The sequence below is a fragment of the Hyla sarda genome, chromosome 3 (assembly GCF_029499605.1).
Source record: "Hyla sarda isolate aHylSar1 chromosome 3, aHylSar1.hap1, whole genome shotgun sequence".
In the NCBI taxonomy this organism is placed as follows: domain Eukaryota; kingdom Metazoa; phylum Chordata; class Amphibia; order Anura; family Hylidae; genus Hyla; species Hyla sarda.
In genome coordinates this window covers 168,065,432-168,353,789 of record NC_079191.1, presented here as the reverse complement: position 1 = coordinate 168,353,789, position 288,358 = coordinate 168,065,432, and the positions used below count along the sequence as shown (strand labels likewise).

The following is a 288,358-nucleotide window of genomic DNA, read 5'->3' as shown; positions in this document are numbered from 1 at the left end:
TGTAAATTCTATAAAAAACAGATGACGAGGATACTTCTACACACTCAACACTGATATTTGGCCATCAAATAGGTTTTCTGTACTTGTTCAAAAAAAAGGGCCAGCTAGCAGGGCAGTGCCCCAGAATTGGGAGTGAGCAGAGTGGATGTCAGAATGGGAGAGCACCAGAACAGAGGGATTTTTGAGCCAAATACAGAAGCTTGCCACATGAAAAGAGCATTTAAAGCATCTTCATGACCTAGTGAGTAACACAGAGAAGCCCTATTTTTTCTGTGATACGTCACTTACGCTTTAAATTATAACCTTCTAATAGTCTGAAAGTAAAATCAAAGTGGTACAACATAGTCAACATAGTCCAGAGCTATAAAATCTAGCTATATTGTCATATAAACTATCTTACACTAAGCTTTCTATCAGCATAGCAGGATATACCCATATATAATGTGATATCCTTATAGGTTTTTCTATTAAAATAATTGAAAAGTAAATAAATATCTTAATGGGGACTTGAATAAATTTCCAGGTTAAAGGGGTACTCTGCCCCTAGAAATCTTATCCCCCTATACATTAATGGGGACTTGAATACATTTCCAGATTAAAGGGGTACTCGGCCCCTAGAAATCTTATCCCCCTATACAAAGGATACGGGATAAGATGTCTGATCGTGGGTGTCTGGGTGTAGGCATCCCCCACAATCACTGTGCACGCACCCGGCGTTCTGAACATTATGTTTAGAATTAGAGATGAGCGAACTTACAGTAAATTCGATACGTCACGAACTTCTCGGCTTGGCAGTTGATGACTTTTCCTGCATAAATTAGTTCAGCTTTCCGGTGCTCCGGTGGGCTGGAAAAGGTGGATACAGTCCTAGGAAAGAGTCTCCTAGGACTGAATCCACCTTTTTCAGCCCACCGGAGCAACGGAAAGCTGAACTAATTTATGCAGGAAAAGTCATCAACTGCCAAGCTGAGAAGTTTGTGATGAATCGAATTTACTGTAAGTTCGCTCATCTCTATTTAGAATGCTGGCTTCAGCGGCTGTGGTCGTGATGTCGTGCCAACGCCCAGACTCTGCGATCAGACATCTTATCCCCTATCCTTTGGATAGGGGATAAGATGGCTAGGGGCAGAGTAACCCTTTAAAGTGTTTTTTCCAATTATGTTACAGAATAGGTGATGAATGCTCAATTGGAGAGGATTTGAATGCTGCCACAACCTCTTATTCATAGAATGGCAGGGATGAGAGATTTACCCAAAGTCCTCCTCCAATAGTTGTGTTGGGGAGTAGTTTTTCTGTGGTATACAGTGGTCCCTAAAGTTACAATATTAATTGGTTCCAGGATGACCATTGCATGTTGAAACCATTGTATGTTGAGACCATAACTCTATGGAAACCTGGTAATTGGTTCTGAAGCCACCAAAATGTCATCCAAAAATAGAAAAAAAGTGAGGATCAAAGAAAAATAAGTAGATAACTGATATAGATAAAGCAAATCCTTATATATAAAAGTAATAAAGAGCTGCTGGGAGCTGTAAATCACTGTCTATGTCAGTGTTTCCCAACCAGGGTGCCTCCAGCTGTTGCAAAACTACAACTCCCAGCATGCCCGGACAGCCGTTGGCTGTCTGGGCATGCTGGGAGTTGTAGTTTTGCAACAGCTGGAGGCACCCTGGTTGGGAAACAATGGTTTATGTACAGGACAGGAGCTTCTTCAGGGTCCTATACAGTACACCCAGTGTCTCAAATGGAGCCACCCTTACTTGGTGTCCAAAAGAGCAGCTAAACCTGGCACAGGTAAGGAGTAGTACAAAACTTGTAGTTCCTCCCTGTACTGTAGGGGGCGCTACCAGACACCAGTCAGTGCATGCACTTCAGTAATAGAGGTGATTTACCAGTTAATGCCCATTCTGATTGGCCAGTTCCTCCAGTTGTGACACGTTTCACAGATCTGGACTGTCCGTAGCATTGTATGTTGAGTCTGGTTTCAAGTTACAATGGTCCAGAAAAGACCATTGTATGTTGAAACTATTGTACGTTGAGGCCATTGTAAGTTGAGGGATCACTGTACATATTGACTGAGGCAAAGATACTATAATATAATAGTAAGTAAACAAGTTAGCATTTCCCTGCTTGTTAGAGAATTAAGCAGCACCTAAATTTGTTGCCAACCCATTACATGTCAGCTTGGCTTTCAAGCAATACCGTCCTCTCCCCTAAATTACCATCTACGCAATTTTCTACACGTCATGTGATCATTGTGAGATAAATGACGCTGGCACATGTAAACCGGATTTTGTAATGCTGGGCAGGATTAACATGATGGGCAGCAGCAGGCTTCAAATGCTATTTTTCTCGGTGCCCAGTCTGTCTGCCTGACTCATCCCTCGGCCTAGCGCTTGCTCGCTGACATTATGAACAGTGTTTTTCTCTTTTTAGCTATCCAACCAAGCGATTGCAGGCACACATAGGAATTCCTTGGTTGGGCTCCAAGTGTTTACTTATATTCCGCCACTTACCAGGAACAAAAAACAAGAGCGCTTTTGTAGAATCTGCACATTCTTTAAAGGAATAGTACTGTTTAATAGTGTATAATAATAGTATAATATATAATAGTACTGTTTAATAGTAATGTATGACAACTGTATACAGTAAACAACTATTACATGGAATTCTGCACTAATCATGGGGGACACGTTTTATAACAAACTCAGCAATGTTCACAGGGATGATACATTGTTACAAAGTTGACACAATGTATCTGTTATATATACTGGGTTAAAAAAAAGATTGGTGCAGAGGAATAGTTACCAGTTGCCTATAGTAACCAGATTGCTTATTTTATTTTTCAGCTGCCTTTTAAAAAAAAAAAAATGAAAGAAGGAATCTGATTGGTTGCTATGTGAAACTACTCCACATTTCCCTATTCACAGGTTTTGATACCTCCCCCATAAGTCTAAAATAAACTTGGTGACTAGGCCAACTGAATTTTCGTAAAGGAAACCTGTCATCACTTTCATGCTGCCTAAATCACAAGTCATTGGAGTGGTCCCCGGAGGCTTCTGCCTGTCCCATCAGCCTTGATTGACACATCTCTCTAAACACAGACAGGGGGTGCAAGCATGGGGAACAGTAATGCATGGTGAGGGGGTGCAGGCAAGAGGAACAGTAATGGAGGGGAAGAAGGGGTGCAGACATGAGGAACAGTAATGGAGGGGAAGAGGGGGTGCAGACATGAGGAACAGTAATGGATGGTGAGGGGGTGCAGGCAAGAGGAAAAGTAATGGAGGGGAAGAGGGGGTGCAGACATGAGGAACAGTAATGGATGGAAAGAGGGGTGCAGGCATAGGGACAGTAATAGGGAAGAGCGGTGCAGGCATAAGGAACAGTAATGGGGGGAAGAGGGTTTGCAAGCATGGGGAACAGTAATGGATGGGAAGGGGTGCAGGCAAGAGGAACATTAATGGAGGGGAAGAGGGGGTGCAGACATGAGGAACACTAATGGATGGAAAGAAGGATGCAGGCATAGGGACAGTAATGGGGAAGAGGGGGTGCAGGCATGAGGAACAGTAATGGGGAAGAGGGGGTACAGGCATGAGGAACAGTAATGGATGGTAAGGGGGTGCAGGCAAGAGGAACAGTAATGGAGGGGAAGAAAGGGTGCAGACATGAGGAACAGTAATGGATGGAAAGAGGGGTGCAGGCATAGGGACAGTAATAGGGAAGAGGGGGTGCAGGTATGAGGAATAGTAATAAGGAAGAGGGGGTGCAGGCATGATGAACAGTAATGGATGGTAAGGGGGTGCAGGCAAGAGGAACAGTAATGGATGGGAAGAGGGTGCAGGCAAGAAGAACAGTAATGGAGGGGAAAAGGGTGTGCAGACCTGAGGGACAGTAATGGATGGAAAGAGGGGTGCAGGCATAGGGACAGTAATAGGGAAGAGGGGGTGCAGGTATGAGGAATAGTAATAAGAAAGAGGGGGTGCAGGCATGATGAACAGTAATGGATGGTAAGGGGGTGCAGGCAAGAGGAACAGTAATGGAGGGGAAGAAGGGGTGCAGACCTAAGGGACAGTAATGGATGGAAAGAGGGGTGCAGGCATAGGGACAGTAATAGGGAAGAGGGGGTGCAGGTATGAGGAATAGTAATAAGGAAGAGGGGGTGCAGGCATGATGAACAGTAATGGATGGTAAGGGGGTGCAGGCAAGAGGAACAGTAATGGAAGGGAAGAAGGGGTGCAGACACGAGGAACAGTAATGGATGGAAAGAGGGGTGCAGGCATAGGGACAGTAATAGGGAAGAGGGGGTGCAGGTATGAGGAATAGTAATAAGGAAGAGGGGGTGCAGGCATGATGAACAGTAATGGATGGTAAGGGGGTGCAGGCAAGAGGAACAGTAATGGATGGGAAGAGGGTGCAGGCAAGAAGAACAGTAATGGAGGGGAAAAGGGTGTGCAGACCTGAGGGACAGTAATGGATGGAAAGAGGGGGTGCAGGCATCAGGTGTAAGTTGTGTTTTTTTTATTTTTTATGGCAAATGTGGGGGCTACTTACTACATAATGATGGGACCTGTCTACCACAAGGGGCTTACTATCTACTTAGGGGGTATAATCATTTAATTAGGAACCCTACCTCCCTACCGGATGGGGGACATATCTTTCTTGGTCCTTATCTACCTACTGGGGGGAACCCTACCTGATGGGGGACATATCCGTCTGGGGCCCTATCTAGCTACTGGGGGAACCCTATCTGATGGGGGGACAAATTTATCTTGGGCCCTGTTTACCTACTGGGGAGCCCTAACTGCCTACCAACTTAGGGGCATATCTATCTAGGGCTCTATTTACCTACTAGGGGAGCCCTACCTGATGAGGGGACGTACCCACCTGATTAGGGGACATACCTACCTGATTAAGGGGCATACCTACTTAAAGGGGGGGATTACCTACTTAATGGGGGTGACTTACTTATCAGAGGCCCCATCCACTTGATGGGGTAACATATGTAGTGAGGGTGTGATGAGGGCAGATGGAATTACCCTAGAGGTAGATGGCATTAACCCCTTGTGTTTGTGACACCAGGGTGTGGTTTAACTGCTTTACCACCCGAAGGTAGGCCACTGGATTCTGGGCTAGGCATGGGGGCAAATAATGACTCCGACACTAAGTTACTGAACAATTGATGCTTTACTGAGTCAGACAGATGTAACAGTCTATACAGCTTGACTAGGCCCAAGGAGGTGACCAGTGACTTCAGAGACCCCAGGGCTTGCTGAGACTTATAGTGGACTTGGACAATTTGATGCAGGACCACGCTGACTTGAGACAGACTTGACTTGGACTGACTTGGCTGAGACTGACTATGACAGATTTTACCCCGTTTGTAGCTTACCAGGCTTTGACTTGGACCTGGGGGTTAGTGGACTTGTGGATCCATGGCTGGGTGATAGACTTTAGGCCTCCTCTAGACTCCAGAAATACACCTAGGAATTGACCTTGCTGCACTCAGCTAAGCAGGAACAAGAGGATAAGAGCTAGCTCCACCCATGGCTTATATGGGGGAGACTCTGAGGGTCTCTGAGAGACTCTGAGGGACCTGGTCCTGGTCACTGACACCTTCCTTGGTTACAATCACATGACAACAGTTCTTAAAAATATATAACATTTTATGTACAATACATTGGATAACATAGGCACTTAAGGGAATGTATATGGGAGACAGGTGAAGGGGGGGGGGGGGGCAGGGGTCACAGAATGGAGTCTGCCGGACAGGGCAGCTAGGGTATAGGGGTACAACTCCTGTACTTGGCCACCACACATACTTACCTACTTCATGAGGGAGACCTACTTAACTAAAGGAGTTATCCAGGCAAAAAAAATGTATATATGGCTAAGGGTGGCATAAAAATCACTGCTACCGATTTTTCATCCCAACAGGAACAGCCAGCTCAGCCAATCACTGGCCGCAGAACCATCCTGCCTGAGTCAGTAGTTGGATGAATGAGCACTTGCATAGTCTCCACAATATTACCAGAAACCAGGAAGTAGCAGTGATGAGTGGGGGCCAGGCGTTTCAGTGCCACAGCTACCTAGATAACCATTTAATGGGGAAGACCTACTTACATACTTAAATGGGCACTGTCACCAACTTTATTTTTTGATATGTTGTAGTACTTATGTACTACAACATATCAGTAATATATTTTCATTATTTATTTTTTCATTTTGAGGATGAATTTTACGTTTGAAAACCGGCCACTAGGGGTCACCCTCCTAGTGGCCGGCTGCAGCCTGGCGTGACGTCACGCCTGAAAAAGGACTGATTTTGGCCTGGCAATCAGTCCTTTTTCATTTAGGATGCTCTCGCTCACTGCCTGTCAATTAGACAGGCGGGAGGGAGCGCATTGGCTCCCCGGCCACTGGCTGGGAGGCCACTCCTCCCGCACGTGTCGTCGCCGCCACCGCTGACCCTACACGCCCGCTGCCGGACTCTGCAGTATCAGTAAGCATCAGAAGGAGGGGGACAGAGGGAACTGGATATGTGTTTGTGACAGGGGGAACTGGGTATGTGGGGGGGGGGGGGGGTGTTTGTGATGGGGGGAACGGGGTATGCGGCGGCGGGCGTAGCGCCGCATGGCACTAAGTTATAGTTCATCTACACAGGGTACCTCCAGCTGTTTCACTACTACAACTCCCAGCATGCCCTGACAGCCAATAGATGTCAGGGCAAGCTGGGAGTTGTAGTGGTGAAACAGCTGGAGGCATCCTGTGTAGATGAACTAAGGGCGGAAGTCCCCCCCTGCAGGCATCACTGACGTGGTGCCTGCTGGTGAAGTCTGCCTGGTAGTGAGCACACTACCAGGCAGACAAAAAGTTATTTTTAATATAGTAAAAAAAAAAAAAGAATAAAAGCAGGGATGGGGTTAGGGATAGATGGGCAATAGGCAGGGACAGAAAAAAAAATAGGATGTTGGGAGCTACCCTTTAATGAGAGGGTGACTTCGTACCTACCTAATAGGGGGATAACATACCTATCAAATGGAGGGATCTTCCTACACACTCACTATATGAGGCACAAAAGGTGGTACTATACTTGTGGGACATCATGTAGCTTATTATTACCATTTGGACTGTATGGGAATTTATGTAGGCTGGGAAAAGGTGGGGAAGGTACAGTTTAAGTGCAGAGCCTAAAATGTTTGTTTGGCAGATTCTGCAAAGGCGAGTTGTGGTTTGAGGTTCTGTAATCCTTAGAGAAAGCGGGCAAATGGTGAAGCAATTTATCTGCCCCACCTTGCAGGTCAGCCAGCTTTTATGTTGAACACGGGACTTCACCCAGGGATGGTGAAGATATTAAGTTATAAAGACTTGACCCCTCCACCCTGGCAAGTAGTCCCCTGGGCGGGGACCTACTACTTACCAGCTCCCGTTGCTCCCCCTTGCTACGGCTGTGGCCTCGCCCCATTGGTTTGATTGATGCCTTGACAACTTGTGGTGTCAATCAAGTCGAGGGGACGGGACCAAGGCCAGAGCGATGAGAGCTGGCAAGTAGAGGTCCCCGCCCCGGGGACTACTTGCGGGGAAACCGGGGGTAGGGAACTTTATAACTTAATATCTTCACCATCCCTGGGGGCAAAAACTTCCCCTGGGGATGGGGAAGATAATGATTTTAGCATATATAATGCATTGCCAAGCGTTATATATGCTAAAATCTGCTGATTGGTTCCCTTTAATGAGTGAGTGCCATTTGCTTTTCTTTTTTTTGCCATTTGCCATTTTTTTTTTTGGTACAATTTCTTTTGTTCAAATGTGCACCCCTAGAAACAGTATACGGTAATTTATTTAAAAGGTGCGGCCATTCGTTAGTCTCAGTGGTGCCTGCCTAGCTTTCTCTTCATAGCCCAGTATTAGTCATTGTTTGTTCTAATGGTAGTGTTTCTGGTGTGGCAGTATTATTTGGGCCTTATATAATTGGTAATGACTGACCATAGTGTTTTGGGCCCCACTTTTAATTTTGCCCAGGGCCACACCAAGTCTAAAACTGGCCGTGGCCGGCTCTGTTTCATAACTTATGGTCCTTGGTTACGTGAACAGCTCAGGTTGGGTATCCTGACATGCCCCACGTCAGGTAGCAGACTCCTCCCCCTGCTGTAAAGAGCAGCATTGGTTCTGCGTTTGTCTTCCGAGCCCGCAAAATTTTAAATTTTACTGCACACTGAGCTGTGGTGCCGTGCCGGCGGCGGTCACCATGAGGTCTGACAGATCCAGAGTCTGCCCCAAAGAGGTACTACCAAGCATGAACTGAGTTGATATGAATACATGTTATTCAGGAGCATGAAAAAGCTAGATGACGATAATTACCTAGCTTTTCCATGCACCTGAGTGGCATATCTGCTTACATGATAACATAGTAACATAGTTCATAAGGTAAAAAAAAAAGACCAAAGTCTAGGAAGGCAAAAAACCCTCATACTCGAGGAAAAAATTCCTACCCGAATATGGCAATCAGAATAGATCTCTGGATCAACCTTATGTCCCTATAGATCTAGAATCCATAACCTGTAATGTTATTATTCTACAAAAATGCACCCAGACCCCTTTTAAATTATTTTACCGAGTTAACCATGACCACCTCCTCAGGCAGAGAATTCCACAGTCTCCACAGTAAAGAACCCCCGCCCATACTGGTGTAGAAACCTTCTTTCCTCTAGACGTAGAGGATGCCCCCTTGTTATAGATACAGTCCTGGGTATAAATAGATCATGGGAGAGATCTCTGTACGGTCCCCTGATATATTTATACATAGTTATAAGGTCTCCCCTAAGCCTTCTTTTTTCTAAACTAAATAACCCTAATTCTGATAATCTTTCTGGGTACTGTAGTCCTCCCATTCCTCGTATTACTCTGGTCTTTGAACCCTCTCCAGCTCCACTATATCTTTCTTGTATACTGGTGCCCAGTACTGTACACAGTATTCTGTGTGGGCTGACTAGTGATTTGTACAGCGGTAGAATTATTTCCTTGTCGTTGGCATCTATGCTCCTGTTGATGCACCCCTGGATTTTATTTGCCTTGGCAGCAGATGCCCGACACTGGTCACTACAGCTAAATTTCCTATTAACTAAGACTCCCAAGTCCTTTTCCACATAATTTGTCCCAAGTGTGCTCCCATTTAATATATAATCCAAGTCCGAATTTTTCCTCCCCATGTGCATAATCTTATGTTTATCAGTGTTGAACCTCATCTGCCATTTTCCAGCCCAAACCTCCAAACTATCCAGATCCATTTGTAACAGTGCACTGTCCTCTATAGTGTTTACCGCTTTACAGAGTTTAGTATAATCTGCAAAGATTGCTACTTCACTATTCAACCCCTCTACAAGGTCATTAATAAATATATTAAATAGAACAGGACCCAAGACTGACTCCTGTGGTACCCCACTAGTAACAGTCACCCAATCAGAATAAGTACCATTAATAACCACCCTCTGTTTCCTATCATTGACCCAGTTACTTACCCACTTACACACATTCTCCCCCAGCTCAATCCCTTTCATTTATGCACCAACCTTTTAGGTGTCACTGTATCAAATGCTTTTGAAAAATCCAGATATATGACATCCAGCGATTCCCCCTGGTCCAGTCTGGAGCTCACCTCCTCATAAAAGCTGATCAGGTTAGTTTGACAGGACCGATCCCTCATAAAGCCATGCTGATATGTAGTCATACATTTATTTTTATCAAGATACTCCAAAATAGCATCTCTTAGAAAACCCTCAAACAATTTACATACAACAGAGGTTAAACTAACAGGCCTATAATTCCCGGGGTCACTTTTTTACCCCTTTTTAAATATGGGCACCACATTTGCCATGCGCCAGTCCTGGGGAACAGTCCCTGTTACTATAGAGTGCCTGAATATTAAAAATAGAATTTTGATTTTTTTATGTGTACGCCATTGACCGTGTGGTTTAAATAATGATATATTTTTATAGTTCAGACATTTATGCACACGACGATACCACATATGTTTATTTTTGTTTACACTGTTTTATTTTTTTAATGGGAAGGGGTTAAAATTTTTATTAGGGAAGGGGTTAAATGATCTTTATTAACACTTTTTTTTTACTCTTTTTTTTTGCAGTGTTATAGCTCCCATAGGGACCTATAACACTGCACACACTGATCTTTTATACAGATCACTGGCGTGTATTAACACGCCTGTGATCAGTGTTATCGGCGCTTGACTACTCCGGCCTGGATCTCAGGCACGGAGCAGTCATTCGCCGATAGGACACCAAGGAGGCAGGTAGGGTCCCTCCCGATGTCCTGTAAGCTGTTCGGGACGCCACGATTTCACAGCGGCGGTCCCGAACAGCCCGACTGAGAGGCCGGGATACTTCCTCTTCAGACGCGGCGGTCAGCTTTGATCGCCGCGTCTGAAGGGTTAATACAGGGCATCACCGCGATCGGTGATGTCCTGTATTAGTCGCGGGTACCGGCCGTTGATGGCCGCCGGGACCGACCCGATATGACGCCGGGTCACCGCGTGACCCCGCAGCAAATTGCGGGAGCCGGCGGAGGACATAAATATACATCCTTCATTGTTAAGGAGTTAAAGTCCTCCATTGTTATCAACTCATTTTGATTTGCTGCCTTGTTTATTTGCCTCAGTAATTGATCTTCTTCCATTATGTTTGGTGGCTTATAGCAAACCCCTATCAGAATTTTTTTTATCTCCATATATTTCTACCCATAATGCCTCCACATTATCGTTTTCCTACCATAGATCCTCCCGCATTGCAGCCTTCAGGCTCTGTTTCACATAAAGACAAACTCCTCCCCCTTTCCATTTTGTCCGATCCTTCCTAAATAGACTATAACCCTGTACGTTGACCGCCCAGTCACAGCTATTGTCCAACCAAGTCTCTGTTAAACCCACTATGTGATAATTTTCCTCAGACATCAACCACTCCAGTTCCTCTGTTTTATTTGACAGACTTCTGGCATTAGCCAACATGCAATTCAAAGGTGTATGTTTTTTTTTCCTATGATGCCTATCCCTATTTACTATTCTATTTGGATGCCATTTTGAAAAATTGCTCCTTATGTCCAATACAAGATGTAGCCTTCTTTAATGTCAGATAAGTTTGAGCCCATTATTGCGAAACTGGTAAATTGGTCTAGTTGTTTGGCCGTGTTTGTTATCTATTGGCCAATTCTGTTTTGTGAAAAAAAATTATTGAAAAATTCAATAAAAAAATTATTTGAACCTATTTACTTGTCTAACCCCTCCCTCCGCTCCACCCCAGATACATTAATAAGGCCCAGCTCTCTATCTACACTATCGTTCCCCTCTACGTTAGATATTGCCTCCCCCCAGTCCCTAGTTTAAACACTCCTCCACCCTAGTAGCCATCTTCCCCCCAAGCACAGCTGTACCCTCCCCATTGAGGTGCAGCCCGTCCCTACAATAGAGCCGGTATCAGCGAACAGCGGCCCAGTTTTCCATGAACCCAAACCCCTCCTTCCTACACCAGCTCAGCTATTAGACAGATGTGCCTATAAGCTAATAATGCCATTCAGGAGCACTGAAAAGCTAGGTGATAATTTATCACCTAGCTTTTACATGCTTCTGAATGGCATATCTGCTTTTAATTACTCAGCTATTATACACAGAAGTGCCTATAAGCAGAAATGGCATACCTGCCATCCAGGAGCATTTGTGTTTAAAGGGAACCAATCAGATTTTACCCTATATAACGCTTGGCAAAGCGTTATATAGGGTAAAATCTTTATTTTCACCATTCCCGGGGGACGCTCCTGCCCCCAGGGATGGTGACGATATGAAGTTCTAAACTAGTCACCGCCGCCGCCGTAAGTAGTCCCCTGGGCGGGGAGCTCTTCTCACCTACTCCCGTTCTTCGGCCGGCAGCGACGCCCCCTCCGCTTGATTGATGGGCAGCGTCATCACTCTGCTCCATCTGTTCTGTGAGCGGAACAATGACGCGGCCCATCAATCAAGCGGAGGGTGTGGGAGTAGGTGAGAAGAGCCCCCCGCCCAGGTGACTACTTACGGCGGCAGCGGTGACTAGTTTATAACTTCATATCTTCACCATCCCTGGGGGCAGGAGCGTCCCCCGGGGATATTGAGGACAACAATTTTACCCTATATAACGCTTTGCAAAGCATTATATAGGGTAAAATCTGATGATTGGTTCCCTTTTAAAAAAGAAAAAAAAAAGGGTTTTGTGTTGCGTTTCCATTTTATGCATTTCAATAAAAAGGTCCATCAAAATGTTCAGCACCAGGCCCATGGTGCTCTTAATCCGGCCCTGCCAGTTACTAAGCCACAATGCTACAATGTGAACCATAAAAGGCCAAGGATACTCAACTGGAATTTGTCACCACTCTATCTAAAGGCAGTATAAACTAGTGACAGAGTCCCAGATTCCAATGATGTATTACTTACATTATTGCATGCAGTAGATTTCACATAATCTTATCCCCGATCAGACATCTTATCCCTTATCCTTTGGATAGGGGATAAGATGTCTAGGGGCAGAGTACCCCCTTAACATTCATGCAGCAATCTACATCTGCAATGTACAAACACTGAAGGCATGCTGCTTTTTATTGCAGTGTTTTCATTTTCATAGCAAACGCTACCTTCCCTGACATGTTCATGGATTCCATGGATGGCCCATTGATTCTATTTGCTTGCCTCCAATGCTCCTTTTCATACTTGGACACCCTTGTAACTAAAAAGAAAAATAGGATTAAGGTGGAGGCAGGCTATGAATTATACAACTTTATTCACTTTGTTCTGTCACCACATATGTGATTGTGTAAGCACAATAAGTAGGTCAGCTCTTCTTATTACTCAACTCATTTTTTCTACTACGTTATCAAAACTGGTTGATCTGCGAATCCTGACACAGACAAAAGTAAATTAAAAGTAACCTGTCATATGCTAAGATCATAAAATTATCAGTAAAGACAAAATGTCCCTATATGACATATAATCCTATTACTGAGTAATGTATTTTAAAACTGCAAAACTAGAAGGCTTCATATTCTGCTATGTATTTCCATTACCTAGCAACATACATGTCAAATACTGATGATTTGTCACAAAAATCACCAAACTGTCAATTTAAAATGTCACCAGGAAATAAGGTTAACAGTCAGAATGGTAAAGGATAGCTCATACAGGATATAACTAGAATACATCTACATCTTGTTGGAGAAATGAGGAAGTGTAAGAAAAGTAAAAAAAAAAAAGTAATCTGAGCAATAGTCTGACTCATGAGTGGGCGACACATGGATTGAAATCAGTTGTGATCAATCTAACCACATCATGGGGACCTCTTACTTTATCATAGGGGTGTATGCACATTAGCAATCCCCATTCTTTACAGTCTATAGGAGAAATATTAAAAAGCAAAATGAGCTTGTTCAGCTGTTTTCATACCTAGCATTCACTATAATGATGAGTGATCATGTGTTCCTCTCCAGCCGTTACACTAATGCCTCCCCCTGTGTCGGTCACTACACTGGTTACCCATTCAGTCCTGAGTACAGTATAAAATCCTCAGTCTCACCCACAAAGCTCTCCACAATGCTGCACCTCCCTACATCTCCTCTCTCATCTCTGTCTACCATCCTACACATGCTCTCCGATCTGCTAATGATCTCACACTAACATCTTCTATAATCCGAACCTCTCACTCCCGTCTCCAAGACTTTGCTGCACCAGTTCTCTGGAATGTGATACCCCAATCCCTTAGGCATATACCCAACATCCATGGTTTTAAATGTGCCCTACAGACACATCTCTTCATGCAGGCCTATAACATTCCCTAATTGGTCTCCCCTAATATCCCTTTGCCCCTTTTGTGACCTCTGAGTCTTGGAGACATCAAAAGCTCCATATTCGGCAGTCTCCCCATGCACTCTAGGCACTTAAGACAATTGGAGATAAGCTAGTGACTGGTTCACCCTCCTTTATGTTACCTACCCTATTTATAAAACATGGCTGGGCCATTGTATCAATAAAATACTTTCTGCCTTTTTTCTCAACCCCATTTCAGGTCAGGGGCGGATCCAGAGTCTAGTCTCGGGAGTATTTTGTGTTGGTGGAGAGAAAATAAGATTTGTTGCTCACTGAACTGTATCATACAGGAATTTGGCATGGAAATTCTGCTGCAGCATAGTCCCCTTGAATTCAACAGGATTCTGCTGCACTGTGCACACAACGGAATTTCCATGCCAGATGATTTTTGTACAGCACGGAAATTCCCATTACTGTATCTGCAGAAACAATGAACCCGTTCAATCTTTCTGCAGACACCGCACAAAATGCATAGCCTTCTAGGAGACTGCTGTCCGCACAGAGATTCTCTGTACAGAAATTCTATAGCGTGAACATGGCCTTAGAATACAAACAGATATATAAATATTACAAAGATCATAAGACATTTTAAGCAGTTTATGTACAATATAATAGAATGTGTACATAAACAGGGCTTTATATAGGACACATGGTCACACATTTAGACTGGAAGAAAGGGGATTTTTATAAGGCAAAGGAAAATGTTTTTTACACAAAAAACAATAAAGATGTGGAATCCTCTGCCTGCAGATGTGTTTTTTGAGAGAGTCTGAACAGACGTTTAAAGAGCAACTGGATGAATACTTGCAAAAACATAACATTAAAGGGGTACTCCGGGGAACTAAATCCATAGCCCATTCTTTCCCTCTCACCAACCTATGAATTTGTCTAAATATAATTCATTAGCTATATACAACAGTTTTCCTTTTTCAGCTGTCACTTACATGCAGGAAGTGAGAGAAAAATTCATTTTTTAGATCCACGTTGTCTCCTCAGTGAGAGCAGCCCCTCCCATCAATACAAAATCACCTGATCTATGTCTGATTTCTGATTGGGCTAGCACAGACAGGGGTTATTTACTGTAAGAGCATTAAGACTGTGGAACGCTCTTCCAGAGGAGGTGGTCATGGTGAACTCAATAAAAGAGAACAGAAGGTTGATCCAGGGATTTATTCTGATGCTATATTTGGAGTCGGGAAGGAATTTATAGCTCTATAACTCGGTAGGAACTCATTAGGGATATAGGATGAATTTTATGAACTCTGGTATTTTTCACACCAATAAAATAGTAATCACAGCCCAGGGAGTATAATACAGAACTATTACTGTCTGGGCTCCCTATCTTTCAACCCCCGGCCTCAAAAAGTTGTATATCCTGTATTCCCATATATATATTAATGCAACACATTTAGTGTCCCCCCACAATGCCCCATATAAAATGATATCCCCTTATATAAAATATTTTTTCTCAAACTGTCCCATATAAACTTTATGAAAAAGAATACACCTTGAAAAGTGTATATATAAATACTTACTTACTGCTCCCCTTGCCCCGCTCCCTCACACCAACCGGTACCTATGGTGCCCCTTTTCTCCCTTATTGAACCCCATATCCCCCTGTCAGACTAATGGTGCCCCTCAAAGTGCCCCATAATATTGATGACCAACCTTTTCATAGTCTGCTCCGGGTCCCCATGGGCTCCCACTCTCTCAGAGAAAGTAAGATATCATAAGGCAGCCCTGTGTTTCCAGCTTCCTCTTCCTTTGCGCTGCTTCACCAGGCTGTGCTTGGGCTCCGTCACTCTGTGACCATCCTGATGCCACATGTCTACACAGCCCATCCCCGTTCGAGGGTTGATGTCACCCGATGTGGCAAAAAAAGGTGTCACCCCATACCCCTTCTTCCCCCAAAGTAATTTTTTAGCCTGTTGTGATGCCCGCGGTGTAGCACGTTGCAGAAAATAATTTCCAGTAAAATAATTAAATATATCAACTGTCACAGAATGGGAAGGTGCAGAAGACATTTTTACCATTTAATACTACAGCTCCCAGAATCACCTAAGCAGTGGTAAGGTTATGCTGGGAGTTGTAGTTTCACTCGTCATAACTGTAGAACTTACAAGTGACTACAGCTCTGATGGGACATAGTGAGAAGAATACACAATGATATCAGTGACTACAGGTGACGTCTTCTCTATAGTGAGGAGAATACACAATGATATCAGTGACTACAGGTGACGTCTTCTCTATAATCTTTCCTTATCTAATTCAGATGGTACATACCGCTGTGACTTTGTCAGCTAAGTCTTCTTTCTGAAGAAAATGATGCCCAGATGGCTCCTTCATTTGTCAGTGAATTCTGATCCTCTGGATGAAAACAATAATTATTATAATAAAGCTAAACACTGTATCCCCTGAATATAATACTACCACACACTGTGGGCTCTGAATATAAACCCGCCACACACTGTACCTCTGAATATAATACTACCATACACTGTGCTCTCTGAATACAATACTACCACACACTGTGCTCTCTGAATATAATACTACCACACACTGTGCTCTTTGACTATATTACTAGCACATACTGCGCTCTTTGAATGTAATGCTACCACACACTGCACTCTCTGAATATATTACTAGCACATACTGCGCTCTCTGAATATAATACTACCACACACTGTGCTCTCTGAATATAATACTACTGCATACTGCACCTTCTGAATACAATACTGTAATGTATTGTGGCCCATAAATATATAAAACCATACCTCTAAAATGCAAAACATTCTGTGCTCCTCATAAATAGTAATAATGCCCAATCTTGTCCCCCACATATAATAATTATGACCCGTCCTGCACATAATAATAATGTCTGACCTGTTTCCCCCAGATAATAATGCCCTCTGTCCTGTGCCCCTCACATATGCCTCCTGTGCTGTGCCCCTTACACATAATGCCCCCGTCATGCCCCCCTCACATATAATGCCCCCTGTCCTGTGTCCCAACTATAATGCCCCCGTCATGCTCCCCTAACATATAATGCCCCCTGTGCTGTGCCCCTCACATATAATGCCCCCTGTGATGTGATCCACACATATAATGCCCCCTGTCCTGTGCCCCAACATATAATGCCCCTGTCAGGGGATCATGACAGAGGCATTATATGTTGGGGCACAGGACGGGGACATTATATGTGAGGGGAGCATGATGGGGGCATTATATGTTGGGGCACAAGACGGGGGCATTATATGTGAGGGGAGCATGACGGGGGAATTATATGTTGGGGCAAAGGACGGGGGCATTATATGTGAGGGGAGCATGAAGGGCATTATGTGCAAAGGGCACAGCACAGGGGGCATTATATGTTAGGGGAGCATGACATATAATGCCCCCCTGTGCTGTGCCCCTCACATATATTGTGCCCCTTACGTATAATGCTCCCCTGTGGGGCTGGACTGGGGGCATTCTATGTGAGGGTCACATCACAGTGGGCATTATATGTTGGGGCAGAGGACAGGTGGCATTATATGTGAGGGTCACATCACAGGGGGCATTATATGTTGGGGCACAGGACAGGGGGCATTATATGTTGGGGCACAGGACGGGGCATTATATGTGAAGGTCACATGATGAGAGCATTATATGAGGGGCACAGCACAGGGGACATTATATGTTAGGGGAGCATGGCGGGGGCATTATATGTTGGGCACAGCACAGGGGGCATTATATGTTAGGGGAGCAAGATGGGGCATTATATGTTGGGGCATAGGACAGGGAGCATTATATGTCATGCTCCACTAACATATAATGCCCCCTGTGATGTGCCCCTTACACATAATGCCCCCTGTGATGTGCCCCTTACACATAATGCCCCCTGTGATGTGACCCTGACATATAATGCCCCCTGTCCTGTGCCCCAACATATAATGCCCCCTGTGATGTGACCCTCACATATAATGCCCCCAGTCCAGCCCCACAGGGGGCATTATACGTAAGGGGCACAATATATGTGAGGGGCACAGCACAGGGGGCATTATATGTGAGAGACACATGACAGGGGTCAGTGCTCTTAACATATAATGCCCCGTCATAGGCCGCTCCCATTAAATTTCTCCTTTCCTGTGCCACATAATTGCCACCTGACCCCAGTGCCATATTGTTGACTCTTTTAAACAGAAAAAAAAATGTACACTTAGATTTTGTTCCCCCGCCGAAAATCTTCTTCTTACTTGCAGCGTCACACAGGCAGCTCAGTGTGCAGTGCAGACGAGCCGAGCGACAAGCCGCGGGGACGGGATCTTCCGGCGCCGGCGCGATAATGTGATGTCATTGCGCTGGCCTGTCAGCACTTGGTATAGAGTCCCCACAGCCGAGCCGGCAAAAAGGTAAATAAACAGTGAATGACGGAGCGGGAGCTGACAGCTCCTGCTCCGCTATGCTATATTAGTAGTATTATACGGGGGGGGGCAGAAATCTCGGGGGGGAGGAGGGGGGGCAATTGCCCCGTTACCCCCCCCTGGATCCGCCACTGTTTCAGGTAGACTGTAAGCTCTCGCGGTCCTCACTCCTCCTGTTTGAATATTTAGTGTGTAATATTGTAATGTCTGATACTTGTCTTCATTTGTATCCCCAAAATTGTAAAGTGCTGTGGAATTGGTTGGCTCTATATAAATAAATAATAAATAATTATTATTATTACTGTTATTATCATGCGTTGTTACCTCTCCTCTGGAAAGATGAGACACAGGACCTTTAATATTGACAGGAGATGCTGTGTTCACCATTCATGCATAAACTTAAAGAGTGAGCAACTTTTACAAGGGCCAAATTGTAATGGTTAGATGACTAGATCGGAGCAGCTCCAAAACAAGTTTTGTGAGGGAGCCCCAATAAGTACCTACCAAAAGTGATCCAGAGAACAACAACTGATGTTCTAGCTACAAGGTCACCAATGGGCACCAATGGCTCATTTTTGTCTGTGTGAAGCAAAGGCCATCCTGTATGGTTCTATCCAACAGAAGAGCTACTGTAGAGCAAATTGTCAAATAATTATTACTGGCTATGATAGGTGTCAGAGCACACAGTGGCCACAAAATGATCAGAGTGCCTGTGCTGACATTTTGTCCGAAAGCACCTAAAATGGACATTTTGATCATCAGAACTAAACCACAGAACAGTAGAAGAAGGAGATTTTGTCTGACTGATTTAAATTTGCCTTTACATTATGAGTTGGATGGGTGCATGTGTGTCACTTATCTGGGGAAAAGATGGCACCAGAATACATTATGGCAAGGACGGATGACGGCAAGAGCAGAATGGTGCTCTGAGCAATGCTGGGAAACCTTGGATCTTGGCATTGATATGGATGTTACTTTGATACGTCTCAACTATCTTAACAATCTTTCAGACTATGTATACCTCCTCATGTCAATTATATTTCCTAATGGCAGCTTTCTCTTTCGGCAAGATAATGCTCCCTGCCATACTGCAAAAAAAACATTCAGGCAGGGTTGTCTTGGCCTCCAAATTCCTGAGATCTTAATCTGCCCAAGCATCTGCTTTTGATGTCTTGGTGGCAAATACTACAGGAGTCTATGTTAATACTACAAGAGAGCTGTTTTGGTGGCAAAAGGCAGAGCTTTGCAATATTTGGCATTAGGAATTAATGCTATGGCTGATCATTATATATTGTAGATCAATATAATGCAAAAAAGGGTATAGTAGGAAAACTGTCCTATTTACACAATTGAATGTTTTTGTGCCTATTGTACTGAAGTATCACATGCTCCATGAACTACCTGCTATCGTCCACTGATCTGTGATTTACAAGCAGATAGTGTATGCAGCGGGAAAGTTGTACACTTTATACAGTACTGTACGCAGATGCAACAGAGGAGCCCAGGACTGCAAGGTGAGCCCCTAAAGGTCACACACAGCCCCCCTGGGAAGCTTGATGCCCACCACTGGTTTAAATAGTTGCCACACAACTTATGAGAACAGAACGGTTCCAGAAATGATCCTTGCAGACTGGCATTTATGTTTTCCTGACATTATTCAGCCTGGTTTGACATGTTGTGTGAACACAGTTCATCGTATTCAGCTTTTTCTGGACACATGTAAACTAAACATAGAAATAGTCTTGCAGCAGTACTTCATGAACTACAAACTTAGAGACCGCATTGTCGCCACTTGTACTTAGCAAATCTAAATAAACCTACAGTACTTTATTCCAACAATACAACCATGTATGACAACAATACTAATAATAGAAATTAAATGTAAACCAGACTTCAAACGCAGAGGAACAAATCCATAACATAATGATCATGCTATGGCCGCAAATCTGTAGTTAAAATTCACAGCTATGCTGACCCCCTTTTTTTTTACTCACCAAAATCCTTCCTTTTAGAACTGCTGCCCTAGGCACAGGCCTATGGGTGCTTATTGGTAAATACAGCGTTGGTTAAGGTAGCACCGCACATGACGAACCTTTCAAATTAGATCTGTATCCTTAGAAACAACAAAAAAAGCATTTAATAGTAATCCATACCAAAGTTAACAGTATTCCGCTGCACAAATGTGAGGGAAAATACAAAGAAAAGCCACCTGCAACAATAACATAATACACCCAACATCTGAGACTTTAACTATAGACTCAACTTTGGTATTGAAGGTTTTATCTGTTCCGCGATTCCCCTGCCAAGAGCAGAGATTATATTGTTCCCGCTGTGAACGAGTTAATATGTGGGCACAAATAAAGCACAAGATTTTTTGACATTTGCTATTTCTGCAGAGAAAAGAGAGATAGTGCCAGTTGCCGCCTCTGTTATTTAGCTTCAGCACCAGAGATTGTTGTTATTTGTTTAGCTTAATGCCACTGTTGGCTGTCACAGATGGTGGCATTCCACCCAGCCATCTGATACCCATAGAAAAGCTGGCATCTCATATTAACCCTGTTGGTGCCTGAATAGCTGCCAATAAGATGGGTAATACATTAGTGATCATCCTGCTTCTGTGGGATTAGCTGTCACCTATTCCATGCACTGACATGCAACATTATTTCTCTTAATAGTAAAAAAAAATAAAATAAAAAAGAAGTGTCTCACTGTTTATAACTATACAATGCACATCATTTCCAAGGAAATCTTGCTGCTCTCCCCACAGGCGTCGAAACAATATCACAACTAGCAGAACCTGGCTAAGAGAACCTTTTATCTTAAAGCGTATACAATAAAAATTATACTTACCGTATATACTCGAGTATAAGCCGACCGGAATATAAGCTGAGGCCCCTAATTTCACCCCGAAAACCCAGGAAAAGTTATTGACTCGACTATAAGCCTAGGGTGGGAAATACATCATCCCCCCCATGTCATCATCCAGACCCCCGTCATTAACACCCCCGTCATCATCACCCTGTCATCATCATCCCCGACATCATCACCCTGTCATTTTCATCCCCGTCATCATCACTTTGTCATCATCCCCCCCGTCATCATCCAGACCCCCGTCATCCAGACCCCTGTCATCCTCACCCCCGTCATCATCCCCCCCCCTTCATCATCACCGCCTGTCAATCCCTTCATCAGTGGTCTTCAACCTGTGGACCTCCAGATGTTGCAAAACTACATCTCCCAGCATGCCCGGACAGCCATCGGCTGTCCGGGCATGCTGGGAGTTGTAGTTTTGAAACATCTGGAAGTCCGCAGGTTGAAGACCACTGCGGCCTTCGTCATCATCCAGACCCCCCTTTAGTTTTCTACTCACCTCCCCTCGGTGGGAAGGAAAGGTGAGCTGGTCCGGGCCATCTGTCCTGCAGGGACAGTTCAGTGGGGAGGGTTAGTCGTTCCGGGCTCTCCATTTTCACCGGAGGTCCTCTTCTCCGCTCCGGGCCGGCCCTGGACTAGTGACGTTGCCTTGACGACGCACAGGGACGTTCATGCGCAGGCACGTCTGCTGCGCACGGACGTCCCTGTGCGTCGTTGTCAAGGCAACGTCACTAGGCCGGGGCCGGCCCGGAGTGGAGAAGAGGGCCTCCCGGTGAAAATGGAGAACCCGGAACGACTAACCCTCCCCACTGGAACAGTCCCTGCAGCATAGATGGCCCGGAACAGCTCACCTTTCCTTCCCACCGAGGGGAGGTGAGTAGAAAACTAAAGGGGGGGTCTGGATGATGACGAAGGCCCGGCAGTGGTCTTCAACCTGCGGACCTCCAGATGTTTCAAAACCACAACTCCCAGCATGCCCGGACAGCTGTCCGGGCATGCTGGGAGTTGTAGTTTTGAAACATCTGGAGGTCCGCAGGTTGAAGACCACTGAGAAGGGATTGACAGGCGGAGATTTCACCCAAGTATAAGCCGAGGGGGGGGGGCGTTTTCAGCACAAAAAATCATGCTGAAAAACTCGGCTTATACTCGAGTATATATGGTATGTTACATACACAATGAATGACAAATCTATTTAAAAGATGACAGACTACTGCCTCAGCCGAATGTGCATGTTTTTCCCTTGGAGAGATGGCAGCTGAACTGCTGTTGGACCTGTCGGACACCTTTTCTCTCTTTCCAACTCAGGAAGGGCAAAAAAGAAATAGGTGAAAGTTCAACACACCTGACCTTGCTAAAAAAGCATTCTAACCTTATTCACTTTATGATAAATTTACAATGGGTTTACCCACTATGTTTGGCATATACATCAGGAAACGGTCCCAATATATACATCTAGGGGGAAATTTATCAAAACCTGTCCAGAGGAAAAGTTGCCCAGTTGCCCATAGCAACCAATCAGCTCGCTTCTTTCATTTTTAACAAGGCCTCTGCAAAATGAAAGAAACAATCTGATTGGTTGCTATGGGCAACTGTGCAACTTCTCCTTTGCACAGGTTTTGATAAATGTCCCCCCTAATGTTTACTGGCCAAATGTATGCCAGGACACTCCTATGGAATATGTCTGGGTCATTAGTATAGAATAGTGCAGCCAATTACAATAGGATGTGTACCTAGAGAAGTGATCCTCTGGGTTGTAGCTGTTTATGGCTGTTTCCTATTAACACTATGCTATGCAGACAATAAAAAGTACATTGTTATAATTGTGCTCAAATGATATAAATTTTAGCTTGTTGTGTCTTTGCCCAGCAGACATACTGCTGGGAAATACTGTAATGTGCAGCTCATCCAGCATAATTCTGCAGCCGCTCCAAATACTTCAGTCCTCTCGCCATTTCATAAATAGTGCATAGGACATAAATCGAGCACATTCACACATACTGTACCTTACTTGCTGTGGACATCACGCATGGAAATCCGCAGGTGATCTAAGTGTGAGAACACATCCTAAGGGTACTTTCAGACAAGCGGATCCACAGTGTATTTTACGCTGCGGATCCGCCGCCGAAGGACACCTACAGGCTGCCTCAGATGTGTCTACTCGGAGCGGCAATCAGCCTCTACGAGCAGACACACTGAGATGTATGATTCGCCACGCGCATGTGCAGTATACTCGCACATCGCGGCTGCTCTCGGCCTAGCTCAGGGAGCAGGGGGAGCGGCCGCGATATGTGTGAGTACACTGCACATGCGCGGCGACATGCACATCACAGCAGTGTGTCTGCTCATAGCGACATAATGCTGCCCCGAGCAAGCACATCTGAGGCAGCACTGTAGGGTCCATAGTCAGTGGATCCACAGAGTAAAATATGCTGTGGATCTGCTCGTTTGAATGTACCCTTAGGGTACGTTCCCACCTGGCGTATACGCAGCGTATTTCCCACTGCACAAAATCTGCAGCAGCAGTGGGAAATACGCTGTGTATCCCTCGCTCAACATACACACAAGGCTTTCCGGCGGCAGCCCTATGTGTGCAGGGAGTTTTGGAGGCGGGGCCGTGTGCCGAAGTGACTGGGACACGCGGCTCCGCCTCCAAAACTCACTACACACATACGGCTGCTGCCGGAAAGCCTTGTCTGTATGTGAGTGAGGGATACGCAGCATATTTCCCACTGCTGCTGCAGATTTTGCGCAGTGTGAAATACATTGCGTACATGCCAGGTGGGACACATACCCATAGGGTGCGTTCACAAGTGCGTATTTTCTGCTGCAGATCTGCTGCAGATTTGAGTTAACAGATTTTTCTGCCCATTGAAGTCAATGTGAAGCAGAATCTGCAGCAGATCTGCAGCAAAAATATGCAGGTGTGAACGTACCCTTAAGGTGGATTGCCATCAGTTTACTGTAATTGGAGTGCTCCTTTATACACCATGCATTTCTATCAGCAACATACTTTAAAAAAAAAAAGGTAAAGATCTAATATTGCAAATTGGAACAGTCTTGTGATTTACTTGGTTCTTTGCAGTGAATTGTTTGTAAGTTATTAGGGGTGTTGCAAGGGTCTTTGCTATCTTGTGTCTCTAGATACAGTACTGTAGAGAAAATAGTGACAACTATAGTCACGCCAAAAATAATATTGACACAGTAAGTTTTTTTTTTTGTAATAAGCCATGCCCCATTCCCTACCCAAATGTACTAATTCATGCCAAGAATGATAATGCATCCGTTGTCTTTAGTATCTCTCAAATTATACAAAAACACAAGAAGTAAATGTGAGTTATATATGAAAGGTGGTTAGGGTTGGCAGATTCAGGTGGGTGAGGTGCAAAGGCTGGGTTTTACACTTCGCCTCCAAATCAATTGTTGGGACAATAAGCTGTTGGGCGACACCGGAGACCGGAAAAGGGTCTTGAGATGATATCATACCCTACAATGACCTTTGTGGCCATATATGACTTTTGTAGGTATTAATAATCATTCCCTATAGAAATGACATATGCAGTGGTCATATCACCCTAAAATGCAGAAATGATGTTACAGTCAGCCAGGCCATACAGATGATTACTAGTTCACTTCAACCCCGCCATGCCAGCCCCTGTCATGCCACCTCTATACAGTAATACCAGCCCCTACAGTGAGGCTATTCACTTAGGTAAGATCTCCAAGTACTGACTGATCCGGGTGTAGGTGGTCTACTTTAACTGGCTGCTTGCAGTGGGTCCACAGAGGGTGGAACGCAGAAGGCAGTGACTTACAGCAAACTAAAAAGAAGTGGCGCAACAGAGATAGAAGAAGGAACCAAGTGTTACTTGCTGATAAGCGTTGTGAGCCACACCATTTTTATAATCTAACAAAACCGTGCAGTTTTTAATATTTTGAACAACCGTAATGCTTTAAAATAATGCACATTAACATAATTTATTAAGATGGAAAGTCCATTCACTACAGCTCATAGACCTAAAATGATGATCCAAAGAAAAATGAGGTTTAACCATCCTAAGAAAAATCTTACTGTAGTTCTCCTTCACTGTGCCCCGCAAGAGAGCTGTGAGGGGATCTGCAATCTGGGCGAAATGAGGAACGAAGCAGCGGTAATAGCCAGCAAATCCCAGGAAGCTCCAAACATCCTTCACCGTGCGCGGGGTAGGCCAGTTCTTGACAATTTCCACCGTCAGGATTAGGCTGGACTCCTTCAGCGCTAACAACATGACCTAGGTAATGCATCTGAGGTGTAAGCAGATGGCACTTGGACGGCTTGACCTTTAGTCCATGTTTAATCAATACTTTTAAGACAGATGACCAAGGTGCTCCTGGTAGGACTTAGAGTAGACGATGACGTCATCGAGGTACAGCAGGACACTCTGGAAGTTTAAATGGCCCAAGACACCTGTGACCCTGAGTCAATTGACCCCCTTGGGGATGGAGCCCATTATAACCCTAAGAACGGGAGCATTTTTTGCAAATCTGACCACTATCACTTTAAGCATTAATAACTCTGGGATACTTTTACTTATAAATTTGATTCCGAAATAGTTTTTTCCTGACATATTCTAATTTATGTTAGTGGTAAATTTACGTTGATACTTGCATCATTTCTTGGTGAAAAATTCCAAAATTTCAGGAAAAATTTGAAAATGTAGCATTTTTCTAACTTCGAAACTGCTCGTAAGGAAAAGGGACATGTCAAATAAATCACATATGCAATATGTCTAATTTATATTTGCATCATAAAGTTGACATGTTTTTACTTTTGAAGACATCAGAGGGCTTCACAGTATAGCAGCAATTTTCCCGAAAATTTCAAAATCAGAATTTTTCAGGGGAAAATAGAAGTGAATTTGAGGGTCTTTATGTTGGAAATCCCCTATAATGGACCCCATTCTGAAAACTGCACCCCTCAAAGTATTCAAAATGATATTCAAAAAGTTTGTTAACCCTTTAGGTGTTTCACAGGAATAGCAGCAAAATGGAGGAGAAAGAGAAAAATCTAAATTTTTTACACTAAAATGTTATTGTAGCCCCATTCTTTTCATTTTTACAATGGGTAAAAGGTAAAAAGTCCCCCCAAAACTTTTAATTCATTTTCTCTTGAGTAAGGAAATACCTCATATGTGGATGTAAAGTGCTCTGTGGGTACACTAGGGGGCTCAGAAGGGAAGGAGCAACAATGGCATTTTGGAGAGCGAATTTTGCTGAAATGGTTTTTGGGGAGCATGTCCCATTTAGGAAGCCCCCATGATGCCAGAACAGTAAAAAAAAAAAAAAAAACACACATGGCATACAATTTTGGAAACTACAACCCTCAAGGAACGTAACAATGGGTACAGTGAGCCTTAACACCCCACAGGTAATTGACGAACTTTCGTTAAATCTGGGACGTGAAAATTAAAATTTTTATTTTTAACACTAAAATGCTGGAGTTACCCCAAACTTTTCATTTTCACAAGGAGTAATAGGAGAAAATGCCCCCACAAAATGTGTAACACCATTTCTCTCGAGTAAGGAAATACCTCATAAGTTAATATCACCAACCATTCCCATTTTATTAAGGTGTATCCATATAAATGGCCCAGCCTGTATATGTATTTTCCATGTTACAAGGTCTTTCTGGGATTTAGACCAATCCAGTTAACCTCAGGATAGATTACCTGAGTGAGCTACACATACCCCCATAGATTTCTACATTCAACTGGTTGGTAAATGCTTCCCCTGTGCAACACAGGGCGGATTCTTAGTTCCGGCTCGCACGCTGAAGAGGTGTCACCCATGGGGACTGACTGGGTGGAGCTGCGACCGCTGCCGGGTGCGGGAAACACCAGACTTGATTTATGCCCTTCAGGTACGGACTTTACACACTTAGCAATGGTAATTAACAGTCTCTCCTTCACCTTCCCCACTACTTTTATCCGCCCCACAGTAAAAACAAACTTCTGTAACACAGTCCCGTACACTTTGCTGGCGCACACTTTCTGCAACTGTATGCAGTTTTGTATTAGACACAGTTCAGACTTGGAGGGAATGTCTATGGGGCAACTTGCATATGGCACACACGAGTATACTGTTGATGGATGGCCTGACTTGACTGGGTGGATGAGTGGTTAAAGGGGTATTCCAGGAATTTTTTTTTATTTGACTATGCTACAGGGGCTGTAAAGTTAGTGTAGTTCATAATATAGTGTCTGTACCTGTGTGTGACGGTTTTCTCACAATTCTTCTGTGATTTTCACCCCAATATTTATTTTGAATGAATGCTGCTCATTGATGTTTCAATGGGTGGGGTGGCTGATGTGTGGGAGGGAGGAAAATGGAATTGTGAGATTTGTAGTCAAAAAAAGAAAAGTCAAACAGGAACTACCAGTTCACAAAAAGCTAGCCACAGTGTTATGGTAATCTCACAACATAGCCATTTAGCCCCAAGACAAGCGCAGATCCTTCCTAAGCATGTCTATTACTGTCTGCCAGGTACGTACTAAAATCACCTTATGGTGGATAACTCCTTTAAGGCACACACCCATATCCTGTTGCGTGACGCCAAAGTTGTGGTGAACCACTGCGTGAAATGGCAGGACCACGGGTGTAGCGGTGTGAGTGGTGGGATCAGATGGTATTAACCCCTAGTGTTTGTGATGCAGTGTGGCTTTTGGGTTCTGGAACACCACACGTCCAGATTCTCCGCTATCCCAATTGCTAGAAGTGAAATGAGAGTCCACAACCAGTTATGGTCAAACGGAGGCTTTACTGAGTAGAAGACAGGTGTAATTATCTTCACAGCTAAGGCCAGAATTCCCAGAGAGGTGGCCAAGACCCAGAGGACCTTGCAGCTTGCTGGACCAATATATTTGTAGTTAAAGGAGTAGCCCAGTGGTGAACCCAGTGGTGAACGACTTATCCCCTATCCTAAGGATAGGGGATAAGTTTGAGATCGCGGGGGGTCCGACCGCTGGGGCCCCCTGCGATCTCCTGTACGGAGCCCCGACAGCCCGCGGGAAGGGGGCGTGTCGACCTCCGCATGAAGCCGCGGCCGACACGCCCCCTCAATACAACTCTATGGCAGAGCCGAAGCGCTGCCTTTGGCAATCTCCGGCTCTGCCATAGAGATGTATTGATGGGGCGTGTCGGCCGCCGCTTTGTGCGGAGGTCGACACCCGCTATCTGGCCAGAGAGCCTGGCCCCCGTACAGAGAGATCGCAGGTGGCCCCAGCTTAGGATAGGGGATACGTTTTTCACCACTGGACTACCCCTTTAACTTGACTTGAAATTAGACTTGACTTGACTATGTGCAGGACTTGACTACTTGTAGTGACAGCAAACATAGACTTGAGAATTACTGGAATGACTGTAGCTTGTGGGATCTTATATACTGGGGGGGGGGGGCTGGACTAAAGCCCATTGGTAAAGCTGCGGGTCATAGGTTAAGCTGGTTCTCTCTGGGAGAACATGTGACAACAAATCGTGTGACTGCATAACATAACATGTGACAGACTTACACAGGTCCTTGAGACCTCCCACAGGTCCTCTATTCTACCTATACATAGGGATCCTGTCTAGGCATTAAAGTGACACACACACCTTTATAAAACCAACGGGGGGAGACCTTGCAGGTAAGCCCCCAGGTCACTGAGGGACTCAACCTGACAGGGCCTAAGGGTAGTACTGGACCATATTCTGTACTGGGACATCACAAGGATATAAATAGACCATGTGAAAGATCTCTGTATTTAGTTTTGATATAGTTATTTCTAGTTACAGGTGACCACTCGGCCATATCGAAACAACCCTCATTTTCATAATCAGTGTTGCACCTACCATTGGGGCAGGGAATACTGCTGCTATGGGGTCTTCCAAACCATTCATTTTATAATCTGCTTGGTAGCCAGGGAATCCAGAACACTTGTCTTAGATCCCCAGGCCAGCAGGGACCACTAAACTGGAGTAGGCGGCAGACAGCTTGAGGCTACGGCCTACACCTGGAGCGGAGCCTAACCTGTGCCCTGCCTACCTGCCTACTGTGGAGTACCTGGCTAATGGGGGGGGGGGGGCTACCTTCCTACTGGGGAGCTACCTGTCTTTTGATGGGGACTAGCTGCCTATTGAGGGGACTACTTTAATACTGGTAATGGGAAGTACACCTGCCTAATGGGGACTTCCTGCCGACAGACATACCTACCTAATGGGGGCACCATCTAACTGTTGTGGGAGACATTCTTAATTGGGAACTTATATGTGCGACCTACTTACCTATCCACTTTTTACTGTGCAATTTTGATCTTTGCTATGGGTCCCATTAATGCTATGTATGCCCCCGGTCCACTCATTTAATTTCATTCACAAGCTATACTGTGTCTTTCCTGTACACTGGTGACCAAAACGGCATTCAATATTCCATGTACCTAGTGGTACAGCTATGCTTTTGTCATATGTATCTATGCCTCTTTTGATGCACCTCTTAATTGGCCTTGGCAGCATCTATTTACTGTAGGTTTTCTGTGGATTATACTTAGTAACTAAGAGTAAACCTCAATCAGTAATTTCTTATTGCTTTCCTCTTCAATGTATTTCCATCCATAGAGACTCCACATGTTCATTTCCCTCACATATAATTGAAGATATAAAGCAAAGAGAAAACAATCATGCCTCTTGGAGGCTATATGATTGTACAGCTATTTGTATGCTTGTATAATACTCTATATCACATGGGACCAAGTACATTTTCTACCATATTAAAGGCTGCAATCATTACATGAGACCAAAGGGGATACCGACTGCAGGCCAAACTTAGTGAAGATAATCTCATGTATACTGTGCCTCCAAAATTTACGCCCACCAATGCAAAATAACCTTTATAATCCCAAAGAAAATGCTCTGTTATTCTTTATCCCTTTATATAATGATTTTTTAAATCAAAAAATTACTGGTTATGATGATGAGGATAATCTTAGGGATTTAATAAAATACCGTAGTGCTTGGCATGATAAAGACACATCTTTCTTGCTTTATGAGTTATGTGTTAGTTCCTTTATAAATATATGCTTTAAATATAATTCCTTTATATATTTAGAATTGAATCCACTAGTGTCATAAACTATGCACAGAATATGTTTGGCCAATAATAACTGTCAACCCAGAAATTGCTTAGAATGACATTTATTAAATCCCAACAGCCTTGTCTTCAAAGGGGTTATCAGAATAAAAAAAATAATAATATAATAATAAATATATATATATATATATATATATATATATATATACAGATGGACTATCCCCAGGATAGGCAGTCAAAATTCGATCACTGAGAGTCCAACTCTCGGCACCCCCTCTGACACGCTGTTGGAAGGGATTGTGGTGCTCTAGTGCTGCAGCCTTGGTTACATCTATTCGCTCTGCCCAATATCATACTTTTAGTAGTGGCTGTGCATAATATTGCATCTTGGTTCCATTTAGGTAAATAAGACATAGCTGCAACACCTAGCATAGTGATGGTCCAAGCACTGCAACCCTTTCAAAACTGCTAGTCGTTATGAAAGGGATTTTATGGTCATGATTTCAGAAGACTTAAAAGTAGGCAGACAATTTAATAAAGCAGCAGAAAATGGTAGCATATTGCTTGGGTGTATAGGGAAAGGTACTAGCAGTAGAAAGAGGGAAGTGCACATGGGTGTATAGGGAGAGGTATTAGAAGTAGAAAGAGGGAAGTGCTCATGGGTGTATAGGTAGAGGTATTAGCAGTAGAAAGAGGGAAGTGCAGATTGGTGTATAGGGCAAGGTATTAGCAGTAGAAAGAGGGAAGTGCTCATGTCTCACTGTACAGAGCACTGGTGCGAGTATTGTGTGCAGTACTGAAGACCGTATCTCCAGAAAGATAAATAGATACATTGGAGAGAGTTCAGAGAAGAGCTACTACACTAGTACAACTAAATCTGAAAACAACTAAAACTAATAATTTATGCCACTTTTTTTTTTTAGTACAGATGTGATATAAAGATATGACTTTAACCCCTTAACGACCACGGACATAAATGTACGTTCTGGTGCAGAGGTGCTCGCGTCATGCAATGCAGGTCCTGGCTGCTATCGGCAGCCGGGGACCCGCCGGTAAAGGCGGACATCAGTGGTTGCGCTGATGTCTGCCATTAACCCCTCAGATGCCATCTCCAGGGGTCTTCTACACTGGTCTGAGATCGAGCAGACCAGAGCAGAAGATCACCGATAACACTGATCAGTGCTATGCCCTATGCATAGCACTGAATAGTATTAGCAATCAATTGATTGCTATAGATAGTCCCCTATGGGGACAGAAAAAGTGTAAAAAAAAAAAAAAGTTAAAAAAATCCCCTCCCCTCATTAAAAATGTAAATTGTCCTTTTTCCCCACTTTACCCCCAAAAAGTGTAGAAAACATATTTGATATCGCCGCGTGCGTAACTGTCCAAACTATCAAAGTATAATGTTAATGATCCCGCACAGTGAAAAAATCAAAAAATTGCTGCTTTTTTTTTGTCACATTTTATTCCCAAAAAAATGTATAAAAAGTGATCATATACGCAAATGTGGCATCGATAAAAAGTACAGATCACGGCGAAAAATGAAAAAGTTATAGGTGGTCAAAATTGGGCGATTTTAAACATATTGATTTTGTACAAAAAGTTATATTTTTTAAAAGCAGTACCATAAATGAAAAGTATATAAAGATGGGTATCATTTAAATCGTATGGACCCACAGAATATAGAATGAATTTGTATACATACAAAGCTTATGCTATATACCATTCTAAATCCCTCTTCCTGCACTTCCCTGCCACGAGGACGCCAACTTTTTTCTTCCACCGCTACCACATACCAGCGTGATCTCCAATATTGTAACTGGCATCTCCAAAATCACTACAGGCACCTCTGTGTACATTCCGGTCTGCGTGCTATCAGTGAGGGCAGGAACCAGGAAGCTCCCACGATCACAGGAGAGGAGCGACACCGCCAAAACGTCATCATCATTATCCCTCTGTGTGCAGCTCCACGCTTCTGACACTAGGTCTGCACGGCAACATCGCTTACCCAGCTGCAAGAAACAGGAGATTCACGCTGATATAACTAGGTCTGCACCGATAATCTGCACATCACATACCCGGCTGCAAGAAAAAGGAGAACAACATTTGGGTGAGCGGTATGCTGTACCACCTACATTCTTTATAGACTTAGGCTTCTTTCACACTAACGTCTTGTCCCTGCCCACAAACTGACCACAAAGGGTGCTAACGGCTGAATAATGTCTGTCAAAATAACAAGGGAGATGAGCAGTGGGGAATAGACTGACATGTCCCCGCTGTACGTGCTGAGTGCGCCTGGAGCAGGGCAGCAGCGGGAACCAGTGGCGGCGGTGAATGAATGAAGCAGCGCACAGGGGGGACAGGTCCCTCCATTCCCGGCTGCTCATCTCTGTCAAGTACGGAGATGAGCAGCGGTGAATGGACTAACATGTCCCCGCTGTACTGTAAAACAGATGACCAGGCAGCAGGAGAATCATTTATTAAATATATACATAGGGTAATAAAAGAATTGTAAAAAAGTCGGGTGAATAGGATTATATGGAAATTATGCACAGGAAGTTCAAAATCCCCGCCGGGAGCTGGTACTGAGGAGCCAGTAAGGGCTCCCGGCGGGGAATTTTAAAATAAAAGTAAAAGTACACTGTACATTGCAGGGGAGTAGAGCATGCTGCCCGCTCCCCTGTTTAATAACTTCTAATCGCATTGTTTTCTTAGAAGTGAGATCCGGTGAGATCATTCCCTCAGCCCCTGTACTACTACCCCCAACATGGAACAGACTCTGTTCCATGATGGGGGTAGTAGTACAAACACTAATGTAGCTTCCCCAGTCACCGGCAGACTCCAGCAGCCGGGGAACTACTACTCCCATCATGGAAAAAAAAGTCTGTTCCATGATGGGAATAGTAGTAGTCCTTCAGCACTGCAGGAGCCTGCTGATGTCACCTCTTCTGAGCATGCTCAGAAGTGATAACGAATATTATAAATTGGGTCCAAAAGGATAACATTAAAGGCTCATCCGTTTGCCATAAAAGTCAATGTTAAAATTTTAATGGCCGTTATTCCAGCGGTTTTTTGTGACGGGAGAAAAAGTTGTGCATGTAATGTTTTTTCTCCCATCACAAATAACATCCATTATCATTAACAGGCTATAACGGGTGATAATGGATAATCAAAAAATCCCATAGACTTGAAGGGGATTTTTCCTACGGACATTTTTAACGGTTTTCTTAACGGGACATTTTAACGGGTCTTTAAAACAGAGCAACTTATTGGGCCTCATTTAGTAAGCTGAAACCGACCGTTTTTTGTCTGGTTTATTTTGGCGCAGAGTCTCTGAGACATGTCTGCGCCAGTCTGCGCCAGTTTGCTACGGTGTGAGCCCGAAAAATCCAACAAACCCGACATTGCACTGTGGAAAGCCGAAAATGGGGAGTGGTTTGTCAAAAAGGGACGTGGTCGGTCCGAAAAGGGGCGTGGTTTCACAACCCGACCAATTTACTATTGAATTCACAGAAAATCCTGTGGGTAAATGGCAGGAAATATCGACATCTGGAGGTCCGCAGGTTGAAGACCACTGGTATTTGAGGTTATACTCACCTGTCCCCGCCACTCCGGACCATCACCGCTCATCACCGCTGCCCTTGATGTCGCCTTCCATCGCTGTCACCGCGTCCCCGGGGTGTCCCCGATGCACTGGCAAAGCCTCTACTTCCCCGGCATCCTCACTCGCCGTCGTCTCTGCGTGTGCAGCAACGTGATGACGACGATGGAGAGCGCCGACGATGCAGGGGATCCTGAAGAGGACGCGCCGGAGCCCCGAGGACAGGTAAGTGATCGTCAGCAGACCAAACAGGGCACAGTAAACGGCTATCCGGTGGCAGCTGAAGCAGTCTGCGCTGCTGGATAGCCGTTTATGTGATGGCCCCGACATACAAAAGCATCGTATGTTGATGCTGCCTTCAACATGTGATGGCCTCTGAGAAGCCATCGTATGTTGAAATGATCGTATGTCGGGGCCATCGTAGGTGGAGGGGTCACTGTATATTGATTGCCTCCTACCAGCAAGGGCCCTGCTGGGGGAAGTATTGTTTAATGTTGACAATTATATCCTTGCAATTATATCATATTCAATAAAACATTTGCTATATATATAGATTCTGGGCACTAGTTACATTTGTTATTTCTATTTATTATTTTATAGACACCTGCGGTTGGTGTCATACTAGTTGCCCGGTCTACACACTATTGTTTTAGTATAAGGGTATGTTCACACTACGGAGTTCCCCGCGGAATTCCGCGAGCGGAATTCCGCAGTGTGAACTTAACACTAGTGTGAATGGGTCTCTGCGAGACCCCTTCACACTGCGGAATTTCAGCGGCGGACAATTCCACCGCTGAAATTGTTCCGCGCAAAGAAAGAACATGTTCATTCTTTGCGCGGAAGTCCGCGAGTACTGTATAGCTGTCAATGGTGACGGCGCAGTGCCGCGCGGTCCTTCCGCCGCAGCCGGCTGCCAGTCTGAATTCAGCGAGCGGAGATGCCGTTCACACTCTGTAGTGTGAACATACCCTAAGAGAGCCATCCCACTCTACTTTTTCTTTCTGTTCAGTATTCTAATCAGATTTGATTACAAATGTCTGCTATGACCCAATGAAGAGTGGAGCGGTTTAATAATGGCTTCACTAACACAGTTCTATGTATCCCATTAGGAAATGCTCTGCCTTTGATCAAGTCCTTAGCACAATATTTCCTGAACAGCGTGTTCCGCTCCCAGCCCACAGAACAGCTGCCTACGGCATGTCATTGTTTACGTTACTTTGGACAAAAGATGATGACGCTGGCAGTGTAATGATACATGGCCTTGCTCTGAATCTGCAGATGAGGTGAATGGGATAAAGGTTTAGAAATTATTTTAGACACATTATAAAGCAAGTCATCAAGTTTTTTGTGCTACCTTTACCAATGCAGCTGTTATATTATGCTGACTAGAGTGACATTGGAACATACTGTACTAAAAGCTACTAGGGGAGGGTGAAGGAGGAACTTCTGTAAAAAAAAATCATTTGAGAAGCCGCTTTTGAGGAACAAAAACCTGTGCAATCCAAATATGCAATAGTTATTCACTACCAAGATGAATACCCTTCACTGTGTAAAATATTTGCCTCTCCATTTCTGATACAAAACATATTTGCTGGGTCCACAAGGACAAAGTCTGAAGGGAGCTGCAGCCAAAACATGGTACAATGTAAAAACATACATATGCCCTCCAGATGGTTCATTCTTTGTGGTGTTACTTCTCTTCAGCTCTGTCTTTCGTACTTGTAAGCTTATGTTGTATGCTTCTCTTTAGGATACACAAAATGCTATTTCAATAAAAAAAAAAAGTATAAAGTATTTTATTCATGAATATACAGAAGTAAAGTACAGTTCTCAGAACACTCCATTGTCCTCCACAAATATATAAAAAATAAGTTAATGCCATTCGATGACTTGAGAGAAAGTGAGCTCAAAGTGCATATATATATATATATATATATATATATATATATATGTATACACACACACACACACACACATATGCATATAGTTAGTATAGTTCCCCCACATTAGGTGTGCAGTAAAGTTCCCCCACATTAGGTGTGCAGTATAGTTCCCCCACATTAGTAATGAAGTACAGTTCCCCCACATTAGTAATGGAGCACAGTTCCCCCACATTAGGTGTGCAGTACAGTTCCCCCACATTAGTAATGAAGCACAGTTCCCCCACATTAGGTGTGCAGTACAGTTCCCCCACATTAGGTGTGCAGTACAGTTCCCCCACATTAAGTGTGCAGTACAGTTCCCCCACATTAGGTGTGCAGTACAGTTCCCCCACATTAGAAGTGAAGCACAGTTCCCCCACATTAGATGTGCAGTACAGTTCCCCCACATTAGGTGTGCAGTACAGTTCCCCCACATTAGGTGTGCAGTACAGTTCCCCCACATTAGTAATGCAGCACAGTTCCCCCACATTAGGTGTGCAGTACAGTTTCCCCACATTAGGTGTGCAGTACAGATCCCCCACATTAGGTGTGCAGTACAGTTTCCCCAGATTAGGTGTGCAAAACAGTTCCCCCACATTAGGTGTGCAGTAAAGTTCCCCCACATTAGGTGTGCAGTACAGTTTCCCCACATTAGGTGTGCAGTACTGTTTCCCCACATTAGGTGTGCAGTACTGTTTCCCCACATTAGGTGTGCAGTACAGTTTACCCACATTAGGTGTGCAGTACAGTTTCCCCCCATTAGGTGTGCAGTACAGTTTCCCCACATTAGGTGTGCAGTACAGTTTCCCCACATTAGGTGTGCAGTACAGTTCCCCCATATTAGGTGTGCAGTACAGTTTCCCCACATTAGGTGTGCAGTACAGTTTCCCCACATTAGGTGTGCAGTACAGTTCCCCCACATTAGGTGTTCAGTACAGTTTCCCCACATTAGGTGTGCAGTACAGTTTCCCCACATTAGGTGTGCAGTACAGTTTCCCCACATTAGGTGTGCAGTACAGTTTGCCCACATTAGGTGTGCAGTACAGTTCCCCCACATTAGGTGTGCAGTACAGTTCCCCCACATTAGGAGTGCAGCACAGTTCCTCCACATCAGGCGTGCAGTACAGTTCCCCCACATTAGGTGTGCAGTACAGTTCCCCCACATTAGTAATGAAGCACAGTTCCCCCACATTAGGTGTGCAGTATAGTTCCCCCACATTAGGTGTGCAGTACTGTTCCCCCACATTTGGTGTGCAGTACAGTTCCCCCACATTAAGTGTGCAGCACAGTTCCCCCACATTAGGTGTGCAGTACAGTTTCCCCACATTAGGTGTGCAGTACAGATCCCCCACATTAGGTGTGCAGTACAGTTTCCCCAGATTAGGTGTGCAAAACAGTTCCCCCACATTAGGTGTGCAGTACAGTTCCCCCACATTAGGTGTGCAGTACAGTTTCCCGACATTAGGTGTGCAGTACTGTTTACCCACATTAGGTGTGCAGTACAGTTTACCCACATTAGGTGTGCAGTACAGTTTCCCCACCTTAGGTGTGCAGTACAGTTCCCCCACATTAGGTGTGCAGTACAGTTTCCCCACATTAGGTGTGCAGTACAGTTTCCCCACATTAGGTGTGCAGTACAGTTCCCCCACATTAGGTGTGCAGTACTGTTCCTCCACATTAGGTGTGCAGTACAGTTCCCCCACTTTAGATTGTAGTTCCCCACATTAGGTGCAGTATAGTTCCCCCACATTAGGTGCAGTATAGTTCCCCCACATTAGGTTGTAGTTCCCCACATTAGGTGCAGTACAGTTCCCCCCCCCATTAGGTGCAGTATAGTTCCCCCACATTAGGTTGTACTTCCCCACATTAGGTTGTCAGTATAGTTTCTCCACATTATGTTGTCAGTATAGTTCCCCACATTAGGTACAGTATAGTTCCCCACATTAGGTGCAGTATAGTTCCCCCACATTAGGTGCAGTATAGCTCCCCCAAAGACATACAGCCTTCAGTCATATACAGTGTATGGCTGGAGGCTGTATGTCTGTGTATTGCCCCACTTCAGTGTTACGACCAACGCTCCTCCAGTCTGGGGACCGGGGTCACGATCTACTGCTATGGCCCATAGGCCAACGCAGTAGGTTCCGGGACTGGAGTAGCCATGACGCTACCATGCACGCGTCGTCCTCCTCCTCGATGCACCACTCCTCCGTTCGTAAGGGCGAACGCACGGGACGTCAGTGACGTCCCTGCGTACGCTACCTCCCGGCGGCCCCTGCATTTTTAAAGTTAACGCTGGAGCCGCCGCAGAAATGTAACAGGGACATCCTTGTGTCCTGAAAAGATCTTTCGGGACACAGGGATGTCCCGAATGTGACGGGGGCGATTAGGGTGTGCCCAGGCACACCCCGTGCGCACGCCTATGTAAGCCAGCTGTACAGAGAGGGAAGAATTTGTGTAGTTAGCACTGGAGAAGCAGGATTTATTTTGTATTTGTATGTGCCTGAATCTAAAGGCTTTATTTATTTTGCTATTGAAAAAGGAAGCCCTGTATTATAACATATACAATGTGCCAGTCTTTGACTGTTTTTTTGCTGCTATTGGAATGGTTCTATGGAGCTAATCTCCCACAAAAGCCATCTCTGTAGTGAAATGGCACATGAAGAAGTTCTTACTCCAACATGCTGGATTGGGTTTAAAATTAACCAAAATCAGCTTTGTTAAAAACAAAATGAGAATAAAAGGTAAATCCTTGGTTGTCTAGCCTGTAACTAAACACATACAGTGCTAATTCACATAGTGGAAATGATGCTTGATGGTTTAACACACTAGGTGGCACTTAAGCGTGGAGGAACTTTCTAAAACAAGAAGTTACAATTTAGGTTTAGTGTTACTTTGCCAAAAGCCAAAACATAATCAACTGACATAAGCACAACTGGCTAGGGATCGACCGATTATCGGTTTGGCCGATATTATCGGGCGATAATCACGATTTTGGGCATTATTGGTATCGGCAATTAACTTGCCGATAAGCCGATAATGCCCTACCCCCCACCACCCCACGGCACCGTGACCGACCCGCCGCGCCACGAACGCCCCCGACCCGCCGCACCGCGTCTCACCCCCCTTCGCACCGCCCTGGCCCCATTGCCTCCCCCATCCCCCGGTTTTATAATTACCTGTTCCCGGGGCCCACACTACTTCTGGCTCCTGCTGCGTCCTGCTGTGCGCAATGACGAGTGACGTGCGTGACGTGACATCACCGTCAGTGCGCACAGTGACAGCTCAGGAGGACGCCGCCGGAGCCAGATGTAGAGTGTACCCCAGGCCCCGGGAACAGGTAATTATAAAACCCGGGGATGGGGGGAGGCAATGGGGCCGGGGCGGTGCGGTGGATCGGGGGGGGGGGGGGGTCGCGGTGCGGCGCGGTGGGTCGGGGGGCGGGTCGGGGGGGCGGTTGTGGTGCGGTGGGGGGGGGGGGAGCGGTGGCGGTGATAGGACTCAGGACCCCCACACAGGCAGGGGGAGAGAAGCGGGTGGCGGCGGCTGTCTATGGCACCGCAAAAGCCACTGCAGTGCATTGATTTTAAAGCGCCCGCTTTAAATCAATTATCTGCAGCGGTGTCGCGGGGGGATAAATAGCCGATAACTTATACTGGAATATCGGTATAAGTTATCAGCTATCGGCCCTAACCTCCACCGATTATCGATATCGGTATCGGCCCTAAAAAAAACAATATCGGTCGATCCCTACAACTGGCACCCAAGATTAGAATAACCTGTGGCAGTCTGGGCATGCTGGAAGTTGTAGTTTAGCAACAGCTGGAGGCACCCTGGTTGGGAAAAACTGGTCTAATGTGTTGAGGGTGGTGAGAGCTATGTATCGGAGAAATCTTGTGGATGGTTGTGTGAGGAGTAAGTAGGAGGAGCTGCAATACCTTTAACAGTCACTACCAAACCTGTGTCTAGCAGCAGTCTTATGACCACCACAGCCCCTTCAATCAGCTCGGGTGCTGGGAAGCAGATCCTTAAAATACGCCATCCCAGAAAATTTCTCTAAGACGGGATCACACTGCATTAAAGGGTTTGTTTGCGGTGGAAAACAATTGTTTTTAAATCAACTGGTGCCAGAAAGTTAAACGGATTTGTAAAGGACTTCTATTAAAAAATCTTAATCCTGTCCAGAGCAAGAGAGGTTTGCTATGGGGATTTGCTCCTGCTCTGGACAGTTCCTGACATGGACAGTGGTGTCAGCAGAGAGCACTGTGGTCAGAAGCTAATAAGTACTGGAAGGATTAAGATTTTTAAATAGAAGTAATTTACAAACCTGTTTTACTTTCTGGCACCAGTTGATTAAAAAAAAAAAAAAATTCCACTAAAGCAGTATGTTGTCCCTATATATCTCCATCTTGTCAAAAAAGGATGTTAACATATACTGTGGCATACTGGCAGATGCCTCAATAAGTTTATTGGCCTAAACATAGTGACGAGTGACTACATTTGGCCATTTCTCACAGTCCTGCACATTCGATGGGTTGGGCACAGAGCATGACCAGTATTGCATGTATGCATACACTTCTCTAGTTTAGACATGCCAGGTGCGAGGACCTTAGGGTGCTGACATGCTGCAGAACCTAAATGTCACGTCACACGCTAATGTTGGTAGCAGCTGACTACATACTACCAACAGAAGGTATAAATTAATATAATAGCAATGTGAATAATGGCCTCAGTTTTACTGATAACATATTTGTTATACCTAGATGACTTTTCTCTCCATAGATATCTCTGTATTTCTTGATACAGTCTGATTTATACAGTTATATTTTCTAAAACGTAGATTTTTTTTGTGTTACTTCCTAGTGTATGTGAGTTCTATTGGTTTTAAGAATCTCTTGATCGCCATCTAGTGTTTGTTTAAGGAACTGTAGAACAAAAATATAAAAATATACAGTGTTTTTGCTTGTTGGCTATTTTTTGTACATTCTTGGTTTCTGTCAACTGACAATGCCAGTGTTTCCAAACCAGTGTGCCTCCAGTTATTGCAAAACTACAACTCCTAGCATGGCCGGACAGTCAAAGGCTGTCCGGGCATGCTGGGAGTTGTAGTTTTGCTACAGCTGTAAGCACACTAGTTGGAAAACACTGGCCTATATTTTCATTCATGTCATTTACTTGTTATTGCAGTAAAGGTAATGTCGAAAGCAAGGAAATAAGTCTCTATAGGTTTGTGTTTTCCAAGAGAAAAAAACCTTTGTGTGTTTATGTATAAAATTAGTATTACAGGCATTGGACATTGTAGGGTGAATATATACCATATGTATCCTTATTATAGTTGTTTGCAGGAAGCTTATAGGCATGACTACATTTTAAAATTAACTAATAAATATTAATTATGGAGTAAGGCTCTCGGGCAATGCTCCTGGTATGAAGACAAGCTATGCCAGTGGCCTATGGAAGCCAGGACCATGGTGATGGTTGATGATCAAACATTGTACTGTTTCTGGTAATGGGTGGTGATAATCTGGTAATCGTTGTGTTACCTTATTGGTTTGACTTAGGGCCAAACTCAGAAACAGAGTCTTAGGCTGGGTTCACACCACTTTTCGTTAAATACGGTTCCTGTATACGGCTGGGACGAGGGGGTGGGCTTAATCGCGGCGCCCGCACTCAGCCGTATTCGGGAACCGTATTTAATGCATGTCTATGAGCCGACCGGAGTGAACCCAGGAACACAGAGCTGGTGAAACAGGCCTGCAACCTGGTAATAATAACAGGAAATTCAGCACAGTCCAGAATGGTTTAATGGGGTACTCTGGTGGAAAACAATTATTATTATTATTATTATTATTTTTTTAAATCAACTGGTGCCAGAAAGTTAAACAGATTTATAAATTACTTATATTTAAAAAATCTTAATCCTTCCAGTACTTTTCAGCTGCTGTATGCTCCACAGGAAGTTCTTTTCTTTTCTAATTTATTTTCTGTCTGACCACAGTGCTCTCTGCTGACACCTCTGTCTGTGTCCAGAATTGTCCAGAGCAGGAGCAAATCTCCATGGCAAACCTATCCTGCTCTGGACCGTTCCCGACACAGACAGAGGAGTCAGAAGAGAGCACTGTGGTCAGACAGAAAATAAATTAAAAAAGAAAATAACTTCCTCTGTATTATACAGCAGCTGATAAGTACTGGAAGGATTAATATTTTTAAATAGAAGTGTGGTAGGGCCTTGGGGGTGTAGTGTAGTTGGGGTGTTGCTTCGGTATATGAGGGGTTAACTTGACCCCTGCCACTCGTGACGCCAGGGTTAGGGTTAATACGCTGAGGTAAATCTTCGGCCTATAGCCACCCTTCTCAGAAACGATAGGTGCGTGCTTGAATGAATGAAGGTCCACAATAGGGATGAACTTGAACTTGATTAAACTTTACTGAGGTACTTGCGGTACATCCAATTAACAGCAACAGTCTTAGCAATACAGTCTCTAGATAGTACGGCAGTGATTGACAGATGCCGCGGACCATTAGCTTATCCAAAGGATTATTACAATTAGGAGTGATGCAGAGATCCGTCCGGATTTAGGGGTCTGTTTAGGTCCGGTGATCTTGCAGACTTAACAGGGATTTGAGGTAACTCACAGTTTCATAAGATGGCCTTTGCCGCAAGGCTTGGGCCTAGCAAGTGCTGATGACAGCTGCGCAGATCCTTCCTCATCAGCAGCGCAGGAACAAGAGAGATTCTGCTTGCTTGGCAGCACAGGAACAAGAGCACGATGAATGGCCGCCGCTTCCTTATATGGGCAGGGCCGTTTTGGATTGGTCCGAGTCAGCTGTCACTCACCGTTACAATGCAAGGTGGGCGATCACCTGACTTCCTTCAAAGGTCCTTAAACATTAAACCATAGAGTTCTGGAACGCATCACGTGACCCGCAGGTCCTGCGACACTACAACAAGGTAAGTACACTTTACATACATATGTACACTTAGAATTTGAATAGTTTTAACTAGTAAAGGGATGACTAGGGGCCAACTATAGATGGGGACCCCACCGATACCTAGGGACTCTGACTTTGGGGACCTCACCACAAGGTAACGGATGCAATCCGGTACCGGGACACTACAGAAGTAATTTACAAATCTGTTTAACTTTCTGGCACCAGTTGATTTAAAAAAAAAAAAATTCCACAGAAGTACCCCTTTAAACAGTCATTATCAGAAAGCAGCTCTGGTAGTTTGTGTTGGTCAGTAGCAGGGGATACCCAATGAGTGTAAATAGCCAGAAGGTGTAGATATAGCAGCACTGGAGATTTTCTGGTAACAGCAGGATGAATAGCTTGCAAAATACAGGCACAGGCTCAGTGTCAACAGACCGTTTCATGCACAGGAGAGTCAGGGAGGTACACAAAGTTCATGAAGTGGCAAAGTTAGGTAAACAGGCAGAGGTCAGATACAGGATAGCAGATCAGGAACTCACAAGCTTTACAATGGCAAAACCACAATATTGTTTAGGCACAGATTACAGGGTGGAGTATACTTTAATAAGTAATTCCAGGCAGGGATAAGTGGAGGAAACATTAGCAAACTGCGCACTGGTCCTTAAGGAGGCAGCCAATGCATTTGCATAGCACCTAGATGACAGACCAAGAATTGCGCCACTAGGGAAGAAGGAGAGAGGCCCGAGGAGGAATCCCAGAGCAGACAGGAGGCAGAGCTGATAACTTAGCCTAGCTTCTGAGAGTACCAGGACACTCTAACATGTTGGAGGCAATAGGAGGATAAACTGTCTATGGCCAGTTTTAAACCTAATCCATTGTGTTAAAGTAAGAATTTCTGAGTATTAACCATCTTGCCATGTATATGGTGATCTTGTGAAGTAACTAACCCCTGACTTATCACACAGTACATGTACAGTATATGTTCAATCTATTGTAAAACATAATGCTTTTGCCAGGATTCATCATATTGGCCAATGGACAACTAGAAAAGTGTATAATTCAGAGCAGAGTTAATACGGTTAGGTTTATTACATTCTTGATTCACCTTTGGGCAGGAACTGACTTGTTAGAGTGCTGCTCGCACATCATGTTCTAGTGAGGAAAAAGAAACGATACTATTATGTCCACTAAAAGGTGAGTCACACATGGCTGATTTGTCCAAGTTGCCCACGCAGTAGCATCATGCTGCTTGACCGCCGGTAACACCATTCAGAACATAGATTTGATTTATCTGCGTCTTTACACAAATTACATTGTTGATTTCAAATTAAATTTAAGAGAATTAAATTTAAAAAAAATCTATGAATGAAACCATATAAGAGTTTCCTTAAAGCAAACTTCTAACTTAATTTGGATATTAAAAGAACCCTAAACTTAAAAAAAAATGAACTGGTGCCAGAAAGTTAAACAGATTTGGAAATTACTTCTATTAAAAAATCTTTATCCTTCCAGTAGTTTTTAGCAGCTGTATGCTACAGAGGAAATTCTTTGCTTTTTGAATTTCTTTTTTGTCCACAGTGCTCTCTCTGTTGACACCTCTGTCCCTGTCAGGAACTGTCCAGAGCAGCATAGGTTTTGCTATAAGGATTTTCTCCTGCTTTGGACAGTTCCTGATACGGGCATCAGGTATCATCAGAGAGCACTGTGGACAAGACAAAAGAGCATACAGCTGCTAAAAAGTACTGGCAGGATAAAGATTTTTTAATAGAAGTCATTTACAAATCTGTTTAACTTTCTGGCACCAGTTGATTTAAAAACAATTGTTTTCCATCGAAGTACCCCTTTAATGCAGTGTGATCCCGTCATAGAGACATTTTCTGGGATGGCCTATTTTAAGGATGTGCTTCCCAGCACCCCAGCTGATTGAAGGGGCTGTGGTGGTCATAAGACTGCTGCTAGACACAGTTTTGGTAGTGACTGTAGCGTTTCCCCCCTCCACTTTCTTACTATCCTGCGTGTAGCTCTAAGGCCCTTGGCTGCAGTGGGTGCCTCCCCCCCACTAATGTGTCTGCAATAGGAGACAAAGAACAGTAAACTATACCCAGCCGATTTGGTTAACTGTCACATGAAAATGGAGGTGATCAGAAGGAAATTAAAGGGGTTTTCTGGGACTTTTTCACCAATGGTTTTAAAGGTGTGTTCTCATTGTATTTAAGAAACATTTTGGCTTTTTTTGCCATATAATGCACACTTACCATCACCAGTCCTACAGTGCCATCTGTTTTATTCCAGCACAGTTGCAGCCATGTGCTTTGTTTCTCTAATTTGGTCATGTGATCACATGTCTGACTCTTTAAATCTTCCAGTGCCTAATGGTTACATTCTGATGTCAGACTCTGATTTCCTTAGGAATACAACATGACACCATCACCTACCAGATCCCTCCTACTAGTTCCTAGAGCCCTCCTAGCTCTAACTGTTATCTCTATGAGTGAGCTTATCCATTTGGCCACTCAAATTGATGTGCGTTTTGCCGAGAGGCAAGAAGAACTTTATCTTGAAAGAGAAACTGTCCGAACTCGGCGATTTCCTCTTCTGGCACCTGTGTTCCAATATCCACCTCTATCGCCTCCTTGGCCTCCAGCCGAAGAGGCAATGCAGGTGGATCGGTCTCCCTTAATGCAGCTGGAAAGATCCCGTCAATGTAATGAGAATTTGTGCCTATATTGTGCTAGTCTGGAGCACTTTCTCAAAGAATGTTCTATACGTCCTCAACGTCCAGGAAACACTTGCACCTAGGGCACGTGGGACAGGCGTCGCTGGGTGTGAACACTACCTTTCCTCGTTTGACCATGCTGGTTCTTGTTTTTATTCCTGCCAAGACATCTTTCTCTGCTTCTGCCTTTTTGGACTCTGGTTCCGCTGGAGATTTTATTGATGCCTCCCTGGTCCATAAACATAGTCTCCCAGTGACTCGGCTTCCTAAGCCTTTGTACATCTCTTCTGTCAATGAAGAAAACCTGAACTGCATGGTGCTATTCTGCACTGAACCTCTCATTATGCAAGTGGGTGTGTTACATAAGGAAAACATTGTGTTCTTTGTGCTTTCTCATTGTACTTCGGAGCTTCTTCTTGGTCTTCCTTGGTTTCAATGTCCCATTCCACTTCTCAACTGGAAATCTGGTGAGATCACCGGCTGGGGACCTTTTTGCCAAAATCACTGTCTTGGGTCTATCCAGCCTAAGTCTGTCTCTTCGCCTTCTTCTATGTCAGGCCTGCCTCTTCCATATCAAGATTATACAGACATATTCTGCGAAAAGCAGGCCAAGATTCTTCCACCACATCGTCCCTGCGACTGTCCTATTGACAGCCTGGGACCATGCCTCCCGTGGAAGAATCTATCCATTGTCTGTTCCTGAGACACAAGCCATGGCAAAATATATCCAAGAGACCCTCCAAAAGGGCCTCATTCGAAAGTCCTTGTCTCCTGCCAGAGCTGGATTCTTCTTTGTAGGGAAGAAGGATGGTTCTCTCTGCCCTTGTATAGACTACAGAGTTCTAAACAAGATTACGATCAAAAATTGCTACCCTTTGCCTTTGATTTCTGAACTTTTTGATAGTTTACGGGGAGTCAGAATCTTCTCTAAGTTGGATCTGAGGGGAGCATACAATCTTATTCAGATTCGTGAAGGCGGCGAATGGAAGACATCTTTTAACACCCAAGATGGCCATTATGAGTACCTAGTCATGCCTTTTGGGCTCTGTAATGCCCCCGCTGTCTTCCAAGAATTTGTTAATGACCTCTTCCGAGATCTGTTTTACACCTGTGTAGTTGTCTACCTGGATGATATTTTGATTTTCTCTCCCAACTTGTAGGCTCATCGTTTCCCTGTCGTCTGAGTCTTCAGCATCTCCGAAAGAATCATCTGTATGCCAAGCTTAAGAAATGCCTCTTTGAGAGAACAAGTCTTCCAATTCTTGGATACATAGGATCCTACATGGATCCTGCCAAGCTTTCTGCGGTTTTGGACTGGCCACGTCCTTCTGGTCTACGGGCTATGCAATGATTTTTGGGGTTTGACAATTACTATCGTCAGTTAATTCCACACTTTTCTTCCTTCAGTCGGTTAAAACCTGCTTTTGCTTCAGCACCTGTTCTCTCAAGACCTGACCCTGAAAAGCCGTTCCATTTGGAGGTAGACGCATCTTCCGTAGGAGCTGGCGAAGTTTTAACTCAGAAAACCTCCAAGGGCAAGAATATGACCTGTGTTTTCTTTCTCCAAGACATTTTCACCAGCGGAGAGGAATTACTCTATTTGCAATCAGGTACTCCTCGCTATAAAACTTGCAGTCAGCATCTTTACGGATCACAAGAACCTTTTGTATCTTTAGTCAGCTCAACGTCTGAATCCTTGCCAGGCAAGATGGTCCCTCTTCTCCATGTTAATTTTTTTTTATTCATTTCCATCCTGCCAACAAGAACATTAGAGCAGTTGTACTCTCCAGGTCCTCAGATGTGGTTGGACAGGATTCCACTCCTCGTCATATTATTCCACCTGAGTGTTTGGTTCCTGTAGCACCTGCAGTCCTCCAGCAAGCTCCAACTGAAAGATTCTTCGTACCTCCTCTATTGCAGTGGTTCTCAACCTTTTCGGCGACTGTACCCCCAAAGCCTGAAAGTATGTCCCCGGGTACCCCCTCATGCGGAACTTGCATGCGAGGGGTACCCGCGGACAAAAGGTGTGTTCTTACCTCTATACTAATGCACCCCCCCCCCTCCATCTTAATCCCCTTGTGCTATTATTCCCCCTCTATCTTAATCCCCTTGTGTTATTATTCCCCCTCCATATTAGTCCCCTTGTGCCATTATTCCCCCTCCATCTTCCTCCCCTTGTGCCATTATTCCCCCCTCCATTTTAATCCCCTTGTGCCATTATTATCCAATATGGCAAAAAGGGATTAAGATGGAGGGGGGGGGGGAAATGGCACAAGGGGATGAAGATGGAGGGGGAATAATAGCACAAGGGGATTAAGATGGAAGGGGGATAATCACCCCCCCTTTCTCAATCTCTTGTGCAATTATTCCTCCCTCCCTCTGATCCTCTTGCGCCATTCCCCCCTCCATCTTAATCCCCTTGCACCATTCCCCCTTCCTCTGATAACTCTATCGCCATATCTGATAATAATGGCACAAGGGGATTAAGATGGAGGGGGGGTTGATAATTCCCCCCTCCCTCTGATCCCCTTTTGCCATTATTCCCCCCTCCAACTTCATCCCCTTGTGCCATTATAATAGCACAAGGGGATTAAGTTGGAGGGGGGGGGGAATAGAAAAAGGGGATCAGAGGGAGGGGGGAATAATGGCACAAGGGGATCAGATAATAGCACAAGGGGATTAACATGGAGGGGGGATAATAGCACAAGGGGATTAAAATGGAGAGGGGATAATAGCACAAGGGGATTAAGATGGAGGAGGGAATAATAACACAAGGGGATTAAGATGGAGGGGGGATTATAGCACAAGGGGATTAAGATGGAGAGGGGATAATCAACCCTTCCTCCATATTAATCCCCTTGTGTCATTATTCCCCCCTCCCTCTGATCTCCTTTTGCCATTATCCCCCCTCCATCTTAATCCCCTTGTGCTATTACCCCCCCCCCTCCATCTTAATCCCTTTGTGCCATTACTATCCGATATGGCAAAAAGGGATCAGAGGGAGTGGGAATGGCGCAAGGGGATTAAGATGGAAGGGGAGAGGGATAATGGCGGAGGTGGCGGGTGCGGGGGGTTGGGGAGTAATTAAATACAAGGCATTAAATTTTAATGACTTGTGCTTTATTACTCCCCATCCCCCCTCCGCCATTATCCCTCTCCCACTCCATCTTAATACCATTTGCGCCGTCCCATACATCCCCCCTCCATCCCATACAGTCCCCCTCCGGCCCATACAGTTGTTTTTAACGTAATTTTTTTTACCTGGCATCCTGCGGTCCCATTGCATGCTCCTTCACACAGTGCGTCCCGTTTGGCGGGGCCGCACTGATGTGTGACGTCCTCCTGCGCTGTGCAGCAACTCCGCACAATGCCAGGGGAGGTCACACGGCTCCCTGGCAACCATGCAGCTCACTTACAGTAGCCGCGGCCGCAGCTCTGGCCGCGCTACTGTACAGTGAGCTGCCGCAGCTATGCGCTGACAAATACTGGCCAATGCATGGCCGGTATTTGTCAGTGCTTTCGCTTACCCCATAGCAACCCCTGGCATACCCCTAGGGGTACGCGTACCCCAGGTTGAGAACCCAGGCTCTATTGAGATGCAGAGGTCTGAGCTGGGGTCATTATTCCTTGGCAGCTGGCCATTCCGGAGTGCAGAAGTCTTTTCAATTAATCTCTCGGCATTATTGGAGGCCCACCCTCAAACGAGATGTCACAGATTTTTGTCAGTTATTGTGCTACATGTGCTCGAGGCAAGACTCCGCAGCAGAGACCTGCTGGCCTTCTACAGCCTCTTCCTATTCCAGACACTCCTTGGACGCAAATCGCTACGGATTTTATCACCGATCTGCCCCCATCCTATAACAATATGGTCATCTGGGTGGTGGTCGATCGGTTTTCCAAGATGTCTCATTTTATTCCATTGACCGGTTTACCATCTGCTCCGCAACTGGCCAAACACTTCCTTCTTCCACTTACATGGTCTTCCGTCTCACACTGTCTCAGACCGCGGGGTGCAATTTGTCTCAAAATTCTGGCGAGCTTTATGCTTTCATCTAAAAATCAATTTGGACTTCTCATCTTCCTATCACCCTCAATCCAACGGGCATGTAGAGAGAGTAAATCAAGTTCTGGGAGATTTTCTTTATCACCTTGTTTCAGCCCGACAGGACGACTGGGTCGATCTTTTACCCTGGGCGGAATTCTCGTACAGTCATAGAGACTCTGAGGCCATGAAGTCTTCTCCATTTTTTGTCATCTACGGTCTTCATCCTCACCCTCCTCTTCCTCTTCCAGTCACCTCGCGCATCCCAGCTGTTGATGAACTAGTTAGGGATTTCATGTCATCTGGCAACAGACTCAGCGATCCCTGCTTCAAGCCTCCTCACGTATCAAAATCCCAGGCGGATAAGAAAAGGAGACCTCACCCATCCTTCTCTCCTGGTGATAGGGTCTGGTTATCCTCCAAATTTATCCATTTCAAGATTCCCAGCTACAAGTTGGGCCCTCGTTTCCTGGGTCCGTTTGAGGTTATACAAAGGATTCAACAGGTCTCCTATAAACTTTGTCTGCCTTCTTCTCTTCGCATTCTGAATTCTTTTCATGTTTCCCTTCTCAAGCCAATTGTGATCAATCGGTTCTCTCAAAAATAATGTTGTTTCCACTCCTGTTTCTGTGTCTTCTGATGTCTATGAAGTAAAAGAGATCTTAGCTTCGAAAACTTTAAGAGGGAGACATTATTTTTGGGTGGACTGGAGAGGATTCTGTCCGGAGGAGAGATCTTGGGAGCCCGAGGAGAATATCCTGGACCGTGACTTACTGAGGATCTTTTTAAGACCCAAAAAGAGGAAGAGACCCAAGGGGGGGGGGGGGTACCGTCATGGCCCACACTCCGGTTGGGCACTCCAGCCGGGAGTACTCTCTCTTGTCCCCCTCTGTCCCTGGCAGTGCCACGGTTTGCATCGTGGGACATGCCCACATGCGAACCCCGGACTGCCGCTCACCTTCCGCTTCCTATTCCGGCCATTTCCCTCTGTCCATTGAGGGGTGCGCTCTCTTGCAAACCCCGCTCTGTTCTCCTCCTGCCCATTCCTGCCGGTGCACGCGTCCCTGCCTCCTAGGGCACGCGCACCGAATCTTCTAAGTTTAAAGGGCCAGTGCACCAATAATTGGTGCTTAGCAGAAACAGTCCCTATTTAGTTCCGGCACTTCCTGCGGCTCGCTGCCGGATCTTTGTGCCCTAGTTGCCAAGAGAAAGCGTATATTTGTGTCTTGTCTTGCTGTGTATCTGATCCCTTGCTATGAATACTGCCCTTGCTCCTGTGCCACCTGCCTTCTGACCTTCTGCTACGTGACCTGACCTTGCTTCATTGCCGCCTGTCCTGACCTCCTGCCTGTCCTTACTACGTCTGTGTCTCATCCTTCCTGTTCCCCGTTATTACTCGGCTGCATGTGGGGACGAGTTGTATCAGGGGTAGCGACCTGAGTGCTGCCTGTCGCAGCAAGTCCATCCCGCTTTGCGGCGAGCTCTGCTGAAAACCAGAGATTTTGTATTACTTCTGGAAAAAATCATACCTATATAAGTAGGATATAATTTTCATCATATGGACCTACAGAATAAAGATACGGGCCCTGATTTACTAAGAGTGTTGTGTAGGTTTCTTTGTGGGTTTTAATTCCCTAAAAAAAAATTCCCACGGTATTTACTAAGGTTTCCCTACATTTTCCACTTTCCCTACACTTTGCTTTTTTTTTTACACATGCTCTGATCTGTCTGGTTTTCCTCAGCTCAAATCCACCACATTTTATGTAAATATGTTGGCTTTTTGTGAAAATGTTGGGAACACGCCCCGTTTTGGAGAACACGCTCCCTTTTCCTGGTGGTCACGCCCCTTTTTTGGGTTTTCTTAGCAAAATGGAGAGTTAGTCGGGGTTTTTTTCAATTCTGGCGCAAATTCTGGCACAGACAGAATTTCTGGCGCAATGCGACAGAATCTGGCACACAACCCGACAAAACATGTCGGGTTTGCAATAGTAAATGAGGGCCAAGGTGTAATTTTTACCGAAAAATTGAGTGCGTAGAAACGGAAGCCCCCAAAATGTACAAAATGGTGTTTTTCCTTCAATTTTGGCGCACAATGATTTTTTTTTCTCTTTTGTCCTAGATTTTTGGGTAAAATGACTGAGGTCATAACAAAGTAGAATTGATGGCGCAAAATAGAAGCCATCATATGGATTTTTAGGTGCAAAATTGTAAATTTTTTGTTGTTGTATTTTTTACTTTACACTTTTTAAGTTCCTAGGTAATAGGAGACTATTATATGCAAATATTAGATTGCATTTACTGTATAATGCTATTCCTATGGCATAGCATTGAACAGTGAGATCAGCGCTACATCAGGCCACATCATTGGATCAGCGCCAGGTAAGGGGACCCTACTCCGCCATTTTAGCTCACTGAATCTCCCTGATCATGCTGTAGGGGTTTGGTGAGCTCCACTAAGCTACCAGCAACGTTCATTTTTATTTTAGAAGCTGTAATCGGCATTGATCACGGCATCTATAGGGTTAAACGCCAGACATTGGCGGGATCGGCAGAAATCACTTAATTGCAGTGACTGACTCAGAACGATATAAAACCAAATATTAAAGGGGTTATCCAGTGAGAGGGGGAATTTTCCGACATCGTCCAGTGATTGGCTAATCGGCAGTATGACTTACTAGATTCCAGTTTCACTTCGGGCCCAAGTGTCATGCTTTTTCAAAGGAAGAGAACAGCAGCCGGCGACCTGAGTGGGACTCCAGAGGCATTATAGGAGCGCTGGAGGTGAGTGCAGGTTTATTTATTTTTTATAAAGAACAATAGGTATTCTTCTAAACGCAAACTTCCGTCAATTAACCGTTTCAGTTCAGGTTTCCCTCATGTTTGTCCAGGCCAGGTTCATTGTTCAAAATGATTCTTATCTTAATCTGAATTACAATTTAATGTCTGATTTTAATCAGTTAATTTTCAGTACATTTTTATTCATTATTATTTCTGTCAGTTTTAAGGAGCATTGTCGGTTTTTCTGTCTTTAAGGGTGTGTTCACACGCTAGTAACTAGCAACGGGTTTCCCGGTGCGGGAAATCCGCTGTGAGTTACGCTACCATTCATTTGAATGGGTCCCCGGACAGTCCGCAAATCTGACACTATTGCGGACTGTCTGTGGACCCATTTAAATCAATGGTTGAGTAACTCGCAGCGGGATTCCCGCTTTTAGTAATAGCGTGTGAACGCAACCTAAAGGGGTTATCCAGGACCTCTCCCTGTTTGTTTCTAGTTTGGGTGTGGTTCTGCAGCTCAGTTCCATTGAAGTGAATGGAGCCAAGTTGTAATACCACACCCAGAGTGGAGACAAGGAGGGTGCTGTCTTTGAAAGAAAAAAAGGCCTGTTTTTTTTTTATTCCTGGAACACGCCTTTAACAGGAGGGTACCAACAATTTAGTCTACATGTGTACATGCTATTGTTTCATGTGGACATCTTAGAACATAGGGCACTGTATATATATTATTTGTATATTGCAAATAACTAACAAGAAAAGAAGGTCACCTTGAAGCCTGTGGGCCCTGGAGCAAAATATGTAACAGAATCGAGAACTATGCAAATGTCATTTATAGTAGTTGTGCCATCTTATGTGGCAGAGGAGGCTTTGGGCCATCACTGTACTGTTCCCCCCAACAATGGACCCCATTACTTAGTTTCCTCTTTGAACTGTAACCCTCCTGATGCTAAATAAAAGAGCACACACTTTCCCACAATCTCTCTTGGATACAAAAAAGAGACTAAAAAGCAATATGCAGCTGAACTGAACATGCTTGATCATCTCAGTGAATGTCCTAAGACGGCCGTAACCAACAGTAAAACAAAGAAGGTATAAGCGGATACCTTTTTATCTATATCTCTCAAACAGTATTTTTTCAGAAGTGCTTGTACATTTGAAATAATTTAGACACAATAGTTCAGACCCAATTATTGTAACTCCCCAACGGGTGTGGACCTGCTGTGCACTTATTGGTTTGGCTTTGGGCCAAACTTTGAAGCAGAGTCTAAGTGCTCCCCTAGTTTTCACTCTTTATACTGCTCTAGGATGTGGAAGTTGTACTTCAGCTGCAGGGGAGACACAAGGTCGCTACCGCAAGAATAGTCCCGGTTAAGTGGCAGCTGGCTAGACAGGTCAGAACACCCTGGTGCCAAGCACTAGAGATACAGACAAGCAGGACGAGCTGACCCTATAAATGGTATTAGCACAGCAGAAGAGTCTGATGTACAATCAGGATCAGACAAAGGCAGAGTCGGGTATCAGGCTTGTGTCAGGAACATGGGAACACAGTAGTTTAGAACAGCAGCAGATACCCTCACTAGTAGTAAAACAACACTTTTGCTCAGGCACCACAGGAAGGTAGAAGTGCTCTTATATAAGTGGTGCCTGGCATGGATTGGAGGAGGACAGGAATTATGGACGCGCACAGACCCTTTAAGAAACAGCCTTTGCATGTGCGTGGACCCTACGGGGTGCACCAGAAACTGCTTTCATCTACAACAGTACTGAGGATGAGTCTGCAGAGGGGGGAGAGGAGCCAAACAATTGGTTTGGCTGAGGTAAGAAGCGGGAAGCCAAGAAGGAACCAACATAAGCTGTGGAAACTAAGAATGTGTGAGACACTGCTTCTTGGGATAAACACTGTTGCTTACAATAGGTTGAAACCATAGAAAACAAATTATTCATAACCGTATGTCATGATCCTAGTACTGAAAAATATGTTAAGCATAGCTGGTTCTGCCAGCTACAAAAGAGAGAATGATATAAGAATGGAACAGTTATAGGTCTTCTATAATTTATAAGACATTTTTTCCCTATATAAGACACCTTTCCTATATCTGACTGTCACGATGCCGGCTGGCAGGAGGTGGATCCTCTGTGCCAGAGAGGGATTGGCGTGGACCTTGCTAGTGGACCGGTTCTAAGTCACTACTGGTTTTCACCAGAGCCCGCCGCAAAGCGGGATGGTCTTGCTGCGGCGGTAGTGACCAGGTCGTATCCACTAGCAACGGCTCAACCTCTCTGACTGCTGAAGATAGGCGCGGTACAAGGGAGTAGACAGAAGCAAGGTCGGACGTAGCAGAAGGTCGGGGCAGGCAGCAAGGATCGTAGTCAGGGGCAACGGCAGGAGGTCTGGAACACAGGCTAGGAACATACAAGGAAACGCTTTCACTGGCACAATGGCAACAAGATCCGGCGAGGGAGTGCAGGGGAAGTGAGGTAAAAATAGGGAGTGCACAGGTGAACACACTAATTAGAACCACTGCGCCAATCAGCGGCGCAGTGGCCCTTTAAATCGCAGAGACCCGGCGCGCGCGCGCCCTAGGGAGCGGGGCCGCGCACGCCGAGACAGGACCGACGGAGAGCGAGTCAGGTACGGGAGCCGGGGTGCGCATCGCGAGCGGGCGCCACCCGCATCGCGAATCGCATCCCGGCTGGAGGCGGTATCGCAGCGCACCGGGTCAGAGGATCTGACCGGAGCGCTGCAGTAGCGAGAGTGTAGCGAGCGCTCCGGGGAGGAGCGGGGACCCGGAGCGCTCGGCGTAACAGTACCCCCCCCCCTTGGGTCTCCCCCTCTTCTTAGAGCCTGAGAACCTGAGGAGCAGACTTTTGTCTAGGATATTGTCCTCAGGTTCCCAGGATCTCTCTTCAGGACCACAACCCTCCCAATCGACTAAAAAAAAAGTTTTCCCTCTGACCTTCTTGGAGGCCAGTATCTCCTTTACGGAGAAGATGTCCGAGGAGCCGGAAACAGGAGTGGGAGAAACAAGTTTGGGAGAGAAACGGTTGATGATGAGTGGTTTAAGAAGAGAAACGTGAAAGGCATTAGGAATACGAAGAGAAGGAGGAAGAAGAAGTTTGTAAGAGACAGGATTAATCTGGCACAAAATTTTGAAAGGACCAAGATAGCGTGGTCCCAATTTGTAGCTAGGGACACGGAAGCGGACATATTTGGCGGAGAGCCATACCTTGTCTCCAGGAGAAAAAATGGGGGGAGCTCTTCTTTTTTTATCAGCAAACTTCTTCATGCGTGATGAAGCCTGTAAGAGAGAATTTTGGGTCTCTTTCCATATGGTGGAAAGATCACGAGATATTTCATCCACAGCGGGCAAACCAGAGGGCAAGGGAGTAGGGAGGGGGGGAAGAGGGTGACGGCCGTACACCACGAAAAATGGGGATTTGGAGGAAGATTCAGAGATTCTGAAGTTATACGAGAATTCGGCCCATGGTAGAAGATCTGCCCAGTCATCCTGGCGGGAGGAAACAAAATGCCGTAAATAATCACCCAAGACCTGGTTAATTCTTTCTACTTGCCCATTGGATTGAGGATGATATGCAGAAGAAAAGTTTAATTTAATCTTGAGTTGTTTACAGAGAGCCCTCCAGAATTTTGACACGAATTGGACGCCTCTATCCGAGACGATCTGCGTGGGCAACCCGTGAAGACGAAAAATGTGTACAAAAAATTGTTTTGCCAACAAGAAAGCAAAACTAATCCTAAATATTTTTTTAGATATATAAATACAAAAAAACCAAGGGCAGAGCATGTAGGACCCCTTAATAATGATAATGGGGAGGTTGTCACGGGCGATCAAGAGAAGGCGGAGATACTGAATGGGTTCTTTAGTTCTGTATATACTATGGAAGAAGGAGCTGACATTGGCCAGGTCAGTGCTGGTAACACATCATATAATGTATTGAACTGGCTTAATGTAGAGATGGTACAAGGTAAGTTAAGTAAAGTAAATGTAAGCAAATCTCCAGGGCCGGATGGACTACACCCAAGAGTTCTTAGAGAGGTAAGTTCAGTAATATCTGTACCCTTGTTCATGATATTTAGAGATTCTCTGGTGTCTGGTATTGTGCCAAGGGACTGGCGCAAGGCTAATGTGGTACCAATCTTCAAGAAGGGCTCTAGGTCTTCGCCAGGCAATTATAGACCGGTAAGTCTAACGTGCATTGTGGGTAAATTGTTTGAAGGACTTATAAGGGATTACATACAGGAATACATAGGGGATAATAGTATTATAAGTGATAGCCAGCATGGGTTTACTAAGGATAGAAGTTGTCAAACCAATCTAATTTGCTTTTATGAAGAGGTGAGTAGAAGCCTTGACAGAGGAATGGCTGTGGATATAGTGTTTCTGGATTTTGCCAAAGCGTTTGATACTGTCCCTCATAGACGTCTGACAGGTAAGTTAAGGTCCTTGGGCTTGGAAACTTTAGTTTGTAACTGGATTGAACACTGGCTCATGGATCGTACCCAGAGAGTGGTGGTAAATGATTCGTACTCTGATTGGTCCCCGGTTATTAGTGGTGTACCCCAAGGTTCAGTACTGGGCCCGCTGCTGTTTAATTTATTTATCAATGATATAGAGAATGGTATTAACAGCTCTGTTTCTATCTTTGCAGATGACACCAAGCTTTGTAGCACGGTACAGTCTATAGAGGATGTGCATAAGTTACAAGATGACTTGGATAGACTAAGTGTCTGGGCATCCACTTGGCAAATGAGGTTCAATGTGGATAAATGTAAAGTTATGCATCTGGGTACTAATAACCTGCATGCGTCGTATGTCTTAGGGGGGATTAAACTGGCAGAGTCACTGGTAGAGAAGGATCTGGGTGTACTTGTAGATCACAGACTACAAAATAGCATGCAATGTCAGGCTGCTGCTTCCAAAGCCGGCAGGATATTGTCATGTATAAAAAGAGGCATGGACTCGAGGGGCAGGGACATAATACTCCCCCTTTATAAAGCATTGGTACGGCCTCACCTGGAATATGCTGTTCAGTTTTGGTCGCCTGTTCATAAAAGGGACACTGCGGAGTTGGAAAGGGTGCAGAGACGCGCGACTAAACTAATATGGGGCATGGAACATCTTAGCTATGAGGAGCGATTAAAGGAGTTACAATTGTTTAGTCTTGAGAAGAGACGTTTAAGGGGGGATATGATAAACGTATATAAGTATATAAATGGCCCATACAAAAAATATGGAGAAAAACTGTTCCAGGTTAAACCCCCCCAAAGGACGAGGGGGCACTCCCTCCGTCTGGAGAAGAAAAGGTTTAGTCTAAAGGGGCGGCACGCCTTCTTTACCGTGAGGACTGTGAATTTATGGAACGGTCTACCTCAGGAACTGGTCACAGCAGGAACAATTAACAGCTTTAAAGCAGGGTTAGATACATTCCTGGAACAAAATAACATTAATGCTTATGCAGAATTATAAAACTACATCCCTTTCCCTTATCCCCTTACATCCTTCCCTTCAATCCCCTGGTTGGACTTGATGGACGTATGTCTTTTTTCAACCATACTAACTATGTAACTATGTAACTGAAGGAAGACCAGGAAGAGGGATGAAATGTGCCATTTTGGAGAATCGATCAACGACCACCCAAACAACAGTGTTGCCACGGGATGGGGGTAAGTCTGTAATAAAGTCCATACCAATCAGAGACCAAGGCTGTTCGTGGACAGGCAGAGGATGAAGAAGACCAGCGGGCTTCTGGCGAGGAGTCTTATCCCAGGCACAGACAGTGCAGGCTCGCACAAAATCCACGACATCCGTCTCCAGAGTCGGCCACCAATAGAAACGAGAGATGAGTTGCACGGATTTCTTGATGCCCGCATGACCTGCGAGATGGGAGGAGTGACCCCATTTGAGGATTCCGAGGCGTTGGCGTGGAGAGACGAAGGTCTTCCCTGGGGGAGTTTGCCTGATGGAGGCTGGAGAAGTGGAGATCAGGCAGTCAGGAGGAATGATGTGTTGCGGAGAGAGCTCTACTTCCGAGGCATCCGAGGAACGAGAGAGAGCATCGGCCCTAATGTTCTTATCGGCAGGCCGAAAGTGAATTTCAAAATTAAATCGGGCAAAGAACAGAGACCACCTGGCCTGGCGAGGATTCAGCCGTTGGGCAGACTGGAGATAGGAGAGGTTCTTGTGATCGGTGTAAATAATAACTGGAAATCTTGATCCCTCCAGCAGATGCCTCCATTCCTCAAGTGCTAATTTAATGGCTAGAAGCTCTCGATCCCCGATGGAGTAGTTCCTCTCCGCCGGAGAGAAGGTCCTAGAAAAAAAACCACAAGTAACAGCATGCCCGGAAGAATTTTTTTGTAGAAGGACCGCTCCAGCTCCTACTGAGGAGGCATCAACCTCCAATAGGAAGGGTTTAGATGGGTCAGGTCTGGAGAGCACGGGAGCCGAAGAAAAGGCAGACTTGAGCTGTTTAAAGGCGTCTTCCGCTTGAGGAGGCCATGACTTAGGATTGGCATTCTTTTTGGTTAAAGCCACGATAGGAGCCACAATGGTAGAAAAATGTGGAATAAATTGTCTGTAATAATTGGCGAACCCCAAAAAACGTTGGATAGCACGGAGTCCGGAGGGGCGTGGCCAATCTAGGACGGCAGAGAGTTTGTCTGGATCCATTTGTAGTCCCTGGCCAGAGACCAAGTATCCTAGGAAAGGAAGAGATTGGCATTCAAACAGACATTTCTCCATCTTGGCATAAAGTTGATTGTCACGAAGTCTCTGAAGAACCATACGGACATGCTGGCGGTGTTCTTCTAGATTGGCAGAAAAAATCAGGATATCGTCCAGATATACAACAACACAGGAGTATAAGAGGTCACGAAAAACTTCATTAACAAAGTCTTGGAAGACGGCAGGGGCGTTGCACAGGCCAAAGGGCATGACCAGATACTCAAAGTGTCCATCTCTAGTGTTAAATGCCGTTTTCCATTCATCCCCCTCTCTGATGCGGATGAGATTATAAGCACCTCTTAAGTCCAGTTTGGTAAAGATGTGGGCACCTTGGAGGCGATCAAAGAGTTCAGAGATGAGAGGTAGGGGGTAGCGGTTCTTTACCGTGATTTTATTAAGACCGCGGTAGTCAATGCAAGGACGTAGGGAGCCATCTTTTTTGGACACAAAGAAAAATCCGGCTCCGGCAGGAGAGGAGGATTTGCGGATAAAGCCCTTTTTTAAATTTTCCTGGATGTACTCAGACATAGCAAGAGTCTCTGGGGCAGAGAGAGGATAAATTCTGCCCCGGGGTGGAGTAGTGCCCGGGAGGAGGTCAATAGGACAGTCATAAGGCCTGTGAGGAGGTAGAGTCTCAGCTTGTTTTTTGCAAAAAACATCCGCAAAGTCCATATAGGCCTTAGGGAGACCGGTTACAGGGGGAACCACAGAGTCACGGCAAGGAGTACTGGGAACCGGTTTAAGGCAGTCCTTGAAACAAGAGGGGCCCCAACTCTTGATCTCTCCAGTGGACCAATCCAGGGTTGGGGAATGGTGTTGAAGCCAGGGTAGTCCAAGGAGAATTTCGGAAGTGCAATTGGGGAGGACCAAAAACTCAATTTTCTCGTGATGAGGTCCGATGCACATTAGGAGGGGCTCCGTGCGGAGACGTATGGTACAGTCCAATCTTTCATTGTTAACACAATTGATGTAGAGGGGTCTGGCGAGACTGGTCACCGGGATGTTGAACCTGTTGATGAGAGAGGCCAGAATAAAATTTCCTGCAGATCCGGAATCCAAGAAGGCCATAGTAGAGAAGGAGAAGGTAGAGGCAGATATCCGCACAGGCACAGTAAGACGTGGAGAAGCAGAGTTGACATCAAGGACTGTCTCACCTTTGTGCGGAGTCAGCGTACGTCTTTCCAGGCGGGGAGGACGGATAGGACAATCCTTCAGGAAGTGTTCGGTACCGGCACAGTACAGGCAGAGATTCTCCATGCGGCGTCGTGTCCTCTCTTGAGGTGTCAGGCGAGACCGGTCGACCTGCATAGCCTCCACGGCGGGAGGCACAGGAACGGATTGCAGGGGACCAGAGGAGAGAGGAGCCGGGGAGAGAAAACGCCTCGTGCGAACAAAGTCCATATCCTGGCGGAGCTCCTGACGCCTTTCGGAAAAACGCATGTCAATGCGAGTGGCTAGATGAATGAGTTCATGTAAGTTAGCAGGGATTTCTCGTGCGGCCAGAACATCTTTAATGTTGCTGGATAGGCCTTTTTTAAAGGTCGCGCAGAGGGCCTCATTATTCCAGGATAGTTCTGAAGCAAGAGTACGGAATTGTACGGCGTACTCGCCAACGGAAGAATTACCCTGGACCAGGTTCAACAGGGCAGTCTCAGCAGAAGAGGCTCGGGCAGGTTCCTCAAAGACACTTCGAATTTCTGAGAAGAAGGAGTGTACAGAGGCAGTGACGGGGTCATTGCGGTCCCAGAGCGGTGTGACCCATGACAGAGCTTTTCCAGACAGAAGGCTGACTACGAAAGCCACCTTAGACCTTTCAGTAGGAAACTGGTCCGACATCATCTCCAAGTGCAGGGAACATTGGGAAAGAAAGCCACGGCAAAATTTAGAGTCCCCATCAAATTTATCCGGCAAGGATAGTCGTAGGCCTGGAGCGGCCACTCGCTGCGGAGGAGGTGCAGGAGCTGGCGGAGGAGATGATTGCTGAAGCTGTGGTAGTAGCTGCTGTAGCATCACGGTCAGTTGAGACAGCTGGTGGCCTTGTTGCGCTATCTGTTGTGACTGCTGGGCGACCACCGTGGTGAGGTCGGCGACAACTGGCAGAGGAACTTCAGCGGGATCCATGGCCGGATCTACTGTCACGATGCCGGCTGGCAGGAGGTGGATCCTCTGTGCCAGAGAGGGATTGGCGTGGACCGTGCTAGTGGACCGGTTCTAAGTCACTACTGGTTTTCACCAGAGCCCGCCGCAAAGCGGGATGGTCTTGCTGCGGCGGTAGTGACCAGGTCGTATCCACTAGCAACGGCTCAACCTCTCTGACTGCTGAAGATAGGCGCGGTACAAGGGAGTAGACAGAAGCAAGGTCGGACGTAGCAGAAGGTCGGGGCAGGCAGCAAGGATCGTAGTCAGGGGCAACGGCAGGAGGTCTGGAACACAGGCTAGGAACATACAAGGAAACGCTTTCACTGGCACAATGGCAACAAGATCCGGCGAGGGAGTGCAGGGGAAGTGAGGTAAAAATAGGGAGTGCACAGGTGAACACACTAATTAGAACCACTGCGCCAATCAGCGGCGCAGTGGCCCTTTAAATCGCAGAGACCCGGCGCGCGCGCGCCCTAGGGAGCGGGGCCGCGCGCGCCGAGACAGGACCGACGGAGAGCGAGTCAGGTACGGGAGCCGGGGTGCGCATCGCGAGCGGGCGCCACCCGCATCGCGAATCGCATCCCGGCTGGAGGCGGTATCGCAGCGCACCGGGTCAGAGGATCTGACCGGAGCGCTGCAGTAGCGAGAGTGTAGCGAGCGCTCCGGGGAGGAGCGGGGATCCTGCCTGATGAAGCATGATCATCATGCCTGATGAAGCTGCGCATGCACAGCGAAACGCGTTGCATTTAATAAATCCATTGATTTTACTTGGCTTCCTGATGGTTCCTCTCTGCGCCAGACAAACTCCTGAATCCATGGTCATTCGGTTTTGATTTTACTTCTACCCAGGAGGGCTGCAGTGGACCTTCTGGTACATCTCTTCTGCACTTTACCTTGTTGTGTGTGGGCGCACAACCAACTTTGGTAAGCGGTTTGGGAATTACCGTCCCCCACCCCCACTAACAAGATCTGCTGATCCCGCACATGAGGCGCCTTCCTCCTTCTCTCTAGATTTCCCTATCATTCTTGGGACGGGTGGCGGTAGGACATATACATTGAGGAAGCCTGCACCCTGGCGTCACGACAATCAAGGGTTAATGCTACACTCTGCAACTCTACTCTGCAACACCCCTGTTCACCCTACATCCCTCAAGCTCACCACACTGGTATACATTCATAATAAAAGGATCAGATCCAGTCTGCTTAAATCCCTGTGGGGTCCAAGTAGTCAAGCAGAAAATCATGTATTATTCTGGGTTAACTTAGGGTAATGATCGACTCTTACTATTTTCTAAACTTGGAATTAAGCTACATTACCCACATGAAACAGTGGAGATGCTAAGAAACAGCAGACAATATGTATGACATATGACGTTTGACAATATGAAATCAAATTCTTGTTTTAGGACTATTTACGGTACAGCCAACAAGTAGCTTACATGTTGAGCATATTACATACAGAATAAATGTTATATTGCAGTTTATGTAATTTTGCATCTTAAAGCTTTGTATATTGAAAAATAACAACATTTTAAGACCACCTTAAGAATACAGCAGCATTTTGTTTGACTTGACACTGGTACGGTATACATATTGGGTTATATGATGTTGGACTTTTGCATACGTTTTCAGCTTAGATGTCCTCAGTGCCATTTGTGCATATCTGCCCTATTGATAACAGTTATCTGCAATGGGGATTTCTAGTAATGCCCCTTTTTGTGATGTACAATTTCCTCAATTTTAATACTTTTTAATACGTAACATTTACAATAAAGATTTATATTTTCTTTACTTTCAAAACAAGCAACTTCATCTTTTGTTTGTTCTTTTTTGGAATATTTTGTATATGGAGCTTTTACCCATGTGTGCTTGTTTCTTTGGTTATCCTCCTGTATGTGGAAGTCATTGCTGTAAGCTGCAGACAGGATCTAATGCTCTATTATGAATGAATGTTGGCTTCTTTTAACAATTTGCTCTTTTTGTCCATGTTTTGCCAATCTTTCTACAATATGATCCACAACTGAAATTTGCATTGTATATGTGGATTTACATGCGGATTATGACAGAGATAAAGGGGTACTCCGGCGCTTAGACATCTTATCCCCTATCCAAAGGATAGGGGATAATATGCCTGATCGCGGGGGTCCCGCCGCTGGGGACCCCCGTGATCTTGCACGCCGCACCCCGTTTGAAATCAGTCCCCGGAGCTGTCACGCCCCCTCCCATAGGCTTGCATTGTGGGGGCGGGGCGTGACATCACACGGGGTGGAGCCTTGTCGTCACAACGCTCCGGCCCCGTGATCGACAGTAATCAGACCCGGAGTGAACACGCTCCGGGGACTGATTTTAAACGGGGTGCGGCGTGCAAGATCACGGGGGTCCCCAGCGGCGGGACCCCCCGTGATGCCCTGAGTCCTTAAGAGGTTAAAGATTACATTAATTTTAATGGGAGAATGTATGAAGAAATGTTAAAAAAAATTGGCATGTCACTATTTTCACATGATGAAAAATCTACAACATGATTTTCATGTAAAACGTCTAATTTTGATGTAAACGTGGGTGCAGCTTTGTGTCTGAACCAGTTAATGTTTAGCCATGTAAACACTGTCTTAAATGTGCTGCATGTTATTTACAGCTTCTTTGAGCTCTTGGCATCCCCCACATGTCGCAGAGGGTGCAACCACAGAAAGGACCACAGAGAAAGTGGGGTCTGACTGGGGATGGTGATCCCTGGATGATCACTGCTTTCAACTGTGTGTGAATCTTTAAGGTTCACCCAAAGATGAAAGTACAGGCCAAAGCCAGCAGCTACCTATTCTGTCACTTTAGACTTCCGATGGGGGCAGCATCTCTGTATGACCGTAATACTAGGGTGGTATGAGACCAAATACTATATGAGGGAAGCATGGGGCCTAATACTATATGAGGCAATTTGGGATCTAATATTAAACAGGGGCAGTATGAGCCTACTACTTTATAGGGGCCTTATACTTTATGGGAGCAGAATAGTAGTCAAATACTATATGAGGCAGTATGGGGGCCCAATAATTTGTGTGGGGCAGTATTCAGGCCTAGAATACTATATGGGAGGTAGTATGGGGGCCTTATACTGTATATAGGGAGTATGGGGCCTAACTACAATATGAGGATAGTATGGGGTCCTACTATTATATGGGGCAGTATGAGGGCCTAATACAATATGGAAGGCAGTATGGGGGCCTAATATTATATGGGGCAGAATGGGATCTAATAGTTTATAAGGGTAGTATGGGGGCTTAAAGGGGTACTCTGGTGGAAAAAAATATTTTTTTTAAATCAACTGCTGCCAGAAAGTTAAACAAATTGGTAAATTATTTCTATTTAGAAATATTAATCCTTCCAGTACTTATCAGCTGCTGTATGCTCCAGAGGAAGTACTTTTCTTTTTGAAGTTATTTTCTGTCTGACCACAGTTCTCTCTGGCCATGTCAGGAGCTGTCCAGAGCACTAGAGGTTTGCTATGGAGATTTACTCCTGCTCTGGACAGTTCCTGACATGGACTAAGGTGTCAGCAGAGAGCACTGTGATCAGACAGAAAAGAACTTAAATGGGCACTGTCACCAACTTTATTTTTTGATATGTTGTAGTACTTATGTACTACAACATATCTCTAATATACTTTATTTTTTTTTCATTAAAAACGTTTAATTTACATTTAAAAACCGGCCACTGAAAAAGGACTGATTTTGGAGTGGCAATCAGTCCTTTTTCAGTTAGGCTGCACTCACTCCCTGCCTGTCAATCAGACAGGCGGGAGCGAGCGCATTGGCTCCCCGACCACTGGCTGGGAGGCCACTCCTCCCGAACATCGCCGCCGCCACCTCGTTGCCGCCGCTGTCCCTGCACGCCCGCTGCCGGACTCTGCAGTAACTGCAAGTGTAATGAGGGAACGGGGTATGCGGGGCGGGGGGGGGGGGGAGGAGGGAACTGGCTAGTGCCGTAGTGGGGGGGGGGGGGGGGTGAACGGGCTAGCAGAAAAAAAAAATAGGATGGTGGGAGCTACCCTTTAAATAGAAAAGAACTTCCTCTGGAGCATACAGCAGCTGATAAGTAAGATTAAGATGGATTAAGATTTTTAAATAGAAGTAATTAGAAATATGTTTAACATTCTGGCACCAGTTGATTTAAAAAAAATGTTTTTCACCAGAGTACCCCTTTAATATTATATAGGGCAGCATGGGGACTGTATAGGGGCAGTGCTAGCTACTATATGGGCACAGAGGAGGCCTATCTACTATATGGGCATGCAGAGGGGCCTACTATATGGGGCACAAAGTGAGCACTATTACTATGTGGGGCAACACTTTTGTGCTTTTGTGTGGGGATTGTGCTTGAGAAAGGAGCCTAAATGTTTTTCCATCTAATTTTGCAGAAGCATGTCTTGGCTGGGAAAAGTCTTCATGGCGGTGTGGATCGGAAAGAGAAGAAAAGATAAAGTGAATGACTCCAATCAGAGAAGACTTCACCTGTCAGTCACTGGATGTAACTACAGTAAAATCACAATCTGCTGAACGCTAGTGTAGCGCTAGTATCTATCACTGTAAGGCCACCGTATGTGGAAATATTGGTCTTTGTATGATGGATTTTATTCAGTAAGTTTTCTCATTTAGTCAGTATGGTTATGGTAATAGTGGTCATAGAGTGTCGTTATTATTTGTCCCTTATATATACACACACACACACACATTTGTATACTTATTCATGAATAAACCAGTTTCTCTCCAAACCTTTAAACTTACAATGCCATACAAATAACTTTGTCTGGCGGTGGCGGCGGCCGCTCCCGCTGCTGCTTACCCTAGATGAATATGGGTTCTCATATGATAGGTGTGTGATGTTTCTCAAACTACTCAGAATACAACTAATAACCACTAGGTGGCACTAAACATCACTCACGTTATTGTTCTGTTATTTATATGCCATGTTTACAAGAACACAAAAATAATACAATTAACAACTGTAGCAACATATTTCTCTCAATATATCATCATACATTAAAGAAATATCATTTAAAGCTGATTGTCAGAGAGTTTTTTTTAGTGATCCTGATTTCATGCATGCCTTGTTTTTACAGATTGAGCCCTCCAGTGCGGATATATCTGTCTTTTTATTAATATGCAAATTATCACCAAAAGTCCAAGGGGCATTTGCCCTGACATGCACTAGGCTTCTCTGCTGCCAAAGCCTTCACTTACTGAATATCACAAGCAACTTGACATTAGTTAATATGAGTTCTATTGTTGTTAGTTATTATTCTCTGTGCATCACTAGCTGCAACCTTCAACTGCAAATGCACTTCAAACTGAAAAGATCTAAAGCACTGGAGTTTCAGGCTTTTTATTTATTTTATTTTTTTTTTGCTTTTTTGCTTCTTTGTTTTTTTTTTTTTTTTTTTTTTTTTTTAAACAAAGACAAGACAGGAATAACAAACCTGCATCCAGTGGCTATTTAGACCCTTTTCAGCACTCACCACACCTCCTTTACTTCCTTCTTTTAACACTCGCATTGTTTTGGAGTTTTGGACACTGTAGACAAAAAGAAAATGTGCATTTAAGGTGTACCTTTAATTTGCTAAAACTTTTTTTATACAATGTAGATAATAACATTATATGTATGTTTGTAATATACATTGGTTAAAAATGTGTATAATTTTGGGTGAAACAATCCTGTCTTGTCCCTGTAACTGTTGCCTGTGTGTCTCTGTGCCTAGACAAAATATTGGAAATGTGGTTGGACAAGCAGGGCTCTGTACACTGAGGACAAGCAGGGCTCTGTGCACTAGTGATGTCGTGAACATAAAATTTTCGGTTCGCGAACAGCGAACGTCCGCAAAAGTTCGCGAACCGGGCGAACCGCCATTGACTTCAATGGCCAGGCGAATTTTAAAACCCACAGGGACTCTTTCTGGCCACAATAGTGATTTAAAAGTTGTTTCAAGGGGACTAATACCTGGACTGTGGCGTGCCGGAGTGGGATCCATGGCAAAACTGCCATGGAAAATTACATAGTTGATGCAGAGTCTGGTTTTAATCAATAAAGGGCATAAATCACCTATTATTCCTAAATGGTTTGGAATAACATGCTTTAGCCCCCTTTAGGCAGCACATAGAGCCCCCCTTTAGGCATCACACAGTTAGATTCCCCCCTTTAGACAGCACATAGATTCCCCCATATTAGGCAGCACATAGTTAGAGCCTCCCTTTAGGCAGCACATAGTTAGATCCCCCTTTAGGCATCCCATAGTTAGATTCCCCCTTTAGGCAGCACATAGATTCCCCCATGTTAGGCAGCACATAGTTAGAGCTCCCCTTTAGGCAGCACATAAGATTCCCCCATATTAGGCAGCACAACCGCAGTGCTAACCTCTGAGCCACCATGCTACCCATAGCATACATCTAATATCCACGGTTGCAAAAAATGGACAGAGATGTCAGCAGAGAGTACCTGAAAAATTAGGCATGTACACATGCCTGAAAAATTTGGTATTGTTGCAGCCGCTTCTGTAGCAGTGGCCATAAAAATTGCAGCACCATAACAATTGCCGCAGCAGAGGCCAGAAAAATTAGGCATGTACACATGGATGAAAAATTAGGTATTGTCGCAGCCGCATCTGTAGCAGCAGCCAGAAAAATTGCAGCACCAGAAAAAGTGCAGTAGCAGAGGCCAGAAAAATTAGGCATGTACACCAGGCTGAAAAATTTGGTATTGTCGCAGCTGTAGCAGCGGCCATAAAAATTGCAGGGCCATAACAAGTGCAGCAGCAGAGGCCAGAAAAATTAGGCATGTACACCTGGCTGGAAAATTTGGTATTGTCGCAGCCGCTGCTGTAGCAGCGACCTGAAAAATTTCTGTTTGTTTTGCCAGGCAGAAAGTGCCCTAAAACATTGTGGCTTGAACCCTAGTTGGTGGCGGATAAGTCATGCAAGTCATCCGGCATTCAGAGTTCAAATACAGCAGCGTGTGGACCATTTTTAGGCCAAGGCCAGTCATCTGATCTGGCCTTGTTCAGTCAAAGGCCTGATCAGATCCCTCATTCATCTTAAGAAAGGTGAGGTAATCCAGACTTTTTTGACCAAGGCGACTCCTCTTCTCAGTGACAATACCACCTGCTGCACTGAAGGTCCTTTCTGACAGGACACTTGAAGCGGGACAGGCCAGAAGTTCGAGCGCAAATTGGGATAGCTCAGGCCACAGGTCAAGTCGGCACACCCAGTAGTCAAGGGGTTCATCGCTCCTCAGAGTGTCGATATCTGCGGTTAAGGCCAGGTAGTCTGCTACCTGTCAGTCAAGTTGTTCTCTGATGGTGGACCCCGAAGGGCTGTGGCGATGCGTAGGACTTAAAAAGCTCTGCATGTCCTCCATCAACAGCATGTCTGTACAGCTTCCTGTCCTTGCCAGCGTGTTCGTGGAAGGAGGAGGATGATTACTTTCACCTCTTCCCCTGTTAGATCCCTGTTGTGCTGTGACATGACCCTTATACGCTGTGTACAGCATACTTCTTAATTTATTTTGGACCTGCTGAATCCTTTCCGCCTTGCTGTAATGCGGTAACATGTCAGGCACTTTATGTTTATACCGGGGGTCTAGTAGCGTGGACACCCAGTACAGGTCGTTCTCCTTCATCCTTTTTATACGAGGGTCCTTCAACAAGCACGACAGCATGAAAGACCCCATTTGCACAAGGACGGATGCCGAGCTACTAATCTTCTACCCCCCAGCCAAGTACAACACCACGGGAACCAGATAGGTGACAAGGAGCACCCTGGGATGCCTGATGTGGTTGGTCTTCCTCCTCCTCTTCAAAGCCACATTCCTCCTCTGACTCCTCTTCCTCACAATCCTCTTCCAGCGTTGCTGCAGGTCCAGCAAGCGATGCTGATAAGGCTGTTTCTGGTGGTGATGGTGTCCACAACTCTTCCTCTTCACGCTCATCTACTGCCTGTTCCAGCACTCTTCGCAGGGCATGCTCCAGGAAGAAAACAAACGGTATGATTTCGCTGATGGTGCCTTCGGTGTGACTGACCAGGTTTGTCACCTTCTCAAAAGGACGCATGAGCCAACAGGCATTGCGCATGAGCCTCCAGTAACGTGGCAAAAAAATTCCCAGCTCCGCAGATGATGTCCTAGTACCCCGGTCATACAAATATTCGTTGACGGCTTTTTCTTGTTGGAGCAGGCGGTCGAACATTAGGAGTGTTGAATTCCAATGTGTCAGGCTGTGGCAAATCAAGCGCCTCACTGGCATGTTGTTTCACCGCTGGATATCTGACAAGTGCGCCATGGCCGTGTAGGAACGCCTGAAATGGCCACACACCTTCCTGGACTGCTTCAGGACATCCGTTAAGCCTGGGTACTGGAGCACAAAGCGTTGTACAATCAGATTACACACGTGCCCTGCACGGCACATGTGTCAACTTGCCCAACCTCAATGCCGCCAACAAATTTGTTCCGTTGTCACAAACCACCTTGCCGATCACCAGTTGGTGCGGAGTCAGCCACTGGTCCACCTGTGCGTTCAGGGCCGACAGGAGCGCTGGTGTGACTCTCTGCTTTGAGGCAAGCCAACCCGAAGATGGCGTGACACTGCCGTATCCAGGATGTGGAATAGCACCTGGGGAGCTGGGGGGGGGGGGGGGGGTGCTGGTGATGTGGAGCAAGACACAGCAGTGGAAGAGGACTCGGCCAAGGATGTTATGGAAGAGGGTAGAGGAGGTGGCACCAGGCCTGCCTGCAAGTCGTGGCGGTGTCACCAACTCCTCTGCAGAGCCACGCATTCCATGCTTGGCAGCCGTCACCAGGTTTACCCAATGAGCAGTGTAGGTGATATACCTGCCCTGACCATGCTTTGCAAACCAGGTATCAGTGGTCAGATGGACCCTTGCCCCTACACTGTGTGCCAGACATGCCATAATTTCCTTTTGCACAATGGAGTAAAGGTTGGGGATTGCCTTTTGTGCAAAAAAATTTCGTCCGGGTACCTTCCTCTGCGGTGTCCCAATGGCTACAAATGCCAGAGGCCTCAGACTCCACCAGCTTGTATGGTAAAAGCTGGCGGGCTAGCAGTTCCAACAAGCCAGCTGTCAGACGCCGGGCTAGGGGGTAACTTTGAGACATTGTCTTCTTGCACTCAAACATCTCCTTGACAGACACCTGACTGTGGGCAGATGAGCAGGAACTGCTCAAGGTGAGAGACGGAGAGGCGGATGTTTGAGAGGGGGCAAGGAGGGCAGCAGTGTTTGACCTGGCTGAAGATGCTGGACCAGGAGGAGGATGGTGGCTTTGACTTTGTGTGCTGCTTGTACTGACGTGTTGATCCCATAGGCGTTTGTGATGTGACATCATGTGCCTTCGCAAAGCAGTTGTGCCTAAGTGGAGGTTGGACTTCCCACAGCTCAGTTTCTTCTGGCACAGGTTGCAAATGGCCACGCTGTTGTCAGAGGCTGACACACAAAAAAAATGCCACACTGCTGAGCTCTGCGATTGATGGCATTCTGGTGGTGGCAACAGCATGCGTTGATTGGCTTCCCATCTGGCTGACCCCGGGTGCCGATGCATGCTGTCTGACTGTACCACTAGCTCCTTGCGACGACCTCCCCCTGCTTCCAACTCGTCTCCTCCTCCTCTCTGTCTCCCCATCTGAACTTTCCCCCTCTTCTTCTCTTCTAGTGGGCACCCACATGGCATCCACGGACACATCGTCATCATCAACACCTTCACCGCTATCTGACACCTCAAGAAAGGAAGCAGCAGCGGGTACAACATCATCATCACACCGTACGTCCATGTGTGTAATGCTGCCTGACTGAGACATATCCCTGTTAACTACATCTTCTGGCAATAATGGTTGTGCATCACTCATGTCTTCAAACTGATGTGTAAATAACTCCTCTGACGGATCAAGTAAAGCTGCTGTGGTGCTAGTGTTGGTGGTGGTGGCAGGCGGGCAAGTGGTAGCATGAGAGATGCCCAAAGCTAAGCTAGAGGAGAAGGATGGTGTGTCAAGGTTCCGAGCGGAAGCTTTAGTAGTAGATTGGGTGTCTTGTGATAGCCAATCAACTAAGTCCTCAGAACTTTGGGGGTTCAGGGTACGTGGCATCTGAACACTGGCCATTCTAGGGCCAAAGGGAATCCCAGCACCACAACGGCCCCTGCGGGGGGGGGCTTCCTCTGCCTGTAATTTTTTTTGGTTAAATTTACACAAGTGTCACACCTAATGTTATTTGCACTAGGGTGACACAATTTGCCCTGCAGGCAAGAAAAATGGCAACTGTGACGTGAACTAACAGTGACGACTGATTTTATTTAACAGCCAAAAAAGGTAGTTTTTTTTTATTTGCACAACTGTCACACCTAATGTGATTTGCACTAGGGTGACACAATTTGCCCTGCAGGCAGGAAAAATGGCAACTGTGACGTGAACTAACAGTGACGACTGATTTTATTTAACAGCCAAAAAAGGTATTTTTCTTTAATTTGCACAACTGTCACACCTAATGTGATTTGAACTAGTGTGACAATGAGCAAAAAAACTTGCCAGCAGAGTTCCCCTTTTATGCAGTGGTCCCCAACCAGGGTGCCCCCAGCTGTTGCAAAACACACGGACTGATATATTTCAGCCCTTTGAATACTGTAGTAGTTAGTTGCTTTAAAGAAATAAAGCTTGCCAGCGGAGTTCCCTTTTTAAGCAGTGGTCCCCAACCAGGGTACCTACAGCTGTTGCAAAACACATAGACTGATATCTTTCAGCCCTTTGAATACTGTAGTAGATAGTTGCTTGAAGGAACTTAAGTTTGATTCTGTAGTACCCCTTTTAACCAGCGGTTCCCTCCCAACCAGAACTGATATCTTTCAGCCCTAAAAAGGGCTTTTTTGGGTGCTGTCCTTAAAGCAGATGTTACACTAGTGCTTTAGGAGTAACCTGGACCCTGAATACACCACCTAGCAGCAACCTAGATATCGCTTTCCCTATACAGCAGGAGCAGCTTCTCTAACCCTCCACTTCCTAAGCCTGCAGCATGCTGAATGAGGCTAAAATGGCATCTGTGCAAAAGGTAGGAGGGTCTGTATGGGAGGGACTGATGCTGATTGGCTGTAATGTGTCTGCTGACTCTGACTCACAGGGTCAAAGTTTACTGCAATGTTAAAGTATAGGGGGCGGATCGAACTTCACATATGTTCGCCCGGCGATGCGAACGCGAACATGCGAAATTCGCCGGGAACTGTTTGCCGGCGAACAATTCGCAACATCTCTACTGTGCACTGAGGACAAACTGAGGACAAGCAGGGCTCTGTGCTGTGAGGACAAGCAGGGCTCTGTGCTGTGAGGACAAGCAGGGCTCTGTGCTGTGAGGACAAGCAGGGCTCTGTACACTGAGGACAAGCAGGGCTCTGTACACTGAGGACAAGCAGGGTTCTGTGCAGTGAGGACAAGCAGGGCTCTATGCAATGAGGACAAGCAGGGCTCTGTACACTGAGGACAAGCAGGGCTCTGTACACTGAGGACAAGCAGGGCTCTGTGCAATGAGGACAAACAGGGCTCTGTGCAGTGAGGACAAGTAGGACTCTGTACACTGAAGACAAGCAGGGCTCTGTGCACTGAGGATGACAAGCAGGGCTCAATACACTGAGGTTCTGTGGCTCCCATCTCACAGGATGATTGACACGCCAGTAGCCTGCACTGAGAGTCCACTCACACTTCCTGTATTTGTACACTTTATTGTAACAGATTATAGACTCAATTCAAATCATCTATTGGGAGTTAATGTAACACATGTTCTAATCCAAAATGTAATTCACAAATAAGTAGTTTTTAAGCAGTTTGATTTGACATCAGTGTTTAATGGGATATTTGCCATTAGTCCATGGTTGCTTCCACAGGCGTTTGTACGTGCACTGAAACAGTTCACACCAGTTATACTTAAAGGGGTACTCCAATGAAAAACTTTTTTTTTTTAAATCAACTGGTGCCAGAAAGTTAAACAGATTTGTAAATTACTTCTATTAAAAAAGCTTAATCCTTCCTGTACTTATTAGCTGCTGAATACTACAGCGGAAATTCTTTTCTTTTTGAAACACAGAACTGTCTGCTGACATCATGACCACAGTGCTCTCTGCTGACATCTCTGTCCATTTTATGAACTGTCCAGAACAGCATATGTTTGCTATGGGGATTTCCTTTTACCCTGGGCAGTTCCTAAAAATGGACAGAGATGTCAGCAGAGAGCACTGTGCTTGTGATTCAGCAGACAGCTCTGTATTTCAAACGGAAAAGAATTTCCACTGTAGTATTCAGCAGCTAATAAGTACAGGAAGGATTAAGATTTTTTAATAGAAGTAATTTACAAATCTGTTTAACTTTCTGGCACCAGTTGATTTAAAAAAAAAAGTTTTTCACTGGAGTACCCCTTTAAAGAAGTACTCCAGGTTGTTATTTTTTTCCATATCATTCATATTCCCATATCCTACAGTGCCACATGTTTTACTCCAATACAGCTGCTGCTCTATGGGATACATGAAGGGGGCATGTTGGCCGCTGCATCATGTGTGACCCTCGCCAGTCTGACCCACTGAAAATCACAGTGCTTATTGTGTCAGAGGTCAGTCCTGAGTCAGCTGACTTTCTTTGAACTACAGGATGACAACATCACCTATCAGATTAATCCTGCTAGATCCCAGACCTCCTCCCTCCCCTTCATACTATTTGCAACATGTCTGCATCATTGTGCACCAGCGTGCAACATAATGTGCCAGAAAAATCCACAAAAGCATGGGTCTGTGCATGGAGGACAAGCAGAGCTCTGTAAACTGAGGACAAGCAGGCCTCTGTACGCTGAGCACAAGTAGGGCTCTGTGCACTGAGGACAAGCAGGGTTCTGTGCACTGAGGACAAGCAGGGCTCTATACACTGAGGACAAGCAGGGCTCTGTGCACTGAGGACAAAAAGGGCTCTGTGCACTGAGGACAAGCAGGGCTCTGTACACTGAGGACAAGCAGGGCTCTGTGCATAGAGGACAAACAGGGCTCTGTGCACTGAGGACAAGCAGGGCTCTGTACACTGAGGACAAGCAGGGCTCTGTACACGGAGGACAACCAGGGCTCTGTGCACTGAGGACAAACAGGGCTCTGTGCACTGAGGACAAGTAGGGCTCTGTACACTGAGGACAAGCAGGGCTCTTTACACTGAGCACAAGTAGGGCTCTGTGCACTGAGGACAAGCAGGGTTCTGTGCGCTGAGGACAAACTGAGGACAAGCAGGGTTCTGTGCTGTGAGGACAAGCAGGGCTCTGTACACTGAGGACAAGCAGGGCTCTTTACATTGAGGACAAGCAGGGCTCTGTGCACTGAGGACAAGCAGGGCTCTGTGCACTGAGGACAAACAGGGCTCTGTGCACTGAGGACAAGCAGGGCTCTGTACATTGAGGACAAGCAGGGCTCTGTGCACTGAGGACAAGCAGGGCTCTGTGCACTGAGGACAAGCAGGGCTCTATACACTGAGGACAAGCAGGGCTCTGTGCACTGAGGACAAAAAGGGCTCTGTGCACTGAGGACAAGCAGGGCTCTGTACACTGAGGACAAGCAGGGCTCTGTGCATAGAGGACAAACAGGGCTCTGTGCACTGAGGACAAGCAGGGCTCTGTACACTGAGGACAAGCAGGGCTCTGTACACGGAGGACAAGCAGGGCTCTGTGCACTGAGGACAAACAGGGCTCTGTGCACTGAGGACAAGTAGGGCTCTGTACACTGAGGACAAGCAGGGCTCTTTACACTGAGCACAAGTAGGGCTCTGTGCACTGAGGACAAGCAGGGTTCTGTGCACTGAGGACAAACTGAGGACAAGCAGGGTTCTGTGCTGTGAGGACAAGCAGGGCTCTGTACACTGAGGACAAGCAGGGCTCTTTACATTGAGGACAAGCAGGGCTCTGTGCACTGAGGACAAGCAGGGCTCTGTGCACTGAGGACAAGCAGGGCTCTGTACATTGAGGACAAGCAGGGCTCTGTGCACTGAGGACAAGCAGGGCTCTGTGCACTGAGGACAAGCAGGGCTCTGTACACTGAGGACAAGCAAGGCTCTGTGCACTGAGGACAAGCAGGGCTCTGTGCACTGAGGACAAGCAGGGCTCTGTACACAGAGGACAAGCAGGGCTCTGTGCACTGAGGACAAACTGAGGACAAGCAGGGCTCTGTGTTGGGAGGACAAGCAGGGCTCTGTACACTGAGGACAAGCAGGGCTCTGTGCACTGAGGACAAGCAGGGCTCTGTGCACTGAGGACAAGCAGGGCTCTGTGCACTGAGGACAAATTGAGGACAAGCAGGGCTCTGTGTTGGGAGGACAAGTAGGACTCTGTACACTGAAGACAAGCAGGGCTCTGTGCACTGAGGATGACAAGCAGGGCTCAATACACTGAGGTTCTGTGGCTCCCATCTCACACAGCAGGATGATTGACACGCCAGTAGCCTGCACTGAGAGTCCACTCACACTTCCTGTATTTGTACACTTTATTGTAACAGATTATAGACTCAATTCAAATCATCTATTGGGAGTTAATGTAACACATGTTCTAATCCAAAATGTAATTCACAAATAAGTAGTTTTTAAGCAGTTTGATTTGACATCAGTGTTTAATGGGATATTTGCCATTAGTCCATGGTTGCTTCCACCGGCGTTTGTCCGTGCACTGAAACAGTTCACACCAGTTATACTTAAAGGGGTACTCCAATGAAAAACTTTTTTTTTTTTAAATCAACTGGTGCCAGAAAGTTAAACAGATTTGTAAATTAATTCTATTAAAAAAGCTTAATCCTTCCTGTACTTATTAGCTGCTGAATACTACAACGGAAATTCTTTTCTTTTTGAAACACAGAACTGTCTGCTGACATCATGACCACAGTGCTCTCTGCTGACATCTCTGTCCATTTTATGAACTGTCCAGAACAGCATATGTTTGCTATGGGGATTTCCTTTTACCCTGGGCAGTTCCTAAAAATGGACAGAGATGTCAGCAGAGAGCACTGTGCTTGTGATTCAGCAGACAGCTCTGTATTTCAAACGGAAAAGAATTTCCACTGTAGTATTCAGCAGCTAATAAGTACAGGAAGGATTAAGATTTTTTAATAGAAGTAATTTACAAATCTGTTTAACTTTCTGGCACCAGTTGATTTAAAAAAAAAAGTTTTTCACTGGAGTACCCTTTTAACCCCTTAAGGACGCAGGACGTAAATGTACGTCCTGGTGAGGTGGTACTTAACGCACCAGGACGTACATTTACGTCCTGTGCATAACCGCGGGCATCGGAGCGATGCCCGTGTCATGCGTGGCTGATCCCGGCTTGTGCACTGAGGACAAGCAGGGCTCTGTGCACTGAGGACAAGCAGGGCTCTGTGCACTGAGGACAAGCAGGGCTCTGTGCACTGAAAACAAGCAGGGCTCTGTGCACTGAGGACAAGCAGGGCTCTGTGCTGGGAGGACAAGGAGGGCTCTGTGCACTGAGGACAAGCAGGGCTCTGTGCACTGAGGACAAGCAGGGCTCTGTGCTATGGAGGACAAGCAGGGCTCTGTACACTGAGGACAAGCAGGGCTCTGTGCACTGAGGACAAGCAGGGCTCTGTGCACTGAGGACAAGTAGGGCTCTGTACACTGAGGACACGCAGGGTTCTTTACACTGAGGACAAGCAGGGCGCTGTGCACTGAGGACAAGCAGGGCTCTGTGCACTGAGGACAAGCAGGGCTCTGTGCACTGAGGACAAGCAGGGCTCTTTGCACTGAGGACAAGCAGGGCTCTTTACACTGAGGACAAGCAGGGCGCTGTGCACTGAGGACAAGCAGGGCTCTGTACACTGAGGACAAGCAGGGCTCTGTGCACTGAGGACAAGCAGGGCTCTGTGCACTGAGGACAAGCAGGGCTCTGTACACTGAGGACAAGCAGGGCTCTGTGCACTGAGGACAAGCAGGGTTCTGTGCACTGAGGACAAACTGAGGACAAGCAGGGCTCTGTGCTGTGAGGACAAGCAGGGCTCTGTACACTGAGGACAAGCAGGGCTCTATACACTGAGGACAAGCAGGGCTCTGTGCACTGAGGACAAACAGGACTCTGTGCACTGAGGACAAGTAGGGCTCTGTATACTGAGGACAAGCAGGGCTCCTTACACTGAGCACAAGTAGGGCTCTGTGCACTGAGGACAAGCAGGGTTCTGTGCACTGAGGACAAACTGAGGACAAGCAGGGCTCTGTGCTGTGAGGACAAGCAGGGCTCTGTACACTGAGGACAAGCAGGGCTCTTTACACTGAGGACAAGCAGGGCTCTGTGCACTGAGGACAAGCAGGGCTCTGTGCACTGAGGACAAACAGGGCTCTGTGCACTGAGGACAAGCAGGGCTCTGTACACTGAGGACAAGCAGGGCTCTGTGCATTGAGGACAAACAGGGCTCTCTGCACTGAGGACAAGCAGGGCTCTTTGCACTGAGGACAAGCAGGGCTCTTTACACTGAGGACAAGCAGGGCGCTGTGCACTGAGGACAAGCAGGGCTCTGTACACTGAGGACAAGCAGGGCTCTGTGCACTGAGGACAAGCAGGGCTCTGTGCACTGAGGACAAGCAGGGCTCTGTACACTGAGGACAAGCAGGGCTCTGTGCACTGAGGACAAGCAGGGCTCTGTGCACTGAGGACAAACTGAGGACAAGCAGGGCTCTGTGTTGGGAGGACAAGCAGGGCTCTGTACACTGAGGACAAGCAGGGCTCTGTGCACTGAGGACAAGCAGGGCTCTGTGCACTGAGGCCAAGCAGGGCTCTGTGCACTGAGGACAAACTGAGGACAAGCAGGGCTCTGTGTTGGGAGGACAAGCAGGGCTCTGTACACTGAGGACAAGCAGGGCTCTGTGCACTGAGGACAAGCAGGGCTCTGTGCACTGAGGACAAACAGGGCTCCGTGCACTGAGGACAAGTAGGGCTCTGTACACTGAGGACAAGCAGGGCTCTTTACATTGAGGACAAGCAGGGCGCTGTGCACTGAGAACAAGCAGGGCTCTGTGCACTGAGGACAAGCGGGGTTCTGTACACTGAGGACAAGCGGGGCTCTGTACACTGAGGACAAGCAGGGCTCTGTGCACTGAGGACAAACAGGGCTCTGTACACTGAGGACAAGCAGGGCTCTGTACACTGAAGACAAGCAGGGCTCTGTACACTGAGGACAAGCAGGGCTCTGTACACTGAGGACAAGCAGGGCTCTGTACACTGAGGACAAGCAGGGCTCTGTGCACTGAGGACAAGCAGGGCTCTGTGCACTGAGGACAAGCGGGGCTCTGTACACTGAGGACAAGCGGGGCTCTGTACACTGAGGACAAGCACGGCTCTGTGCACTGAGGACAAGCAGGGCTCTGTGCACTGAGGACAAGCAGGGCTTTGTGCACTGAGGACAAGCAGGGCTCTGTGCACTGAGGACAAGCAGGGCTCTGTGCACTGAGGACAAGCAGGGCTCTGTGCACTGAAAACAAGCAGGGCTCTGTGCACTGAGGACAAGCAGGGCTCTGTGCTGGGAGGACAAGGAGGGCTCTGTGCACTGAGGACAAGCAGGGCTCTGTGCACTGAGGACAAGCAGGGCTCTGTGCTATGGAGGACAAGCAGAGCTCTGTACACTGAGGACAAGCAGGGCTCTGTGCACTGAGGACAAGCAGGGCTCTGTGCACTGAGGACAAGTAGGGCTCTGTACACTGAGGACACGCAGGGTTCTTTACACTGAGGACAAGCAGGGCGCTGTGCACTGAGGACAAGCAGGGCTCTGTGCACTGAGGACAAGCAGGGCTCTGTGCACTGAGGACAAGCAGGGCTCTTTGCACTGAGGACAAGCAGGGCTCTTTACACTGAGGACAAGCAGGGCGCTGTGCACTGAGGACAAGCAGGGCTCTGTACACTGAGGACAAGCAGGGCTCTGTGCACTGAGGACAAGCAGGGCTCTGTGCACTGAGGACAAGCAGGGCTCTGTACACTGAGGACAAGCAGGGCTCTGTGCACTGAGGACAAGCAGGGCTCTGTACACGGAGGACAAGCAGGGCTCTGTGCACTGAGGACAAGCAGGGCTCTGTGCACTGAGGACAAACTGAGGACAAGCAGGGCTCTGTGTTGGGAGGACAAGCAGGGCTCTGTACACTGAGGACAAGCAGGGCTCTGTGCACTGAGGACAAGCAGGGCTCTGTGCACTGAGGCCAAGCAGGGCTCTGTGCACTGAGGACAAACTGAGGACAAGCAGGGCTCTGTGCACTGAGGACAAACAGGGCTCTGTGCACTGAGGACAAGTAGGGCTCTGTACACTGAGGACAAGCAGGGCTCTTTACACTGAGGACAAGCAGGGCGCTGTGCACTGAGGACAAGCAGGGCTCTGTGCACTGAGGACAAGCGGGGTTCTGTACACTGAGGACAAGCGGGGCTCTGTACACTGAGGACAAGCAGGGCTCTGTGCACTGAGGACAAACAGGGCTCTGTACACTGAGGACAAGCAGGGCTCTGTACACTGAAGACAAGCAGGGCTCTGTACACTGAGGAAAAGCAGGGCTCTGTACACTGAGGACAAGCAGGGCTCTGTACACTGAGGACAAGCAAGGCTCTGTGCACTGAGGACAAGCAGGGCTCTGTGCACTGAGGACAAGCGGGGCTCTGTACACTGAGGACAAGCGGGGCTCTGTACACTGAGGACAAGCACGGCTCTGTGCACTGAGGACAAGCAGGGCTCTGTAAACTGAGGACAAGCAGGGCTCTGTGCACTGAGGACAAGCAGGGCTCTGTGTACTGAGGACAAGCAGGGCTCTGTGCACTGAAAACAAGCAGGGCTCTGTGCACTGAGGACAAGCAGGGCCCTGTGCTGGGAGGACAAGCAGGGCTCTGTGCACTGAGGACAAGCAGGGCTCTGTGCACTGAGGACAAGCAGGGCTCTTTACACTGAGGACAAGCAGGGCTCTGTACACGGAGGACAAGCAGGGCTCTTTACACTGAGGACAAGCAGGGCGCTGTGCACTGAGGACAAGCAGGGCTCTGTGCACTGAGGACAAGCAGGGTTCTGTACACTGAGGACAAGCAGGGCTCTTTACACTGAGCACAAGTAGGGCTCTGTGCACTGAGGACAAGCAGGGTTCTGTGCACTGAGGACAAACTGAGGACAAGCAGGGCTCTGTACACTGAGGACAAGCAGGGCTCTGTGCTGGGAAGACAAGCAATGCTCTGTGCACTGAGGACAAGCAGGGCTCTGAACATTGAGGACAAGCGGGGCTCTGTACACTGAGGACAAGCACGGCTCTGTGCACTGAGGACAAGCACGGCTCTGTGCACTGAGGACAAGCAGGGCTCTGTTCACTGAGGACAAACAGGGCTCTGTGCACTGAGGACAAGCAGGGCTCTGTACACTGATGACAAGCAGGGCTCTGTGCACTGAGGACAAGCAGGGCTCTGTGCACTGAGGACAAGCAGGGCTCTGTACACGGAGGACAAGCAGGGCTCTGTGCACTGAGGACAAACTGAGGACAAGCAGGGCTCTTTACACTGAGGACAAGCAGGGCGCTGTGCACTGAGGACAAGCAGGGCTCTGTGCACTGAGGACAAGCAGGGCTCTGTGCACTGAGGACAAGCAGGGCTCTGTGCACTGAGGACAAGCAGGGCTCTGTGCTGGGAGGACAAGCAGGGCTCTGTACACTGAGGACAAGCAGGGCTCTGTGCACTTAGGACAAGCAGGGCTCTGTGCACTGAGGACAAATAGGGCTCTGTACACTGAGGACAAGCAGGGCTCTTTACACTGAGGACAAGCAGGGCGCTGTGCACTGAGGACAAGCAGGGCTCTGTGCACTGAGGACAAGCAGGGTTCTGTACACTGAGGACAAGCAGGGCTCTTTACACTGAGCACAAGTAGGGCTCTGTGCACTGAGGACAAGCAGGGTTCTGTGCACTGAGGACAAACTGAGGACAAGCAGGGCTCTGTACACTGAGGACAAGCAGGGCTCTGTGCTGGGAAGACAAGCAATGCTCTGTGCACTGAGGACAAGCAGGGCTCTGAACATTGAGGACAAGCGGGGCTCTGTACACTGAGGACAAGCACGGCTCTGTGCACTGAGGACAAGCACGGCTCTGTGCACTGAGGACAAGCAGGGCTCTGTTCACTGAGGACAAACAGGGCTCTGTGCACTGAGGACAAGCAGGGCTCTGTACACTGATGACAAGCAGGGCTCTGTGCACTGAGGACAAGCAGGGCTCTGTGCACTGAGGACAAGCAGGGTTCTGTACACGGAGGACAAGCAGGGCTCTGTGCACTGAGGACAAACTGAGGACAAGCAGGGCTCTGTGCTGGGAGGACAAGCAGGGCTCTGTACACTGAGGACAAGCAGGGCTCTGTGCACTGAGGACAAGCAGGGCTCTGTGCACTGAGGACAAACAGGGCTCTGTGCACTGAGGACAAGTAGGGCTCTGTTCACTGAGGACAAGCAGGGCTCTTTACACTGAGGACAAGCAGGGCGCTGTGCACTGAGGACAAGCAGGGCTCTGTGCACTGAGGACAAGCAGGGTTCTGTACACTGAGGACAAGCGGGGCTCTGTGCACTGAGGACAAACAGGGCTCTGTACACTGAGGACAAGCAGGGCTCTGTACACTGAGGACAAGCAGGGCTCTGTACACTGAGGACAAGCAGGGCTCTGTGCACTGAGGACAAGCAGGGCTCTGTGCACTGAGGACAAGCAGGGCTCTGTGCACTGAGGACAAGCAGGGCTCTGTACATTGAGGACAAGCAGGGCTCTGTACACTGAGGACAAGCACGGCTCTGTGCACTGAGGACAAGCAGGGCTCTGTACACTGAGGAAAAGCAGGGCTCTGTGCGGTGAGGTTATAATCCAAATTCAAACACTAAAATTTTACTTTATTTATTCTTAGAATCTAAAGCAAAAAAATGGTCCACTCAGACCAACAAAAAATTATAAAATATGTGGTCCTGGTGCGTGAAGATATGGGCATCCCAGGAACCACAGGTTGTGGTACTAATGTGCAATTGCTCCCACCAATCAGGAGACTTACAATAAATGGTCCATATAGATGCTAAAGGATAGGATAGGGGATGAGGTAGGGTCAAGGGGGAAGGGCCTAAGGGGGTGTAGGCCTATGGATAGTGGCCACTACCTGCTCACCCTTTTTCTAGGTCCCTTCCACTACCCCTAAGCCTAGACGGAGTAAACGCCCTAAAAAGGACAGCCCCGTACAGGAACCTACCCCTCAATTAGCTCGCCTTACCCTGTGCTATAGACCACAGGGAGGCTCTCTGTCTAACTAAATAGGACTATCTATCTCTTTGGATAGGAGAAGGATAGATAAGACCTATTGTCACCACAATCTAGGGGTCCCACCAATAGTCTGGGTACTATAGAGTGAACATATATACATATTGTCACGATGTTGGTAGTATGTCACTCAACTGATCTCATATATATTGCTTGGAAACTCTGTATACAGGTGTTCGGGTATATGCACTTATGTCATTCGAATGCTGATTGGCTGTAATGTGTCTGCTGACTCTGACTCACAGGGTCAAAGTTTACTGCAATGTTAAAGTATAGGGGGCGGCTCAAACTCCACACATGTTCGCCCGGCGATGCAAACGCGAACATGCGAAATTCGCCGGGAACTGTTTGCCGGCGAACAATTCGCAACATCTCTACTGTGCACTGAGGACAAACTGAGGACAAGCAGGGCTCTGTGCTGTGAGGACAAGCAGGGCTCTGTGCTGTGAGGACAAGCAGGGCTCTGTGCAGTGAGGACAAGCAGGGCTCTGTGCACTGAAGACAAGCAGGGCTCTGTACACTGAGGTTCTGTGGCTCCCATCTCACACAGCAGGATGATTGACAAGCCAGGAGCCTGCATAGAGAGTCCACCCACACTTCCTGTTTTTGTACACTTCAATGTAACAGATTATAGACATGATTCAAACCATCTATTGGGAGCTAATGTCACAAATGTTCTTATCCAAAATGTAATTCACAAATAAGCAGTCTTTAATCAGCAGGAGACTGCATATGGGTTTCCTCCTGGCATTCACCCAGCCCTCCCACAGGGAGCACTGGTAGGTGTTAACACTTGTGTGGTCCATATGCTCTGTGGTGGCCATTGTTGCTGTAGTGCTTTGTGGTGGGTAGAGATGAGTGAATCGAAGCTGCCGATTCCAAATTAGTGACACATTTCATGAAAAATTTGATTCACAACTAAAGTGAATATTGCCGCGATTCTATTGCACAAATCGCTTCATTAAACTTCATTTAGTGCGGTCCAGGCTCCAGAGTATCTAAAGTGGCGGATCCACATGTGAGGACATGGGGCAAGGAACTCTGGGAAGGTCGGGAAAGCGGGTAGGCGGGATGACCCTGAATCACATGCAGGATGCAGCCTATCAGCAGCCAGACACCCCTTTGATGTCACAACCCTATATAATTGGCAGTCATATTGCAGCCAGTCACTTCATTCATTACACTGCAGAGAGATAGGACAGACAGCCTGTGTGTGAGTGTTACACAGAAAAGCTTTTTCCAGCAGTGCTTCACCTCCTAGTCACATCAGCGTTCTGGTGGACAGTGAGCATTGCTCTTTTTCCACTGAAAAGGATTTTTACTGCAGCCATTAACCTCACAGTCACTTTCTAGAGCATTGTATTACAGAGAGGGGCAGGGAGCTGTGTGTTGCCTCATACATTTCAACAAGCTGCCTCATCTTCATAAACCTTAGCAGAGGAGGCAGGGAGAATTTTTCTGCGCAATTCTGTGTCTTTGTTCCACAACAAATCATCTGCTGGTTATACTAGTCTGTAGATGGTATAATACCCAGCAGCCCATTCCTAATAGTCTTTGACAGAGTGCAATTTTGGGTTTAGTCCACAGCTCCAGCACTGTTGTGTACTGCTAATGTTGTGCAAAAATAAGTTTTTTTTAAGCATACTGTAGCGCATTTTTCAGCCCTCATAAGTGCACACCACATACCTACATCTAAGTAGTGTACTATTTTGTACCTGTTAATCTGTCAAGGGCCTAGATACTGTGAAAGGACAGGCAAAAGTACTCACCTGCTGGTGTTGTACTCAAATACATTTTTAAGCGTACTGTAGCACATTTTTCTGCCCTCATAAGTGCATACCTACATCTTAGTAATGTACTAGTTTGTACCTGTTAATCTGTCAAGGGCCCAGATAGTGTGAAAGTCCATGCAAAAGTAATCACCAGCTGGTGTTTCACTCCAATACGTTTTTTTAAGCATACTCAGGGGAAGTGATGGCGGCATGAGCTAAGGGCCACGCGCTCCGGGGATAGACACGGATAGAGGATGCCGACAGAACTACATGCTTACCCGTTACACCAGTCATTAACATCTCTGCAACATTATGAACAGCAGCAGTCCCCAGTACTGGTTCCATGCGGAATAGACATCATTGACGCCAGACACCCTGCCTGGTTACTCCTTCTAGTGACTTGGAGAAGTCTGGATTCACGGACATTATTGAACAACTGGGCCGTAGTGGACCCCCTCTTCCATGAAATCGGACTCTTGCCCTGGATCCAATAGAGGGCCTATAAGTTCAGTGACTTTAGGGGGAGACTGGACTATCTATCAAGAGGAGCTTGAATATGCTAATGAGCTCTTAGTTGCATATGATTATGCTTGGCGGCGGATATTGATAGATCATGCTGTGATATCATTTGTCTAAGGTGTATCCCAGAACCGTGGGGGTCCACGAATCCTTACTTTTGTATGTTGTAAATAATTGGGTGTAAATTATTCAGTGGGAGGGGCTTATGGTGTACAACTTGGTTAAGACAATAGGTGGCACCTGGGTGGTGATACGTACACCTTATAAGTAGAAACCGAAGAGATAAAGTGGGAGAAATGGCCCCTAAGGTGAACCCCAGAAGATCAGGGGGTAGCTCGCCACAGAAAGATAAGGGGGCAATGGGTAAATTTGATAAAATATGGAAGTCTCCAGCTGTGGGTATAAAAACTAGAACCCAGAAGGATCTCTCCCCTAGTAAAACAGGTTCTAGATACTCAGTTCTGGAGGTGGAAGAAATTGAGGACAGACAGACCGTACCCCCTATGGGAACTCAGTTATTGGAGGAGATTTTGGGAGGGGTAAAAAAAATCTAACTGCACAATCGAGGAGATAAATAAACAACTGGGTGTGGTATCTATTGAGGTATCACTGATAAGACACGATATGACTAAGATGAGAGATAGGATTTCTAGATTAGAGGAAGAAGCCCCTAAAATAGAAAAAAGGATCAATGTTCTGGAAGAGGAGGTCAATGATCTAAAAAGGGAGAAGATATCCATTAAAGATAAGCTCACTGACCCTGAAGATAGATCTAGACGTTGTAATATAAGGATGGTGGGGTTCCCTGAAGGGGCAGAGGGGGGGGGGGACTCTATTATCCAGTTCTGCAGTGGATGGTTGAAGGACGTGATAGGCGAAGGGCATCTCACCCCAATGTTTGGGATCGAACGAGCTCATCGGGTCCCAAGGCGGATACCCCCTCCGGGGGGCCCCCCTAGGACAATCTTAATCAAGCTATACACCTCCCAGGATAGGGACACGATTCTTAGGAGGGCAAGAGAAGTGAGGGACCTACAGTACAATGGGCAGAATATTTTTGTATACCCGGATTTCTCCTGGGAGACTCAGAGGAAAAGGGAATCCTTTCGGGAGATAAAAAGGCGGTTAAAGAATGTGGGGGTGCCCTTCTCTCTTTTGTTTCCGACGAAACTCCGGGTAGAGCATAAGGGAAAGGTAATAATATTTGGAACCTCACAGGAAGTCTCAGATTGGATGGATAAAGAAGGCATGTAGTATAAGATATTATTATGGTATTAGGGGTTGGAAGTATTAGCTGACTATTAAATCTACGTCTGGGGGGGGGCTGCGGGGTGTCACTAGGATAGGAATGCATAGTAGAAGTACGGTGCATTATGGGGAGGGGGGAAGGGGGGGGTGTGGGGGGGGTGAGGAAGGGAGTGGGGAGGGACGGCACGGGGAGGCGGAGAGATTTTTTTTTTCTCTCTCTCTTTCTTCTTTTTTCTCTTTCTTTTTCTCTAGGTTAACATGTCTTTGTTTAAGTTGTTAGTTTGGAACGTGCGAGGTATGTCGGATAGAATTACAAAGTGTGCAATCTTTGATTATATTCGGAGGTGCCTTCCCGCGATCATATGCTTAGTTGAGACCCATAGGTCAAGAGATGAGCAGATACTACCAAGGAAGTGGGCTAAAGAAGAATACCACTCCAGACTCTCTTCATATTCTGTGGGAGTATCAGTATATGTTCATAGGAAGGTACCATTCGAGGTGAAAGATGCAAAGGTAGACAAGTATGGTCGATATGTATTTCTTTATGGAATGTGGGAAAATAGGGCTATTATCTTGGCCTTTGTTTATATTCCTCCACCTTTTAGAGTGGATGTTCTGAGGGATCTCGTGAGTTACAGCGAAAGGAAGACACATGCGGCATTATGGATAGTTGGAGATATGAATAATGTAATGGACCCTAGTATGGACAGATACAAACTAGGTAGGAATGTAGGGGGGAGTGAAACAGCATTAGCGAGGTACTGTGGAGAGATGAATTGGGTTGATGGGTGGCGGAAACTAAACCCAGGAGTTAGACAGTATTCATGCTTTAGTACTTCATATAACACTGCTTCCCGAATTGATCTATGTCTTTGTGATAAGAATGCGATGACCTGGACCAGTAGGGTGCAGTATAGAGCTAAAACCCTATCGGACCATTGTCCAGTGGTGGTGAAAATTGGAGGTAAGGCAATGGGTGGGAAAAGGTTGGGCTTTCGGCTCAACCCCCACTGGATAGAATTAGTGGGGGACCAGGACTGGTTTAGACAGATTAACTATAATTCAGCGAGTCCTCAGATAGTATGGGATGCCATGAAGGCATTCTTGAGGGGCCTATATATAGGGCAAATTAATAAAAAGAAAAGGGAATTTGCCCAGGAAGAATCAATGCTGAATAGCAAAGTGGCCACATTAGAAGCAGGGATAGATGAGTATACTGGGGGTGAACAGCTGTTAGAATTGAAGGCATCCCAAGAGGAATACAAAGAATATCTACTTAAAAAGGCACAAAATAAACTATTCTTTAGTGGGCAATTAAATTTTTTTGAAAAAAGGGAAACCAAATAAGACATTGTCAAGATTACTTAAAAATCAAGGTGAGGATTATGGTATTATTGCTTTGAGGAGGGTGGATGGCAGCATAACCACAGAAAGAGAAGAAATAGCTCAAATGGTTAGCTCTTTTTTCTCCAATCTCTATATAAGTAACAATATTAATAGGGCTGACGTGGTGGAATTCTAACAGAGGATGCCAGGGATTCTTTGGAGGACCCAATCTCCCTCCAGGAATTGGAGGAAGCATTGGCATCAATTCAAGGGAATACATCCCCTGGGTCCGATGGTATTCCATTCCAGATATATAGGATATATTCAACCCTGCTACTTCCAAAACTGCTGGGTATCATTAATGAATCCTGGAGGGGGGGTGTTCTCCCTAAATCAATGTGTGAGGCTAACATCAGACTTATTAGGAAAAAAGATAAAGATCCGTTGGACTTGGGTTCATATCGCCCCATCTCCTTGCTTAATACGGATATAAAGATAATAGCAAAGATTTTGGCAAGGAGATTAGATAAAGTAGTGGAGGTAGTGGTGGGGAGAGACCAGGGGGGATTTAGGTCAGGAAGAACGGTCCACGACAATATCCACCAGGTATATGAGGCAATCCAGAGTGGATCCCGGGGCCCCCGCTCCATTCTGTCACTGGATGCTACTAAAACCATTGACAGGGTGGAGTGGGGATACCTTTGGGAAGTTTTGAGGAAGGTGGGGGTGGGCCCGAGACTTTTGAGTTATATTCAGCTACTGTACACTAATCCGGAGGCGAGCGTAGTGGTGGATGGAATTTCCTCTTATCCATTCAAATTAAGTAGAGGAACAAGGCAGGGCTGCCCCCTCTCACCCTCTTTATTTTTAATTTATATTGAACCCCTTGCGGCTTGGATAAGAGATAACAATTTTTATGAGGGATTTGGAGTAAACGGAGAAATAAATAAGATTTAGCTATTTGCAGACGATATCCTCCTTTTCGTAATTAACCCACAAGAAAAAATACACTGGATTATGAAGCTGTTCGATGTATTTGCCCCTCTATCTGGGTTGGAGATAAACTGGAGTAAATCTACTATGCTCCCCCTAGATGAAGATATGGGGGAGATGGTGGGAAGATTATCCGTGCTAAAAAAAAACCCGAATGTTTCCCCTATTTGGGAGTAAAAATAGCAGCCATTAACGATAGATTTGGGACTAACAATATACGCCCTCTATTAAATAGCCTAGCGAAGAGAGTAGAAGTATGGATTAAAATGCCTTTTTCGATGTCAGAAAGGATGGCGATAGTAAAAATGGTGGTCCTCCCACAGATCCTGTTTTTCCTTAGTGCCTCACAACGTGGATCGGTAAGGGGTGGTTCCGGAAGATAGAAGTGATACTGGGCAGATTGTTATGGGGAAGGAAAAGGGTCCGTTTGAAGTAGAGATATTTTATGGCCCCTGGAGATGGGGGGGATTGGACATGCCCAACTTTCTTGTTTATTATTTGGCTGCGCAGTTGGTACGACTCGTGAATTGGAGGAATTCCAGATATCTGGAGAAGATTGTAGTAGATAAGGAGAAAGAGAACATATTTGAGGTGTTGGAATTAGATGATTATGAAGAGAATGGTTCAAATAGCACGATGCTACTGCACAAATTTAGAAAAGTATGGGAAAGATTAAAGGAAGAATTACATATAGAAAATAGTTTTGGGTTCACACCTTTGTGGGGTAACAATAAATTTAAAGAATTGGTGAATTGTGAGTCAACTTTTTGGGATAGTAAGGGTATAAAACGATTGGAACAAATATTTGATAAAGGACAACTTTTTTCATTTGATCACATAAAAAGGGTGTATGATGTTAATGATAATGACTGGCTGTACTATTGGCAGGTTAGTCACGCAGTCCATAACACGATAGACAAGGAGGTATATATAGCACAGAAACACAATTTGATAGAAGCCCTGATTCAAATAGAGCACTTTAAAAGAAAAGGAATATCAATTTTGTACAAGAAATTAAATAAGATTATTGGAATAAGGGGGATTGATAGAATTAAGGAAAAATGGTCTCGGATAGTGGGTACTGTGTCTGAAGATGATTGGGACATTATGGCCCAAAATATAAGTAAGGTTTCTCGTAATATGGAACATAAAATTACACAATTTAAGATATTACACAGGACCCACTATTCCGCACTTCATTTATATAGGATAGGGGTGAAAACTACGTCACAGTTTGTTAAATGTGGTTTGGAAGAAGCGGATTATTTACATAGTTTTTGGTCGTGTGAGAAGATATCTATTTTTTGGGAATCTGTAATAAAAGAGGTAGAAAAAAAAATTCCCGTGAAGGTACCTCGTACGATAGAGTTCATACTGCTAGGAGCTATCGGTAATATGGGGAAATATGAGTGTTAATAATGATTAGGTATACTTTTCAGATGTAAATAAGTATAAGTATGGCTATATGGCCTCTTTTTGACTGGTGCTGTTATGTATATCTGAATTGTACACTGTAGTTTTGTAAATTTTATTATCAAAAGAAATAAAAGATTTAAATAAAAATAAAAAAAAGCATATTGTAGCGCATTTTTATGCCCTCATAAGTGCATACCACATACCTACATCTAAGTAGTGTACTATTTTGGACCTGTTACTCTGTCAAGGGCCTAGATACTGTGAAAGTCCAGGCAAAATGATTAACTAACTGGTGTTGTACTCATACTTTTTTAAGTGTACTGTAGCGCATTTTTTGGCCCTCATAAGTGCATACCACATATGTACATCTAAGCAGTGTACTATTTTGTACCTATTAATCTGTAAAGGGCCAAGATACTGTGAAAGGCCAGCCAAAAGTGCACACCTATTGCTGTTCTAGACAAATACTGTTTTAAGCATAGTGAAGCATATTGTACTCCCCTCATATACGCACTACGTATGTCAGGCAGAGAAGTGCCAGGACGTGCACAGAGGAGTGGCAGACGGGGGCTGCAGGAGAAGAGGGTTGCAGGTTGCCCATGAGGCAGCAGCTGAGCCAGCAAGGTGGTAGCATGGTTGGATGTCAACATGGTGGCAGAAGTGGAAATTCTGGAGCCAAACATGCCCGGTGGAGACCAACTGCTTGGCGGCAGCCTACATTCCTGGGAGGTAGTGGAACAGGGGTTCCTGGAGACAGCGGCAGAAGCAGTCAATTAGTGTGGACTGTTGCAGGGAAAATCTGCTACTCTGCGGTGTGGCAGTTTTTCATCAAGCATCCAGAGGAGGTTAACATAGCCACATGCTAGCGTGGCCAGGGTCCCAATGTTGGCACCACGGTCCTGTGCCAACATATGCAGCATCACCTTAAAGCGGCCTGGGAGAACCGTGGCTCTGATGTTGTGGTCCAGACAGCTGCATCACCCAGTGGCACACCGCTCCCTCTTTCAGCCAGCCAAGGCACCACCACCTCAGCCGAAGGGAGCTGTGTGTCATACCCTCCTTCTGTCGCTCCAGATGCTCCTGCTCCCCCTACTTTTAGTCAGTCATTCTGCCAACAATGCATCGGCAAAGCCATGTCCAAGAGACAACAGTATGCGCCCACTCATCCAATGGCGCAGAAGCTGAAGGTGCTCCTGTCTAAGTTGCTGGTGCTGCACCTTTCAGAGAACTGATGGCTTGTACCGAGCCGAGGTGGAGAGTGCCAATCCGTCATTTCTTTGCAAAGAAGGCAGTACCAGCCCTGCACAATTTTGTGGAAGAGAAGGTGGGCCAGTCCTTGAGCCTGTCGGTGTGTACCAAAGTGCACGGCAGCACCAACGTCTGGAGCTGTAACTATGGTCAGGGACAATACATGTCCTATATGGCTCACTGGGTGAATGTGGTTCCTGCACAGCCACAACAACAACTTGGACAGGTCACACCACTTTCTCCTCCACTCTCTCAGGCCATTGGTCCTGTGACAGTGTGCGACTCCGCCTCCTCCTCATCCCCCACTGTGTCCTCAGACTCCACTGCCCAGACAAGTCTCAGTGCCCCTTTAGCATACCATGTGTGCAGGGCACAGCGCTGTCACGCTGTCATGGTTTGCCTTGGTGAACTGAGTCACACAGGGAAAGAACTGCTAAAAGTCATTCGTAAAGAAATTGAAGCATGCCTTACTCCATGAAATCTGGAAATGGGAACCATGGTGACTGACAATGGGAAGAACATTTTGCATGCGCTGCGACTGGGAAGGCTGAGCCATGCGCCCTGCATGGCACACGTGTTCAATCTGGTTGTCAAGCGGTTCCTGAAGTGTTTCCCCCATTTGCAAAACATCCTAACAATGGGAAGGAAACTTTATATGCACTTCAGCCAATCGTACACCGCAAAGCACACCCTCCTTGAGCTGCAGCATCTGAATGGTATACCCCAACATTGTCTGATTTGTGATGTTGCCACACGTTGGAATTCCACCCTCCATTTGTTGGACTAACTGTATGAACAGCCATCACCGATTTCTTGATGATCCAACTAGAAAGAGGTACTCCCCTGTGTAACTTCAATGTTAACCAGTGGCAGCTCATACATGACACCTGCCATATGCTCAGGCCCTTTGAGGAAGCCACATTATTAGTAAGTCGCGAGGATTACGGGATGAATGACGTCATTCCACTGCTTAATTTCTTACAACACGTGTTGGAAACTATGACTGGTCAGGGCACCTACATCTCACGGCCACATGAGCCCTGTGGGGGCTGAACTGGAGGAGGAGGAGGGGGAGGGGCACAGTGGAGCACAGTTTAGGTTTCGCCAAATGGGCAGTTTTTCTAGCAATCTGACAGGAGAGGAGGAGCAGCAGCAGCCAGAGGAGCTAGAGGGTTATGAGGAAGGCGAGACAGAGGACCCAAACACACCGTGGCAGTATGCAGTGAAGATGGAGGCAGGGAGTCCCTCTGAGTCACTTTCACAAATGGCACGATGCATGCTCACTTGCTTTCATAGTAACAGCCGGATTGTCACCATTCAGCAACGGGATGACTTCTGGCTCTCCACCTTATTGGACCCTCGCTACCGCCACAAAATAGGGGTCTTTTTTACACTCACTGAGAGGGAGGACAAACTGACCTACTACAGGGACATCCTACGTAGTCAGTTGGCCGATGCCTATCTGCGCCATCGTCCATCCTCTCGCAGGTCTGACTTGGGGGGCCCACTGCGCTCACCTTCCACTGCCATAGCTGCTGGGGAGGGGTGACAGGAGCAGTACCAGCTCCATCAGCAGTAGCCTGAGTCTACAGTAGCTGATGATTACCTTTCTTCACCCGCATAGTGAAGCAACTCATCAGCAGCAGGTAAACCCAGAGCAGGACCTGAACCAACAGGTGGTGGCATACCTTGACATGCCCGTGCCAACACACCTTGAAGATCCGCTTGTCTTCTGGGAAGCCAAACTTGATTTGTGGCCGCAATTAGCAGAGTTTGCCCTGGAAAAGCTGTCCTGCCCAGCCAGTAGTGTGCCATCAGAGCGGGTGTTTAGTGCAGCGGGGGCCATAGCCACCCCAAGGAGAACTCGTCTTTCCACGAAAAATGTGGAGAGACTGAACTTTGTGAAGATGAATCAGGCATGGATTAGCCAGGATTTCCAACCACCAATGCCTGATGCATCAGAGTAGATTGACCATGGTGCCACACCAACAATTCACAAATATGGATAGTGCCAAAAGATTTAAGGCGCTGCTCCCCTGTTACAAACATTCCTCCGCATCAGACCTTTTTCCAGCCACCTTCATCACCGGGTACTGGTATTGCCACCCACAGCACCACTATCACCGGGTAACTTTCAGGACTCCTGATGCTGCTGCTGCCACCTCCAGGCTGTGCCATTCAGCCACTATATGGTCTCCTCATGCTGCTGCCAACTCCACGCTGGGCCATTCAGCCACTATATGGTCTCCTCATGCTTCAGCCAACTCCAGGCTGTGCCATTAAGACACTATATGGTCTCCTCATGCTTCAGCCACCTCCAGGCTGTGCCATTCAGACGCTGTATGGTCTCCTCATGCTGCCATAAACTCCAGGCGGTCATTCAGCCACTATATGGTCTCCTCATACTGATACCACCACCAGATTCTGTCATTGTGCCATGTGACATGTGACTGCCATGTGACATGTGACTGCTTGTTAGATTTGGTCCTTTATAACCACATGCCGGGGCCTGGGACATTAAAGCTTGGGAGTGTAACCTTAAATTTCAATTTCAAAATCTTCAAATTTAAAATTCATCTTTTAATCTTAGGGATTGTGAAGCCCTACTGTCTACTTATGCTTTCGCCAGCTCCAGGCTGTGCCATTCAGCCACTATATGGTTTACTGATTCTGCTGGGCCTGGGACATTACCTAAAAATATTTTATGGTAGCAATAGCTACCATAAATCTTAAATTTCAATTTTAAAATTCATTTTTTAATCTTAGGGATTGTGAAGCCCTATTGTCTACTAATGCTGCCGCCCGCTCCAGGCTGTGTTATTGTGTCACCATATGGTCTCCTTATGCTGTTAGCACCTTAAAATTAAACTTTTAACATTTTAATATATCTAAAATCTTCAATTTAAAATGTCAAAAATATCTTTAATCTTCATTATTGTGAGGCCCTATGGTCTTGTCAGGCTGTTGCTACCTCCAGACTGGGTCATTCTGCCACTATATGGTCTCATCATGCTGCCGCCAATTCCAGGCTGTGTCATTCTGACAGATTATGGTCTCCTGATGCTGTCAACTCTAGGCTCTGTCATTGTGCCGCCATGTGAATCCTTAGATTGGGTTTTGTGGTAATACAGTATTAGTTCAATTTAAACACTGGGACATTAAACTAATCTAATATAAATCTTTTAAAAAATCAATGTAATCTTTTTCAAGACTGAGGCCCTTTGGTCGTCTACGTCATATTATCTGTGGAATTATCACAAGAATGCAATGAAACAGCTTGGAGCGATAACAATGAACCATAACTGATTAAATGAAACATTTGCCCTTTCATAGTAAGGGGGGCGCTGAGAGGCAGGGGCTGGAACAGGCATTATCTCGCCTGACGGAGGACATCAATTCTCTGCAGCAGTAATTCTAATAGCAATGCCTGTAATCTGCATGTCATACTGAATAACAGTATTATTTCACTAACTCAGCACACTCCCTATGCGTGTTAGTACAAGGCAAAGTGCTCTACACACCTATTGAAGGGCAGAAATTGCCGTTTTTAATAGTGATTTTCCGCGAATAAATTTGGTCCAAAACTAATTTTTTCGGGAAATTTGGCGACTCTGACGAATCAAGTTTTTCAAAGGTTTGCTCATCTCTAGTATTGGGCTAGCACTCTTGTGCTCTCTCCAGTCTGATAGTACTCTTCTGTGCTCTCTCCTGTCTTATAGTACTCCTCAGTGCTCTCTCCAGTCTGATAGTACTCCTCAGTGCTCTCTCATGTCTGATAGTACTCCTCAGTGCTCTCTCCTGTCTGATAGTACTCCTCAGTGCTTTCTCCTGTCTGATAGCACTCCTCTTTGCTCTCTCCAGCCCACCCTCACTTACTGGACTTTGTCCATGCCTGTGCTTCAGCTTGGACAAAGCCATGATTTTATAAGCCATGATTTCTATAAAAAGGAAATTACATTTTCTTATGAAGTATATTAGAAAGGTTAATGTTTTTCCAAGATGTACAACATATAAAAAGTTTATGTATCTGACAGTGTCCATTTAAATCCAAATTGCAGGTATAGTATTCTTTTATGTCAAATTTCCAATTTTCTTACTGAAAGACAGTGCTGAAACCTGCCAATGTGCTATCATGGGCAAACAGGCAAAAAAGTGCTTAAGAATACAAAAAAAAAAAATATCCCTGACCTTTAAAGCAGACTTGTCATTGGGTTTTTTAGTAAGCAAAGGAGAACTGTATTGCAATATAATTTATCCCCTATCCGAAGGGGATAAGGGGGTCCGACCGCTGGGACCTCCCGCGATCTCCTTTATGGGGCTGCGGCAGTCTGCAGAAAGTGTTGTGTCATCCCCAGCAGGAAGTCGGGGGGCGTGTTGGCCACCGCATCATGCGGGGACAGAATGCCCCCTTCCAGCATACTGCCATGACCCCGTACAGGAGATTGCGGGGGTCCCAGCGGTCAGACCCCCGCTAGCTATAACTAATCCCCTATCTTTCAGATAGGGGATAAGTTATATTGCACTACAGTTCTCCTTTAAACTTAGGTTGTATAGGAAAGCTTGTCCTGTTTCCATGCATACCTTGCTTTTAAAGATTGAGCCCTCCAGAACTTTTACTTCAACTATGATTCCTTAGCTAATATCCTGTTCAAGCACTCTGCAAACCATGTTTGGCACATGCAAGGTGCTGTATGGCATGGCACTTTTAACAGATTAGACAAGCCCTAGAGGCCATTGCGAGAAATACACAGTGCTGCCAATTTTCCCAGCATGGTTTGCAGCACACTTGGGGCGAGATTTCAGCTTAGGAGACATAGTTAAAAGGAAAGATTTTAGAGTCACTTGAGATGTTTTAGAGGGCTTAATTTGGTTAGTAAGGGCAAGGATGCTGGGTCAGATGATATCCTCCCAAAACTCTTTGCCATTAGTCCGTGGTTGCTTCCACAGGTGTTCGTACGTGCACTGAAACAGTCCACACCAGTTATACTTAAAGAAGCACTCCAGGTTGTTTTTTTTTCCATATCATACATACTGCCATATCCTACAGTGCCACATGTTTTACTCCAACACAGCTGCAGCTCTATGGGATACATTGAGGGCGTGTTGGTCGCCGCGTCATTTGTGACCCTCACCAGTCTGACCCACTGAAAATCACAGTGCTTATTGTGTCAGAGGTCAGTCCTGGGTCAGCTGACTTCCTTTGAACTACAGGATGACAGCATCACCTATCAGATCAATCATTCTAGATCCAGACTTCCCCCCTCCCCTACACACTATTTGCTACATGTCTGCGCCATCGTGCACCAGCGTGCAACATAATGTGCCGGAAAAATCCATAAAACCAATCAAAATAAATAACAAAAGGATGTAGCAACAAATTTGAATAACCTACATATTTATATAAAAAATTAGATTAATAAAACAGAATTCTGTGGGGAAAATTTCTGACCAAAACAAATATGGTCTGAAAATAACCCTACAACATGACATTACCCAAACCCTATACTTGGAAACCTTGGTAATTTTTTTTTCATTCCAAGCAGAGATGAGCGAATCGAAGCTGACGAACCCGAATTCGTTACGAATTTTATGAAAAATTTGATTCAGAATGAATGTGAATATCGCCGCAATTCTATCACGTGAATTGCTTAATTAATCTGTCAAGGGCCTAAATACTGTGAAAGGACAGCCAAAAGTAATCACCGGCTGGTGTTTCACCCAAATAATTTTTGAAGCGTACAGTATTGCATTTTTTTGCCCTCCTAAGTGCATACCATATACCTACATCTAAGAGGTGTACTATTTTGTACCTATTAATCTGTCAAGGACCTATATACTGTGAAAGGACAGCCAAAAGTAATTACTGGTGAGTGTTTTGCTCCAATACGCGTACTGTAGCACATTTTTATTCTCTCATAAGTACATACCTACATCTAAGTGGTGTATTATTTTGTACCTGTTAATCTGTCAAGGGCCTACATACTGTGAAAGGACAGCCAAAAGTAATCACAGGCTGCTGTTTTACTCCAATACGTTTTTTAAGCGTACTGTAGCGCATTTTTCTGCCCTGTTTGTTCCACCACAAATAGTCTGCTGGTTATACTAATATGTAGATGGTATAATACATACCCAGCAGTCCATTCCTAATAGTCTGTGAAAGAGTGGAATTTTGTGTTTAGAACACAGCGTCTGTGTGCAGCAGCACTGATGTGTACTGCTGGTGATGTGTAAAAATAGTTTTTTAATAGTTTAAGTGTACTGTAGCGCATTTTTTTGCCCTCCTAAGTGCATACCACATACATACATCTAAGTAGTGTACTATTTTGTACCTGTTAATCTGTCAAGGGCCTAAATACTGTGAAAGGACAGCCATAAGTAATCACCGACTGGTGTTTTACTCCAATACGTTTATTACGCGTACTGTAGCGCATTTTGTGCATACCTACATCTAAGTAGTGTACTATTTTGTACCTGTTACAGTGGGGATCAAAAGTTTTGGCACCCCAGGTAAACATTTGTATTAATGTGCATAAAGAAGCCAAGGAAAGATGGAAAAATCTCCAAAAGGCATCAAATTACAGATTAGACATTCTTATAATATGTCAACAAAAGTTAGATTTTATTTCCATCATTTACACTTTCAAAATAACAGAAAACAAAAAAAAAAGGCGCCTGCAAAAGTTTGGGCACCCTGCAGAATTTATAGCATGCACTGCCCTCTTTGCAAAGCTGAGACCTGCCAGTGTCATGGGTTGTTCTCAATCCTCATCTGGGAAGACCAGGTGATGTCAATCTCAAAGGTTTTAAATGCCAAGACTCATCTGACCTTGCCCCAACAATAAGCACCATGGGTTCTTCTAAGCAGTTGTCTAGAAATCTGAAACTGAAAATAGTTGACGCTCACAAAGCTGGAGAAGGCAAAACATAGCAAAACATTTTCAGATGTCAATATCCTCTGTTCAGAATGTAATTAAGAAATGGCAGTCATCAGGAACAGTGGAAGTTAAAGCAAGATCTGGAAGACCAAGAAAAATATCAGACAGAACAGCTCGTAGGATTGTGAGAAAAACAATTCAAAACCCCCATTTGACTGCACAATCCCTCCAGAAAGATCTGGCAGACACTGGAGTTGTGGTACATTATTCCACTATAAAGAGATTCTTGTACAAATATGGTCTTCATGGAAGAGTCATCAGAAGAAACCCTCTTCTACGTCCTCACCCCAAAAATCAGCGTTTGAACTTTGCAAATGAAAATATAGACAAGCCTGATGCATTTTGGAAACAAGTTCTGTGGACCGATGAGGTTAAAATTTAACTTTTTGGCCGGAATGAGCAAAGGTACGTTTGGAGAAGAAGGGGAACAGAATTTAATGAAAAGAACCTCTGTCCAACTGTTAAGAATGGGGGTGGATCAATCATTCTTTGGGGTTGTATTGCAGCCAGTGGCACAGGGAACATCTCATGAGTAGAAGGAAAAATGGATTCAATAAAATTTCAGCTAATTTTGGATGCTAACTTGATGCCATCTGTGAAAAAGCTGAAGTTAAACAGAGGATGGCTTCTACAAATGGATAATGATCCTAAACACACCTCGAAATCCATGGGGGATTACATCAAGAGGCGTAAACTGAAGGTTTCGCCATATCCTTCACAATCTCCTGACCTTAAACATAATTGAAAATCTATGGATAGACCTTAAAAGAGCAGTGCGTGACAGACAGCTCAGAAATCTCAAAGAACTGGAAGACTTTTGTAAGGAAGAATGGGCAAAGATAACTCAAACAAGAATTGAAAGACTCTTGGCTGGCTACAAAAAGCGTTTACAAGCTGCGATACTTGCCAAATGGGGCAGTACAAGATATTAACTCTGCAGGGCGCCCAAACTTTTGCAGATGCCATTGTTTTGTTTTTTGTTATTTTGAAAGTGTAAATGATGGAAATAAAATCTAACTTTTGTTGACATATTATAAGAATGTCTAATCTGCAATTTGATGCCTTTTGGAGATTTTTCCATCTTTCCTTGGCTTTTTTATGCACATTAACCCCTTAAGGACCGGGAGTTTTTCCGTTTTTGCATTTTCGTTTTTTGATCCTTGCCTTTAAAAAATCATAACTCTTTCAATTTTGCACCTAAAAATCCCTAAGATGGCTTATTTTTTGTGCCACTAATTCTACGTTGTAATGACGTCAGTCATTTTGCCTAAAAATCTACGGTGAAACGGAAAAAAAAAGTCTTTGCGCGACAAAATTGAAAAAAAAAAAACACTGTTATGTAACTTTTGGGGGCTTCCGTTTCTACGTAGTAAATTTTTCGGTAAAAATGACACCTTATCTTTATTCTCTAGATCTATATGATTAAAATGATACCCTACTTATATAGGTTTGATTTTGTTGTACTTCTGGAAAAAATCATAACTACATGCAGGAAAATTAATACTTTTAAAATTGTCATCTTCTGACCCCCATAACTTTTTTATTTTTCCGTGTATGGGGCGGTATGAGGGCTCATTTTTTGCGCCGTGATCTGAAGTTTTTAACGGTATCATTTGCAATGATAGGACTTATTGATCGCTTTCTATTCATTTTTAAATGATATAAAAAGTGACCAAAAATTCACTATTTTGGACTTTGGAATTTTTTTGCGCGCATGCCATTGACCGAGCGGTTTAATTAATGATACATTTTTATAAAGTCGAACATTTCCGCACACGGTGATACCATATATGTTTATTTTTATTTACACTGTGTTTTTTTTTTTTATGGGAAAAGGGGGGGTGATTCAAACTTTTAATAGGGGAGGGGTTAAATGATATTCACTTTTTTTTTGCAGTGTTATAGGTCCCATAGGGACCTATAACACTGCACACACTGATCTTCATCATTGATCACTGGTTTCTCATAGGAAACCAGTGATCGATGATTCTGCCGCATGACTGCTCATGCCTGGATCTCAGGCACTGAGCAGTCATTCGGCGATCGGACAGCGAGGAGGCAGGTAGGGGCCCTCCCGTTGTCCTGTAAGCTGTTCGGGATGCCGCGATTTCGCCGCGGCTATCCCGAACAGCCCACTGAGTTAACCGGCAGCTTTCACTTTCGGTTTTAGCCGCGCTGCTCAGCTCTGAGCGCGCGGCTAAAGGGTTAATAGCGCGCAGCACTGCGCGCTATTAGCGGCGGGTCCCGGTTTCACTATGACGCCGGGCCCGCCGTGATATGATGCGGGGTTACGTCCTTTGTCCTTAAGGGGTTAATACAGATTTTTACCTGGGGTGCCCAAACTTTTGATCCCCACTGTAATCTATCAAAGGGCCTAGATACTGTGAAAGGACAGTCAAAAGTACACACCTGCTGTTATTCTAGACAAATACTGTTTTAAGCGTAGTAAAGTGTATTGTACTCCCCTCATATACGCACTAAGTATGTCAGACAGAGAAGTGCCAGGACGTGCACAGAGGAGTGGCAGAGGCCTTAATTCAACAGGCAGAGGTCGCAGCAGACTAGGGGCGAGTGGCAACAGGAGTCGCAGCAAGAGGCCAGAGCTCCCTGTATCAGCTAGCGGTCATGTCTCAACCAGCAACCCCTCTGCCGTCATCGATTTGACATCTGATACCCCCAGTCAACAATCGGTGGATTCCTCAGACACAACCCTCAGTTGGCATGGCCCAGGAGCAGTCCCTGTCCTCCCATTGCCTCTGTCCAATGATGTTCCCTCCCCTAAAGTAGTATCTTATGCTGTGGGTTCAGCTCCACTATTCAGTGAGGACAATCTAATAGAGGACAGTCAGCAGCTACTGCCCAGCCAAGAAGTGGAGGAGACATCGGCTGCTTCCCCCACTAGGCGGGCAAGTAGTGATGAGGAGAGTGACGTGGGAGGCGGTGTTGTCAGGGTTCAGGGTCCTGAAGCAGACACTGTTGAGGAACCTGATGAGGACATCAGTGACGTGCAGACACATGTTGATGATGATGAAGCCGATCGCAATTGGGAGCCGGGTGCAGAAGGGGCTTCATCATCATCAGGAGAAGAAAATTGCAGGTTGCCCGTGAGGCAGCAGCTGAGCCAACAAGGAGGTAGCATGGTTGGCAGTCAGTATGGCAGCAGAAGTAGAAATTCTGGAGCCAAACTAGCCCGGGGACACCACCTGCTTTGCAGCAGCCTACCTTCCCGGGAGGTAGTGGAACAGGGGTTCCTAGAGACTGAGGCAGGAGCAATAAATTAGTGCCAGTTTTTCATCAAGCATCCGGAGGAGGTTCACATAGCCACATGCAAGATATATCGGCAGAAGGTGAAGTGTGGCCAGGGTCCCAATGTTGGCACCATGGCCCTGCGTCAACATATGATTCACCAACATAAAGCGGCCTGGGAGAAACGTGGCTCCGATGTAGTGGTCCAGCCTGCTGCATCATCCAGTGGCATGCCGCTCAACCAGCCAAGGCTCCACCACCTTAGCCGAAGGGAGCTGTGTGTCATACCCTCCTTCTGTCGCTCCAGATGCTCCTGCTCCTCCTACTTTAAGTCAGCCATTCCACCAGCAATCCATCGGCGAAGCCATGTCCAAGAGACAACAGTATGCACTCACTCATCCAATGGTGCAGAAACTGAATGTGCTCCTGCCTAAGTTGCTGGTGCTGCGGTCCCTCCCTTTTCAAGTGGTGGACTATGCACCTTTCAGAGAACTGATGGCTTGTGCCAAGCCGAAGTGGAGAGTGCCAAGCCGTCATTTCTTTGCGAAGAAGGCAGTACCAGCCCTGCACAATTTTGTGGAAGAGAAGGTGGACCAGTCCTTGAGCCTGTGTATACCAAAGTGCACGGCAGTGCCGACGTCTGGAGCTGTAACTACGGTCAGGAGCAATACATGTCCTTTACAGCCCATTGGGTGAATGTGGTTCCTGCACAGCCACAACAACAGCAACCTGGAAAGGTCACACCGCTTCTGCCTCCGACTCCGCCTTCTCATCCTCCACCATGTCCTCAGCCTCCACATACACTATTGATGAGTCGTAAAGGAGAACCCAAAGATGACACCTTAAGATTTGTAACCACCTTTAATAATAAATGGCAGGACATTAGGAAAGTACTAGCAGAAAATTGGAATATCCAACTCTCTGATAGCCAAGTTAAGGGGGTGATTCCCGAGAGACCAGCATTGGTATCAAGACGTGCACCTAACTTGGGTGACCTTCTCACCAGAAGCCATTTTCAGAGACCAGGCAGACCGATAGGTAGAGGACAGAAGATTGTGGGGTCCTTCCCATGTGGGGAATGCACGGCTTGTCAGTTCATGATACCCAAGCGAGAATTTATCAATCCACAGAATGGTAAGAAGTATCAGTTGAAATCCTATGTGAATTGCAAGACTGCCCACGTCATTTATGTCATCATATGTCCCTGCAGGAAACTTTATGTTGGGCAGACAGGACAACAATTAAAGAAAAGAATTCAAAAGCACATTTCCACTATTGCGTTGGCTCGCAGAGACAGAGATAGATACAAGACGCTTACATCGGTTGCCAATCATTTCCTAGAATGTCATCAAGGATGTGCCAGGGGCCTACAGGTAGTAGGCTTGGAGAGAGTGACCAATAATTTGAGAGGGAGACCTATCTCAGAGAGGCTATTGCAGATTGAATCCAAGTGGATCTTTGAATTGAGAATGGTGGCGCCACTGGGGATGAATGAAGAGCTCCTCTTCACTGGCTTCTTGGGTGAGTAATATATACTCTATATTTCTTCCATGGTTATGGTCAGGTTGTGGTTATGTTTATGACTTAGTTTTGGTGTTATGGTGTTTCCTTTCCTTTGCTATTATTCTTCTGATATACAGGATTATGGATGGATGAATCTTTCTAGGCATCATAGTAATGGTTTGGACTGAGACTCATAGGACTATGTACAGGTACGATCACATTATGAGTGGTTGGGGAGGTGTGGGATGTGAATGTGGTGTTGGTTGACTTGGATGGAGGGGCACGTGGGTATGTGTGTGTGGTGTGGGTTGTCTTGAGTGTGGTGGTGTGTGGGGGGTTGGGGGGGTAAGTGTCAAGGGTGGTATGTTTTTCTACACATCATACACAATATATATTATTTACACATAATCATCACATTAATCATTCGTTACATGTTTTATGGTAGCACAACACTCACGACATATTCTAGATAGTCACATACATATAGTTATAAGTCACATAAAGTAACACATGTATAGTCACAATCAATCACATGGTAGTTTTTTATTCATTATTACATGTCACATAGTTTGTATATTCACTCATATATTGACACTGTTTGGTGAGTGTTTAGGGGTATGTTGTTTATGGTCATCTCCAACCTTGATCTCTAATACAGTTACAGACTGTTAACAAATCACTCTTTCTTGCCCAGATATGGGGTGGATATTGATCAACATCATATACTCACCAATGAAGACAGGTGTGTGGCAGTAGAGGATTTGGACCAGTTCTGGATGTGAAGTGGGCACTGAGCTCTCCTGCAATAGCAAAGAGAAAGAGGGAAGATTCAACATAAGCGTGCTTTAAGATTATGACAAATGGATTCAACATCTGGATATTGAATACTTGACAAAAAGCTTTGGGCAGGCTCCATATTTAAAAGGATCCTGAGATAGGGTCTGGACAGATATTTATGATAGAGGACTACGGTGTGACACTATGGAATAATAAGTGAATTATGGATCAACATATTTAATATGGACGACCTCTGGTTATGAATGTATATATTGATTCGTATATCAGAAAGGTGGTTTTTCAGTTTCCCTTTAAACGTGGTATTGTAAATGATTTTTAAATAAAAATACCTCCCATGCACTTGATCACACATAGGGTAATAGTTGGGACTGGGGAGAGTTAAGAGACATGTTGATAGGGCCATCGTATATGTATATAAATATGTATATGATATGTTTACAATTGATGAATTTGTATTTATTGGTGGTTGGCTTTGGGACTACTCTTGTGACAGTATTGATTTTAGTATAAAGTATTGTAGGCACTATAATTATGAATTGTGGTTATTTATTCACTCTTATTTATTTATTATTAATTATTATTATGGATTTTATTTCACATAGCAAGTATAGATATAATAATATTATTTATTTATATATATATATTTTTTGTAATTTGATGGGTTTTTCAATCTATTTACCTAATGATTTATAAATTTGGGGTTATGTATTATTCCCCCTAAAAGGGTTACAGTATGGGTATTTGCTTTTGGCTTAATCTATCGATGTCTCTTCTATATGTTCCCCTTCTCCACTATATGTATATATATATATATATATGTGTGTATATATATATAGGTATGATTTTTTACAGATATTAATATAATAATTTTTGGGTAATGATTTATATATATATATATATATATATATATATTTATTTTGTTTACTTATAGTTTATTTTATAATTAATTTGTAAAAGAAATTTGTATTTACTCATGATAGTGAGAGTTTAGTCCAGTTTATCCCTGTTGTGTGGTCTTGTGCATGGGAGGTGTGGTGGGTCGTCCACTACGGCAGCGCCGTTGTGGCTTATTTTTGTCATTACCTATGCATATTGTGTACATTGTTTCCACAATCAGAATTGTTTATGTATTATTTGTACATTGCAGACGGGATAGTGTGGAGGGGGAGTTCATGGTCCCTCTCCCATGTTGTGTGCTCTAGTTTATAGAGTTTTTTAACTGATTTTAGCCTTTGCTCTTTTCTATTTGTTATGATATAATTAATAAAGTATAATATTTTTCATATTGGTGTGCGCTTCTTGCAGTAGTTACTGCTGTTGGTTTAGGACGTCTGGAGCTGTAACTATGGTCAGGGACAATACATGTTCTTTACGGCTCACTGGGTGAATGTGGTTCCTGCACAGTCAAAACACCAACTTGGACAGGTCACGCTGCTTCCTCCTCCACCCTCTCAGGCCATTGGTCCTGTGACAATGTGTGACTCCGCTTCCTCATCCTCCACCGTGTCCTCAGCCTCCACCACCCAGACAAGTCTCAGTGCCCCTTTAGCATACCATGTGTGCAGGGCACGGCGGTGTCACACTGTTGTTCACATGTTTTGCCTTGGCGAATGGAGTCACACAGGGGAGGAACTGCTAAAAGTCATTCGTAAAGAAATCGGAGCATGGCTTACTCCATGAAATCTGGAAATGGGAACCATGGTGACTGACAATGGGAAGAACATTTTGCATGCGCTGCGACTGGGAAAGCTGAGCAATGTGCCCTGCATGGCACACGTGTTCAATCTGGTTGTGAAGCACTTCCTGAAGTGTTCCCCCCCATTTGCAAGACAGCCTATCAATGGGAAGGACACTTTACATGCACTTCAGCCACTAAGAACACTGCAAAGCACACCCTCCTTGAGCTGCAGCGTCAGAACGGTATCCCCCAACATAGTCTGATTTGTAATGTTGCCACACATTGGAATTCTACCCTCCACATGTTGGACCAACTGTGCGAACAGAGAAAAGCCATCACCAATTTCTTGGTGATCCAAGCGGATAAGGGGACTCCCCTGGGTAACTTCAATGTGAACTAGTGGCAGCTCATACGTGACAACTGCCATTTGCTCAGGCCTTTGAGGAAGCCACATTATTAGTAAATCACCAGGATTACAGGATGAATGACGTCATTCCACTGCTTCATTTCTTACAACACTTGTTGGAAACGATGGCTGGTCAGAGAACTGGAGACGTGGCACCTACATCTCACGGCCACATGAGCCCTGTGGGTGCTGAACTCGAGGGCGAGGGGCACAGTGGAGCACAGTTTAGGTTTCTAGTAATCTGACAGGAGAGGAGGAGCAGGAACAGCCAGAGGAGCTACATGGTTATGAAGAAGGCGAGACAGAGGAACCGCACCGTGGCAGTATGCAGTGAGATGGAGGCAGGGAGTCCCTCTGAGTCACTTGCACAAATGGCACGATGGATGCTTACGTGCTTGCGTAATGATAGCCGAATTGTCACCATTCGGCAGCGGGATGACTTCTGGCTCTCCACCTTATTGGACCCTCGCTACCATCACAAAATAGAGGCCTTTTTTTTACACCCACTGAGAGGGAGGCCAAAGTGACCTACTACAGTGGCATCCTATGTAGTCAGTTGGCCAATGCCTATCAGCGCCATCGTCTATCCTCTCGTAGGTCTGAATCGGGGGGTCCCCTGTGCTTACCTTCCACTGCCATGGCTGCTGGGGAGGGGTGGCAGGAGCAGTACCAGCTCCATCAGCAGCAGCCTGAGTCTACGGTCGCTGATGAGTACCTTTCTTCACCTGCATAGTGAAGCAACTCATCAGCAGCAGGTAGACCTGGAGCAGGACCTGAACCAGCAGGTGGTGGCATACCTTGACATGCCAACACACCTTGAAGATCCGCTGGACTTCTGGGCAGCCAAACTTGATTTGTTGCCTCAACTAGCAGAGTTTGCCCTTTAAAGGCTGTCCTGCCTGGCCAGTAGTGTGCCATCAGAGCCGGTGTTTAGTGCGGTGGGGCCATAGTCACCTCACGGAGAACTCGTCTGTCCACGAAAAATGTGGAGAGACTGACTTTTGTAAAGATGAATCAGGTATGGATCAGCCAAGATTTCCACCCACCAATGCCTAATTCATCAGTGTAGATTGACCATGGTGCCACACCAACAATTCACAAATATGTATAGTGCCAAACAGATTACAAATATTGCTCTGCATCAGACCTTTTTTCACCCACCTTCGTCACCGGGTACTGGTATTGCCACCCACCACACCACTCTATCAGCGGGTCACTTTCCGGACTCCTGATGCCGCTGCCACCTCCAGGCTGTGCCATTCAGCCACTATATGGTCTCTTCATGCTTCACCACCTCCAGGCTGTGCCATTCATCCACTATATGGTCTCCTCATGCTTTAGCCACCTCTAGGCTGTGCCATTCAGACACTATATATGGTCTCCTCATGCTTCAGCCAACTCCAGGCTGTGCCATTCAGCCACTATATGGTCTCATCATGCTGCCAACACCTCCACGCTGTGTAATTCAGCCACTATATGGTTTCCTCATGCTGCCAACACCTCCACGCTGTGTCATTCCACCACTATATGGTCTCCACATGCTGCCAACAACTCCACGCTGTGTCATTTAGCCACTATATGGTCTCCTCATGCTTCAGCCTCATCCAAGCTGTGTCATTCAGCCACTATATGGTTTCATCATGCTGCCAACACCTCCACGCTGTGTCATTCAGCCACTATATTGTCTCCTCATGCTGCCAACACTTCCACGCTGTCATTCCGCCACTTTATGGTCTCCTCATGCTGCCAACACCTCCACGCTGTCATTTAGCCATGTGGTGACACCAAAGTTGTGGTGTGACCACGGGTGTGATGGGTGTAGGTGGATGGGGCAGATGGTATAGCCCAGGGGCAAGGTGTTATTAACCCCTAATGTTCGTGACAATAGAGTGTTTTTTCCAGTAACCACCTGAACGGTAGCACTGCTATTCCAAGGTTAGGCAGGGCAATAATAGTCCAAGACCAGGCAAGGGTTATCGGTAGCTTTACTGAGGTTAGACAGTTGTTAAAGTTTTTATAGCTAGGCCAAAATCCCAGAGAGTCGACCAGTAACATGGAAAGGGCCTTACAGCTTGCTGGGACTTGCAGTACTTTTGGGTCAGACTTCAATACAGCCACTCTGACTATAATTGACTTGACTAGTGACTTGACTTTGGTAGAGACAGCAGACATAAACGAATTGATTTACTGACAATGTGGCTGGTGTGCAGGCTTTATGGCCTCCAGGTGTACTGGGCACAGGATCTGTGATGTCTGTGCTTTGCTGTTCCTCAGTATCTAAGATCTGTGTTGGAAGAGACAGATTGTAATGGATCCCCCTCTTATAAAGGGGGGCTGAGCAAGAAGCCCATAGCTCAAGCTACAGGTCAGGTGGTCAACTGGTGCTCTCTGGGTAACATAACACATCATGTGAACATAACAGGTGATACCTCCAAAGGTCCTTAACCCCTTAAGGACCAGGCCAATTTTCACTGTAGGACCAGAGCGTTTTTTGCACATCTGACCACTTTCACTTTAAGCATCAGTAACTCTGGGATGCTTTTACCTTTCATTCTGATTCCAAGAAAGTTTTTTCGTGACATATTCTACTTTATGTTAGTGGTAAAATTTTGTCGATACTTGCATCATTTCTTGGTGAAAAATTCCAAAATGTTATGAAAAAATAGAAAATTTTGCATTTTTGTTTTACTTTGAAGCTCTCTGCTTATAAGGAAAATGAATATTCCAAATAAATTATATATTGATTCACATATACAACATGTCTACTTTATGATTACATCATAAAGATGAGATGTTTTTACTTTTGGAAGACATCAGAGGGCTTCAAATTATAGCAGAAATTTTCAAATTTTTCAAAAAATGTTCACAATTTTCAAAAATTTTCAGGGACCAGTTCTGTTTTGAAGTGGATTTGAAGGGCCTTCTTATTAGAAATACCCCATAAATTACCCCATTATGAAAACTACACCCTTCAAAGTATTCAAAATGACATTCAAAAGGTTTGTTAACCCTTTGGGTGTTTCACAGGAATAGCAGCAAATTGAATGAGAAAATTCAAAATCTTAATTTTTACACTGGCATGTTCTTGTAGATCCTGTTTTTGACTTTTTACAAGGGGTAAAAGGAGAGAAATCTTCCTAAAATGTGTAACCCAATTTCTCTCGAGAAGGAAATACCTCATATGTGTATGTCAAGTGTTCGGCGGGTGCACTAGAGGGCTCAGAAAGGAAGGAGCAACAGTGGGATTTTGGAGAATGAGTTTTTCTGAAATGGTTTTTGGGGGGCATGCCCCCCAAAATTTGTAACCCCATCTCTTCTGAGTATGGAAGCACCCCATATGTGGACGTCAAGTGCACTGCGGGCGCACTACAATGCTCAGAAGAGGAGTCACATTTGACTTTTGCAAAGCAATTTTTCCTGAAATGGTTTTTGGGGGGCATATCCCATTTAGGAAGTCCCTATGGTGCCAGGACAGCAAAAAAAACAAACAACATGGCATACTATTTTGGAAACTACACCCCTCAAGGAACGTAACAAGGGGTACAGTGAGCCTTAACACGCCACAGGTGTTTGAGGACTTTCGTTAAATTTGTATGTGTAAATTATATATTTTTTTTTTCACTAAAATGCTAGTTTTTCCCCAAATTTACAATTTTTGCAAGGGGTAATAGGAGAAAATGCCCCCCAAAATTTGTAACCCCATCTCTTTTGTGTATGGAAACACCCCATATGTGGACGACAAGTGCACTGCGGGCACACTACAATGCTCAGAAGAGAAGGAGTCACATTTGGCTTTTGCAAAGTAATTTTTCCTGAAATGGTTTTTGGGGGGCATGTCCCATTTAGGAAGCCCCTATGGTGCCAGGACAGCAAAAAAAACACATGGCATACTATTTTGGAAACTACACCCCTCAAGGAACATAACAAGGGGTACAGTGAGCCTTAACACCCCACAGGTGTTTGACGACTTTTTGTTAAACTTGGATGTGTAAATTATTTTTTCTTTTTTTTTCCACTAAAATGCTAGTTTTCCCCCAAATTTACAATTTTTGTAAGGGGTAATACGAGAAAATGACCCCCAAAATTTGTAACCCCATCTCTTCTGAGTATGGAAATACCCCATGTGTGGACGTCAAGTGCACTGAAGGCGCACTACAATGCTCAGAAGAGGAGTCACATTTGCAAATTTTGCTGAAATGGGGGGGGGGGGGGCATGTCGCATTTAGGAAGCCCCTATGGTGCCAGGACAGCAAAAAAAATACTATTTCGGAAACTACACCCCTCAAGGAACGTAACAAGGGGTACAGTGAGCCTTAACACCCACAGGTGTTTGATAAATGTTCATTAAGTGGGATGTGAAAAGGAAAAATTTGATATTTTTACACTAAAATGCTGGGCTACCCCAAATTTTTCATTTTCACAAGAGGTAAAAGGAGAAAATGTCACTGTAAATTTGTAAGTAAATTTTTTTGGAGTAAGGACATACCTCATGTCTGGGCGTAAACAGCATGCACACCGGTCTCAGAGGTGCTGGGGATCAGTCAGGGCCTTGAGCTTTGGCTTTCTCCTATGGAGCCAGAACAGTGGGACCCCCCCCTCAAGGGGCATTACATGGGGTAAATAACTGGGGTACACTAAACAACTAAAATGGGGTACAGTGGGACATAAAATGATAAAAAAAGGTTATGTTCCCAGAATGATGACTCAGAGAATAGCCAAAACTAAAAAAATATACCCACCCCAAACCCTATGCTCTGGATCATCATTCTGGGATGTGATGTGTGTGGCCTTGAGCTTTGGCTTTCTCCTATGGAGCCAGAACAGTGGGACCCCCCCCCCAAAAGGGGCATTACATGGGGTAAATAACTGGGGTACACTAAATAACTAAAATGGGGGTACAGTGGGACATAAAATTATTTAAAAAAAAGGTTATGTTCCCAGAATGATGACTCAGAGGATAGCCAAAACTAAAAAAAATATGCCCACCCCAAACCCTATGCTCTGGATCATCATTCTGGGATGTGATGTGTGTGGCCTTGAGCTTTGGCTTTCTCCTATGGAGCAAGAACAGTGGAACCCCCCCCCCCCCCAAAAGGGGCATTACATGGGGTAAATAACTGGGGTACACTAAATAACTAAAATGGGGTACAGTGGGACATAACATTATAAAAAAGGTTATGTTCCCAGAATGATGACTCAGAGCATAGCCAAAATTAAAAAATATGCCCACCCCAAACCCTATGCTCTGAATCATCAATCTGGGATGTGATGTGTGTGGCCGTCCCTAACCTGTTGTCTCAAATGCGCACCCCGCTCAGGTGGAGAGAGCGCTGCGCATTTGAGGCAACATAAAAAGTCCCCGATGATAGTGACTCAGTGACCCATTTTTTATTAAAAAAAATACCCCCCAGAGGTCTGTCACGATCACAACCTATCAGTCCAGCCAAGACGCTAGAGAGAGTGTGATGGTGCAAGGGTTAAAGCCGCCAGACCTCTGGGTATCCACTACTAGTCCCAGCAAGTCACCAAATTAACCCTTAGATAAACATGTTTCCACCAGAGCTGCCTTCAGAAAGGTGAGCTCATATATTTAGAGATCAAAGACCAGAGCTGATTAATTAAACATTTAATCTGATAAAAGGTATCACAGTGCTGACTATATAAAAATACAGAAACAAATGACATACAGGTATAAAAATATATAAAAGAGTTTTGCAAGACAAGTTCAGACAACAAAAATGAAGTTCTTACAGCATGATGGTATAGCCGTCCTTTGTGGGTGAGAGTCCAGCTCTTGTCAGCCTTGGGCACAGCCTTGAACAACAGTTGAGTCCAGCATTTTAAATCTTATCTCTGCTTCTTTGGAGGGAAACTCCATTCCCCCCCTCCCCTCTGATCCAACCAGGTGGGGCATCTCTCTTCCTGACCCCTTATCTGTTTTATTATATGATGGGACCAGGGTGCACGACTTCAAAGGAGATACCAAACAGCCAGACCCAATAAAATGCAATACACAAACACACAGTCTGAATGACCCTCACCCCCAGGTCTCAGTTTATACACAAATACAATTATAAAACACATGTATGTTTCCATAATCAGGCCTTGGGCCGGACAAGGTCTTATCAGTTGTTTTTTTTTTTTTTTTTTTTGATTAAACATTTTTTTGGGCAATTAAGTGGTTTTATGGGGTTAAAACTTGGAATGTACTCTGGACTTGGTACATTGGGGTCAAATTGTGGAAAATTAAAATGAAGATGGAAAATTTAGTACTCCATGGAAGTGTGATACTCCCTGAAGCAATCCTTATTGCAGAGGCCCGGATGATCGGGGCAAGTGTCACATTGAGTGATGGTATCCTTCCGAATCCCCCTCCTGTAACACACTCTGCATCTTTTCTGGGCTCGTCCCTTCTTTCCTGTGTAGGGGACCTCACCTGGAAAGTGTTGGCCTTTGACGATCCTGGCACCTATAACTTCAGTTCCTTCGGAATTCCGGCCTGCTCTTTCCCGGTCAGCAAAGATCAGGACCTTTAGAACTTCTTCTTGGAACTGGGGGTATGTCCCTGTGTTGCCAGCGTACTGGGACAGTACAAAAGAGTTGTACATGGTAACCTGTACCATGTAGACCGCAACTTTCTTGTACCATACCCGGGATTTCCGCATGGCGTTATATGGCTTGTGGACTTGATCAGAAAGATCAACTCTCCCCATATACCGATTGTAGTCCAGAATACAATCGGGCTTGAGGACCGTTGTTGTGGTACCTCACACAGGGACAGGTGAGCTGCCGTTACCATGAATAGTGGTCAGCATAAGGACATCCCTCTTATCCTTATACCTGACCAGCAACAGGTTTTCATAGGTAAGGGCACGGGACTCACCCTTGGGAATAGGTGACTGGATCAAATTTAGAGGGAGGCCTCTCTGGTTTTTCCGCACGGTCCCACAAGCAGAGTTTATAGAGCTTCACGCCATACCGCGCCCGATTCGAGGGAATATACTGGCGTAAGATGTGTCTCCCCTTAAAACTGATAAGAGACTCATCAACCGAGAGCTCCCTGAGCGGTACGTAGGCCTCCAAAAATTTGGCCCCAAAGTGATCGATGACCGGCCTCACTTTGTAAAGCCGGTCATAGGTGGGATCACATGGGGTGGACATGCCGCATTATCTGCATAATGCAGGCATTTCCAAATGGCCTCGAACCGCCTCCGTGTCATGACCATACTGTAAAGCGGGGTCTGGTATAGGATGTCCCCGCTCCAGTACTGTCTGACACTTGGCTTTTTGACCAGGCCCATATGCAGCAAGAGGCCCCAAAATGTCCTCATTTCTGCTGCATCAATGGTGCACCATTCATTGGACCTGGCCAAAAAAGAATCAGGGTGGTGGGCGATGAACTGCTGGGCGTACAGATTCATCTGCTCCACCATCAGATTGACAAAACTGTCACTGAAAAAATTACTGAAATAGTCCATTTCAGTGAATCCAGAATTGTCAATCCGGATTCCGGAGTCGCCAACAAACTCCACAATCCGTGGCTGATAACCCTCTGGGGGTCTATGGGGGGGAGGGGTTGCGTGTGTGTGTGGGGGGGGGGGTATGTACTGTGTGTGTGCTTGGTGTAACTATGTATAACGGTGTGTGATTAGAAATCACAAACCGTTGTATGGGTGGAAAAAAATGCTGCAGCCCAAAAAAAAATGGGGGGGGGGGGCTAATGCAGCGCCCTGAACCCCTAATAGGGCCCGGGTCACACTGAAAAACTGCAGCAGACCCTTGGGGATCTATTAGGGGGTCAGGGGTCAGGGGGGGGAATTTTTTACTTTTTACCCTACCTTTCCCTGGGCTGTATGCTTTACCTGATCTATGGGGGGCTTCTTTTCTTTGTGGGGGTTCCGATCTCGGCAGAGGGGGGGTCCCTGGCTTCCTCCAGCAGCTCTGACCGCTGACTGAACCCAGCCAGCGGAGGGAGCTGCAGGAGGATGCTGTTAACCCCTCCCCTGCCGGCTGCTATTGGCTGGACGTCCAGCCAATAGCAGCGATCCTGGGGGAGGTGACGAAATCGCCACCTCCCCATGGATACAGTGTGTGATAGGGGGTGTATCATACACCCCTGATCACCTTGTATCTCCGGGTCAGCGGGTCACATCGCCGGAATAGCCGCAAATCGCATGTGTGAATTCATGGGGGGGGGGGGGGGGGTTCTAATGACCCCCCTGGGCATTTGCACGGGATGCCTGCTGAATGATTTCAGCAGGCATCCCGGTCCGATCCCCGCCCGGCGCACGACGGGAACCGGAACTGCCCATGACGTAACTGTACGTCCTGGGTCCTTAAGACCCAGGGTGTCGGGACGTAACGTTACGACATGGGTCCTGTAGGGGTTAAAGGTCCTTTATACTTTATATACCTATACATAACATTATGCACTATATTTACAACACTATACATAACATTAGACTTACTACTATGGGGGAGACGCTGCAGGAGAGCCCCTAGGACAATGAGGAACTCAACCTGACAGGGCCTAAGTACTGTACAGAGAAAAAATGGTGTCACCACACATTAATGTGATGCCAAAAATGCTTTTAACTATATGTGGGTTCAATTTGGGAATTTAAAAGGGTACTTTGTTGGAAATCTATTTATTTATTTATTTATTTAATTTTTTTTTAAATCAACTGGTTCCAGAAAGTTAAACCGATTTGTAAACTGTTAAAATTCTTCCAGTACTCATCAGCTGCTTTATGCTCTAAAGGAAGTTGAGTTGTTATTTTCTGTCTGACCACAGTGCTCTCTGCTGACACCTCAGTCTGTATCAGGAACTGTCCAGAGTAGAAGCAAATCCCCATAGCAAACCTCTCCTGCTCCGGACAGTTCCTGACATTGACAGAGGTGTCAGCAGAGAGCACTGTGGTCAGACAGAAAGGAAATTTCAAAAGAAAATAACTTCCTGTGGAGCATACAGCTGCTAATAAGTACTGGAAGGATTAAGATTTTTTTATTAGAAGTAATTTACATATCTGTTTAACTTTCTGGTAACAGTTGATTTGAATTTTTTTTCCCCACTGGAGTACCCCTTTAATCTTTTAGTGTGGTGGTACCAACATGGCTGGTGGGAAATCTAGGGCTATCTTCAATTATGTAATTGTTTACTGATTTTTTGAATAACAGGAACCAGGTAGTGAGACAAGGTAGACTGAGTGAGGGGTTCCTCAGGGGGTACTATTTTTGTCCTGCTTAATTATCCCTTTATACCTCAGATGTGGAAACTGTAGTGAGGATACTTATTGAAATAAACTTATCATATAACCTGAATGGATGAAGAATTGGTTCAGGGAATAAAAAAATTAGTTTTAAATGTACATAAGACCAGGGAGCCGATCATCGACTTCACGAAGCAGGTACAGGGGAATTCTAGGATCTGTATAGGAGGGAATATGGTCAAAAAATGAAGAAATGTAAGCTTTTCCTCAGGATTTCAAAGTTTACCACAATGTATGATTTAGCAAGAAAGGATCAGCGGCGTGTCTATTTAAGAGATGAGGTTTTAGCGTTACAATGCTGAAAGGTTTTTATCAAGCCATTATTGAAAGTATTTTAACCAACAGGATTACGGTTAGCGACATAGTAAGGCACTTATTGTACGGAGTTGCTAGTAGCGCTAGGTTCATAATTGTCCATGATGTCTGTGAATTATTAGGGGTTTACAGCAGAATTTTAACATTCCAGTCACTTCTATCACAATCTGACTTTCTGGCATCTTGCCGGAGATATTGTGCATGCGCAGGTTAGGATAAGCTATTTTCTAACTGCAGTATGTCTTTTAAATGTGTATATGGGATTTGAAAAAAGAGAAGTACACAAAGCACTTGACTTTGTTAGCCCTTCATTAAACCTATATAGCATACAGGTACAGAAGCATAAGTGGGCGCTAAGTACCGCTCTTATTCACATGTTAGAGCCTACCAATAGGAATTATGCGCTGATAAACCCTTTATACCATACAGAAAAACATCTAATTATGAAACCCGTGACAAACCTTGCAAACACCAATACAGATGCACTACAAAGGATTGCCATGATGTTAATATTAATTATAGACAAAATATGCAACATCTATTATGAATATCCTGGTGAGCACTATGAACACAGGAAATCAAAGGATTGTATAACTATGTGACTATGATATCCCATACCATTCAGTAATGTATCATCATGGACCATAATACAACATAGGCATAGATCAATAATGTAAGGATACCTCATACCTTTTATTAAGACCGAAAGGACCCTCGTACACAATGGAAAATCCAGTATTATTTGTTGTATTTGTTATAATATGTTTTACCTTACATGTTTATCAGGCCACACAGATTACAATGGGATTCTGCTTTACTGTTCATGCAGCATATTTTACTGCCACGGAAATCCTGATTCTTTCCGGAATTGTCTATTCTTTTTTCGGATTTCGCTCGGAAATGCATTGCCGTCTATAAGGCGGCGGATTTCCAAGCAGTCCTGCCGGATTATTCGAATGTATAGAATGTCCACAAGTGTTATCCAAGTGGACATTCCGCACATTTTACGCCATGTGAACATGATCTAAGGCTATGGAAACCCGATAATTGGTTCTTAAAGGGGTACTCTGCTGCTCAGCATTTGGAACAAACTGTTCCAAACACTGGAGCCGGCGCCGGGAGCTCGTGATGTCTTAGCCCCACCCCCTCATGACGTCTCGCACTGGCCCCTCAATGCATGTCTATGGGAGGGGGCGTGATGGCCGTCACGCCCCACTCCCATAGACTTGCATTTAGGGGGTTGAGCGGGATGTCATGAGGGGGCGGGGCTATGATGTCACGAGCTCCCGGCGTCGGCTTCAGCGTTCGGAACAGTTTTTTCCAAATGCTGAGCAGCGGAGTACCCCTTTAAGTCTTCCAAAATGTCATCCACAAACAGGAAAAAGTAAGGATTAAATAAAAATAAGTAGATAACTAATACAGCTAAAACAGGGTCTTTACATATAAAAGTAAAAAAGAGCTGCTGGAAGCTGTAAATCACTGTCTACAGTGGGGATCAAAAGTTTGGGCACCCCACATAAAAATGTGCATAAAGAAGCCAAAGAAAGATGGAAAAATCTCCAAATGGCATCAAATTACAGATTAGATATTCTTATAATATGTCAACAAAAGTTAGATTTTATTTCCATCATTTACACTTTCAAAATAACAAAAAACAATGGCATTTGCAAAAGTTTGGGCACCCTGCAGAGTTAATATCTTTGTACTGCCCCCTTTGGCAAGTATCACAGCTTGTAAATGGTTATTGTAGCCAGCCAAGAGTCTTTCAATTCTTGTTTGAGGTATCTTTGCCCATTCTTCCTTACAAAAGTCTTCCAGTTCTTTGAGATTTCTGGGCTGTCTGTCACGCACTTCTCTTTTAAGGTCTATCCATAGATTTTCAATTATGTTGAGGTCAGGAGATTGTGAAGGCCACTGCAAAACCTTCAGCTTACGCCTCTTGATGTAATCCCCCGTGGATTTCGAGGTGTGTTTAGGATCATTATCCATTTGTAGAAGCCATCCTATCTTTAACTTCAGCTTTTTCACAGATGGCATCAAGTTAGCATCCGAAATTTGCTGAAATTTTATTGAATCCAATTTTCCTTCTACTAGTGAGATGTTCCCTGTGCCACTGGCTGCAATACAACCCCAAAGCATGATTGATCCACCCCCATGCTTAACAGTTGGACAGAGGTTCTTTTCATTAATTTCTGTTCCCCTTCTCCAAACGTACCTTTGCTCATTCCGGCCAAAAAGTTTAATTTTAACCTCGTCGGTCCACAGAACAGGCTTGTCTATATGTTCATTTGCAAAGTTCAAATGCTGATTTTTGTGGTGAGGACGTAGGGCTGGGCGGTATACCGGTTCATACCGAATACCAAATTTTTTGGGCTGCACGATATGAATTTTCCCCCATCCCCCTCTGGAATGTATTATCAGCCCAGCACAGCGCTGTCCCCACATCGGGGAACTAATCCTATGTTACCCGCCAGCACTGTTCTGCCCCCCAATTAATGATCAGCCCAGCGGGGTACTACTCACAGATGTCACCTTCAAGCACTGCACTCTTTGTTGGGGGCCGCCGGGCGCTGGAACTCTATACTGTACGCCAGTGGTCTCCAACCTGCAGACCTCCAGATGTTGCAAAACTACAACTCCCAGCATGCCCGGACAGCCGTTGGCTGTCCAGGCATGCTGGGAGTTGTAGTTTTGCAACAGCTGGAGGTCTGCAGTTTTGAGACCACTGCTGTACGCTGTATCCCTATGCCCGGGCTGCAAAAGATAAAGAAAATAAACTGTAACTCACCTACGTCGGGTACACGCTGGGGACGGGAACGTCGGACAGCCGTCAGCCTGTCACCGGCCGGAGCGATGTCCCGCCCCCGCCAGTGATAGGCTGAGCCCACTGTCATGTAAGGAGCTCTGGCCGGCTTCTTACATGACAGTGCGCTCAGACTATCACTGGCCGGGGCGGGATATCGCTCCGGCCGATGATAGGCTGACGGCTGTCCGACGTTACAATTCCAAGGAACAGCGTGTGGCCGACGTAGGTAAGTTCAGTTTATTTTCTGTATCTTTTGCAGCCCGGGCATAGGTATACAGCGTACAGCAGTGGTCTCCAACCTGCGGACCTCCAGCTGTTTCAAAACTACAACTCCCAGCATGCCCGGACAGCCAACGGCTGTCTGGGCACGCTGGGAGTTGTAGTTTTGCAATAACTGGAGGTCCGCAGGTTGGAGACCACTGGCGTACAGTGAGTTCCATTGTCAGCGGCCCCCAACAAAGAGGAGGAGTGCAGTGCTTGAAGGTGACATATGTGAGTAGTACCCCGCTGGGCTGATAATTAATTGGGGGGAGCAGAACAGTGCTGGCGGGTCACATGATTTGGGGGGGGGGGGGAGCCATACACCGCGCGTGGGTCACATGATTGGGGCAGGGGGAGGGTCAGAACAGTGCTGGCGGGTCACATGATTGGGGGGTGAAAATATCGTTATATACCGTGGAACCGCCGTAAGTTAAAAAAATACCGTGATACACATATTTGGTCATACCGCCCAGCCCTATGAGGACGTAGAAGAGGTTTTCTTCTGATGACTCTTCCATGAAGACCATATTTGTACAGGTATCTCTTTATAGTGGAATAGTGTACCACAACTCCTGTGTCTGTCAGATCTTTCTGGAAAAGATAGAAACAAATCGCTCCACTGTGAAGGACAGTATGTGAAAGGTGAGCCTCTAGCAATAGAGCAACTCACCAGATAATGTTGTGCTAGGGGAGAGGCACAACACTCTTTCGAGCATATATTGAAAAATCCTTTTGGAAGGTTGTAGTGGAGATCCCGCCCGGACATCCACTCAGGACTGCAGCTTATCCCGCCCTCGGCAAAGCATAGGGAACATGTAGAGAAGATTATGCACTTTTGAGGTGCACAGATAGAAGGGATATGTAGCGCTGTCCACAACCAAGGTAGGTAATTCTGTGATTCTTATGAAATCTTTTATTAAACATGTAACGCATTTCAAGGACGCTACATCCTCTTCCTCAGACATCAGGAAGATGGACGGAGCGTCCTTGAAACGAGTTACATGTTTAATAAAAGATTTCATAAGAATCACAGAATTACCTACCTTGGTTGTGGACAGCGCTACAATATCCCTTCTATCTGTGCACCTCAAAAGTGCATAATCTTCTCTAGATCTTTCTGGAAGGATTGTGCAGTCAAACGTGGGTTTTGAATTGTTTTTCTCACAATCCTGCGAGCTGTTCTGTCTGATATTTTTCTTGGTCTTCCAGATCGATCTTTCAATTCCACTGTTCCTGATGACTGCCATTTCTTAATTACATTCCGAACAGAGGATATTGACATCTGAAAATGTTTTGCTATCTTCTTATAGCCTTCTCCAGCTTTGTGAGCGTCAACTATTTTCAGTTTCAGATTTCTAGACAACTGCTTAGAAGAACCCATGGTGCTGATTGTTGGGGCAAGGTCAGATGAGTCTGGGCATTTAAAACCTTTAGGCTAGGTTGAGACTACGGAATTTCCGACAGAAATTCAGTCGTAAAATTTATGTCAGAAATTCTGCTTGCTAAAATGTCTAGTGTAGTGAATGGATTTCCGTTCACAAATTCACACTTCGGAATTTGTGAAGTGGAAAATCCTCTTAGAAAATCCGCTTAGAAATTTCCACCTGAAGAAAGGCGGTGCTCTTTCTTCAGGCGGAAATCCGCGCGGAACACATTGCAGTCTATTGGAGACTGCAGTGTCCGCGAGGTCCTAGCACCGACTGATTCAGCCGCCGCTGGCCGCACTCGGAATCTCCGGGCGGAAATTTTCTGCCTGGGGATTCCGTAGTCTGAACCTAGCCTTAAGATTGACATCACCTGGTCTTCCCAGATGATGATTGAGAATCATCCATGACACTGGCAGGTCTCAGCTTTGCAAAGGGGGCAGTGCATGCTATAAATTCTGCAGGGTGCCCAAACTTTTGCACCCGCCATTTTTTTTTCTGTTATTTTGAAAGTGTAAATGATGGAAATAAAATCTAACTTTTGTTGACATATTATAAGAATGTCTAATCTGCAATTTGATGCCTTTTGGAGATTTTTCCATCTTTCCTTGGCTTCTTTATAAACATTAATACAAATTTATACCTGGGGTGCCCAAACTTTTGATCCCCACTGTATGTAGAGCAGTGTTTCTCAAGGCCCTCAAGTACCCCCAACAGGTCATGTTTTTCTGGATTTTCTTAGACATAATTCTGGTCAGTGCATCAGGCATCACCACAGTAATATCACCTGTGAAAGACGAAGGAATTCCTGAAAACATGACCTGTTGGGGTACTTGAGGACTTTGCTTGAGAAACACTGATGTAGAGGACAGGAGCTTCTTCAGGGTCCTGTACACAGGGCCTCATTTACTAAGGCTTTGCCGAGTAGATTTTGTAGGGTTTTTTGTGTTGCATGTGTCGTGCACCAAAATTTCCAACAAAAAATCCAGAAACCCCTACTAACTCTACTTTTCTCAGAAAACTTTACAAAGACCTGCATTTTCTAAAGAAACCTACACATTTACTAATATTTCCACATAAAATATAGTGGATTTAAGATCTGGAAAACCTGACAGCTCAAAGCATGTGTAAAAAAAAAAGCAAATTGTAGAGAAAATTGTCAAATACAAAATGCAATAGTAAATATCATTGAAAAATACCTGTTGGAAACAAAAACCCACAAAGAAAACTCCACTCCACTCTTAGTAAATGAGGCCCACAATGTTCCAAAATAGTAAAATGGTACTGCTCTCCAAAAGATGTAGCAAGAAATAAAAAAGAAACACAGTCTTAAAAGTTATATGTGTAAAGAAGGATACCATTTGCAACTGATAAATAACTAATATTTAATATATCAATGAAAAATTACAACAGACAATTCATATAAAAAAAATAATTAAGCTAATGATCTTGCTATTACACTGGGGGACCACATGGCCCTTGTGGTCGACTACAGTACAGTTCTCAATCTACAGATTCATAAACATATGCATTATTATGTGCATATGTTTCTAATACAGTTTTTGTTTTCCTATATTATGTTTTTTTACTATATTATGTTACTAATACTGGTGATATAATATGTCTATGAATCTGTAGATTGAGAACTATACTGCATCAACCACAAGGGCCCTGTGGTCCCCCCAGTGTTATAGCAAGATCATGAGCTTTAAACATTTTTTTTTGTGAATTGTCTATTGCAATTTTACATTGATATATTAAATATTAGTTATTTATCAGTTTCAAATAGTGGTATCCTTCTTTACACATATAACTTTGAGGACTGTATTTCTTATTATTTATTTCTACATTTTTCTCTTTGGGTAAAAGAGCCTTTACAGCAACCTCGGCTATATGTGCATATCGCGAGTTTTACCCTAATCTTTATATTTATTAGTGTCCAAAAGAGCAGCTATGGGCTCATTCTCATCATATTTGGGGATACAGCAACCGGATCTACCAGGAGCAATTGAAATTTGGCCACTGCCATTTGCCCACCGGACCCTTGCCGCACCCCATTCATTTGAATGAGCAGGACGGAGTCAGCTAGTGACTCCATTCAGCTAATTTTTGGACCGTATCCGTTTTTTTTTGCCAGACTGGAAACTTATGTCTTTTTTGCTGGACTGGAAACTGATATGGTCCAAAAATGAGTAAACCGGAGACACTAGCTGACTTTGTCCTGCTTATTCTAATGAATGTGGTGTGGCAAGGATCTCTATAACAGTATCCCCAAAACGTGATGTTAATGCACCCTAACCCTGGCACAGGTAAATAGTAGTACAGAACATGTAGTACCTCCCTTTACTGTAGGGAGGTGCTACCAGCCAGCCAGTCAGTGCATGCACTTCAGTAATACAGATTTTCAATGAAATACCCATTCAGATTAGCTAGTTCTTCCAGCTGTTGACACGTTTTGTAGACCTGGACTGTCCGTAACATTGTATGTTGAGTAAATTGAAATTGAGGGACCACTGTACATACAAAGCATATGATGGAATATATAACATATAATAAATCAGATTTTATGTACATCATCCTTCCAACAGAATTTTCTTTGAAGAAACAAGTCTGAAGGAGTTAATGTCTGTTGCCATGTGACTACATCAAACTACCATATTGCTGAAGAGATGCTCAATCACACAGCACCGCTTGCTCTGTGAAATCTAGAGAATTAAAAAGACTTACAAACGCTGTCTGCACACAAAGCCTCCAGTGTAAAGCCTGAAATTGCTCATCAGCAAAAGAGACCAGACATGATTTGAGATGGTTGTCTTTGTATAAAAGCAATTAGCTCTGAAAGAACATGCAGTTCCCCCGCCTCATGCAGGTAAAACAGATTCAGTATCCGCAGGCACACACTTAAACTTGCCCCCGGCTATTAGCTATTGTAAGCTGCGACCACGTAGAGCCTCAGTCGTTCAGACAGAATCAGTCCACCCTGCATGCGCGCTGAATGCCAAAAACACTCAATAAGTAATGTGGACAACCAGATATTAAATTAACATCTTCATTGCCAACAGCAGGATTTTGGCAGATTCTCAAGAATTTCTGATAGACAAATATTTCTCTTGAAAACCACTTTCCTTGCCGTACACTGATGGGACGCCACCTGTGGCTTTTTATTGCTGCCACCGTTTTGCATTGCCAGAGAGTGACAATGGATTCTGCAGCCCAATAAAAAAAAGCCCACATCAGGAGTAGTGCTGTGACCATTAGGTGTAGTCCTGATGTTGGGGAATAGGTCCATCAGGCACTTGTTGTACTACAGTAAAAGAGTAATGCCACAGTTACCGAAGTAAATTTGCTGGCCTGGAGCACATATAAGGTCACAACAGTGATCAGAGGGGCTGCACAAGGTGTTATAATTGTCCCCTGGGGTGCAACCTATTACAGTGTTCACCTGGTGCAATAAGAGAGTTCACATCAGCTCACCCATACTGCCTGATCAGTGCACCGGAGAGTTTTTGGACAACAACACCTTTAACATGAAGACTTAACCCTTTAAGGACTGATCCCTTTACTCCACCCTTTTTTGGAATTCTGACCACTGTCACTTTATGCATTAATAACTCTGGGATGCTCTTACTGTTTATTCTGATTCAGAGACAGTTTTTTCGTGACATATTGGCCCTCATTTACTATTGCAAACCTGACATGTTTTGTTGGGTTGTGCACCAGATTCTGTCCCATTGCGCCAGAAATTCTGTCTGTGCCAGATTTTGGGCCAGAATTGGAAAACCCCAGACTAACTCTCCATTTTGCTTAAAAAAACCCGAAAAAGGGGTGTGGCCATCAAGGAAAGGGGCATGGTCTCTGAAAAGGGGCATGTTCCTGACATTTTCACAAAAAAACAACATATTTACTAAGGTTCCATATAAAATGTGGTGGATTTGAGCTGAGGAAAACCAGACAGATCAGAGCATGTGTAAAAAAAAACTAAATGTAGGGAAAGTGGAAAATGTAGGGAAACCTTAGTAAATACCGTGGAAAATAAATTGTAGGGAATTAAAACCCACAAAGAAACCTACACTCCCCTATTAGTAAATAAGGGCCATTCTACTTTAACATAGTGGTAAATTTTTGTCGTTCTTGCATCCTTTCTTGGTGAAAAATCTGAAAATTTTGAAAGTTTAGGATTTTTTTAACTTTGAAACTCTCTGCTTGTAAGGAAAATGGATATTCCAAATAAATTATATATTGATTCACATATACAATATGTCTTCTTTATGTTGGCATCATAAAGTTGACATGTTTTTACTTTTGGAAGACATCAGGGGGCTTCAAAGTTCAGCAGAAATTTTCCAATTTTTCACAGAAATTTCAAAATCTGAATTTTTCAGGGACCAGTTCAGTATGAAGTGGATTAGAGGGGCTTTCATGTTAGAAATACCTCATAAATTACCACATTATAAAAACTGCACCCCTCAAAGTATTCAAAGTGACATTCAGAAAGTTTGTTAACCCTTTAGGTGTTTCACAAGAGTAAATCACAGAAAGGCAGTATACATCAAGTGTCAACCAAATTGGAATCACTGAAAAGACACTAAAACTTAACTTTTAATAAATGTTACACTAAGAGCCAAAACGAAAATCAAAAAATATATCAAAAATATCCACCAAAAATGAACATAAAGCCAATCAAAATGTGATTGCCCAAAAGAGAAAAAAAAAAAACAATGTGGATTAAAATTAGTCCTGGGTTTGATATTTCCCGGATATGTCAAATATAAACACGATAATGATAAGATAGCAACTAAGGCTTATCAAGATGTATAACAATTATGCTCCACCAATCTGGAGACTTACCATAGCTGGAAATCCAATGAAAGTACTAAAGGATAGGATGGGGGGATAAGGTAGGTGGATGGGGGAGGGACGGACCTAGGGAAACCAATGGCCTTATGGATGAGCGGCCACTACCTCCTTGCCCTGATATAGGGTCCCTATTACTACCCCTATGCCTAGGCGGGGTGGGCGTCCTTATAAGAACGGTCCCGCACAGGAACCTACCCCTGTGATGGCCTATTGTGCCCTATCTATATCACAGTGAGGAGGCTCTCTATCTCACTAGAAGCAACTGTCTATTTAAGTTGGATGGGAGAAGGGAAGATATACCTATAGTCACACACAAACATCCCTCTTGTATATTTGGTCTGTATAGATAGGGACACGGATGTTGTTGCCCTCTAAAGTATAACTTCACATATATCAAGACTGATAGAAATAGATGAAAATATCAAAATACTGCATAGATACAGGTAAGTATTAATTCATTATAGCAGTTGGTTGTGCACTTGAAATTCCATGTAATAATATTAAATCATAGTATAATTTCAAGAAAAAACTCCCTAATTCAGCAAGTGGATGATGACCACAAAAATAGACAGGAAAAATAATTTGAATATGTTATCCAGTATACTTAGCTGGACCTCAGGTATGGTAAGTTCAATTTTAGCAGAAACATCCCGACGCGTTTCTTGCCCCGATCATCAGGGGACAATGGGGGGCAGTAGATGAGCTCATAATTGGGTGCAGATAATCAAAATGGCTGATGATGGCAATGCTGTCAGATGAACCCAAACACCATTATGATTATCTGCACCCAATTATGAGCTTGATATATTTTTTGATTTTCGTTTTGGCTCTTAGTGTAACATTTATTAAAAGTTAAGTTTTAGTGTCTTTTCAGTGGTTTCACAAGAGTAGCAGCAAAGTGAAGGAGAAAATTTTAAATCTTCATGTTTTACACTTGCATGTTCTTGTAGAGCAATTTATTTTTTATTTTTAAAAGGGGTAAAAGGAGATAACTCCCCCCAAAATTTGTAAACCCATTCATTTCTCTCTAGTAAGGAAATACCTCATATGTGGATGTAAAGTGCTCCGTGGGTGCACTAGAGGGCTCAGAAGGGAAGGAGCGACAATGGGATTTTGGAGAATGAATTTTTCTGAAATGATTTTTGGGGGGCATGTCACATTTAGGAAGCCCCTATGGTGCCAGAACAGCAAAAAAAAAAAACAACCACATGGCATAATATTTTGGAAACTACACCCCTCAAGGAACGTAAAAAGGGGTACATTGAGCCTTAACAACCTACAGGTGTTTGACGACTTTTCGTTAAATTCGGATGTGTAAATTAAAATTTTTTTTAAATAAAATGCTGTTTTTCCCCCCAAATTTCTCATTTTTACAAGGGGAAATAGGAGAAAATGCCCCCATAATTTGTAACCCCATTTCTTTTGATTATGGAAATACCCCATTTGTGGAAGTCAAGTGCTTTGCTGGCGCACTACAATGCTCAGAAGAGATGGAGCCACATTTGGCTTTTGTAAAGCAAAATTTGCTGAAATTGTTTTTGGGGGGCATGTCGCATTTAGGAAGCCCCTTTGGTGCCCAAACAGGGAAAAAAAAAACACATGGCCTACTATTATGGAAACTACACCCTTCAAGGAACGTAACAAGGGGTACAGTGAGCCTTAACATCCCACAGGTGTTTGACGACTTTTAGTTAAAGTCAGATGTGTAAAGGAAAAAAAAAAACAATGCTGGTTTTTCCCCAAATTTTACATTTTTACAAGGGGTAATATGAGAAAATGCCCCCTAAAATTTGTAACACCATTTCTTCTGAGTATGGAAATACCCCATGTGTGGACATCCTCTGCTGCCGCACTACAATGCTCAGAAGAGAAGGAGCACCATTGAGCTTTTGAAGAGAGAATTTGTTTGGAATGGAAGCCGGGGGGGCCGTGGTGCCAGAACAGTGGACCCCCCCCCCCCCATGTGACCCCATTTTGGAAACTACACCCCTCACAGAATTTAATAAGGGGTGCAACGAGCATTTACACCACACTGGCATTTGACAGATCTTTGGAACAGTGGGCTGTGCAAATGAAAAATTACATTTTTCATTTTCACGGACCACTGTTCCAAAAGTCTGTCAGACACCTGTGGGGTGTAAATGCTCACTGCACCCCTTATTGGAGGGGGGGGGGTCCACTATTCTGCCACTATGGGGGCTTTGTAAACACACATGGCCTTCAATTCCGGACAAATTTTGTCTCCAAAAACTAGTGGCGCTCTTTCTCTTCTGAGCATTGTAGTTCGTATGCAGAGCACTTTACATCCACATATGGGGTATGTTCTTACTCTGAAGAAATGGGGTTACACATTTTGGGAGGCTTTTTTTCCCCTATTTTCCCTTTCCCTAATACCAGCATTTTATTTAAAAAAAAAAATGTCTTAATTTTCCCATCCAATTTTAACAAAAATTCATCAAACACCTGTGGGGTGTTCAGGCTTACTATACCCTTTGTTATGTTTCTTGAGGGGTGTAGTTTTCAAAATGGGGTCACATGTGGGTATTTATTTTTCTGCGTTTATGTCAGAACTACTGTAAAACCAGCCACCCCTGTGCAAATCACCAATCCAGGCCTCAACTGTACATAGTGCGCTCTCACTCCTGAGCCTTGTTGTGCGTCCGCAGATCCCACTAATGGGGTATTTCCGTCCTCAGGAGAAATTGCGTTACAAATTTTGGGGGTCTTTTTTTTATCTTTACTTCTTGTGAAAATAAAAAGTATGAGGCAATACCAGCATGTTAGTGTACATTTTTTTTTATTTTTTTACACTAACAGGCTGGTGTAGACCCCAGCTTTTCCTTTTCATAAGGGGTAAAAGGAGAAAAAGCCCTCCAAAATTTGTAGTGCAATTTCTCCCGAGTACGAAAATACCCCATATGTGGCCCTAAACTGTTTCCTTGAAATACGACAGGTAGGGCTGGGCGGTATACTGGTTCATACCGAATACCGAAATTTTTTTCCTGCACGATATGAATTTTTCCCATACTGCAATACCGGTTGCCCCCCCCCTCGAATGAATGAGTGGGCCGCGCTTTAAATGAATGACTTGCGGGCCGTCGGCGCTTTGAATTAATAAGATTGCGGCCGCGGCAAGCTGTCACCTCCCTCTGCAAGCACTAAAAGCCTGGCTTTTTGACAGCTTCCGGCTCGTAACTTAAAGGAAAACTGTCAGATATTTTCTCCTGCACTATCCACAGGTACTGGTGGATAGTGCGGTAGATGCTGATTAAAACGAGCCCTACCTTGCCTGGATCCACCTGGCCGTTCGCCCGCAATTGTAGTTTTATTCTATGTGTATATCTTGCTGTAACTGGCACGGGCGGGGCTTCTGCAGGTTAACTGGCACTGACGTCAGGGGGATGAATATTCATAAGCGGCGCTGACGTCAGTGCCAGTTAACTACAGAAGCCCCGCCTGTGCCAGTTACAGCAAGATATACACATTGAATAAAACTACAATTGCGGACGAATGGCCGGGCGGATCCAGGCAAGGTAGCGCTTGTTTTAATCAGCATCTGTGTATAGTGTGGGAGAAAATATCTGACAGTTTTCCTTTGATCGTTTCCAGCGCCGCAGGCGCATCTTCATTTAAAGCGGCGGCGGCCCGCAAGTCATACATTTAAAGCCGGCGGCCCGCAAGTCATTCATTTTAAAGTGCCACGGCCTGGAAGAGAGGGGAGGGGGGTGTTAGAGAAATATAGCAGCGCCTGGGGTCATATATGATTAGTTCCAAAGGGGAGGGGAAGTACCGTTAAATACCGTGGAACCGCCATAACTTGCAAAAATACTGTGATATGCATTTTTGGTCATACCGCCCAGCTCTAACGTCAGGGCTTCGAAGTGAGAGAGCGCCATGCGCATTTCAGGACTGAATTAGGGATTGCATAGGGGTGGACTGAGGGGTATTCCACGCCAGTGATTCCCAAACAGGGTGCCTCCAACTGTTGCTAAACTCCCAGCATGCCTGGACAATCAGTGGCTGTCCGGAAATCTTGGGAGTTGTTGTTTTGCAACAGCTGGAGGCTCTGTTTTGGAAACACTGCCGTACAATACGTTTAGCATTTTTATTGGGGGGGGGGTACCATGTAAGGGGGTGTATAGGTAGTGTTTTACCCTTTATTATGTGTTAGTGTTGTGTTGTGTTTTTAGGGTACATCCTCACAGGCGGCGGTTTATGGCGAGTTTCCCGCTAGGAGTTTGAGCTGCGGCGGAAAATTTGCCGCAGCTCAAACTTGAAGCAGGAAGCTCACTGTAAACCCCCCGCCTGTGTGAATGTACCCTGTACATTCCCATGGGGGGGGGGGTGAAGGGGGTAAACCTCAAGCTGTTGCATAACTACAACTCCCAGCATGCACTGACAAACTGTGCATGCTGGGAGTTGTAGTTTTGTAACAGCTGGAGGCACTCTGGTTGGAAAACCTTCAGTTAGGTTCTGTTACCTAACTCAGTATTTTCCAACCAGTGTGCCTCCAGCTGTTGCAAAACTACAACTCCCAGCATGTGCTGATAACCAAAGGGCATGCTGGGAGATGTAGTTATACAACAGCTGGAGGTACGCAACTACAACTCCTAGAGGGCCTCTGTTTAGAAACCATTGCATAGTGATCTCCAAACTGTAGCCCTCCAGCTGTTGCATAACTAAAAATCCCAGCATGCCCAAACAGCAAACAGCTGTCTGGACATGTTGGCAGTTGTAGTTTTGCAACATCTGGAGGTCAATAGTTTAGAGACCACTGTATAGTGGTCTCCATACTGTAGCCCTCCAGATGTTGCTAGGCAACAACTCACCGGCTTCCGTAGTGGCAGGATCATCGCACCAGGGAGAGGATCGCCGATGGTAAGTGACCTCCACCGCCGCTGCCGGTCACACCACAGTTCCCCAGTTCTGCCCTGACTAACGTCGGTGGGCAGAACGGGGGAACCGAACTTTAACCCCTCCCACCCCCAAACTGCTATTGGTCGGTCGATTCTGACAGACCAATAGCAATGATAGGAGGGTTGGCACCTCTGCCACCTCACTCTTATCCCTTCAGTGGGATTGTGGGTGTCTTGGACAGCCCCGATCCCACTTATTTTCCAGGTCACCGAAGACCCGTATGACCCAAAATCGCCGCAGATCGCCGGTCTGAGGACAGAGGTCTCAGGACCCCCTCGATGTGCCTATATGCCCTCCATCCTTAAGGAATTAAAGAACAGGAAGTCCAACGCAACTTTTTGTGTGATAAAATCTTGATACTTTATTAAATTACACATACAGCCATACGGATTGGGATATAAAAGTGATGCATGTTAAGTATTAGAGCACATCCTTAACCCCTTAAATGGGCACTGTCATGAAATAAAAAAAAATTGATATGTTGTAGTACTTAAGTACTACAACATATCTCTAATATACTTTAATTAAAAAAAGTGAATTTAAAACAGTTTAAAATCACTTTTAAATTCGGCCACTAGGGGTCGCCCTCCTAGTGGCCGAATGCATTCGGCAGTGACGTCACTAGTGAATTTCGACTCATTGAAGCCTGGCAATGAGTCGGAATTCACTCACTGCGGTGCTCGCTCCCGCCTGTCAATCAAACAGGCGGGAGCGAGGGCTGAGAACAGAAGAAGTGCGCATTGGCTCCCCTGCTTCTTGGCCTTGCACGCCATCCCCGCCTCCCTGCATCCTGTCGCTACCCTTCGCTGCACTGTCCTGGTATGTTTGGGGGGTGGGGGGGTTAGGGGGGGGGTGTTCGGGTAGCGGGGTTCAGGGGAGGGGTAGCGGGGTTCAGGGGAGGGGTAGCAGGGTTCGGGTTGCGCCGCGGCCATGTATTGTTTTTAACACAGGGTGCCTCCAGTTTTACCCCACTACAACTTCCAGCATGCCCTGATGGCCAATAGATGTCAGGGCAAGCTGGGAGTTGTAGTGGTGAAACAGCTGGAGCCACCCTGTGTAGATGAACTAAGGGCGGAAGTTAGCCCCAGCAGGCATCAGTGACGTGGTGCCTACTGGGGAAGTCTGCCTGGTAGTGAGCACACTACCAGGCAGACAAAACTGCATTTTTTATATAGTAAAAAAAAAAAATTAGGCAGGGAGGAGGTTAGGGATACATGGGAAATAGGCAGGGACAGAGAGGGAAAAAAAAGGGATGGTGGGAGCTACCCTTTAAGGACGCAGGGTTTTTCAGTTTTTGAACTTTCATTTTTTCCTCCTTACCTGTTAAAAATCATAACCATAATAATCATAATAATTTTCCACCTAAAAATCCATATTACGGCTTATTTTTTGCGTCACCAATTCTACTTTGCAGTGACATTCATTTTACCAAAAAATTCACGGCGAAACAGGAAAAAAAATCATTGTGCGACAAAATCAAAGAAAAAATGCCATTTTGCAATTTTTGGGGGCTTCCGTTTCTACGCAGTGCATATTTCTGGAAAAATTACACCTTATCATTATTCTGTAGGTCCATACGGTTAAAATGATACCCTACTTATATAGGTTGGATATTGTCGTACTTCGGAAAAAAATCATAACTACATGCAGGAAAATGTATACATTTAAAAATGTCCTCTTTTGACCCCTATAACTTTTTTATTTTTCCACGTACAGGGCGGTATGAGGACTCATTTTTTGCGCCGTGATCGGAAGTTTTTATCGGTACCATTTTTGTTTTGATTGGACTTTTTGATCACTTTTTATTCATTTTTTAATGGTATAAAAAGTGACCAAAAAGCTTTTTGGACTTTGGAATTTTTTTACGTGACTGTGCGATTTAATTAACGATATATTTTTATAGTTCGGACATTTACGCACGCGGCGATACCACATATGTTTATTTTTATTTACACTGTTTTATTTTTTTTTTTATGGGAAAAATGGGGTGATTCAAACTTTTATTAGGGAAGGGGTTAAATGACCTTTATTAACACTTTTTTTTTTGCAGTGTTATAGCTCCCATAGGGACCTATAACACTGCACACACTGATCTCCTATGCTGATCACTGGTGTGTATTAACATGCCTGTGATCAGTGTTATCGGCGCTTGACTGCTCCTGCCTGGATCTCAGACACCGATTAAGGGCCCTCCCGGTGTCCTGTAAGCTGTTCGGGACTCCGCGATTTCACCGCGGTGGTCCGGAACAGCCCGAATGAGCAGCTGGGTTACTTTCACTTTCACTTCAGACGTGGCGGTCAGCTTTGATCGCCGCGTCTGAAGGGTTAATACAGGGCATCACCGCAATCGGTGATGTCCTGTATTAGCCGCGGGTCCCGGCCGTTGACAGCCGCCGGGACCGACCCGTTATGACGCGGGGACACCGCGTGACCCCGCGGCATATCGAGGGAGCCGGCGGAGGACGTACGTATATGTCCTTCGTCGTTAAGGGGTTAAAGGAGTACTCCGCTGGAAAACATTTATTTATTTTTTCAAATAAACTGGGGCCAGAAAGTTAAAAAGATTTATAAATTACTTCTATTTAAAAATATGAATCCTTCCAGTAGGTATCAGCTGCTGTATACTACACAGGAAGTTCTTTTCTTAATGAATTTCCTTTCCATTTTAGGAACTGACCAGAGTAGGCGCAAATTCCCATTGCAAACCTATCCTGCTCTGGACATTTCCTGACATGGACAGAAGTGTCAGCAGAGAGCACTTGTGATTAGACAGAAAGGAAATTCAAAAAGAAAAGAACTTTCTCTGTAGCATCAGCTGATAAGTACTGGAAGGATTAAGATTTTTAATTAGAAATAATTTACAAATCTGTTTAACTTTCTGGCGCCAGTTGATTTAAAAAAAAAAAAAGTTTTTCAGCGGAGCTCCCCTTTAAGGGGATAAGTGTCTAATTGCAGGGGGTTTGACCACTGTGGACCCCAAACCTTAAACCCTCCCCACGATCCACTGAACGGAGAACCCCAGGTATTTGCATTGGTTAAAGGGGTATTCCGTGAAAAAATAAAATGTATATATTAACTGGCTCCAATAAGTTAAACTGATTTGTAAATGACTTCCATTAAAAAATCTTAATCCTTCCATAGTTATCAGCTGCTGAAGCTGAGTTGTTTTTTTCTGTCTGACAACAGTGCTTTCTGCTGATACCTCTGGTTGTTTCAGGAACTGTCCAGATTAAGAGAAAATCCCCATAGCAAACCTCTAATGCTTCGGACAGTTCCTGAGACAAGCAGAGGTGTCAGCAGAGAGCACTGTTGCCAGAAAGAAAAGAACAACTCAACTTCAGCAGCTGATAACTACTGGAAGGATTAAGATTTGTTAATAGAAGTAATTTACATATCTGATTAACTTTCTGGAGCCTGATTTTTTTTTCCTGGAATACCCCTTTAATGTTGTATGTACTCATCGGCTGCAGTTTCTGGTTTTAGCTTTGGACAAATCAGAAAGTGTATTATGAAACATATGCATCTATCTAAACAAATGTGTTGCCTTTGAGTATCATTATTTCTAAGTATTTATTTTCTCCAGTGACTAAGTGCCTGACACAATTTTTCATAGTTAACCCAAGAATATTTTTTGTGAAGTCTAAAAAAATCGATATCATTATAAAACATTTACATCACTTGTTACTTCTGCTTTTCAGTCTGTATACGTGATTACAGTATAGCAGTTATAGGTAAGATCTTCTATCTTCAGTGTCATTACTGTCATTTCTATCTGGCCCAGACCGCCATGACAACTTCCAGCCAAGACTTAACTAAAAACATCTCAGGACCCAAACTTTTCAAGCACCCTTACAACCTCCTGATTCATGCTACACAAACATCTCATGCATAGTGTCCAAAACAATAATATAGCCCCCCTTGATGCCCCACCTAGTAATAGTGCCCCCTTTTGAGCCCCACACAGTGAAAAGAGTAGGTAGATAAAAAAAAAAAAAAGTTGTGTGGGGAGGAGGAAGATAGGTCTACTATACTGGGTAGTTAGGACTCCAATTTAGAAGGTAACTCCTCCCAATAAGTATGTAGGTCCCCACAGTAAGTTGATTCCCTCAGAAAGTAGGTAGAAGTAGGTAGGTCTGTTTTTCGGTAGGTTCACCAGTAAGTAGGTCCCCTAAGTGGTAGGTAGGATCCCCTAGTAGCCCCAATAGTGAGGCAGGTCTATAAATAGGTAAGTAGGTTTCCCTAGTAAGTAGGTATGTACCTCCCAGTAGGCAGGTAAGTCCCATGTTAGGTAGATAGGTCTCCCCAGTAGGTAAGTGACCCCATTAAGTAGGTAGGTCCCTGACAGTAAGTAGTTAGATAGGATCTCCAGTAGGTCCTTTGCAGTAGGTAGGTAGATTCCTCCAGATAGGTCTCACTGTAGGTAGGAAGATATTTAGATTTTTTTCCATTTATGTTTTTTCACCCTTGCCTTCTTAGATGTATTACAGACATTATATGAAAGCCAGAGATCATTATATAAACTTGCTGGTTTATCCACCATTAAGTTAAATGCTTCAAGAGGACAACTCTGGCTTTATCCAGCATGATAGTGCCAACCAACCAAAAGATCTGCTCAATGGCCTGTGACCCGGGGCATGTGTTTGGGATTACCTGATGCTAGTGACCTCCAGCAGTTGCGTTTCCCACCCCACTAGCCTAGTAGATGAGTGCATATCCTCAGCTACCTGCTATCCTGGCCCTGATCCAGCACACCACACAAAAAGTCTGCTGGCCTGGGCAATTGCCCAGTTTGACCCTTCCCCAAATGCTGGCCTGCAACAGTGTTAATCGCTAGATCAGGCTTGGATTAGCCCTAGGCAAACAAGAGAGTTCCCAGAGGGCCCATGAGCTAGAGTAGGTCACATCTTGTGTTAACTTTTAACAGAAACACATTTACTTACTGAGTCTGTGTGCAAGACAAGATGTCAAGTTATCTTCCCACATGCATCCTATGTCAGCATTCTAAACTCAAATATTTTTATTATAATATTATTGAAAAGTTTGGTTTCCATATACAGGACAATCATTGTAGACAGTTTGTAGGGTTTCTCTTCAAATGATTTCATAAAAACTTTTTTTTGTTTTTAAACCAGTCTCCTTCTCCCCTTTATAACCTCATCTTACCATCTGAAATTGAATGCAAAGGTCATCACCTCCCCACTAATGGAATGTGGGAGACATGAAATGTCTAATCTACAGCAAAAACTGATTTTCTGATTTTGTATTGTTTTTCTTTTGGAGATTAGCGTTTCTGTAATAGACATTCTATAATAGATATGTATTGTGTATAAAGGACCTTTGAGGGCCCTTGAGTTAGTCACATGATTATGTGGTTACATGTTCATTTCACATGTTTGTTACCCAGAGAACACCAGCTAACCAGGTGACCTACAGCTTAACCTATGGGCTCCTTGCACAGCCCCCCTTTATAAGAGGGGGAGGTACTACAATCTCTCTCTTAGATCCTGAGGTCAAGTTCAGATGTCTCAGAGCCAGTGTCCAGCACACCTGGAGGCCTAACCTACAGCCACATGTCAGTAAGTCAAGTCATCTTTGTATGCTGTCACTATCTTCAGTCAAGTCAAGTATATTATAGTCATCATGGCTGTCCTAAAGTCTTTCAAAGTCACTGCAAGTCCGAGCAAGCTGAGAGGTCCCCTGTGTTACTGGTCATCTCTTTGGGATCCTGGCCTAACTGTGAAAACTGTACCATCTGTCTACCTCAGTAAAGCTACCATTAACCCTGACCTGGCCTTGGACTCTTATTTGCCCTCTTTAACTAGGACTAGCGGAGCTACCTTTGGGTGGTTACATAGGCAAACCACGCCCGGGCGTCACAAACATTTAGGGGTTATTACCATCTACCCCAGGGCTACAACATCTGCCCCATACACCTCATCACACCCCATGGCTCACCACATATAAATGCACTGTATGTGCAATAGACTATAGATCAATCATTATAAGAGGACTCCAATGTATTCCATTTGCCATAAGTTGGTTAGATATAGAAGCAGATGGATTTTAATTAATTAATAAGGTGTATGCAGAAGACCCCATCATATTTATTTATTACAACTCATAATGGTTTATTAATTTTATCTGATTAGTCAATTAATTAAAGGACATCTGAGGCAAAAAAAAACTTATCCCCTATTCACAGGATAGGGGATAAGTGTTTGATTGCGGGGGGGGGGGGGGGGGTCCAAACGCTGGGATCCCCCACGATCTCCTGCACGGGGCCACGGCTCTCCCGTGCATGAGGCGTGCCGGCCACAGCGTGATGTTGCGGCCAACACGCCTCCTCCATGTAGTTTTATGGGAGAGGCGGGGATGCAGCTGTATGGGGATGGGGCGTGGAGGGGGCACACCGTCAACCTCAGAAAGGTCGACGCTATGCGCATTAGCCGCTCACATAGAGCGGCGATGCGGGGCCCCATTTGGGAGATCACGGGGGGTCCCAGAGGTCGGACCCCCCCACGATCAAACACTTATCCCCTATCCTGTGGATAAAGGACATACATATTTGAAGATAATTGTATTAGCACCTAGTTTAGAAGAAAGTGTCCTATTAAATTGTCACCTATTTGCCATTAAATGTGCTGCAAAACTAAATATTTCCAATAATTACAGATGCATCCGGTGATGTCTGCTTAACTTATAACCTATTGTTTCCCAAATAAATCTGCCAAGATCAGAGCTCACAACAGAAACATGCTTCACTTCTCAATGATAAATATCAAAATGCCAAACGTCTGATCCCAGGACTCCTAATCACAAATATCAGACCGGAAAACTAGAGCAGTGAGTGGCAGACATAAAAGTCAATTTATACTCTTAGCATTGGCATCTGAACTCATAGTAAAGCTTTCCTAGCTGCACATAACATGATAATAACTTGCATTAATCTGCAGACCTGAAGGCCCTGAGCGGCACCAACCATCATAAACTGGAACATTCACAATTGCAGAAAGTTTTACTAGTTTCTGGCATACATGAATAAAGCCGCAAGGTGACAGAATATCATTTGCAGTCACACTAACACATCACTGAGCTGTCTGGCCCCAACAATATGGATCATCATACTGTTTGGCATATGGCTAAGTTTGATACTGTTTTTTATAAGTTCTCCTCATTGCCACCCTGTCAATGTTCAGAACATAGGCTTTATTTGGAAATGTGAATTTCTTAATATTTTTTTAGACAGTTGAATTAACCCTGTGTTTACCAGCACCGGGTATTGTCATTAAAGGGGTACTCCCACCCTAGACATCTTATCCCCTATCCAAAGAATAGGGGATACGATGTCTGATCGCGGGGGTCCCGCCGCTGGGGACCCCCGCAATGTTGCATGCGGCACCCACCTGTTTCTTGTCCGGAAGCGCTGGAGGGTCTGGGTCGCGACCACGGGAACGGAAGTCCGTGACGTCAGGACTCCGCCCCCATGTGACATCAGGACTCCGCCCCCGTGTGATGTCACGCCCCATCCCCTCAATGCAAGTCTATGGGAGGGGGCGTGACGGCCGTCACGCCCCCTCCCATAGACTTGCATTGAGGGGACGGGGCGTGACGTCACACGGGGCGGAGTCTTGACATCACAGACTTCCGTTCCCGTGGGCGCGACCCAGACCCTCCAGTGCTTCCGGACAAGAAACAGGTGGGTGTCGCAAGCAACATTGCGGGGTTCCCCAGCGGCGGGACCCCCGCGATCAGGGATAAGATGTCTAGGGTGGGAGTACCCCTTTAATATGTTCGGGAAGTCAGAAAGATTAAATAACAGAGTTCACAAGTTTACCTCCTCTCAGTAAAGAATACACATTCAGGCTGTGCAATCGGGTGCAAAGTAAATGAAAAAATTAAGAATACAGTTTGTTTTGCAGTGTGATTCTTTTTGGTTTACAATTGGACATGGAACTCCACCTACTTATTTCTTCCCACAGCGACATCACAGTAGAAATGGGTTCCCTATCTGACAAATGTAGCCAGAGCATGCATACCAACATTAGGGGAGATCACGTACATGGAGGACCTCACATTGAGGCTAAAGCAATATAGCGCAAAACATGGCACTACTGGAAATCTCTTTAGCCCTCAAGGGGATCTCCATAAGACAAGCCTTATTCTTCCCCTGAGCACATCCATTGTCACAGAATGCAGAGAAGGGATTGTCCAGCATTGACTCACATGCCAATATTTAGCTTTATAAGAACGGTTTCAAGAAAACCTCATACAGGAAATTTTTCGTTGGACTACATGTCACATAATGGTTTATCTGCTTTTTCCACATTGCTTTTCCTTTCTGGTCCTTCTTAGACCTTCTCTCTCCCCCATAGAGGACACATCCAGATCACTCCTGGTCAAGTCCTGGAAAAAAAAGTGTGGCAACTCACCCAAGATTTATACTACAACCCCCCCCCCCCCCTTGCGCAGAAAAAACAAACAAAAACATCCAAGCTAAAACTTGACCTCCTGCACGGTTCCAGGATTCTTACAGGCCGCAGGCACAGCTGCCTACAGTTTATAAGACTTTAGTAACAGGGCTAGACTCATTTTTTATAACAGGTTAACCCTCTGTGTTGTCCTACTAGGGGGCTGTTTACATCACCATTTAAAATTGCGCTTAGAATATACAAAAAGGGTTGCCAACACATACTGTGGTGTACTGGCAGTGGTCTATTTCACTTTAATGGCCTAAACGTTTTAGTAAATTTCCTGCATGTATAGGTTTACTGTGCAGCACTGTAAAGAGACCACACTTTCAGCAGACCACACTTTTTAGTCACACTAAGTAAACATATACATGCAGAAAATGGACTAAACATACAGTACAGACCAAAAGTTTGGACACACCTTCTCATTCAGAGTTTTCTTTATTTTCATGACTATGAAAATTGTAGATTCACACTGAAGGCATCAAAACTATGAATTAACACATGTGGAATTATATACATAACAAAAAACTGTGAAACAACTGAAAATATGTCATATTCTAGGTTCTTCAAAGTAGCCACCTTTTGCTTTGATTACTGCTTTGTACACTCTTGGCATTCTCTTATTGAGATTCAAGAGGTAGTCACCTGAAATGGTTTTCACTTCACAGGTGTGCTGGTGTGGAGGAGGAGGTGTGATGGTGTGGGGGTGCTTTGCTAGTGACACTGTTGGGAATTTATTTGAAATTGAAGGCATACTGAACCAGCATGGCTACCACAGCATCTTGCAGCGGCATGCTATTCCATGCGGTTTGCATTTAGTTGGACCATCATTTATTTTTCAACAGGACAATGACCCCAAACACACCTCCAGGCTGTGTAAGGGCTATTTGACCAAGAAGGAGAGGGATGGGGTGCTGAGACAGATGACCTGGCCTTCACAGTCACCAGACCTGAACCCAATCGAGATGGTTTGGGATGAGCTGGACCGCAGAATGAAGGCAAATGGGCCAACAAGTGCTAAGCAACTCTGGGAACTCCTTCAAGACTGTTGGAAGACCATTTCAGGTGACTACCTCTTGAAGCTCATCAAGAGAATGAGTAAGCAAAGCAGTAATAAAAGCAAAAGGTGGCTACTTTGAAGAACCTAGAATATGACATATCTTCACACTTTTTTGTTATGTCTATAATTCCACGTGTTAATTCATAGTTTTGATGCCTTCAGTGTGAATCTACAATTTTCATAGTCATGAAAATAAAGAAAACTCTGAATGAGAAGGTGTTCCAAACTTTTGGTCTGTACTGTAGATACTAGCCCTTGATTATGTTTAGGCCAGTAAATGGGGGCATTGCCACTACACCGGGGGGAGGGGCTTGGATGTGTTTAAAAAAAAAAACAACAACATTTTTTATTAGTTTACTTTCACTTTTTTAGGTCCCCCATAGGGAACTTTTACATGCAATCTTCAGATTGCTTAGACTAGGTTCGCACGGCCGTTGTCCCCCGACTAGATTTTGTCCGTCATTGCCTCCTAAATGGACCATTCTACTAATAGATGCAAACTGATGCAAAGGGATGAAATTTAGTGGCATCCGTTTGCATCAGTTTTTCATCTGTTAGTATCAGCCGTCTGCCGACTCCCGCAGCCAGGACTACTACTACTCCCATCATGGAACAGACTCCTTTCCATGATGGTAGTAGTAGTTCCCCGGCTGCGGGAGTCTGCAGGCAGCTGGGAGGCTAGATTAGTGCTTGTACTACTACCCCCATCATGCGACAACGTCTGTTCCATTTTGGGGGTAGTAGTACAGGGGCTGAGGGATTGAGCGTCACTTCTGAGACCCCATGCGAACAGAATTTATTAACCAGGAGAGCAGGGGGCATGATCAGCAACCCTGCGATGTAGATCATGCGTGTTTTACTTTCATTTTCAAATACCCCGCCAGGAGCCCTGAACGGCTTTTCCTCTGCACAGGTCTTTATATATCTCCCCCAATGTTCTTAAGGGGAAATAATTCTGATAATACAATGTAACAAAAACCTCCTTATGTCCCTATCATCATGATAACACACTGTAAAACACCTCCTCATGTAATCTCCTTTCTACTGGGGTGACACACTGTAACAAACCTCCTCCTCATATAATCACCTTACTACTGGGGTGACACACTGTAACAAACCTCCTCATCATGTAATCTCCTTACTACTGGGGTGACACACAGTAACAAACCTCCTCCTCATGTAATCTCCTTACTACTGGGGTGACACACTGTAACAAACCTCCTCCTCATGTAATCTCCTTACTACTGGGGTTACACACTGTAACAAACCTCCTCCTCATTTAATCTCCTTACTACTTGGGTGACACACTGTAACCAACCTCTTCCATATGTAATACCCTTACTAATGGGGTGACACACTGTAACAACCCCCCTCCTGATGTAATCCCCTTACTACTGGGGTGGCACACTGTAACAAATCCCCTCCTCATGTAATCTCTTTACTACTGGGGTGGCACACTGTAACAAACCTCCTCCTCATGTAATCTCCTTACTACTGGGGTGACACACTGTAACAAACCTCCTCCTCATGTAATCTCCTTACTACTGGGGTGACACACTGTAACAAACCCCCTCCTCATGTAATCTCCTTACTTTCAATAGTTTTTTATTAGCAATAAAGAGCAGCAAAGAAAAACAATAGTATGCATGAGGGACAGACGCAGCTGTCGTAAGGTCTTTTTTTTTTTTTTTTTTTAAAGGTTTTTACAAACAAAATTAGCAGCAGAATCGCTGCTGACTAAACTAACAAACAGCAACTAAATAGCCAAATGTGAAGGTGACTAAATACCCGAGGGTGCGCCACCAGGTTACCAGCACCACACTTGCTTTGATGTGCTGTATTGGTAGAAATATGACCATTACCCATGTTGAGAAATAAAGATACTCTAATGGTGATATGGAGAGTGTCTTGAGGCCTCAATAGACAACCTCTAGTCAGACAGAATGTATAGCCCATGTCATATATCCTTGCAGTGTTGGGAGTCTATCCAAGGTTGCCATCTTTTATAAAATCTAATCATTTGACCCGTTCCCATAGCTAAAATCTTTTCAAAGGAATAAGTAGTGTTTATATTCCCAATTAGTTCTTCCAGAGGGGTGATCTTTTTAGTCTTCAATTGGCAAGTCAGAAGATTTTTTGCTACAATACAAATAATACATAAGATATCCCTTCGGCGTGGTGGAACCATCTGGAGATCTACAAATAGTAATGCCGTTTTCGGGGAACAGGGAACCCCACTACCACATATCTCCCTCACCAGTGTTGCACAGTCTCTCCAGAACTGTTGTAAAAATGGGCAAAGCCACAGGACATGATTAGTGTTGCTCGCGAATATTCGCAATTCGAATATTATTCGCGAATATCGCATATTCGCGAATTCGCGAATTTCGCGAATATAGCGCTATATATTCGTAATTACGAATTTTCATTTTTTTTTTTTTTTTTTCTCTTCACAGTACACATCACAGTGATCACCCCTCTCTGCTTCCAGCTTGTGTGGTGTAAAGAAGGCTCTAATACTACTGTGTGAGACTGGCGTGCGAAAATTCGCATATGCGAAGATTAGTGTATGCAAATTTTCACATATGCGAATTTTCGAGTATGCGAATTTCCTATATGCTAACACGCGAAATTTCGCATATGCGAAAATAAAACGAGAATATAACGAATATGCGAATATTCGCGAATATATGACGAATATTCGTCCATATATTCGCGAATATTCGCGAATTCGAATATGGCCTATGCCGCTCAACACTAGACATGATATAGGGTACCTCTACCTCCACACTCCCTCCAACATGAATCTGAGGAGCCAGGGTAAGCTCTAGCAATTTTATCAGGGGTGAAATACCATCTTAGCAGTGTTTTATATGCTGACTCGATATGTGCGGAGCACTGAAATGCTTTTCGGATACATTTAAAGGCATGCTGCCAGTCTTCTTCTGATATAGTGATCTCCAAATCTCTCTCCCACATTTTCAAAGGGTACGACTTTATACAAGTATTATTCTGCATATATGAGGCATAAAAGGGTTTAAGGCCCCTTTTTGGTGACTCCAACATAGCAAAAGTTACCCTATCTATCCCAACTTTAGCTGGCTGCAGAGTCTGTAGAAAGTGTCTGACCCTAAGGTACTTGTAGAAATCGTTCTTTGGGACAGCATAGGTATCTCTTAGGGATTCAAATGTGTGCAATAAGCCCCCTTCGTATAATTGTCGTACCTGTGTGATACCCCTAGAGATCCAATGATCCAAAACTATATCTGATAGAGTAGATTGCATTAAAGACATAGGTAACTCCATATTATCCTGCATTGGGGGAATCGCCAGCGCTTCCAGATAACTTGTCCACGCATGAAGGGAGGCTTTAAGAACGGGGTTGATTAGGAGGGGTGAACGAGCGGACCAAGCTGGAGTTAGTAGGAGGTCATGGAGTGTATACGGGGAGGCCATTTGATTTTCCATAGCCACCCATGGAACCTCTAAGGACATGCCCCACCATCTTTTTAACACGGCTACCAAAGTCGCTATATAATATTCTTTCACATTAGGCACTCCTATTCCGCCCGCGCGTGGAGTGCCGCTGCCAGCCTGGGTTTCTTACCGGCCCATACAAATTTAGACAAGATAGTTTGGGTTTTATGGAAGAAGCTATTGGGAAGAGATATATGTAGGGCTCTAAAAAGATACAACAATTTGGGGAGCATGAACATTTTAAATGTAGCGACTCTACCCGTCCAGGAAATGTCAGATTTAGAGAAGTTCAAGGCATCTTTTTCTAGATCTGCTAGCAAGGGGACATAATTTGTATTGTACAATGTTGAGTGAGGGTAAGTAACATGTATTCCCAAATAATCTATTCCCTTAGCACGCCAACCAAACGTAAATTTAGAGCGCAAAAGGGAGTCAGTCTGTGGGGGGAGGTTGTAGGAAAGGATTTGGGTTTTTGAGTTATTAAGATGGTAATACGACAGTGACCTATATTCCTCAATTCTCTCAAGGACTGCAGGGAGAGAGATAAGTTAAAGACAAAAGAATGTCGTCGGCATAGAGTGATATGATATGTTCTGAGGACGCCAAAAAGATACCAGTAACTTGGGGATCATGTTGTAAGGCTTTAACTAGAGGTTCTAAGGATAAAATGTACAGTAGAGGGGAGAGGGGACACCCCTGCAGTGATCCGTTGGTGATAGAAAACTCCGAAGACAATGAACCATTTGCCAAAACCCGTGCCGAAGGCTGGGAATACAGCGAAGAGATCGCTAGGAGAACATCTCCCTCGAATCCCATCTCCCGGAGCACCGAGAAAGCAAAGGACCACCGCAATCTATCAAAAGCCTTCTTGGCGTCAAGCGCAAGGACCACGGCAGGGGTGTGGGTATGTTCAATATGATGAAGAAGATGTAATAATTTCCTAGTGTTGTCCGAGGTTTGTCTACCTGCGACAAATCCGGATTGGTCAGGGCTAATACTACTGGGGTGACACACTGTAACAAACCTCCTCCTCAAGTAATCTCCTTACTACTGGGGTGACACACTGTAACAAACCTCCTCCTTATGTAATTACTCTACTACTGGGGTGACACACTGTAACAAACCTCCTCATCATGTAATCTCCTTGCTACTGGGGTGACACACTGTAACAAACCTCCTCGTCATGTAATCACCTTACTACTGGGGTGACACACTGTAACAAACCTACTCCTCCTGTAATCTCCTTACTACTGGGGTGACACACTGTAACAAACCTCTTCCATATGTAATACCCTTACTACTGGGGTGACACACTGTAACAAACCCCCTCCTGATGTAATCCCCTTACTACTGGGGTGGCACACTGTAACAAACCTCCTCCTCATGTAATCTCCTTACCACTGGGGTGACACACTGTAACAAACCTCCTCCTTATGTAATTACCCTACTACTGGGGTGACACACTGTAACAAATTTCCTCATCATGTAATCTCCTTACTACTGGGGTGACACACTGTAACAAACCTCCTCGTCATGTAATCACCTTACTACTGGGGTGACACACTGTAACAAACTTCCTCCTCCTGTAATCTCCTTACTACTGGGGTGACACACTGTAACAAACCTCTTCCATATGTAATACCCTTACTACTGGGGTGACACACTGTAACAAACCCCCTCCTGATGTAATCCCCTTACTACTGGGGTGGCACACTGTAACAAATCTCCTCCTCATGTAATCTCCTTACCACTGGGGTGACACACTGTAACAAACCTCCTCCTCATGTAATCGCCTTACTACTGGGATGACACACTGTAACAAACCTCCTCTTTATGTAATCCCTTTACTACTGTGGTGACACACTAACAAATCTTCTTCTATGTAATTACCTTACTGGGGTGACTGGTGATTTCTCCTCCAGCTCAGCCCCACCTCCTCCACAGCATCACACAGGTCCTTCAACCACAATCTCTCCTCTCCTCCACAGCTAAGCTCCGCCCCCAACATGTGATGGTGACATGTGATGGTAATGTAACAGGGACGGCGTTCCTCCTCTGGAAAAAGCAAAGGAACGCTGTTCCTGTGGGACTCGAGCCCTGTCTACAATACATGGATCACTGACTCTTCTTGTCAGATAGAGAAAATTCAAAAGTAAGCCAGTGCCTTCCTATCATTTATTGGAGCTCTATGCTAAATTATACTTAGATGTACCCTACTCAGTCAATTTTTTTTAAATAATATATTTGTATTTCAATAAAAAATTTAAAAAAAAGGATAAGTTGGATAAGTTGGCCAGTACATACTGATACTGATGCACAGCTAATGCATGGAGCAGTGAGCTCACCTTATTGTGGTGGGATGGTACACACTATTTGGCCAAATAGTAAGCGAAGCACCTCAATTTATCATTTTTCATTACAGCAATATAGAATTTGATATTTCATAGATATCTTTGTGCTAGCAGTGTGCTGCTGCATTCTCCTGCTTGTGTATTTCAAGTTAGCTTTTTTTTTTCTATACCAGTAAATGTTTTCATCCTTCTTGTGTATCAAAGCTTACAATGTTTGTATGAAGTAGAATGAATTCGGATATAGAATAATATTCTGTTTATATTCATATAATACAAACTACACAAAGTCAATTGCCCTGTAAACTTTAGAACAATATTGTTCCAGTGTTATTATGCTGCCTACATTGAAATCTAATTTAAAAAAAGAAACCGATAAATCCAAAAAATAGATGTATTTACTAATACAATATGTCTTAATGTAAAATGAGCTTGCCTAATACTGGCTTACTTACATTACACATTCATTCAATCATTCATTCATTGAATTACATTATATCTGCTCTGACTTTGGACGCTGTTCTAGAATGTTTCCTAAACACTTGTAACAGAATCATTCTGCTAAGATCCCTACGCCACCTTGTGGAATATCACAGTTATTTCAGGTCTGAGCAAACAGTTTATATATTTACTGGGAAAACATTTATCTTATTCAATATGCAAACAGTATCCTATTATGGAAAGCACTAGTTTTATTTTTTTTTTCAAATATTTATAATATACAATAAAATACAATTTAATATATAATAAACAATACATATGATAATATCAATCTCAACATTACACATAATGGGAAGCATTAGTTTCACTTCTCCAGTGCAGCTAGAAATGAAAGCTAAATGGTGACTGGTTGCTATGTGCTAGAAGACCACTATTCCTCTAGTGAGGTAGTGATAGAGAAGGTCAGTACTTCACCTCTAACCCTTCTTTTTGTCTGGCCCCCTTATTTTAACCCCTTAAGGACCCAGGGTTTTTCAGTTTTTGCACTTTCATTTTTTCCTCCTTACCTTTAAAAAATCATAACTCTTTCAATTTGGCACCTAAAAATCCATATGATGGCTTATTTTTTGTGCCACCAATTCTACTTTGTAATGATATCAGTCATTCTACCCAAAAATCTACAGCGAAACAAGAAAAAAAATCATTGTGAGACAAAATTGAAAAAAAAAAAACATTTTGTAACTTTTGGGGGCTTCTGTTTCTATGCAGTAAATTTTTCGGTAAAAATGACACCTTATCTTTCTTCTGTAGTGTCACGATTCGGCTTCCAGGTAGTGGATCCTCTGTGTCAGCGAGGGATTGGCGTGGACCGTGCTAGTGGACCGGTTCTAAGTCACTACTGGTATTCACCAGAGCCCGCCGCAAAGCGGGATGGTCTTGCTGCGGCGGTAGTGACCAGGTCGTATCCACTAGCAACGGCTCAACCTCTCTGACTGCTGAAGATAGGCGCGGTACAAGGGAGTAGACAGAAGCAAGGTCGGACGTAGCAGAAGGTCGGGGCAGGCAGCAAGGATCGTAGTCAGGGGCAACGGCAGGAGGTCTGGAACACAGGCTAGGAACACACAAGGAAACGCTTTCACTGGCACAATGGCAACAAGATCCGGCAAGGGAGTGCAAGGGAGGAGATCAGATATAGCCAGGGAGCAGATGGAAGCCAATTAAGCTAATTGGGCCAGGCACCAATCATTGGTGCACTGGCCCTTTAAGTCTCAGAGAGCTGGCGCGCGCGCGCCCTAGAGAGCGGAGCCGCGCGCGCCAGCACAAGACAGCAGGGGACCGGGACGGGTAAGTGACCTGGGATGCGATTCGCGAGCGGGCGCGTCCCGCTGTGCGAATCGCATCCCCGACGGCCATGACAGTACAGCGCTCGCTGACCGGGGCGCTGCAGGGAGAAAGACGCCGTGAGCGCTCCGGGGAGGAGCGGGGACCCGGAGCGCTAGGCGTAACAGTACCCCCCCCCCCTTAGGTCTCCCCTTTTTTTTGTCCGGTAACTGCCTCCCCTGGGATGAGGACACCGGGAAAGAATGGAGGGTTTCCTCAACGGCAGGCAGAGCAGCAGGAGTAGGAATGGGGAGGGAGGGCAGAGGGTGAAGCTTGGCACGGGGCAGGATGACACAAGGACGGGAGCCATGAGGAGGCACAGAGGCTTGCCTGACGGGACTGGGAGGGGGGGAGAGGCACTTCCTAAGGCAGGCAGAGTCCCAGTTCTTGATCTCCCCGGTGGTCCAATCAAGGGTGGGAGAATGAAGCCGGAGCCACGGCAGACCGAGGAGGACCTCAGAGGTACAGTTGGGGAGAACGAAGAGCTCAATCCTTTCGTGGTGGGGTCCAATACACATCAGGAGGGGTTCTGTGCGGTAACGCACGGTGCAATCCAGTCTGACTCCATTGACCGCGGAAATGTAGAGCGGCTTGACAAGACGGGTCACCGGGATGCGGAATTTATTAACAAACGACTCCAAAATAAAATTTCCAGAGGCACCGGAGTCCAAGCAGGCCACGGCTGAGAGGGAGGAGTCGGCTGAAGGAGAAATCCGCACGGGCACCGTGAGACGTGGAGGAGCAGACTTGGAACCAAGAGACGCCACACCGACGTGAGCTGGGTGCGTGCGTGCGTTTCCCAGACGTGGAGGACGGATAGGGCAATCCACCAAGAAATGCTCGGTACTGGCACAGTAAAGACAGAGATTTTCTTCCCTACGGCGATTCCTCTCTTCCTGGGTCAGGCGAGACCTATCCACTTGCATGGCCTCCTCGGCGGGAGGCCCAGGCGTAGATTGCAACGGATACTGTGGGAGAGGTGCCCAGAGATCTAAGTCTTTTTCCTGGCGGAGCTCTTGGTGTCGCTCAGAAAAACGCATGTCAATGCGGGTAGCTAAATGGATGAGTTCTTGCAGGTTGGCAGGAATCTCTCTTGCGGCCAGCACATCCTTGATGCGACTGGATAGGCCTTTTTTAAAGGTCGCGCAGAGAGCCTCGTTATTCCATGATAACTCGGAAGCAAGAGTACGAAATTGGATGGCGTACTCGCCCACTGAAGAATTACCCTGGACCAGGTTCAACAGGGCAGTCTCGGCAGAAGAAGCTCGGGCTGGCTCCTCGAAGACACTCCGGAGTTCAGCAAAGAAGGCCTGGACTGTGGCTGTGGCAGGATCATTGCAGTCCCAGAGCGGTGTGGCCCAAGACAAGGCCTTTCCTGAAAGAAGGCTTACTACGAACGCCACCTTAGACCGTTCTGAAGGAAACAAGTCCGACAACATCTTTATATGCAGGGAACACTGAGACAAAAATCCACGGCAGAGTTTAGAGTCCCCATCAAATTTGTCCGGCAGGGACAAGCGGAGGCTAGGAGCGGCCACTCGCTGCGGAGGAGGTGCAGGAGCTGGCGGAGGAGATGGTTGCTGCTGTAGCAGAGGCAGAAGTTGCTGTAACGTGGCGGTCAACTGCGACAGCTGCTGTCCTTGTTGGGCAATTTGCTGCGATTGCTGAGCGACCACCGTGGTAAGGTCAGCGAGACTTGGCAGCGGCACCTCAGCGGGATCCATGGCCGGATCTACTGTCACGATTCGGCTTCCAGGTAGTGGATCCTCTGTGTCAGCGAGGGATTGGCGTGGACCGTGCTAGTGGACCGGTTCTAAGTCACTACTGGTATTCACCAGAGCCCGCCGCAAAGCGGGATGGTCTTGCTGCGGCGGTAGTGACCAGGTCGTATCCACTAGCAACGGCTCAACCTCTCTGACTGCTGAAGATAGGCGCGGTACAAGGGAGTAGACAGAAGCAAGGTCGGACGTAGCAGAAGGTCGGGGCAGGCAGCAAGGATCGTAGTCAGGGGCAACGGCAGGAGGTCTGGAACACAGGCTAGGAACACACAAGGAAACGCTTTCACTGGCACAATGGCAACAAGATCCGGCAAGGGAGTGCAAGGGAGGAGATCAGATATAGCCAGGGAGCAGATGGAAGCCAATTAAGCTAATTGGGCCAGGCACCAATCATTGGTGCACTGGCCCTTTAAGTCTCAGAGAGCTGGCGCGCGCGCGCCCTAGAGAGCGGAGCCGCGCGCGCCAGCACAAGACAGCAGGGGACCGGGACGGGTAAGTGACCTGGGATGCGATTCGCGAGCGGGCGCGTCCCGCTGTGCGAATTGCATCCCCGACGGCCATGACAGTACAGCGCTCCCGGTCAGCGGGACTGACCGGGGCGCTGCAGGGAGAAAGACGCCGTGAGCGCTCCGGGGAGGAGCGGGGACCCGGAGCGCTAGGCGTAACATGTAGGTCCATATGATTAAAATGATACCCTATTTATATAGGTTTGATTTTGTCGTACTTCTGAAAAAAATCATAACTACATGCAGGAAAATGTATACGTTTAAAATTGTCCCCTATAACTTATTTATTTTTCTGAATATGGGGCAGTATGAGGGCTAATTTTTTTGCGCCGTGATCTGAAATTTTTAGTGGTACCATTTTTGTATTGATCAGACTAGTTGATCGCTTTTTATTCATTTTTTCATGATATAAAAAGTGACCAAAAATACACAATTTTGGAATTTTTTTGCGTGTACGCCATTGATTGTGCGGTTTAATTAATTATATATTTTTATAATTCGGACATTTCCGCACGTGGTGATACCACATATGTTTATTTTTATTTTCACAGTTTTTTTTTAAATGGGAAAAGGGGGGTGATTGAAACTTTTATTAGGGGAGGGGTTAAATGATCTTTATCCACTTTTTTTTTTGCAATGTTATAGCTCCCATAGGGGGCTACAACACTGCAAAATTACTAAAGCCCGGGGCAAAGGAAGCCCAGGGCACAAGATCCCTATTACAGGGAGACTTTCCTAAAACATAACTTTTATTGGTGCTCTGATAAAATATTTGTGACCAAAACGTTAAAATCCCATGTCAGGGTCCACTGTGTTCTGATAACTGTGAATAAATTCACTAGTATAATTGTATAGGGAACTGCAGTTTCCCTTTATCTGAGTGGGCCGAGACAGATTTAAAACACTATCATTTGCCCCCCTCTACTAGTTTCGGCGCTACTGCACCGTCCTCAGGAGGAACAATGGGCAAACACCTTCCCACGTGTCAAGCACTTCTTTATATATATGGTCTGTTTGTGCTGTCATCACTCAGCGACAGGTAACTCAACCTATCCGGAGTGTTTAATTTTAAGGAACCAATCCCCATTATCTTATGTGTGTAACCATCATAGCTCCCAATGCAGCGTATACGTTCCGGTCCCCTTGTTGGGGGTGTCTGTGACAGAGTAGCCACTCTGTCCGTGCCTCGTTCCCGATTGTATGCTTTTTTCAGATGTTTTTTAGGATAACCTCGGTTTCTAAATCTGTGATACAGTTTCTCACTTTCTTCACGGAACTTCAAGTCTTCAGAGCAATTACGACGTGCTCGTAAGTATTGTCCTATGGGTATGCTGGATTTCAACCGATCCGGGTGCCAGCTTTCCCAATGTAGTAGGGAGTTAGCTGAGGTGGGTTTACGATACACCTGGGTCTGTAACTTATAGTCCCCGTCTATATAGATGTGTAGATCCAGGAAGTTAATGCTGGATCCTCCAATTTCGCTGGTGAACACCATGCCAATCTCATCGGAATTTAATTGATGAACGAAATCAGTGAAAAGTGAAGTCTCTCCGTCCCAAAGAATCAGGACTTCATCGATATAACGCCCCCAAAAAATATTGTGACTGGTGAATGAACTAAAACCTTCAGAAAAAACAATAGTGTCCTCCCACCACCCTAAAAAAAGATTAGCATACGTAGGTGCACATGAAGACCCCATGGCTGTGCCCTGTTTCTGATGATAAAAAGTGCCATTAAATAAAAAATAGTTGTGAGTTAGGATGAACCATAGTAGTTCAAGAATGAAAGAATTGTGTTCAGTGAAAAATGTGCTTTTCGTGCTCAAAAAATGTGTGATAGCGGTCAGGCCAATGTCGTGCTGTATATTGCAGTACAGACTTTCGACATCTAGACTGGTAAGTATTGTTGTTTCGGTCACTGTGATGTCCTGTATTTTAAGTACTGTATCCTTTGTATCCTTAAGATACGAAGGTAAAGTGACGACAAAAGGTGCCAACACTTTATCGATGTATACACTCGCTCCTTCTGTAAGGCAGTTGTTACCAGACACAATAGGCCTGCCGCGTACTGGTGTGGTTGTCTTGTGTGTTTTTGGCAACGCATAAAACGTTGCAATTGTCGGGTGAGAGTTGTAGATAAATCTCTGTTCATCATTGGAGATAAGATGTTTCTCTTTTGCATCGTTTAAGAGTACTTTAAACTGGCCAAGGTATTCACCAGTTGGATCAGATGATATGACCTCATATTTTGTTTGATCAGATAATAAGTCCATCACCATGGAGACATAGTCGGACCGGTCCATGACCACCACATTACCCCCCTTATCCGAGGGCTTGATGATCAGGGACCGGTCCGACCTCAATGTCTCCAGGGCCCGCCGCTCTTCTCCTGATAGATTAGAATTGATAATGTGGCTCCTTGGACGAATTGACTCTATGTCTGTTGTCACTAGTGACACAAAGGTCTCTATATTTGAGAACTGTGAAAACAAAGGAGTCATCATGGACCTGGGTTTAAGGTCGGTGAAGGGTGCTTCAAAACCCATAGTAATACCTTCGTTTTCCATAAGAAGTTCGTGAAGAGTATGTCTAACTACTTCATCTTGTCTTAATTGAGTTCTAGAATCAATGTCTTGTTGTAGATGCCATTTTCGTAGCGCTAACTTTCGCACAAATAGATTTCTATCTTTAATCCACCCAAAGGCATCAAAACGGGGTGTGGGCGTAAAGGAAAGGCCCTTCGAGAGAAGGGAGATCTCATTCTCCTCTAATAGTCGAGATGACAGATTGAAGATTTTTAACTTATCATCCTCACTGCCTCTTGTCAATCTACCAGCCTCACTCTGTCCCAGGGCATTGCTCATCTCTACTGATGTTACGTTGGACCTTGTCCCTGTCCTTGACCCGATCCCAAAAAATGGGGGGCATTCATAACTGTGCCAGCAGGTTGGGCATTGTTCGTAGGGGGAAGACTTGGAATCATTGGTAACTGTGAGCTCTGGAACATGCTTAGATTGGGCATGGTACTCTGAGGGACAGGGATGTTGTATGTACCCTGTCTTTGATGCATCATAGGATTGACATTGGATGGTGCTTGTGCAGATGCTAATGCTTGGGCAGATGAAAAACCACCAGAAAAGTGTGGTTGTGGCCCTCTCGCTCCCCCTTCCACATCTCGACCTTGACATGTTGGTACTGTATTTGGTCTCTGTTGATACTGGGTCCTTCTGGGTGTTATATCTTGAATTACTATCTGGCTGTTGACTCTCTGTGCCAGAGGTGTCTGTTTCAGAAATGTCAGTGTATTGCGCAGAGTACCTAATTGGAGTGTTGGGTCGAGTTTAACCACGGTAATTGTAAGTCTGTCCAGTCGCAAAATTTGTGACGTCACGTATATATTTCTTATGTTTTTTCTCTTTGATTTCACTTTTAAGTGACTCTAAATGCTGTTGTAATTTAATCTCTAGATTGTTGTACTCTGGATGGGTGGCAAAAGACTGTATTTCTTTAAGTTGTTTATCCAATTGTAAATTAACAGTGTTAAGATGTTGTTTTTCGTATTCCAATAGATAATTGATCATACGTAACGAATTTTCGGTTAACAGTTGTTGCCAGCCTTGTAAAAAGGCACTATCCTCTCTATGCGAGTTAGGTGTTATATGAATACGCAACCCTCTGTATACTATTTTCTGTTGTAAATATGTTTCAAAGCTAGTGACTTCCCACCATGCCCTAATACATTGTTTATATGTCTTGGATACGTTCTTAAATGCCTGATGGATGTTAATCTGATTGAGAGGAAGCTGGGAGGTTGAAAATACATGTGAAGCCTCTGCTGCTAGGCTTTCAGGATTCTAGAACTCAATTAAGACAAGATGAAGTAGTTAGACATACTCTTCACGAACTTCTTATGGAAAACGAAGGTATTACTATGAGTTTTGAAGCACTCTTCACCGACCTTAAACCCAGGTCCATGATGACTCCTCTGTTTTCACAGTTCTCAAATATAGAGACCTTTGTGTCACTAGTGACAACAGACATAGAGTCAATTCGACCAAGGAGCCACATTATCAATTCTAATCTATCAGGAGAAGAGCGGCGGGCCCTGGAGACATTGAGGTCGGACCGGTCCCTGATCATCAAGCCCTCGGATAAGGGGGGTAATGTGGTGGTCATGGACCGGTCCGACTATGTCTCCATGGTGATGGACTTATCTGATCAAACAAAATATGAGGTCATATCATCTGATCCAACTGGTGAATACCTTGGCCAGTTTAAAGTACTCTTAAACGATGCAAAAGAGAAACATCTTATCTCCAATGATGAACAGAGATTTATCTACAACTCTCACCCGACAATTGCAACGTTTTATGCGTTGCCAAAAACACACAAGACAACCACACCAGTACGCGGCAGGCCTATTGTGTCTGGTAACAACTGCCTTACAGAAGGAGCAAGTGTATACATCGATAAAGTGTTGGCACCTTTTGTCGTCACTTTACCTTCGTATCTTAAGGATACAAAGGATACAGTACTTAAAATACAGGACATCACAGTGACCGAAACAACAATACTTACCAGTCTAGATGTCGAAAGTCGGTACAGCAATATACAGCACGACATTGGCCTGACCGCTATCACACATTTTTTGAGCACGAAAAGCACATTTTTCACTGAACACAATTCTTTCATTCTTGAACTACTACGGTTCATCCTAACTCACAATTATTTTTTATTTAATGGCACTTTTTATCATCAGAAACAGGGCACAGCCATGGGGTCTTCATGTGCACTTACGTATGCTAATCTTTCTTTAGGGTGGTGGGAGGACACTATTGTTTTTTCTGAAGGTTTTAGTTCATTCACCAGTCACATTATTTTTTGGGGGCGTTATATCGATGATGTCCTGATTCTTTGGGACGGAGATACTTCACTTTTCACTGATTTCGTTCATCAATTAAATTCCAATGAGATTGGCATGGTGTTCACCAGCGAAATTGGAGGATCCAGCATTAACTTCCTGGATCTACACATCTATATAGATGGGGACTATAAGTTACAGACCCAGGTGTATCGTAAACCTACCTCAGCTAACTCCCTACTACATTGGGAAAGCTGGCACCCGGATCGGTTGAAATCCAGCATACCCATAGGACAATACTTACGAGCACGTCGTAATTGCTCTGAAGACTTGAAGTTCGTTGAAGAAAGTGAGAAACTGTATCACAGATTTAGAAACCGAGGTTATCCTAAAAAACATCTGAAAAAAGCATACAATCGGGCACGAGGCACGGACAGAGTGGCTACTCTGTCACAGACACCCCCAACAAGGGGACCGGAACATATACGCTGCATTGGGAGCTATGATGGTTACACACATAAGATAATGGGGATTATGAGGAAGCATTGGCATCTTCTCTCGAAAGATAAGGACCTGGGACCATTGATAGGTGACAATCCGAGTATCACCTATAGGAGAGGTCCGAACTTACGTGATCAACTTGTCCGAAGCCATCTGGACACAGTAGAGAGAAGGGATACCTGGCTTAAGAGCAACACAGTTGGGTCTTACCCCTGTGGCCATTGCTCCTTCTGCCCCTATATGAGGAAAACGAAACAATTTGTGAACCCCATAGACTCCCGATCCTATGATATCAGACAATTTATAAACTGCAGCAGTAAAAACGTGATTTACGTGGCTGCATGCACGTGTCCTAGGATTTATGTGGGCAAAACCACTCAAGAAATGAAAAGGCGTATCTCACAACATTTGAGTTGTATACGCACGAAGAAAGATACCTCGGTATCTCGACACATGCAGTTGAGACATAATAACAATCTGGCAGAAATTAATTTTGTAGGGATATGTCAACTACGCTTGGGCCCAAGACGAGGTGACATTGACAAGAATCTACTGAAAGAAGAAGCGAGATGGATTCATCGTTTGAGGTGCATGGCACCGGTGGGCCTAAACGAAGGCTTTTCCTTTGCTGCTTTTTTGGAATAAGCATGAACCAGCTTATGTATAGAAGACTTGTTTCATTATATTATGAATTGACCAGCTTTTACCTTCCCATGTACTTCCGATATCTTTGATGATTAAAATAAAAGATAGAAACCAACATAGTGATCCAAGAAAGTAATATGCCTGTCTCGTTCATAATATGAGTAGTCATCTGAGAGACACTATATATTTTTTTGCAACTTATTTCATTTTACTGGATTAATGGAATTCGTTAATAGATACTTACCTATTACTTACCTGACACTTTTGATGTTGTAATATAAGACAGAAACCAACACAGTAATCCATAAAAGTAATATGCCTATCCTAATCACAACATATTTAGTCATCTGAGGGACATTATTTATTTATTTATCTTATTCTAATCTATTTCACTGTATTCATGGAATCTGTTAATAGATACTTACCCGGTTGTGAATGCGGTTTATATGCCATAGAGGTGGACATATCAGGTAACTCTATGATAAATCTTAGATATATGGTATCTGTATATCTGACAGAATTATAACCAATCTATCAGTAGTGGGGCTCTATGTAAACACTCACAGCCATTCTATATGCACAGCCATCCCATATGATAGTGCAGGTATTTGCACATGATAAATTTCTAAGTCCAGGCGCATGCTCGGCAAGGGGGCTCTGTGCGATAGTACAGGCGTACCGCGGCGCCGACATGGCAGAATCTCTAAGTTTGCGCGCGTGCGCGTTAGAGACATTCGGGGATACAGCAGATAGCGGATAAATTCTAAGTCCGTGCGCGTGCGCAACTGTGAACGAGACGGCCCAGTGTTCATGTGATAGATCACATGAGCGGGCGCAATGCGGAAATGTGGCGCATAGAGCTGACAGGTAAGACAGCAACATAGTGATTGGATAATCCAGGACAGGTAAACCGGAATGGATTTCTGTGATTGGTTCCTTAAAATTAAACACTCCGGATAGGTTGAGATACCTGTCGCTGAGTGATGACAGCACAAACAGACCATATATAAAGAAGTGCTTGACACGTGGGAAGGTGTTTGCCCATTGTTCCTCCTGAGGACGGTGCAGTAGCGCCGAAACTAGTAGAGGGGGGCAAATGATAGTGTTTTAAATCTGTCTCGGCCCACTCAGATAAAGGGAAACTGCAGTTCCCTATACAATTATACTAGTGAATTTATTCACAGTTATCAGAACACAGTGGACCCTGACATGGGATTTTAATGTTTTGGTCACAAATATTTTATCAGAGCACCATTAAAAGTTACGTTTTAGGGAAGTCTCCCTGTAATAGGGATCTTGTGCCCTGGGCTTCCTTTGCCCCGGGCTTTAATAATTTTTCGTAGAAAGTAATCCCTGACTTCCTTTAGGGACTAGTTGTGTAAACTATAACACTGCACACACTGATCTTTTACATTGATCAATGGTTTCTCATAGGAAACCATTGATCAATGATTCTGCCGCTTGACTGCTCATGCCTGGATCTCAGGCACTGAGCAGTCATTCGGCGAGCGGACACCAGGAGGCAGGTAGGGGCCCTCCTTGTGTCCTACAGCTGTTCAGGATGCCACGATTTCGCCGCTGCGATCCCGAACAGCCCCCTGAGCTAACTGGTAATGATTTACTTTCACTTTAGAGGCAGCGCTCAACTTTGAATGCCACGTCTAAAGGGTTAATAGCGCGCGACACTGCGATCAGTGCTGCGTGCTATTAGCCAGGGGTCCCGCCCGTTGTTAGCGGCCAGGCCCGACCCATTACGTTGTGGCCCCGCGTTACAGAAAGGGAAAGGACTCAGGACGTACTGGTACGTCCTTGGTCCTTAAGAGGTTAAGTAATATAAAACCAGGGGAAAGGAAAGAAGAGAAATAAAGGGAGCAAAAAAAATAAATAAAACATACTCAACTACTTTTAGTTAAACGGGTACTCCGGTGGAAAACTTTTTTTTTTTTTTTCAAATCAACTGGTGCCAGAAAGTTAAACAGATTTGTAAATCACTTCTATTAAAAAATCTTAATCCTTCCAGTACTTATCAGCTGCTGTATGCTCCAGATGAAGTTGCTGTATGCTCCAGAGAAAGTTGTATAGTTCTTTTTTGTGTGACCACAGTGCTCTCTGCTAACACCTCTGTCCATGTCAGGAACTGTCCAGAGTAGAAGCAAATCCCCATAGCAAACCTCTCCTGCTCTGGATAGTTCTTGACACAGACAGAGGTGTCAGCAGAGAGCAGTGTGGTAGGACTGAAAAGAACTTCACAGCTTTCTCTGTAGCATACAGCAGCTGAAAGTGTACCTGTCCTCAACAAAAACTTTATATAATGTAGATAAAACAATTATATGTATATGTGTAATACACATTGGTTAAAAAATATGTATATTTCTATGTAAAAATGTGCTGTCCATGCAGCTATTGCCTGTGAGGAATCCAAACACAGGAAGTGAGGGCAGGACAAGCAGGGCTCTGTGCAGGCTCCTGGCTTGTCAATCATCCTCATGTGTGGATGGGGCGCCGCCATAAGCGCTTATGGTGAGCGCTAAGGCGCGTAGCGTCGACCTAGAGGTCGACGACGGTGACGCCCCGTCTCCTCCCTGTCCCCATACAGTTCTATGGGGGATGCGGGGAGGCACGAATGCTGCTTCCCCACCTCTCCCATAGAGATGTATGGAGGAGGCGTGCCGGCCGCAGCGTCATGCTGCGGCTGGCACGCCTCCTGCACGGGACAGCCGCGGCCCCGTACAGGAGATCACAGGGGGTCCCAGCGTTCGGACCCCCGCGATCAAACACTTATCTCCTATCTTGAGGATAGGGGATAAGTGTTTGTACCGCTGCAGATGTCCTTTAAATTTAGCTCCTACTAGTCCTAATATGTGCTGTCTAAGTGAATTATTTGTGCTGACAGTACACAGTAACCTGTTGTATACCTCTCAAAAGTGCTCCATATGGCTGATAACAGGGAGCACTTGCTTACTATTTGTAGCTTTGTTGTGAACCCCCTTCTATTATTTTTATGCCTGTTATTTACTTCATTTGGCTTTGTATAATTAATCACAAATGAGGCACTGTGATTGCTCAGTTTCCTTTATGTATGATATACATCAGGCTGCTGACAAGAATCTAGTTATTCCCATTAGTCTTATTGTTTTACCTGAGAATAGTTCATCCTTTCCTAACCAAATCCTGCAGCGGAGCTGTCTGTACTCAGGGCTATCATGTCTCTTCATAATAATGGCTCATATGGAAGTAGTGTGTCTATTGGTTACTTGGAAAATTCAGTCTCAGGTGTTTTGTAAGCAAGTCTGATTAGGCCTAAAGCATACCTGTCATATCATAGAAAACATAATGCTTCCATGTTACTCACCAGGTCATGCAGATTCTTTGCATGTTTTGTTTATATGTCTAGCTTCTGTATTTGGCTCACAAATTTCCACTGCTCAGAAAAGTGCGTGTCCGAGGCAAGCACTGAGCCCACTTTTACTTACCATGCATTCTCTTCTGCCCTGAGTCTGCTGTACTGTGCTGTGTCTATTCATCCCATCACTGCAGGCTGTCCAGTAAAGCCATCCTTTCTTTTTTCAGTCAGGAGTCTGATAGGACAAGAATAAGCACAGAGGAGTGCTAAATTCCTTCCTCACTTCCTGGACTTTGTCTTTGCTTGTGCCTTAGTTGGGACAAAGATGATGCTGCAGCCAGACAGGATTATGCTCTGAGTGGAATGGGGTAAAGCCCTGCAGTGGGAGAAGGATTAGAATCCTAAATATGTGAGAGCGGGTGATAATGAGACTGTTGCAGTCAGGCGCTATGCCTGTGGGTCCTCCAAATCTCGAGCCATAGGCCCAGCCTGACAGTGGCAATTTAACGCTTCAGAATGTACATTTACTTCCTGAGCTGCAATTTGTCATGCATTCACAGTCTATGACAGACACTGGCTATCTCTGCCATTAACTCTTTAAGTGGGGGTTTGATAGGTTCGAGAGAGTCCTCCTCTCTTAGCCTGTGCGGGTGCTGGGGCGATCTGCTAATAGAGTCTGACAGTGACAGGCTGAGTGGGCCACCACTCCTCTGCTTCTTCAAAGGTGAGGGCTGCTTAAGAGACTGGTAAGTTGAGCAGCTGTAAAGGAGATTGCGGGGGTTCCAGCAGTCGGATCCTATGGATAGGAGATACGTTTTCCCCCCCAGATAACATCTTAAAGGGGTTAAAGTCAATGGGATCTGTTGGTGTCTATTGTGCAGCCCTGAGTGGAGCCTCCGACACATATGTGAACGAAGCCTCAGGGTGCATTCGCACCATGTTTAGCTAATACAGTCACCGGATCCAGCGGGGAAATATCAAAATCGGCCACTCCCATATCCGGTTTTGTAGCTGGACTGAAAACCATGGTATGCCTCAGTTTTCAATCCGGCAACAAACCCGGATACGGTGCAAAAATGAGCTGACTGGAGTCACTATCTGACGTTGGTCAGCTCCTTTAAATGAATAAGATGCAGGCCAGGTCTGGCGGGGATACGGTAGCTGCCAGTTTTGAAATTTCCCCAGTGACTGTATTAGCTAAACATGGTTTGAATGTGCACTTAGAGCAGTGTTTCCAAATCAGCGGCCCTCCAACTGTTGCAAAACTACAACCTCCAGCAGGGGTGTTGCTAGGTCTTCAAAAGAGGGCCATGGGCGCCCTCCGTGCCCCATATACAGTTAAAGGCCCCCTCATAGCGAGACCCGTGGCTAATAGCGCGCGGCAGTGATCGCGGTGCCGCACTTTATTAACCCTTTAGACGCGGCGTTTAAAGTTGAATGCCGCGTCTAAAGTGAAAGTAAACCAATGCCGGTTAGCTAAGGGAGCTGTTCGGGATTGCCGGGGTGAAATCGCGGCATCCCAAACAGCTGTAGGACAGCAGGAGGTTCCCTTACCTGCCTCCTGTTGTCCGTTTGCCGAATGACTGCTCAGTGCCTGAGATCCAGGCATGAGCAATCAAGCGGCAGAATCATTGATCAATGGTTTCCTATGAGAAACCATTGATCAATGTAAAAGATCAGTGTGTGCAGTGTTATAGGTCCCTATGGGAACTACAACACTGCAAAAAAAAAAAAGTGAAAAAAAGTGAATAAAGATCATTTAACCCCTTCCCTAATAAAAGTTTGAATCACCCAATTTTCCCATTTAAAAAGAAAAGTGTAAATAAAAATAAACATATGTGGTTTTGCCGCGTGCGTAAATGTCCGAACTATAAAAATATATCGTTAATTAAACCGCACGGTCAATGGCGTACGCGCAAAAAATTGTGTATTTTTTGTTCCCTTTTTATATAATGAAAAAATGAATAAAAAGCGATTAAAAAGTCCGATCAATATCAAAATGGTACCCCTAAAAACTTCAGATCATGGCGCAAAAAATGAGCCATCATACCACCCCATAACCGAAAAAAAAAATGTTATAGGAGTCAGAAGATGACAATTTTAAACGTATACATTTTCCTGCATGTAGTTAGGATTTTTTCCAGAAGTAAGACAAAATCAAACCTACCGTATATACTCGAGTATAGGCCGAGTTTTTCAGCACGATTTTTCGTGCTGAAAACACCCCCCTCGGCTTATACTCGAGTGAACTCCCCCACCCGCAGTGGTCTTCAACCTGCGGACCTCCAGAGGTTTCAAAACTACAACTCCCAGCAAGCCCGGGCAGCCATCGGCTGTCCGGGCTTGCTGGGAGTTGTAGTTTTGAAACCTCCGGAGGTCCGCAGGTTGAAGACCACTGCGGCCTTCAACATCATCCAGCCCCCTCTCACCCCCTTTAGTTCTGAGTACTCACCTCCGCTCGGCGCTGGTCCGGTCCTGCAGGACTGTCCGGTGAGGAGGTGGTCCGGTGGGATACTGGTTCCGGGCTGCTATCTTCACCGGGGAGGCCTCTTCTAAGCGCTTCGGGCCCGGCCTCAGAATAGTCACGTTGCCGTGACAACGACGCAGAGGTGCGTTCATTGCCAACGTAATTCTGCGTCATTGTCAAGGCAACGGCTCTATTCCGGGCCGGAAGCGCGGAGAAGAGGCGCCCCCGGTGAAGATAGCAGCCCGGACCACCTCCCCACCGGACCACCTCCTCTCCGGACAGCCCTGCAGGACCGGACCAGCGCCGAGCGGAGGTGAGTACTCAGAACTAAAGGGGGTGAGAGGGGGGCTGGATGATGTTGAAGGCCGCAGTGGTCTTCAACCTGCGGACCTCCGGAGGTTTCAAAACTACAACTCCCAGCAAGCCCGGACAGCCGATGGCTGCCCGGGCTTGCTGGGAGTTGTAGTTTTGAAACCTCTGGAGGTCCGCAGGTTGAAGACCACTGAGGGCGAATGATGAGAAGAGGATGATGAAGGGGGGGGTGTGGGGATGATGAAGGGGGGGGGGGTGTGGGATGATAAGGGGATGATGAAGGGGGGATGTGTGGGATGATAAGGGGATGATGAAGGGGGGATGTGCGGGATGATAAGGGGATGATGAAGGGGGGATGTGTGGGATGATAAGGGGATGATGAAGGGGGGATGTGTGGGATGATAAGGGGATGATGAAGGGGGGATGTGTGGGATGATGACAAGGGGATGATGATGAGGATGTTAATGACGGGTCTGGATGATGACAGGGGGGGGATGAGGTATTTCCCACCCTAGGCTTATACTCGAGTCAATAACTTTTCCTGGGATTTTGGGTTGAAATTAGGGGTCTCGGCTTATACTCGGGTCGGCTTATACTCGAGTATATATGGTATATAAGTAGGGTATCATTTTAATCCTATGGACCCACAGAATAAAGTGAAGGTGTCATTTTTACCGAAAAATGCACTGCGTAGAAACGGAAGCCCCCAAAGTTATAAAATGGTGTTTTTTCTTAAAATTTTGACGCACAATGATTTTCTTTTCCGTTTCATCATCGATTTTTGGGTAAAATGACTGATGTCATTATAAAGTAGAATTGGTGGCGCAAAAAATAAGCCATCATATGGATTTTTAGGTGCATAATTTAGAGAGTTACGATTTTAAACCCCTTAAGGACGCAGCGTTTTTCCTTTTTTGCATTTTCATTTTTTCCTCATCACGTTCTAAAAATCATAACCCTTTCAATTTTGCACATAAAATTCCATATGATGGCTTATTTTTTGCGCCACCAATTCTACTTCGCAGTGACATTAGTTATTTTACCCAAAAATCCACGGCGAAATGAAAAAAAAAAAACATTGTGTGACAAAAATTGAAGAAAAAATATCATTTTGTAAATTTTGTGGCTTCCGTTTCTACGCAGTAAATTTTTCGGTAAAAATAACACTTTCTCTTTATTCTGTAGGTCCATATGGTTAAAATGATACCCTACTTATATAGGTTTAATATTGTCGTACTTCGGAAAAAAATCATAACTACATGGAGGAAAATGTGTATGTTAAAAATTCTCATCTTCTAACCCCTATAACTTTTTTTATTTTTCTGCGTACGGGGTGGTATGAGGACTCATTTTTTGCGCCGTGTTCTGAAGTTTTTATCAATACCATTTTTGTATTGATTGGACTTTTTGATTGCTTTTTATTCATTTTTTCATGATATAAAAAGTGACCAAAAATACGCTATTTTGGAATTTTTTTGCGCGTACACCATTGACCATGCGATTTAATTAATGATATATTTTTTATAGTTTGGACTTTTGCGCATGCGGCGATACCACATATGTTTATTTTTTATGGGAAAAAGGAGGGTGATTCAAACTTTTATTAGGGAAGGGGTTAAATGACCTTTATTAACTTTTTTTTTACATTTTTTTTGCAGCGTTATAGTTCCCATAGGGACCTATAACACTGCACACACTGATCTCTTATGCTGATCACTGCAAAGCCATAGCTTTGCATGGATCGGCGATATAGGGGCTCGAATGCTCAAGCCTGTAGCTCAGGCTTGGAGCAATCAAACCCCGATCGGACGCCGCGGAGACACGTAAGGAGACCTCCGCTTGCGTCCTAGCTGATCGGAACATCGCAATTTTATCTCATGTCCCGATCAGCCTGACTGAGCTGCCGGGAAGCGTTTACTTTCACTTTCAGATTCAGCGGTCAACTTTGATTGCCGCGTCTGAAGGGTTCATAGCACGTGGCACAACGATCGGTGCTGTGCGCTGATAGCCATGGGTCCCGGCTATGAATAGCAGCCGGGACCGACCCGGTGTGATGCGGGGTCTTGGCTCCTTAGGAGGTTAAAAGGTAAGGAGGAAAAAATGAAAGTGCAAAAACAGAAAAAAACCTGGTCCTTAAGGGATTAAAGGGGTACTCCGGTGAAAACCTTTTTTCTTTTAAATCAACTGGTGGCAGAAAGTAAAACATATTTGTAAATTACTTCTTTTGAAAAATCTTAATCCTTCCAGTACTTATTAGCTGCTGAATGCTACAGAGGAAATGCCTTTCTTTTTGGAACACTGATGACATCACGAGCACAGTGCTCTCTGCTGACATCTCTGTCCATTTTAGCAGCCGTGCATAGCAGATGTATGCTAAGGGCAGCATGGTGGCTCAGTGGTTAGCACTGGGGACTTGGGTTCAAATCCCACTAAGGACAACAATAAATAAAGCGTTATTATTATTATAATGACATCAGCAGAGAGAACTGTGCTCGTGATGTCATCAGAGAGCATTCCAAAAAGAAAAGAATTTCCTCTGTAGTATTCAGCAGCTAATAAGTACGGGAAGGATTAAGATTTTTCAATAGAAGTAATTTATAAATATGTTTAACTTTCTGCCACCAGTTGATTTAAAAGAAAAAAAGGTTTTCACCGGAGTACCCCTTTAAAAAGGAAAAAAAAAATAAAAAAAGGATTTTGCTGGATAACCCTTAGGCTACATTTACACAGGAAGGTAACGGCTGTCCGGGCATGCTGGGAGTTAAAAGTTTGCAATATCTGGAGGCTCACGATTTGGAGACCTTTGCTGTACAGCGAGGGCAGTGACACCACTTTTCTTTTGTAATAGTTGAACTCTCTTCTGCTCCTGTAGCCATACACACTCCGGGCTGTACTGCAGGAGCCCCTCTTTGCTCATCAGTAGCGTTGAGCGCGAATATTCGGAAAGGAATATATATATATTAGTAATGATGAATATTCCTTTTTTCCCCGAATATATGCAAATATTCACGAATATCAGCACTTCCAGTTGATAATTTAGGTGAGATATAATCACGCATGCGCACTATGCGGATTTCATTTCATTACGAATTTTTGCATGAAAAAAAAAAAGAACAAACATAGCGAATATGCGAATTTTGTTAAGATTTGCCTATATATTTGCAAAATATTGCGAATTCGACCCCTGCAGTTCATCACTATGAGCTGCCTGCTTTACTCTGCCTCTGCCTGTCACGTGATCGGCCGCTCTGTTTTGTCAGTTGTAGTGACTTCCAGGAGAAACACGCGCGCCCTATTTTGCTTTTGATTGACAGCTCACCTGGCCTATCCCTGAGCGAGGGGAGGGGCTATGTAAGCAGATTCTTAACCCAGCCCATTCTTAACCTCTTCCTGTCTGTTCTAAAGTGAGATGTGTTTCTATAGCACCTCAGTGAAAAGTGTGTCCATCCCTGCGCCCCCCCTTTCCATTCACTTATAGAGGGTACTATCATTACAGACTGCTTGTCACACCACCATTACACGGAGAGGGGAGGATTAAAGAAGCACTCTTCATTTCTGCTTAGCTAATATCATTCACGCTCACCATCGCTAGCCCTACCGTCTGTTTTCTTCCTGCACAATTGCAGTCATGCGGGTCATTACTGTAATTGAGTCATGTGATCTCCAGTCTGACTTTCCTGGTTCTCTCCTCCCCCTGACTCACCCCTCAGTAACGCTCCGGTGCACATTAGAGAACCGGCACTACCACTTTAACGGCACAGCCAGCAGCACTTCCTATTCAGATCACAAGGGCCGGGGCGGGCGGTATAGTCAGCTCAGCCTCCAGGAGCAGTCATTACAGCCACAGCAGGACGGTGACCGGGGTCCGGTGTGTACGGTAAGACTGTGTCCGGTGTCCTCCGCACCCCCCGTATGAGGGACGGTAATGGTATCGCCCCATCTTCTGCTCTACAAGTTACTGAACTTATAGAAGAACTTCAGGCTGCCCCACCCTGATCCTGCCTTACCCAGTGCCATGCCAACTACATGTACCAGCTGCAGCTCCACCCCTTCTGATCACAGCCTGCATGAGAAGTCATAGAGAGGCCAAGGGGACATGGATCAGAACGAGTTAAAGGGGCGAGCAGTTACCCATAGCAACCTAATAGTTTACGACCTGATTGGTTGCTATGGGCACCTGCACAATGTACCTATGTGGTTGTTCTATGCAAAGCAGTGGTCTCCAAATGGTGGACCTCCAGCTGTTGCAAAACTACAGCTCCCAGCATGCCCGGACAGCCAACGGCTGTCCGGGCATGCTGGGAGTTGTAGTTTTGCAACAGCTGGAGGTTCACCGTTTGGAAACCACTGCTGTACAGCGAGGAAAGCGACAGCACTATTCTTTTGTAGTAATTTAGGGTGCGTTCCCACAGGGCGTATACGCAGCGTATTTGACGCTGCGCAAAATTTATGGCAGCAGCGGGAAATACGCTGCGTATCCCTTGGTCACTATACACACAGGGCTTTCCGGCGGCAGCCCTATGTGTGCAGTGAGTTTTGGAGGCGGAGCCGCGCGTCACAGACACGCCGGCATATGGCTCCGCCTCCAAAACTCACTACACACATAGGGCTGCCGCCGGAAAGCCCTGTGTGTATAGTGACCAAGGGATACGCAGCGTATTTCCCGCTGCTGCCATAAATTTTGCGCAGCGTCAAATACGCTGCGTATATGCCCTGTGGGAACGCACCCTTAAAGTGTACCTGTCGTCAACAAAAACTTTTTATATAATGTAGATAATACCATTATATGACATAAGGAACACACCAATTAGGTCGGATAAAATGTAACTTTTACTAAATAATCATATAAAATAAATCTCAAAAAATCATCATGGTTACTGTATAGGTCACCAAGATAAAGGGGAATACGGATACAGGTGATTACCTAAACTACCTAAAATGGGCCCTTACTATATAAGTGTGGATAGGAAAGGGAACATAAAAGCAATACCAACAAATTCAGATGGAAAGTTTGGCAAGTTCACACAAACTTTCCATCTGAATTTGTTGGTATTGCTTTTATGTTCCCTTTCCTATCCACACTTATATAGTAAGGGCCCATTTTAGGTAGTTTAGGGTAATCACCTGTATCCGTATTCCCCTTTATTAGAGATGAGCGAACTTACAGTAAATTCGATTCGTCACGAACTTCTCGGCTCGGCAGTTGAAGACTTTTCCTGCGTAAATTAGTTCAGCCTTCAGGTGCTCCGGTGGGCTGGAAAAGGTGGATACATTCCTAGGAAAGAGTCTCCTAGGACTGCATCCACCTTTTCTCACCCACCAGAGCATCGGAAAGCTGAACTAATTTATGCAGGAAAAGTCATCAACTGCCGAGCCGAGAAGTTCGTGATGAATCGAATTTACTGTAAGTTCGCTCATCTCTACCCTTTATCTTGGTGACCTATACAGTAACCATGATGATTTTTTGAGATTTATTTTATATGATTATTTAGTAAAAGTTACATTTTATCCGACCTAATTGGTGTGTTCATGTAATATCCATGAAAATAATTTTTCACCAAGGGTAATTCATATCATTATTTTGGGTACAAGGGGCCCTATCTATCAATCCCCTAAGTATTTTTCCCTAATACCATTATATGCATTTATATGTATATTTGTAATATATGTGGATATTTTTGTCCCTGCAGCTATTGTCTATGTGTCTCTATGAGGAGACCAAATACAGGAAGTGAGGGCGGGACAAGCAGGGATCTGTGCAGGCTCCTGGCTTGTCAATCATCCTGATGTATGAACCAGGAGCTGTTATAGAGCCTCAGGGAACACTGTCCTGATTTTTCTTACTGTACAGAGCCCTGCTTGTCCGACCTCACTTCCTGTATTTGGACTCCTCATAGACACATGCAATAGCTGTAGGGACAAAAATATACACATTTTTTAACCAATGTGTATTACAAATATACCTATAATGGTATTTTCTACATTATATTAAAAAAAATTGTTGATGACAGGTACACTTTAACTCTCCTGCACTGTTAGGGTGCGTTCACACATGCATATTTTCTGCTGCAGATTTGCTTCAGCAGATTTAACTGCCCACTGAAGTCAATGGACAGCGAAATTTGCAGCAGCAGATGTGCAACAAGAATACGCACGTGTGAACGCACCCTAAGGGTCTATTCACACGTACAGTATCCCACGCAGATTTGATGCACAGGGTTTGAAGCTGTGCTCAGCCATTTAATTTACATTGGAATTTGCTGGAGGAAATCCTGTACATCAAATCTGCGCAACTGTACGAGTCAATAGACCATAAGGGTACGTTCACACGAGTGGATCCCCAGCGCGTATTACTCTGCAAATCCGCCGCTAATGGACCACTGTATGCTGCCTTTACAGGTGCCTGCTCGGACTGGCAATATGCCGCTACAAGCAGACACACTGAAGCGATGTGTGAGTTGCTGCACATACGCGGTGTACTCGCACACATCGCGGCCACTCCCCCTGCTCTATGAGCTAGGACGAGAGCTGCCGCCATGTGCGAGTATGCTGCCGCGATGTGCGTGTATACTGCACGTGAACGGCAACTCGCACATCGCAGTGTGTCTGCTCGTAGAGGTGTATTGCCGCTCTGAGCAGGCACCTGTAAAGGCAGCATACAGTGGTCCTTCAGCGGTGGATCCGCAACGTAATATGCGCTGGGGATCCGCACGTGTGAACGTACCCTAATACAGTGTTTCCCGTGAACATAGAATAAGGCAACATGATGCCTTTATCATTGTGCTGTTGTGTAATTTTTGGCATATTTGGTTTATGTCACTTTCATAGTACTTGCACTTTTTTCCGACGTGTGTGGGATCATGGTTTAGTAATGGCAAGAGAGTACGATAAATATATCATGTGACTTTAAAAAAAATGCGCAACTCAAACTCGGCTGATACTTTGTGTAAGTGCAGGTGTAAAATCTCATCTATTTACCTGCTGCATTACTCCTCTACACATACAGGGGAAATACCCAGCGTTTCCACCATATAAGATTTAGTCTAGGGCCTGGTTTACATGAGCATATTGGTATACAGATGTATAAGGGCAGGGCCGGCCCGAGACATTGTGCTGCCTGGGTACAAGAGTGAAATGCTCTGGCCACCGCGGCCGACATGCCCCCTCTATGTATCTCTATGGGAGTTTGGGAGATGCTGAATCTTAGTCCTAGGGCTCTTAGTGAGGTCAACGACACGAGCATTAGCCGTATAAGTGCCGGGTCCCAGAGGTCGGACCCCTGCGATCAGACTCTTATCCCCTATCCCGTGGATAGGGGATAACTTGTCTATTGCTGCAGTACTCCTTCAAATACCTTTGTGAATAGCCCCATAAATTATCATTAGCTCTGTATTACAGTTTGCAAAATATTAAACTACTGTACCCTGTGGTCTTCCTGATATATCTACAATATATATACATATATACAACATCCAGGGGAGGAACAGAGGGCACAGTCATATCATATTCTACCTATAACGACTATATAACCGCGCAGTCTGATAAGTGTCCAGTGGCCGTAGCTGATAATATATATACTGGTGGGGTGTTAAGTCTTGAAAAAATAGCATACAATCCAAAATATCATAGAAGGGTGAACTTGCACTCACCAACCATGTAATGCGCTTTAATCCGCGGGACCTCCGTGCGGCAGGGAGACTTTGGGATGAGAGCGCTCAGAGGCTAACAACCAACAACTGTGCCAACCACTGCATGTATAATTCCAGTCTTAGAGTGCGTTCACACACTAGTAACTAGCAGCGGTGTTCCCATTGCAAGAAATCCGCTAAAAGTTAAGCTACCATTTATTTGAATGGGGTCGCTGGCAGTGCAGATTTGACACTATTGCGGGCTGTCCACAGACCCATTAAAACCCACTGCTAGTTACTAGTATGTGTAGGCATCCTTAGGCTGCGTTGACATAACGGAATTGCAATTGGAAATTCCATTGCAGCAGATTCCTATTGTTTTTAATATTATACTGCACTACCACACACACTGCAGAAAGATTGAACTTGTTAATTCTTTTGGGGGATACAGTCAGAAATGCACTGCCATCTATAGGGATGGCAATGCAGTCCGCTTGGTCCGAACGCTGACTGCTGTTGGCACTGGACAACCTCGGAATCTCCAGTCAGAGATTTTGTTGGGTGAACATGGAGTAAGGATTCTTAACTTTGTGGAAATTCTTATTTTATAGGTTTATTGTAGAAGTATCGACTGGTCCCAGAAGCTGAGCCCATTATGAGGTTTTTATCGTGATTAAAAGTGTCTGTCTGTCTCCATTTGACAAAGTTCCATCAGGATATCTTCTTTTTACAAGATCAGATGAATTCACACAGAGGTACAGCTGTGTGTCCCAGCTATACATTAGTATCCCGCCAAAAAAATGATGCCAACATATACTGAGGTACACAGTGGTGGGTCTATGCACTTGAATAGTCAGTGACTACGTTCAGGCCACTTCATTTATTTTGCCGTCTTCAATAGCGCAGAAGACCACACTGTTGAAAACAGCAAAATAAAGGCGCCTATGCAGTAATTTTTTCCAACTTTTTTGACTCCGTTGGATTTCGATGTATTTGTCTTTAGTACAATGCATGTCTATGGTAACAGAATGCTACACGGTAAGGCCATGTTCACACGGCAGAAGAATTCCACACGGACATTCCCAATGGGATTCTGCTGCACTGTTCACACGGCAGAATTTCCGCGCCAGATGTTTCTGCGTAGAAATTCTGATTCTTGCGTCTGCAGAAAGAATAGACCTGTCTAATCTTTCTGCGGATTTCACAAGGAAATGCATTACGGTCTATGAGACAGCACATTCCCGAGCGGTCCTAGCTTCAGTATGGTCTGCCGGCGCTCTGCTGTCGGTGGATTTTCCGTGCAGACATTTCACAATGTGAACATAGCCAACGCATGATATTGCAACAACCTGGATGGAAAAATGTGTATAGGAAGACATCAGGAATATGACGGGTAAATCTAAGGTTTATAAACACAACATATGGAATACTGAGACGTTCCCTGAACAGATAAGGACAGGTTATGCTTTCATGGTGTGGTCAAACAGGTTCTTATGTTTTGATAGAGGAGATGACTGCAATGGTTTGTATGAGACTAAAACAATGCGAGTCACAAGTGTCTCCATGGTACTTCTCCATCCATTGTTTATACTTAACCGTTCCTATAGGATTCTATGGGGCCAGTGCATTCCAAAAGTGTGTCCTTATAGCTTATGTTTAAGAGGGTTATGTCTGGATTCAGTGTATAGATGAGAGGCCGGAAGAAGTGCGCACAGCGTGAAACTGCCGGCAGTCGCCTCCCTTCTGCAAACAAGGGTCCGCTACTGATTCCATGTAGGAACTGGAAGCCTGGAGTTTAACAGTGAGTGCGGATTACTGTTTATTACTTTGCTGTTGATTTCGTCTTTTGTGCTTCTCCAGCACCGCCAGACTCAGCATTAGGACTTTCTCCCGTAGTAGCCGGTCTCCTGAGACTCACCTGTACTCGCCTCGATTAAGTGATAGTGCCACCTCGACTATCTTCTTGTGACACGAGTGTATGAATAGTGTTCCCTGATATTGGAAAGTAAGGCAGACCATGCTTATCTATACAGCAGAAAAATGTATGTGAGGCATTCTAGCTTGGTCTATGACAATACTGTTTGGTATATGTTGAAGGGGTTCTCTGCCCCTAGACATCTTATGCCCTATCTAAAGCAGGGCATAAGATGTCTGATCATGGGGGTCCCGCCACTGGGGACCCCTGCGATCTCGGCTGCAGAACCCCAAGCATCTGGTGCACAGAGCGAACTTCACTCCATGCCAGATGACTGGCAATGCGGGGTAGAGGCTCAGGGTGCTGCCGTGAAGTCACGAGCCTCTGGTGCTGAACCGGACACTCTAAATGAATGGCGGGTGCAGCAGGGAGATTGCGGGGGTCCCCAGAGATGGGACCCCTGAGATCGGACATCTTATCCCCTATCCTTTGGGTAGGGGATAAGATGTCTAGGGGCCATTTAAAGGAGTTTTCCATACCTACTCTCAGGATAGACCATCAATTTTCGTTCATCAGGGGTCTGACATCCTTCAAGTGGCCTCACTCTTGAGTCCTGTATTCTTACACTATTAGACTATGTTTGGTCCATTCAACTAAATGAATGCTGCATGAGACTGCGGTGGTATATATGATGAGTGTTTACTGTTCTGTTGATATGCTGATGACTATAACAAAAATAGGATGCTGTTGTATGTGTACATGAGGACTAACACTATGGCCCAAATTTACCAATTTGCCTGTGGACAGAAACTATCTGGTTTTCCCACTACAGCCAATCACAGCTCAGCTTTCACTTTACCAGAGCGTGTTAAGATGTTATGAAAGCTGAGCTGTGATTGGTTGCTGTGGGCAGATTACTCCAGTTTTTGTGTCAGACAGATTGATAAATCTGGGCATATGTTTGACCATTGTCCATGACTTGTGTCCTGTATTTTTCAGCAGTTTTTCCCCTCTGCAGGCTTCATCTCTACTTATCAGTTTTCTTTAAATTAAGCTCAAGAGTAAATGGAGATTGGCTTTTATTCACAGGATAGGGCATAAGTGTCTGATCGTGGGGGGTCAGAACACTGGGATCTCCCTCACGGGGCCCCGGCATTGCCGCGGCTCTCCCGTGCAGGAGATTTGTGGGTTGCAGCATGACTTTGCGGCCGACACGCCCCCCTCCATGTATCTCTATGGGAGAGGCGGGGATGCAGTGTTCGTGCCTCCCTGCCTCTCCCATAGACCTGTATGGAGGGCGGCGTGTGCGTACACTATACAATTCCGGGGGCCCCGTTCGGGAGAATCTGTGGATAGGGGATACGTTTTTTTCGCTGCAGATGTCCTTTAAGCCTTAAGATGGTAAAATCAAAGATGATTGTGGCGTCTAAATGTGGGATCTAACATTGCCAGTAGCTCATCGGAGCTGATTGGGACATCTGTGGCAAAATCTCAGGTCCCTATCAGCGGCAGGAAGTTAATCAAAGTGATTTAACCCCTTCCCTAATAAGTATTAATCACTCCCCTTTTTCCATTTAAAAAAATAAAATAAAATAATGTAATAAAAAATAAACAAACACAAGGTGTCGTACCGCCGTGTGCGTAAATGTCTGAACTATAAAAATATAAGGTAAATTATACCGCACAATCATCACTTCATATATCATTTGTCTATTTCTCAATGAATTTTAACTGTTATACACCACAAAAATGAGTCCTACCCCTTTATAAAAAATAAAACAAAAAAAAAAAAAAGTTTGATCTGTAGTTCTAGATATTTCCATGCATACACATACGAATAAGAATATTTGAGAATTCATATTATTATCCCTATTTAGGAAGGAGCTTAGTGTCCGGCAGGAAATGTAAAGCCATTTGTTCCACTGGTCTGTCTCACACGGTTCTTAATAACCATATATAATTATGGCCGAGGCTCCGCAGCCAGGAGGATGTCTCTACAGAGAAATTTAATTACCAGTATTAGAAGCCAGGCATGGACCCTTGAGCACACTGGACTCTCTAAGATTAAAGGGGTACTCCAGTGGAAAACAAAAAAAAATAATAATAATAAAAAAAAAGAGTACCGGATTTTTCGCCATATAAGACGCACCCAATTTTAAAGGAGGAAAATCTAGAAAAAAAAAAGATTCAGAACCAAATACAATGTAAAGTATAGGACAGTGATTGTGGACCTCAGTGATTGTGGAGTTGTAGTTTTGCAACATCTGGAGGTCCGCAGGTTGAAGACCACTGGTATAGGAGGTAATACTCGCGTGTCCCCGCCGCTCCGGACCAGTCACCGCTCGTCACTGCTGCCCTGGATGTCGCCCTCCATTGCTATCCCTGGGGTGTCCCCGTCGCCCCGGAATGTCTCTGCTGCCCAGGATCCTCCCTCTCCGTCGCCGCCATCACGTTGCTACGCACGTCGCTCCTATTGGATGACGGGACGGCGTGCGTAATGATGTGATGATGACGGAGAGCGCCGGCCATGCAGGGGACCCTGGCACGGAGCAGTCATTCGCCGATCGGACACCGAGGAGGCAGGTAAGGTCCCTCCCGGTGTCCTGTAAGCTGGTCGGGACGCCGCGATTTCACCGTGGCGGTCCAGAACAGCCCGACTGAGCAGCCGGGTTAGTTTCACTTTCGCTTCAGGTGCGGCGGTCAGATTTGATCGCCGCTTCTGAAGGGTTAATACAGGGCATCACCGCGATCGGTTATGTCCTGTATTAGCCGCGGGTCCCGGCTGTACCTCCCACCATCCTTTTTTTTTTTTTTTTTTTTTTCTGTCCCTGCCTATTGCCCATCTATCCCTAACCCCCTCCCTGCCTTAAATTTTTTTTTGACTACCTGAGAAATGGATTTTGGTCTGCCTGGTAGTGTGCTCACTTACCAGGCAGACTTCCCCAGCAGGCGCGACGTCACTGATGCCTGCTGGGGGGGCGACTTCCGCCCTTAGTTCAACTATACAGGGTGCCTCCAGCTGTTTCACCACTACAAGTCTCAGCTTGCCCTGACATCTATTGGCTGTCAGGGCATGCTGGAAGTTGTAGTGGTGAAACAACTGGAGGCACCCTATTGAAAACAATAACTTTGTTAGGGCCATGGCTGCGGTACTACCCCCCCCCCCCCCGCTCTCCCCCCTGTTGAAAACAATAGCTTTGTTATAGCTGCAGAGCTCTGAACCCTGCTCCCCCCTGCAAAAGCCATAGCCAAGTGCAGAGCAGCAGCAGTGGCGCGTATATGCCGGGCCGGCATGTGAGGCCAGGGAGCCAATGCTCACTCCCGCCTGTCTGATTGACAGGCAGGGAGCGAGCGCAGGCAGAATGATTTAGGACAGATTGCCCGGCCGGCATCGGTCCGAATTCAAGCGTGACTTCACGCCAGCCTGCAGCCGGCCACTAGGAGGGAGACCCCTAGTGGCCGTTTTATTAACTAAAATAAACTATTTTAATGAAAAAGAAATTAATGGATTTATATTAGAGACACATGTTGTAGTACATAAGTACTACATCATAAAAAAAAAAAATAAAAAAAAAAAAGGTTTGGTGACGGTGCCCATTTAAATCAACTGATGACAGAAAGATAAACGTATTTGTAAATTACGTCAATTAAAAAATCTTAATCCTTCCAGTACTTATTAGCTGTTTTATACTACAGAGGAAATTCTTTTCTTTTTGGATTTCTTTTCTGTCACGACCACAGTGCTCTCTGCTGACAGCTCTGTCCATGTCAGGAACTGTCCAGAGCAGGAGAAAATCCCCATAGCAAACATATGCTACTCTGAACAGTTCCTAAAATGGACAGAGGTGTCAGCAGAGAGCACTGTGGTTGGGACAGAAAAGAAATCCAAAAAGAAAAGAATTTCCTCTGTAGTATGCAGCTGCTAATAAGTACTGGAAGGATTAAAGGGATACTCCGCCTCTAGCATCTTATCCCCTATCCAAAGGATCAGATCACGGGGGTGCCGCCGCTGGGGACCCGCGGGATCTCCGCTGCAGCGCCCTGCTATCATTACTGCACAGAGCAAACTCGCTCTGTGCGTAATGACCTGCGATACAGGGGCCGGAGCATCATGACATCATGGCTCCGCCCCCTCAATACAAGTCTATGGGAGGGGGCGTTATGGCCGCCATGCCCCCTCCCATAGACTTGTATTGAGGGGGCAGGCCGTGACGTCACGATGCTCCGGCGCCTGTATCGCAGGTCATTACGCATAGAGCGAGTTTGCTCTGTGCAGTAATGATAGCGGGATGCTGCAGCGGAGATCCCGGGGGTCCCTTTGGATAGGGGATAAGATGCTAGGGGCGGAGTACCCCTTTAAGAATTTTTAATAGAAGTAATTTGCAAATCTGTTTTAACTTTCTGGCACCAGTTGATTTAAAAATCAGTTTTTCACCGGAGTACCACTTTAAGCTTTTAGCTTTTGTATTCTCAGTCCCAAGATAACTTCTATCCCCAGATATGTATAACCAGGCATGTAATGCAAAGGGGATAAGATATCTATTTGCGGGGGTCCTGCTGCTGGGGACCCCTGCAATCTAGCACGCAGCACCCACCTGTGAGCACTGCCGGAAGCCCTGCAGGCTCAGTCTTATGCCTCCCGACCATGGGGACGGAGTATCGTGACATCACGACTCCACCACCGTGTGATGTCACGCCCCACCCCCTCAATGCAAGTCTATGGGAAGGGGCGTGACGGCTCCTCCCATAGACTTTGTCCTTTGGATAGCAGATAAGATGTCTTGGAGCCAGAGTACCCCTTTAAAGAAGTATTCGAGGAGAAAATCAAGATTTAAAGGTGTATTCCAGGATCTTTTTTATTTGACTATGCTACAGGGGCTGTAAAGTTAGTGTAGTTCATAATATAGTGTCTGTACCTGTGTGTGACGGTTTTCTCACAATTCTTCTGTGATTTTTCACTCCAATATTTATTTTTAACAGCATACAAAATTACTTGTCTTGGGATTTCCCAGGTTGCAGTGCGTGAAGGCCTGACATCACTAGTCAGGTGATCAGAGGTAGCCTATCCTGCTTCAATGGGTGGAGCGACTGCTGGTTGGAGAGAGTTCATTTTTGCAACAGCTGTAGGCCCCCTGATTAGGAAACACTGGTCTTTGAATTGATGCAGCTCATTTGTGCTGCAATGGGTGGGGTGGCTGATGTGTGGGAGGGAGGCAGGCAAGTGACTTCACACTTACAAGCAAGGAATTCTGGGATGTGTAGTTTAGAGAGCGAAATTCAACAGGAAATACTCAGTTCTGGCAGGTACGTACTACTAAAATCACCTTATGGTGGATAACCCATTTAAAAACCAGCTCAGGGAGGTGGTGAACATAAAAATACTTGTATTTACTTTCTCCATTCTTTTCTACTGCTGTCGTCGCTGGGTTCTAAGGTTTTAGAACCCGACAAGATGTCTAGGCCAGTGTTTCCCAACCAGGGTGCCTCCAGCTGTTGCAAAACTACAACAGCTTTTTTGCAACAGCTGGAGGCACCCTGGTTGGGAGTTGTAGTTTTGCAACAGCTGGAGGCACCCTGGTTGGGAAACACTGGCCTAGACAGTTGTAACATGTAAAAATCCTTGCCCATAGTACTTTGCTTTCCCCTACCAGGGGCTTTCATCTGCGTATATGATCCCATTCCAGTATATATGAACTCTTCTCTGTGGACTGGAAGTCACTCTCTCTATTCACTTCTATGGGACGTTCCATGTCCTTTTTCATAGAGATGAACAGAGAAAATGACTTCCAGTCTACACAGCAGACTTTGTTGTATGGCAGAACTCCAGCATATACAACAGAAGAATTTATTGATGTATGATGTGGACATCTTGGAAGATTGCGGATCATAATGTTTTTTTTCTAGTAGGTTCTGGAAAGAGGATTTGTAGCTGGAAGAAATCGTCATGATATTCTAGGGCTGTGGTCTTCAACCTGCGGACCTCCAAATGTTGCAAAACTACAACTCCCAGCATGCCCGGACAGCCAACGGCTGTCCGGGCATGCTGGGAGTTGTAGTTTTGCAACATCTGAAGGTCCGCAGGTTGAAGATCATTGTTCTAGGGGCTAGTTGGATAAAACATTCCCTTTTAAAGGGGTACTCCGGTAATTATTATTATTTTTTTAAATCAACTGGTGCCAGAAAGTTAAACAGATTTGTAAATTACTTGTATTTAAACATCTTAATGCTTCCAGTACTTATCAGCTGCTGTATGCTACAGAGGAAGTTTTTTTTTCCTTTTGAATTTCCTTTCTGTCTGACCACAGTGCTCTCTGCTGACACCTCTGTCCATGTCAGGAACTGTCCAGAGCAGCATAGGTTGGTAATTTGCTCCTTCTCTGAGCAGCTCCTGAAACCGACAGAGGTGTCAGCAGAGAGCACTGTGGTCAGACAGAAACGAAATTCAAAAAGAAAAGAACTTCCTCTGTAGTTTACAGCAGCTGATAAATACTGGAAGGATTAAAAATGTTAAATAGAAGTAATCTGTTTAAATTTCTGGCACCAGTTGATTAAAAATTTTTTTTTTTTCCACCTGAGTACCCCTTTAATGTTCAGAGTCCCATAGTGCACATTGAATACAAACAAGAAAACACTGATATTAGACAACAGTGCATGAGATCCATTGATAAAAACATAGAACATCTACTGTATTCTGTCCTTTAGCTTCTGTACAATAGACTTTGGGGGAGATTTATCAAAACCTGTCCAGAGGAAAAGTTGCTGAGTTGCCCATAGCAACCAATCAGATCGCTTCTTTCACTTTTAAAAAGGCCTCTGAAAAATGAAAGAAGAAATCTGATTGGTTGCTATGGGCAACTAAGCAACTTTTCCTCTGGACAGGTTTTAAAGAAGTACTCCGGCGCACACTTTTTTTTTCCTTTTATCCCGTCCGGGCTGCAAAATAAAAGAAAAGACACTTTCTCTTACCTGCCAACGAGCCCCCGGAGCTCCGGTACACTCCGGTACAGGTGTTTGGTCCCCGGGCTGTATTCTTCTTACTTCCTGTTAGACCGGCACGTCACACGGAGCTTCAGCCTATCACCGGCCGAGGCGGGACATTGCTGCGGCCAGTGATAGGCTGAAGCTCCGTGTGACGTGCCGGGCTAACAGGAAGTAAGAAGAATACAGCCCGGGGACCCAACACCTGTACCGGAGCTCCGTGGGCTCGTTGGCAGGTAAGAGAAAGTGTGTTTTCTTTTATTTTGCAGCCCGGATGGGATAAAAGGAAAAATGTGCGCGCTGGAGTACTCCTTTAATATGGCATGTGTATGTATTGTAGATATAGTGTATTGGAATAAATTATTCAGTATATGGGAGTACAGAACGAAACAATCTAATGTAAGGCTGCAACAAAGCCATGACAGTAGCTTTGACTCCGCACAGTCAGTTTACCCTGAAATAGTCTCTAAGCCATGGTAACGCCTTCAGCACACACATATGTGCAGAGACTGTAAACGTTTCTTGGGGTGTGACACCTACACAGTGTCGTATTGTTCCCTATAGCACTCTTCTCTATTATTATAGGTAATTCCGAAAACTAGTGTTGTGCTCTTTGTGTATGACCAGATCCGACAGCCAACAAGTATCCATAGTCTCATTTCTTACTTCTCAGAAATGGCGCAGCCTCAGCAAGAGGGAGAATTCCGTCCAGTGGCACTTGGAGCACAAGATCTTCCGGCATCAGGAGTCAACCAGGACACCCAGAATAAACAGGCTCAAGAGAGCAAGCCACATGATTCCGAAACCCGTTCCAGCCAACAATACGTCATGAGAAAGTTCTTTGTTGCCAGGGTAAAGCAAATATGTCATTTATATAATGTGCATACACTGTGCTGGGATCTGCAGTTTTAGGGCTCAGAGTTCCATGCCAATGATCTATATTGGTGGTCTTCAACCTGCAGACCTCCAGATGTTGCAAAACTACAACTCCCAGCACGCCCGGACAGCCAACGGCTGTCCGGGCATGCTGGGAGTTGTAGTTTTGCGACATCTAGAGGTCCGCAGGTTGAAGACCACTGATCTATATATACAGTAGTTGTATTGCCACTGCTAGAGATGAGCGGATTTACAGTAAATTCGATTCGTCACGAACTTCTCGGCTCGGCAGTTGATGACTTATCCTGCGTAAATTAGTTCAGCTTTCAGGTGCTCCGGTGGGCTGGAAAAGGTGGATACAGTCCTAGGAGACTCTTTCCTAGGACTGTATCCACCTTTTCCAGCCCACCGGAGCACCTGAAGGCTGAACTAATTCACGCAGGATAAGTCATCAACTGCCGAGCCGAGAAGTTTGTGACGAATCAAATTTACTGTAAGTTCGCTCATCTCTAGCCACTGCAGTAGTGATCTATCTCATACACTGTATCTGTTAGAATACAAATGGTTGCATTTAATGAAGCTCTCTATATTTTTTGTTAGTTTTTATACCCATATCATGCACGCTCACCATCACTAGTTCTACAGCACAATCAGTTTTATTCCAGTACAGTAACATCCACGTGTTTAATTACTGTAACTGGGTCATGTGATCACCAGTCTAACCCATATGAAATAACAGTGCTTAATTGGGGAGATTTATCAAAATCTGTGTCTATGAAAGTTGACCAGTTGCCCAAAGCAATGAATCAGATGGATTCTTACATTTTGAAAAAGACCTCTGAGAAATAACAGAAGCAATCTGTTTGGTTGTTATGGGCAGCTGGTCAACCTCACCTCCGCACCCAGTTTTTGATAAATCTCCCCTTATGTGTCTGAGGAAATGGTCTTTTCTGGGTCAGCTGACTTCCTGTGAACTACAGGATGATATTATCAGATCGCTTCTGCACCCGAACCTATCCTCTCCCTGCTCTGTGTACTGCTGCTGCTATCTCTATGGTATCATGATATACAGTGACCCCCCCGACCTACGATGGCCCCGACATATGATGAAATCGACATACGATGGCCTCTCAGAGGCCATCACATGTCGATGTCAGCATCGACATACGATGCTTTTTTATGTCGGGGCCATCGCATTAAGTGCTATCCGGCAGCGCCAAATGCTTAAGCTGCTGCCGGATAGCAGCTTAATGTTCCCCGAGTGGTGTGGTAAGTATTACTTACCCCTCCACGATGCTCCGGGGTGCCCTCCGGGTCCAGCGCTGGTCTTCCGGTGTCTTCTCGGCCCTCTCCGATGACGTCAATACGCTGCTGCGCACGTCATCCAATAGGAAGGGCGTACGCAGCGGTGTAATGACGTCGCTACGCAGGCCCAGTAAGGCCTTGCAGAAGACAGCAGAGGGCCGGAGAAGACAGCAGAGGGACCAGCGGAGGCCGGGGTCACCATCGGGAGCGGCGGGGACACCATCTTGAGCGGCGGGGACAGGTGAGTACAGCTTCCTATACTTTACATTGCACGAATCCCTCAACATACGATGGATTCGACAAACGATGGCTCGTTTGGAACAAACTACCATCGTATGTTGAGGGACCACTGTATATGGTAGTTATAGAGCTACCCAGAGGCCGTGTTTACACATTGGCCCTGATTTACTAAGAGTGTTGTGTAGGTTTCTTTTTGGATTTTAATTCCCTACAATTTATTTTCCACGGTATTTACTAAGGTTTCCCTACATTTTGTACTTTCCCTACATTTTGCTTTTTTTTTTTTACACATGCTCAGATCTGTCTGGTTTTCCTCAGCTCAAATCCACCACATTTTATGTGGAAACCTTAGTAAATATGTTGGGTTTTTGTGAAAATGTCGAACACGTCCCTTTTCCGAGACCACGCCCCACTTCCCCGGTGGCCACGCCCCATTCCATGTTTTCTTAGCAAAATGGAGAGTTAGTCAGGGTTTTTTTCAATTCTGGCGCAAAATCTGGCGCAGACAGAATTTCTGCCGCAATGCGACAGAATCTGGCGCACAACCCGACAAAACATGTCGGGTTTGCAATAGTAAATGAGGGCCATTGAGTTTTTTTGTTATTTTTATTGTGGTTTGGGAGAATTGCGGCAAAAAAATAGCCAAAATTATGTAAAAAATGTGTAAAAATTCTACACGTGAACACAGTCTAAAGACTTAAAGGGGTTCTCTGGTGCTTAGACATCTTATCCCCTATCCAAAGGATAGGGGATAAGATGCCTGACTGCGGTAGTCCCGCCGCTGGGGACCCCCGTGATCTTGCACGCGGCACCCCGTTTGTAATCGGTCCCCGGAGCGTGTTCGCTCCGGGTCTGATTACCGGCGACCACAGGGCCCGCGGCGTGTGACGTCACGCCTCCGCCCCCGTGTGACACCACACTCCGCCCCTCAATGCAAGCCTACGGGAGGGGGCGTGACAGCTATCATGCCCCCTCCCGTAGGCTTGCATTGAGGGGCGGAGCGTGACGTCACTCGGGGGGCGCAGGCGAGACATCACACGCCGCCCGCCCTGTGGTCGCCTGTAATCAGACCCGGAGCGAACACGCTCTGGGGACTGATTACAAACGGGGTGCCGCGTGCAAGATCACGGGGGTCCCCAGCGGCGGGACTCCTGCGATCAGGCATCTTATCCCCTATCCTTTGGGGGCGTGTTCCCGACATTTTCACAAAACCCAACATATTTACTAAGGTTTACACAGATAATGTGGTGGATTTGAGCTGAGGAAAACCCGACAGATCAGAGCATGTGTATAAAAAAAAAAAAAAAAAAAAAAAAAAAAAAAAAAAAAAAAAAAAAAAAAAAAAAAAAAAAAAGCTAAATGTAGGGAAAGTGTAAAATGTAGGGAAACCTTAGTAAATACCGTGGACAATAAATTGTAGGGAATTAAAACCCACAAAGAAACCTACACAACACTCTTAGTAAATCAGGGCCTATGTGATCATATTCTAATGTATTCAATACTTGTGGATTATCTCCTAAACAAAACCACTGATAGAAACCAATAACAGAGACCAGTTCAGAGGGCACAATCAGACTGTTCCATGTATACAGCCAGGGAAAACGCTAATCCCAACAAACAGGACAGCAGCCAGTGTAATGAAAAAGAGTGCTACTGCGGGGTGCTAAGCTTAAAATAGCTAAAGCAATATGCAAGGTACGATATAAGAATAGAAGCTTGCACTCACCCCTCCGGAAGACTTTTTCATACGGTCAGTCCGTTCCGGCAGGGAGACTTCATTGATGCGGGGTGCTCAGAGGGAAAGAGCCGTTTTCGCACAGTAGGTGTGTGCTTCTTCCGAACAGAAGATGCACACACCCCTACTGTGCGAAAACGGCTGTTTGCCTCTGAGCACCCCGCATCAATGAAGTCTCCCTGCCGGAACGGACTGGCCGTATGAAAAAGTCTACAGGAGCGGTGAGTGCAAGCTTCTATTCTTATATAAAACCACTGATATGATATAGGCCCAGCCATAAGAAATGATGAACTATTGTTGCATTGTTTTACATAGCCATTTGTGTATTGTATGTTGTTCTGTGTGTAGCCTGCATAAATGCTCTTGGTTATTTTAGCTTTTGTATACTCACGCTAGATGTTCCATGCTGCTAACCATGGCAGCTGACAGACATATGTATTCTTTGTATTCATCCACGCAGAGTACAATGTATTCCAGTGATAGCGATAAACCGTGACTGGAAGTCACAAGATATTTCTCCACCCCAGCAGCATTCCACATGTTCCTGCCTTATAACAGAGTGACACAGATTACATTATAAAATACTTTTTGGGCCAACATTATCTCCGAAAATAATGCTATGTATCATGTATACCCATTGATGGATGAGGCTGTTATCTTTATAGATATATACAGATATTAGGGTGTGTTCACACCACAATTTTACTATACGGTTTCGGCATACGGTTGCAACCGTACAGAAAACCACGCCCCATAGACTTCCCATTCAAAACCGTATGCACCATAATGTATACGGTTGTCTCAGTTTTTCAAACCATATGTTTTTTTTTACTTTATTTTTTATTTATTTTTTTTCCGGACAGAAAACCGTGGTCTACCACGGTTTTTGGTCCAAATGAAAAAACCGTATACATTTATTTTTTTTTTTTTAACATGGGAGTCAATGGGAATCGTACAGAACTGTATGTGCGTACGGTTCTATACGGTTTTTGGCTTTGCTCAGTTTTTTTTTTCTTGGAATTTCAATCAAACAAGTAAAACTTTATTCATAATGGAGTGAAAAGTTAAAAACGTATACGTTTTTTTTCTTAAGAAAACGGATGCAACCAGACATCAACCGTATACAGATAAAAATTTGTACACACGTTTTGAGACAGTTTAGTCAGGTTTTGAGGAATCCGTTTTTTTTTTGTTTTTTTTTTTTAAAAATCAAAAACCTGATACAAAACTGTATTGCAAAAACGTGGTGTGAACCCACCCTTACTTGAAAGGGTTTTTTTATTTTTTATTTTTTTGTAAATAGCAGTAAAAGAAACAAAGTCTGCATACTCACCTCCCATGCTCCCCTTGCTGCCATTCTCAAATCGTCCACTCCTGATCTGTTCTTCCTGCTTCTAACAATGGCTCATGTGGGGAGGAACTATCTACTCCAGTGTTTCCCAACCTGTTTGCCTCCAGCTGTTGCAAAACTACAACACCCAGCATGCCTGGACAGCCGAAGGCTGTCCAGGCATGCTGGGAGTTGTAGTTTTGCAACAGCTGGAGGCACACTGGTTGGGAAACACTGGTCTACTCTGACCAGTGACTTACTGAGCAGGCAGTTCCTGCTGAACAAAGCATCATCAGAAGTAGGAAGAAGAGGATCACAGCGGGGACTGGACAGCTTCAGAACAGAAGGGGGAGCATGGGGAGTGAGTATGCATTTTTTTTTTTTTTTTTTTAACTGCAGATGGAGACCCCATTTTTCCCAGGAAAGCTTTTTTGAGTTATTGGTTGATTAGGGACTATTTAGCATGCTCTAGGAATATATTGGACTGTTGGCAACTATGTTGTTAATGGAAAAGTGAAGAGAAATATTGTAAGGGGTATTTGAAGAATATGTTCTAATGGGATCCCTGATATAACTGGGTCAAGCCTAGTTGACTGCTCACTTTAAATATGTTCCTGTCTTGTCTTTCTTAGCCAGGAGCCTTTGATCAAGCCATTGACGATCTGACAAACCAGTTGTTATCAAAGGAGAAGGAAGTTGTTAACAGTGCCTGGCTGCTGACAGAGTGAGTATCCCTTTCTGGCGTTGCTGAAGACAGTAGTTCTATCAGCCATCTTCAAGGCTATTCCTCTATGGTACAATAAGTGCTCATTTCTGTTTGTTACTGAGAATATATTTGCTGTAAATGGTCTGGCACAGTGAGTACTGTGTGCCAGCTCTGCACTGGCACTGGAATCGTGTTTTCTATTTGTTTCTAGTTAAACATATTCCCAGTAGGTTGCTGTTGAAGAAACAGAATGACAAAAACATTGAACCACCATAGCTGACACGGTAGTCTAGAATGGAGATACGGCTTGTAATTAAAGCGCTGAGCAGGTGGCAAGGAACAGCTTGTTGAGGATACACTGTACACAATATATCCAGGGAAGCTTTTTTCTTTTTCTTAAAGAAACAGTATATTGCAATACAAGATTTCATTGGCTGCGATATTTACCGGTTACGTAGCAATTACGGTACGTAAAAGGGTTAATGCATCTAACACAGCCTCTGTGACTTATGCCTAAACAGCAGGTCAGTGAGGTCTGTGTCCTCCTGCTTTTCAGGAATGGGGGCACACAGAAACATAAAGGGGGAGAATTTATCAAGGGTGGGGTAGGTGAACAGTTGTTGTACACCTTTTTGATTTGCGTGTTGGTAATGTGTACATGCACCAAATTTATTGAAGGGGTACTCCACTGCCCCAGCATTTGGAACATTTTGTTCCGAACACTGTGGACTGCGGGGGTGGTGATGTCACCGCCATGCCCCCTCGTGATGTCACGCCATGCCCCCTCAAAGCAAGTTTATGGGAGGAGGTGTGGCAGCTGCCACGCCCCCTCCCATAGGCTTGCATTGACGGGGCGTGGCCGTGACGTCACGACGGCCACAGCTTGCACCCAGCGTTCGGAACAAAATGTTCCGAACACTGGGGCAGTGGAGTACCCCTTTAAGTAGTTGCATGTCATGTGATAAATATATTGCGTTCCACAGCCAGTTTTGTAAGTAAGGTCACAGCTGGTGTAGGTTTTCGATAAATTCATGGTCACTGTAAACAAAACAACTTGATTTTGACTTACCGTATATACTCGAGTATAAGCCGAGTTTTTCCGCACGATTTTTTGTGCTGAAAACGCCCCCCTCTGCTTATACTCGAGTGAACTCTCCACCTGTCAATCCCTTAATCAGTGGTCTTCAACCTGCGACCTCCAAATGTTGCAAAACTACAACTCCCAGCATGCCCGGACAGCCATCGGCTGTCCGGGCATGCTGGGTGTTGTAGTTTTGAAACCTCTGGAGGTCCACAGGTTGAAGACCACTGCGGCCTTCGTCATCATCCAGCCCCCCCTTTTGTTTTGTACTCACCTCTCCTCGGCGGGAAGTTAGTGTGAGCTGGTCCGGGCCATCTATGCTGCAGGGACCGTCCGATGGGGATGGTTAGTCGTTGCGGGCTGTCTATTTTCACCGGGGGGGCTCTTCTCTGCGCTCCGGGCCTGCCCACCCCGGACTAGTGACGTTGCCTTGATGACGACGCACAGGGACGTTCATGCGCAACGTCCCTGTGTGTCGTCGTCAAGGCAACGTCACTAGTCTGGGGCCGGGCCCGAAGCGCGGAGAAGAGCCCCCCCCCAGGTGAAAATGGACAGCCCGCAAAGACTAATCCTCCCCACCGGACGGTCCCTGCAGAATAGATGGCCCGGACCAGCTCACCCTCACTTCCCGCCGAGGGGAGGCGAGTACAAAACAAAAGGGGGGGCTGGATGATGACGAAGGCAGCAGTGGTCTTCAACCTGCGGACCTCCAGAGGTATCAAAACTACAACACCCAGCATGCCCGGACAGCCGATGGCTGTCCGGGCATGCTGGGAGTTGTAGTTTTGCAACATCTGGAGGTCCGCAGGTTGAATACCACTGATGAAGGGATTGACAGGTGGTGATGATGACGGGGGTCTGGATGATAACATGGGGGGATGATGTATTTCCCACCCTAGGCTTATAGTCGAGTCAATAACTTTTCCTGGGTTTTTGGGGAAAAAATTAGGGGCCTCGGCCTATATTCTGGTCGGCTTATACTCTAGTATATACGGTACCTACACAATCTAGAGAAAATTGTCTACCTGAAAAGCCACAAAAAAGTGACCGCGACAAATTTAGAGCAAAATTTGATATCCATTCCCTCAGGATGTTTTATAAAGACCTATGTCCATCTGCCCTGTTCTGGAACTCCCCTCCTATGATCCAGAATAGCAAACTTGGCACATCGATACATTACATGGAAGGGTGGCATGTAATGTTATATATTCTCTGCAGTGGCCATAATCTATGCAGCAGAGATCATTTTGACAACAAATTTTGATTTGGTTTTAGTCATAGTCTTTTTGGATAAAACAACATTTCATTTTAGTTATATTTTAGTAATCTGAATTGTTTTAGTCGACTAACTGCCATAAGATATTAGTCGACTAAGTCTACAGTAGACTCAGTTGAAAAATAAACTAACAGGTTTAGTTAAAACGCAATGCAAATTCTAGAGAAATGCTTAAGAAGCAGTCATGTATTTTGGAGGCAATAACAGTGCTCACCTTTTCATGTTAAGCAGTTTTTTCTCACTTCTCTTTGGTTCCTGTTTCTGGTGGCCATTTTTATCTCCCTAGTCACATGACCCTCCCACACTCACAGCTCTTTTACTTCTGTTACTTCAAAAACTTTTCACTTGTCACAGAGACTAGTTAAGTGTTTTGATTGGTAGCCCCGCATCCTATCAAAGCATGCGGCTGTGTGTTGCCCTCCTCTCTTTTTACTGAGAATATGAGCGTGCTCCTGGCCCTCTCAGCAGGCTCATTTACATGCGCAACTCAGACCAACCCTTATGGTCTGTACCCAAGGTGCTGCAAATGATGGACATGTTAACGGCTTGAGTGTAAAAGGATCTCTAGTGGTGGGAATCATAAGGTATTTTATTTACTAAAACACGACAGCTAAAGGAGCTCTACAGTAGTACATGTTAAACAGCCTCTTCATGAGCCACTAAATACTGCAGCTGAAGCAGTTGTCAAAGAGGTTCTGCAGCAGTCCATACTAGAAAGCCCCCTTCATTAGCCAGTGCATGCTGCAATGGAACCAATGCTCCAAGAGGTCCTGCAGTAGTACAGTCATGGCTGTAAATGTTGGCACCCCAACATTTATGGCCATTTAAGAAAATGAAGTACTTCTCACAGAAAATATTGCCATAGCACATAATTTGCTATACACATGTTTATTTCCTGTGAGTGTATTGGAACTAAACCAAAAAAGGAAGTGGAAAAAAACAAATTGGACATAATGTCACACCAAACTCCAAAAATGGTCTGGACAAAATTATTGGCACCTTTTCAAAATTGTGGATAAATAAGATTGGTTTCAAGCATGTGATGCTCCATTAAACTCTCATGGGGCAAGGAACAGGTGTGGGCAATATAAAAATGACACCTGAAGTTCACTTAGTCTTTGCATTGTGTGCCTGTGTGTGCCACACTTAGCATGGACAACAGAAAGAGGAGAAGAGAACTGAGGACTTGAGAACCAAAATTGTGGAAAAATATCAACAATCTCAAGATTACAAGTCCATCTCCAGAGATCTAGATTTGCCTTTGTCCACAGTGCACAACATTATCAAGAAGTTTGCAACCCATGGCACTGTAGCTAATCTCCCTGGGCGTGGACGGAAGAGAAAAATTTATGAAAGGTGTCAAAGCAGGATAGTCCGGATGGTAGATAAGCAGCCCCAAACAAGTTCCAAAGATATTCACGCTTTCCTGCAGGCTCAGGGAGCATCGGTGTCAGCGCGAACTATACGTCGACATTTAAATTAAATGAAACACTATGGCAGGAGACCCAGGAGGACCAAAATGAACTTGAGTAAGCAAAAATCCTTCTGGGGAAAACGTATTGTGGACAGATGACACCAAGATAGAGCTTTTTGGTAAAGCACATCATTCTACTGTTTACCAAAAAAACTGAATGAGGCCTACAAAGAAAAGAACACAGTACCTACAGTGAAATATGGTGGAGGTTCAATGATGTTTTGGGGTTGTTTTGCACCTCTAAGAGGTGTAAGAAGCTTATTGATGGTTATAAGACGCAACTGATTTCAGTTATTTTTTCCAAAGGGTGTGCAACCAAATATTAATATAAGGGTGGCAATAATTTTGTCCAGCCCATTTTTGGAGTTTGGTGTGACATTATGTCCAATTTGCTGCTTCATTACTTTTTTGGTTTAGTACCAATACACACAAAGGGAATAAACATGTGTATAGCAAAACATGTGTTACTGCAATCCTTTTGTGCGAGAAATATTAAATTTTCTTGAAAAATTTCAGGGGTGCCAACATTTACGGCGATGACTGTATATACTGGACATAGTGTAAGAGCCAAACTCATATTGATTATCTAAGTGCTGACCCCAATGTTTTTTAAACCCTTAATGGGATGTCAGGTGATATATGCGGCTGCTAATATAGCATGTACAACTTACCTGGGTGACTCCCATAAGTAAAGTCCAGACAACCATGCATGGCCAGCACTTAGTGTACATATAAACTTTTTATTGCTTTGTTTCTTTTTACATAAAAAAAAATTCCATACAAAAATAGTAGCTACAAACTGTCTTTTCAGGCACAGGAGGAAAGGAAACCTACTGTTGTGTGTTTTTTTTTTTTTTTTTTTTTAAATTAACCCCTTTAAAGTGTAGCTCCCACCAAGTTATATATAATCTAATATGTCCCTACCTATTAGTAATCTAGCCCTAACCACCTACCTGGCTTTAAAAACATTTTAAATCGCTTTAATAGAGCAGATTTAGTGCTTCTAAATCTGCTCTATAAAGCAGGGCAGGAAGCAGCGCTTCCCAGCAGGCACAACGTCACTGATGCCTTGCTGGGCGCTTGCTTCCGCCCTCAGATCGTCTATGCAGCGCTCCTGTCAGGAGCGCTGCATAGACGATCTGCCAATAGCACGGCAGGCAGCTCCGGGGTCTCCTCCTCCCTGTTTAGCTGTGCATGTGCTATCCAGGGAGGAGGAGTAGAGGAGCAACGCCGGCCTGCCGTGCACGATATTACTGCCGGCTAATATAATACCTCAGATCAGATTTACCCATCCGGAGGATCAGCGCAGCAATGAGTGCTCGCGCTGCCTCCGGACAGGGTAACGGGGGCGGGGCCGCGCGCGAGGCCAGTGTTGCTGGCCAATGCGCGCAGCCCCAGCTATCAGCGTGCTGTTTGTTTGACAGGCGGGAGCGAGCACAGCAGTGCCTGAATTTCGACTCATTGCCAGGCTGAAATGAGTCGAAATTCAGTGGTGACGTCACTGCTGAATGCATTCGGCCACCAGGAGGGCGACCCCTAGTGGCCGAATTTAAGTGATTTTAAACTTGTTTAAAATCACTTTTTTAAATTAAAGTATATTAGAGATATGTTGTAGTACTTAAGTACTAAAACATATCAATTTTTGTACTTCATGACAGTGCCCATTTAAGGACGCAGCCCTTTTTCACCTTAAGGACTGAGCCCTTTTTCCCAATTTTGACCACCGTCGCTTTACGAATTAATAACTCAAATGCTTTTACCGAATATTCTGAATCTGAGATTGTTTTTTCGTGACATATTCTACTTTATTTTGGTGGTAAATTTTCGGCATTACTTGCATCCTTTTTTGGTGAAAAATCCCAAAATTTCATGAAAATTTTGAAAATTTTGCATTTTTCTAACTTTGAAGCTCTCTACTTGTAAGGAAATGTATATCCCCAATACATTTTATTTTTATTCACAAATACAATATGTCCACTTTATGTTGGCATGATAAAATGGACATATTTTTGCTTCTTGAAAAAATTAGAGGGCTTCATAGTAGAGCAGCAATTTTCAAAAATGTAATGAAAATTGCTAAATCTGAAGGGACAGATGTTGCAAAACTACAACTCCCAGCATGCCTGGGCAGTCCTAGGCATGCTGAGAGTTGTAGTTTGGCAACATCTGGAGGGCTACCGTTTGGGCACCACTAACGGTTGTCTCCAAACTGTGACCCTCCAGATGTTTCAAAACTACAACTCCCAGCATGCCCAGACAGCCTTTGGCTGTCTGGGCATGCTGGGAGTTGCAGTTTGGCCTTCCTAATGGTTGCCACAGTAAAGATCACTTTACTTTCACTTTCATAGAAGATGCTGGGAAGCCCGCCTGATCGAATGATATGGGTGTCATTAATATGCTGTAAAGCAGCATGGTGCACTACTTATCATTAGTGGGGTCCATCGGGACCCGATGGTAGCCGTTTGCATCAGACACGTTCTAGGGTCCGATCGGCTCAAATGCAAACGGCAATGTGAACCTAGCCTCACGAAGAACCATTTGTTGCAAACTCCCTTTTACTGATGCAAAATTAAAAGATGTGGCTGCACTCTAGGGACCCAAAACAAGCTATCAGAATGCGGTGGGAGTTATCACCATGATCCAATCTTTTTAATTCCGGACAGACGTAAAGCTTTATAAATGTCCAAATCTGGGATTAACCAACTACTGTATGTAATATATACAAGGACTGTCACTTCTTTCTAGAGTACTAAACATTCTACATTTGTGGGGAAAGATTGCCGCTTCTAACCAATACTTTATGGGAGAGATTTATCATTGCTTTTAGAGCATTTTTTTTGTCTATGTTTAGGCGCAGTTCAGGCGCAAGCAGCATATTTTGAGACTTTTATGTGCCTTTTGATATAGACAGTTTTACTTTTTTTTGCCTACCTGTAGAACTTTTTCTTTTTGACCATGCAGTGGTCACATATTTATCATTTGCGACTTTTGTCAAAAGTCGCTATTTTGTGCGCAAAGGTACATTTTTAGGCGGAAAGCTACACCACCTACCAGTAGGTGTGAGAATCACTTCTACCTTCCGCAATTCAACCTTTAACCCCTTCCCGCAGAATCCCGTCTATAGATGGCGATTTGCGGAGGTCCTTCGGGCATTCCGCCATCTATAGACGGCATTCATTTAACCTGGCAATGCGCGGCATCGCATGGGTTAACTGGCAGAAGTCCCGCTGTTACCAGCCCGATAGCCGATAACTTATACCGATATTCCGGTATAAGTTATCGGCTATTTACCCCCACCCGGCCCCGCAGAAGCCACTGCAGATCAATGATTTAAAGCGGGCGATTTAAATCAATGAACTGCAGCGGCTTTTGCGGGGCCAGAGACCGCCGCCCGCTTCTCTTCCCCTGCCTGTCCTGGGGTCCTTCCTAGTCCAACCACCACCGCCACTGCCCCATTGCCTCCCCAATCCCCGGTTTTATAATTACCTGTTCCCGGGGTCCGCGCTACTTCTGGCACCTGCGGCGTCCTGAGCTGTCACTGTGCGCACTGGCGGTGACGTCGCTTTGAGGATGTCACTCGTCATTGCGCTGCGCAGCCAGAAGTAGCGTGTACCCGGGCCCCGGGAACAGATAATTATAAAACCGGGGATGGGGGAAGCAATGGGGCAGCGTCGGCATCATAGGCAGCAGTGAAGATCGTCACTAATCTTCGCTGCTGTTTCTAGGAGTTTCAAAACTGCAACTCCCAGCATGCCCAGACAGCCTTTGGCTGTCTGGACATGCTGGGAGTTGTAGTTTTGCAACATCTGTAGGGCCACAGTTTGGAGACCACAACACAGTGGTCCCCAATCTGTTCTCCTCCAGTTGTTGCAAAACTACAACTCCCAGCATGCCCTTCGGCTGTCTGGGCATGCTGGGAGTTGTAGTTTTGCAACAACGGGAGGCACACTGTCTGGGAAACATTGTTTTCTAAATCAGTGTTTCCCGACCCGTGTGCCTCCAGTTGTTGCAAAACTATAACTTCCAGCATGCACTGACAGACCATGCATGCCGGGAGTTTTAGTTTTGCAACAGCGCGAGGCACACTGGTTGGGAAACACTGAGTTATGTAACAAACTCTGTGTTTTGCAACCACTGTGCCTCCAGCTGTTGCATAACTACAACCCCCAGCATGCATGGACAGCCAAAGGGCATTCTGAAAGTTATAGTAGTGTGCCTCCAGCTGTTGCATAACTACATGTCCCAGCATGCCCTTCTGTCACTGCATGCTGAGAATTGTAGTTTTGCAACAGCTGGAGGTTTGCCCGGCTATGCGCTGACAAGTACTTGCCAGTGCATGACCAGTATTTGTCGGCGCTTTCACATACCAACGCTCAACCTGTGGCGTACCCCTATGGGTACATGTACCATGGGTTGAGAACCCAAACCTCTGGATGTTGTTCTGACTCATTTTTTTTTAGAAAAGGTGTATGTTAGACAACTTTTCACGCTAAAGGAGAGCTGCACCTTATTCATCATTACGCTGCGCATTATTGATGAATAAGGTGCATGCAAGTCAAAGTATAGACAAAAAAAAGGTGGAAATTTGATCTAACATAGACATTTCTTGATAAATCTTCTCCTAAGTGTATAGCTAGCTTTAGACTGTTCCATATATGTTTTATAGGTCTGTTTAGATTAAATGATTTATAATAGATACAGGCCCAGATTTATCAAAGAGTGTCTATAGTAGAGCTATTTTCCCACGTTTATTTGGGTGGTAGGTTTTACTAGCATGCATGTTATTTATCAAGAAGGTGCAGCAGAATGATGAATTTTGCGCAGCTCTGCTGTGGTGGGAAAAGCTCTACCACATACACTTTTTCTAGACACTTGTGAGGGAGGGAAGTACCGTAGACACTTTCCCGGGTCCTGCATTTGGCAGGTTAGGTGTTTTTACTTACTTTCACAGAGCTGCCGGGACCTTTTTACTTGCATTTTAGACGCTACAATCAAATTTGATTGCGGTGTCTAAGGGGTTAAAGCCGGGCATCACCGTGATCGGTGATGTCTGGCATTAGAGATGGGACCTTGTGGCAGATGGCACCAGGACCACCCAGCTATGACCCGCTCAGCTCCTGTGTGTCATAGAAGGGGAGTGGGACACTGTCGTCTACAAGAGGTTAAAGGTTGAATTGTGGAAGGTAGAAATTATTCTCACGCCTACTGGTAGGTAGTGTAGCTTTGCGCCTAAAAAAGTACCTTTGCGCACAAAATAGCGACAAGTCGCAAATTATAAATATGTGACCACTGCATGGTCATAAAGAAATAGTTCTACGGGTAGGCAAAAAGAGTAAAACTGTCTATATCAAAAGGCGCATTACAAGTCTCAAAATATGCTGCGTGCGCCTGAACTGCGCCAAAACATAGACAAAAAAATGCTCTAAAAGCAATGATAAATCTCCCACCATGCATAGTATTAGTGTCTCTTTTACCACCATACACATAGGCCCAGATTTATCAAACTGTGTGAGAGAAAAGTGGAGAGCTTTCCCCACAGCAACCAATCACAGCTCAGCTTTCACTTTACCACAGCTGTGATTGGTTGTTGTGGGAAAATCTCTCCACGTTTTCTCTCACACAGTTTGATAAATGTGCACCTATATAGTGAATGTGTGCTTCTGGTGTCTATGGTTCACATCTTGTCTCATGGATAGTGGGCCTGGGGTGTTGGCCCATACAATTTTATACATGTTTATGAGGAATATATGAATCAATGACTCTCATGGCATGAGTAAATATGTGTGCCACTATAGTATTAGGTTTAAATTCAAATGATTGATATCCTTCTGAGGAGCACCACAAGCAAAGCAGCATGCCAGCCATATACTTGTTTTTTTGCATTGTTAAGCAGACAGTCTTATGCATATGTCAAGCTTTAGACCGATTTCTCTTTTCTTGGGAGGAAATATATACTCCTTGCTTTGACTGCTATTGATACCAGTCAAAAGTGTTAGAGTACAAGACAATTTTTTTTCCTTGAGCTTGTAGAAGCCATTACAGGCTGGCAGACAGTGATTGTCTTTCATTCATTTCTGGGTTTAGTGCTATTTTATGTCACCTCATTGAATTAAATGAGACCATAGAAGTACAACATCTTTTCAAGGCCGTCGAGGACATGATGCAAGAGACTAAGCTATCTATCTTTTTCCTCCCGTAAACAACATTTATCACCCATCCCTTAAACCGTGCACTTTTATAGTTTTTGCGGTTTCCTCATTAGCTCCGGTGGAACATGTTGCTTGAATGTTTGTCTTCGAGCTTGCCCTAGAGAATTGCTACCAAGCCAAAAACTGTTATTAGGTGTCCAGATGGCAGAAAACCAGGCTGCCCCTGCTAGCTAACTATAAGGGCTTGATACCTTCCTATGCCCTTTGGTCATTGTATTGTGGATTTATGTGTCATTCGGGTCCGTTCATACCTGGAAAATAAATGAGTTGGCTGACATCTAGTTCATTAATATTTCACTAAGATCCATCACTATGCTCTGAAGTGCAGCATTGTCTATACAAATAGAGGGCGGTAGATCAATAAGATTACACCATGTTTATCTGCCATATTACTCAGCAAGGGGAATAGGCCCATGTTACATAAATTACACACTCCTAAATATACACCCCATAGAGATTGCATGGCATCATTTTCATCAAAAATGCCTAAAGCAAAGACTTTAGGGGAGATTTATCTAAACATGTGCAGAGAAAAAATTGAGCAGTTGCTCATAGCAACCTATCAGACTTCTGCTTTAATAAAAAAAAAATAAAAAAAAAAATTAAAAATAAAAAAAGGCCTCTGCAAAGTAAAATAAGCAATCTGATTGGTTGCTAGGGGCAACTGCCCCTTTTTTCTACACAGGTTTTGATAAATCTCCCCCAATATTCCTCACTGCAGCATAACATGAAGACATGCAGTTCTTACTTTTTCACCCCTGTAACTATGGGTATGTTCACATGGCCATCCATCTATGGTTGAAGGTGGGGCTTCAGGGTGGTCACATTTAACTTTTGCCTAAAATGCACTACTGTCACTTCCAAAAACTTTTGCCATGTCATGCAGATGTGTTTTTCAACAGAATTATTTGGATTCTTGGAGTTTTGCAAGAGCTGGTGAGCTGCAGGTTGGGGATCACTGCTGTATAGCATATTCCTGTAGCATATAAAATAAAGTATGTGGGGGACATTTATCAATGATTTTACCCCTTTTTGATGGTTATTTTTTGACACATAATTTTGCGCAGTGCCACTTATTGCGTCTTTTTTTTGTGCACCTTTTTTGGTGGAACATTTTCAGATGTTGTCTATTGTTCCTGCACCGTGGAGTGAAAAATGCAGTGGACACTAACTTATTAGCTGCGCAAGGTTTGTTTACGCTGTCAAACTTTGCGCATTGCCGACATTTTTAACATAAATATAGAACATCAAGGAGCACACGTACCAGCCGCCTGCAGACTCCTGCAGCCAGACTACTACTACTACTCATCATGGAACAGTCTCCTTTCCATGATGGGAGAAGTAGTTCATTGACTGTGGGAGTATGCAGTCAGCCAGGGAGGCTTCATTAGTGTTTGTACTACTATCCCCATCATGGAACAGTCTGTTCCATGTTGGGGGTAGTAGTACAGGGGATAAGGGATTGATCGCATCGGGTCTCTCTTGACCCAATGCGATCAGTGTCCGGTCACAAAACCGGATAAGGGGCAAAAATGAGTCGAACGGAGTTACTATCTGACTCCAGTCGGCTCATTAAAGTGAATGAGAAGCTGCGTGGGACCAGCAGCCGTAGGCTTCAAACGTAGTGTGAATGCAGCCTTACAGATGCAGTTCTGAGCTGTTCTCACAATTCTGCAAGCTTCAGAGCTGAAATCTCTTAACAACACTTTGGGCACTCTGTATGCCACACCCCTTGCCCAGCGAGACTCAAGAGTCTAAAACATCTAAACATTTTACACAAACTCTCCAATTTATCATTCTGCTTGAAAACCATATTATTTTCTGGCATCAACCAATCACAGCTCAGCTTTCATATCTTAACAAGCTCTGCTAAAATGAAAAGCTGAGATGTGGAAAAACCAGATAAAATATTGTTGCATGCTGTACTATTTTGTCTGGGATTTTTGGAGGAATCTGCAACAGAGGCTCCTAATTCAACTCCCAATGCAAAAGTAGACAGGCCTTATGTGTGCGTTCAATCTGCAGCTGAATTCAGCCTAGTATTTATGTTGATAAAATCTTCAGCATAAAATTTGCAGCATGTGAACATATTCTAAGAATGGGAATTGAAGGCAGTCTGTCATCTGATTTTAGCCTATATACCTAATGGCAACACGTTTCTTAATAAGATTTTTACCAGGCCCTGATGTCACCCAGCCTGCCCTCTTTAGTGTAGAAAAATGGTTTCAAAACAGTCCAGTGCTGTATGCTAATTCCCCATGTCGTAACTACCTTATGATACCCCGGGCTGTCAATCACGCCAAAGTAGGAGCAATTACGACCTAGAGTGCCGTGACTATTTGAGGATGCTGCATGCCCCTGAGGAAGTCACGGCACTCTGAACTATAATCACTCCTACATCACAATTCTGTTCTCTATGGTCACTGAACTCTTGCACAGGCCCAGAAGCAGCACTATCCCTGGGCATGAAGTGGCTTATGGACTAGTGCGAGACTTCGCTGAGCAGAGGGGGCAGAGTGATGTCTGCTGTGCTGTAAATCACACATGAGTTGGAGTCATTACAGCACAGTAGCGCCGCGACTACCTCAGGATGCAGCACACCCCGATGACTACTTACGCGGATTAGCATATGGAGTAGGACAATTTTAAAACTACTTTTTTAGACCATAGAGAAGAGTTTGGAGGACATTGGGGCCTGGTATTAAACATTGTTTTACCCTATATAACATGTTACCAGTACTTATATAGGGTAAAATCTGGTGACTGGTATCAACATGTTATTTTTAAAATATAACAAAATGACACCTTTTTAGTTTTTTTCTCTTTTGACAATTCAGCAATTCTTAGAGGGACATTTATCAATGTTTGCTTATGTATTCTTTTTTTTTTGTAATTTTTTTCCTTACTTTTTTTTTGCTTATGTGCGACTTATTTATCAACTGGTTTCAGCCTGTTGGTAATTTTCTTTCACGTAAGCAATTTTTCCTTTTTTACTTTGGTAGTAGCTTTTTCTGCTCCATTTTTGAGCTGGAGTAAATTTAGTCAATTTTTAACCTTGTTGCGGCTTTTTTTTTTGCGCAGTTGCGACTGTCGCACTTGATAAATACCCGACTAAAGCAAATCCATTTTGAATAATTTACTACGTAAGCAAGTTTGAATTTTCTTGCTTTTCTTGTTCTTCATGCAAATTGTCACACGAAAACACACGTAGTCGCAGTTGTGACAATTTTGCGACAATTATAGTAAAGAAAACCTGACTAAACCCGTTGATAGATGTCCATATTAGTTCTTTGGAAGAGAGAGTACATATTAAAAAAAGAGAGAGAACAACACACACTTTATTCTGTTGATCAGTAAGGTTTGGAAGGGATATCATTTTGCTCCTCTGTCTTTATAGATGTTTGAACAGGTTTATAATAAGTGTTTTAGTGTAACAAGGTTATGCTGACATTATTTAACTACACTTTATAACATTTGATACTGCTGTCTTGCAATAAGGAAATAAGGACACAGTGGGGAAGATTTCTCATCGCATTTAGAGTTTTTTTTTTTTTTTTTGCTTAATCCATGAGCACAAAATGTTGCACATGCGCCTAAACACTTTATTATTTTTATTTTTTTAGTGTGCGACTTGTGGGTACGCATAAAATAGCAAACAGCCTTACCTAAGCAACTTTCAGTTTTCATTTTGCTGTGGCCACAATTTATAAAGTGCAGTGGGAGGATTTGGACACTAGTCTTGCTATGTGCAGCTTCTAGTGTCAGATGCCTGACTACACTCTCTCTGATGGCCCCCCCCCCCTGCAGTAAGTGTACGTCATTTTGACGATGCATCGGGTGCAGTGGTACGGTCACCGGTTGGTGGCCATGCTAAAGGTCAAGAGGACTTTTGACTTTAGCCAAGTCAAACACCAGGTACACTACACAGTAGGGCTGGGCGGTATGACCAAATATGTGTATCACGGTATTTTTTAACTTACGGCGGTTCCACGGTATATAGCGGTATTTCCCCCCCCCCCCCCGCCCCGCCCCAATCATGTGACCCACGCGTGGTGTTCGGCTTCCCCCCCCAAATCATGTGACCTGCCAGCACTGTTCTGCTCCCCCCAATTAATGATCAGCCCAGCGGGGTACTACTCACATATGTCACCTTCATGCACTCTCCTCCTCTTTGTTGGGGGCCGCCGGCGATGAAACTCACTGTACGCCAGTGGTCTCCAACCTGCGGACCTCCAGTTGTTGCAAAACTACAACTCCCAGCATGCCCGGACAGCCAACGGCAGGTTGGAGACCACTGCTGTACGCTGTATACCTATACCTGTGCCCGGGCTGCAAAAGATACAGAAAATAAACTTTAAACTTGCCTATGTCGGCCATTCGCTGGGGACGGGAACGTCGGACAGCTGTCAGCTTATCACCGACGGCAGCGATGTCCCGCCCCGGCAGTGATAGGCTGAGCCCACTGTCATGTAAGAAGCCAGCCAGAGCTCCTTACATGACAGTGGGCTCAGCCTATCACTGGCCGGGGCGGGGGACATCGCTCCGGCCGGTGATAGGCTGACATCGCTCCGGCCGGTGATAGGCTGACGGCCGTCCGACGTTCCCGTCCCCAGCGTAAGGCCGACATAGGTAAGTTATCTTTTGCAGCCCGGGAATAGGGATACAGTGTACAGCAGTGGTCTCCAACCTGCGGACCTCCAGCTGTTGCAAAACTACAACTCCCAGCATGCCCGGACAGCCAACGGCTGTCCGGGCATGCTGGGAGTTGTAGTTTTGCAACATCTGGAGGTCTACAGGTTGGAGACCACTGGCTTACAGTATAGAGTTCCAGCGCCCGGCGGCCCCCAACAAAGAGGAGGAGGGCAGTGCTTGCGGATGACATATGTGAGTAGTACCCCGCTGGGCTGATAATTAATTGGGGGGGCAGAACAGTGCTGGCGGGTAACATAGGTTTAGTTCCCCGATGTGGGGACAGCGCTGCGCTAGGCTGATAATTCATTCCCGAGGGGGAAGGTTCCCACCGGTATTGCGGTATGGGGGAAAATTCATATCGTGCAGCCCAAAAAATTTGGTATTCGGTATGAACAGGTATACCGCCCAGCCCTACTACACAGCCACCTCAGCCACCATACATAGCTTGACTGCACTCCATATAGTGCGACCAGTGCCCTAGCAAAGATAATGGCGTGCCATGTGTACTGTTCTTCTGTATAATACTTAAGGATACCATCATATACTGTCTGACTCAAAGCCACAGTGCCCTGTGCACAAATAATGACATGTATTGTACTGCATGACTAAGCTATAGTACTGGAGAGTGCAGATATATTCAGCAGCATAGAAAAGTTGGGTGAGATTCTTTCACCTAGCTTTTACAGGTTCCTGAACGGCATATATACTTTATAACTGTGTGTGAAAGTCAGACCCTGTAATGATTACAGGCTCATGAGTCATTACTGAGTCTGACTGTCAAAAACAGCGTTCCCAGGCTCCTGAATTGTACATCTGCTTAGAAGGGAAACCACATGACAACCATTACTAGCTCAGAATGTTTATGAAAGCGGGCAATAGTGAAACACGCATGCAGCGGGTATTAATGGGAAGAAATCTATTGGGAGCGGGCAAGAGCAGGGTTACAAAAACTGGACTCCAGGATCCACCGAAACACTGGTCACACATCAAACAGACTAATACTTGGGCTTGTGGTTTGAAAATAAAAAGATGAGATGCAGTAATCCAAGTAAGAGTAGTAGAGCTTATGTCCTATCTGCATTCTTTAGCATCAGTGCTCTTTGAAGTCCCTGGACCTGCTTTATGTACAGGGCTTCCAATCTCATTTAACCGTCTGGTTATGTGTGGGTTTCTTACAATTTTCTTCCTAGCTGAAAAGCTGCTTGCATGATATTTTCTCTTATTTTCGCGTTCTCTGGGGCTGTCAGATTCTTTCTAAATGAAGACAGCCACTCACAGAAACTTGTGAGGTTTTACAGTTTTGTTCATAATCCAGATGGGAGATATTTTTTAACAAGATTTCAGAATGAATAATCACCATAATGTCAAATTAAAAAGCTGGCATACAGTTTCTTTCCCTCTTGTTATTTAGATTGACAAAATGCTGCCACCTTGAGGTCAGATTTCAAAATGCATAAATAGTGTTGCTTTTATTGCCGCTTTTATAATGTTCTCATAAACTTGTGCCTCTGATGTATTTTATTGGTTTTTTTTTTCCCTGCAGAATTGATCACTGGAACAATGAAAAGGAACGTGTTGTTCTTATAACAGACAATAACCTTTTCATATGCAAGTATGACTTCATCATGCTGTGCTGCCAACAAATCCAGAAGGTTCCTTTAAACTACGTAGACCGGATATGTCGTGGTCCATTTATATTTCCACCCAAGTCCCTAGACAAGTAAGTGTGCAAAACACAGGTAAAACATACTGGGTGAGAGGCCTAATGTACATGGACCATGCTGTACAGTTGCTTTGGGTGTTCACTGCCCAGCTGAGACTCACTGTTTTTCCCCGGGAGGGTCTGTGCTCTGTGGTTGCTTAATAAGTTTTATAGAAATGTGGAGCATGTGTATCCATAACCGTGCCATAATATCTGGCTGCATTGTGCATCTGACAGATACAATGAACCTTTTCTTCTGACTACATTCAGTAGCAGAACTAACACTGAGCTGCATGCTGTGTAATTGAAGAGCCGGGGTAACATTAAAGATCAAAGCAGAGTAAAGATGCACTTAAATGGGCACTGTCAGATACAAAAACTTTTGATATGTTGTAAAGCATGCAAAACCAATAGGTTTTGCAATTGCTTTCATTATTTCATAAAAATCCAGTCAAACAACTGCCCCCCTGACTGCTTGAACACATACTAGTCCTGCTGTGTCCATGCATCATCACCTATGTCATGGACACTCTTCCTTGATTGACAGCTGTGAGTGCAGGGCTCACAGCTGGAGGAAAAATTCTCACATTGTCAGCTTGTGTCCCACTACTGTCAGTGAGGACAAGCTGTGAGTTGTAGTTTTGCTAATGCTAGGGGAGATGTGAGCAGACAGCATACTGAGGGAGGGGGCGGAGACCTGCACAGTGAGGCCATGCCCCCTCCCTTTAAGAGTAATTCAGACTAGTGAGCTAAATTAAAAGTGTAATAAAAAAATAAAAGTGCTAGACACATAAAAACGTGATGTACATGGTCAGAATTAGGTACTGAGTGATATATTTTAAAAAAAATAGTTTTTTTGTTGGATCTGACGGGTACGCTTTAAAGGGGTACTCCCGTGGAAAACTTCTCTTCTTCTCTGGACAGTTCCTTAAATGGACAGCAGAGGTCAGCAGAGAGCACTGTGGTCAAGACATCACAGGAAATGCATTTCTTTTTTGGATTTCTCTTTAGTATACAGCCCCTAAAAAGTACTGGAAGGATTAAGATTTTTTAATAGAAGTGTATTACAAATCTGTTTAACTTTCTGGCACCAGTTGATTTAAAAAAAAAAAAAAGTTTTCCATGGGAGTACCCCTTTAACCCCTTAACCCCTTAAGGACACATGACGTACTGGAACGTCATGTGTCCACTCCCGATCTATAACGCGGGGCCACGGCGTGGCCCCGCGTCATAGCGGTTCGGGCCCGGCCTCTAACAACGGCCGGGACCCGTGGCTAATAGCGCGCGGCATTGATCGCTGTGCCGCGCGCTATTAACCCTTTAGACGCGGCGTTCAAAGTTTAACGCCGCGTCTAAAGTGAAAGCGAAAGCATGCCGGCTAGCTCAGTGGGCTGTTCGGGATAGCCGCAGTGAAATCGCGGCATCCCGAACAGCTGACAGGACAGCGGGAGGGCCCCTACCTGCCTCCTCGCTGTCCGATCGCCGAATGACTGCTCAGTGCCTGAGATCCAGGCATGAGCAGTCATGCGGCAGAATCATCGATCACTGGTTTCTTATGAGAAACCAGTGATCAATGTAAAAGATCAGTGTGTGCAGTGTTATAGGTCCCTACGGGACCTATAACACTGCAAAAAAAAAGTGCAAAAAAAAAGTGAATAAACATCATTTAACCCCTTCCCTATTAAAAGTTTGAATCACCCCCCTTTTCCCATAAAAGAAAAAACACAGTGTAAATAAAAATAAAAATAAACATAAATGGTATCGCCGCGTGCGGAAATGTCCGAATTATAAAAATATATCGTTAATTAAACCGCACGGTCAATGGCGTGCGCGCAAAAAAATTCCAAAGTCCAAAATAGTGCATTTTTGGTCACTTTCTATATCATGAAAAAATGAATAAAAAGCGATCAATAAGTCCTATCAATGCAAAAATGATACCGTTAAAAACTTCAGATCACGGCGCAAAAAATGAGCCCTCATACCGCCCCATACACGGAAAAATAAAAAAGTTATAGGGGTCAGAAGATGACAATTTTAAACGTATAAATTTTTCTGCATGAAGTTATGATTTTTTCCAGAAGTGCGACAAATTCAAACCTGTATAAGTAGGGTATCATTTTAATCATATGGACCTACAGAATAAAGGTAAGGTGTCATTTTTACCGAAAAATGTACTACGTAGAAACGGAAGCCCCCAAAAGTTACAAAATGGCGTTTTTTTTTTCAATTTTGTCTCACAATGATTTTTTTTCCCGTTTCACCGTAGATTTTTGGGCACAATGACTGACGTCATTACAAAGTAGAATTGGTGGTGCAAAAAATAAGCCATCATATGGATTTTTAGGTGCAAAATTGAAAGAGTTATGATTTTTTAAAGGCAAGGAGCAAAAAACGAAAATGCAAAAACGGAAAAACCCCCGGTCCTTAAGGGGTTAAGGACCGAGCCCTTTTTCACCTTAAGGACCGGAGCGTTTTTTGCAATTCTGACCACTGTCACTTTAAACATTAATAACTCTGGAATGCTTTTAGTTATCATTCTGATTCCGAGATTGTTTTTTCGTGACATATTCTACTTTAACTTAGTGGTAAAATTTTATGGTAACTTGCATCCTTTCTTGGTGAAAAATCCCAAAATTTGATGAAAAAAATGAAAATTTTGCATTTTTCTAACTTTGAAGCTCTCTGCTTGTAAGGAAAATGGATAGTCAAAATAAATTTTTTTTGGGTTCACATATACAATATGTCTACTTTATGTTTGCATCATAAAATTTATGAGTTTTTACTTTTGGAAGACACCAGAGGGCTTCAAAGTTCAGCAGCAATTTTGAAATTTTTCCCAAAATTTTCAAACTCGCTATTTTTCATGGACCAGTTCAGGTTTGAAGTGGATTTGAAGGGTCTTCATATTAGAAATACCCCATAAAAGACCCCATTATAAAAACTACACCCCCCAAAGTATTCAAAATGACATTCAGTAAGTGTATTAACCCTTTAGGTGTTTCACAGGAAAAGCAGCAAAGTGAAGGAGAAAATTCAAAATCTTCATTTTTTACACTCGCATGTTCTTGTAGACCCAATTTTTGCATTTTTGCAAGGGATAAAAAGGAGAAAATTTTTACTTGTATTTGAAACCCAATTTCTCTCGAGTAAGCACATACCTCATATGTCTATGTTAATTGTTCGGCGGGCGCAGTAGAGGGCTCAGAAGGGAAGGAGCGACAAATGGTTTTTGGGGGGCATGTCACCTTTAGGAAGCCCCTATGGTGCCAGGACAGCAAAAAAAACACACATGGCATACCATTTTGGAAACTAGACCCCTCAGGGAACGTAACAAGGGGTAAAGTGAACCTTAATACCCCACAGGTGTTTCACGACTTTTGCATATGTAAAAAAAATATATTTTTTTTTACCTAAAATGCTTGATTTCCCAAAAATGTTACATTTTTAAAAAGTGTAATAGCAGAAAATACCCCCCAAAATTTGAAGCCCCATTTCTCCCGATTCAGAAAACACCCCATATGGGGGTGAAAATTGCTCTGCTGGCGCACGACAGGTCTTAGAGGAGAAGGAGTCACATTTGGCTTTTTGAAAGCAAATTTTGCTCTGGGGGCATGCCGCATTTAGGAAGCCCCTATGGTGCCAGGACAGCAAAAATACACACATGGCATACCATTTTGGAAACTAGACCCCTCAGGGAACGTAACAAGGGGTAAAGTGAACCTTAATACCCCACAGGTGTTTCACGACTTTTGCATATGTAAAAAATGTTTTATTTTTTTTACCTAAAATGCTTGGTTTCTCAAAAATTTTACATTTTTAAAAAGGGTAATAGCAGAAAATACCCCCCAAAATTTGAAGCCCAATTTCTCCCGAGTACGGCGATACCCCATATGTGTCCCTAAACTGTTGCCTTGAAATACGACAGGGCTCCAAAGTGAGAGCGCCATGCGCATTTGAGGCCAAAATTAGGGACTTGCATAGGGGTGGACATAGAGGTATTCTACGCCAGTGATTCCCAAACAGGGTGCCTCCAGCTGTTGTAAAACTCCCAGCATGCCTGGACAGTCAGTGGCTATCTGGCAATACTGGGAGTAGTTGTTTTGCAACAGCTGGAGGCTCCGTTCTGGAAACAGTGGCGTACCAGACGTTTTTCATTTTTATTGGGGAGGGGAGGGGGGCTGTGTAGGGGTATGTGTATATGTAGTGTTTTTTACTTTTTATTTTATTTTGTGGTAGTGTAGTGTTTTTAGGGTACAGTCGCACGGGCGGGGGTTCACAGTAGTTTCTCGTTGGCAGTTTGAGCAGCGGCAGAAAATTTGCTGCAGCTCAAACTTGCAGCCGGATACTTACTGTAATCCTCCGCCCATGTGAGCGTACCCTGTACATTCACATTGGGGGGGGGGAACATCCAGCTGTTGCAAAACTACAACTCCCAGCATGGACGGTCTATCAGTGCATGCTGGGAGATGTAGTTTTGCAACAGCTGGAGACACACAGGTTGTGAAACACCGAGTTTGGTAACAAACTCAGTGTTTTGCAACCAGTGTGCCTTCAGCTGTTGCAAAAGCTACAACCCCCAGCATGTACGGACAGCGGAAGGGCATGCTGGGTCTTGTAGTTATGCAACAGCCGGAGGCATACTACATTGGCTGGGGATGCTGGGGATTGTAGTTATGCAACAGCTGGAGACACACTGGTTTACTACTTAACTCAGTGTGCCTTCAGCTGTTGCAAAACTACAACTCTCAGCAGTCACCGACAGCCAACGGGCATGCTGGGAGTTGTAGTTATGCAACCACCAGATGCACCACTACAACTCCCAGCATGCACTTGAGCTGTTTGTGCAAGCTGGGAGTTGTAGTTACACAACAGCTGAAGGTACACTTTTTCATAGAAAGAATGTGCCTCCAGCTGTTGCAAAACTAAAAGTCCCAGCATGCCCATAAGGGCATGCTGGGAGTTGTGGTGGTCTGCCTCCTGCTGTTGCATAACTACAGCTCCCAGCATGCCCTTGTTGCATGCTGGGAGCTGTTGCTAAGCAACAGCAGGAGGCTGTCACTCACCTCCAACGATCCACACAGGACTGTCCCTCGCCGCCGCCGCCGTCGCTCCTGGGGCCCCGATCCCAACAGGGACGCCGGGGATCGGGGTCCCCAGCACCCGGGGTCGTCTTCCCGCACCCGCTCACGTCCTCCGGAAGAGGGGCGGAGCGGGTTGCGGGAGTGACACCCGCAGCAGGCGCCCTGATTGGTCGGCCGGTAATCCGGCCGACGAATCAGGGCGATCGTGAGGTGGCACCAGTGCCACCTCACTCCTGCAGGCTCTGGCTGTTCGGGGCCGTCTCTGACGGCCCCGATCAGCCAGTAATTCCGGGTCATCGGGTCACTGGAGACCCGATTGACCCGGAATCCGCCGCAGATCGCTGGACTGAATTGTCCAGCGATCTGCGGCAATCGCCGACATGGGGGGACATAATGACCCCCCTGGGCGATATGCCGGGATGCCTGCTGAACGATTTCAGCAGGCATCCGGCTCTGGCTCCCCTCCGGCTAGCGGTGGGGGCCGGAAATGCTCAGGGCGTATCCATACGCCCTCGGTCCTTAAGGACTTGGAAACGGGGGCGTATGGATACGCCTTATGTCCTTAAGGGGTTAAGGCTGAAAACAGACATGGTTTGTTTGAGCCAATAAGGTTGCAGCAAGACGTTAGCTGTGTTTTTTTTTTTTTTTTCTTTGTTTTTTTTTACTCAGTTTTTCAAAATCTTAGCATGTTCTGGATATGATGTTTGTTCAAGTTATTGTGACTTTTTTTTCCCAAAGACTTTTATAAGATAGAAAATGCACTGTGTGAATGTGTGTTGGCCTTTTTCTGGTGTTTTTTCTCCAATTCTTCAATAGAAATCCTTGAGTCACATGATGAAAGAATCACATGACTTGAAAAAAAAAAACACAAGGGATAAAATGCCAAATAAACTTATACACAGTATTTTCTAAAACAACACCACAAAAACTGCTTTATAGAAGAGAAAAACGAGGGGGAAGTTTTTGTGGTGGTGTTTTTCGGGCAACAAAAACACCAAGAAAAAGTTGTGTTGTAGTCTTACTAAGCTTTCTGTTCTGCATGAGAGGGAAGAAAACACTCAGGTAGTCCTCAGTATGTTATGGCTATAGAGGTTGACACTTTCAGTTAAGACCAGGTAAAACACACCTAAGGGATGACATTTTGTTAAACTGCCGCCAACATAAAAGGGCGCCATAATCTCAATGAGAATGGTCCTGCCAGGTCTTACAGCTCGGCTGTCAGGGAAGTCATTGATGTATGCAGAAGTAAGATCATTAGAAGACAGAAGTATTTTAGTGGAATGTGGGATATGACTAAAACCAGAGCATGTATACCCTTCTTTTACACTGTATACTTCTGTATACCTTTTATGGATGTCATCAGTATGCTGTAAGGAGAACCTGGCATGTGTGAGACAATGACAGGAAAAGTCATTAAGATTGCTACATTTCCCCAAGGTACCTGTTGGAGTTCAGGAAGTGTATATTTCATCCAGTGAAAACTGGGTGAGGTTTGGGGGATACAGGAAATTGTTAAAATCCCAGGAGAGACTTGGCTTGCTTTTGGGTATGGATTTTTATGGGACAAAAGGCAGGTTCGGTAATGGAGACTTTCATCCTCCTTCTGGGCCAGTTCAGATTTTCATTTTGGGCCCAGGTCAGCACAGGTGCTGAGGTCGATAACCACGTGGCTTACAAAAGGTGTAACCAAGTCTGCACTCAAAGGCTGTGAGGAACCACTGATGAGATGGTCCTGATGTGGGCAGCCTCAAAAAGAGGACATTTAGTTTGTGTGAGTAAAGCATTTTTTGTTGACAGTTTGTTTTGGGGCTGGTAGTAAGCCACCTGGATAGAGAGGGACAATTTTGTGTAGTTAGCGCTGGAGTTGCAGGCTTTAGTTGTTTGCATTTGTTTGTGCCTGAAGCTAAAGGATTTATTTGTTTTGTTACTGAAAAATAAAAACAGTCCTGTTGTTACTTCAGTGTCCCTGTATCTGACTGTAATTGCTCAAACATGTCAAAAGATAATATTGGTGGATGTTTGTTCCTTGTGTCACCGACACTACTACTGGAGGTTGGACTGCACTACAATTTCAGATCTATAAGGGAGATTTATCAAAACATGTGTAGAGGAAGAGTGGTGCAGTTGCCCATAGCAACCAATCAGATTATTTTTTTTTTTGTTTTTTTTTTTTAGAGGACTGTGAAAAATGAAAGAAGCAATCTGGTTGCTATGGGAAACTGCACCATTCTTCCTCCACACACATTCTTCCTCCAAATCTCTCCGTATGATTCTTGGAATCATGTCAATGTGCAAGCCAGATTTTGTTAAACATGCCCTCGTCACGCTGCTGAGTTGGGCTAGTTTCACACTGCTGTTGCTCCCCATCCAGAACTGCCATCAAAGTCTCTTTTTTTTCCTGACTCTCATAACGGGGAGCAACGGCAAACAACGGGTCCAGGCGGCTCTCATTTGCTATTATGGGGGCCGCCGGGCGCCGTTATGTATAACGGGAGAAAAAGATGGCATATGCTGTAATTTTTCTCCAGTTATTCTGCTCGGCTCTTCCAGCAGCCGTCACACTGCTGTGTACTAACGGCAGTGTTAAAGGAGCCTTATATATGAAGTTAATGTTAGAAAATGGACACATTACTTATAAAAAAAAAAAAAAATGTAAGGGTGCGTTCACACGTAGTAAATCGAGAGTAATTCACGCCGAAAAATTTACGAGCGGAAAAAATAATTTATTTTTCGCGCAAAATTTACGCACAATTCGCAGGCAATTTGCGTGCAATTTGCGCTGAATTGCACGCGGAAATGAGGGAGAAAGTGAAGGGTTTTTCAGCCATTTACACTCGAGTTCCACGCAAATTACGCACAAATTGCGCGCGAATACGATGTAGGGCGGAACTTTTTTTACCATTGACTTCTATTGATTTCTGCTAGCGAATTCCGCTTGAAGAATGAACATGCTCATTCTTTAAGCGGAACGGAGTTCAGCGTCGGAATTCTGCTAGCAGAATTTCCGCAGTGTGAACAGGACAGCGGAAATAACATTAAAGTCAATGGGCAGAGGAGATGTGCATTAATTTGGAGCGGAGAATTCAAGTGGAATTACTTGAGTAAATTCCTCTTGAATTACTCCGTGTGAACGCACCCTAAGGCTTCCTCCACATTTGTGCGATATTAGTTTTATTTGTTATCTCTGGTGCTGCAGAAAATGCACCGGAGGGAAAATAAAGCAAGAACTGATCCCATTCATTTGAATGGGACAGTTCACAATCATCCAGCGTCTTAGTTTGGACACCGGATGATTGGACTCACCGGGCCAACACAGACATTGTCACAAACAACTGACACCGTATGATACACAACTGATGCCAGCTGAAGCACTTCTGGGATCAGTTGTGGCAAGTTTCACCCAGTTTCGCCAGACAGCGAATATATGTAACTTTAGCCTAAGAAAGTGTGGATTTGAATACATGAAAATTAGTTTCTACTTCGATAATAAAATTTTGAGGGGAAATCTGTACGGCCTGCAACATCATAGCACAGTGGTCGGACATCTAGGCATTCACTACAGCCTTCGCACACACACAGCACCTCTTGTGATCACTGGCAGAAAGCTCAAAGACCCCTCCCAACCAGCTCCATCTGTAAACCACAGCTTTCTTTTTGGAATCAGGATATATAGTAGTTATACACCTCCCCTGAGCCTTTGTCCACACTTTGTTTTTGTTATTTGTTTAATGTAATTTCCTGAAAGTGCAGGAAATTGGCACTATTTTACTGTGATTGCACAAATTGCAATAAAAATGCATAATTTTTTCATCAATTTTCGAAGACTTAATCAAAACACAGTTGCGAGGCCTACATAAATGTAGTAAAAATGCAAAATGTGAACATATCCTAAAGACTTTAGGTAAAATCACTCTTGCCACGATTTCTCTAAAAAATAAAATAAAAAAAAGCATCAAAACTGCTCATAATGTGAACTGACCTTAACTCGAGTCTCAGCTGCTAGCTGTTGGAGTCAAGTTAGGCGATTAGATCACAGGATGATCACCGGCCTCCACACCCTCTCCCTGCAAAGCCACAGGAGTCATGGGAAATATAGGCAACATTAGAAAATCATATTTGTGATCCTGTGTGCAATGAGTATGGCTGAAATCTCATGACTGCCACATCTGCAGATAAACACAAGGTATACACCTATTTTCTCACAGTATTAGAAACAATGCAGAAAAGATAAGCTGTTAAGCAAACGGCTATTGCAGCCTTCAACGTATTCTCCCACATTCCTGGCCATCCATGTGCCTAGAAGTACAGTAGAGTCCATTCACTTTATATGGCACATGGTATAGCATTTTCTATCCATGTGCCATAACATTACATCATACCAATACTCCTTTTAAGAGGAAAGTAAAATTAAATTTAGCAAATACAGGAATTGTTTGTTTTATATTTTTTAGATGTATTTTTTTCCCTCACATGTCCAGTGGAAAAAAAATAAAATAAAGAACCAGAAGCTGGGTGCCCATAGGATCCCTTTTCAGGAGTTCTTAGGTGGGGGTGTACTGTTTAAAGGGGTACTCCACTGGCCAACATTCGGCAGTAAATGTTCCGAATGCTGTCTTTGCGCTTCGGGTTCAGCAACACCCCTTGTGATGTCACGGCCACGCCCCATCAATGCAAGTCTATGGGAGGGGGCTTGACGACCGCCACGCCCTCTCTCATAGACTTGCATTGAGGGGGCATGGCCGTGATGTTACGAGGGGTGTGGCCGACCCCCGCGGCATAAAAAACTGCATTCGGAACATTTACTTCCGAGCGCTGGCCAGTGGAGTACCCCTTTAAGACTGATAGTCAAAACGGAAAGCAGCTCCTAAGGTTGTCTCTCAGTGGAGGACCTTACCTATCTATTTAATACACTAAATTGAGATCAAAAGAATATGCATAAAATGCTTGCGGATCAATGGAGTTATAGAGGTATACTAGCAAGAAAATTGTATCGCCTATTCACTGGATAATTGAAATATGCTAGATATGCTATATCCGTGGGGTCTGACTGCGTGGACTTTCACCAATCACCACAATACTGTGACTAGGTGAACAGCAGATCAGAGCACAGCCAATGGGTAGGTGATAAATCTTGCTAGAATACCCCTTTATATACCAACTGCTAGATTCTTTCCCAGATCAGCTGGACACCATGTAATCAGCCTATTATCAGAGGAAACCATAGATCAGGCGAATGAACTCCCTTCTCAAGCCTCTCACGTGCACACCCACCACCATGATTAAACATACTTCTCGTGAGAATATTAGTTGAAAAAAAAGTAGAAAAGACATAAAACATCAATAGATAAAGTGCACAAAAACAATACTATGGAGATCAGCAATTTAACAAAAATACATGAACAATTTTCATTGATCCCGTTCGGGGTTAGCGTTCCCAACTTCCAATATACCTCACGTTTCAGTAGGTTTCTTCTAGTTAACTTTTCCTGTCCCGTACTCTCTACCTCTTCTAGTATCCTCCACCTTATGTCCATTTTCAGAAAAATGTCTGGCCAGACTCGTTTCACCAAAACTATCTTTATCTTCATCTTTTTTTCTCACTTCTTCTCTTATAATTTCTAATAGAGCTTTTATGTTCATTTAGTCAGATTTTCACATTTCTGGATGTTTGGCCCACGTAACCCATTCCACAAGGGCATTTAATCAAATATATTGCATTTTTTGTCTCTCATATAAAAAAATTTTTTGATCAATATCTTTTGGAAACATGCCCCTTTTCCTTGTTTTCAAAAACACCTGTTTAGATTTCTTTTTTTGGCGCATATCAGATCTTAATAAATAATTAGCTATTGACTTACCCTTTTTATGAATAAATCTCGGGCGCTCACTAAATAACGTCCCATATTATTCATCAACCTTCAATAGTTCTCAATACTTATTAATAACTTTTTTTTCGTTTTAGCATGTCGTTTTAGTTTAGCATGTCCATCATAGTTAGTTAGAAACATAAATCTATCCTTTTTCTAAATATTTTTTCTTTTTATCCTTCTTTTTTCTCAACCGTTCCCTTGGTATTTTGTCCGCCTCCTGTGAAACCTCTTCAAATTCTGACCTCCTGTAACCCCTCTGTACAAATTTCTCGATCATGCCATTTCAATTTTTTTTCTTTTTGTATTCATCCTCAGAACAACATATCCTCTTAATTATTTGTCCTCTCGGTATCCCTTTCAAAACCTGTGGGGCATGCGCACTCTCTTTATGAAGTAATTTATGTCTATCACTTTCTTTCATAAAAAGATTAACATTTTTAACTTCCACATCCAAATAATGTATACAAGTATCACTTGCCTCACAGGTAAATTCAATTAACGACAAAGGACGTACACTTACGTCCTCCGCCGGCTCCTACGATATGCCGCGGGGTCACGCGGTGACCCCGCGTCATATCGGGTCAGTCCTGGCGGCCATCAACGGCCGGGACCCGTGGCTAATACAGGACATCACCGATTGCGGTGATCCCTGTATTAACCCTTCAGACGCGTCGATTAAAGCTGACCTAAAGCTGACCTTCGTCTGAAGCGAAGGTGAAACTATCCCGGCTGCTCAGTCGGGCTGTTCGGGACCGCCGCGGTGAAATCGCGGCATCCTGAACAGCTAACAGGACACCGGAAGGGACCATATCTGCCTCCTCGGTGTCCGATCGGCGAATGACTGCTCCGTGCCTGAGATCCAGGCAGGAGCAGTCAAGCGCCGATAACACTGATCACATGCTTGTTAATACACGCCAGTGATCAGCATGAGAGATCAGTGTATGTAATGTTATAGGCCCCTATGGGGGCTATAACATTGCAAAAAAAAAGTTTAAAAAAAGTGTTAATAAAGATCATTTAACCCGTTCCCTAATAATAGTTTGAATCACCCCCCTTTTCCCATAAAAAAAAAGTGTAAATAAAAATATGTGGTATCGCCGCATGCGTAAATGTCTGAACTATAAAAATATATAGTTAATTAAACCACGCGCTCAATTCTAAAGTCCAAAAAAAGTGTATATTTGATCACTTTTTATACCATTAAAAAATTTATTAAAAGTGATCAGAAAGTCCGATCAAAACAAAAATGGTACCAATAAAAACTTCAGATCACGCAAAAAATGAGCCCTCATACCGCCCTGTACTTGGAAAAATAAAAAAGTTATAGGGGTCAGAAGAGGACATTTTTAAACGTATACATTTTCCTGCATGTAGTTATGATTTTTTTCCAGAAGTACGAAAAAATTAAACCTATATAAGTATGGTACCATTTTAACCGTATGGACCTACAGAATATGTTGTCATTTTTACCGAAATATGCACTGAGTAGAAACGGAAGCGCCCAAAAGTTACAAAATGGTGTTTTTTCTTCGATTTTGTCGCACAATGATTTTTTTTTCTGCTTCGCCGTGGATTTTTGGATAAATGACTGATGTCACTGCAAAGTAGAATTGGTGACACAAATAATAAGCCATAATATGGATTTTTAGGTGGAAAATTGAATGGGTTATTATTTTTAAAAGGTAAAGAGGAAAAAACGAAAATGCAAAAACTGAAAAACCCTGCGTCCTTAAGGGGTTAATGGATGGCACTGATTTTGGTAATCTACATATTCATCCAATTCTTGACGCGTGCCCGTCCATAGGACGAACACGTCATCCACATATCTTAGCCATTTCTTTGCCCAATGGGTGAGCTGGAACGTACACCTCTTCAAATTTGGCCATAAAAATATTTGCCACACTAGGGGCTACCGGAGACACCATAGAAACACCTTGCTTCTGCAAAAAGGAAATCTTCCATAAAACCTAAAATTTCTGGTAAGTATAAGTTCCAACACACCGATTGGGAATCCTATTTTGGCATTATCCAGGGTATTGCCTTTTATCAGTTGTTCCTTGATCACATTCATCCCTTCTTCCACCGGGATATTAGTATTCAGACTTTTTATATCCATAATACAAAACAGACACATTTAATCTAACATAGTTCCCATGGTGGTGGGTTTGCACGTGAGAGGCTTGAGAAAGGGAGTTCATTGGCCTGAAACGTCGCCTGATCTCTGGTCGGTGCTCGGATCTTCTGAGCAGCTCAACTTTCAGCCCGCAGGAGATGCAATGAATCACGGCCAGGAACAGAAAACCTTGGAGAGGCTGGTGAAATCCTAAAAGTGCCGGACTGATTTTTGCTACTTTATAACTGGGCGACTATTCTTGTTATATTTATTCTATGCCTGTTTTTGTATGACAGTTGAAGAATTTATGGATAAAGATATTGGATATATTACAGCCCCGCTTGTGTTGCATTCATCCACTATGTATTATGTTGGACATATGCTTGGAAGTAAGGAGCCCCTGACTTGAATGTACGGGAGCCGCTCGGTTGTTAATCAGTATTCCGCTGACAATTACCAGAGACAATCCTACGTCATACGGCATTACATTAGTGACATGTACAGGTACTGATGGATTCTTTTCATGGTGGTGTAAAATTTTTGCCATGTACCTCAAATGGAGGACCTTAAGAATGGGAGATACCTGGTTTCTTAGTATCAGTTCTTTGTCAATAACGACACTTAAATTGTTTGAGGTGTGAGCGTTGAAGGGATGTGTTGGAGATGTAAATATCCATATAAGTATCGCCTGCATAACAAGTGTATGCAAAATGATTGCTATGCTCCATCTTGGTAAAATAATCCAGAGCCAACAGTATTCGGGTCTCAACCGAGCCCTGTTATTTTGAAGAAAGTATTGAGGAGTATCAGCCAACAGATACTACCTGTAATCTGCCAGTCAAAAGGAGGATCTAAACCACTGAAGAACTGTGCCACCAATTCCACAAAATACCTTTTTAGTATTTATTTTCAGATATCCTAGACAACTGTGTAAATAGTTACTGAAAGAGAATTGAGAATTCATGCCCCTGCCTTTTATCTTAAGCAATGTATTTAGTACCAATATGAGCATTGTTCAGTGCGTTTTTTTTTTTTTTTTCTAAAGCCGGACTAGGTAAAGTGATAGATGCAGTTACCTGATATTCTGATATCTAGTTGGAAAGCAACAGCTTTATCAACACTCTTCCTATGGACATGGGGCCTTATGGCTGCTTTCACCTAGTATTATACACTGTTATTAAAGGGGTTATCCAGGAAAAAACTTTTTTTTTATATATCAACTGGCTCCAGAAAGTTAAACAGATTTGTAAATTACTTCTATTAAAAAATCTTAATCCTTTCAGTACTTATGAGCTTCTGAAGTTTAGGTTGTTCTTTTCTGTTTAAGTAATCTCTGATGACACGTGTCTCGGGAACCGCCCAGTTTAGAAGAGGTTTGCTATGGGAATTAGCTTCTAAACTGGGCGTTTCCCGAGACACGTGTCATCAGAGATTACTTTGACAGAAAAGAACAACCTTAACTTCAGAAGCTCATAAGTACTGAAAGGATTAAGATTTTTTAATAGAAGTAATTTACAAATCTGTTTAACTTTCTGGAACCAGTTGATATATAAAAAAAGTTTTTTCCTGGAATACCCATTTAAGTCTGAGGCCTGCAAGACATTATCATATATTAAAGAAAAAATGGTCCTCTTGTTCACCAACACAATACACTGTGTTGTAGTGTGGGTGAAAAGGAGACCGATGAGGAGTCACTAATTCCTATACATACCAGCACTGCGGACATCTGTCCCTCTGAAGATAGTCTTCCATTTTCTGTGAATTGCGCGGCGAGGCGATCCCATCAGCTCAATATGAGTATTCATCGTCACAGGTCATGTGAGTGCTGCGCCGACTGAGCGACAATGAATTTTCAAATTGAGCCGGCTGGCCAACCTCCAGTGTGCATTCTAAGTGAAAAGATTAGGTTAGTACATTCAAATTAGTATTCCGCCACATAAAAAGACAGCCTTTTCAGGGGACTGGGACATAGCCATTCCATTGTTAGAAAGGTTTGGTACCTAGATTTTTGCAGTACCTGAGTGTACTATTTTTGTTATATATCAAATTATCTGTGATGTATTGGGAGTCTATATCACAATAGAGCTTAAATTGTTATTCTCATCTGACACATTTGTGACATATTCAGAGTATATGCTTTAAAGTGGTACTCCGCCCATAGACATCTTATTCCCTAACCAAAGGATAGGGGATAAAATGCCTGATTGCTGGTCTGCTGCAGTGCCGGATGACTGGCAATGTGGGGCAGAGGCTTGTGAACCATGGCCACGCCGCCTCAATGCAAGTCTATGGGAGGGGGCGTGAAAGCCATCACGCCCCCTCCCATAGACTTGCATTGAGGGGGCCGGACCGTGACATCACGGGCCTCTGCCCCGCATCGCCAGTCATTTGGGACGGAGCAAAGTTCGCTCTGTGCACCGGGTGTCTGGGGTGCCACAGCCGAGATCGCAGGGGTCCCCAGTGGCGGAACCCCTGTGATCAGACATCTTATCCCCTATCCTTTGGATAGGGGATAATATGTGGGACTACCACTTAACAGTGAATGGAGGTCCGTTGTCCCTTTTCTGAAATCAAGCGAAAACAAGAGGGGTACACAGATTTCTAAATTGTAGTTTATGGGAGTTATGGAAACCGCAAAGCTTTACACAACTGCATGGATCTTACTTGAATAAAAGGCATGCATGCACAGTCACCTTCCCACCCTGTTGCTTCATCTGTTCTGGAGTGCTGCACCTATTTAACCTTTTCTAAAGATGCAATCTGTGTAATTCTGATACAAGGTCATGCTTAATGTAGGGCCTATGGGGATGGTGCTTAGAGAATCAGGGGGCCGTACCAGTCATGGTCTGCACTAACTGTAACACAGTTACATTTTGGAGTTCTCCTTGCCTTGATTAGAATGTGTACAGCCCCATAGTCCCCCCCCCCCCCCCCCCCATTAGTACCAAAAGTCATTTACATGTAGCTTTCAAGTTTTGCCTTTGTTTTTTTCCACATTCATTGCAAATGCTGTCTGTAAGAAAAGATAAGAGCTTCCAGCAAAATAGACAACATAGTTCATCATGTCTTCCTTCCATAGTTTTCTTGTATTTGATTTTTGCAGAAGGCCCTATTTAAACTTCTACAAGCATGTCTTCTTCCTGACGGCAAATCTTATGTTATATCCTAATGGAGCAGGTTATATACATACTTAAGTCTTCACTGATCAGTGCAGAGGAGTCATTGTTAAAGGTGAATTGCTCTTCTAAAACCCACATTAAGACAGTCTTCAAGTAACACTAATAAATATATAATAATAACAACAATAAGCAAAATGGATATGAACAAGGTTGGCTGTTTGCACATTGCATCCCTCATGATATATGTTTTTACAGCATGCCTTGGTCCGCTGCACTGTTTCATACAGCAAAAAATAAAAATAAATGATATACACTTTAAAGGGGTACTCCACTGCCCTGCTTCCGGAGCTCCGCTCCCCAGAGTCCGGAGGTTTATTGTTCCGAATGTGGTGTGCGGGCTTCCGTGTTCAGGGCCGCCCCTCGTGACGTCACGCCCGCCCCTTCGTGACGTCACACCCGCACTCTCAACGAAAGTCTATGGGAAGTGGGCGTGGCGGCTGCCACGCCCCCTTCCCATATACTTTCGTTTAGGGGGCGGTCGTGACGTCACGTGGGGCGGCCCTGAACACGGAAGCCCGCACACAGCGTTCGGAACAATAAACTTCCGGACACTGGGGAGCGGAGCTTCGGAAGCAGGTCAGCAGAGCACCCCTTTAAATAGTAGCCTATGGGTTTTTTGACATATGCGCTGCCCGGAGCTTTCCTGGTACATACTGCAAACGTGCAGAAGAAATGCTGTGTGAAACAAGTGTTTTTGTTTTTAAATAGTGTGTTTGACTTATTGTTTCCAGCAGAGGTCACTCTAACTCCATAATTCACCTGCAGAATTATTTGGTGTGTTCTTCCAGCCCATTGCAGATTTTTCAGGTCATTGATATGCAGCAGTCAATTTATAAGAGCGTCTGCAATGTACCGGATAGCTAATAGAAAAGTCTGTGGACAGAAATGTTTGCTGTATATTCCACTCCTTTACTAGTTCTACAAATCCATCACACATATAAGGAATGTAATCACCTTATAATGTTTTGCTATAAAGCTTTTGCTTATACACGTAGACAACCATTGTTCAGTTGGTTTAACTGGCTCCAGAAAGATAAACAGATATGTAAATTACTTCTATTAAAAAATCTTAATTCTTCCAGTACTTATCAGCTGTTGTTTACTATAGAGGAAGTTGAGTTATTCTTTTCTGTCTGATCACAGTGCTCTCTGCTGACACCTATGTCTGTGTCAGGAACTGTCCAGAGTACAGTCATGGCTGTAAATGTTGGCACCCCTGAAATGTTTCTCACAGAAAAGGATTGCAGTAACACATGTTTTGCTATACACATGTTTATTCCCTTTGTGTGTAAAAAAGCAAATTGGACATAATGTCACACCAAACTCCAAAAATGGGCTGGACAAAATTATTGGCACCATTTCAAAATTGTGGAAAAATAAGTTTGTTTCAATCATGTGATACCCCTTTAAACTCACCTGGGGCAAGTAACAGGTGTGGGCAATATAAAAATCACACCTGATAGATAAAAAGGAGAGACATTCACTTAGGGGGACATTTATCAAAGCATTTAGTAGGTTTCTCTCCCCCTGGCTATCGGCGCCGCTGCCCGTTCTGTCCCCCTGACTATCGGTGCCGGCGCCCCATTGCCGGCGCCGATAGCCAGGGGGAGAGAAGCAGCGCCGATAGCCAGGGGGAGAGAAGGGTCGGCAGCAGGGCTCTAGACCCCAGGAAAGGCAGGGGGAGAGAAGCGGGCAGCGACTGCCGCTCTCCCCCTGCCTTTCCTGGGGGTGTATCGGCGTATAACACGCACATAGACTTTAGGCTAAAAATTTTAGCCTAAAAAGTGCGTGTTATACGCCGATAAATACGGTAAGTCACACATAAGCAAAAAAATTGTAAGAAAAAAAATAACTAAAAAAGGAATACATAAGCAAACATTGATAAATGTCCCCCACTGTCTTTGCATTGTGTGTCTGTGTGTGCCACACTAAGAATGGATGACAGAAAGAGTAGAAGAGAGCTGTTTGAGGACTTGAGAACCAAAATTGTGGTAAAATATCAACGATCTCAAGGTTACAAGTCTATCTCCAGAGATCTAGATTTGCCTTTGTCCACAGTGCCCAACATTATCAAGAAGTTTGCAACCCATGGCACTGTAGCTAATCTCCCTGGGTGTGGACGGGAGAGAAAAATTGATGAAACGTGTCAGCGCAGGATAGTCCGGATGGTGGATAAGCAGCCCCAAACAAGTTCCAAAGATATTCAAGCTGTCCTGCAGGATCTGGGAGCATCAGTGTCAGCACAAACTATCCGTTGACATTTAAATGAAATTAAACGTTATGGCAGGAGACCCAGGAGGACCCCACTGCTGACACAGAGACCTTAAAAAGCAAGACTACATTTTGCTAAAATGAACTTGAGTAAGCCAAAAATTTTCTGGGAAAACGTCTTGTGGACAGATGAGACAAAGATAGCTTTTTGGTAAAGCACATCATTCTACTGTTTACCGTAAACGGATTGAGGCCTACAAAGAAAAGAACACAGTACCTACAGTGAAATATGGTGGAGGTTCAATGATGTTTTGGGGTTGTTTTGCTGCCTCTGGCACTGGGTGCCTTGAATGTGTGCAAGTCATCATCAAATCTTAGGATTACCAATGGATTTTTGGTTGCACTGTACAGCCCAGTGTCAGAAAGCTGGTTTTATGTCCAAGATCTTGGGTCTTCCAGCAGGATAATGACCCCAAACCTATGTCAAAAAGTACCCAGAAATGGATGGCAACAAAGCGCTAGAGAGTTCTGAAGTGGCCAGCAATGAGTCCAGAATTAAATCCCATTGAACACCTGTGGAGAGATCTTAAAATTGCTGTTGGGAAAAGGCGCCCTTCTAATAAGAGAGACCTGGAGCATTTTGCAAAGTAAGAGTGGTCCAACATTCCGTCTGAGAGGTGTAAGAAGCTTATTGATGGTTATAGGAAGCGACTGATTTGAGTTATTTTTTCCAAAGGGTGTACAACCAAATATTAAGTTAAGGGTGGCAATAATTTTGTTCAGCCAATCTTTAGAGTTTGATGTGACATTATGTCTAATTTGCTTTTTTCCTCCCTTTTTTGGTTTAGTTCCAATACACACAAAGGTAATAAATGTGTATAGAAAACCATGGATTACTGCAATCCTTTTCTGTAAGAAATACTAAATTTCAGGGGTGCCAACATTTATGGCCATGACTGTAGGAGCAAATCCCCATAGCAAACCTCTCCTGCTCTGGACAGTTCCTGACATGGACAGAGGTGTCAGCAGAGCGCGCTGTGGTCAGACTGATAAGAACTTCACAACTTCCTCTGTAGTATACAGCAGCTGATAAGTACTGGAAGGATGAAGATTTTTAAATAGAAGTAATTTACAAATCTGTTTTAACTTTCTGGCACCAGTTGATTTGAAAAAAAATTGTTTTCCACCGGAGTACCCCTTTAAACCTTTACTACCTCCATGTATGTTAACATGGTCTTAGTGTGATATTTGCTTGTATGATGTGTGGATAGGACATGTATTTTCCACATGCACATTCACCTCCCGAGGCAATGTTTCCCAACAAGGGTTTCTCCAGCTGTTGCAAAATTACAACTCCCAGCATGCCCGAACAGCCTTTGGCTGTCCGGGCATGCTGGTAGTTGTAGTTTTGCAACAGCTGGAGGCACCCTGGTTGGGAAACACCTTTGTAAGCATTGGTCCAGCAGTGCAGAAGTGGGTCATTCATTATGGAGGTCTGAAAACGGCCAACTATGAAGTCAGCGTGTTAGATTTTCCCGGCATTTATCTCTGAGCTATGGTGGGGGAGGCAGAGTGCACTGCAGGCGAGAGGTGAGCTCAAATTAAATGCTTGACTCTTCCAAGTTCTGTAATTGTGCAGTCAGGACAGGGATAACTGCAGGCACCCTGTTGTTAGGGCTGTTTTTTTATGGGGCGTGGGGTATGAGGGATGTGCTTTTATCATGTAATTATATCTTGTTATTATACTATGCCACTGGCTCAGTACAGCCTCCCCTGAGGAAGATAATTACGATGAAGCTTGTGAATGAATACATGTGTATATATGTCAGTTACAGGGCTCTGCATGTCGCTACCTGTCCCACATTCCTTACATTAAAGCAAGGAACTGGCAGATCTAGGATCTGGATATTAGAGGTGTTCCTGATGTGTTTTGTGCTGCAGCTAAAATGTCACCAATACAATACAGAGCCCATTCATATCTAATTTTGCCCATACAATACCAGTATATGTCAACAACCTGTCAAAAATGTTGCCAGTGTATACCTTGATGTACTCTTGGTGTTCCATAGAGTTTAGAGGACCTAACATAGTCTACTAGTTTCTATGTTTAATCCTTTTCCCAAACATATATATGTTTATTGTGCAGGACCCCCAAAAGCATGGTTACTTGTAGACTACATTTGATCTGTTTGACCCTATTGGGCATACTGGAAGTTTACCATGGTATTTGTTGGCATCTTTTTTCACTATGTCCTTTCCCTTGTGATTGGATGTCAGCTATGTTACTACCAGTAAAAAAAAAAAATAATAATGTTCTATGCAACATGGCATAGAGCAGAGGAGAAACACTGTTTATCTCTCCTGTCAGGCCCTGGGGCAATGCATCTTGGGAACCCAGGGACAGATTTTCTTTAAGAAGAAATGTATATCCTAAGATTCAAATATAAAGGAAATAATATAATTGCCATCATTCTATGTTTCTGTGTCTGCTGTACAGTAGTCACAGGTTCATGTCCTACTAAATTTAATGGCCTTGGCTTCAGAATATTGCAGTACCAGAACAATATATATAACAAACCACTAAAGAAATTTATATTATTTCCCATTCTCAATGTGTTTTCTCACATTAATGTAATACGGTTCATCAGGAGACCAGCATGGGACCTGACAGCAATCATCACAATATGCAAAATGTGCAGTTGTGCCCCAAAACACATTAAATGACACCCTGGGCATATGCCATACTTTAATGTCAAACAATACATGCCATAATTACAGATCCTGCAGAGTGCAAAAGATGATTGAGATTAATGGTGTAATAAAGCCTCTTACTTCACCTGCATAGTCCAATGGTATGGAATAGAGAAGAAGAGCAGGGTCCAGCTCCCAAGGAAAAAGGATAAAATCCAAAATTTTAATTCAAGCCATTAAAAAGTGAGTGAACAAAAGAGAGAGGAGGATTAAAATCATAGCAGAAATGCTGACGCGTTTCGGACTATATAGTCCTTAATCATGGCATCATGCCATGATTAAGGACTATATAGTCCAAAACGCGTCAGCGTTTCTGCTATGATTTTATTCCCCCTCTCTCTTGTTCACTCACTTTTTAATGGCTTGAATTAAAATTTTGGATTTTATCCGTTTTCCTTGGGAGCTGGACCCTGCTCTTCTACTCTATTCCAAGTCTTCACTCCAAGTATGCGGTTGGATGTTGTCCGTGCTTCCTATCCACACTTGAAGTCCTCCTCCTCTCAAGAACTTACATGGTGGTGAGCTGGTTTTCCTCTTTCATAGACTTTGGTTATAGTCCAATGGTAGATTCACACGGTGAAAATGACAGGAGTCTATTATCATCTGTTAATTTTTTTATGGCTACTTTTGTCATGCACAGACACCCTGTGCCTTCCAGATGAAGAGCTGCTCCTTAAGGTAAGCTCAGTAAGGGGGTCTTGATTATGAAAAATATAAGGTGTTATTAATGACATAAAAAAATATATATATGTAGACCAGCTCATATTAATGACATACTACTCCTAGTTTGTGTCTTGTGCCGTAGACATAATGCAATACTGTAATAGACAAGTGTTTACTTTTCCATTGCTGATTCAACTGCTTTCAAGACATAGTAGGTGTATTAATACCACAAATGTAAAATATATAAATAATGGGTCTGTTATCCCTGGCTTTAGATCTAGTCATAAATAAATGACCTACTACTCCTGTTGTCATTGTGGAAGTTCAGGACTTGCCATAGGGAAATGGGAGGAGAACTGGAAACTTCAATATGATGACATGCAGAGAAGGACATAAAGACAGACTTTGTACAATAGATGTACAGTATATGCCTTAAGCTTTTAATACAGCTAGCTTTAATAAAAAAAGACAACATACAAATTAGTATAAACATAAATAAAGCTACTTAAAATGATTGTTATTGTGCAGCGAGACGTGCCTCTACATGCTGATTTTATGACTATACCCATTGTGTTAATGATACTTGAATAAAGTTTTTATTGGGATCAGATCGCATGAACCCAGTCATGTGATACTATATCCTCGGTCAGAGGGAGAGCTGGTGAATAGATGCCATTCTGCAGTCCTGGACACACAAGTGAGGGGAGCACTACAGTTGTACTAACATATTGTCTTGTCACTTCTGGACCTTAAATGCGTTGCATATCTGCTAATGCTGTAAAGTTTTTCACAGTTAGCAAGTACAGCTGCCTTCATTTTATTACTGGGAGATCAACTGTGCTTATTTTTGTTATCAAAAAGGAACTTCTATACAAAGTAAAACATTCCTTAAAAGGGTCACCTGACCATGAATACTTATCCCCTATCCTCAGAGAAAAAAAACGTAATCAAAATCCGGTGCAGCAAGGGGGATTATTTTAGATCAATGCCGCCAGCAAAAGTTCAGAAGAAAGGCCTGGATGGCAAAAGGTAAGTATATTGTCTTACCAAACCAACATAAAGGGGTAGCCAAAGCCACCATATAAAAGTCTTTCAGATATGGGGCAACACAATCAACTCACTATTCGGAGCCAGTAAAAACAACAGTCTCCACATAGGCAGGCCTTGTAAACTGGATATTCAAAAGCAAATCTTAACCCCCAGGTGGTTGTTGTTCAGCCCAAAAAAATCACAAACTGAGCTTTAGAGCTGTACAAAGATATCATCAATATACATTACCCACAGAGCACTCCTCCCCAAATACAATGAACTTCTCCCAACAGACCAGGAAGATATTTGCATATGTGGGGGCACAATAGCCCCCCATTGCAGTCCCCCTAAGCTGGTGGAAGATCCTGTGAAAAATTATTCTTGATGAATGTAAACTTGAGCAATGCAAACCCAAACGGGACATTATTAAAGGGGTATTCCAGGAAAAAACTTTTTTTTATATATCAACTGGCTCCAGAAAGTTAAACAGATTTGTAAATTACTTCTATTAAAAAATCTGAGCTTCTGAAGTTAAGGTTATTATTTTCTGTCTTAAGTGCTCTCTGATGACACGTGTCTCGGGAAACGCCCAGTTTAGAAGAGGTTTGCTATGGGGATTTGCTTCTACACTGGGCTTTCTCGAGACAGGTGTCATCAGAGAGGACCTAGACAGAAAAGAACAACCTTAACTTCAGAAGCTCATAAGTACTGAAAGGATTAAGATTTTTTAATAGAAGTAATGTACAACTCTGTTTAACTTTCTGGAGCAAGTTGATATATATAAAAAAAAGTTTTTTCCTTGATAACCCCTTTAACATCCTCTACTCCTCAAGAAAAAAAAATCAACAGTGGTTATACCAACTAGTTTTTTTTCCATTGTCCATTGCGTCCCTGGTGTATGAAGGCAAACTAGTACTTCAGTACAAGACCCACAAAAATATTCACATAATGTCACCTTCAGCAGGCATTTGAGTAGTCTTCTTTTTTTTTTATTAGTAAAATGCCCATGTCTACTAGGACACTAAGATATTAGCATCCATCAGAACATCTCTTTCATTTGCGGTGTTCCTCTTTAGCATTGGTTTCCTTGTGGCCCGACTGGACGTTTAGGTGTTATTGTGGGGAAATATTTTAATAACTTTTGATTATGTTTCAGCAGGCATCCACCCCCTTTCTTTTGGATTATAATTATTAATTCAAATGAGTTGTAGATGGGTCCTGCTCTCAAGAGTTTGCAATCTTTGAGGAATAAACACGAGCTAAAAGTTCTCGAATTGTACTATGGTCCATCCACCTTTTAACACAATACAGTCTACATTACATGGATTGGTCAACATGAACTGCTACAGTGGGGCAAAAAAGTATTTATTTAGTCAGCCACCAATTGTGCAAGTTCTCCCACTTAAAAAGATGAGAGGCCTGTCATTTTCATCATAGGTACACTTCAACTATGAGAGGCAGAATGGGGGGAAAGAATACCGTATTTATCGGGGTATACCACGCACCGGCCTATAACACGCACCCTCATTTTACCAAGGATATTTGGGTAAAAAAAGTTTTTTACCCAAATATCCATGGTAAAATGAGGGTGCGTGTGTGCGCGTGTATACCCCGATATACCCCCAGGAAAGGCAGGGGGAGAGAGGCCGTCGCTGCCCGCTTCTCTCCCCCTGCCTTTCCTGGGGTCTAGAGCGCTGCTGCCGGCCCTTCTCTCCCCCTAGCTATCATCGCCGCTGCCCGTTCTGTCCCCCTGACTATCGGTGCCGGCGCCCCATTGCCGGCGCCGATAGCCAGGGGGAGAGAAGGGGCAGCGGCACCGATTGCCGGCGCCGCTGCCCCGTTGCCTCCCCCCATCCCCGGTGGCATAATTACCTGGTTCGGGTCCGCGCTGCTGCAGGCCTCCGGCGTGCGTCCCCGGCGTCGTTGCTATGCGCTGCATGGCGCGGCGCATGACGTCAGTGCGCCGCGCCGTGCATAGCAATGACGCAGGGGACGCACGCCGGAGGCCTGCAGCAGCGCGGATCCGACCCAGGTAATTATGCCACCGGGGATGGGGGGAGGCAACGAGGCTGCGGCGCCAGCAATGGGTGCCGCTGCCCCTTCTCTTCCCCTGGCTGTCGGCGCCGCTTCTCTCCCCCTGGCTATCTGTGTCGGCAATGGGGCGCCGGTACCGATAGTCAGGGGGACAGAACGGGCAGCGGCGCCGATAGCCAGGGGGAGAGAAGGGCCTGCAGCAGGGCTCTAGACCCCAGGAAAGGCAGGGGGAGAGAAGCAGGCAGCGACTGCCTCTCTCCCCCTGCCTTTCCTGGGAGTGTATCGGCGTATAACACGCACATAGACTTTAGGCTAAAAATTTTAGCCTAAAAAGTGCGTGTTATACGCCGATAAATAAGGTACATGAAATCACATTATAGGATTTCTAATAAATTGGTAAATTCCTCAGTAAAATAAGTATTTGGTCACCTACAACCAAGCAAGATTTCTGGCTCTGACCTGTAACTTCTTCTTTAAGAGTCTCCTTTGTCCTCCACTCTGTACCTGTATTAATGGTACCTGTTTGACCTTATCAGTATAAAAGACACCTGTTCACAACCTCAAACAGTCACACTCTAAACTCCACTATGGTCAAGACCAAAAAGCTATTGAAGGACACCAGAAACAAAATTGTAGACCTGCACCAGGCTAGGAAGACTGAGTTTGCAATAGGCAATCGGCTTGGTGTGAAGAAATCAACTGTGGTTGCAATTATTAGAAAACTGAAACATACAAGACCACTGATAATCTCCCCTGAACTGAGGCTACCATCAGTAACAGACTACGCCGCCAGGGAATCAAATCATGCAGTGCCACACATGTCCCCCTGCTTAAGCCAGTACATGTCTGGGCCGGTCTGAAATCTGCTAGAGAGCATTTGGATGATCCAGAAGAGGATTTGGGAAATGTCTGATGGTCAGATGAAACCAAATTAAAACTTTTTGGGTAAAAACTCAACTCGTCGTGTTTTGAGGAGAAAGAATGCTGAGTTGCTTCCATAGAACACCATACCTACTGTGAAGCATGGGGGGGAAACATCATGCTTTGGGGCTGTTTTTCTGCTAAGGGACCAGGACAACTGATCTGTGTAAAGGACAGAATGAATGGGGCCATGTATCGTGAGATTTTGAGTGAAAACCTCTTTCCATCAGCAAGGGCATTGAAGATGAAACGTGGCTGGGTCTTTCAGCATGACAATGATCCCAAACACACCGCCCAGGCAATGAATGAGTGGCTTCGTAAGAAGCATTTCAAGGTCCTGGGGTGGCCTAGCCAGTCTCCAGATCTCAACCTCATAGAAAACCTTTGGAGGGTGTTGAAAGTCCCAAAACATCACTGCTCTAGAGGAGATCTGCATGGAGGAATGCAGCAACAGTGTGTGAAAACCTTGTGAAGACTTAAAGAAAACGTTTGACCTCTATCAGTGCCAAAAAAGGGTATATAACAAAGTATTGAGATGAACTTTTGTTATTGACCAAACATTTATTTTCCACCATAATTAGCAAAAAAAAATCTTTAAAAATCAGACAATGGGATTTTATGGATTTTTTTTTCTCTTGTCACTCATAGTTGAGGTATACCTATGATGAAAATTACAGGCCTCTCTCATCTTTTTAAGTGGGAGAACTTGCACAATATCTTGTCCTCCTGTCCCGTCCTCCTGTCCCGTCCTCCTGTCCCGTCCTCCTGTCCCGTCCTCCTGTTGTCCTCAGGTGGGACTGATTTGTGATGAAGATATTGTAAGCTGAAAATAGAAGGGGACATGGCTTTGTGGGACTGGGGGTGATTTTGTAAGCCAGACTGATGCACAAAAAGGGTAGATAATAAATGGAGTGGGGCTTAAAATGTGGGCGTGTCTTTGTGAGATGGGGTGTGGCTTGCAAACCGGAGTGACACATTCACCAGGAGATGCAGAGCGGAGCTTGTGGAGTAAGGTACTGGAAGTCCCATATACTTGCATGGGACTTGAAACAAAAACCCATCTTTTATATAATGGTGTAGTTAAGGGTTAATTTAACTATCATATCTTTTTATTTGACATATAAGTAACATGTGTACCAGGTATTATCGAAATATCTCCAGCCGTTTGGAAGTTAATCAGTAACATATGTCCCATATATTTGTATGGGACTTTAAACAAAAACCCCAACCCTGGCACATGGGGGTGAGTAAGGGTTAAATCACCTATCCTATGTTTTTTGTTGACATATAAGGAACGTGTGTGCCAAGTTTCATGCTAATATCTTCAGCCGTTTGAACGCGATGCTGGAAGATACATACACACATACATTGAGTTTTATATATATATATATATATGTGTATTGTGGTATTCCATGCAATGCTGTATTTGACAGCCATGTATATGCGTCCTCCTCTCGGTGTGTACTATACTCATTAGCAAAATCATTTGTACCCATATCCCTCTTAGTAATTTATGTAGTATCATTATGCACCAGTGTTGTTTATTATTTAATAATTAATTATTATTGATTTACATTAAAGGGGTACTCTGCTGCTCAGCGTTTGGAAGCCGGCATCGGGAGCTCGTGACTTCATAGCCCGCCCCCTCATGCCGTCCCACCTCTCCCTTAGACTTCCATTGAGGGGGCGGGTCGTGACATAATGAGGGGGGCGGGGCTGTGACGTCACGAGCTCCTGTCTCCAGCGTTCACAAACGCTGACCAGTGGAGAACCCTTTTACATCTATCAATATTTTGTTGTTTTTAAAGAAATTTTCACTCATCCCAATAGTGATGGACTACCTCAGGATAGGCATCTATTCAAATAAGTTTGTCATGTAGGCCTGCAAGAGATATTAACTCTAAGAACCGCACGAAATATAAAGTGTCCTTTTTTCGTAGTCCCCAACCTATAGTTTCAATTTGTAATGTTTTAAACAAATCTTCAAAATAGAGTAACAGTGGAATCAAAATATACTGTGCCATATTTTAACCAGAAACTAGCACTACATAATGCCTTAAGGTCACGAGGGAATAAGCATATACCGTATTTTTCGCCACATAAGACGCACTTTTTCTTCCCCAAAAGTTGGTGTGTCTTATACAGCAAAAACACATTAAAGTTGTCCTATCGAGGCGGACCCTGCGGCCATCAACGGCCGGGACCCGCGGCTAATACAGGACATCACCGATCGCGGTGATGCCCTGAATCAACCCTTCAGACGCGGCGATCAAAGCTGACCACCGCGTCTGAAGCGAAAGTGACATTAACCCGGCTGCTCGGTCGGGCTGTTCGGGACCACCGGGGTAAAATCGCGGCATCCCGAACAGCTTACAGGACACCGGGAGGAACCCCACCTGCCTCCTTGGCGTCTGCTCCGTGTTGGGATCCCCTGCATGGCCGGTGCTCTCCTTCGTCGTCATCACTTCGTCGCGCACGCCGTCCCGTCATCCAATAGGAGCGGCGTGCGTAGCGGCGTGCGATGGCGGCGACTGAGAGCGAGGATACCCGGCAGTAGAGACGTTCCGGAGCGACTGGGACACCCCGTGGACGCGTTGACAGCGATGGAGGGCAACATCCAGGGCAGCGGTGACTGGTCCGGAGCGGCAGGGACACGTGAGTATTACCTCCTTTACCAGTGGTCTTCAACTTGCGGACCTCCAGATGTTGCAAAACTACAACTCCCAGCATGGGCTTGCTGGGAGTTGTAGTTTTGCAACATCTGGAGGTCCGCAGGTTGAAGGTTTCTAGATTTTCACCCTTTAACCCCTTAAGGACCGAGGGTTTTTATGTTTTTGCATTTTCGTTTTTTCCTCCTTGCCTTTAAAAAATCCATATGATTGTTTTTTTTTTGCGCCACCAATTCTACTTTGTAATGACGTCAGTCATTTTGCCCAAAAGTCTACGGCGAAACGGAAAAAAAATTATTGAGAGACAAAATTGAAAAAAAAAAGCTTTTTTGTAACTTTTGGGGGCTTCCGTTTCTACATAGTACATTTTTCGGTAAAAATGACACATTATCTTTATTCTGTAGGTCCATATGATTAAAATGATACCCTACTTATGTAGGTTTGATTTTGTCAGACTTCTGGGAAAAAAATTATAACTACATGCAGGAAAATTTATACGTTTAAAATTGTCATCTTCTGACCCCTATAACTTTTTTATTTTTGCGTGTTTGGGGCGGTATGAGGGCTCATTTTTTGCGCCATGAACTGAAGTTTTTAACGGTACCATTTTTGCATTGATAGGACTTATTGACTTTTAATAAATTTTTTCATGATATAAAAAGTGACCAAAAATGCACTATTTTGGACTTTGGAGTTTTTTTGCGCGTACGCCATTGACCGTGCGGTTTAATTAATGATATATTTTTATAATTCGGACATTTCCTCATGCGGTGATACCATATATGTTTATTTTTATTTACACTGTTTTTTTTTTATGGGAAAAGGGGGGTGATTCAAAAGGGAAGGGGTTAAATGATCTTCACTTTTTTTTTTTTTTTTCACTTTTTTTTTTTGCAGTGTTATAGCTCCCATAGGAACCTATAACACTGCACACACTGATCTTTTACATTGATCACTGGTTTCTTATAGGAAACCAATGATCGATGATTCTGCCGCTTGACTGCTCATGCCTGGATCTCAGGCACTGAGCAGTCATTCGGCGATCGGACAGCAAGGAGGCAGGTAGGGACACTCCGGCTGTCCTGTAAGCTGTTCGGGATGCCGCGATTTCACAGCGGCTATCCCGAACAGCCCACTGAGCTAACCGGCATACTTTCACTTTCACTTTAGACGCCGCGTCTAAAGGGTTAATAGCGCGCAGCACCGCGATCAATGCCGCGCGCTATTAGCCACGGGTCCCGGCCGTGGCCCCGCGTTATAGATCGGGAGCGGACACATGACGTTCCAGTACGTTATATGTCCTTAAGGGGTTAAAATTGGGTGCGTTTTATATGCCGGAGCGTCTTATATGGCGAAAAATACGGTAATGCCTTTTACTCCTAAGTGACTGGGCACTGTACCACCATTTCTGATCTAATATTATACTTCAAAGAACCATTGAGCATATAAGTAACCAATCTTTTAGAAAGCTTTTACAAAAGTATATACTGTAGGTTAGCTGACTACCAGGAATATAGAACACAGTGTATTTTTGTGGATTAAAGGGGTATTCCAGGCAAAAACTTTTTTTATATATATCATCTGGCTCCGGAAAGTTAAACAGATTTGTAAATTACTTCTATTAAAAAATCTTAATCCTTCCAATAGTTATTAGCGTCTGAAGTTTTCTGTCTAACTGCTCAATGATGATGTCACGTCCCAGGAGCTGTGAGTCATCAGAAAGCAGTTAGACAGAAAACAGCAACTCAACTTCAGAAGCTAATAACTATTGGAAGGATTAAGATTTTTTTAATAGAAGTAATTTACAAATCTGTTTAACTTTCCGGAGCCAGTTGATATATAAAAAAAAGTTTTTGCCTGGAATACCCCTTTAAGGATTTTTCATTTTATAGTGAATATTCTGAATGGTGAACATCATTATAGTAAGTTCCCGGTCAATGGAGTGCAGTTGGGTAACTCACTGCACCTTTTCTCTTGCTCTGTCATTGTGTGACAAGTTAACTTTCTATTTTGTGGCTTTTCTTAGTTTTATTGCCACTTGTGGTTAGCCACACACAGCATGGGGACAATGTTGGTGACAAGTGTGACACACTTTTGTGGTAGGATTTGAACAGTCTGACCAAATATACAGCTAATACGGTATTGTCCTAGCGCTTTGATGGAATTGTTTCTTCATGGCTGTGGGTGCAAACTGTTTTCTTTCCTTTTCATCTTATTTTGCAATATGCTTCTATGTTCATTTTCCATTGTGTGTTGTACTAAGAATATGTCCCAGAGAGTGTTTGTTTTTGTAATTTAAACTTTAATTGTCTTCCAATAACACCGCTCTTGATGACAATGACTGTTTTGTAAGTAAACTATACAGGCTATATTATGCTTTCTAACAAAAATATTATCTTGTGGTCTTACGCTTGTGATCAAATGTACTTTGCCTCGGGGCTGTTTTGTGTCATCAGAGATGCAGTTTTGCCATCTTAGTACATACTTGTGTAAAAAGTTACATGGGACACCACTGGGTTAATGGGAAATATATTGAGAAATGGATATTTTGTGTTATTTATACACATGTATTTACAGTATGATTTTCCACTTGTAGATGTTCTTCTTTTAATGCCATTTATCAATTGGTGCCCATAGGCCGTAAAGCTTTCTATAGAGGTCTAATGAAATACCTGTTGCCTAACCATTAAAGTATAAAAATCTGGCTTCTAAATTTCATAGCAATGTGTTCATGCCTGACATAATTTTAATTCTACCGTATATACTCGAGTATAAGCCGAGTTTTTCAGCACGATTTTTTGTGCTGAAAACGCCCCCCTCGGCTTATACTCGAGTGAACTCTCCGCCTGTCAATCCCTTCTCAGTGGTCTTCAACCTGCGGACCTCCATATGTTGCAAAACTACAACTCCCAGCATGCTCGGACAGCCATCGGCTGTCCGGGCATGCTGGGAGTTGTAGTTTTGAAACCTCTGGTGGTCCGCATGTTGACGACCACTGCGTGGGCCTTCGTCATCATCCAGACCCCACCTTTAGTTTTCAACTCCCCTCCCCTTGGTGGGAAGGAAGGGTGAGCTGTTCTGGGCCATCTATGCTGCAGGGACCGTCCGGTGGGGAGGGTTAGTCCTTCCGTGCTGTCCTTATTCCCGCGCTACGGGCCTGCCCCCGCCTAGTGAGGTTGCCTTGACGACGATGCACAGGGACGCGCATGAACATCCCTGTGCGTCGTCATCAAGGCAACGTCACTAGTCCGGGGCAGGCACGGCGCGCGGAGAAGAGGGTCCCCCCGGTGAAAATGGACAGCCCGGAACGACTAACCCTCCCCACCGGACGGTCCCTGCAGCATGGATGGCCCCGAACAGCTCACCCTTCCTTCCCACCAAGGGGAGGTGAGAAGAAAACTAAAGGGGGGGTCTGGATGATGACGAAGGCCCGCGCAGTGGTCTTAAACCTGTGGACCTCCAGAGGTTTCAAAACTACAACTCCCAGCATGCCCGGAGAACCGATGGCTGTCCGGGCATGCTTGGAGTTGTGGTTTTGCAACATCTGGAGGTCCACAGGTTGAAGACCACTGATGAAGGGATTGACAGGTGGTGATGATGATGGGGGGGTGATGACAGGGGTCTGGATGATGACATGGGGGGGATGATGTATTTCCCACCCTAGGCTTATAGTCGAGTCAATAAATTTTCCTGGGTTTTTGGGGTGAAATTAGGGGCCTCGGCTTATATTCGGGTCGGCTTATACTCTAGTATATACGGTATTTATCCTTCCTAATGTAATTTATCTGTGTGACATTTGTGAAATGGTACTAGGCTGTGTTCATACTTCACATTATGATTTCCATTGTAAACACTGTGTATAACACTCACTACTGGCACCAACAAACTCCATAGACTTACAGATGTTTGTGGTGGGGGGAGGGGAAGAAAAAAGAGGGGGAAAAAAAAAGAGACCCTTTTTTGTTAACCCTCTGTTAATGTAGTTCTAAACTACACACAGCTGCTCACAATAGAACTTAGTCTTTGTTCACACTGTGTTTGTAGTGTATATGACAGGTATACATCAGAAATTACACCCATCATGTACTTTATATGGAACCTTTCAACCCTGCCACCGCATACTCTTATATATCTATATATCATCTAACACACGTGTATCTAGTATCCTCTTTCAGTGTAATTACAGAGCGCATTACTTCAGACTAAGGAAATCACTGTATGATGTGCGATTTAAAGTTAATGTCTCTTTCTTATCAAATTCAGTTCCCCGTGTAGCATTTGCGATCCTGAGATGAAAATGACAATAAATAAACTTAAATAAATGTGTTAATTATTGTTTTGTTTTAAAAATCATGCAAAAATCCCAGAAATTTGAGTTTATGAAATTGTAAATTCTTATCAAAGATTTAGCTGTGCTGTGTTTTGTTAAACCTGCCTTAAAGGGGTACTCCACCCCTAGACATCTTATCCCCTATCCAAAGAATAGGGGTAAAGATGTCTGGTCCTGTCCTGCCGCTGGGATCCCCCACAATCTCTCCTGCAGCACCCCGTATCATCTGCATCTGCTGTGCCTGATGACGGGCGATACAGGGGCCGGAGGATCGTGACATCACGGCCCTGCCCCTTGTGATGTCCCACCCTGCCCCCTCAATGCAAGTTCATAGTAGGGGGCATGGCGGCTGTCACGCCCACTCCCATATACTTGTATTGAGGGGGCGAGAGAGGACGTCACAAGAGGGCGGGGTCATGACATCACGATACTCCAGCCCCTGTATCGTCCGTCATCAGGCACGGAGTGAACTTCAGCAGATGACACGAGGGGCTTCAGGAGAGATTGCGGGGATTCCCAGTGGCAGGACACTAGTGATCAGACATCTTATCCCCTATCCTTTGGATAGGGGATAAGCTGTCGAGGGGCGGAGTACCCCTTTAACAGGGTAATCTGAGGAACTACACTTATCCCCTATTCACAGGATAGGGTAGAAGTGTCTGATTGCGGGGTACCCGACTGCCTCCTTGGCACAGGGCAACCCCCGCCTTTGGAGACCAGTGGAAGTGACAGCCCGATCAGCCAATCTCTGGCATTCCTGATCAATCCCTGGCATTGCACATCATACTGTACTGTTTTACGGTAATCTGATTTCTAAGGTTTCATGTGGCTGAAACAAAATTTGCTTTTGATCTTCATTTTAAATCATTAAAGCCCCTCCCACATGCCACAAATTGACAATTTGATTATTAGCAGATCTCAACCACACCTGCTAATTTCTCAGTTTGCGTCACCTTACAGCTTGTGGTGCACCGAAATGAAAAATTTGGACTGAAAATTTTGGATTTGCTGAAAAATGAAACCGAAAATGACGTGCCCCTCCTACTTTTTTGTTGAAATTTTGTATTATTGTATTATATTATAATTTCACACAGCTTATGGCTCTGAAGTTGAACCAAACTAAAACTACAACTCCAAGCATGCAACATACAGGGAAGTATAGTTTTGGTTAGTTTCTCTGCAGCTGGCGTAAATCTGCAACTCACATTCTACACTAGAGACACAGGGGGAGATCTATCAAAAACTGTGTAGAGGAAAAGTTCCCAGTTGCCCATAGCAACCAATCAGATCACTTCTTTCATTATTAACAAGGTCTCTGCAAAATGAAAGAAGCGATCTTTTTGGTTGCTATGGGCAACTCAGCAACTTTTCCTCTGCACAGGTTTTGAGAAATCTCCCCCACAGTTTGCAGATTAGTTCTATATAGATGTCCAATGTGCTATTCCCCCCCTCATGGTGGTCTTGCAATTCTTCTGTGTTTTTTTTTTTTTTTTTTACAATTTTTAACAGCATACAAAAGGACTGTTGTCTCAGGTTTTCCCAGATTGCAGTGCAGCCCAAGACATCACTAGTCAGGTGTTCAGAGGGAGCCTGTCTTTGCTACAATGGGTAGAGAGACTGCTGGGTGGGAGGGAGATCATTCTGCAAGAATTGTAGTTTTGCAACAGCTGGAGGCACCCTGGTCAGAAAACACTGGTCTATTGCATTCGAGGGATCACAGGTGTGTTTCAGTGGGTGGGGTGGATTAGGTAAGAGAGGGAGAAAAGTGACCTCACACTTACAAACAAGGAATCATGGGATTTGTAATTTAAGGGAGCAAACTCCAACAGGAAATAGCCAGGTCACAAAAAGCCTCATCGTTATGTAATCTCTCAAAATAGCCATTTAGCCCCAAGGCAAGCACGGATCCTTCCTAAGCATGGTGATTACTGTCTGGCATGTATGTAGTAAAATCACCTTGTGGTGGATAACTCCTTTAAAGGGTTTTTTCCATATTGCAAAGTTATCCCCTAGCCACATGAGACAGATGAACACTGTGCTCTGCTAACTCAGGGGAGAGAAGAAGGAGGAAGCAGTCAGGCCCCTGTTGGCCAATACCTATTGATCAGTAAGTTATCACCTATCCTAGATCCTGGATAGAAGATTACTTTGCAAGATGGGAAAAAAAAATGTTCTTCAATCAATGGCTGTCAGTCCTGATCTCATCTTACTGAAGACAAGCCTAAAGAGAGCCAGAAGCAGGCAGCCACTGAAGGCAGCAGCATTTTTAGACCTGGAAAAGCATCTCAAGCAAGGAGTATTTCCATAATTTCCATGTGTTCAGATGTCAAGCAGATGTTAACCCCTTAAGGACAAGGCCCATTTTGTCCTTAAGGACCAGACCAATTTTATTTTTGCATTTTTTTGTTTTTTCCTCCTCGCCTTCTAAAAATCAGAACTCTCTTATATTTCCATCCACAGACCCATATGAGGGCTTGTTTTTTGCATCACCAATTGCACTTTGTAATTACATCACTTATTTTACCATAAAATGTACAGCGCAACCAAACAAATATTATTTATGTGGGAAAATTGAAAAGAAAACCACAATTTAGCAAATTTTGGAAGGTTTTGTTTTCACGCTGTACACTTTCTGGTAAATAATGACATGTTTTCTTTATTCTGTGAGTCAATACGATTAAAATGATACCCATGTTATATGCTTTCCTATATTTGTACCGCTTAAAAAAAAATCTCAAACCATTTGAACAAAATTAGTATGTTTGAAATTGCTCTACTTTGACCACCTATAACTCGTATATGGGGCGGTATGAGGGCTAATTTTTTGTGCCATTATCTGTAGTTTTTATCAGTAGCACTTTTGCTTAGGTTTTACTTTTTATAAATTTTTTATTAATTTTTTGGGGGAATAAAATGTGAAAAAAGCAGTGATTTAGGATTTAAAAAAAAAACTTTTTTAAGTTTACGCAGTTCACCGTACGGGATAATTAGCTATATTTGAATAGTTCAGACTTTTACGCACGTGGCGATACCAAATATGTGTATTAATAATTTTTTTTACGCTTTTTGGGTGGTAAAATGGAAAAAACAGATGTTCTATTTTTTATTGGGGGAGGGGATTTAACTTTTTTATTTAAAATGTTTTAACTTTTTTTTACACTTTAATAGTCCCCATAGGGGACTATTTATAGCAATCATTTGATTGCTAATACTGTTCAGTGCTATGCATAGGGCATAGCACTGATCAGTGTTATCGGTGATCTTCTGCTCTGGTTTACTCGATCTCAGACCAGAGCAGAAGACCCCGGGAGACAGCAGGAACCAGGTGAGGGGACCTCTGGCTGCCATGCTGCATGACCGGATCCCCGCGGCAGCGCTGCGTCATGACGGCGCGTAAATGTACGCCATGGTGCGTTAAGTACCAAGGCACCATGATGTACATTTACGTCCATTGTTGTTAAGGGGTTAAGGGGTTAAAGAGTACCTGTCCCCAAATAAACTTTTCTAAACTAACTCAGGCTATGTTCCCTAACTACTAACACCCCTCCCACCCTTAAAAAGCTCTGTGCGTTTTTCAGTGAGGCTCTGTGCAGCTTTCAATGAGGCTCTGTAGTTTTCAATCATGCTCAGTACAGAAAAGCACTTCCTGAGTTTGGTCTCCTGCCAGGCCGGGTGGAGACCAAACTCACTGTATTAATTGCAGCAGGGACCAGAACAGCGCCACCTAGTGGCCGTTTTTTATATTACATTTTAAGCATATTTATGTTGATAATTTTAAGAGTAAGTTAATGGGAAAGTATCTTCTAATTACACAAGGAACACTGTATTAAATGTTTTATTTGGTGACAGGTACTCTTTAAGTATTTGAATCTAGATGTTAGAAACAATCCTTATATTTATAATCTTAGTTGTTGTAATTTCTTTTGAGCCTGTGAAAATGGAGGTACTGATTTCTTCCAGAGACGGCACCACTTAGCCATAATTGACGTCCTCCCTCTGGTTTTTAAGCATGAGAACCACTCGTAAAATTGGGCACAGCTATTCCTGATTTGCCCTTAACCCCTTAAGGACCTAGGGCCTACGGGTACGCCCTGACGTCCTGGTAGTTAAGGACACAGGGCGTACATGTACACCAGTGGGAATTCCGGTCCCCGCCGCTCGCTGGGTGGGGACCGGACTGGGATGCCTGCTGAAATCATTCAGCAGGCATACCGTGACAATGCCTGGGGGGGTTCTGACTCACACCGGCGATCTGTGGCAATTCCGATTAGAAGGTGATCGGCGGTGTACTACACACCGCCAATCGCCTCCTGTTGCTGGGAGGTGGTGGCGATCCCGTCACCTTCACAGATGAGCTGCTATTGGTCGGACGATTGTCGGACCAATAGCAGCTGTCAGAGGAGAGGTTAAAGTCCCCTTCTCTCAGCTCTGCTAGTCCACCGAAAAAAGTCAGCGGGCAGAGCTGAGAGAAGGAGCCAGGAACCCCCCCTATGACCGGATCTGTGCCCCTCAGGGCTGAAGAAGAGGCCTGCTGCCACTGTTAGTGCAGGGTGAGTTTTCTGTAAAGGGACAGCAGGGGTGTGGAAATTTTATAAGAAACTACTTGTCCACGGGACTAAAATGGAGCAAAATCTACTTGTCCCTCATGAAGATCCACTTGTCCGGGCCAATTTTTGCTTTTACGCTCTTTTTTTTTTTATATATTTTTTTTTTTTTTTCCTCCTCGCCCTATAATAGCCATAACTACCTACTATAATGATACCTTTTAATTTTTCAATAACATATTCTCTGAACCAAAAAATAGGTGGTGAAATTGAAATAGTAAAAGATAATTTTGCAGATTTGGTGGTTTTCTTTTCTATGCCATTTACCTTGTGGTTGAGATATTATTTTGATACTTTAGGCCACCTGATTACAGCAATACCAGATTTGTATAGTTTACGTCATGTTTTACAAATTTTAACAAAATTCAGAACTTTTTATAATTTTTTTAATTGCCATTTTTTTTTACCCCTGTAGCTTTATTTTTTTTCCACATACCACGCTGTATGAGGGCTAATTTTTTGCGCCATAATCTGTTTTTTGTATCGGTACCATTTTGGTATTGATCTGACTTTTTAATCACTTTTAAACTTTTTTTTCTGGGATATTATAAAAATTGTAATTCTGTGTTTTTTTTATTTATTTATTTATTTTTTACATTTACTGTACAGAATACATAGTTATATTTTAATAGGTCGTACAATTACGCATGAAGCGATAACAAAGATGTTTATTTTTATTATGTTTGCATGTTTTTATATAGGAAAAGGGAGTGATTTGAACTTTTAACATAGAAGGGTTAATGTGTGTTTTTTTTAAACTTTTATTAAAATTATAATTTTTTTTTTTACACTTTATTAGACTTATAGGAGGAATCATTAGATTCCTCATACAGATGAATAGATTTCTATTGAACTCAATTTATCTGTGTGCTCTGCGATCCATTGATAGAGCCTGGTCCAGCCAGGATCTATCAATGACAGAGCCGCGGGACAGCAGGGAACAGAGGTAAGTCCTGCGACTACCTCCATAGTGGATCGCCCCATAGTGGATCGCTGCGGGGGGGAGATCCACCCCACTAGCCCACCAGGGAGCATTCTCATCTCCCCCTGCTCTGCTTCAGAGGATGCAAGTTTCCACAGCCGGGGGCTGCAGAGTATGGAGCAGGCATGAGTCGGGAGCCCGCTTCATACAGTCTGCAGAGCGCCGCAGCGCTTGTCAGGTCCGGCTCTGCTTGCCTGAAGCCTGGCAAAGAGCCGTAAAAATTCACCTGCCCGGCGCCAGAAACTGTCTGTCCCGGGCGTCGGGTGTTAGGAATTCCACATCCCTGGACAGGTAGGAGTGTTAAAAATTAAAGAATTTATATAAAGTTTGCACCAAGCACATACCACAATTCAAGGTAACGGAAGCTCACCTGTCCTTGTGCGAGGTACCAGAACAACGGTCCTCAACCCCGATTGTATTCTGGACTACAATCAGTATATGGGGGGGGGGGGGGGGGGGGGGGTTGATCTCCCTGATCAAGTCCTCAAGCCATTCATCGCCAAACACGGGTATGGTGCAAAAAAGTTGCGGCCTACTTAGTACAGGTTTCCATGTACAACTCTTTTGTACTGTCCCAGTATGCTGGCAACAAAGGGACATAACTCCAGTTCCAAAAAGAAGTCCTTAGGGCCCTGATCTTTGGCGACCAGGAAAGAGCAGGCCAGAGTACCCAGCGAACGTAAAATGTAGGTGCCAGGATCGTCCCAGGCCAGCACTTTCCAGGTTAGGTCCCCCACACTGAAAAGAAGGACAATACCAGAAAAAATGCAGTGTGTGTCACAAGAGGTGGGATACGGAAGGACACCACCACTCAATGTGACACTTGCCCTGATCATCTGGGCCTCTGCATTAAAAACTGCCTCAGGGAGTATCGCACTTCCATGGAGTACTAAATTTTCCCTATTTATTAAAATGTTTCCATAATTTTACTCCAATGTACCAAGTCCATAGTACATTCCAAATTTTAAGCCCATAAACCACTAAATTGTCCAAAAAAACTCACTAGTCACTAGCATCGGGGACTTTTTTTATGTTGCCCAGCGCGCTCTCTCCACCTGAGCGGTGTGTGCATTTGAGGCAACAGGTTAGGGATGGCCACACACATCACATCCCCAGAAGGATGGTTCAGAGCATAGGGTTTGGGGTGGGCATATTTTTTAGTTTTGGCTATGCTCTGGGTCATCATTCTGGGAACATACTGTGTACTGTGGGGTGTACTGTGTGGAATGGGGTCGCATGTGGGTGTTCCTTTTTTTATCTTCCACTGAATGTATGCAACCATCAGCTACTGATATGTCATAGGCCTCAAATGCAAACATAGCTCTATGACTCTTGAGCCCTGTAGTGAGCTCCCACAGCATGTTATGTCCACATATAGGGTATTTCCATACTTAGAAGCAATGAGGTTACAACATTTGGGGGGGATTTTCTCATATTACCCCTTGTGCAAATGAAACATTTTTGTTAAAAATCCCTACTTTGTCATTTTACGACCCAATGATCCAAACACCTGTGAGGTGTAAATACTCACTGTACCCCTTGTTACGTTCCTTGAGAGGGTTAGTTTCCAAAACGATGGCACTTGAGGGGGGGTCCCGCTGTTCTGGCTCCATGGTAGCTCTGCAAACTCTCAAGGCCCCTGACAAAATTCTCCAAAAGCTGAATGGTGCTCCTGCTCTGGTGAGACCTGGCGTGCACCCGCAGAGCGGTTAACGCCAAATATGAGGTATGTCCTTACTCCGAAGAAATGTATTTACAAATTTACGGTGACATTTTCTCCTAATACCACTTGTGAAAATGAAAAATTTGGGGTAACCCCAGCATTTTAGTGTAAAAAAATCAAATTTTTCCTTTTCACATACCACTTTAATGACCATTTATCAAACACCTGTGGGGTTGTTAAGGCTCACTGTACCGCTTGTTACGTTCCTTGAGGGGTGTAGTTTCCAAATTAGCACGCCATGTGTTTTTTTTATTTTGTTTTTTGCTGTTCTTCCACCATAGGGGCCTCCTAAATGTGACATACCCCCCCCCCCCCCCCCCCCCAAATAAACATTTCAGCAAAATTTGCTTTCCCTAAGCCAAATGTGACTCCTTCTCTTCTGAGCATTGTAGTACGCCTGCAGTGCACTTGATGTCCCCACATGGGGTATTTCCATACTCAGAAGAGATGGGGTTTAAAATTTTGCGGGGCATTTTCTCCTATTACCCCTTGAAAAAATAAAAAATTAGGGGGAAAACCAGCATTTTTGTGGAAAAATTTCATTTACACATTCAACTTTAAAAAAAGTCGTCAAACACCTGTGGGGGTATTAAGGCCCACTGGAGCCCTTTTTACATTCCATGATGGGTGCAGTTTCCAAAATAGTATGCCATGTTGTTTTTTTTACTTTTTTTTTTTTTGCTGTTCTGGCACCATAGGTGCTTACTAAATGTGAAAAGCCATTTCAGAAAAACTCACTCTCCAAAATCCCATTGTCGCTACTTCCCTTCTGAGCCCTCTACTGCGCCCGCCGAACACATATGAGGTATTTCCTTACTCGAGAGAAATTGGGTTACAAATTTTGGGGGGGATTTCTCTCCTTTTACCCTACCCCTTGAAAAAAATTCAAAAACTGGGAGGAAAAAATGAAGATTGTAAAAAAAATGAAGATTTTGAATTTTCTCCTTCACTTTGCTGCTATTCCTGTGAATCACCTAAAGGGTTAACAAACTTTCTAACTGTCATTTTGAATACTTTGAGGGGTGCCGTTTTTATGGGGTCATTTATGGGGTATTTCTAATATGAAGGCCCCTCAAATCCACTTAAAAACTGAACTGGTCCCTGAAAAATTCAGATTTTTAAAAAATGTTGTGAAAAATTGGAAAACTGCTGCTGAACTTTCAAGCGCTCTAATGTCTTCCAAAAGTAAAAACATGTCAACTTTATGATGCAAACATAAAGTAGACATATTGTATATGTGATAAAATATATCATTTATTCGGTATGTCTATTTTCTTTACAAGTAGAGAGCTTCAAAGTAAAAAAAAATTGCGACATTTTCAAATTTTTTTAATGCAATTTTAGAATTTTTCACAAAGAAATAATGCAAGTATCAATGAAAATTTACCACTATGTTAAAGTAGAAAATGTCCCGAAAAAACAATCTCTGAATCAAGTTTATAAGTAAAAGCATCCCAGAGTTATTAATGCTTAAAGGGGTACTCCGCCCCTAGCATCTTACCTCCTATCCAAAGGATAGGAGATAAGATGTCAGATCGCGGGGGTCCCACCGCTGAGGACCCCCGGGATCTCCGCTGCAGCACCCCGCTATCATTACTGCACAGAGCAAACTCGCTCTGTGTGGTATGACCGGCGATACAGGAACTGGAGCATTGTGATGTCATGGCTCCACCCCCTCAATACAAGTCTATGGGAGGAGGCGTGGTGTCCATCACACCCCCGCCCATAGACTTGCATTAAGGGGGCGGGCCGTGACGTCACAAGGGGGTGGGGCCATGACGTCACGATGCTCCAGCCCCTGTATCACCAGTCATTACGCACAGAGCGAGTTTGCTCTGTGCAGTAATGATAGCGGGGTGCTGCCGCAGAGATCCCAGGGGTCCCCAGCGGCGGGACCCCAGCGATTTGACATCTTATCCCCTATCCTTTGGATAGGGGATAAGATGCTAGGGGCGGAGTACCCCTTTAAAGTGACAGTGGACAGATGTGAAAATGGTCTTGGTCCTTGAGGGGTTAAAGGGCTTATACAGCGAGCAGAGAATATATTGAATTAACTTTCCTTGCTCCCCGACATCCTACTTCTACCTTATCTCCATCTCAGTAAAATAACTTCTGCCTTGTCCCATCTCTTTTGGCTTTTTTTTTACTACTCTGTAACAGGAATCATATGTAGATAAATAATGAATAATAATAATCTTTACTTTTTGGTTCATACGCTCTGGAGGGGCAGTACGATCATCCAATCTCTTCCAAATTGTATGCTATATTGTATACCTAAGCATTTTTCCTATTAGACCATGCCTATCCACAGAATATATTGTACATATCTGATGGTCACACTTCTGGGTGTTGCAATGTGGAAAATAAAACAGAGCATATCAGATGGGTTGGCAGGTAGCAGTAGAATGCTGTGGTAGCCATGCTGGTTGAGTGTGCTTTGAATAATTCACCAACACTGTTACCAGCTTAGCACCCTAAAGAATCGCACCTCCTCAATGCTTCATGGTGGGAACTACACATGTAGAAACCATCTGCTCACCTTTTCTAGATCTTACAAAGTCAGGGAGTTTGGAGCAAAAAATCTCACATTTTGACTCATCAGACCAAAGCACAGATTGTCCACTTGGCCCCGCCGGGAGTAGGGACAGTGCACTCACGGCCGACATGTGCGGCCGGAGCGCAGGCTGTAACATCCTTTGACTAGGTAATATTGAGATGTGTCCAGCTGTTGATCTCTGTGAAGGATTTATGTGGGCTCTAATCTCAGGTGCTGTTATTTGTGGTTTCTGGGGCTGATAACTCTAAGGAACTTATCCTCTGCAGCAGAGGTAACTCTTGACATTTCCTGAGGTGGTCCTCGTGAGAGGCAGTTTTATCATGGTGCTTGATGGTTTCCATGAATGCTCTTTGGATATCTTCAAAGTTGCAATTTTCCAGACTGACAGACATTAAAGGAGTACTCCGGGATGCAAAAATTGTCATTCAGACTGGCGGCAGTAAAAAAAAAATAAAGACATGCATACCTATTACTAGGCTACTGGTGCTCTGGTTCCTGTTTCCGGCATGCCGCACACCAGAAACAGGAACCAGAGCGCCAGTAGCCTGGTAATAGGCTCCCTACCATTGAAGGTAGCGCTCGTCTCCACTCTACATCGGACTTCATAACTGTGAGTAGCCATATTCTGGCAGCATCCTTCTCTTCCAGGTATTTGGAGCTGGACACTGATTTTTTACAGGGGTATTCTCCTGTTTGTTTATTCTAGGTATCTTGTGGGGATCCGGAGGTATGGTAAAATACCATCAGCTGATATACAATCTGAAAATTACCTGTCAGCACTACAGCAATCCCTTTTTCCATCTCTTTTTTTTTTTTTTTTTCTGGCGCCCCCAGGAAACATATTGGTCCGGTGTCTAATAGTTTGTTGCTGCAGTAAATTAATAAGATTATTATATGAACCGGCATTTACTTATAAGCATGTAATGCACATAACTAATCTTAATGAGCAACATCTAAGATCCTCCATCTGTTATTATTATTTGTATCTTGTTGTACTTTTGGTCTAATATATGTGTTGGGCTATATACATATTGGTACATTGCACAAATTTTATCCATTTTTAATGGGTCACTGCAAATGGTGTTGAAAGAAAGCCTGACTGCTTCGATGGGTGGAGTGACCCCTGGGTGGGAAGGAGATCTTTTTTCAGAGGGCTGCAGGGAATTGTGTGCTGCAAAGTGTGGGTTACTGATGTGTGGGAGGGAGAAAAATGACCTCACACTTCCAAACAAGGGATCCTGGGTCTTGTAATTGGAGGGAGGGAACTACAACAGGAAATGGCAATTTCACAAAAAGAAAGCAGCAGCATTATAGTTAACTCAAAGCTATTTAGCCCCAAGACAAGCACAGATCCTTTCTAAACATGTCCATTACTGTCTGGCAGGTAAGTACTGAAGTCCCCTTATGGTGCATAACCCCTTTAATGCTCAATTCTAAATGTGTTCCTTTATAGTTTATATGTCTTCAATCTACAATGTAGAAAAAAAAATCAAGAAAATCCATGGAATGAAAAGGTGTGCCCATACTTTTGACTGATACTGTATGTTCTACGTCAGATCTGTATACTTGCTTGTTAGTGTTCCATAACCAACATTAAATATGTTGTTGTGTTGCATGGTCGCTAAGAGGGAAGTACGTTAAAGTCTTCCACATAAGATCAGGTTCCAAATGCCAATGTTGGATTTCGAGCAACAAATTCTTTGCAGTCCCTAATGACCATGCCTTGGTGGCATAGCTCCAGGAATGCCCCATGTTTCTACAGGGTGTGGTATGAGCACTAAAGCTCAGTGTAGTCTGCTGACAGGGCTCATCATCTACAGGATTGTTGGCCATTTCATTACATTCCTTTTGGAGCATAACAAATACCAACAACTTTTTCTCCATATCAATTTATTTTGACCAGTGTTTGAACTTTAGTAACGTTAAGCAGTTATAATCTTCACCGGTTTTAGTTACCATAAAATACTATTTACAGAAGGTGTAATATAACAATTGAAATAATTTATTACCCTTTTCTAAAACAGGATGGAATATTGCTATGTAGAACTCCTGCTGGAGATTCATGTGAATTGTAATAAAAAAGTGCTGTCTTTGCATGTGGGGTAATTGCCGTGTCAGTCTGTACGATGGTGTCAGAAAGGGTTTAACACGGCTGTAGTGGTTTGGCAGACGATTAGATGAAATAGTAGAGGCCGGGAAATGTGTTTAGTGTGACTCGTGGTTCCATCACGCTTAGTAAAGCTCGGCTGCTATGCTGAGCATGCATATACCTGAACAAGAACTCTGCTAATATGCTGAATCATCATTCCACTGGGAGGGCCAGTTACCATGCCAAAGACATATTAAGGGAGAGTTATCAAAATGTATGCAGAGGAAATATTGAGTTGCCCATAGCTACTATTCATATTGTTGTGTTTTAATTTTGTTACCATGGGAATTTATTATTTGTAACACTTTTTTTTTTAAATCTTCCTCACACTGTACATGCTGTCCTGATTGCGGTGGTGCACATAGCCAATCAACATGTATCAAATGGAGAAACGTAAGAAAAGACAGTGGCCAGCACTCACCATTCAGGGGTCTTTATTGAAGATGTCAGTGCACAAACATAGCTTCAGCTGGCAGGGTTAAGGGGCAGGGGTTAAGGGACAGTACTGTTTCGTGCACAGCAGGCGCTTCCACTAGCCGATACACCGGCGTGGACGCACGCACCTCAATTGAGTCACGTCGGGAATGTAGTCATGACAACACCCAAACAATAACAAAGCCATGTGATAAACTGTAGAGAGTACAGAAACAAGATCAAATGGGCGCAAAGGTAGGTGTCACCTACAGTTGAAGAAAGTTGCAGAATGGGAGCAATTCAAACCGATCATTTAATCCAAGGGCTCCCCTTGGATTAAATGATCGGTTTGAATTGCTCCAGTTCTGCAACTTTCTTCAACTTAGGTGACACCTACCTTGCGCCATTTGATCTTGTTTCTGTATCCCCTCTCCTACAGTTTTATCACATGGCTTTGTTATTCGCTTTGGGTGTTGGTCATGACTACATTCCCGACGTACTCCAATTAAGAGGGGGCGTGCGTCAGCTGCCATGTGTATCGGCTAATTGGAAGCGCCTGCCGGTGTGCACGAAGACATGTACTGGTCCCTTAACCCCTGCCCCCTTAACAACCTGGGTGCGACAGGCTGATAAGGCTATTGTCTATATGGTTGCAAGCAATTTGTGAGCGAATCTTCAATAAAGACCCCTGAATGGTGAGTGCTGGCTGCTGTCTTTTCTTATGTTTCTACATTTACTAGTATGGTGACTGTACTGTCTCCGTCAGGTGACCTATGTGAGAAGATATTTTCTTGCTATAATTGTGTTGGTTTTCTACAGAATTAAACTGGAAAAAATGCTGACATAGGAAACTGGAAATATGCAGATGTACAGTACAAAATATATCCATAATATAGCCATGGGGAATTTCGGTCCCATGGCGTTCACCCGGCGGGGATCAGACTGGTATGCCTGCGGAAATCATCCCATGCCAAAGCCTGGCGGGGCCCTGTGGGGATCTGCTGCAATTCCGGGTCATACGGGTCTCCAGTGACCCAGAAAATAAGGGGGATCAGGGCTGTCCAAGACACCCCCGATCCCCCTGAAGGTATAGGAGTGAGGTGGCAGGGGTGCCACCCCTCCTATCCCTGCTATGGGTCGGTCAGAAGCAACCAATAGCAGTTCGAGGGCGGGGGGGGGGGTGGGGGGTGGGATTGGTGTTAAAGTTCAGTTACCCCACTCTGCCCACCCACGGTAGTCCGGGCAGAGCAGGGGAACTGTGCTGGGATCTGAGCCAGAGGTCCCTTACCGGCGGTGATCCTCCTCTGTGTGGCGGCGGGCGGCGATCCTGCTACTGCCAGGTGAGTTGTTGCCTAGCAACATCTGGAGGGCCACAGTTTACAGTGGTCTCTAAGCAGTAGAACTCCAAATGTTGCTAAACTACAACTCCCAGCATGCCCAGACAGCCGTTTGCTGTTTAGGCATGCTAAGATTTGTAGTTTTGAAAGATTTAGAGGGGTACAGTTTGGAGATCACTGAGCAGTGGTCTCTAAACTGTGGCCCTCCTAGATCTTGCAAAACTACAATTCCCAGAATGTCCACACAGCAGTTTGCTGTCTGGACATCCTGGAATTTGTAGTTTTGCAACATCTGGAGGGCCACAGTTTGGAGATCACTGTTCGGTGGTCTCTAAGCCGTGGCCCTCTAAATCTTTTGAAACTTCAACTCCCAGCATGCACAAACAGCTGCCTCGGCATGATGGGAGTTGTAGTTGCTTGCCTCCAGCTGTTGCAAAACTACAACTCCCAGCATGCATGGTCTGTCAGTGCATGCTGGGAGTTGTAGTTTTGCAACAGGTTAACAATAACTCCCAGAATTTCCGGACAGCCACTGACTGTCCAGGCATGCTGGGAGTTTAGCAACAGCTGGAGGCACCCTGTTTGGTAATCACTGGCGTAGAATTTTTTTTTGTATCGGAGGCAATTGTAACGCTTGCATCTGAGTCCACCCCTATGCAAATCCCTAATTTAGGCCTCAAATGCGCATGGCACTCTCTCACGTCGGAGCCCTGTCGTATTTCAAGGAAACAGTTTAGGGCCACATATGGGGTATTTCCATAATCGGGATCCATTGCGTTACAAATTTTAGGGGGGCTTTTTCTCCTTTTACCCCTTATGAAAAGGGGAAGTTGGGGTCTACATCAGCCTGTTAGTGTAAAAAAATAAAAAATGTTGCACTAACATGCTGGTGTTGCCCCATACTTTTCATTTTCACAAGAGGTAAAAGGAAAAAAAAATTTGTTACGCAATTTCTCCTGAGTACGGAAATACCCCATATGTGAATGTAAAATGCTCTGCGGACGCACAACAAGGCTCAGGAGTGAGAGCCCCATGTACATTTGGGGCCTAAATTGGTGATTTGCATAGGGGTGGCTGATTTTACAGTGGTTCTGACATAAATGCAAAAAAATTTATACCCACGTGTGACCCCATTATGGAAACTACACCCCTCACGGAACGTAACAAGGGGTATAGTGAGCCTTTACACCCCACAGGTGTTTGTTGAATTTTCATTAAAGTTGGAGGGAAAATGAAAAAAAAATTTCACTAAAATGCTGGTTACCCAAAATTTTTCATTTTAACAAGGGAAAATCGGAAGAAAGCCACCTTAAATTTGTAACCACACTTCTTCTGAGTAAGAACATACCCCATATGTGGATGCAAAGTGCTCTGCAGGTGCACTACAATGCTCAGAAAAAAGGGATCGCCATTGGGCTTTTGGAGACAAAATTTGTCTGGAATTGAAGGCCACGTGTGTTTACAAAGCCCCCATGGTCCCAACAATGGGACCCAACCCTCCCCCCCCCCCCCCACACACACATGTGACCCCATTTTGGAAACTACACCCCTCACATAATGTAATAAGTGGTACAGAGAGCATTTACGCCCCACAGGTGTCTTTTTTTTTGGAAAACGATCTGTCAAAAGCCAGTGGGGTATAATTGCTCACTGCACCCCTTCTTAAATTCTGTGAGGGGTGTAGTTTCCAAAATGGGGTCACATGTGTGGGGGTCCACTGTTCTGGCACCACAGGGGCTTTGTAAACGCTTATGGCCCCCGACTTCCATTCCAAACAAATTCTCCAAAAGCTCAATGGCGCTCCTTCTCTTCCCAGCATTGTAGTTTGCCTGCAGAGCACTTTACGTTCACATATGGGGTATTTCCATATTCAGAAGAAATGGTGTGAAAACTTTTGGGGGGGGGGGCATTTTCTATTTCCCCTTGTAAAAATATAAAATTTGGGGGGAAAAACAACAACATTTTTGTGAAAAAAAAAAACTAGCATTTACACACCCAAATTTAAAGAAAAGTCGTCAAACAGTTGTGGGACGTTAAGGCTCACTGTACCCCTTATGTTCCTTTAGGGGTGTAGTTTCCAAAATAGTATGCCATGTGTTTTTTTATATTTTGTTTTTTTTGTTTTTTTTGCTGTTCTGGCACCATAGGGGCTTCCTAAATGTGAAATGCCCCTCAAAAACCATTTCAGCAAAATTCACTCTCCAAAATCCCATTGTCGCTCCTTCCCTTTTAAGCCCTCTACTGCACCTGCAGAACACTACATCCACATATGGGGTACTTCCTTACTCAAGAGAAATGGGGGGGGGGGGATTTCTCTCCTTTTACCCCTTGTAAAAATTCCAAAAATGGCTCTACAAGAACATGCGATTGTAAAAAATGAAGATTTTCATTTTTCTCCTCCACTTTGCTGCTGTTCCTTTGAAACACCTAAATGGTTAGCAAACTTTCTGAATGTCATTTTTAATACTTTGAGGGGTGCAGTTTCTATAATGGGGTCATTTATGGGGTATTTCTCACAGAAATGCCCCTCATATCCACTTCAAACTTAAAGGGGTTATCCACCATAAGGTGATTTTAGTACGTACCTGGCAGACAGTAATGGACATGCTTAGGAAGGATCTGCGCTTGTCTTGGGGCTAAATGGCTATGTTGTGAGATTACCATAACACTGTGGCTAGCTTTTTGTGAACTGGTATTTCCGGTTTCTTTTTTTTTAACTACAAATCCCAAAATTCCATTTTCCTCCCTCCAACACATCAGCCCACCCATTGAAACATAAATGAGCTGCATCCATCAAAAGACCTGTGGTTTTCAATCAGGGTGCCCACAGCTGTTGTATTAGTTGCAGATTGATCTCTCTCCCACCAAGCAATCCCTCCACCCATTGAAGCAGACAGGCTCCCTGTCATCAGATGACTAGTGAGTCATGTCTCGGCCGCATTGCAAGCTGGGAAAAATCTGAGACAACAGTCATTTTGTATGCTGTTAAAAATAAATATTGGAGTGAAAATCACAGAAGAATTGTGAGAAAACCGTCACACACAGGTACAGACACTATATTATGAACTACACTAACTTTACAGCCTCTGGAGCATAGTCAAATAAAAAAAATCCTGGAATACCCCTTTAACTGGTAAATAAGGGCCATTGTATTTTTGAATCATTATATAATTTATTTGGGATGTCCATTTTCCTTACGGGCAGAAAGTTAGAAAAATGCAAAATTTTCATGAAATTTGGGGATTTTTCACCAAGAAAGGATGCAAGGATGACAAAAATTTTCCACTATCTTAAAGTAGAATATGTCATGAAAAAAACTATTTCGGAATCAGTAGAAGAGGTAAAAGCACCTCAGAGTTATTAATGCATAAAGAGACAGTGGTCAGAATTGCAAAATAAGGTGAAAATGGATCCCTAAGGGCGTAAAAATGTCCTTCATTGTATGTTAATGACCCTTTTGTAGTCCCCTGGGCATGGTGTATCTTCAGGTAGTCACCGCTAATCAAGGCTACTCCAACATCACCGCTCTGCTCCCTCTGCACATTCAAATGTTGTGCTGCGGGGGATTTTAATATACATTTTCTATGTGCTTGTTTGACTTTGGGGTAGTGTTTGCCTGTTTTGTTTAGTTTTGTTTTTCACAATCCACATGCTGCTTGCCTTATGTTTTGTCCATGCATGCAGATGTAATCATTTTTTAGAGTTGCTTATTCATGGGCGGAATGTTTTTTTTTTTTTTTCAAAAAGCTAACACCTGATAGAATAGATATGTCTTGTGTGTTCTTAAATGCAAATGTTCCCACCTTCTTTGAGGTAACGCCTGAGCACCAATCTAGTCTACTTTCATATATAAGTTAATTGTCACCATTTTAGCACAATAAGAATTTGGTACTTTTTTCTTTACAATTTTACAACAATAAAAATGTTCCAGTAGAATGACTCCTGGAGGCATCAATGAAAACAGGTTCAGAGGTGACATGACTAACATGTTGAGGGCTTTAAGGGCACTTAAAATCCATCCACTTTTTATGCCTAGAGCAACCCAAAACCAGTCCTGAAAATATGGCCCTCAGTGCGCTTCCACAAACAAGCCCGAACAACATTTTATATGAAAATGCGCAATAATAAATCTGTATATAATCAGAGTCTGTAGTGAGAATATAATTATGTGTATTTAATTGAATGTTCTCATGTTAATATTCAAGAACTAAAGCAGTTAAATACATGCAAAAAATATTAATAAAACAATGTTGCAATAGTGCGTAGACATGTTGTTATGAAGGCTGTTTGCTTCACAAACCCAGTGCTAGCAAACAGAAGTTGGTGAGTGCTTCTATACTCACTAACCTCCTTAGCGGATAATACATTATGTAGGTAGCCTGAGCCTTCTTGACTGCCTGGTGGCCTAATACATTTCTTGAAGACGGTATGTTGCCAACAGTGCTCAGTCTAACTTAATAGTATATGATACAGTAGTTTGTAGTGACCGCAATAGTCCAAGTGATGCAGATGCTAAATCATAATATGTTGCAGTAACTTTTTTATTAGTCTAATAGTATTTCATATTACAAGATTCTGCAACCGTCTATAAAATATACTAAACTGCCTGATCATCTAGTGCACTGATAACGTCTATGAGTTACAGCAAACATGATAGACAGTAAGTAATATGGAAAAGTCTTTAACCTTTAGGGTATGTTCACACAGCAGAATGTCCACAGGAATATTCTGCACAGAAATTCCGCTGCAGGAAAGTCCTATTGATTTTAATGGCATTCTGCTGCACTGTGCACATGGCAAAATTTTTGCAGCATATATTACTGCCGTGGAAATCCTGATTCCGGGTCCTCAGAAGGAATAGACTTTACTTGTCAACTCTTTCTGTGGATTCCACTCGGAAATGCATCAACGTCTATGAGACAGCATATTCCTGAGTGGGCCTAGTGCCACCGGACATTCAGCACTTTTTCGGCCATTTAAACCTGGCCTTACGGTTCATCCACACTGCAGACATTCAGCCTGCGGAATTCTGCTTACAGAGTCCTATTGTTTTCAGTGGGATTTTGCTGCTCTGGAATGGACCCCCCCCCCAGAAAAAAAACAAAGAATGAACATGTTCATTCTTTTGGCACATCCACTCAGTCCTAACGCCGATGATTTTGGCAGCACCTGCTGCAAGCTGAATTTCACAGGATGAATGTTCACAGTGTGGACCAGCCCTAAAATGAGAAGTTCTGTACTGATCATGAAGTGGATTGTAATATTCATTGTACTGTAGAACAAACTCAGTTCATAAGCGGTGAATGATCAGAAGAGGGTACAAAACACTAAATCCTTTTTAGTGAGGAGTTCATGTGAAAGGTAAATATGAGGCCTGTATGCAGAGTCTATTCAGCAAAAACATACTGTAGGCCTGTATTGGTTTTCCACTTGCTGACATGTAAAGGAAATCCTGTCATGCTAGCTAATGACCATTTTCCAAGTAAGAAAAGAAGTGCATACTGAAGAATGGCCGCGTGCTGTGAATGGAACATGTTAAGACTGGTCTGGCTATGACACCTTTTCTTTGGAATTTTGTGGGTTTTTATTATAATACTTAACTAAACTGAAAAAAATAATAATAATGGAAGCTACAGTATTTACACACCCAAGTTAAATCCAAAAGCTTGCTTTTCTCTACAACATCTGTCATTATCCAAGCAAATACCGGTTTAACCCACGAATAGCATTGATAACATGTTAGGTGCAATTCCAATATTCTGCCATTAGTTACATTAATCCCAGTTTTTATTATTCAGAATTATGTGAAGTCTGTGGGAACCTATATGATTATAAGAAAAAGTTAAATAAATATAGTTTGTAGTAATATTGTTTGTTTATACATTCCAAATCACAAAATTCACATTTAGCTTCATTCCTGTCCAAATAAAAATGAGTCGTGACTGTTACAATGGATCAATGGATTAAATCAGAGCCCCCTATTTTGATTGGGATATTATGGCATGTTTCGGTAAAATAGGGATCGACTGGTTCAGTAATTTAAACGAGCAATATTGCAATATTGGCAACATCATACAGCCATTGGTCACCACATGTAGGCCTTTTTAACATGATTGCTATGCAGTAGTTATACTGCCAAGAAAAAAAGAAGGTGGAAGTGGACCATGGGAGCAAGGACAGATGTTACATTTCTTTTTTCTGAATTACCGTGTTAGGATATGTTCACACGATGGAATCTCTGCACGGAATTCCGTAGAAAAATTCCAATAGAAATTCTGCCCTAATTTACTGCAAATAGATTTGAATGGGATTATGCAGCTATTCAGACAGCAGAATTTCAGTGGCGGGCATTCAACCGCGGAAATTCTGCTTTCCTCATTCTGGCAAAATAAGACTAGTCTTATATTTTGTAGAATTCCACTGCAGAATCCCATTGAAATCTATGGGGCTTCAATTTTTAGATCACACAGAATTCCACCGAAATTCCAACGCAATTTCAGCAGAATTCTGCAATAAATATATTCCACAATCACAGCGCGCTGCTTTTCAAATGGCTCCAATCTCACATTATCAAGAGGCTAGATATATTAGGACTACTGTCTGTTAGTACGGTCTGGGATTCTCTACGTCCCGCAAAGGTAACAGTATTCATGCAGCGATTCCAATAGAAATGAAAGGACGGGTCACTCACCAGGTGTCCGTAACAAAAGCTGTATTCTTTATTCTTGTCACATCACATAGACATGGATAGTGCAGACAGGTGGGGAGGTAAAAGATGAGACTCGGGTTTCACGAGGCAACGTCCGTTTCGTTCCGAGATGGAACTTCTTCTGGCCTCCTCTGACCTCTGTACGGAAGAAGCTCCATCTCGGAATGAAACGGATGTTGCCTTGCAAAACCTGCATCCCACCTTTTACCTCCACACCTGTCTTCGCTATCTTTCTCTGTGATGTGACAAGAATAAAGAATACAACATTTGTTACGGACACTTTGTGAGTGACCCGTCCTTTCATTTCTGTTGAAATTGCTGCAAGAATTCTGCAATAGCTGAACTGAATTTCTGTGGAATTGCGGAAAATCTGGCGTGTGAACATAACCTTAAATTTCTGTGTAAGGCCCCTTTCACACTTTTTTTTTTTTTCAGTTTGATGGCCGTCATTTTGACGGGTCAGAACGGGCAATGACGGGTGCCGATGGATCCCATTATAGTCAATGGGGTCCGTCGGGCGCCGTTACTTTCAGAGAGCATAGTGGTGAAAAATAGACTGTTCAAGCACTATTTTTTCTCCCGCTATTTGCGATCCGAAAATAACGGGCTTCACACTGCCGGAGACAGTAGACTTTTTATGCTCGTTACCAATGGCCTGCTTATGTGGATCATGTCTATGTTTAATATGTAGCTCTAATGAATGGGAGAGATGCATACAGTACCATAGCTGTGTATGTAATGTAAAGTTTATTGTGCCATATCTAGGCCCCTGGTGTGCAATAGTGCTATTGTTAACCCCTTAAGGACGCAGGACGTAAATGTACGTCCTGGTGAGGTGGTACTTAACGCACCAGGACGTACATTTACGTCCTGTGCATAACCGCGGGCATCGGAGCGATGCCCGTGTCATGCGCGGCTGATCCCGGCTGCTGATCGCAGCCAGGGACCCGCCGGCAATGGCCGACGCCCGCGATCTCGCGGGCGTCCGCCATTAACCCCTCAGGTGCCGGGATCAATACAGATCCCGGCATCTGCGGCAGTTCGCGATTAAAATGAACGATCGGATCGCCCGCAGCGCTGCTGCGGGGATCCGATCATTCATAACGCCGCACGGAGGTCCCCTCACCTTCCTCCGTGCGGCTCCCGGCGTCTCCTGCTCTGGTCTGTGATCGAGCAGACCAGAGCAGGAGATGACCGATAATACTGATCTGTTCTATGTCCTATACATAGAACAGATCAGTATTAGCAATCATGGTATTGCTATGAATAGTCCCCTATGGGGACTATTCAAGTGTAAAAAAAAATGTAAAAAAATGTAAAAGTAAAAGTAAAAAAAAAGTGAAAAATCCCCTCCCCCAATAAAAAAGTAAAACGTCCGTTTTTTCCTATTTTACCCCCAAAAAGCGTAAAAAACATTTTTTATAGACATATTTGGTATCGCCGCGTGCGTAAATGTCCGAACTATTAAAATAAAATGTTAATGATCCCGTACGGTGAACGGCGTGAACGGAAAAAAAATTTAAAAGTCCCAAATTCCTACTTTTTTAATACATTTTATTAAAAAAAAAATTATAAAAAATGTATTAAAATTTTTTTATATGCAAATGTGGTATCAAAAAAAAGTACAGATCATGGCGCAAAAAATGAGCCCCCATACCGCCGCTTATACGGAAAAATAAAAAAGTTATAGGTCATCAAAATAAAGGGATTATAAACGTACTAATTTGGTTAAAAAGTTTGTGATTTTTTTTAAGCGCAACAATAATATAAAAGTATATAATAATGGGTATCATTTTAATCGTATTGACCCTCAGAATAAAGAACACACGTCATTTTTACCATAAATTGTACGGCGTGAAAACGAAACCTTCCAAAATTAGCAAAATTGCGTTTTTCGTTTTAATTTCCCCACAAAAATAGTGTTTTTTGGTTGCGCCATACATTTTATGATATAATGAGTGATGTCATTACAAAGGACAACTGGTCGCGCAAAAAACAAGCCCTCATACTAGTCTGTGGATGAAAATATAAGAGTTATGATTTTTAGAAGGCGAGGAGGAAAAAATGAAAACGTAAAAATTAAATTGTCTGAGTCCTTAAGGCCAAAATGGGCTGAGTCCTTAAGGGGTTAAAGGGGTATTCCGGTGAAAACCTTTTTTTTTTTTTTTTTTTTTTTTAAATCAACTGGTGGCAGAAAGTTAAACATATTTGTAAATTACTTCTATTAAAAAATTTTAATCCTTCCAGTACTACTTAGCTGCTGAATTCTACAGAGGAAATTCCTTTCTTTTTGGAACACTGATGACATTACGAGCACAGTGCTCTCTGTTGACATCTCTATCCATTTTAGCAACCATGCATAGCAGATGTATGCTAAGGGCAGCATGGTGGCTCAGTGGTTAGCACTGCTGCCTTGCAGTGCAGGGGACTTGGGTTCAAATCCCACTAAGGACAACAATAAATAAAGCATTATTATTATTATTATTATTATTATTATAACGTCAGCAGAGAGAACTGTGGTCGTGATGTCATTCCAAAAAGAAAAGAATTTCCTCTGTAGTATTCAGCAGCTAATAAGTACAGGAAGGATTAAGATTTTTTAATAGAAGTAATTTACAAATATGTTTAACTTTCTGCCACCAGTTGATTTAAAAGAAAAAAGCTTTTCACCGGAGTACCCCTTTAAATCCCTCATCCCATTAACTATGTCTCAGTCTGCACAGCAAAGCCGACATTTAAAGCGTTACTGATTACTGGTTACTCATTACTGGTTACTCATTAGTAATTACATTTTAAAAAATGCTTAAAGGGGTTATCCACGAATAGAAAAACAAAGCTAATTTCTTTCAGAAACAGCTCCACGTCTGTCTCCAATTTGGGTGTGGTTTTACAACCTTGTTCCATTCACTGCAATGGAACTGAGCTGCAGAACCACACCCAACCTGGAGACAGATGGGGAGCTGTTTCCGAAAGAAAGAAGCTGTGTTTTTCTATTCCTGAATAGCCCCTTTAAGTCAGTGTGGTAAAGTGTCCTAAGACCTGTATGCATAATAATATGCATGTGTTAATATGTAAAATACCTTTTGAAGAAATTGGTCCAAAATTACGTTACACTCTTGCTTTTCTAGATACTCCTCAGGGATTTTGCTATACATTCATAAAAGTGTGTCATTTCAAATTATAGTAAAATGTAAAGATCCGATCCGGCAGATTTATATTTTTGCAAGCTAGGAGCCATAATACAGAATTTGTACTAGCGTTTTTCTATATTCTTCCCCCGTTCCGCCTAGACCCTTTGGTATCTTTGATTGAATTCTTAAAAGGGAAAGAAGAGTTACCATTATTAATTTGGGGAGATTTTAATTGTGTTATGAATAGCTCTATAGACAGAGGAGATTTGATGGAAGTACAGTAACTAATATTAAGGGATACTAGTACACCGTTGTCTAAGTTTGTTTCAGAAATAGGGTGGATGGATGCGTGGCGCCAAATATATCCGGAGAGAAAAATGTATTCTTGTTACTCCGCATCATATTCAGTGGCATCATGCATCGACCTACTCCTGTTACCTTAACCCCTTAAGCGTTTTTCAGTTTTTGCACTTTCGTTTTTTCCTCCTTACCTTTTAAAAATCATAACCCTTTAAATTGTGCACCTAAAAATACATATGATGGCTTATTATTTGCGCCACCAATTCTACTTTGTGTTGACATCAGTCATTTTTCCCAAAAATCTACGGCGAAACGGAAAAAAAAAATCATTGTGCAACAAAATTGAAGAAAAAACACAATTTTATAACACTTGAGGGCTTCCGTTTCTACGCAGTACATTTGTCGGTAAAAATTACACCTTCTCTTTATTCTGTAGGTCCTTATGATTAAAATGATACCCTACTTATATACCGTATATCCCGGCGTATAAGACTACTGGGTGTATAAGACGACCCCCAACTTTTACAGTTAAAATGTAGAGTTTGGGATATACTTGCCGTATAAGACTACCCCTCCTACTGCGATGTACAGAACCTTGTAGTTCCCCCCACATTAGATAGGCAGCATGTTCCCCCACATCAGTAGGCAGCATGTTCCCTCACATTAGGTTGGCAGTATAGTTCCCCCCCCCCACATTAGGTAGGCAGCATGTTACCCCACATTAGGTAGGCAGTATAGTTCCCCCCCATATTAGGTAGGCAGCATGTTCCCCCACATTAGGTTGCCAGTTCCCCCACATTAGATTGCCAGCTCCCCGCTCCCCAACATTAGGTTGGGAGTTCCCCCACATTAGTAGCAGTTCCCCCCACAATAGTAAGCAGTTCCCCCATAATAGTAGGCAGCTCCCCCCCATAATAGTAGGCAGCTCCCCCCCATAATAGTAGGCAGCTCCCCCCCATAATAGTAGGCAGCTCCCCCCCATAATAGTAGGCAGCTCCCCCCCATAATAGTAGGCAGCTCCCCCCATAATAGTAGGCAGCTCCCCCCATAATAGTAGGCAGCTCCCCCCCATAATAGTAGGCAGCTCCCCCCCATAATAGTAGGCAGCTCCCCCCCATAATAGTAGGCAGCTCCCCCCCATAATAGTAGGCAGCTCCCCCCCCATAATAGTAGGCAGCTCCCCCCCCATAATAGTAGGCAGCTCCCCCCCATACTAGTAGGCAGCTCCCCCCATACTAGTAGGCAGCTCCCCCCATAATAGTAGGCAGCTCCCCCCCCCCCCATAATAGTAGGCAGCTTCCCCCCCCCCATAATAGTAGGCAGCTTCCCCCCCCCCATAATAGTAGGCAGCTTCCCCCCCCCCATAATAGTAGGCAGCTTCCCCCCCCCCATAATAGTAGGCAGCTTCCCCCCCCATAATAGTAGGCAGCTTCCCCCCCCATAATAGTAGGCAGCTCCCCCCCTAATAGTAGGCAGCTCCCCCCCTAATAGTAGGCAGCTCCCCCCATAATAGTAGGCAGCTCACCCCCCCCATAATAGTAGGCAGCTCCCCCCCCATAATAGTAGGCAGATCCCCCTATAATAGTAGGCAGCTCCCCCCATAATAGTAGGCAGCTCCCCCCCATAATAGTAGGCAGCTCCCCCCATACTAGTAGGCAGCTCCCCCCATACTAGTAGGCAGCTCCCCCCATACTAGTAGGCAGCTCCCCCCATACTAGTAGGCAGCTCCCCCCATACTAGTAGGCAGCTCCCCCCATAATAGTAGGCAGCTTCCCCCCCCATAATAGTAGGCAGCTCCCCCCATAATAGTAGGCAGCTCCCCCCCTAATAGTAGGCAGCTCCCCCCCCCCCCCATAATAGTAGGCAGCTCCCCCCCCCCATAATAGTAGGCAGCTCCCCCTATAATAGTAGGCAGCTCCCCCCCTAATAGTAGGCAGCTCCCCCCATAATAGTAGGCAGCTCCCCCCACATTAGGTTGTCAGCTGCCTCCATAAAAATTAATGGTATAAAAAGTCACCAAAAATACGCTATTTTGGACTTTGGAATTTTTTTGCGCATATGCCATTGACCGTTCGGTTTAATTAATAATATCTTTTTATATTTTGGACATTTCCGCATGTGGCGATACCACATGTTTATTTTTATTTACACATTATTTTTTTTTCGTTTAAATGGGAAAAGGGGGTGATTCAAATTTTTATTGGGGTACCATGATTTTTATTGGGTTAAATGATCTTTATTAACTTTTACTTTTTTTCAACTTTTTTTATGGAGTGCTTTTTCTCAACTTGAGACACGGTGAACAACTTTGATCGCCGTGTCTAAAGGGCTAATAGCGCACGGCACTGCGATCGGTGACCCCGCGTTATAGAAAGGGAGCGGACTCAGGGCGTATTCCTGGGTTCTTAAGGAGTTAAGGGATTTCGGATGGTTAAAAATGTTTAATATCATCCGAGGTCCATTTCGGATCACTGTATGTTAGTAACGGATATAAGCCTCTCAGGGGGAAAGATGAATGGTCGTCAACATTTTCAAATTAACCCACCTTGGCCAAAACTGTTATCCCCTGATGCCTGTTGGCCCCTGATGCCTGAACCTTATTACAAACCTGTCTAGGTTTTCACCAGAACCTTGCATTGAGTCTTGCCCTGAGTCTCCATTTTCTCCTCCTTTTCTCTGTTTTCTTTTCTGGCTTTATCCCTTCTCACTTTTTTCTGTTTCTTCTTTTTCTTAATGTAGGTCAGTTTGTTTAGTTCACAGCAGCATGTGGTGGAATGTAGGCCCCTGTTTTTGTTTGTTTGGGTAGAAACCCTTATGGGATTTAGAACAATCGGCACTACACTTCTCTTCTCTTATTAATGCCCCTATTCTGCTTGGTACTCTCCTAGGGCCTTGGAGACGCCCCCTTGTTTGCTCTCTTGCCAATTTTTTTTGTGCTGTTTAGTATAATTCCACTGTGATTATTGCTGCTCTATAATTTTCCGTTATGCTCGGATATACTTATGTTTTATGTTATTTCCCTGACCGGACTTATACCTTGTTACTCCTTATACCATTGTATTCCCGGTTTAAATAATCTTTTTCTTGAATTAAAAAAAAAATAATTAACCCACATTGGTTAAATATCATTGGAAAGAAGGCTGACGTAAACTCACAGATTCAGGAATTTTGGGCGATAAATTATCGATAAATCAGTTTACGCAGAAGATTTTGTACACCATTCACATAAAAGTTTGCCTCATCACTGAACAAAATCTTCTGCGTAAACTGAGGGTCCTGTTCCAATTTTTGTTTTGCCCATTCTGCAGCACCTGAAACTACGGATACTGGAAGCCTGTGCTAGCATTTCTCCTGCGGTGTTGCTATCAGTGTGTGAAGAGTGGGAGAAGAGGGTTGCATTGACAATCCAACATCACATTGAACACATTTTAGAAGTGGTCAGAAACTTGTAAATAACTCATAAAAGAATAAAGTTACGTAAAACCAAGCACATCATTGTTTTTCTTGTGAAATTCCCAATAAGTTTGATGTGTCGCATGACCCTCTTCCTATTGAAAAAACTAAAGTTTGATTTAAAATGGCCGCCATGGTCATCACCCATCTTGAAAAGTTTCCCCCCTCACATCTACTAATGTGCCACAAACAGGAAGTTAATATGACCAACCATTCCCAATTTATTAAGGTGTATCCATGTAAATGGCCCACCCTGTACAATGATAAAGGAATTTGGGAATATGTTGGGAGTCAAAATTAATTGGGAGAAGTCATCCCTTATGCCCATCCGGGAAGATATAATGCCAAGGGTAGAGGGGGTTCTAGTCTTGCGAAAAAGTACCACTATGAAATATCTAAGGATTGAAATTGGAAGGGAAAAGAACTCTTTCCAGAAAAATAATTTGTACCCCATATTAAAAAAAATTGCAAAATAAAGGTTTGGAGTGCCTTGCCATTACCCCAGGCTGATAGAGTTGCAGTTCTGAAAATGATTGTTCTACCCCAAATTCTATTTGTAATGAGAGCAGCATTGGAGTGGATCCCAGATAAATTGTTTAAGGGGCTGGTGGCTGTTTTGAAAGGTTAATATGGGGGAGAGGAAGGGTGCGTATGAAATATTGTTACCTTACTCTTCCTGAGGGTCAGGGAGGTTGGGGCCTGCCAAATTTTAAGTTTTATTTTTTAGTGGCCAAATTGCAAGAGATAAGAAAAAAAATTGAACTTGAAAAATTTTGAGAGATATTTTGAGTGTATATGAAGATACCTATTAGGATTTTGTAGAAGTACTAGAGGCTCATAATGTTCACCCTACACTAAGGAAATTCTCACACATAGAGGTATATATGAAGGTATGGAACAAAGTTAGGAAAATTTGTAAAATTAAAGGTTGTTTTCAATTTTCACTATTATGGGGTAATAAGGTTAGTAGAATTTAATAAGGGGATAGAATTTTTTGGGGGGATAAAAAAGGAATAAGATATATACCCCATTTGTACACACAGGGTAAAATTATCCCCCTTGAGGAATTAAAGGGTAAATAAAATTTAGGGGGAAACACTAAGTTTATGCAGATGCTACACGCAGATGTTCATATCGAAGATAGGGAGTACTTTGTTTTGTACACCCATAACATTTTTCTTATTATGAAGGAGCACAACGATCACCATAAGACACTAAAAACTTTCTATAATCTGATGGGGGAAATTAATCTTTGTTTTCAGCAAACGATTAAAAATAGATGGGAGATGGAAGTGGGCCCTCCTGAAGTAGAGTCCCGGGAAAGAATACTTAAAAATGTAAAAACTTGTTCATCCAATAAAAAATTTCAACAAATGCAACTTAAGGTAATCTATCGACTCTACTACACCCAATCTTTTTTATTCAAGATAAAAAAATAAGATCTGACTTGGCATGCCCCAAGTGTGGAGAACGAGAAACTTATTTTATTCATATGATCTGGAGGTGTAGTGTAGTCAGTACATTTTAGAGAGAAGCCTTGGGTATGGCAATGCAACGTTTAACCCCTTGGATACTCTGGGTTTTTCCGTTTTTGCACTTTCGTTTTTTCCTCCTCACCTTTTAAAAATCATAACCTTTTCAATTTTGCACCTACATACCCAAATGATGGCTTATTTTTTGCGCCACCAATTCTACTTTGTATTGACATCAGTCATGTAACCCAAAAAATCTACAGCGAAACAAAAAAAGAAATCATTGTGCGACAAAATTGAAGAAAAAACTAAATTTTTTAACTTTTCGGGGATTTAGTTTCTATGCAGTAAAATGACACCTTATCTTTATTCTGTAGGTCCATACAATTAAAATGATACCCTAATTATAGAGGTTTGATTTTGTATTACTTCTGAAAAAAAATCATAATGAAATGCAGGAAAATGGGTATGGGGCTGTATGAGGGTAATTGTTTGTTTTGATCGGACTTTTTGATCGCTTTTTATTGATTTTTTTATGGTATAAAAAGTCACCAAATATACGCTATTTTGGAATTTGGAATTTTTTTGCATGTACGCCATTGACCATGTGGTTTTATTAATGAAATATTTTTATAGTTCGGACATTTACGCACGTGGAGATACCACATATGTTTATATTTATTTTTATTTACATGTTTGTTTTTTTAAATGGGGAAAGGGGGGTGATTTGAACTTTTATTAGGGAAGGGGTTAAATCACATTTTTTAACTCTTTTTTTAAATATATATATATACCGTATTTATCGACGTATAACACGCACTTTTTAGGCTAAAATGTTTAGCCTAAAGTCTATGTGCGTGTTATACGCCGATACCGCCCCAGGAAAGGCAGGGGGAGAGAGGCCGTCACTGCCCGCTTCTCTCCCCCTGCCTTCCCTGGGGTCTAGAGCCCTGCTGCCGGCCCTTCTCACCCCCTGGCTATCGGCGCCGCTGCCCGTTCTGTCCCCCTGACTATCGGTACCGGCACCCATTGAAGGTGCCGCAGCCCCGTTGCCTCCCCCCATCCCCGGTGGCATAATTACCTGAGTCGGGTCCGCGCTGCTGCAGGCCTCCGGCGTGCGTCCCCTTCGTCGTTGCTATGCGCTGCACGGCACGGCGCATGACGTCAGTGCGCCGCGCCGTGCATAGCAACGACGCAGGGGACGCACGCCGGAGGCCTGCAGCAGCGCGGACCCGATCCAGGTAATTATGCCACCGGGGATGGGGGGAGGCAACGGGGCAGCGGCGCCGACAATGGGTGCCGCTGCCCCTTCTCTCCCCCTGGCTGTCAGCGCCGCTTCTCTCCCCCTGGCTATCGGCACCGGCAGTGGGGCGCCGGTACCGATAGTCAGGGGGACAGAACGGGCAGCGGCACCGATAGCCAGGGGGAGAGAAGCGGGCAGCGACGGCCTCTCTCCCCCTGCCTTTCCTGGGGATGTATCGGGGTATACACGCGCACACACGCACCCTCATTTTACCATGGATATTTGGGTAAAAAACTTTTTTATTTTTATTTATTTATTTATTTATTTTTTTGTAATGTTATAGCCTCCATAGGAGACTGTAACATGCAATACATTGATTGTCAGCACTATTCAATGCAAAGCCATAGCATTGCATTGATCAGTGTTATCGGCGGTCGACTGCTCAAGCCTGGATCTCAGGGTTGGAGGAATTGTCAATCTGACGCGCCGGAGGCAGGTAACGGACCTTCCGCTCGCTTCCTAGCTGATCTGAACATCGTGATTTCACTGCAGTGGTCCCGATCAGCCCAACTGAGCTGCTGGGAATTCTTTATTTTTTTTGTTGTTTTTTACAGCGACCAACTTTGAGCGCCACGTCTAAAGGGTCAATGATCGGTGACGCGCACTATTAGCCCCGGGTCCTGTCTACCATTAGATGCTGGGACCGACCCAATATGACCCCATGTTATATAACGATAACGGGAGCGAGACTCGGGACGTACAGATACCCCCTGAGCCCCCAAGAGGTTAAATATTGATTGGAATTACTCAATCAGAGGGGTTATTTTGGGAGATATCCCCAGTGAGGGCCGGCATAGAGAACTATTACTGAAACTATGTACAATTGCCAAATTAGGATAAAATAATACTAGCAGTATAGGATTAGAAATCTAACTATTCAAAAGAAAACATTTGAAAATATATGGGGCCAATGGTTAAAAAAAATAATTTATCCCAGAGCAGTGGTTGGGGGGGGGGGGGGGGTTGATGGGGTGATATGTTCTTTTTGTGATATTGTGGACGTTTTTATAATGTGATAGTATATTCTCATAAAATAAAAATAAAAACTTTTGATCTATGTATTACTGTGATGAGTCTTTCTGAATTTCTCTGAGAGGCTGTGGGCGTTTCCCATGGAATATGATGAGCTCCTCTCCTCCCCCCTCCCCTGCCATGAGGTCTGCTCAAACATTTTTACATTTGCGAAGTTTTCTACCTAAATGCATGCTCTATATAACTCTAATGCAGCCATGTGAAACTATATGGTACAAGAACAGAAGAAAAACCTCTTTTGTGCCAAAAAAAATAAAAACATTTACATTTTCAAAGCTCTATGTCCAAAGTGCATGCTTTTTATAACCCTAAAGCAGCCATGTGGAACCTATATGATGCAAATACACAAGAAATAAGTTTATAAAATGACCAAAGTGAAACCATTTTGCTTATAAACAGGGCCACCATCAGGGGGGTACAACCCATACACTTGTATGGGGCCGGAGCTTCAGGGGGGCCCGGACGTCCATGTACCTTTTTTTTTTTTTCCGGCTTGTCAGTGAGTGACTGCGACTGTCGCTCACTGACTCCTGGCTGGGAGCCCGTCAGAACTATGACCGGGCCTCATAGTGCTGGGGGCCCGCAGGACTATGAGGCCCGCTCTTTCTAGAGCGCGGGCCCCTTAAGAAGTACGGCAGGGCCGGACAGGCCAGGGGCTGATGGGAGTCGACATGCCCCACGCAGGCACGCACGTCTACTCCAGTCACCTTACCTGTCCCGACGCGATCTCCAGTCCAGCATCCTGCCAATGGATCCTCCCCGTGCAGTGGAACACTGACAGGAGCAGCAGCTGCATCGAACCCTGCGGCAGGTTAAGTAAAGGGGTGGGGGGGGTCGTTTGCAGACTAAAGTGGTGATGAGAGGTGCAGGGGAAGAGGTGCTTAGGGTGTTATAGGGGTGATGAGAGGTGCATGGGGAGGTTATAGGGGTGATGAGAGGGGGGGTTATGGGGGTAATGAGAGATGCAGGGGGTGTTATGGGGGTGATGAGGTGCATGGGGTGTTATGGGGGGGTTATGGGGGGGATGAGAGGGGGGGTTATGGGGGGGATGAGAGGGGGGGGTTATGGGGGGGATGAGAGGGGGGGGTTATGGGGGGGTTATGGGGGGGTTATGGGGGGGATGAGAGGGGGGGTTATGGGGGGGATGAGGGGGGGGGTTATGGGGGGGATGAGAGATGCAGGGGGGGTTATGGGGGGGATGAGAGATGCAGGGGGGGTTATGGGGGGGATGAGAGATGCAGGGGGGGTTATGGGGGGGATGAGAGATGCAGGGGGGGGTTATGGGGGGGATGAGAGATGCAGGGGGGGGTTATGGGGGGGATGAGAGATGCAGGGGGGGGTTATGGGGGGGATGAGAGATGCAGGGGGGGGTTATGGGGGGGATGAGAGATGCAGGGGGGGGTTATGGGGGGGATGAGAGATGCAGGGGGGGGTTATGGGGGGGATGAGAGATGCAGGGGGGGGTTATGGGGGGGATGAGAGATGCAGGGGGGGGTTATGGGGGGGATGAGAGATGCAGGGGGGGGTTATGGGGGGGATGAGAGATGCAGGGGGGGGTTATGGGGGGGATGAGAGATGCAGGGGGGGTTATGGGGGGGATGAGACATGCAGGGGGGTGTTATGGGGGGGATGAGACATGCAGGGGGGTGTTATGGGGGTGTTATGGGGGTGGTAAGAGATGCGGGGGGTTATAGTAGTGATGAGGAGAGGTGCGGGGGGGATTATAGTAGTGATGAGGAGAGGTGCGGGGGGGATTATAGTAGTGATGAGGAGAGGTGCGGGGGGGATTATAGTAGTGATGAGGAGAGGTGCGGGGGGGGGTTATAGTAGTGATGAGGAGAGGTGCGGGGGGGGGGTTATAGTAGTGATGAGGAGAGGTGCGGGGGGGGGGTTATAGTAGTGATGAGGAGAGGTGCGGGGGGGGGTTATAGTAGTGATGAGGAGAGGTGCGGGGGGGGTTATAGTAGTGATGAGGAGAGGTGCAGGGGGGGTTATAGTAGTGATGAGGAGAAGTGCAGGGGGGGTTATAGTAGTGATGAGGAGAGGTGCAGGGGGGTTATAGTAGTGATGAGGAGAGTTGTGGGTGGGTTATAGTAGTTACATAGTTAGTATGGTCGAAAAAAGACATATGTCCATCAAGTTCAACCAGGGAATTAAGGGGTAGGGGTGTGGCGCGATATTGGGGAAGGGATGGGATTTTATATTTCTTCATAAGCATTAATGTTATTTTGTTCCATGAATGTATCTAATCCTGTTTTAAAGCTAGTGATGAGGAGAGGTGCGGGGATGGTTATAGTAGTGATGAGGAGAGGTGCGGGGATGGTTATAGTAGTGATGAGGAGAGGGGTGGGGGGTTGTAGTGATGAGGAGAGGTGCGGGGGGGTTATAGTAGTGATGAGGAGTGGTGCGGGGGGGCGGTTATAGTAGTGATGAGGAGTGGTGCGGGGGGCAGTTATAGTAGTGATGAGGAGAGATGCGGGGGGTTATAGTAGTGATGAGGAGAGGTGCGGGGGGATTATAGTAGTGATGAGTGGTGTGGGGGGGGGTTATAGTAGTGATGAGGAGAAGTGCAGGGAGGGTTATAGTAGTGATGAGGAGAGGTGCAGGGGGGGTTATAGTAGTGATGAGGAGAAGTGCAGGGGGGGTTATAGTAGTGATGAGGAGAGGTGCAGGGGGGTTATAGTAGTGATGAGGAGAGGTGTGGGTGGGTTATAGTAGTGATGAGGAGAGGTGCAGGGATGGTTATAGTAGTGATGAGGAGAGGGGCAGGGGGTTGTAGTGATGAGGAGAGGTGGGGGGGTTGTAGTGATGAGGAGAGGTGGGGGGGTTGTAGTGATGAGGAGAGGTGCGGGGGGGGTTATAGTAGTGATGAGGAGAGGTGCGGGGGGTTATAGTAGTGATGAGGAGAGGTGCGGGGGGTTATAGTAGTGATGAGGAGAGGTGCGGGGGGGATTATAGTAGTGATGAGTGGTGCGGGGGGCGGTTATAGTAGTGATGAGGCGGGGGGTGGTTATAGTAGTGATGAGGAGAGGTGCGGGGGGGGCTTATAGTAGTGATGAGGAGAGGTGCGGGGGGACGGTTATAGTAGTGATGAGGAGAGGTGCGGGGGGACGGTTATAGTAGTGATGAGGAGTGGTGCGGGGGGGCGGTTATAGTAGTGATGAGAGGTGTGGGGGGGCGGTTATAGTAGTGATGAGGAGAGGTGCGGGGGGGTTTATAGTAGTGATGAGGAGAGGTGCGGGGGGGTTTATAGTAGTGATGAGGAGAGGTGCGGGGGGGTTTATGGTAGTGAGGAGGAGAGGTGCGGGGGGTTATGGTAGTGATGAGGAGAGGTGCGGGGGGGTTATAGTAGTGATGAGGAGAGGTGCGGGGGGTAATAGTAGTGATGAGGAGAGGTGCGGGGGGGTTATAGTATTGATGAGGAGAGGTTTGGCGGGGGTTCTGGGGGTGACGAGTACACAGAGGATAAGAGGTATTATATTTAGTGGGTACAGTGTGTGGCAGGATTATATTTAGTGGGTACAGTGTATAGCAGTATTATATTCAGGGTACAGTGTGTGGCAGGATTATATTTAGTGGGTACAGTGTATAGCAGTATTATATTCAGGGTACAGTGTATAGCAATATTATATTCAGGGTACGGTGTGTGACAGGATTATATTTAGTGGGCACAGTGTATAGCAGTATTATATTCAGGGTACAATGTATAGCAGTATTATATTCAGGGTACGGTGTGTGGCAGGATTATATTTAGTGGGCACAGTGTATAGCAGTATTATATTCAGGGTACAGTGTATAGCAGTATTATATTCAGGGTACAGTGTGTGGCAGTATTATATTCAGGGTACAGTGTGTGGCAGTATTATATTTTGTGGGTACAGTGTGTGGCAGTATTATATTCAGGGTACAGTGTGTGGCAGTATTATATTCAGGGTACAGTGTGTGGCAGTATTATATTCAGGGTACAGTGTGTGGCAGTATTATATTTAGTGGGTACAGTGTACAGCAGTATTATATTCAGGTTACAGTGTGTGGCAGGATTATATTAAGTGGATACAGTGTATAGCAGTATTATATTTAGTGGGTACACAGTGTACAGCAGTATTATATTCAGGGTACAGTGTGTGGCGGGATTATATTTAGTGGGTACAGTGTATAGCAGTATTATATTTAGTGGATACAGTGTATAGCAGTATTATATTCAGGGTACAGTGTGTGGCAGGATTATATTTAGTGGGAACAGTGTGTGTCAGTATTCAGGGTACAGTGTCTGGCAGTATTATATTCAGGGTACAGTGTCTGGCTGTATTATATTCAGGGTACAGTGTGGGGCAGTATTATATTTAGTGTGTACAGTGTATAGTAGTATTATATTCAGGGTACAGTGTGGGGCAGTATTATATTCAGGGTACAGTGTGTGGCAGTATTATATTCAGGGTACAGTGTGGCAGGATTATATTTAGTGGGTACAGTGTATGGCAGTATTATATTTAGGGTACAGTGTGTGGCAGTATTATATTCAGGTTACAGTGTGTGGCAGGATTATTTTTAGTGGGTACAGTGTATGGCAGTATTATATTCAGGGTACAGTGTGGGGCAGTATTTTATTTAGGGTACAGTGTGTGGCAGGATTATATTCTGGGTACAGTGTATAGCAGTATTATATTCAGGGTACAGTGTGGGGCAGTATTTTACATAGGGTACACTTTCTGGCAAGGTTATAATGATTACTGTCTTCATGCAGAGGATGAGGATCTGCTGACAAAGTGAGGAGCCAATGATGTCTGGATATCAGACTCTGCAGAGAAGATGGAGCTGGAGGAAGACCTGGTCTCTGGACGAGATGAAGAAGAAAAGATAAGAGATGATATGCCTCAAGTCAGAAGACGTCACTCAGGTCACTGATATCATTGTGTGTTCTCCTGACTGTCCCATCAGAGCTGTAGTCACTTGTAAGTTCTGCAGTGATGACTGGTAAAGCTGTGTCCAATCTGTGTCTCTCTAGCTGTTACAAAACTATAACTCCCATTGCCTGAGGCTCTCCAGAATGAAGGGAGTTTTAGCTTTCCAACAGCTGGAGAAGCACTTCAACCGAGGTGATCGGTGGGGGTCTCAGCAGTCAGACCCCCACCGGAAGCTGATGTCTGTACCCCGCAGGAAGCCGCGGCCGGCACACCCCCTTCATGAATGCTCTAATCTAATTAGGAATATATATTTAGAAGATAAAATAAAATTGGGGGCAGGCCACGGGGGTTTGGGGGGGGGGGGGGGAGGCCTTGAGTTGTGTAAGGGGCCCCGAAATTTCTGATGGCAGCCCTGCTTATAAATAATAATTTAGCACCTTGTATTGCTTGTCAGTGTCTGCAAGCTGTCTGGATCTCACAGGTGTTCAGTTCATGCTGTTAAAAGCTGGATTATACATTGCTCTGAGGCACAGCATGGATATAACCCCCCCCCCCCCCCTCAAATTTTTTTATTAAGTATATTAGGAAAATGCTTAGTTTATAACCTCTTGGGGACTCGGCGCACCTGTACATCTTGAGTCCCGCTCCCGTGTCATATCGGGTCGGTCCCGGCTTCTAATGGTAGCCGGGACCCGGGGCTCTCAGTCGGGCTGATCGGGACCATCACAGCGAAACTGCGATGTCCTGATCAGCTAGGACGCGAGCGGAGGGTTCCTTACCTGCCTCTGGCGTATCCGATCGGCGGTTGATTGCTCCAAGTCTGAGATCCAGGCTAGAGCAATCGACTGCCAATAAAACTGATCAATGCAATGCTATGGCTTTGCATTGAACAGTGCTGGCAATCAATGTACTGCAGATTATAGCCCCCTATGGGGGCTATAACGTTGCAAAAAAAAAAAAGTGTAAAAAAAGTTAATACATGGGATTTAACCCCTTCCCTAATAAAAGTTCAAATCACCCCCCTTTTCCCATTTAAAAAAAACAAAAACATGTAAATAAAAATATAAACATATGTGGTATCGCCACATGCGGAAATTTCCAAACTATAAAAAAAATATTTCATTAATTAAACTGCACGGTTAATGGCGTACACGCAAAAAAATTCCAAAGTCCAAAATAGCGTATTTTTGGTGACTTTTTAGAATATAAAAAAATTTATAAAAAGCGATCAAAACAAAATGGTACAGATAAAAACGTCACATCACGGCGCAAAAAATGAGCCCTCATACCGCCCCGTACGCAGAAAAGTTAAAAAGTTATAGGGGTCAAAATATGACAATTTAAAACTTATAAATTTTCCTGCATGTACCGTATTTATGATTTTTTTTTCAGAAGTAATACAAAATCAAACTTATATAAGTAGGATATCATTTTAATTGTATGGACCTACAGAATAAAGATAAGGTGTAATTTTCACCAAAAAACTTACTGCGTAGAAACGGAAGCCCCCAAAAGTTACAAAATGGTGTTTTTTCTTCAATATCGTTGCACAATTATATGTTTTTATGGTTTTGCCGTCAATTTTTGGGTAAAATGACTGATGTCATTACAAAGTGGGATTGGTGGCGCAAAAATAAGCAATCATTTGGGTCTGCAGGTGCAAAATTTAAAGGGTTATGATTTTAAAAGTTAAGGAGGAAAATACAAAAGTGCAATAATGGAAAAACCCTGTGTCCCCAAGGGGTTAAGGAAGTATTAATTGGAAGAAAGTTGTTTCTAACGACAGTAACTCTTTAAGCAGCAGAAATCAGTGAGTGCCAGCCTGTTGTTTCTGCTCTAGTGTAAAAACTAGAATATGAGATATAGTTTATTTCTTAAAAACAAAAAAAGCTTCATAAAAGGCAAAGCAATGGCAAACACGTTTATAATAATAATAATAATAATAATAATAAACCTTATTATAAATTTTCTTTAAAAATTCAACTGTATCTACTGTATCTGTAGAACCTTCTATCTTTCTGTTTTTATGTTGGTGTCTACTGACATACAGTACGAATGTTTTATAAGGCTCTCATGAAGAATTCACTTTATTGTGCCGCTGATTCTTATCTTTATAAAGTAAGCATAAGATTGTTGTCGGCAGGAAGCCAGTTCACAGATCACTTATGATAACCATTATTTGCATACATATATAAAATAGAGCTGGAAACTACAAAGCAATGTACAATCCTTTTACACAATCTACTGACCTTCCTGTAGATACTTATGCCTTTTCAGTACCTTACAGCCCATATAATGAAAATACTGGCAAACCCACTGGACTCTGATATATGGGATTAGCACTGCAGTGTGTTACAAACCAGTGGTATGTCCTAAACAGAATTCTTCACCCTGATACTGAAAGCCTATCTGCAGAATGAATAATTGGGCTATTGCCCAGTTAGATCTGAACTGGAAACACTGTGTATTGTACCTGATGTGGTAACAGTGTGTCCTTTTGCAGCATTTTTTACAGGGCTGGTGCATGTATCTTGCCTGTTGTGTCAATCTGTTTTATACTGGGCCATATTTAATAGTCACTATGCTGACTGCTGTTAGTTTAGAAATGTGTAATTTTTTTTTTCTGTAAAAATATGCAAGGGTCATAACTGCACCAAAGACTGAATGCATTACAGCAGCACTGTGGAAATTGTTTTATATATTGCTTTATTAACAATATTCCTGCAGTTCAATTTGTTTTATCCCTGCTCATCTGCATAAGTATATATTGAGCCCTACTATTATTATAGCTGGGTAATATGATCACTGATCAGGTCACAGTAAATTACATGCTTTACATGATTTAGGTCTCTTCTGTGTCGCTGAATTCCTCTGAAGTAAAGGTATCCATACACATTAGATAAATGTAAGTTGATGGTTGAAAAACCCTTGAACAAACTGTTATCTGATAAACAATTGTTTTGCAAACAGTCGATAGCAGGTTCCTGCTATATGACTACAGTGTGGGAAAAGGGGGCTGGGTGAGTGGGAAGGAGGGTTGTGCTATATGGCTGCTGTGTGTGTGCGGGGCTGCTTTCTGCATTAAGAGTCTGTCATCTGTTTATTTAGATATTCCCTAAATGACCTCTAAAGGGCGTTTCAAGTCAGATTTTTTATTTTTTTTACAAATATGCAAAACAAACACAAAGTTACCTTCCTTGCTCCTGCATCGCCATCAGTATCGCGGAGCTCCAGTCCCTGCTGTACGGTGATTCGGAGATGTGACATCACAGGCCCAGGAATGACACTGCTCTGGACGGTGATTGGTTGAGCAGGCCTATGATGAAATCATGTCCCCTAACTTAATAACGCTGCAGAGTGGGGACCAGAGCTCTGTGATACCAGCAGTATGGGACGAGTAAGGTAAGTATGTGTAAGTAGGTAAGAAAGCTTATGTGTTTTTATTTTTTAGCTATCCATTTCCTGAGCATATACGGTAAATTAAAAACATGCTGATCAGACGAACTGTTTTACTGTCGTTCTATTATGTCACAGTAATGGTGTAGGTACTAAAGCTGTGCAAAAAAAAAAAGATAGCAGATTTAAATTGTTTCCCATATTTCATCCCTTAAACATTAATAAAAGGTAATCAATTAATAATTTGTATCCCCAAAAGGTGTCTTTCAACAAAGAAGCCCTTGCATGGCTACATCTTGGGGCAATAAAAAATTATGACTTTGCAATTAAAAAACTTAAAAAAAATGATTTTGGAAGGCCCAAAATAGGTAGAAACTTAGAGGTTATAGAGGTATTCTCTATCAGCATGTATGAAGAATACAACCAGCAATTGTGGCATATCCTGTGAATATTAAGTTAAAGGGGCATTCTCACTTGAGCAATTAACCCCTATCCACAGAATAGTGAAGAACTTATGGTTCGGGTGGGGGTCAGATCACTGGGACCTCTTGGCGATCCCCAAAACAAAGCAAAATTGTACCCCCCAATGAACAGGGCAGGCCCCTTCCCGTTCCCCCCAAAAAAGGACATGGTTAAATAGTAAAATATATTTAAAAAAAGAAAATAGTACTGTGTGTATATTTCCACATAGTTTTTGAGCTCCATTTTGGTCAGTGTTTTCCATTACAGTTTTTCTCAGAATTTAACACCTGGTTTTGGAGAAGCTACTAACCAAGATGTGGACCTACAAACAGTTAAAAAGAAAAACTCAGTTGGAACATGGGGGGGAGATTCATCAAAACCTATGCTGCAAAAACGTTGACCAGTTTCCCATAGCGACCCATCAGATCACTTCTTTTATTTTTCAGAGGCCTTTTTCAGTGATCTCATTCATTGCTAAGGGCAACTGGTCAACTTTTCCTCTGCACAGGTTTTGATAAATCTTTCCCAATACGTGTCACATTTATTAAAGGGTGTGTAATTATTTTTTTAGCTTCACATATTGGTGTAAAGAATTCTAGATAAGAGGTAGTATAAAGAAAGGACACATTTCACATTAGTTGTGCTTAACTCGTTGTTCTGCGTCCTACTATAATGCTTATGAACAAGTCACACACGTATGTTATGCACTTACATGAGTGCTCATATCTGTAGGCTAAGTGTCTGTCATATTGCCAGTGGCTGGAGTAGTACAATATATGGGGCGATTCATGGTGGGGTTGGACTCTTACTGCAGAAGTGTTTTCCTTTACTGGATTAAAGGGAAGATAAGCCTTTTGCTCCAGGTTAGTGTTTTTGGCACCAGGACTTTATATTTGAGCCAGATCTTACACCCTCAGGCTACTCCATCCACTTAATAACTCACTTCCTTGCTGGCCAAAGCTAACAAACAGTTAATGGAGAAGAGGTGAGGTCTTGGGTGCATGCAGGTTTACAGCCAGGTGAGCAAAGAGCAGATAAAGGAGCACCTGCCTTAAAGGTAAGAGCCTGAGGGCATGGATAGACTCGAGACACTGTGCAATCTTAGTGTCTGACACCATGCCAGCGTCTTTTATTCTCGTCATGGAAAATATTTCATTTTGAGGTCATTCAGTCAGCAAAACAGCTTTTAATACCCTCAGTGATGCCAGCTCTGTTCCTTTCTTTGTCTTAATGTACACAAGGAGTCACATTTCTTTAGGTGGAGGTGAAGACCTTACTTTTTACAACTGGGCAGGGTCTCAGAAGCTGGTCATCCCTGCGCAGCACTTTATTCCAGCGTCTCTCTATCTGCCTGCATACTTTCCTGTACACGCCCAGCATCTTTGTCATAAATCTATCTCTTTCTTTACCTTTTGGCTATGATTTCCTTTCATTGCTTTTAGTAGATTCTTTTAGAAATGTGAAATCAGCTGTACATTTTTGTTACTTTTTTCTGCTAGATAATGCATTTCCTTCTTTCTTTCGCTTTTTTCTTTCCTTTTTGTAAATTAAAGAGAATGCAATGCAGACTGGAAAAATAAAATGGAGACACATTCAAACTGTCAAAAGATTTCTATCCAATGGTCACCCGAAAAATCCACTGTGCCATGTGCAAAATATGACCACAGGTGTGTTGTGTCCAAAAGTTACTTGACCACATTATCCAGTGGCTCTATCTCTGTCTCTAAAACATGCTGAGGTTACATGTGGTGCTCAGCTTGAATTTAAAAGGGTACTCTATTGGCCAGTGTTTGGAAATAAATGTTCCGAAAGCTGTTTTTGTGCTGCGGGGGTCAGCCACGCCCCCTCGTGACATCACGACGATGCCCCCTCTTGACATCACGCCCATGCCTCCTCGTGACGGCACGACCATGCCCCCTCAATGCAAGTCAATGGGAGGGGGCATGACGGCCGTCATGCTCCCATAGACTTGCATTGAGGAGGCGTAGCCGACCCCCGCAGCACAAAAACATTGTTCAGAACATTTACTTCCGACCGCTGGCCAATGGAGTACCCCTTTAAGGCTACCATTTTTTTTTCCTTTGAGCTGACTATGTAGCAGCATAAGGGTATGTTCACACTATGAGGACTTCAGTGAAATCCACATCTGAAGCTTAGGAATTCTGCAATAGATTTACAACTGTAAATGTGTAATTCAGTCTGCACCAAGAATATACCTACTGGAGAGAGTGCCTGTGTAATGAAACATACGATAGAATATGACATGAATTTTTAGTTTTTTTTAACAAACTCTCTGTGAATTCCATATAGGCACTGTTGTGTGTGTAAAGTCTTTACAGTACAGAGCCACAGAAGTCAATGGCAGTCATATTCTAAATCTGCACAACACAAACCCATAATATGGCCATGTGTAGGAGCCTTTGTTGTCATTAACCCTTTAGACGCCACGATCAATGTTGATTGCGGCGTCTAAAACGAAGTAAAAGAATCCTGGCAGCTCAGCGGAGCTGATCTGGACTATCAAGACAAAATCGTGATGTCCCGATCAGCTTACTGGGTGACGGGAGGGTCCTCGCCTGCCTCTCTGTTGTCCGATTGGCGATCTACTGCTCCATGCCTGCGCAGCAGGCTAGAGCAGCAGATCGCCGGTTACACTGATCAGTGCTTTGCAATGGCATAGCACTGATCAGTGTATGCAATCAGAAGATTGCATGTTTTAGCCCCCTGGTGTAAAAATGTTTTTAATAAAAGCTCATTAACCCCTTCCCTATTAAAAGTTTAAATCACCCCCTTTTCCCATTATGTAATAAAGAATAAAAATCATATGTGGTACCGCCGCGGGCGTACATGTCCAAACTATTAAAATATTAGGTTAGCTAAACCACACGGTCAATGGCGTACACTTAAAAAAAAACAAAGTCCAAAATTGTGCCTTTTTTGTTACTTCATATACCATAAAACTTTTAATAAAAAGCGATCGAAAAGTCCCTTCAAAACAAAAATGGTGCCTAATAGGATGACGGCGCAAAAAATGAGCCCTCATACCGCCTCGTACACAAAAAAAAAAGTTATAGGGGTCATAAGATTCCAATTTTAAACTAATTTTGGTGCATGTAGTTTATAATTTAAGTATTAAAATAAAAACTATATATATTGGGTATCCTTGTAACCATATGGACCTACAGAATAAAGATAAGGTGTCATTTTTACCAAATATTGCACTGCGTAGAAACGGGAGTCCCAAAAATTTACAAAATGGCATCTTTTTTTTTTTTTTCATCCCACAAAATTTTTTTTTTTGTTTTGCCGCAGGTTATATTTTTAAATAAGTGATGTTATTGCAAAGTACAATTGGTGATGCAAAAAACAAGCCCTTATATGGGTCTGTAAGTGCAAAATTGAAAGCATTATGATTTTTAGAAGGGAAGAAGGAAAAATTGAAGACGCAAAAAACAAAATTTGCTGAGTCCTTAAGGTTAAAATAGGCTGAGTCCCTAAGGGATTATAGGAATTAAAACCAGATTTTAAAGTGGTAATGCGCCAGGAGGCTTTTATTTTATTTTATTTTAACTATGCCCATTGTGTAGTATATAAAAATAAACCTATCTTAATGTGCCTCTGATGCCCTGCTCCATTCCCTGGTGCAATCTTTTTCCTGCTTCTGGAGGTTGGCATGTCACGCTGCACATCAGCTAATCACTGCCCGCAGCAATATACCACCCCGGCCGGTGATAGGCTGAGCGTCAGGCTTATGTATTGGGCCTTGACACCAGGAAGAAGACCGGGCCTGGGCTCAAAACATCACATTACCGCTCAGCCAATTACCGCCCGAGGTGGGTCATTGCTGCGGTGTTCAATTAGCTGATCTGCAGAGGAACGGGTCAACCCCCTAGAAGCAGGAAAAAGATTGCATCGGAGAACGGAGCAGGAAACCATATGCGCTGTGGGAGGGCTGGAGGTGACAAAATGTTTGCTTTTTTTTTTTTCACATACTACACAATGGGCATAGTAAATAAAAAATCTAATGGGCATAGTAAAGAAAAATGCTGTAGGAAATTTGATTTTACCCTGCAGATGTGACTGCGGCATACAGCCCTGTTGTCTGTCAGTAGACTTCAAAGAAGAGGATACTGAAAAGCAGTCTCTCCAAATGAATTTTCTGGGCTGAGGTGTAGGACGTGAAATTTCCTGCATCCATCTGTATCATGGAAACACCACTTCTTCTATTGGAAGGGATTCTAGTAATAACTGCTATTCCCTACTGCATTCTGGTAAATTTACAAGAGGCGAGGCTAGACTTTAAATCTCTTTGGTCAATTCATCAGGATATCTCATCTGTGGTTTTGCCATAGGATAGCAAGTAAATCTGCTACATCATTATAACTGAGAGTTCGTATGGTTGGATGACCAATTCCTCTTTGCTTTATTTTCTATATCAGTTGGTGATGCAGTAGAGCTGAGTTTGTATTTGGTCAGATGTGCATTGATATCTGTTCCAGAAGCTTTTCTCCTTAAATATGGCGCCATGTTACCCAATAATGTAAAATGCTCACAGACGACTTTCCTGAGTACTTTGCATTTCATCACATTCATTTCAGGGAAGCCGCCAGTGGTGTTGCAGGAAATTAAAGTTTTAACTTTACAAAGATGAATCTTTCTGCAGCAGAAATTGAGACAAGCCCTGTAACATTCCAAGATGGAGAAATTCCACTTGTCAAGTGTTTTATAATAAAGCTTGATAATATGGTCCGTGCCAAAAAAATTTCTTTAACATTACCGGTAATCGAAAGCTTTGTAACTTAACACATGCCTGTACTTCAGGACAGATGGCCAAATACTGAAGAGTGTGGCGGTAAGTAAATTTGTACAATAGCGTACTTGCACACAAAGCTGCTGACTCCCCATTGTGTGTACTGTTTAAATGGACTGCTGCCAAGAGTTTCCATTAACCGCACATACCGTGTTTCTACTAAGCTGGGGTTTTGTTACCAGATGCAAAGAAAACACAGTCATGTTGAAATAAAACTTGTGTTATGGAGAGGGAATGGCATGCATTGCAATTCATCATTTTTTTTTCCAGCAAGATATCTAATCTTTTAAAGAGGATTACACGCAGAAATTATTAGGTTTCGGATCTCGCACAATATATATTTTATTATAGCTAATGTATTCTGATAGATAGATTGTATAGTGTCTCTTAGGTAAAGGAAGAACTTGATATATTAGCGTAAATCACTGAGGTGGCACGTTGGGTGGTTGTGACTGCAGCATCAAGTATAGTAACATACCATTACTCTCCTGCAATTGTGTGGGTGTTGGGTACAAGAGATAATAGGAATGTGCATGATTAAAACTATTCAGAGTGGCCAAAACATTGTGCCCAATGTATGTAAGTTACCACCCTAAAGGGTTACTCCAGTGTGCCACAATTTTTTAACTAATGTTGTGGCTAGTAAGAAAAAAAGTTATACTTATCTACACAGGTCCCGCTGCAGGTCCCTTTTCTTAATTCTGGTCTCTTCTGCGTGCTTCCAGGACAAAATGTAGAAGCAGGACCTTCCCACTCTGCCAATCATTGGCCACAGTAGTGTCTCATCTTGACCAGTGATTAGCTGAGCAGAAAGGTCCTGCTTCTACATGGCAGAAGAGACTAGTGTCTAGGGGACTAGTGACTAGGGTAAGGGATACACGAGGGAACATGGTGAGTAAGTATAACTTTTTTCCTCACCAAACCCATCATTATTTAAAAAAAATGTTAAGAAAGGATTTAGAAAGCAGCTCACTCTTGCCACCTTTCCAGGTAACTTCTCCTTAAATGGGCACTGTCATGATAAATAATTTTTGATATGTTGTAGTACTCAAGTACTACAACATATCTCTAATATACTTTTATTAACAAAAATGCTTTTAAAACATTTTAAAAGCAATTTGAAATTCGGCCACTAGGGGGGCGCCCTCCTAGTGGCCGAATGCAGTGCGTCACTGCAAAATTCCGACTGATTCCGGCAGGGCATTAGTCGAAATTTTGCGCAGGCGCATTAACAGCCAGGGCTCCGCATCGGCTTCCCGCACTCGCCGACGGCCCTGCTGCAAGGTGCGGGCGGCGCGGGGGGTTGGCTGCTACAGCAAGGTGCGGGGAGTGCTGCTCCAAGGTACAGGGGGATGGGGGGAGCTGCTGCAAGGTACGAGCGGGATGGGGGGCGCTGCTGCAAGGTACGAGCGGGATGGGGGGCACTGCTGCAAGGTACGGGGGAGGATGGGGGGCGCTGCTGCAAGGTACAGGGGGGGGGATGGGGGTTGTTTGGGTTTACTTACCGAGCGGCAGGAAGAGTCTCCCCCGCTCCCGTCCCTCCCGCATCGGCTCCTGGCTCACTCCTTCCCCCATGAAACTCCTGTCCTGGGTGCCTCCAGTTGTTTTACCACTACAACTCCCAGCATGCCCTGACAGCCAATAGATGTCAGGGCATGCTGGGAGTTGTAGTGGTGAAACAGCTGGAGGCACCCTGTTGGGAGAACTAAGGGCGGAAGTCCCCCCCCCAGCAGGCATCAGTGACGTGGTGCCTGCTGGGGAAGTCTGCCTCGTAGTGAGCACACTACCAGGCAGACTAAATGCCATTTTAAAAATAGTAAAAAAAAATAAAATAAAGGCAGGGAGGGTGTTAGGGATAGAAGTGCAATAGGCAGGGACAGAAAAAAAAATCATGATGGTGGGAGCTACTCTTTAAAGTCAGTGTTTCACTTCAACAAGAAGTCTCAAAGACTGACTAGGAATGTATGCCAAGCCAAGAATCTCTCCAGAAGGAAAGGATACCCATCTGCAGACAGCACAGAGCGCAGGGTGAGAGGCCTGTAGACAGGGGTCCAAATTGTGCAGCATTGGAATACCTCTTTATTCCCTCTTGACATTTAGAAGCATCAAGTTGACTACTCTGGTGTTTGCAGTCACTTTAATAGGCTTGTCTGGTTGTAAATACCTGCTACACGTGTATATTTTATGAGCATTTTGCATGCTGATTATGCATGTGTGAATGTATAAAGAAAAGTTAACCTAGCATTTGGAGTCTTCCGAGGTATATATCAATGGTGAGGCAGAGGGATAGTTTAAAGGGGTACTCCGGTAGTTAAGATTTTTGGCTATATTGCATCTTCTTTTAATGTTCATGTTTTTTGCAATTGGCATGTATTATATGTTTGTGTAGCATGTCTTTTTTTTTCTTACCTGTTTGTTGGCCAGGAAGTTCTGTAGTTCTGTGTTGGATCTCTGACTGTTGTCCACAGTTTAGGATTAGGCTGTGGACAAGATGTCATGTTTTTTTTTTCTCTATTCTTTCAAAACTGCATGACAGAGATAGGCCACGCCCCCTCATCTTCCCCTCCAGGTGATCACAGGTGTGCATGAGAGCAAGAAGCTCCTACACATCTCCTCATCTCCCCCTCCCCCTGCTCTGTCTTCTGAGGACGCAGGTCTGCACTGAAAGAAGACAGAGAAGATGTATGTGAAGGGATAACAAAGTGCACGGGCTGGGGATGTATAGACTGCAGGGGAATAAATCTCCGACTGGGGATGATTTCTATGTGTGAAGGAAGGGGGGGGGGGGGGGGACTCCTGAATGATACATGCTGGGAGTTGTAGTCCCTGTTATTTGTGTGTATTCTAGTGTTTACAAACCAGTCTGCCTCCAGCTGTATCAAAACTACAACTCCCAGCATGCCTAGACAGACTTTGGGCATGCTGGGAGTTGTAGTTTTGCAACAGCTGGAGGCACACTGGTTGGGAAACACTGTCCTAGCCTATTCAGTATACACATCATGTTACACCAGTGTTTCCAAACCAGTGTGCCTCCAGCTGTTGTAAAACTACAACTCCCAGCATTCCCTGACAGTCTTTGAGCGTGCTGGGAGTTGTAGTTTTGCAACAGCTGGAGGCACACTGATTGGGAAACACTGGCCTAGCCTATTCAGTATATTACAAACAAAGTGAATTGTTTCCCAACCAGGGTGTCTTCAGCTGTATCAAAACTACAACTCCCAGCATGCCCAGACAGCTTTTGGCTGTCCGGGCATGCTGGTAGTAGTAGTATTGCAACACCTGGAGGCACCCTGGTTGGGAAACACTGGTGTATGCCCTACAGAGGTGTGGTGAACTACAACCCCCAGCAGACTACAGAGGCAGCATGCTGGTGTTATATGTTATACCACAGACTGAAGACTCCTGAATGACACATGCTGGGAGTTGTAGTCCCTTTTGTGTGTGTTTGCCAGTGTATCCCAACCAAGGCTGATTTATATTAGTGTGCTGTGTATAAGGGGGCCGACCAGGGAAAATAGTGGGATGGGTAAAGGGCGGGAAAAAAAAAAGGAGCCGCCCCAAACCAGCAAGGCATTTGGCATGCTGGGATTTGTAGTTTTCAGCACAGGAAGAAACAGGAAATGGAAGCAAAGATAGGAAAACAAAGTGGGGGATAAAAAGACAACAAAGAACGGAAATAGAGTAGGCTAAACAACAAGAATAGAAATGAAACAAAACAAATAGGGTAAGGGAAAAACACGTTGACCACCGGAGTACCCCTTTAAGGGAAACCTCCAGTGATGTACAGTGACATGACCTGATGTGTATGTTTACCAAAGACCATTCTGCATATGCTACTCATAGGCTTTGGTGTTTAAAGAAAAAAAAAGCACTGTGTGTGTGTGTGTGTGTGTGTGTGTATGTGTGTGTATATATATATGTATGTATATATATATATATATATATATATATATATATATATATATACACATATACACACATACACACATACACACACATATACATACACACACATATACATACACACACATACACATACACACACATACACATACACACACATACACACACATACACATACACACACATACACACACACACACACATATATACATACACACACACACACATATATACATACACACACACACACATATATACATACACACATACATACACACACATACACATATATACATACACACATATACATACACACACATATACATATACATACACACACAAATGGTTGGTGTCATGTGTTCATGTTAAACAGACATCACAAACATTGTGTTAAAATGCCTTACTGCAGTTCTCTGTGCACCTAATTGTCTGCTCTCCAGACTGATACATTGTGCCAAAGTAATGGTGAAACTTGTTTAGCAATGTATTTAGCATATAGCCTGGACTGGATACAATTGTCCATTTCTCAACTGAGAACAGAGATATCTGCAAGGATTGCAGCCTCAAGATGTGAGCAAGGGTGTTCCTCTTTGCTGACAGCTAATATTTTAAAAATAGCGAGGAATCAAAACAACACATACAGTGATCCCTCAACTTACAATGGCCTCAACCTACAATAGTTTCAACATACAATGGTCTTTTCTGGACCATTGTAACTTGAAACCAGACTCAACATACAATGCTACAGACAGTCCAGATCTTTGAAACATGTCAATGGCTGGAAGAAATGACCAATCAGAATGGGCAATTTACTGGTAAAACACCTGTATTATTGAAGTGTATACACTGACTGGTGTCTGGTAGCGCCCCCTACAGTACAGGGAGGTATTACATGTTCTGTACACTTTACCTGTACCAGGGTTACCTGGACACCAGGTGGGGGTGGCTCCATGTTACTTTTTTAGGGCATTGCATGTACTGTACAGGACCCCGAAGACGCTCCTGTCCTCTACATAGACCAGTGTTTACCTCTTGTCCTGGTAAATTATTCAACCCTCTACATCGGTGTTTCCCAATCAGGGTGCCTCCAACTGTTGCAAAACTACAACTCCCAGTATGCCCGGACAGCCAAAGGCTGTCCGGGCATGCTGGGAGTTGTAGTTTTGCAACAGCCGGAGGCTCACCGCTTGGGAAACACTGACATAGACAGTGATTTACAGCTCCCAGCAGATCTTTCTTACTTTTATATGTGAGGATTTGCTTTATCTATATTAGTTATCTACTTATTTGTCTTTAGTTCTCACTTTTTCCTATTTTTGGATGACATTTTGGTGCCTTTAGAACCAATTACCAGGTTTCCATAGAGTTTCCACATACAATGGTTTCAACATACAATGGTCGTCCTGGAACCAAGGAGCAGGGGATGTCATTTGGAATTGCATATGATGTGCTTTTTATTGTTTTACATAGGACTGCAAGAAACCTCACTACAATCTTAGCATATACTTTTAGAGATTTATAAGCATTTAAAACATTTAGGGGGACATTTATCATAGTTTGCTTTGGTAAGCAAGTTCTGTAGGCCTTTTTTTTATGCTTTAGTTTTGCTTATGTGCTACATATTTATTATACTATCACAGGGGTTTGATAAATTTGGAGCTTATAAGCTAAACAAAAAAGTCGTAGATGAGACTTTAGTGAAGCTTTTTTGCGACTTTTTAGATTTGCTCACATACGGGACCTGGCTTACATTTGCAACTTTTTGAAAGGGGTTTGCACTTTTGCTTATGTGCGACTTTCGACATATTCTTAGGTAAGGCAGTTGGTAACTTTTTGCTTATCCACAAAAGTCGCACAAAAAAATGTTTAAGCGCGCGTGCAACTTTTTGTGCGCCCGGAGTAAGCAAAAAAAAAAAAAGGCTCTAAAATACCTTTATAAATTCCCCCCTTAAAGATTGTGTCCAATCCAGCCATGTCACGTCAGCATTATATGGTCTAATGCCGCTATGTTCTTATGGCAGTTTTCTTCTAATGTTGATTCTCTTTATTCTTACATTCTGAGAAAAAAAGTTTTTTTTTTTTAGTAATCCCTCTGTACGGGGGTTCTCGTGTTTAAGATATATATGTATTTAAACTTCTGTTATTTTCTCTTTTCAGGAGAGATGGAGAAGGTCTGCGTATTCACTGGGATAAGTTGCGTGAGGCCTCCTTTGTTTCCCGCTGGAACCCTTTATCTAGTGATCTGCCGTACACTACCTTCATTGATCACCCGCTAAGTACCTATTCTGAAAAGTTCTCTGCTATTAGCCAGGTAAATGGTATTACATAATGTACCCCCTACTATAAATAATAAGGCGTCTGCAGCTGTAGAATATTCTACAGTTCTGTCAGAACACTTACCATGTCTGCATTTGTACAGACGTATTAAAATCTCTCACCCCCGAGTGAATTATTAGGGTGGTGTCCTCCAGAACAGTAAAGCTCTTAAGTTGCTCAGTAGGTGAAAGTGAGGTCTGTATAAGCGTTTTCCAATGAGGTCACATATTTGGTATACAGCAGTGCTGCTTATCTGACAGGTGCTGTGTGGAATTCAGTTATGTGGGCTAGAAAACTGTTTGGAGTGTGCACCCACTGGACTCTGTAGGAGGATGACATTTTTCCTGAAACATGAACTGTGGAGCGTTTGCAAATAGAAACAAACACATATATTTATTCTGGTCTCTTCAGGGTCATAAAACTGCAGGGATCGCCATAATTTCAGCTTTTCTAATGAATTTAAGGTAGTTTTTCCTATCTCTATGGACATTGGCTTAGAAAATGTACATCTTAACATTTCCACTAGATGGCAGTGTGTGCCTTAGTAGCATTCTCTATTGTACAAGTTAAAGGAAACCCACAAATACTTCATAGCATGCCAAAGGGAAAAAATATGAATTAAACTTGTTGTAATGGTGACTTTCTTTCTAGACAGATGGATATACTATATACCTAAGAATAGCAGTACTTCAGATATGTGAATGCAAAGATGGGTTCAAACATTTGACCTTGATCTAAAGTCAAATATCTATTATATAAATATTATATACAGCACTCCCATTTAGTGTTCCCACATTACCTTTAGTATCACTGCCACCAATGTGCCCTCAGTAATGCCACCGAAATGTCATTAAGCATGCTACCACAGTGCTCCTGTTTACAGTGCCACCTGAGATTCCTGACTGCCCCTACAACATACATAATTGGGGTGGTTCTAGGTCCTCTATGTGGGAGACCATTATTCCCTCTTCACAGCAGCAACAGGAGAGAGGTCTGTAGTGTCCTTGAGACCTAGACCAACACTGATGCTAGAGCCAGTAAACATGTCCTCTTTCCACTCTCTTGTGCACCAGGGTCATTGCCCAGATTTATCAAACTGTGTGAGAGAAAAACTGGAGTGATTTTCCCACAGCAGCCAATTACAGCTCAGCTTTCACTTTACCAGAGCTCGTTAGCTGAGCTGTGATTGGTTGTTTAGGGAAAAGGACTTTCTGTCACAAAGTTTGATAAATCTGGGCCAGTGTACCCACATGGAAGTACGTAACGCCTGTCAGGACTGTAGAAGAAACTTTATTCTGCACTAAAACAATAAAGGGAGATATGCAATCCCACACCACTCGTGTACTGGAGGGCAGCGGCTTTAGCTCCGAGGCTTAAAGGGGTTCTCTGGTGCTTACACATCTTATCCCCTATCCAAAGGATAAGATGCCTGATCACGGGAGTCCCACCCCTGGGGACCCCCGGGATCTTGCACACGGCCCCCGTGTGATGTCATTCTCCGACACTCAATGCAAGCCTACGGGAGGGGGCGTGATAGCTGTCACGCCCCCTCCTGTAGGCTTGCATTGAGGGGCGGAGGCATGACGTCACACACCGCCGGCCTTGTGGTCGTCGGTAATCAGACCCGGAGCGAACACGCTCCGGGGACTGATTACAAACGGGGTGCCGCGTGCAAGATCCCGGGGGTCCCCAGCGGTCAAGCATCTTATTGCCTATCCTTTGGATAGGGGATAAGATGTATAAGCACCGGAGAACCCCTTTAATCCCACAAGAATCCTGTGCCCAGTGCATAAAGAGAGGTATATCCATAAGCAGTATAGAAAAAGATAATCCACGGCACCAGGTATTTCTCTTGCAAATAAAGGCTTCTTTTACTCAAGCATAGCCGGGACATACAGAGAAGTGAAATGAGGCATTGACCAGCGTTAATTTTACGTCATGTGACGCTTTGTCAAGGCATCACATGACTCGAAACTAGCGCTTGTCGACGCCTCATTTCACTTCTCTGTATGTCCCGGCTATGCTTGAGTAAAAGAAGCCTTTATTTGCAAGAGAAATACCTGGTGCCGTGGATTATCTTCTTTTATACTGTTTATTCTTCACTACTTATTGAGTCAGTACTGATCCTCTCAGCCCCTGCGATCAATAGATAGGCACATAGGTCAGTGTGTCATATGCCAGTGTTAAACAGAAGTGCACAATAAGATGAAAAGATATTCGGGAGGCACTCGCCAGTCGGGTGGAACGGCAATTCTTTATTTCTCGTGCATAGGAGGAGGATGCTACGGCTAGCACCACTCATAACTACAGCTGTTTCACTCTGCCATGGAGCTTTGTCAGGTTACGTCTTCTCACCTGTGTATGGAGGGTTTAACTACCTTAATCTAGTGACGCAGGTGAGGGGGCGTTTACATACAAAACATAGTACAAAAAGACAATAGAAGTGCGCTGGTGTAACATGGGGCAGATGTGTTAGTTGCCTGAGCTCCACAACCTAAAGGTTTACTTTGATATGATTTATTGAAATTTTTTTTTGTCTTCAGCTGCATTATGCTTCCTTCCTTCAAAACCCATATTTTTATTTTATTTATTCATTCTTTTTTTTCATAGCCAACACTCTGCTCCACCCATTCGTCCCAGGCATTTTTAATTAGCAGGAAATTGCATAAGGGTTTCCTCCTAGCATTCTCCCAGCCCTCTGGCAGGGAGCACTTGGTAGGTATTCACATTGGTGTGGTTGCACTGCAGCGGTCATTGTTTCTGTGATGCTTTGTCTATGGGGTGGTGTGGCCCGGAGCCAGAAGCTTGGTCGGGCAGCAGTGGGGCTGCCTGGCCACTGGGTCGCTCCCCCTGTGGGCATGGTGTTGCAGTGGTGGTGGCCGCTGCCCGGCGCTATGCCAATGTTGGGTTAGGGACCCACTCTAAATAGGTGGCCTTGACGTGGCAAGTGGGCTTGTACTTTTTGATCAAAATGTATACTAACAACCTGTTAGTGTTTGAATTTATGCTGAGAAGCAAGTAGATAAAAATACAAATGGATGTGCGGCTGTGTTACTTTTTCTCTATTTTTGTTTAATTTAGCACAAAATAGAAAGAAAAAAACTTTTCTGCAAAAACAGACGTGCACATTTTTTGTCTTGAGCTGCATTATGCTTTATTAAAAACCCATATTTTTATTTTATTTATTTTATTCTTTTTTTTTTTTTTAAGAAATAGAAAGAAAAAACTTTTTTCTGCAAAAAAAACAGACATGTGCCAATATGTTAATTTATTTTATTTAATTTTTTTAAATAGTGGAGCACAGCCTTTAGTAACCCCCACCACCAGTATTCACCCCTCCTTATCGCTTTTGTGTCTCCAGATTTCAGTCTTCAATGATCAATTGGTAAAAGCTGTCCAAGAATCACACAAGAATAACCCGGTGCCAGGCCGAGCCAATGGAGCTTTGATCTTAAATCAACCACTTTTGATTGAGACCTACGTCGGAATTATGTCCTTCATCGGAAACCGCAACAAACTTGGCTATTCACTTGCGAGAGGCAGCGTGGGGTTTTAAGTGAAGCTGATATTGTTAAAGTGTCAAGTGTTTCACAGATATTTTCTTTGCTGCGCACATAGACGTAAGCCACATTATCTTGTTATGTGTTCATGTATGGAAGAGATCAGTCTGGGACCCTGATGCTTCACACAACTCTTTCATTGTTCAGATGCTGTAGTAGCATTTATAGGATTAAATCCAGGGATGACAAGCCGAATGTTAATGTTAGGGGACCACTGAAGGGGGTGTATTTAGCAGTAGAAAAGTGCTTTGCAGCTACATCTAATTTAATGTAGTATATTTTTAAGATGAATCATTTATATATCTTGGGACAGTAAAGACGTTGGTAAACACATTCTAAATTAAGAAAACTTAAGTATATATTTACTGATGACTGTATGTTCTTTGTTATACTTGGATCTACTTTATATGCACATTTGCAATATATCGGTGCCATTAAAGTTCTTTGCCATAAGCTGTGTGTTTCTTGCCTTTTATAAAATTATTCCAAACATGACACTTTTAGACGAGTGTTTCCCAACCAGGCTGCTTCCAGCGGTTTCAAAACTACAACTCCCAGCATGCCCGCACAGCCAAAGAATGCTGGTAGTTGTAAATTTGTAACAGTATCAACTGGCTCCAGAAAGTTAAACAGATTTGTAAATTACTTCTATTAAAAAAAATCTTAATCTTAGAGTGCTTATCAGCTGCTGAAGTTGAGTTGTTGTTTTCTGTCTGACAACAGAGCTTTCTGGTGGCACCTCCAGAACTGTTTAATGCAGGAGAGGTTTGCTATGGGGATTTGCTGCTACTCTGGACAGTTCTTGTGACAGACAGAGGCGTCAGCAGTGAGCACTGTTGTCAG

At 44.3% G+C, this 288,358-nt stretch overlaps 1 protein-coding gene across 4 annotated transcripts; it reads left to right on the top strand.

Annotated features, from left to right (window-relative positions):
* The first annotated feature begins 164,458 nt into the window (after positions 1-164,458).
* Positions 164,459-287,997, top strand: TPRG1 (tumor protein p63 regulated 1). 4 transcript variants are annotated; one of them, XM_056565459.1, is made up of 7 exons: positions 164,725-164,877; positions 169,240-169,288; positions 178,195-178,373; positions 183,640-183,731; positions 199,989-200,165; positions 283,797-283,950; positions 287,317-287,997. In XM_056565459.1, the coding sequence occupies exons 3-7, from the start codon at positions 178,197-178,199 to the stop codon at positions 287,509-287,511; spliced, it is 795 nt and encodes a 264-aa protein (XP_056421434.1). In that variant the 5' UTR covers positions 164,725-164,877; positions 169,240-169,288; positions 178,195-178,196; the 3' UTR covers positions 287,512-287,997. The 4 variants fall into 4 exon arrangements, with proteins under 4 accessions (XP_056421435.1, XP_056421433.1, XP_056421434.1 ...); XM_056565460.1 differs by lacking the exons at positions 164,725-164,877; positions 169,240-169,288 and adding an exon at positions 164,459-164,481; XM_056565458.1 differs by lacking the exon at positions 169,240-169,288 and having other exon boundaries at positions 164,723-164,877.
* The last annotated feature ends 361 nt before the right edge of the window (positions 287,998-288,358 follow it).

Coding starts and splice junctions, on each gene's coding strand:
- TPRG1 (XM_056565457.1), top strand. Junction 178,374..183,639: donor GAAAGTTCTTTGTTGCCAGG/GTAAAGCAAATA, acceptor TGTCTTTCTTAG/CCAGGAGCCTTTGATCAAGC. Junction 200,166..283,796: donor CCACCCAAGTCCCTAGACAA/GTAAGTGTGCAA, acceptor TTCTCTTTTCAG/GAGAGATGGAGAAGGTCTGC.